The sequence below is a fragment of the Salmo trutta genome, chromosome 30 (assembly GCF_901001165.1).
Source record: "Salmo trutta chromosome 30, fSalTru1.1, whole genome shotgun sequence".
NCBI classification, from domain to species: Eukaryota; Metazoa; Chordata; class Actinopteri; order Salmoniformes; family Salmonidae; genus Salmo; species Salmo trutta.
In genome coordinates, this window is record NC_042986.1 from 5,132,286 (window position 1) to 5,420,643 (window position 288,358).

Sequence of the window (288,358 nt, forward strand, 5' to 3'; positions counted from 1 at the left end):
CATGACTTTTTTTCAGCAGGTGTTTTAAAACGCTTGACTCTGCAGATTCAATTACGTCTAGCCCCTCACCATTGTTTCTGCGAAGAACGTCTGCACTTTGTTCACCAGTTACCCACAGCCAGTGAGCCTCAACACAGCTCTTTATCCAGCTCTAAGGGGAAATCCTGAGTATTGTGGGTCTGTTTGAGTAGGCTATTTTTATTATTATTTTGTATTTTTTTATTTCACTTTTATTTAACCAGGTAAGCTAGTTGAGAACAAGTTCTCATTAACAACTGCGACCTGGCCAAGATAAAGCAAAGCAGTTCGACACATACAACAACACAGAGTTACACATAAACAAACGTACAGTCAATAATACAATAGAAAAAAAGAAAGTCTATATACAGTGTGTGCAAATGGTGTGAGGAGGTAGGCAATAAATAGGCCATAGTAGCGAAGTAATTACAATTTAGCAATTAAACATTGGAGTGATAGATGAGCAGATGATGATGAGCAGATGATGGTGTGTAAGTAGTGATACTGGTGTGCAAAAGAGCAGAAAAGTAAATAAAAACAATATGGGGATGAGGTAGGTAGATTGGGTGGGCTATTTACAGATGGACTATGTACAGCTGCGTAGGCTACATCGAAGCATCTTTATATCATCTTTATAGATACAGGCCTACCCAAACTGACTAAATGAAAGTTCATGACAATTCTTCTATGACCTTCCAAAACCACTGCCTGGTCCACAATTAATCCTAAACCTCCATATTGAATTTATGCGTATGCAGAATAGGCCTACGCCTATGTGGATTCCCAACCGTTTAAGATAACATGGGGCCTCTGATACAGAGAGAACTGAGAGCCTGCATGTAAATAATTAGTAGCAGAAAAGTGCTGTGCTGTTCAAAAATAACCTCATTTGCGAGCCACTGTTTCGGTAGTTACGTGTAAAACTGGACAAGAATGTGATGAATGGGCGTCATGGCATGAGCCCAAGACAACCCCCCTGACTGTTGGTTCCTCACTGGTTATGTCTTAACATTGTTAACCTCTTAAGCAGCCGTTGTCTTGCAGGTAGCTGGCTTCATTAGGGGTATAAAGTAAATAACACCAATGCCAAGGACATCTCATTTCAGAGAGCTCTGTAAGTTGTTTCACATAAAGGGCATAAAAAACCTAAAAGCAGCTTTACCCAACTCTGTGGAGACCGAAGGGGCCTCCAGTGCTATCCAACGGCATCTCAATCACACCGCAACGCGTACAGGAGGTGGAACGGGAAGCTGTGCCACACAGGTGCTTGCCTCCATTCTTCATTCCTCTTTACATGGGAATAGCCTACAGGTTTAGAGAGTATACTTTACGACACCTCACCATCCTATTTGTTTTAGTGAGAAATCTGCCTTGTCAATAAGGCCAGTCCAGGGGATTAGGTTACTTCACTACTGCTTCTTTGAATAGCTCTATGGACATTCCTCCATACTCTTTTCTTTGTTCTTCTTTATTTTGACTGCAGGTAGGTAGAGGTGGCTGTTGGCTGTTATTGAAACGATGGGCATCAAGTAAGCTTGGCATTTGGTTCCCTGTGTGTGCACCATGTGACACTTGTTCACAGTGATCGATCCATGCATCAAAGCTCCCTATAGCTTATGATCAGTTCCTTCCTACATTAAAGCTGGACATGGTGAGGTAGGCCTAAGCCTATAAGGCAATAGATTATATCTCAACTACTATGACAAACCGAACTGTTCCTATTTCATTTTATTCTGAATTATAGAAGTTGGTTAATGAATCATTACATTGATAAAGATCATTTCACTTTCTCCAGCTTGTGTCCCCACATCACAAGTATTTGTGTGTGAATATCCCTTCCATTCCCTCTCCCAGCCCGCTAATGCCTAATCAAATGAGGAGAGGATTCTTCAGTTCGTTCATATAGTATTTATAAAATACAAATCTACACTGTGGAAATACTACACCACAAAGCATTTAATAGTTCATTAAAAGAGCCTATAAAAAATGAGGGACATTTGGCACCATACGTAAATACCATGCATATTGATCATTTCACTTGACAGTAGACCAACAAAATTGTTGTAGAAGCATAACTAATAGTGGTATGCCAGCCTACCATAAACCAGGTTAAAAATGAGATAACAAATAGTGAATCCCTCTGGATCTTCTGAAGATTTATCAGATGTTTTAGTTGGTTCCAAGATGTCTGCTTTCTCCAGCTTGCGTTTTTGAATCTGAATATAAGCTTAATTGAGCCACTATCATGTCAATTGGACTAATAGATTCATAGCTTAACTTACTTACTAATAGCATAACTTACATTGTTTTGTGTAATAATTCTCCAGCATGTCCAAGCATTTATTTATGTATGCTCCTCTTTACTTCTCCATCAATGGTTTGGATACCTGACAAAAAAAAGAGAAAAAGCATCAACAAACAATCCATTTGTCATTTAAAAAATCTTTGTTGTTGACATTCATTTGTTTGCAAGTTATTACTTGCCAATTATTATGCATGCACGTAAGTAACAGGCTACACACCGTTTTACCATTTATGAATGTGGTCTGTGGTCTTGACTACGCAATCGACTGCCGACACCATTCTGTAGGTAGTTCTGGTCTGTTTACAGATGTTGTTGCCTGAACACTCCCTGGCGCACGAGTGAAGGCATTCTGCTTCACTAGCCAATTAATAGCGTCCCCACGTAACATGTTAATGCAACAAGTGCCCTGTGTTTCGTGCACCTCAATGCGACAAGAGCCCTGTGGATCGCGCATGCCAAGATGAACAGCGCTGCTTTGACAGCCCCCAACAACCAATCAGCTAAGAGCTCTCATCGAATAATCTAATGAACACTCATCATCTCCAAAAGTGGCATATCTTGGACCTATATCCCCAAATATTGCTGTCTGAAGCTTAAGATATTATTATAAGGTTAGGCTATTTATGGAAAGAAACACAGGCATTGCAAAAAGTACATGAATGTCTCCAAAAAACAACTACTATCCTATAGGCTTTAACGATATCAACAAATAAAGCTATATTATAGCCTTCCATATCTGGAAATTGGATGACAGATTTTTTCAAAACATGCATAGGCCTATTACATTTTTGGGAAAGTAGGCTAATAACCCACTCAATACAGCCTTACCATATTAGCCTTCAATTGGTGCGTGGTGAGCTCAAGTCAATGTTCTGTCAATTAAATAATTGAAAATGACTACGTTTTCATTCAATTTTGATTACATTTCCATAGACTAAATGTCAATCTATACCTATACGCCTATAGACATATCATTAGGCATCAATATTAGAGGAAACATACAATGTGTGAGATTTTACAGAAAAGAAAATCCCAGCATAATGTGTTGATGTTAATAGGTTTTTGCTCGGTTTGGGCACTTATTTTATATCGGAGTTTCACAACAACGAGGTCGAAGGCAACGTGGAAATTCTTTCCATGTCTCCACAACATTTCGATTTTCTGGTGATACAAGAATCCGAGAAACCTGTTGCAAAAGCCTGTCCACACACCCAATCGTCCTGCAACCATAAAGCATATTTAAAATTGTACCTTTATTTAACTAGGCAAGTCAGCTAAGAACAAATTCTTATTTACAATGACGGCCTACCCCAGCCAAACCCGGACGACGCTGGGCCAATTATGCGCCGCCCTATGGGTCTCCCAATCACGGGCGGATGTGATACAGCCTGGATTCGAACAAGGGACTGTAGTGACGCCTCTTGCACTGAGATGGAGTGCCTTAGACCGGGAGCCCATATATCGAGACCTATCTCAAAGACATCTACCATCACGTGTTCCCAATGTTTTTGTTTTCTTCAGAAACATTTGTTTTCACAGGCAGCGAGGAGAATCAGTTGGCCACGCCCTGTCTTGAGGCCCTTGCCTCCTGATTCTCCACACTGTACCCTCAAAAGGCACAACCTTTGGGAAAGTCATGGCTGCTGAACCGCCTGAACTAGCCCAACTGCCCTACTTTGTGCATAACAGACATTGACATATAGGGAGACCTTCTGGAGAATCAGAGACTTTTCCTTGAAGTATAGCCAACTCTTAAGAAATATATAGGCTATAGCCACAACATTTCAATCTTTAGCTTTTTTTCTTCTAAAAATCAAAAGGTTTTTACTTCTAGTGATCTAAACAGAGTGGCAGTGGCATTATTGCAGGAGTAGGCTGTATATCCTGTAGCCTATAAATGGTGGTGTAATTTCTTGATAAGAGCAAAAGTGAAAAAGGTCAAGTGAAACGGACACGCAACAGGCTGAATGGAGATTCTAGACAACTTTCAAAGTTGCTCAAGTCCTATAAAGTTTGATTCCAGACACAATGGAGGTGTTCAGCTGACAATTGAGCACGCGGGAACAAATGGAGGGGAAAGGGAGAGGGTTTGTGCATTAACATCTCACTGTATCCAGTTCAGGTGCAAGGCGCCCCTCAAAAGAACCGAGTATATACTGGGGTGCCATTGATCTTTTCTTCTGTCTGTTTTGTGTCCACAAAAAGTGGGCCCTATCAAAGATGTCCCTCACTTTTAAACACTAAACCACATTTGTATTTGTGTTTATTATGTATCCACATCAGCTGTGGTAGCAGCTACTCTTCCTGGGTCCAGCAAAATGAAGGAAGATATACACATTTAAAAACAATACATTTCATTTTACAACACATTAAGTGTGTGCCCTCAGGCCACTACTCTACAACTGCATACTGTATCTACAACACAACATCCATGTGTACGTGTTTGTATAGTGCATATGTTATCATGTGTATGCATGTGTCTGTGCCTGTGTGTTTGTGTGGCTCGACAGTGCCCGCTGTTCCATAAGGTGTATTTTTACCTGCTTTTTAAATCTGATTCTACTGCTGCATCAGTTACCTGATGTGGAATAGAGTTCCATGTAGTCATGGCTCTATTTAGTACTGTGAGCCTCCCATAGTCTGTTCTGGACTTGGGGACTGTGAAGAGACCTCTGGTGGCATGTCTTGTGGGGTATGTATGGGTGTCTGAGCTGTGTGCTAGTAGTTGAAACAGACAGCTCGGTGCATTCAACACGTCAATACTTCTCACAAATACACGTAGTGATGAAGTCAATCTCTCCTCTACTTTGAGCCAGGAGAGATTGACATGCATATTATTAACGTTAGCCGTGCTGCCATGTTCTGGGCCAATTGCAATTTTGCTAAGTCCCTGTTTGTGGCACGACCACACGACTGGACAGTAGTCTTGTGGATAGTGTTGTTAAGAAGTTTTATTATGGACAGACCCCACATGTTTTTTCAGCAGCAGATTATGATCAATAATGTCAAAAGCAGCACTGAAGTCTAACAAAACAGCTCCCACAATCATTTTTTTATCAATTTCTCTGAGCTAATCATCAGTAATTTGTGTACAGTACAAGAAGTACATGTTGAATGCCCTTCCCTATAAGCATGCTAAAAATGTGTTGTTAATTTGTTTAATTTGAAATAGCATTGTATCTGGTCAAACACAATTTTTCCCCAAAAGTTTACTAAGGGTTGGTAACAGTTTGATTGGTAGGCTGTTTGAGCCAGCAAAGGGTGCTTTGCTATTCTTGTGTAGTGGAATTACGTTTGCTTCCCTCCAGGCCTGAGGGCACACACTTTCCTGTTGGCTTAGATTGAAGAGATGGCCAATAGGAATGGCAATATCGTATTTCTGGTATCATCCCATGTCTGGAAGGTGGCCCATACATCCCCCTTCAAAAGGTGGTGACCCGTGTGACCTAAATAATTATCGCCCCATTTCTCTTGCCTAGCAGAAATGACAGAATCCTTGGTAAATACTCAACTTAGATCCTTTTAACCAACAACATATATTCTAAATGTACACCAGTCAGGTTCCAGACCAGGTCATAGCACCATCTCTGATACTTCTTTGGTTTTAAGGATGTTCTTAAATTGTTTGGATAAGAAGAAACACTGTGCAGACCTTTTTAATTGACTGTCTAAAGCCTTTGACACTGTTCCTTTCACTATTTCCATAAAACATACTGGTTTATCTGTAAGGAAATACTTTCACCATTCAACATTTATTCTGGTTATTGACTATGGCGATAGCGTCTATATGAATGCAGCTCCCACTGTACTGAAGCCATTGGACGCAGTTTACCATAGCGCATTGTGATTTGTCATGGGTTCAGTACGCATTTTTGCAATTTGTATCAGAAAGTAGGCTGGTAGATTGATGCATTGCGCTCTTTTTGTCTCTAAAGCCCTCTTGCATAAACTTCCGCCATACTTTACCTCATTGTTAACCTTCAGACGTATAAGTTGTGTATATATACAGTGCCTTGCAAAAGTATTCATCCCCCTTGGCGGTTTTTTCATATTTTGTTGCATTACAACCTGTAATTTAAATTGATTTTTATTTGGATTTCATGTAATGGACATACACAAAATAGTCCAAATTGGTGAGGTGAAACGAAAAAAATGACTTAAAATAAATTAAAAAATTAACGGAAAAGTGGTGTCTGCAAATGTATTCACCCCCTTTACAATAAAGCCCCTAAACAAGATCTGGTGCAACCAATTACCTTCAGAAGTCACATAATTTGTTACATAAAGTCCACCTGTGTGCAATCTAAGTGTCATGTGATCTGTCACATGATCTCAGTATACAGTTGAAGTCGGAAGTTTACATAAACTAAGTTGAATGTGCCTTTAAACAGCTTGGAAAATTCCAGAAAATTATGTCATGGCTTTAGAAGCTTCTGATAGGCTAATTGACATCATTTGAGTCAATTGGAGGTGTACCTGTGGATGTACTTCAAGGCCTACCTTCAAACTCACTGCCTCTTCGCTTGACATCATGGGAAAATCAAAAGAAATCAGCCAAGACCTCAGAACAAAATGGTAGACCTCCACAAGTCTGGTTCATCCTTGGGAGCAATTTCCGAACACCTGAAGGTACCACGTTCATCTGTACAAACAATAGTACGCAAGTATAAACACCATGGGACCACGCAGCCGTCATACCGTTCAGGAAGGAGACGCGTTCTGTCTCCTAGAGATGAACGTACTTTGGCGCAAAAAGTGCAAATTCAATCCCAGAACAACAGCAAAGGATCTTGTGAAGATGCTGGAGGAAACAGGTACAAAAGTATATATATCCATATCAAAACGAGTCCTATATCGACATAACCTGAAAGGCCGCTCAGCAAGGAAGAAGCCACTGCTCCAAAACCGCCATAAAAAAGCCAGACTACGGTTTCAAATCAAATCAAAGTTTATTTGTCACGTGTGCCGAATACAACAGGTGTAGACCTTACAGTGAAATGCTTACTTACAGGCTCTAACCAATAGTGCGAAAAGAAAGGTGTGTGTGTGTGTGTGTGTGTGAGAGTGGGGGGGGGTGAAAAAATAAAACAACAGTAAAAAGACATTTGAAAATAACAGTAGCAAGGCTATCTACAGACACGGGTTAGTCAGGCTTATTGAGGTAGTGTGTACATGAAGGTATGGTTAAAGTGACTATGCATATATGATTAACAGAGAGTAGCAGTAGCGTAAAAGAGGGGTTGGTGGGTGGGACACAATGCAGATAGCCCGGTTAGCTAATGTGCGGGTGCACTGGTTGGTCGGGCCAGTTGAGGTAGTATGTACATGAATGTGTAGTTAAAGTGACTATGCATATAAGATAAACAGAGAGCAGCAGCAGCGTAAAAGAGGGGTTGGGGGGGCACACAATGCAAATAGTCTGGGTAACCATTTGGTTACCTGTTCAGGAGTCTTATGGCATGGGCCTAAAAACTGTTGAGAAGCCTTTTTGTCCTAGACTTGGCACTCCGGTACCACTTGCCATGCAGTAGTAGAGAGAACAGTCTATGGCTGGGGTCTTTGACAATTTTTAGGGCCTTCCTCTGACACCGCCTGGTGTAGAGGTCCTGGATGGCAGGCAGCTTTGCCCCAGTGATGTACTGGGCCGTACGCACTACCCTCTGAAGTGCCTCGCGGTCGGAGGCCAAGCAATTGCCGAACCAGGCAGTGATGTAACTGGTCAGGATGCTCTCGATGTTGCAGCTGTAGAACCTTTTGAGGATCTCAGGACCCATGCCAAATCATTTTAGTTTCCTGAGGGGGAATAGGCTTTGTTGTGCCCTCTTCACAACTGTCTTGGTGTGTTTGGACCATTCTAGTTTGTTGTTGATGTGGACACCAAGGAACTTGAAGCTCTCAACCTGCTCCACTATAGCCCCGTCGATGAGAATGGGGGCGTGCTCGGTCCTCCTTTTCCTGTAGTGCACAATCATCTCCTTAGTCTTGGTTACGTTGAGGGATAGGTTGTTATTCTGGCACCACCCGGCCAGGTCTCTGACCTCCTCCCTATAGGCTGTCGGTGATCAGGCCTACCACTGTTGTGTCGTCAGCAAACTTAATGATGGTGTTGGAGTCGTGCCTGGCCATGCAGTCGTGGGTGAACAGGGAGTACAGGAGGGGACTGAGCCCGCACCCCTGGGGAGCTCCAGTGTTGAGGATCAGCTTGGCAGATGTGTTGCTTCCTACCCTCACCACCTGGGGGCGGCCCGTCAGGAAGTCCAGGATCCAGTTGCAGAGGGAGGTGTTTAGTCCCAGGTTCCTTAGCTTAGTGATGAGCTTTGAGGGTACTATGGTGTTGAACACTGAGCTGTAGTCAATGAATAGCATTCTCACATAGGTGTTCCTTTTGTCCAGCTGGGAAAGGGCAGTGTGGAGTGCAATAGAGATTGCATCATCTGTGGATCTGTTTGGGCGGTATGCACATTGGAGTGGGTCTAGGGTGTCTGGGATGATGGTGTTGATGTGAGCCATTACCAGCCTTTCAAAGCACTTCATGGCTACGGACGTGAGTGCTACGGGTATGTAGCTATTTAGGCAGGTTGCCTTTGTGTTCTTGGGCACAGGGACTATGGTGGTCTGCTTGAAACATGTTGGTATTACAGACTCAATCAGGAACATGTTGAAAATGTCAGTGAAGACACCTGCCAGTTGGTCAGCACATGCCCGAGCACACGTCCTGGTAATCCATCTGTCCCCGCAGCCTTGTGTATGTTGACCTATTTAAAGGTCTTACTCACGTCGGCTACAGAAAGCGTGATCACACAGTTGTCCGGAACAGCTGATGCTCTCATGCATGCCTCAGTGTTGCTTGCCTCGAAGCGAGCATTGAAGTGATTTAGTTCGTCTGGTAGACTTGTGTCACTCGTGTCATTTAGCTCGCGGCTGTGCTTCGCTTTGTAGTCTGTAATAGTTTGCAAGCCCTGCCTCATCCGATGAGCATTGGAGCCGGTGTAGTATGATTCAATCTTAGCCCTGTATTGACGCTTTGCCTGTTTGATGGTTCGTCGCAGGGCATAGCGGAATTTCTTGTAAGCTTCCGGGTTAGAATCCCACACCTTGAAAGCGGCAGCTCTACCCTTTAGCTCAGTGCGAATGTTGCCTGTAATCCATGGCTTCTGGTTGGGGTATGTACGTACAGTCACTGTGGGGACGACATCCTTGATGCACTTATTGATAAAGCCAGTGACTGTGGTGTATTCCTCAATATCATCGGAAGAATCCCGGAACATGTTCCAGTCTGTGATAGGAAAGCAGTCCTGTAGTTTAGCATCTGCTTCATCTGACCACTTATTTATAGACCCGAGTCACTGGTGCTTCCTGCTTTAATTTTTGCTTGTAAGCAGGAATCAGGAGGATAGAGTTGTGGTCAGATTTACCAAATGGAGGGCGAGGGAGAGCTTTGTACACGTCTCTGTGTGTACAGGTGATCTAGAATTTCTTTCCCTCTGGTTGCACATTTAACATGTTGATAGAGATTTGGTAGAACTGATTTAAGTTTCCCTGCATTAAAGTCTCCGGCCACTAGGAGTGCCGCCTCTTGGTGAGTGGTTTCCATTTTGCTTATTTCCATATACAGCTGACTGAGTGCGGTCTTAGTGCCAGCATCTGTTTGTGGTGGTAAATAAACAGCCACGAAAAGTATAGCTGAGAACTCTCTAGGCAAGTAGTGTGGCATGCAATTTATCACAATATACTCAGGCGAGCAAAATCTAGAGATTTCCTTAGATTTCGTGCACCAGCTGTTGTTTACAAATTTGCACAGACCCCCCCTCATCTTACCGGAGTGTGCTGTTCTATCCTGCCGGTGCAGCGTATATCCCGCTAGCTGAATATCCATGTCGTCATTCAGCCACGATTCCATGAAACATAGGATATTACAGTTTTTGATGTCCCGTTGGTAGGATATTCGTGATCGTACCTCGTCTAATTTATTGTCCAATGATTGCACATTGGCGAGTAATATTGACGGTAACGGCAGCTTTCCTACTCGCCTTCTGCGGGTCCTGACAAGGCCTCCGGCTTTTCGTTCTCTTTACCTGCGTCTTTTCCTCTTGCTAATAACCGTGATATTGGCCCTGCCGGGTGTTTGGAGAATATCATGTGAGTCTTGCTTCTTGTTTAAAAAATCTTTGTCTAATCCGAGGTGAGTGATCGCTGTCCTGATATCCAGAAGCTCTTTTCTGCCGTAAGATACAGTTGCAGAAACATTATGTACAAAATAAGTTACAAATAACGCAAAACAAAACACATAATAGCACAATTGGTTGGACGCACGTAAAACTGCTGCCATTTCTGCCGGCGCCATTTTAAATTTGCACATGGGGACAAAGATGTACTTTTTGGAGAAATGTCCTCTGGTCTGATTAAAACAAAAATAGAACTGTTTGGCTATAAAGACCATTGTTATGTTTGGAGGAAAAGGGGGGAGACTTGCAAGCCGAAGAACACCATCCCAACCGTGAAGCACAGGGGTGGCAGCATCATGTTGTGGGGGTGCTTTGCTGCAGGAGGGACTGGTGCACTTCACAAAATAGATGGCATCATGAGGTAGGACAATTATGTGGATATATTGAAGCAACATCTCAGGACATCAGTCAGGAAGTTAAAGCTTGGTCGCAAATGGGTCTTCCAAATGGACAATGACCCCAAGCATACTTCCAAAGTTGTGGCAAAATGGCTTAAGGACAACAAAGTCAAGGTATTGGAGTGGCCATCCACAAAGCCCTGACCTCAATCCTATAGAAAATTTGTGGGCAGAACTGAAAAAGTGTGTGCGAGCAAGGAGGCCTACAAACCTGACTCAGTTACACCAGCTCTGTCAGGAGAAATGGGCCAACATTCACCCAACTTATTGTGGGAAGCTTGTGGAAGGCTGCCCAAAATGTTTGACCCAAGTTAAGCAATTTAAAGGCAATGCTACCAAATACTAATTGAGTGTATGTAAACTGTGGAATGTTGTCCCACTCCACTTCAATGGCTGTGTGATGTTGCTAGATATTGGCGGGATCTGGAGCATGCTGTCATACACAGGTCGAACCAGAGCATCCCAAACATGCTCAATTTGTGACATGTCTGGTGAGTATGCAGGCCATGGAAGAACTGGGACATTTTCAGTTTCCTGGAATAGTGTACAGATCCTTGCAACATGGGGCCGTGCATTATAATGCTGAAACATGAGATGATGGTGGCAGATGAATGGCACGACAATGGAACTCAGGAGCTCGTCACAGTATCTCTGCATTCACATTGCCATCAATAAAATGCCATTGTGTTCGTTGTCCGTAGCTGATGCCTGCTGTGGTATCCCAGGAGGTCTACCCCGGGGGATGGTAATAGAGGGGAGGTACATGAGGCGACGTTGGCTCCCTCTGCTGGGAATAAGTGAGCTGGGCACCCCGACACAGACAGCTCTAAGTGGAGGTAATTAGAGGAAAGTGCCAACCAGCCGTGGAGGCCAAATAAAAGGAACACGGTGGCACACCGCGGGAGAGAACCGCGAGAGGCCAAGCGAAAGGAGAGAAGGACCCAGCCAAACCGCAGTGATTTTCTTTGTTATGTTTATTTTCTGTCTTAGTAAAGTTGTTTTGCGGACTAAAACCTCCCTGTCTCTGTGTCAATCTCTGCACGCTCAACCCAATACCCCACGGTTTATCACACTGCCCATACCATAGCCTCACCGCCATCATGGGGCACTCTGTTAACAATGTTGGCATCAGCAAACTGCTCGCCCACACGACACCATACATGTTGTCTGCATCTGTGGATTCATCTGTGAAGAGTAAACTTCTCCAGAATGTAAGTGGCAATTGAAGGTGAGCATTTGTCCACTGAAGTCGGTTACTACGCCGATCTGCAGTCAGGTAAAGACCCTGGTGAGAACGATGAGCATGCAGATGAGCTTTCCTGAGACTGTTTCTGACAGTTTGTGCAGAAATTCTTCAGTTGTGCAAAGCCACAGCTTTATCAGCTGTCCAGGAGGCTGGTCTCAGACCATCCCGCAGGTGAAGAAACCGGATGTGGAGGTCATGGGCTGGCGTGGTTACACGATCAGTACACAGGTGCACCTTGTGCTGGGGAAAATAAAAGGCCACTAAAATATGCTCAGATGTGTCAAGTTTTGAGGGAGCATGCAATTGGTATGCTGACTGCAGGAATGTCTACCAGAGATGTTGACAGATCATTTAATGCTAATTTCTCTACCATAAGCCGCCTCCAACGTCCTTTTAGTGAATATGGCAGTACCTCCAACTGGCCTCAAAACCACAGACCACATGTAGGGCATTGTGTGAGTGAGCGGTTTGCTGACGTCAACGTTGTGAACAGAGTGCCCCATGGTGGCGGTGGGGTTATGGTATGGGGAGGAATATACTACAGACAACCAACTTAGAAATTTAGAAGGAAGGGAAGCGCTGCTAATGTACACCATAGTAGGTTTTTGTAGACAGAAGGTGCTCTTTGGTAAAAGCAGTAAGTTGGTCATCAAAAAGAAAGGAGGACCAAGGCACTCTTCATATAATGAATTAAAATGCCTTCATGACATGTTCAATGGAAACAAATTGTTAAAAACTCAAGTGTTTCGGCTGCAGAACCTTCATCAGAGAGTAGAAAGATATTGTAATAAAATGTCCTCTTCTGAACAGCATTTTCCAATCAACCCTGATTTGAAGAGGAAGTGGTTACAGAATTCATTGGACAACACCTAGTACGCCATACTATGCACATTAAAAAGTTAAATAGATATGTTATCAAAATGCAAATCAAGCCTAGAAGCATCAGACCCCCTAGAAAAGTAGTTCCAATCTTGAATATGACTGGGAAAAGTGATAAGAATAGGAGAGCCATCTAGTTTATAGTACACTAGATCACAGAAAACATGGACTACAGCGGTCTAAACATAGCTGAGGGCAATAAAGTGAGCAATATGTCCACTAGATGACAGCAAAGGGACTTTCCATTTGGTTTAGCTGTTTAAGACAGTCCACTTTTCTAACTGAGGACAACGAACACAGCTTAATTTTATCGATGGCAATTGAATGCACTGTGACGAGATCCTGAGGCACATTGTCATGCCATTCATCCGCTGCCATCACTTCATGTTTCAGCACGGCCTCATGTCGCAAGGATCTGTACACCCTAGCCACTGTTTTGCATCAAATGCCTGCACACCCACTAGCTCTACAGGAGGAGGGTTGGCCACACCAGCCCTAATACCCTAAAAAGTGATCAAAATGCCCTAATGTAAGGTATTACCGTGAGAATGAGATTCATTGTGAACAAGGGAGCAACAGTCACGTATTCCATGCTTCCAAACGGAGCGAACAGAGCTATTACTTTGGACAGATACTCGTTGATGCCCCTCGAAATTGAATAGATCAATTTCAAGATTGCCTGAAAGTAGAAGACGTCTGAGCTGTGGTTGAGTATCTCGTAACCAAGCGATACATTTGGCAGGAGGAGGCTTGAGTTATTGATCGCATGAACAGCAAACCTCATCACCTGAAACATCAGATAACTTGACAGGGTAAATGACTGTCTGTGGAAAGAGGTATACAGCAATTTAGTAGATGTTTCCTGGTGTGACTACTGGCATATGCAATTTGAAATGTTCCATCACTTAACACTGCAGTTTGTTTCAACTTATTTGTCCACTTACTTTGTTAAAGGGGAAGATCAGTATTTTGCTATGAGGTGGTTCATCACTCTGGTAGTAGTCTATGGGGCAGCCATTAAAACAGCCACTACAACTTCAGCAAACTTTAACCACTGCTAAAAATCAGTGTCAGGGATAGGGACCAAATGCAATCAACCCAAGTATTTGTTTAATGTTACTAAAGGGCTTGATTCAATCTGTAGCGCTGAAGATCCTCCGCATAGCGCAATTGAAATTTAAAGGTCCTTTCCGATTAAGCCAACATATGCAGCTTTTAACATGAATGCAGTCTCCGAGAACGCGGGAACATTGCCTTTAAATTTCAATCGTGCAATAGCGCGGATCTTCAGCGCTACGGGTTGAACTCGAGCCCTTAACCCTGTGAGAACCAATGTTGCAAAAATAAGTTTCCTAAATTGCATCCTGTACAGGTACTGAACAAAAAAAAGAGAACAGCCTATGTGAGCTTACAGAGGAGATAGTTGCTTTTCTCTGCCACAAGAAAGCCAACACATATCTAGCAAAAATGCTTGATGAGGAGTTCGTATTAGATGTTCGTTTTTTCAAATCAATTGAATGGAGATCATTTGGGACTACAGAGGAGGGATAAAGGCCAAACATAATGCTCAATTTCCTTACACTGCTCAACTACAGTGGCAAGAAAAAGTATGTGAACCCTTTGGAATTACCTGGATTTCTGCATAATTTTGACATACAATTTGATCTGATCTTCATCTAAGTCAAAACAATAGACAGTGTGCTTAAACTAATAACACACAAATAAAGATATAGATGGACTATTGTAAAGTGGTTGTTCCACTGGATATCATAAGGTGAATGCACCAATTTGTAAGTCGCTCTGGATAAGAGCGTCTGCTAAATGACGTACAGGGGCGGAAATCCCGGGGGGACGGGGGGGACACTACCCCCCCATCCTGGGAAAAATATGATTTGTCCCCCCCAATATATCACTGAAACATAACTATGTAATTTAAATAATATTAATAATACGCAATGAAAGCAATTGTGCTGATTATATAGACACTATATAGCGCATTTTTAAGTTTCAAAAGATTGCAACCCCCCAACCCTTTGCCTCACAATGGTTTGATCCACTGCCAGTTCCTTAGCTTGCTAGGTAACAGAGAGGTCGTATCTACTGTCTGAAAGGCACTCAATGCACGTAACTGACGTGAGGTTAATCCAGTCAATCGCGCACACACACTAGCTGAATATGCAGAGCTAGCGCGCAAATATTAATTATTAAGCTAGCTAGTACCTATTCCATTTATGTGGCGTGGTCAAAAATGGAATCAGCATGCAGATGATGTAAGTTAGTGCTTCAAAGTCCCTGTGATAAGGTTAGCGATAAACTGAAATCCAAACTGAACAGAACTTCTACCATTGTCTTAAATATATTTAATGGTCTCGTTGCAAAAGCTAAATTGTCGCAAGGGAACTTTTATTTATTTATTTTATTTCACCTTTATTTAACCCGGGTAGCAAAGATTAAAGCAAACACCACTGAAACTGAATTGGTGCTCGCTAGCTTTGCAAATTCAGCTATTGTTGGAAGCCAGCCAATATGAAACAAACTATTAAAATTACAAAAGGTTGCAGCATATGTTGTGTAAATGGTGAACTCGTACAGCTGTCAACTCTTGTCATTTTAATCCGTTTCACATTTGCTAGCTACCTTTTAGATCGAAGCCCAAATAGAATGATTGAAGATGATAGAAGCCCATCTCCTACTGTAAATAACCTACACACTGTGTGTGTAGCCAGCCAGCCAGGTAGAAAAATGGCAGAAAAATAAAAGACGGATATCAGAGTATTTTTCAATACACCAAAACGCATAGTAAGAACCCTAGAAGCCTAATATCTCAAAGACTAGTTGATAAAATGTTCAGAAGAAAGAAATGAAATTCTAATGGAAATGTTTCACAATGTCATTAGGCAGAGCAGGCAACAGATGGCACACAGACAGCAGAGTTGGGGACAGATATGCAGGGACAGACTGGCAGAGACAGGGAGTCTCAGGTAAGTTTGTTGAGTCTTTGTTTGGCAACATTATGAAAGCTTCTCAATTTTTTTGACTTGTAAAATAGGAACATAATTGGAAAATGCCATGGATACCCCCACTCTCAACTTAAACTGGTGACTGAACTAAGATTTGTTAAAGGCAATGGTATTGCTGTTGTGATTAGTTGTGTAGTTTTGGGTACCGGTAGTTAGGAGTACGGCAAACACCTTATTTCTTTGGTTCCTCAATATACATTTACCATATTACAATGTAGGCTATGTGTTACAGCACTACTTTTGGTGTCCCCCTCAGGAATTGCTCTTGAGAAAATTTCATGTAATTGTCCCCTCCAAAGTTTATATCAGATTTCCGCCCCTGATGACGTAAATGTAATGTAAATGTTATCTATATTGAATACATAATTTAAACATTCACAGTTTAGATTGGAAAAAGTATGTGAACTCCTAGGCTAATGACTTCTCCAAAACCTAATTGGAGTCAGGAGTCAACTAACCTGGAGTCGAATCAATGAGACGAGATTGGAGATTTTGGTTAGAGCTGCCCTGCCCCATAAAAAAACAATCACAAAATTTGAGTTTGCTATTCACAAGAAGCATTGCCTGATGTGAATCATGCCTCGAACAAAAGAGATCTCAGAAGACCTAAGATTAAGAATTGTTGCCTTGCATAAAGCTGGAAAGGGTTACAAAAGTATCTCTAAAAGTCAGTCCACGGGTAAGACAAATTGTCTATAAATGGGCATTTCAGCACTGTTGCTTCTCTCCCTAGGAGTGGCCATCCTGCAAAGATGATTGCAAAAGCATAGCGCAGAAGGCTCAATGAGGTTAAGAAGAATCCTAGAGTGTCAGCTAAAGACTTACAAAAATCTCTGGAAGATGCTAACATCTCTGTTGACGAGTCTACAATACGTAAAACACTGTCCATAAAAAACATTGCTGCACGTCTGAAGTTCGCAAAAGAGTACCTACTGGCAAAATATTCACAGCACACCAACATCAAAACTTCCTCCCAACTGTAAACTATGGTGGTTTGGGGCTGCTTTGCTGCCTCAGGGCCTGGACAGCTTGCTATCATCAACGGAAAAATGAATTTCCAAGTTTATCAAGACATTTTGTAAGGCTATCTGTCAATTGAAGATCAACAGAAGTTAGGTGATGCAACAGGACAACAACCCAAAAGATAGTAGTAAATCAACCAGAGAATGGCTTGAACAGAAGAAAATACGCCTTCTGGAGTGGCCCAGTCAGTCCTGACCTCAACCCGATTTGAGAAGCTGTGGCATGACCTCAAGAGAGCGGTTCACACCAGACATCCCAAGAATATTGTGGAATTGAAACAGTTTTGTAAAGAGGAATGGTCCAAAATTCCTCCTGACCGTTGCACAGGTCTGATCCACAACTACAGAAAACGTTTGGTTGAGGTTATTGCTGCCAAAGGAGGGTCAACCAGTTATTAAATCCAAGGGTTCACATACTTTTTCCAACCTGCACTGTGAATGTTTACACGGTGTGTTCAATAAAGACATGAAAAATTATAATTGTTGGTGTCTTATTATTTTAAGCAGACTGTGTTTGTCTATTGTTGTGACTTAGATGAAGATCAGATAAAATGTTATGACCAATTTATGCAGAAATCCAGGTAATTCTAAAGGGTTCACATACCTTTTCTTGCCACTGTATATTCAGTCATCAGCAAAGTTCACTCCCATGATGTCTGAGTTTTTAGATAAACTGAAACCTAACTTTGCAATGAGATACGCCATGCATAAAATGTTTGTTTCCTGATGTAGGTCAGCTGTGCAATACAGTGCATTTGGAAAGTATTCAGACCACTTGGCTTATTCCTCATTTTGTTATGTTACAGCCGTGCTATAAAATTGATTTTTTTTAAATCTCCCTCAATCTACACATAATATCCCATAATGACAAAGCAAATACAGGTTTTTAGAAATGTAGGCAAATTTATGAAAAATAAACTGAATTACATTTACATAAGTATTCAGACCTTTTACTCAGTACTTTGTTGAATCACCTTTGGCAGCAATTACAGCCTCGAGTCTTCTTGGGTATGACGCTACAAGCTTGGTACACCTGTATTTGGGGAGTTTCTCCCATCCCTCTCAAGCTCTGTCAGGTTGGATGGGGAGTGTCGCTGCACAGCTATTTTCAGGTGTCTCCAGAGATGTTTGATCGGCTTCAAGCCCGGGCTTTGACTGGGCCACTCAAGGACATTCAGAGACTCAAAGCCAGTCCTTAGTTTTCTTGGCTGTATGCTTAGGGTTGTTGTCCTGTTGGAAGATGAAACTTTGCCCCAGTCTGAGGTTCTGAGCGCCCTGATCCTCTTTCTCTCAATTCTGAGTAGTCTCCCAGTCCCTGCCGCTGAAAGACATCCCCACAGCATGATGCTGCCACCACCTTGCTTCACCGTAGGGATGGTGCCAGGTTTCCTCCAGACGTGCCGCTTGGCATTCAGGCCAAAGAGTTCAATCTTGTTTCTCATGGTCTGAGAGTCCTTTAGGTGCCTTTTGGAAAACTCCAAGCTGGCTGTGGAGTGGCATTTGTCTGGCCACCGTACCATAAAGGTAGTGCTGCGGTCCATCTCCACAGAAGAACTCTGGAGCTCTGTCAGAGTGACCATCGGTCACCTCCTTGACCAAGGACCTTCTCCCTCGATTGCTCTGTTTGGCCAGGCGGACAGCTCTTGGAAGAGTCTTGGTGGTTCCAAACTTCTTCATTTAAGAATGATGGAGGCCACCGACTTATTGGGGACCTTCAATGCTGCAGACACTTTTTGGTACCCTTCCCCAGATCTGTGTCTCGACACGATCCTGTGTCGGAGCTCTACGGACAATTCCTTCAACCTCATGTCTTGGTTTTTGCTCTGACATGCACTGTCAACTGTGGGACCTTATATAGACAGGTGTGTGCCTTTCCAAATCATGTCCAATCAATTGAATTTACCACAGGAGGACTCTAATCAAGTTGTAGAAACATCTCAAGGATGATCAATGGAAACAGGATGCACCTGGGCTCAATTTCGAGTCTAAAAGAGAGAGGTCTGAATACAGTTATTTATTTTATATACATTTCAAAAAACCTTTTCATTTTGTCATTATGGGGTATTGTGCGTAGATTGATGATTTTTATTTATTTAATACATTTTAGAGGCTGTAATGTAACAAAATGTGGAAAAAGGGTGTCACGGGCAGATAGAACAGTTTTAAGGGTGAGTCAAGCGCAGGAGACTGAGGTCCGTTGGAACAAACTTGATTTAATAAATCCAAAGGCAAAATCCATATACGGCTGGGAGCACAACAGTCAAAAAGACTAAAAGAAGCTCCGCTCAAAAAGGGCAGACGGGGCGCAGCCCGGCAACCCTACTGCCTAGACAATAAGTCGTAAACCAAACAATATAACACCACACGTAACAAAGAACAATCCCGCACGAATCCTAACTAAACACAGACAGACTAAATACCCCCCCACTAATGACAAACACGAAACAGGTGCAATCAAAAAACAGACATCACTAACAGACACTGAAACACAGATCGGTGGCAGCTAGTAGGCCAGCGACGACGACCGCCGAGCACCGCCCGACCGAGGAGAGGCGCCACCTTCTGTGGACGTTCTGACAAAGGGAAAGGGTCTGAATACTTTCCAAATGCACTGTACCTGGAACTTTCATTATGTACACGTCACATTCACTCCACGCCGAGTTAGCTTTTCCAAAGTGTCTAAGGGACGTCATGGTAGAAATTCGTCTTACACGTAGAAAATTTGTGAGGCAATCTCTTTGTTTGTCAGTATAGGACATTTAATGGTAGGCAGGCCACAATACAACGTCGGAGGGTTTCCTTAATGAATAACATCTTGTATATTTCCTGAAAACATTCCCTCTCTTTGTTAATTGTAACCAAAAATCTAGCAAATGATCATCCATCAAAGAGACTTGTCATAACCGTAACAAAAACGAACATGGGCAGTTTTGGCCTTTACTTCTCATCTCTTTTCAAATGTCTCCGAAAAGTGATTTGAAAGACATGCACCCACGAGATAACATCTTATACAATATCTGAAATGTTGAGAAGTGCAAAAAAGTTACAAAATACCAATTTCAATAGAAAAGGACATAATTGAATGTAAATGTAAAACAAAAGAGTGGAATATGAAGGAGATGTTAGTACGGGTGCAATAAAAACCAATGTGTCTCCCAGGAATTTAATGTAAATGTAAACAAAAGAGTGGAATATGAAGGAGATGTTAGTACGGGTGTAGTAAAAACCAATGTGTCTCCCAGGAATTGAATGTAAATGTAAACAAAAGAGTGGAATATGAAGGAGATGTTAGTACGGGTGTAGTAAAAACCAATGTGTCTCCCAGGAATTGCACAGCCTCTTTCAAAGTTGCTATGTTGTCTAGCCTACCAGGTTCTAAAGCAAAGGTAGGCAAGTCATGACGTGTACAAAGCCAATAATATCAAAGTCCTAGCTTTGGGATTATAGGGTGGTTGAATAAAAACAACAATTATTTAGGATATACCAGTATGAAATCTTTCAACCACCCCAATGCCATGGTTGTGTAGTAATAATAATTATAATAATAATAACTTTCTCCACTCCTATTTGAGTGAAATGTGAAATATCCCGAGGGCGATGCAGAAAAGCATAAGCGTCAGCATTAAAGAACATACTCAAAATACAGACAGACAGGACGAATAAATAAGAGAATTTATCTTTCGCTAGTTTTTTACCTGATTTTTGGGGGGGTCCACGGGGAAATGTGGAGTTCCCATTCAAAAAGGAGTCGCTGTAGCCCTCAAGCCCTCGAGACTTTCTTGCACTTGGAGCCTTAAAGCTATTTGTAAGTTAATATTTTTTTTTAATTAAATAATAATTCCAGTATGAAGCATTAAGTGTTATATATTTTTTTTATTCAGATCGCTTCAGACTATATCACAGAACATGTAAAAAATATATTATAGGTTTATTATTGTCACAAAACTGCACAACTCTCCTGGTTAACTTTATTTGTCTTTGTGGAAATCACGAATCTCTACTTTTGTTCAAGTTTGTCAGACATTGTTCTGAACTTGTAATAGTCTGAAGTATTGTGAATAACAGGGAACTTAACATTCAGTGGTTCATTATGGTCTAGATCGTGACGAAATTATCTCTGCAGCTGTAACGGCTGTCGTAGAGAGGGGATCAAAGCGCAGCATGTTGATTGCTCATGATGAATATTTATTTTAACTCAGAACACTAAAGAAAAAATAACAACACGACCGCGTACAGTTCTGTAAGGTACATAAACTAAACAAAGACAACTACTCACAAACACAGGTGGAAAAAAAACCCAACTTAAGTATGATCTCCAATTAGAGACAACGAGGACCAGCTGCCTCCAATTGGAGATCATCCCAAAAAACAACAACATAGAAATAGAAAACTAGAACCTAAACATAGATATACAAAACATGGAAAACACAAAACACCCCCTGTCACGCCCTGACCTACTCTACCATAGAAAATAACATCTTGGTCAGGACGTGACAGCAGCAAGATGGCAAAAATTCCCTAATGCTGAACAGTGCATTTGAAAATAATCACAGACTGAAAATCATGACTGTGGGCCTTTCTCAATTAGAAAAACATAAAACAACTGCTTCCAAATTCAGAGACCCTGTCTAGAAAGTGCTATTAATAATTTAAGCACTGGGGCTTATCGTGAGAACCATAACACAACAAATCAAAAGAGTGTTTTTGAGTAATCATTTGACATGATGTATAACTTGTCAAGCAGATTCAGGATCAAAACAAGAATTTGAATTAGACTCAATTGGAGATCAGTGTAAAATGCTGATCTTGAGGCAAATATTGGCTGGTTGGATGGAGGCTATTTGCGCAGGCAGCGTAGCATGCAAATCAGTAGCTTGAGAAACAAGAAACGAGCCTTATTCTGTACATAAAACTGTATTGTGATATACAAGGCAAGCCCTCTAGAAAAATGTGCATGTTTGTAGCATTGAAGATTTTTCTGTTACTTATTATTATTCTGATATCATAGCAATACAGAATATTTCACTTCAATATAGATTTGTTTTCTGGTCCATGTTAACCGAATCCACCATTAGCAATCTATAGGGGCTATTACGTTTATCATGTGACCTAACTTTAAAGTTCATCAGTTAAAATGTATCCTTTGGATCACTCAGACATTTGGTTAGTCAAAAGTACATCATTTGCATAATTTGAGGGAATAGTGTGAAAGGGATTGGTTGTGGTGTCACTGCTTATTGTCACTACGTACGCCTACTGCCTATATGGACAGGAACCGTTTTGTGCATTTATAAAAGACTATACATCATTTGTTTCCACTCATACACGGACATTGGGCCGAATCCTAACTTGAGATAGTTGTTCGTTGAGGAGCTTGTATTTCTGCGTAAATCATGCCTTGATGTCTGTCTAAATTTACAAGAAAGATGCATACCAGCATCTCAAAGGATTGGAAATATGACCATCGTGCTGAAATGGCTCTAGGTGTATTCCTCCAGCATCGGTTTGGTTGTAATCTTCATAAATCCTCTCTCCTTATCTCTGCGTCTTGTGCCAGCGTGTTCTAGACCAGGGAAGACTTCACAGTTTGAATGCTTTCAAGTGAAACAAAGTCAAATGCTGAGGGGAAAGTATGTGCTTTTCCAGCAATATCTCCCAATGTTTATGCCATTGCAACAGGAGTATGCCATTGCAAATGGTGTATCTAACTGTGACGACCCTCCCACTCTGCCGAATTCTCTCTCTTTGCTCTTGTTTTCCTTAATAGGATGTCGGTGGGCGGAGCCGGGAGGGCAGGCAGCAAAATGGTACACACCTGGGTTTCGGTGTGTCCCGGGGATAAATACACCTTTCCCCCATTAATTGAGGAGAGTCTCTCCACGCAGACACTTATTTTTTTGTTTTTTTATGTTTTGGCACCTCAAAAACACCCCTCATTATCACCATCTATGCACCCCACTCACTTACACTACTGATTCCTGACTACACACACACCATTGTTAATTGTAGATAGTTTACTTTAGTTAATAAATATATTTTTGTTATTCCTTATCTCCACGTTGTCTCCCTATTTGTTACGGGCTATGAGCCGGTTCGTGACATAACATGCTGGTAAGTTTTCTTGACTTGGACATTTTTGCCAACCTTTGTTTAACCAGCTAAACAGCTGCAGCTTAGTGAAAATGTGTTTGGAGCTAATAGGCTATGTTAGAGCTTATACTTCCTCTTCCAAGGTCAAAATAATAAAAACTATATCAAATCTATTCATTTAAAAATGTTGATTACTTCTCCTTGCCATTAACGTTCACCTGATAAGACAAGACCTGTGTAAGCACATTATTTTGCTAACGTATGATGGGGGTCCCTGGGTCGCCTGGGAGGGGTCCCTGGGTCGCCGGTTTGCCTGGGAGGGGTCCCTGTGTCGCCGGTTTGCCTGGGAGGTGGTCCCTGGGTCCCCGGTTTGCCTGGGAGGGGGTCCCTGGGTCGCCGGTTTGCCTGGGAGGGGGTCCCTGGGTCGCCGGTTTGCCTGGGAGGGGGTCCCTGGCTTGCCTGTTTGCCTGGGAGGGGGTCCCTGGCTTGCCTGTTTGCCTGGGAGGGGGTCCCTGGCCTGCCTGTTTGCCTGGGAGGGGGTCCCTGGGCAAGAAAAAGTTCAAACCTGTTACGGCTGGGGGTTCCGCTAGCGGAACGTTTCCACAACATCCGTCGAAATGGCAGAGCGCGAAATTCCCCCAAAAATATTAGAAATACTTAACCTTCATACATTCACAAGTGCAGTACACTTGTGCTTAACTTCTTGTTAATATAGCCACCGTGTCAGATTTCAAATAGGCTTTACGGCAAAAGCAAACCACGCGATTATCTGAGGACAGCACCCCATCAAACAAACACATGACAATCATATTTCAACCCGCCAGGCACGACACAAAACTCAGGAATAACAATATAATTCATACCTTACCTTTGAAGAGCTTCTTCTGTTGGCACTCCAATATGTCCCATAAACATCACAAATGGTTCTTTTGTTCAATTAATTCCGTCGTTATATCTCCAAAATGTCCATTTATTTGGCGCGTTAGATTCAGAAAAACACCTGTTCCAACATGACTACAAAATATCTAATAAGTTACCTGTAAACTTTGTCCAAACATTTCAAACAACTTTCCTAATCCAACTTCAGATATTTTAAAATGTAAATAATCAATAACATTTAAGAGGGGAAATACTGTGCTCAATACCGGACGAAAACAAAGTGAAGCACGTTCCAGGTCGCGCACATCAAAACATTAGAGTGCACCTGGAGTGACACATGAAAATACCAGAGCTACTTCTTAATTTCTCAAAGGAAAAACATCAACCAATTTCTAAAGACTGTTGACATTTAGTGGAAGCCATATGAACTGCAACCAGATGCCTCAGAAATCTAGATTCACATAGAAATCCAATTGAAAACACAGTCACCTCAACAACAAAACAAAAAAATCCTGGATGGTTTGTCCTCTGGGTTTCGCCTGCCAGATAAGTTCTGTTATACTCAGACATAATTTTAAGTTTTAGAAACTTTAGAGTATTTTCTATCCAAATCTACCAATTATATGCATATCCTAGCTTCTGGGCCTGAGTAGCAGGCAGTTTAATTTGGGCATGCTTTTCATCCGGACGTGAAAATACCACCCCCTAGCCCGAAGACGTTTTAAGAGGTACCAGCAGGTGTCTGGATAATAGCCTTATGAGCTGTCCTTACCAGTTAAATAGTCGTCGTCCCCACCTCAATCTACACACAATACCCCATGATACCCCATATATATGTGTATGTATATATATGTGTGTGTGTGTGTGTGTGTGTGTATATATATATATATATACATATACATATATATATATACATATACATATATATATACATTTATATACATATATATACATATATATACATATATATACATATATACATATATTATATACATACATATATCCATTGATTATTTTTGTGTGATTTTGTTGTCAGCACATTCAACTATGTAAAGAAAAAAGTATTTAATAAGATTATTTCTTTCATTCAGATCTAGGATGTGTTGTTTAAGTGTTCCCTTTATTTTTTTTAGCAGTATATATATATATATGTGTGTATATATATATTTATATATATATGTATATACATATATATACATATATATATATGTATATATATATACATATATGTATGTATGTATGTATGTATGTATGTGTATATATATATATGTAGATATATATATATATGTATGTAGATATATATATATATATGTATGTAGATATATATATATATATATATATGTAGATATATATATGTATATATATCTATATATGTATGTATGTCTGTATGTATGTATGTATATATATATGTATGTAGATATATATATATATGTAGATATATATATGTATATATATCTACATATATATATACATATATATACATATAGATATACATATATATACACTACACTATATATATGTAGATATACATATATATACACTGCTCAAAAAAATAAAGGGAACAGTTAAACAACACAATGTAACTCCAAGTCAATCACACTTCTGTGAAATCAAACTGTCCACTTAGGAAGCAACACTGATTGACAATAAATTTCACATGCTGTTGTGCAAATGGAATAGACAACATGTGGAAATTATAGGCAATTAGCAAGACACCCCAAATAAAGGAGTGGTTCTGCAGGTGGGGACCACAGACCACTTCTCAGTTCCTATGCTTCCTGGCTGATGTTTTGGTCACTTTTGAATGCTGGCGGTGCTTTCACTCTAGTGGTAGCATGAGACGGAGTCTACAACCCACACAAGTGGCTCAGGTAGTGCAGCTCATCCAGGATGGCACATCAATGCGAGCTGTGGCAAGAAGGTTTGCTGTGTCTGTCAGCGTAGTGTCCAGAGCATGGAGGCGCTACCAGGAGACAGGCCAGTACATCAGGAGACGTGGAGGAGGCCGTAGGAGGGCAACAACCCAGCAGCAGGACTGCTACCTCCGCCTTTGTGCAAGGAGGAGCAGGAGAAGCACTGCCAGAGCCCTGCAAAATGACCTCCAGCAGGCCACAAATGTGCATGTGTCTGCTCAAACGGTCAGAAACAGACTCCATGAGGGTGGTATGAGGGCCCGACGTCCACAGGTGGGGGCTGTGCTTACAGCCCAACACCGTGCAGGACGTTTGGCATTTGCCAGAGAACACCAAGATTGGCAAATTCGCCACTGGCGCCCTGTGCTCTTCACAGATGAAAGCAGGTTCACACTGAGCACGTGACAGACGTGACAGAGTCTGGAGACGCCGTGGAGAACGTTCTGCTGCCTGCAACATCCTCCAGCATGACCGGTTTGGCGGTGGGTCAGTCATGGTGTGGGGTGGCATTTCTTTGGGGGGCCGCACAGCCCTCCATGTGCTCGCCAGAGGTAGCCTGACTGCCATTAGGTACCGAGATGAGATCCTCAGACCCCTTGTGAGACCATATGCTGGTGCGGTTGGCCCTGGGTTCCTCCTAATGGAAGACAATGCTAGACCTCATGTGGCTGGAGTGTGTCAGCAGTTCCTGCAAGAGGAAGGCATTGATGCTATGGACTGGCCCACCCGTTCCCCAGACCTGAATCCAATTGAGCACATCTGGGACATCATGTCTCGCTCCATCCACCAACGCCACGTTGCACCACAGATTGTCCAGGAGTTGGCGGATGCTTTAGTCCAGGTCTGGGAGGAGATCCCTCAGGAGACCATCCGCCACCTCATCAGGAGCATGCCCAGGCGTTGTAGGGAGGTCATACAGGCACGTGGAGGCCACACACACTACTGAGCCTCATTTTGACTTGTTTTAAGGACATTACATCAAAGTTGGATCAGCCTGTAGTGTGGTTTTCCACTTTAATTTTGAGTGTGACTCCAAATCCAGACCTCCATGGATTGATAAATTGGATTTCCATTGATTATTTTTGTGTTTTTGTTGTCAGCACATTCAACTATGTAAAGAAAAAAGTATTTAATAAGATTATTTCTTTCATTCAGATCTAGGATGTGTTGTTTAAGTGTTCCCTTTATTTATATACATATATATATATATATATACGTGTATATATATATACACACATATATATATGTATGTGTGTGTATATTTGCTAATTTATTAAAAATGAAATATCACATTTACATAAGTATTCAGACCCTTTACTCAGCACTATGTTGAAGTACCTTTTGGCAGAGATTACAGCCTCGGGTCTTCTTGGGTATGACGCTACAAACTTGGCACAGCTGTATTTGGGGAGTTTCTCCCATTCTTCCCTGCAGATCCTCTCAAGCTCTGTCAGGTTGGATAGGGAGCATTGCTGCACAGCTATTTTCAGGTCTCTCTAGAGATGTTAGATCAGGTTCAAGTCCGCGCTCTGGCTGGGCCACACAAGGACATTCAGAGACTTGTCCCAAAGCCACTCCTGCCTTGTCTTGGCTGTGTGCTTAGGGTCATTGTCCTGTTGCCCAGTCTGAGGTCCTGAGCGCTCTGAATCAGGTATTCATCAAGGATCTTTCTGTACTTTGCTCCGTTGATCTTTGCCTCGATCCTGACTAGTCTCCCAGTCCCTGCCACTGAAAAACATCCTCACAGCTTGATGATGCTGCCACCACCACCATGCATCACAGTAGGGGTGGTGCAAGGTTTCCTCCAGACGTGGCATTTGGCATTCAGGCCAGAGAGTTCAATCTTGGTTTCATCAGACCACAGAATCTTGTTTCTCGTGGTCTGAGAGTTTTTAGGTGCCTTTTGGGAAACTCCAAGCCAGCTTTCATGTGCCTTTTACTGAGGAGTGGCTTCCGTCTGGCCACTCTACCATAAAGGCCTGATTGGTGGAATGCTGCAGAGATGGTTGTCCTTCTGGAAGGTTCTCCCATCTCCACAGTGGAACTCTAGAACTCTGTCAGAGTGACCACCGGGTTCTTGCTCACCTCCCTGACCAAGGCCCTTCTCCCAAGACTGCTCAGTATGGCTGGGCGGCCAGCTCTAGGAAGAGTCTTGGTGGTTCCAAACTTCTTCCATTTAAGAATGATGGAGGCCAATGTGTTTTTGGGGACCTTCAATGCTGCAGAAATGTTTTGCTACCCTTCCCCAGATCTGTGCCTCGACACAATCCTGTTTTGGCGCTCTACGGACAATTCCTTCAACCTCATGGCTTGGTTTTTGCTGTGACATGCACTGTCAACTGTGGGACCTTATATAGACAGGTGTGTACCTTTCCAAATCATGTCCAATCAATTTAATTTACCACAGGTGGCCTCCAATCAAGTTAAAGGAACATCTTTACATATACAGTGCTTCTACAAAGTATGGAAACAGGATGCACCTGAGCTCAATTTCGAGTCTCATAGCAATGGGTCTGAATACTTATGTAAATGTTTTTTTGTTTTTAATACATTTGCAAAGAATTCTAAAAACCTGTTTTTGTTTCATCGTTATGGGGTATTGTGTGTAGATTGATGTGGAAATTATTTTATTTAATCCGTTTTAGAATAAGGCTGAAACTTAACAAAAACGTGGAAAAAGCCAAGGGGTCTAAAAACTTTCCGAAGGCACTGTATATGTAAAGGTATAAATGTAGATTGGCTGGTACCGTATTGTGTTCCCTAAAAATAACGCTTAGTATTTATTAAAGGATAGTAGCATTCTTCCTTTTCTGCACAATTCTTCTGGTAACTTCCTTTTCAGAAATGGCTAAAGTTAGGCACTCCATTCAAACCTCAATATGCATGCTGGTGTTCCTATATAGCATTCATTTATGTAATGTATTATTTTTGATGAAAAAAACATTCTGAGAGTTGTGTTAAACATGCCTGGTCAGTTCAAAAGTTCAAAAGAAATGTCAGTCCAACAGTTGTAGACTCAAATGACTTGGGAGTATATTCATACTATTTCCCTACAATCATTTCAATAAATGTTATTTTGTTTGACTAAATGGTAGGGACAGGTCTCCAGAATGTTTGTAGAAATGTGTTGATGTGAATTGTGCTTATTCAATTGATCTAGAATCAGAAAGATATAAAAACAAATACATTAATTTTGCTAAAATGCCTTGTTTTTTTCTGAAATTGCGCAACTCTACCACTAGATGGCATGGTGTCATCATTACCTCATTAATGCATGTATAAAAACATGGGTGATATCCCACATTTTACAAGACATTTAACAAAACATTTCCAAGTGCTCTGGAGTAAGAGTCTGCTTCTCTCTTATCACACTGTCTTTTCGGTCAGAGGTATGTGCAGCGATTTTAATTTTAAGACCAACTTTAAAATCCCCATATCACTGGTTTTGCTTATTAACGTTCATCTGTCATTACATAAAGAACATAAAACAAGCATTATTTGGACGGTCCTTCCTCTTCCAGTCTGTTACCACTGATAGGTGGTTAGAGAGGTAAGGTAACCTCACTATAACACACACACACACACACACACACACACACACACACACACAGGGAAATGTATTGCCAGACACAGAGCATGATGGTGAACAGTGCAATAATAAAGTGTGTGTGTGTGTGTGTGTGTGTGTGTGTGTGTGTGTGTGTGTGTGTGTGTGTGTGTGTGTGTGTGTGTGTGTGTGTGTGTGTGTGTGTGTGTGTGTGTGATAATACTTCTATGAAAATCTATTTAACAGCTGAAGGCCCATTTGGAAGGACCTGATGTCAACCTTAAAGACCAAGCTGCAACAGTTGAATTGTTTATTTTTGTAAGTTATCAATCTTTATTAACAAATCACTGTCGGTATTAGAGCTTCTATTTTTATTTATGTGTAAGGTGGTTGTTCGTATTGTACATTTGCCTGACCTATGTATTGGGCATCATTTAAAAAAAAGTAGCAATAAAAAAACATTGTGCGGGGACGGCGTTCGTCAGACTGCTTATCCAGACGCAAAGTACACAGGTTTATCCACACGCAAATGATAGCTCAAATGATAGCTTCGATGATCACCCCTCATAGCTCGCAATGGATTTTGTCGCCTGCACAACACCTGTCAGTCCAAGCGCCTATCAAAATGACACTGTGCTTGTTGTGTGAAGGACTTCAGGCTGTTTGCTAAGCGAGTACCACTTCCTCCCTGTTCTTCATACTATTCGGCCAATACCTGGCGCGAACCTGTGCCTCGCTCGCACACGGTGACCACTCTCCTGAAGCGTCTTACCAGTCGGCGCCTTGCGAAAAGCGAGCTATCCGCTGGGGACACTTCAGGCAGAGGTGTAAGTTTCACAGCTCCCCATGTGCTACACTGGCTCAACTGCCAAACTGGTTTCTATTTGACTAAAACTTTGTTCCTTAAAATGGCATGTTTAAACGTTTGGGTAACAGTTGGTGGGTGCGTCTTAATTACACGCACTTCTGTGCGTAATGATACGTTTTCTTACTAACTAAAATGAAATAGTATTTTGTCTCAGTCTAGACCTACGTTATGGCTAAATATATCCTAGTCATAGCAACAAAGACAACTAAGGAAATTTGAAATGAAGAGGAATATACAACGGTATCGTGGTTTTTATTCAAGTTAAATACATGTACAATACGTAATGGTAATACATATACAAATACATCCCTAAAAGAGACATTTTACGTTTTTAAGTAACATAACACTACGTGTTTACATATCGTTTATCTGCACAGACCCAGGATACTGAAGTCTAAAGTGCAAATTACACATATAATAACCCTTTGGGTTTACAGAGGCGTTTTCTGTGGCCCTTTTATCATTTAACCCCCAAAGAGGACTAAATATAGCTAAATAAAATCCATGCAGATCTTAAATAATGAGAATTTCTTCAAACTTGTCCATTTACAGGACAGAAGACGTGTGTAATTACTTCAGTATATAATACTTAACTAACTATGATTTAACGATGAAGTGTAGCTTTTCATCAAGAGAATATGACAATGCATGCATCTCTATAGCCTAGTATTGATAAATACATATGTACAAGAGACTTTTCCCCGACATGTACATATCATACAATTTACATTGGCGTTATGGCTTCTTGAATCTACCAGGGTCTCCACATGTTCGCATTGACAGCGTTTATATAGATATATATCACAAAACAATGCTCGCTAAGGGAGCGTCTGTCTAATCTACCAGGGTCTCCACATGTTCGCATTGACAGCTTGTGGCACTGGCTGGGGCCGGTTGGGAAGCGAGTTCGAGTGGTTCTCGATTCTGGAGCCAACGTTGGCTTTGAGGCTCAGGAGTCTCTGCTGAATCTGGGGGAAAGCCCTGGAGCTCTGGGCGCAACAGTTCTGACAGGCTGGGGCGACGGAAGCAGACATGGACTGTTGGATGAAGTCGTTCACCCGCTGGCACGAGTCTTTGTCCAAGTTTATTTTGGGGATCAGCGCGGTGACGCGCTGCAGGCAGGCTTTGTACCCTTCTTTGAAGCTGTCTGGTGTACTTTTTTTCTGAGCAGCAGGAATATCACTGAGGAATCTTACGGTCATCTCAAGGATGTCAGCTTTCTCAAGCTTCGAGTACCGAGAATTCTGCACAAAAAGAGAACAGAGCGATGGTTAGACCACTATCTATCTATACGCATAACTTCGATGATTAAATGTTTACAGCTGTGTATTCTAGACACGTATAAAGCATAGCCTATTTGCTGGTTATTTGGAACTTACATCTTTTCCTGTGAGTGGAAGGATCAGAGTCTTCAGATGGTTGATGCTGTCATTGATACGAGCGCGCCTTCTTTTTTCCAACAAAGGTTTCATTGTCTGAAAAAGGGTAACACACAATTTAGAATCCATTGCAAAACCATTTATCACGAGAATTTAGAAACAGTATTTTCTATTCTATTGTATCGATTTAGACCCTTACCTTTCTCGATTCAAGCGCCTCTTTTCTCCTGGCCACAGTTAGCCTTGGAGCAAAGGATTGGATAGATTCTGAGGTCATATTTGGAATCATTTTCATTCTCGTATGTGGAAGAGCACTATTTTCAAGTAGAAATCTTTGAGATTGGAGAGGATATGTTTCCAACGACCTCGGGCCGAAGTTTATATGGAGGTCCCGAGCGTCGGTTCTGTGCGTCACGGGTACGCCCCCAAGCTACCGTCAAATAATTTTGACTGAGGACCTTTGCATTTGAAACAACACGAGCACCAAATGTGCAATAATAACCATCTGTCTCCCCATTTAATCCAAGCATAACAACTATGGTTTGTGCAAGCTAAATTTGATGATACAAAGCTTGCAAAACGTCTGCGTAAATAAGCGTTGTTTTTTGGTCAAAGTGATTTGAACATCAAATGCTATTGTATACAAGCAGTCTTTAACTTCAAAGATTTCTCATTATTCTCTGATTATTCTGAATTGCATTGTTTTTTTATGTACAGCTTATTATTTACGTTCTTAAATAAGTTCAATGATTCGATACCCATGCGTAATTACGCATAACCAATGTTCCATGGAAAGCATATTGCATTGTAAGACCTTTCATGGTTAGTGATTTAGAAACATATCAACCACACATTAGGTCTACATGTTATTTGAATAAATATTAAACGTGTATGCAATTTCACGTTCAATTCGATAAGTAGATGCAGGTTATAGTAGATGGATATGGTTCAATTCAATACACGTTTTTCAAATATACCGTTCAGCCTCTCACGTTTTGTAGATAGCATTAAACATATTTTGCACAGATGTTGTTTGATGTCCATTCTGTATCGTAGTCTAACATTGGTGGAGGGGCTATGGATAGATGGACGATGGAGGGGGCACTGGGCTTTATGCATTATTTACATTAATACCGACAGATACCCAAGCCAAGCTAACTTCAAATAACATCTGCTTGTAAATTGTGATCAACAATTTTCTTAGTGTGTGATGTCTAGGCCTCTTACATTTCTGATGGGAGCTGTCTTTACCTGTAGCCTACTTGTGTTGCCTGGGGAGGGGCGTGACTTCGGGGGGTTGCACGACAGATGATGGGTATGAACTGAAATTCGTTTAAGTTCCTACATGAACAAAGCAAATGTAGAAATGTTTAGCATTCGGCCTATATCCTGAGACACATTTAGTAGACAAACTATTGTTGATTCGAGTCATGATGTATACATTCCATGTGGCATAGCCTACAAACCATTTACCGTTTATTCTACTCAGAAATGCCTTTAGCACGTCTTCCATAGGCTACCAGTTTCTAACAACAATCACTACTCCAGTGTTAACGACCTATCAAACTCGACGGTTCTCATGGGAATCACGCGTGCAGCACGCGCCATGGAGACCAGATGGGCGTATGTTACCGACCCCTACCCCAACCCACCTCTCCCATGTCCCCCTCCCCCCCACTACCATCCCCCTACCACCAGCCCGTGTCACCCTACCATAAGGGAAGAAGCCCCTACCCTACTTGTTCTAAACTATTTCTGCATTAAGTTTGTCTACGAAGCATGTTTTGCTAACAATTTTGGCGTCGGTAGCCTACAAAATCTGCATGCGATTGGGTTATGGTCTCCATGGTATCCATGATTAAAAACTAGGATGCCAAAATAGATTTCCCCCACACCCCCCTTTCTATAGATGCTCTCTCCATATTGCAATAGTCCGGTTGGCTTGACTTTTACGTACTTTATAGCGTCCAAGCTATATTTTCGCAAGTGTGTTTTTCAATGTTTGTGCGTAAAAGCCTGTTTGAGTGTAACGAATTGATGATGGCCAATGCCCTAGTTCAGAGACGGGCTGCATCGATGTAGAATCAAACAAATCACATAGCCTTTCATTATAAGCCTTGTATATTTTCAAGTAACTTACAGATTTTTCGAAACAGGATATTTGCTATCACAAATCATTTTTAATTACCATGTGTACTTGACCTGTGAGGTCTGCATGTTTCAAAACATTTTCAATAAGATAAATAATCGAAATACTTCCAAGATAACCATCGTTCTAATTCTGTGGGGACAGGACCTTCTAACGATGCAGTTGAGCGGACGCTTGGCTTGGAACAAAACTAAGCCCTGAAATTGATACGCGCATTTGCTGCATGCGCCCCTATCACCCCCGCGGGGCCTCCAATTAACATTTCGGCTGTATGAATCCAGAACTTTTCCATCTAGAGCTTACGGTTAGGGTCCCCTTTGTCTTCCCAGCAAATTCGGCGTGGGTAACCCATCTGTGCAAGCTGAATGGACAGTGACCTATTGTCTAAGAATGTTCTGATACGTGAGAATGAAAAATTCAGCTTTTGGGATGGGGGAGGATGTCAGCCGCACCACGATTGCCCATGACGAGGAGCTGCGTAGCTTGAGTTGGGCTCTACACTTCTTTTGTTATGGCATGACCAGCGTCTCTTTAGCCAGACAAATGGGAATGAAAAAAAAAACTCTCAGGTCATGTCTGGTTTACTTGTGTGAGATCCAATGTAGCATATACCCAATAGTAGATCTATTGTATCTAAACCAAACCAATTAGATGGTAAAGTAGTATTGTCATTTGGTTGAGTACAATAGTGTGTGTGTGTGTGTGTGTGTGTGTGTGTGTGTGTGTGTGTGTGTGTGTGTGTGTGTGTGTGTGTGTGTGTGTGTGTGTGTGTGTGTGTGTGTGTGTGTGTGTGTGTGTGTGTGTGTGTGTGTGTGTGTGTGTGTGTGTGTATAACTCACATAATGGTTATTGTACATCAACTGAGTTTGGAAGCTCCTTTGTACAATGTGCACCTTATAACATTTGTTGGGATCCATCCAAAACATGTCATGTCAGATATTTTGTGATTAAGTGTATGTGAAAACAGATTCATATTCTACATTTGTTTTGATGGGTTTATTTATCTAGGGGTTACCAGGTGGACTTCGCACCTAATGCGAACATTTAAGAAATCCCAGTACTTTTATGGAAGTGGAAGAGGTTTCAATTGTAATTCAAGATGGAAGAAAAGTTGAAGCAGTTAAAATAAGTGAGTGGTTGAGGGATGGATGGGGAATATAAAAAAAGTACATTTCTTGAAGAAAATGTGGCGTGTTTGCTAGCTTGTTTTAAAGTATTTATGGTTGTGAAATAAGTTATAATAGTAGTAGTAGTAGTAGTAGTAATGACTGCAGTAGTAATGGTGTGACTGGTTATAGTTGAAAAATTAGGTAGATGGAAAGATATTGATTTGATAGGATAGGATGGAATTGCCTAAATATGTGAAAGTTGGTTTGGTGTCTCTAGCATAAACAGTTCAAGAGTTACTGTTGGTGGGTTATTTTAAGCAAAAATAGTCATGGTTGATAAAGATTTTTTATGAATTTAAAGTTAGGATAGCCTGAACATGTGAAAGTTGTTTTCGTGTCTTTAGCTTAAACAGTTCAATAGTTACTGTTGGTGAGTTATTTTATGCAAATGTGTGCACATTTATATAACTTTAGTTCATAAAGGTTTTAAATAATTTTAAGTTAGGATACCCTATATGGTTTTTTATAGCTTAATTGGCAAAGGAGCAGGACCATTTTGAATAGCTACCTCTATTCCCATGGTTCTCATTCAAACCCATGTTAATGTATGCACATTTTTAAATGGTTATAGTTGAAAAAGTATAAATAGTATAAAAAATTGGAAGCAATCTAATTCAGGTCAGTCTGAACATCTCAAAGTTGCTTTTGTATTGATAGCTTAAACGGTGTAAGAGCAGTGGCACATCCAAATACTTCCTGTTCAATTCTATGGAGCGTTTATGAACGTTTAACATGGTTATAGACTGTAGTTCAAAAAGTGTAAATTATATAACAATTCTGAAAGCAATGAATGTAAGTTGGGTCAGTCTGAATATTTCAACGTTGGTTTGGTGTTGAGAAGTAAAATGGTGTAAGAGGAGGTGCATGCCAATATTTTCACCATGTAAGTCTATGGCCCTTTTATTGCCATAGACATGCATTGGGAGCTCATTTAAATCAGTGGTGTAAAGTACTGCGTACGTTTTTTTGGGAATCTGTACTTTACTATTTCTATTTTTGACAACTTTACTTCACTACATTCCTAAAGAAAATGATGTACTTTTTACTCCGTACATTTTCACTGACACCCAAAGGTACTGGTTACATTTTGAATGCTTAGCAGGACAGAAATGGTCCAATTCGCACACTTATCACACTGGTCATCCCTACTGCCTCTGATCAGGCGGACTCACTAAGCACAAATGCTTTGTTTGTAAATGCTGTCAACAGCAAAGGTCCTTGTGAAGATGCTGGAGGAAACGTGTACAAAAGAACGTGTCTCTTCCTGAGCGGAATGACGGCTGCGTGGCCCCTTGGTGTTTATACATGCGTACTATTGTTTATACAGATGAACGTGGTACCTTCAATTCGCTCACTTATCAAGAGAACATGCCTGGTCATCCCTACTGCCTCTGATCAGGCGGACTCACTAAACACAAATGCTTTGTTTGGAAATTATGTCTGAGTGTTGGAGTGTTACCCTGGCTATCCGTAAATTAAAAAACAAGAATATTGTGCCGTCTGGTATGCTTAATATAAGGAATTTTTAATTATTCATACTTTTACTTTTGATACTTAACTTCTATGGGCTAGGTGACACAGCCAGCGACACAGCCAGTGAAATATCAGGGCGAAAAATTCAAAAACAACATTGTCATAATTCAACTTTCTCAAACATAGACTATTTTACACCATTTTAAAGATACACTTCTCGTTAATCTAACCACATTGTCCGATTTCAAAAAGGCTTTACAGCGAAAGCAAAACATTAGATTATGTTAGGAGAGTACATAGACAAAATTAATCACACAGCCATTTTCCAAGCAAGGACATGTGTCAATAAAACCCAAAACACAGCTAAATGAAGCACTAACCTTTGACGATCTTCATCAGATGACACTCCTAGGACATTATGTTACACAATACATGTATGTTTTGTTCGATAAAGTTCATATTTATATCCAAAAACAGCATTTTACTTTGGCGCGTGATGTTCAGAAAATGTATTCCCATCAAAACGTCCGGTGAATGTGCACATCAATTTACAAAAATACTCATCATAAACGTTGACAAAATACATAACAATAATTTTAAGAATTATAGATAGACTACTCCTTTATGCAACCGCTGTGTCAGATTTTAAAATAGCTTTACGGAGAAAGCACATTTTTCAATATTCTGAGTACATAGCTCAGCCATCACGGCGAGCTATTCAGACACCCGCCAAATTCGGGGCAACCTAAACTCAGAATTAGTATTAGAAATATTGTATTACATTCGCTGATCTTCGTCAGAATGCACTCCCAGGACTGCTACTTCCACAAGAATTGTTGTTTTTGTTCCAAATAATCCATATTTATGTCCAAATACCTCAGTTTTGTTCGTGCGTTTAGGTCACCATCCAAAGGGTAACACGCGAGCACGGAACGAGAGACGAAAAATCAAAATGTTCCATTAACGTACTTAGAAGCATGTCAAATGCTGTTTAAAATCAATCTTTATGGTATTTTTAACCTAGAATTGCGATAACATTCTAACCGGACAATAGCATATTCATTCAAGAAGAAAAAGTAGGAGGGGCGCGCTCGCGGGACCGAGCATATCCAATCCCTTCGTTGCCAGGCAGACCACTCAGTAACTGAGCTCCTATACTCTGCCCAGTAACAGGAAAATGCTCAAACCACTTTCTGAAGGCTTTAAACAGCCAATGGAAGCCTTAGGAAGTGCAACGTCACCCCACAGACACTGGAGCTTCGATAGATAATCAAAATAACTACAATTCCCACTTTTCACTTCCTGCTTGGATTTTTCTCAGGTTTTTGCCTGCCATATGAGTTATGTTATACTCACAGGCACAATTCAAACAGTTTTAGAAACTTTAAAGTGTTTTCTATACAAATCTACTAATAATATGCATATTCTAGTTTCTGTGCCAGAGTAGCAACCTGTTTAAATTGGGGATGTTTTTCATCCGGCCGTGAAAATTCTGCCCCCTAGCCCAGACAGGTTTAAGCATATTTTAGCAACCACATTTACTTTGATACTTACAGTTGAAGTCGGAAGTTTACATACACTTAGGTTGGAGTCATTAAAACTCGTTTTTCAACCACTCCACAAATGTCTTGTTAACAAACTATAGTTTTGGCAAGTCGGTTAAGACATCTACTTTTTGCATGACATAAGTAATTTTTCCAACAATTGTTTACAGACAGATTATTTCACTTATAATTCACTGTATCACAATTCCAGTGGGTCAGATGTTTACATACACTAAGTTGACTGTGCCTTTAAACAGCTTGTAAAATTCCAGAAAATGATGTCATGGCTCTAGAAGCTTCTGATAGGCTAATTGACATCATTTGAGTAAATTGGAGGCGTACCTGTGGATGTATTTCAAGGCCTACCTTCAAACTCAGTGCCTCTTTGCTTGACATCATGGGAAAATCAAAAGAAATCAGCCAAGACCCTAGAAAAAAAATGTTTAGACCTCCAGAAGTCTGGTTCATCCTTGGGAGCAATTTCCAAACTCCTGAAGGTACCACGTTCATTTGTACAAACAATAGTATGCAAGTATAAACACCATGGGACAACGCAGCCATCATACTGCTCAGGAAGGAGATGTGTTCTATCTCCTAGAGATGAATGTACTTTGGTGCGAAAAGTGCAAATCAATCCCAGAACAAACAGCAAAGGACCTTGTGAAGATGCTGGAGGAAACAGGTACAAAAGTATCTATATCCACAGTAAAACGAGTCCTATATCGACATAACCTGAAAGGCCGCTCAGCAAGGAAGAAGCCACTGCTCCAAAACCGCCATAAAAAGTCAGACTATGGTTTGCAACTGCACATGGGGACAATGATCATACCTTTTGGAGAAATGTCCTCTGGTCTGATGAAACAAAAATAGAACTGTTTGGCCATAATGACCATCGTTATGTTTGGAGGAAAAAGGGGGAGGCTTGCAAGCCGAAGAACACCATCCCAACCGTGAAGCACAGGGTGGCAGCATCATGTTCTGGGGGTGCTTTGCTGCGACTGGTGCACTTCACAAAATAGATGGCATCATGAGGAACAAAATAATGTGGATATATTGAAGCAACATCTCAAGGCATCAGTCAGGAAGTTAACGCTTGGTCGCAAATGGGTCTTCCAAATGGACAATGACCCCAAGTTTACTTCCAAGGTTGTGGCAAAAGACTTAAGAAAAACAAAGTCAAGGAATTTGTGTGGCCATCACAAAGCCCTGACCTCCTTCCTATAGAACATTTGTGGGCAGAACTGAAAAAGCGTGTGCAAGCAAGGAGGCCTACAAACCTGACTCAGTTACACCAGCTCTGTCAGGAGGAATGGGCCAAAATTCACCCAACTTATTGTGGGAAGCTTGTGGAAGGCTACCCGAAACATTTGACCCAAGTTAAACAATTTAAAGGCAATGCTACCAAATACTAATTGAGTGTATGTAAACTTCTGACCCACTGGGAATGTGATGAAAGAATAAAAGCTGAAATAAACCATTCTCTCTACTATTATTCTGACATTTCACATTCTAAAAATAAAGTGGTGATCCTAACTGACCTAAGACAGGGAATTTTTACTAGGATTAAATGTCAGGAATTGTGAAAAACTGAGTTTAAATGTATTTCGTTAAGGTGTATGTAAACTTCTGACTTCAACTGTAGATAATGTGGTCTACGGCTTATCATTAGATACTCTACCTCAGGTGAGCAAAACTATGAGACATCCTTAGATATCGTGCACCAGCTATTGTTTAGAAATATGCAAATGCCCCCACCCCGTGTCTTACCAGAGGCTGCTGTTCTATCCTGCCGATAGCGTGTATAACCCGCCAGCTGTATGTTCTTAATGTCGTCGTTCAGATTAATAAAACAAACTCTGCAGGGATTTTTCTGCTGACCTCCTATTGAGAAATGTATGAACTGAGTCAGAAGAATAAGGACCTTTGTTAGCTATCAGTAAATTAATTTTGACTTCTGATATTAGATATTACAGTTTAAAATGTCCCGTTGGTAGGATATATGTGCTTTCAGTTCGTCCCATTTATTTTCCAGCGATTGAACGTTAGCTAGCAGAACGGAAGGCACGGGTAAATTAGCCACTCGCGCCTCATCCTCACAAGGCATCCTGATCACCTTCCGCGAAACCTACGTTTACTTTTCCAGCGAATCACGGGGATCTGGGCCTGGTCGGGTTTCCGTAGTACATCCCTCGAGTCCGACTCATTGAAGAAGAACTCCTCATCCATTTTGAGGTGAGTAATCCCAGTTCTGATGTCCAGAAGCTCTTTTCAGTCATAAGAGACAGTAGCAGCAACATTATGTACAAAACAAGTTACGAACAACGCGAAAAAACAAACAAAATAGCATGGTTGGTTAAATATTTCACATTTCAGATTCTCCATCCCTTTACCAAAAGGAATATGTTGTCTACTTCCCCAGAGTCAGATGAACCGTGGATACCATTGTTATGTCTCTGCGTGCAGTTTGAAGGAAGTTGCTAACAAGCGTTAGCGTAATGGCTGGAAGTCTATGGTATCTGCTACCTCTAACTCCCTACTGGACACGAATAAAAATGGTATCTGCAAGTTCATCTGACTCTGGGGAAGTAGATAAAGGGCCTCATTGCCAAAATCCCCAAGTATCCCTTTAAGGCCATCTGCCACGTAGGGAAGAGAGCTTTATGGCATCACAGGATGTAGGCTACATATTTTGGCGCAATGGGGTCTCATGTACTTAGTATGAAACTGACACAATGCATGAAAATGTCAAGGAAATATGTTCACAGTGAGTTTGCTCAGTGAAGAGTTAATTCCAAGCCACGGGATGTATTAGGGGTGCTATCTGTTGTGAAGCCAATATGTTTTGTTGTCATTTTACTCAAATCATATTTTATTTGTCACATACACGTGTTTAGCAGATGTTATTGCGGGTGTAGCAAAATGCTTGTATTCCTAACTCTAACAGTGCAGTAATATCTAACAGTAATATCTAACAATTTCACAACAATACACCCAAATCTAAAGTAAATGAATGGAATTAAGAATATATTAATATTTGGGCAAGCAATGTCAGAGCGGCATAGACTAAGATATAGTAGAATATGATAGAATACAGTATATACATATGAGGTGAGTAATGCAAAATATGTAAACATTATTAAAGTGACTAGTTTTCTATTATTAAAGTGGCCAGTGGTTCCAAGTCTATGTTTATAGGGCAGCAGACTCTTAAGTGCTAAGCAGCAGCCTCTAATGTGCTATATATAATGTGCCATTTGTTTGTTTAGAACTATTATCTAGATCTCACAGACTGTCCCTCCTTGCAACTATTGCTCCTTGACTGAATTTGGTTACATTTGGTTACATTTCTCTAGCCCCATCCCTCAGCTTAGGATAGGCAACTGGCAGGCTCAGGCTGATGTGCCTTTTAACTTGAATAACAAATACAGATTTTGTTAATACAATTTTTTGGAATCTATACTGACCCCTAAAGAGACATTGAAATACAGGACAGTAAGAGCAATCTCGTCTCATAAACAGATTTGTCCAAAGACAGAACAACCCATTCATTGGCCTCACATCAACCAGAAGGCAAAAGCATCTCCTAAATGTAGCATGTCTTTATCCATAAACATTTTCTGGAAAATGTCATGTTGATGGTGCATGTAAATATTGGTCATTTAGATTACAATCCATTATGATGCTATTATGGGACTCATACTGGTGAATTTTGAAGCACTTTATCTTAGCATTACACTACTTCATATAGGCTCACCAAAATGTTTTCTTGAATTCGTTTTGTTTGAAATGCCTCTATGGCCTCTACCCCCATAGACTTTACCCCCAAACCAAACAAGCAAATGGCCTCCCGAGAAAATTCCCGATCAGAAGTTATGAGCAGCGCACCACCCCACAATGGGGCGAATGGGCCTTCATGGGGATCAACTGCTGTGCAAACAACCAAATAGTTATAGTATAATTCCTATAGCGCCATTTCAGTAAATAAAGAGATTCATATCATTTTAAAATAAACACATGTTCAATCCAATGTTTCATGTTGTTGGAGTAATGTTACCAATACTGAGAAAATACAACAAAACAGTTTCTTTTTTTTTATAATGAGCTTTTATTGAAAGTGTATGATCAATGACAAAATCGTTTAAGTGTCATAGGATACATAAAGTAAATAGTGTTTTCATCAAATAAATAATACATTACTATAACACACAGTGTTTACAGTCTACTCCTTTGCACAGACCAAAAATACTTAAGTCAATAGCGCAAACCTCAAACCAAATAACCCTTGGGGTTTTACAATTGTGTTGTCTACAACCCAAATCTTGGAAACCCCAAAGAGGATTGCATTTAGCCTAACAAAGATCATAGAATTTGTCTGCTCATAAAATCAGTGCTCATCTGATTTTTCTGTGAATAAATAAATACATTACTAGTCAAACGTGTAATAACTCCCTCGTCTCTTCCAGTTAATATCTACATTGATAGCGTTTATATAGATATATATCACAAAACAATGCTCGCTAAGGGAGCGTCTGTCTAATCTACCAGGGTCTCCACATGTTCGCATTGACAGCTTGTGGCACTGGCTGGGGCCGGTTGGGAAGCGAGTTCGAGTGGTTCTCGATTCTGGAGCCAACGTTGGCTTTGAGGCTCAGGAGTCTCTGCTGAATCTGGGGGAAAGCCCTGGAGCTCTGGGCGCAACAGTTCTGACAGGCTGGGGCGACGGAAGCAGACATGGACTGTTGGATGAAGTCGTTCACCCGCTGGCACGACTCTTTGTCCAGGTTCGTTTTGGGGATCAGAGCGGTGACGCGCTGCAGGCAGGCTTTGTACCCTTCTTTGAAGCTGTCTGATGAACCTGGAAAAGAAATAGGCGAAAGTTTAGTTTAATGACCCAATGACAAATGTACAACTTATACATACAATACAGTACACATATACAACATGACATAATAAGCTTTCTGAAACAATACTCACTTTTGACTGGAGACGAAGGGAGATCTCGGAGGAATCGGACGGTCATCTCCAGAATATTGGCTTTCTCAAGCTTCGAGTATGGAGCGTTGTCTTTGCCGACCAGAGGGAGGATGAGAGTCTTCAAGTGACCGAGGCTGTCGTTGATGCGTGCGCGCCTTTTCTTTTCCAACAAAGGCTTTAGAGTCTGGAAGAAGCGATAAAAAGCCATTAGTAACTCCAAAAGGATATAGCATTGAACGAAAGCTCCAGTATAGCGAGTTGATGATAAACACATATTACTGTTTGTTTCTCTTACCTTTCTAAGTTCGTTCGCTTCTTTCCTCTGGGCCACCGTGGACCTTGAAGGGGAAAGCTGGGTAGTCTCAGGAGTGATTCTTGGAGTCATGTCTTTAGCTAGAAGTTGTGCTTTTAGGAGAGAGGCGATGTGCTCTTTGCGAGGCGGTGAGCTGCTGTGTGCTGAGCAGAGGGAGAGCGCTCTATTTATGCGAGTCTCGCGCGTCGGGGGGAGACCTCCATCCATTGTCTTGGAGTCTTGACGCAGGGACTATGCCTTTGGGACAGCAACACATGCACTCGACTTGACCATCTGGCCTGTGGGGATATAGGGTTGAAATTTGGCTTCCACAACTGGCATGTCTCACTGGTGGTATTGCATTTTGTGGTAGCTATAAAGATATTTAAAGTTTCATTCATTCATGTGCACCATCTCAATCCTTGCGTATAACCTAAATGCTTATATAACACGTGGGATCCTAAACTATTCTGAAATCCAATTTTAAAAGTAAAACTCTAAAGTATGATAACATCATGTTTAATAAACAGAATTAAAGGTTTATTCGGTTGCATTTTTTAGATAGCCTACAACTTGCTTATTGACACATTGTAAATTGCTTTATTTACACAGTGGGCTACTGGAACGTAATGAACTTGGGGGGAAGGAAGTCTTACAACCAAACAAGTTGTATTAATAGTTCTTATAATCATGCTTCTATTCAAATGTAGATGATGGGTCTAGGTTTGTTTTCTTCAGTCTTGTTTCAGAGTTAGGACTCAGGCAAATGTAGCCAGACAAACGTTCTAAAATAGTAAGCTATTCCAAAACGTTGGAAAAACAGATCCCCAAGCCACGCTATGTATGGATTAACATTTGCTTGTTCTAATCAACATGTTTTCAATGCAGTCTATCTGAACAAGGACATTCACCTGTGGCCAAGACCCTTTTTAAATGGGGGGACAATGCAGTGGAACCATAGATGTTTATAAAATAATGAAATGTAGATTGTAGGCTATTTGACATAAATAATTCAAACTTTCTGTTGATATTTCAATGCATGACAGGAGATTTATTTCCAAATAAACACCGTTGTGTTCGCCTGCTCAGATGGACTTTTCATGTATCACTATATGAACCAAAATGCAGAAGTTTTATTTATACATTTTGTATTTTATGAAAGTCTTTGTCAATAGAGTGCTCTCATTTGCTCTGTGCAGCTATGAGTTGCTGTTAAACTCACGCGCTCGGCACGCGCCATGGATGCGCAACAGATGGGCGTCTGTTGCACGCCCATCCCCCACGTCTCTGCCATTGCGCTGCACTTGTACCGTGTCCCATTGCCTAACCATGTTCTTGATTTGTACTCCCGTCACCTATCTGCGTGTTTTTTTCAAACATATTTGGCGTCAGTAGCCTATATTCCATCTGCATGATGGTGAGTGGGGGTAGGGACAGTGGTTTACAATACCATCTGTAACAGTTTTGCACCAGACTTAGAAGTTCAAACGTCAAATTTCAAGTGTTTAAGGTTAAGTTTAGGCATTAACTCCCAATTTTTAAGGTTAGGGTTAAGTGCAGGCATTCATTCTACGTTCTTAAGGTTAGGCATTAACTCTGACAGTCAATATGTGACACAATACACCTGGTTTTGGATTGTTAAATGCTGGTGACACTGTATTGGCTTGTCAAATCTTCTGAACAGGCTTGTGAAGGCTTCTTAACAGTCAATTGCAGCCTGTATGCTACAATGTACTGTGCCAAAGTATAGAAAAGTACATGTCCTATACTTTGTCCATTACGTCTAGATTAAATAAAGCTACACAATTTATTAGGCTAAATGAAAATACAAAGTCTCTCCAAACAATTTAGGCATTGGTTATTCAATATTGCTTATGGAAGTGACCTTGCACCATCCATGTGCTTTGTAAATATATTTTGCATCCTTAGCTACATTTATAGTGTAAGGGAGATGGAAGTTATCAGATAGGCTTACGCTGTTGCAAGCTGCCCTTGCTTGTAGTCTCTTTGTGAGACAGCTAGGGCACTAGACGGTACACTGTATGGCCAGATGGAACACTGTCCTTCTCTCAGCAGACATCAAAGCTGCAGGCTAAAGTTAAATCTAGACTTGGTATCCTCTGTCGTATTCGCTCCTCTTTCACCCCAGCTGCCAAATTAACCCTGATTCAGATGACCATCCTACCCATGCTAGATTACGGAGACATAATTTATAGATCGGCAGGTAAGGGTTCTCTCGAGCGGCTAGATGTTCTTAGCATTCAGCCATTAGATTTGCCACCAATGCTCCTTATAGGACACATCACTGCACTCTATACTCCTCTGTAAACTGGTCATCTCTGTATACCCGTCTCTTACTGACTGTTGTGGCAGCTTCGCGTGATGCACTGTTGTCTCTTCCTTCTTGTCTTTGTGCTGGTTGTCCGTACCCAATAATATTTGTACCATGCTTTGTGCTTCTACCATGTTGTGTTGCTAATATGTTGTTGTCATGTTGTATTGCTACCATGCTGTGTTGTCATGTGTTGCTGCCTTGCTATGTTGTTGTCTTAGGTCTCTCCTTATGTAGTGTTGTGCTGTCTCTCTTGCTGAAATTTGTGTTTTGTCCTATATTTATTTATATATATATATATATATATATATATATATATATACACTGCTCAAAAAAATAAAGGGAACACTTAAACAACACATCCTAGATCTGAATGAAAGAAATAATCTTATTAAATACTTTTTTCTTTACACAGTTGAATGTGCTGACAACAAAATCACACAAAAATAATCAATGGAAATCCAATTTATCAACCCATGGAGGTCTGGATTTGGAGTCACACTCAAAATTAAAGTGGAAAACTACACTACAGGCTGATCCAACTTTGATGTAATGTCCTTAAAACAAGTCAAAATGAGGCTCAGTAGTGTGTGTGGCCTCCACGTGCCTGTATGACCTCCCTACAATGCCTGGGCATGCTCCTGATGAGGTGGCGGATGGTCTCCTGAGGGATCTCCTCCCAGACCTGGACTAAAGCATCCGCCAACTCCTGGACAGTCTGTGGTGCAACGTGGCGTTGGGGGATGGAGCGAGACATGATGTCCCAGATGTGCTCAATTGGATTCAGGTCTGGGGAACGGGCGGGCCAGTCCATAGCATCAATGCCTTCCTCTTGCAGGAACTGCTGACACACTCCAGCCACATGAGGTCTAGCATTGTCTTGCATTAGGAGGAACCCAGGGTCAACCGCACCAGCATATGATCTCACAAGGGGTCTGAGGATCTCATCTCGGTACCTAATGGCAGTCAGGCTACCTCTGGCGAGCATATGGAGGGCTGTGTGCGGCCCATCAAAGAAATGCCACCCCACACCATGACTGACCCACCGCCAAACCGGTCATGCTGGAGGATGTTGCAGGGAGCAGAACGTTCTCCACGGCGTCTCCAGACTCTGTCACGTCTGTCACATGCTCAGTGGGAACCTGCTTTCATCTGTGAAGAGCACAGGGGGCCAGTGGCGAATTTGCCAATCTTGGTGGCAAATGCCAAACGTCCTGCACAGTGTTGGGCTGTAAGCACAACCCCCACCTGTGGACGTTGGGCCCTCATACCACCCTCATGGAGTCTGTTTCTGACCGTTTGAGCAGACACATGCACATTTGTGGCCTGCTGGAGGTCATTTTGCAGGGCTCTGGCAGTGCTCACCCTGCTCCTCCTTGTACAAAGGAGGAGGTAGTAGTCCTGCTGCTGGGTTGTTGCCCTCCTACGGCCTCCTCCACGTCTCCTGATGTACTGGCCTGTCTCCTAGTAGCGCCTCCATGCTCTGGACACTACACTGACAGACACAGCAAACCTTCTTGTCACAGCTCGCATTGATGTGCCATCCTGGATGAGCTGCACTAACTGAGCCACTTGTGTGGGTTGTAGACTCCGTCTCATGCTACCACTAGAGTGAAAGCACCGCCAGCATTCAAAAGTGACCAAAACATCAGCCAGGAAGCATAGGAACTGAGAAGTGGTCTGTGGTCACCACCTGCTGAACCACTCCTTTATTGGGGGTGTCTTGCTTATTGCCTATAATTTCCACCTGTTGTCTATTCCATTTGCACAACAGCATGTGAAATTTATTGTCAATCAGTGTTGCTTCCTAAGTGGACAGTTTGATTTCACAGAAGTGTGATTGACTTGGAGTTACATTGTGTTGTTTAAGTGTTCCCTTTATTTTTTGAGCAATGTGTATATATATACACACACACACACACACACACACACACACACACACACACACACACACACACACACACACACACACACACACACACACACACTACCGGTCAAAAGTTTTAGAACACCTACTCATTCAAGGGTTTTTCTTTACTTTTACGATTTTCTACATTGTAGAATAATAGTGAGTACATCAACACTATGAAATAACACATGGAATCATGTAGTAACCAAAAAAGTGTTAAACAAATCAAAATATATTTTATATTTGAGATTCTCAAATAGCCACCCTTTGCCTTGATGACAGCTCTGCACACTCTTGGCATTCTCTCAACCAGCTTCACCTGGAATGCTTTTCCAACAGTCTTGAAGGAGTTCCCACATATGCTGAGCACTTGTTAGCTGCTTTTCCTTCACTCTACGGTCCAACTCATCCCAAACCATCTCAATTTGGTTGAGGTCGGGGGATTCTGGAGGTATGTCATCTGATGCAGCACTCCATCACTCTCCTTCTTGGTAAAATAGCCCTTACACAGCCTGGAGGTGTGTTGGGTCATTGTCCTTTTGAAAAACAATTGATAGTCCTATTAAGCCCAAACCAGATGGGATGGCGTATCCCTGCAGAATGCTGTGGTAGCCATACTGGTTAAATGTGCCTTGATTTCAAAATAAATCACAGAAAGTGTCACCAGGAAAGCACCCCCACACCATAACACCTCCTCTATGCTTTATGGTGGGAAATACACATGCAGAGATCATTCGTTCACCAACACCGCGTCTCACAAAGACATGGCGGTTGGAACCAAAAATCTCCAATTTGGACTCCATACCAAAGGACAAATGTCCACCAGGTCTAATGTCCTTTGCTCGTGTTTCTTGGCCCAAGCAAGTCTCTTCTTCCTATTGGTGTCCTTTAAGTAGTGTTTTTTTCTTCAGCTATTTGACCATGACGGCCTGATTCCCACAGTCTCCTCTGTACAGTTGATGTTGATGTGTCTGTTACTTGAACTCTGTGAAGCATTTATTTGGACTGAAGTTTCTGAGGCTAGTAACTCTATTGAACTGATCCTGTGCAGCAGAGGAAACTCTGGGTCTTCCATTCCTATAGCGGTCCTCATGAGAGTATTGACAGACCTTGATGTCTTAAAGTAATGATGAACTGTCATTTCTCTTTGCTTGTTTGAGCTGTTCTTGACATAATATGGACTTGGTATCTTCTGTATACCCCCCATACCTTGTCACAACACAACTGACTGGCTCAAATACATTAAGAAGGAAAGAAATTCCACAAATTAACTTTTAACAAGGCACACCTGTTAATTGAAATGCATTCCAAGTGACTACCTCATGAAGCTGGTTGAGAGAATGCCAAGAGTGTGCAAAGCTGTCAAAGGTAAAGGGTGGCTATTTGAAGATTCTCAAATATAAAATATATTTTGATTTGTTTACCACTTTTTTGTTACTACATGATTCCATATGTGTTATTTCATAGTTCTGATGTCTTCACTATTATTCTACAATGTAGAAAATCGTAAAAATAAAGAAAAGCCTTGAATGAGTAGGTGTTCTAAAACTTTTGACCAGTAGTGTATATATATTTATATTTTAATCCCAGCACCCGTAGGCCATCATGGTAAATAAGAATTTGATCTTAACTAACTTGCCTAGTTAAATAAAGGTTAAATAAAAAAAATTGCCAGAAATGGATAGGCATTTTGTTTTGCACTCGCCCTTTTACCCAAATTAACTGCCGCGAAGTCCAGTTTGGGAACAGGGCTTTCGAGATCACACACAAAATCCTGGAGGGCTTTCTGTTAGGGCCCTCTTTGTCCATAATTTGGCGTGGGTATCCCATCTGTGCAAGCTGAATGGACAGTGATCCTTTGTTGTGGAATACCTCGAAATGTGAAGGAAATTATAATGTTTTTGTTGGCCACTGTATCGGAGATGCTGTGTATCGGAGATGCTGTGCATCATGGATGCGCTGTATGAGGGGTCACACAGCAGCTATAGAACAGCTGGGATAATGTCTGTGTGCATCAGGATATAGGCTACATGAGACATCCATGTTTGTCAACGAGATGTAGGCTAGTGCATCTATTTCAGTATGGCAGTACTCCCAGTGCAATAAACCATTTCATTGCCAGATTATTTTCCAGTTAAGAGCATCCAATGACTATTTTGCACATTGAAGATCTAAACTATTTAATTTAACCATATTCAATATTTATGCAATTGGCATATTTTCATTATCTAATTCACGTCAATGTGGTACAGGATTACACTATCTTATTATTATTATTGTTCTACTGGCCTATTATGTTGTAAATAATGCATCATAAATGGTGAGAATCTGGGCCTGAACGGGTTCGCAGACTCAGTGCACCCCCTCATTGAACTCGTTATGAAAACGGCATGAGACTGACACGAGCCAACATCTCAAGACAGATGGGGGGTCAAATGAAAATTCAGTGAAGCATAAAGCTTCTATTTGGGGTAGACTTGCCTTGTTGGAACAGTTATTTGAATAATATAAGAATGCCATGGATTTGCCATCATGAAATGTAAATGTTCCAAAATTAAATGGATCCAGATGTTAAATATGTATAGGCCTACATCAAAACTGTATTTGCTAGCATAAGTTAACTATAGTGCTATGATGGATTCATTGTTGTCCATAATGGATATTGATTGCCAATCTAGTGGCATATACAGTCATAGGCTACCCTCCCTATAGATCTATAGCAGAACGATGGAGTGCTTATCTATATCCAACACCCTCGTGATGACCAGTCAATGAGTACTGTTACATGCACACAATAATGCATTACAAGCTTTACATGCTTGTAAAGCATGCTTTACAAGAATAATAAATTCCCTAATAATCCTATTTACATGGACACATCTGAAACCGGGCTACCTGATGGCACTCTGATAAGTGCAGAAAACCGCCACTCAAAATTAACCAGAACTCTGGGTCTTTTGGTTAATGTCTGTTCTCTTATGTTTAGATAAGAACTGTAAACTTGTCTTTTATACCTATATACCATTCTTGTGTATGTGTTCAATAAAAAATATTTGAAAAAAAAAAAATTAACGTTCTAATAAACATGTTACTTTTGGGAAGCATATTTGATTCTGAGCTGGGACATATAACGTTTTAATGTAAACTACTTCTAAGACACATACATTCAGTTGTTCTGAACTTACTTCACTCGCCCTAAAGAGGGAGGCTCACTTGGCTGGTGCTAGCACATGCGCAGATCAAATACGGCTGAAACGTCGATTTAAGGTGTTTACATATCCTAATAATTCTAAAGATTGCTCAGAAAACCAGATGTTTTAATCGGCATATGCTTACTCCGATTTTGACCTTACGCCGATTCAGATAAGTAGAGTAAGGTGTTAACATGACTTTTGCATAATCTGCCTACTGATACTCAATACGGGGGCCCCTCAGGGCTGCATGCTTAGTCCCCTCCTGTACTCCTTGTTCACCCACGACTGCGTAGCCAAACACCATCAATAAGTTTGCTGACGGCACAACGGTGGTAGGTCTGATCACCGACAATGATGAGACAGCATATAGGAAGGAGGTCAGAGACCTGGTCGTGTGGTGCCAGGAAAACAACCTCTCCCTCAACGCGATCAAGACTAGGGAGATTATTGTGGACTACAGGAAAAGGAGGACCGAGGGCATGACAAAACCTATTCCCCCTCAGCAGACTGAAAAGATTTGGCATGGGTCCTCAGATCCTCAAAAGGTTCTACAGCTGCACCATCGAGAGCATCCTGACTGGTTGCATCACTGCCTGGTATGGCGACAGCTCGTCCTCCGACTGCAAGGCACTACAGAGGGTAGTGCGTATGGCCCAGTACATCACTGGGGCCAAGCTTCCTGCCATCCAGGACCTCTATACCAGGCAGTGTCAGAGGAAGGCCCTAAAAATGTCTCCAGCCACCCTAGTCATAGACTGTTCTCTCTGCTACTGCACGGCAAGCAGTACCGGAGCGCCAAGTCTAGGTCCAAGAGGATTCTAAACAGCTTCTATTCCCAAGCCATAAGACTCCTGAACATCTAATTAAATGGCTACCCAAACTATCTGCATTGCCCCCCTCTTTTACGCTGCTTCTGCTCTCTGTTATTATCTATGCATAGTCACTTTAACAACTCTACCTACATGTATATATTACCTCAATTACCTCGACTAACCGGTGCCCCGGTATTTTGTCCCCTCACACCAAATGCAATCACGACATGAAGTTTAAAATATCAAAACAAACTCTGAACCAATTAGATTAATTTGGGGACAGGTCGAAAAGCATTAAACATTTATGGCAATTTAGCTAGCTAGCTTGCACTTTCTAGCTAATTTGTCCTATTTAGCTAGCTTGCTGTTGCTAGCTAATTTGTCCTGGGATATAAACATTGAGTTATTTTACCTGAAGTGCACAAGGTCCTCTACTCCGACAATTAATCCACACATAAAACTGTCAACCGAATCGTTTCTAGTCATCTCTCCTCCTTCTAGGCTTTTTCTTCTCTGGACTTTATATTGCGATTGGCAACTTTCATAAATTTGACCTAGTTCGTCTTTCAGTCACCCACGTGGATATAACCAATGAGATGGCACGTGGGTACCTGCTTCTATAAACCAATGAGGAGATGGAAGAGGCAGGACTTGCAGCGCGATCTGCGTCACAAATAGACGCAGCCCTTGGCAACGCAGACGCTCGTTGGGGCGTGCGAGCAGTGTGCGTGCAATAATTGAATAATATAGATTTCTACATTTATTTTGCAATGCTCGCGCAAGCGACGTAGTGTAGTCAGCCTGTTACCGTGGACTGATAAACATCAAGGCTTTTAGAGATACTTTTTTAACCCTTTCCAGCTTGCTATGCAAGTCAGCAATTCTTAATCTTAGGTCTTCTGAGATCTCTTTTGTTCAAGGCATGGTTCACATCAGGCAATGCTTCTTGTGAATAGCAAACTCTAATTTTGTGAGTGTTTTTTTATAGGGCAGAGCAGTTCTAACCAACATCTCCAATCTTGGCATACATGAGGCCGAACAGCATTGCAACAGCATGATACAGACATAAATAAATCAAGACTGGAGTCCTTTTAAGTGTCAATTAAATCAAGAACTGCTGGTAATATTTGAACACTGCCTATTACAATGCTATAATTAAGTGGTTCTAACCAATATTTCCATTCTATTCAGATAAACATTTGAGACTGTATTCAGCATTCATGCAAACAAAAAAAGACGTGGAGTCTTTAATCTGAATGACACAATTCTGGGAAAAAAATGTGTGCATCTAATCGCAGCTAATGAAATAAGATGGAAGACAGAGGAGATGACACAGTAATAGAATAGCTAGTGATATAATATGGTGGTGGCACGGAACCGATAAAGAAAAAGGAAGGAAGAAGGAAACACTTCAATCTATTACATACCACATATTCCTGAACAAGGTTTTTTGGGTCTTCACCCAAATATACCCTTTATGATGCACTCTTGTCCGACATCCATGTTGCTATTCTAAGAAAAGAGAAGGATTTTTTAATTTATGTCTTATTTTGAAGTCAACTTTTGGTGTAGAACCACATATGAATGTGTATTTTGAAGCATAATGAATTATTACACCAGCCATAGGTGCCATGATTGATATGAGTCTTCTGCCCAGCTGTCCTCCTCTTCTTTGGAACAACTTCAGCAGGTTATCTGAGTGTACATCAAGTTGAGAAAGACATTTGGACTGGAGTGGGGTTGTGGTGATTCTCTTAAAGTCAGCATTGACCTGAAAATAGTAGTTAAACAAATTAGATTAAAAACTGCAGAAAGGAGAATAGACTGGAGGAGATCATCCAAGCAGCAAACTAGAAGGTTCTCTATAGGGAGAGAATTAACTAGGCAGTCAGCACAAATGGTGATAACTCTGAATAAGGCTATGTGGCAAGCTGAGGGAAAATAATCTTCAACCTTCACCAACAAGTCCCAGATAACCAATAGATCGACAATAAGACAAGCATGGCTTATTTACCTCAATGACTTCAAAGAGCACAGGCCATCTTGTCATGAAGTCCTCTACCTTGGGTGTGTCACGGACAACTTCATGTCTCCTGCCAGCCTTTCTGTCAAGATGCACACAGACGCCAGCGCATGAGGTTAGGGAGACCCAATCCATTGCCAGGCTGAGAGTTGAAAGAATGATCCGTAGAGTAAAGGAGCACAAGCTGCTTGACAGTCATCCCCCTGACCATCTCAGGCAGCATCAACCAATTATTTGCAGGCCTGTTGGTCAACTATCAAAACGGACCTTTGGTCAGAGCATGGCCAAGACAGTGTAAATGTACGTGTTTATTTGCTAGCAGCAAAATAATAATTTGTTTATCTATGACATGTATCAATCATTTGTGTTGTAGTGAATATCAGTTTGTGTGGAGCTTGTATTGGCTTTAATTAGGAAAGAAATCAAGTAAACACAGAATAGCCAGAATGCAAGATTGAATACAATGTTACAGAGGTGTAATTGATTAAACAAATCTATTCTACTGTAGTTTTCTTCACAAGAACATCAATACTTATTTTTCATGAAACCACTAAACTTGGCACCCATGCAGGGGATCCATTCAGGTGCGATAGACACTGATGTAAGTTGTGGTAAAAATAAAAGTGGTCAACCTTCTCTCTTATAGTTTTTGAAACCTGTAGATCTTCATATATCCTTTCAACTAGGATGTCCTCCTGTGCACAGATGACAAAGTCACACCAGCTACAACCTGTGAGAAGGATTTGACCTTGGACCTGCCAGTAGTAAGCATGAGATCTATTCAACTTCAGCTCTCCATTCTGTATCTTCAGGTAAGGGCAGTCAACATAACTTGGTACATTTGGTACCAAGTTACCATTTGGTACCTCTAAGAGTCTAAAGTGTGGTCTCACACTGGGATCAAATATGATGCCATCTGGAGAGGATCCTAACCACGGAGCATCTGGGTGCAAGTTAACATTCTGGGGGCAAGTTAACATTCTTCAGTGTGCAGTACTCCTGTACAGCCACTGGCTCCATGGCTAGCCTCCTCTTCATCTCCACGGTCTGCATACCAGATCCCTTGAACATCCGCTCAGCTAGGTGGTCAGCTGAGGTCTCTCCCCGGACATGGCAAACCTCTCGGAAACGAGAGGATGTTATTCTCATTTTCCTGAGCTGATGCCATTCCGGGCTGCTGCTCTGCTCCCTTGTAGCAACCTCGACTTTGTGTGACATCTCGTAGGTTCTCTCTAATGCCTTGACATGGAACTGCTCCTGATGGCTAAGGACGTAAGCACACTGGGAAGACTGAAGCCTGTAGCCATCTAATGGAGGTATTGGTGGAGAAGGGGCATCGGCAATCTTAACAATTTCACGGGTCTTTGGCTGTGGAAGTTCATAGGACAGCACACTGCCAGCTTTCACTGGCCCGAAGGTGGACTCAACCAGGGGCACGTCAGCTGACATTTCCATTGGTGTCACGAGGGGCAGTAAGTGGAGTAGAGTTGGCATACGTTTCTGAGATGTGGAGAAGATCCATGTCAAACATGTATCCATTGAGTGCTTTGTAGAGAGAACTTCTGCAAAACATTTTAAAACCTTAACATCAGGTTGGAGAGATTACTATGACAAAAACTCATGTAACTTTTCCAGAAACAGCACAAGCCCGAAAGTTCAAATAAAATGGATTAAAATATCAGATTTATAGATTCTATATTTCCCCCCAGTCTTTGTCCCAAACATTTGTCATTACATCATAAAGACACCACTGTTTAGGCTTATCATCTGGATACAAAAACAATCACCAGAAAATATTTTCTAAAATGTTTCCATTCTAGGAACCTCCAACTTACCTTATTCCATCAGTACACGAGTTAGTAGGTTTACAGAACTCTATGCCATCAACCTGACCTGGTTTCACACCCTAATTAACAAGGATTTACTGTTACACAGGCTGAATACTTTTCAGGTGCATTTCTTTATGGATATTGATAGACTCACAAGTGTTCTTGGCTTGTGCCAACGCTGTTCTGTGTCTGTGCAGCTGTGAAGTGGTGGTGCAGCAGGAATGTTTAGTTGAGAGTAGTGCGCTGTCTGGTAAAGAAGGGACACCAGATGATTGCACAGAGCACTTCCTGCAACACAGGAGCAGTGGCTTTGAACCACTATCACTGGTACGGAGTGCTTTAACACCATCTGTGAAGATACGTGTGATGAAAGACTGAAGTGAGAAACAAGAATGATGCGCCCCATAAATAATAATAAACATAGTAGCGTCTAGTCTTCTTAACTAGGGGATCATTTAACTATACAGGAATAGATTGTGTCTCAGTAACACAATTACCAAACACTTCATCAACAGATCTTTACCAAATAACCTGTTAAGTGGGCAATTATAAATTGGGATTGGGACCCATCATTAAAATCTACTGATAAGATTAAATGTTGACACTGTCTCCAACACATTTTGACCATGATGACAGTGTCTCACAGGAGATGTTTAACAAGGTCCCTAGTAGCTATCTATAACCTTCCCCTACTCTCATGCTGTGCGGCTTTTCACTCTTCCTCATGGACCTGTGACAGGCAGCCCTCACGGTTATCTCCCGTCAATGTATCTTTGTTAGATACTGTGTAGACGACATGAATAACAATTATTTTTAGCTAGCAAATATAGCTAGCAAGCATAACTTAACCAAGCTAACGAAAATAGACACATTCTCAGGTAGATTCTGTCAACGTTACATTATTTTACGAAGTAACTAGCTAGCTATAGTTAAATTAGCTAGCTAATATGATTGTAGCTAGCTAACATTATATCTGTCACTGACTTGGTACTCACCTTCATAGTTGTCTATGTAGCTTCCTATATACATCTTGAACCCCTTTTCATTCTTGCTAGCTGGAGGTTGATTTAACAATTCGATGTACATCATTAATATTAATTTGAGGCAAGTCTAAACTTCTGGCTGAAATTATACAAAAGCTCTGGAGCATCACTTTAAATTAGATCTTTAGAAAGAGGAGAGGCGTTGTGATACAAGAAAATGTTTTATCTGTTTTTTAAAGCTTAACTTGCTTTTGCCTGAGTAACCTCTGGTGGCAGCGCATTCCATGATGACATAGATACATACATAACTGAGCGACGCACTAAATCCGTTTTTGGTTTGGGTACCGTGTTGAGGGGTATGCAAATACATTTACAAGTGGTTAGGAATTTTCAAAACGCTAATGTTTTCATAACACTAGAAAATAAGTAGTCAATATCTCCTCAACCCTCAACCAGGAAAGACTATCATGCATGTTGTTAGTTCTGTGTTGAGCCAGTTGCAGCTTTGCTAGGTCTTTCTTTGCTAAACCTAACTATATCCCTAGGCAGTAATCAAGATGGGAAAAGACCAAAGCCTGAACAACTAGTACAGTTGAGATTGAGTCAAAAACATATTTTTAAAACAGACATACCTCTCCCCATCCTCACAACAACTTTGTCAATTGTATCTGACCATGAGAACTGACCATCCAATGTTCCTACTAGGAGTTCAGCTTCTTCAACTTGTTCAATGGTCACTCCCTTTATGGACAACTCCAGTTTAGGTTTGGTCTTAGAGAATGTTTTGTCACCAGGTCCCAGGAAGGTTACGCATCACACAAGGATGTACATAGTAGTAGTGGGGAGGTGGAATATTTTCTTAAATCTAAAAACATGTAACACGCTGCAACAAGAGAAATATGGTGCTATGTTAACTAAACCAAGGTGCCACGAAGCCTAATGATCTGTGCCCACCCTCTTGGCAAAAACTGGTTGAATCGACGTTGTTTCCACGTCATTTCGACAAAATAATTCAGTGTGATGACATTTAACTGCCTCGCCTGGTTCACCAACTACTTCTCAGACAGAGTTCAGTGTGTCAAATCGGAGGGCCTGTTGTCCGGACCTCTGGCAGTCTCTATGGGGGTGCAACAGGGTTCAATTCTCAGGTCGACCCTTTTCTCTGTATACATACCCTCGTAAAACTGACTATCCTGCCAATCCTTGACTTCGGCGAGGTCATTTACAAAATAGCCTCCAACACTCTACTCAGCAAATTGGATGCAGTCTATCACAGTGCCATCCATTTTGTCACCAAAGCCCCATATACTACCCACCACTGCGACCTGTATGCTCTCGTTGGCTGGCCCTCACTTCATATTCGTCGCCAAACCCACTGGCTCCAGGTCATCTATAAGTCTTTGCTAGGTAAAGCCCCACCTTATCTCTCTCTGTTCACTGGTCACCATAGCAGCACCCACCCGTAGTACACGCTCCAGCAGATATATTTCACTGGTCACCCTCAAAGCCAATTCCTACTTTGGCCGCCTTTCCTTCCAGTTCTCTGCTGCCAATGACTGGAACGAATTGCAAAAATCTCTGAAGCTGGAGACCCATATCTCCCTCACTAACTTTAAGCACCAGCTGTCAGAGCAGCTCACAGATCACTGCACCTGTACATAGCCCATCTGTAAATAGCCCATCCATCTACCTCATCCCCATACTGTTATTTATTAGTTTTTGCTCCTTTGCACCCCAGTATCTCTACTTGCACATTCATATTTTGCACATCTATCACTCCAGTGTTTAATTGCTAAAGTCTAATTATTTCGCCACTATGGCCTGTTTATTGCCTACCTCCCTTATCTTACCTCATATATATATATATATACTTTTTTTCTTTTGTGTTATTGACTATATGTTTGTTTATTCCATGTGTAACTCTGTGTTGTTGCTTGTGTCGCACTGCTTTGCTTTATCTTGGCCAGGTCGCAGTTGTAAATGAGAACTTGTTCTCAACTAGCCTACCTGGTTAAATAAAGGTGAAATAAATGAATTCATTAATTAACATGGAAAGCTGTTTGGATTTCCAGAAAGTCATCAACCTAAGGGGATTTCATCTTTTTACCTAAATCCAATGTCATGGTGAAATGTTTTGTTGATTTTATATTGAATTCATGTTAGCTGACAATTCAACCACATGTGAATCAAAACTAGATGTTGAAATGACTTCTGTGCCCAGTGGGACACATTTTTTTCTTTTAAAAGTATTTCTTAATGAGACATATGCATTTTGATTTAGTAAATGTTCCATATCATCTTACAGTGGTTTAAAAAAGTACAACTCCTATAGGTCCAGGTGCAGAAGAAATGAAGTACCAAACTTCATTACTGTTAAATGTTTTAGTGGTGAAGCATTGAGAGAAGTCTCCCCTATCATACTAGGCATCATAACTTCATTACTGTTAAATGTTTTAGTGGTGAAGCATTGAGAGAAGTCTCCCCTATCATACTAGGCATCATAACTTCATTACTGTTAAATGTTTTAGTGGTGAAGCATTGAGAGAAGTCTCCCCTATCATACTAGGCATCATAACTTCATTACTGTTAAATGTTTTAGTGGTGAAGCATTGAGAGAAGTCTCCCCTATCATACTAGGCATCATAACTTCATTACTGTTAAATGTTTTAGTGGTGAAGCATTGAGAGAAGCCTCCCCTATCATACAAGGCATCATAATGGTTCAAATGTATTTCAGGCCAACTTGAATGGTCACTGTCAAGAAATTGTCAACACATGGCACTGCAAACCAAAGAGTATATGTGTTATTCTGTGTAGCCTCTCTAGGAAAGGCAATGGTCAAAAAACTAAGTTCAAATGGACTGAGACATGGGATATTTTTCTCTTTATAGGGAAAAATTGAATAGTTTTATTATAAATGATCAGTATTGCGGAATCCTTTAAACCCAAACATAACCATAGAAAGTCATTTATCCTCTGTAAATCTGGATACTTTACAATATAACTGCATTGCTTTGATCGAAATGTATAGTTCTCTGGATCTGTACAAACTAGTTCCTCTTTAAACATAATTATCATCAGTGTTTCATTAGATTGTAGAAATGACAATAATGTAGTTTATAGTGAAATGCTTGATAAATGATGATAAATCTCAATCAGGTACATTTTATATAGCATTTAAGTAAATGACACCCTAAACAAGCAAGATCTGGTGTGTACAATGTTACACTGTTCTTTGTGGTGCATCATATATTTACCATCTGTTTTTGGTGAGTGACATGTCAATCAGAATATGCCTCTGGAGGTGTTTGAGCTTGAAACAAGAAACTGGTATAAGAATTTATAAAACAGCTTGCCAAGCATAAACCAACGTCATTTTCATGAAGCATCTGCCACTTAGAAGCGTAAACATATAGTAACATTTTTACACTGTAGCGAAGGACTCGAGTCAATACGACTAGGTGACGCGTCTCCTGGCCACAAAGCTTCCGCATAATTTCGAGTCAACAGGGGAACAACAAAGCGACACGTGATTAACGTATTACTGTATAGACATGTTTATTTAATAACAAAATAAAACATATATTTTATCAACTGCAATGCTGAATAAAATATGATACGAGAGAGGGTGACTATGTAATATCTAATTTGTGCTATATAGACTGTGATCAAATCATAATTTGTCTAAATATTTTTTGGGGGTTGTGCCATGAAAAAACAATAAACGAATTCGAGTGACATCCTGAAACAACGATTCCGAATTGAACTGACAGTAGTCTAACTGAACGGAGGTTCTTCAGAAATCTATGGTCAGTGTAGGTGAGGACCATTTTAAAACTCCAATTTAACTCGTTCGTATCTATTCTACAGTTGTCCATAGACTATATTTCTCTAGATTGAATGATTGAGCACCAAATGAAGGGTCGTATTGTCTGCGTAATTGATGTCACGAGAACTGCACGAGCCGGGTAACTCGGGCACCAGTTGGTTGCACAAGTGTGGTTTTGACTCACACAATAACCTACAAGATGAATGTAACAAACCCAAAAGACTGTCTCAGTATTTTTTTACATTTAGCCTTTTTTATAACAAGTTTATATTCTTTGTAGTTTGTAGGCCACCGAACTACCTGAAAACATAGCATTCATTCTAACGAGACGTAGAAAAACAAGTCAAAAGATTGTATTGTGGATTCATGCATAATATGTTTGGCTTACATGTCACCATCAAATCAAGTCAAACAACGTTCACTTCTAAATCATTTAATAGTATAGGCTAAGGCACCCCTAGTCCCCAAGCGTGGACAGATTGTAAGCGCATACGAACTTCATCAATGACATGAAATGTAAATACCCAAGCCAAAATCCAAGCTAAAAAGGTACACATGTGGTGCCTCAAATTTAGTTTTCCCTTAAACCATGTCAAATGGCTCTATGGCGTCACATTAGAGACTCAAAATATATTCCTAATTTCCTCCAACAGCAGTCGCCCTGACGCGTCCGCCTGTATCAGACACGAGATCACGGTAGTCTGCATTATTCTAGGTAGTAATAACTACAATTTTACTCGTATGGCCTTTTTATAGCCTATGCTTCTATAACTGAAATTAAAGAGATCGTGCGGTATTTCGTATTTCAATCCTATGTATTGGACACTGTCTTTTCGGTATACAGAATTACAAGTGGGCTAAGCTGCAATCAAACGTAGTCGAGGTTATTGGACAGACGGCTCGATGGCGCGTTTTTTGAATGCACGATTTCATATGGGCTTTGAGGGGTCTTCATTGTGCGGCCCCTGTAGATATGGGGGGCACGAGAACGACACGAGCCTGAGGAACAAAAGGACAGGTGGCCCTCCGGTCCATCTAATGAATAATGGAGAATTTGAAGGAAATTGGACCATCAAATATTTCATGAAGGGTGAGGTATCTTTCTATTTGATAATGTTGCATTATATTATTGTTATATTAGGCCTATAGGCTTCTGAAACTAAATACAATGCTCAATGCTATGGGCATCTAACGATATGATCATAGTAATGGTAGCCATCACATCTTTAAAACAAGGTCTACCTTATTTTACTGAAAATAGTGTGAGAAGGAAAGATAATTGGATTAATAAACTATATTGAGCTCATTTTGTAAAATAATCAATACACATGTATGTTTAACATTAACGTTATAGATGTTTAACATTAAACAAATCTCGTAAACAACAACCAAAGCCAAACATGTTTTATGTTTTGATATCATAATATGCATACGGTTAGGCTATATTCCAGATATTAAGGTTTGATGCTGATGCTGAGGGTTTAGTCAAGCCCTTAGAAGGCGTGGACCAATCGCCTCCGCCCACAAAGAGCACGCCAGCCACAGTGTAACTTGTTCACCAGCCTAGTGCGCTAAAAGGGCGCTCAATGCAATTCACTGTTCCAGCCATCCACGCGCAACGCCACGCTCCTGCTCCATCAAATCAAGGAGGCCGATTTCTGGTATGTAATCATCAATAATATCATATATAGTATTATCATAACATGCTGTCTGTCTGTTTTGGGAAAGACTAACACGCTTTCTTTGAACGAATGTGTGAACTGTTTCTATTATTTGGAGCACTCTCGAATTGGCAGAGCAAGTCCATTATGTTGTACCATATAAACATTAATGTCATTAGCATTTATCAGTACATTTGTAAATGCATTAAAGTAGCATCATAATCATATTGGTATGAAAGTATATTGTATCGATACAATTGTAATCTTGTGCTTGTGCATGATTAAGTAACATGCACATCGAGAGCGTTTATTGTTACTCTATTATATGTAGAAGGTCTGTTCCATAATATCTGTTGTTATTAGTCATATTTCTATTATTCACTCATGTCAAAATGCTCAATTATGTCAAGTTAGTGTTCATTCAATCATGGATAAAGTGCTGTTGTTAAAGAGATTCATGAATTGTAAACTGAGGACAAGCGTGTGAGAAAGTTCGACCATGTAAATTCTCACCAGCAACTCACGGATGACTGCATTGCTGTGTCGTGGCAGAGGAATGGTAAGTCGGTGGTCATTAAGAAAGAATGTGTTGTCTCAAGGTTATATGGATGTTGGAATTGCTTGTGTCTGCAGTAAATAGGCTACATCTGTCTGCTAATGTAACATGAAACCTAATTGTAGTTCAATCCATCCAGTGTCGATAAGTGCATTTTGAATTACATAGTTAGCCTTAAGCTACTGACCATACTATAAAGTGTTTAAGTCAAACAGTGGTTTTGTCTTTAACACACGTGGCAAATACTTAAAATCAATGTGGTATCTCCATAAACAGCTCAGATAGTTTTGCTTTATGAAATGTTAATATGTCAAAGACATGGATTATTAGTACAAAAAAATGAGGAAATAAGAGTTAGATCTACAAGGAGTTATTTGGAAGTGATTTCAAAGGTCGTTCACTTACATTAGTATTTCAATTTGAAAGAGATTATTAACACTATATTTCTCAGCATGTTAGATATCAGAAATAATACGCATACTCTTAGACGTAAATCCTATGACGTTTGTCAGGACATTTCCATCAGTACTTATTATGGAAATGGGTTTTATGTTTTTATCCCTACATGTTTTTGTTTACATTGCATTAAGATGCGGAATCTGTATATTCCCATATTTATAAATGCATACTGATTGAAAATGAAAACTACCTCATCTATATGAGTAAATCCTGACATGTCATTTATTTTAAGTTTTGTATATGCATATAATACAGCGGTCATACCACAAGGTCAAGAAAACTGAAGATACCTTTAATAAATAAAAAAGATATATTTATAATTGATCATCTGTAAAAAAAAATATATGCATGAATCATTTACTCACTCATTGTTTTTAAATAATTGGAAAACTGTCAGAATCTCAGTCATTTATAAACCCCATAGTTATTTGGAAAAGTGGTTAATCAAATGTTTCATTAAAGCGGCAATCATATAGTTTTAACCATGTTTTTAGGCTATATGGTGTTTGTTTAAATGTACTTTGTTTACAAACATTGGAGTAAAACAACCGTGTATTTTGGGTTCTGATGATGGAACTAAGCTCATGAGGCATTTATAAGTAATATTTTTCAAAAATCAATAGGTAGACATACATATCATTAATTCACAAGTCCACAAATGGATGTAGCAACAGCAGATTGCCCCTTCATGGATCTTCAAGTGAATTGACTAGTCTTTATGAATATATATATATATGCATGCCATTTAGCAAACGATTTTATTCAAAGCGGCATAGCACCAACCCAAACCAACTGAGCTACGGAGGACCACATGAATGTAGATTGCAGTGTTACCGTGTCATTTTAAACCCCATATAGAGAACAAAAACCCATTGTTTCTGGTTGACTAATTCCGCTGGGCACACACTAGTTGAATCAACGTTGTTTACGGGTCATTTCAATGAAATTACGTTGAACCAACGTGGAATAGACGTTGAATTGACGTCTGTGCCCAGTATACCTGTTAGATATACACAGTTAGGTATTGCTTCACAACGTGTGTGTGTACGCGTCTGTATGTCAAGAGAGAATTCACCATTAAAGTCTTCAGGAGGATCAAACTGGACGACCAAATAAAGTGATCTCTTGCCGTTTGTGTCTTATTTAATTGTGACAATTTCACACGATGTAGCTTTTCCTCTAAACTGATACACACATACATGCTGAAATATTAAAGTTTTTGTTGTGGTCTGGTTATTTATGTATAGTAGGCTATGGGTTGGGGTAATAAATGCGGCATTTATTGATTACAGAAAAGTATGGTGTTGGGATGCATATAAATCCTATTTGTCAATTTTATAAGGAAATTCAGTTATGATTTCCGTGAGAACATATTTACATGAGATCATTTTATATGTGAAAATTCCGATTGGTCAACATATCGGTTTTTGTGAGAATAAATCCCTCAGAGACTAGATGATGTAAAACGGTAGGCGTCTTGGAGGTGGGATAATAATGAGCTTCACAAACGTTTAAAAAGAAAAGTGTTGAAAATGGAACCAGAAAAAAAGCGACATTTAAACACCCAATTTAACTCTGAATAAAAAATAAATAAGAACGTGTGGTGGCCGTTTTATTTGTAATTTGATTTCAAAATCGAATTTAAGGTGCTATATGAGAGGCTCTTGATTTAAGAAGCGGATCAATGAATAGGCCTCCAACTGCACGCGTGCTGCTTGCTCAAGCGAGGTTAATTCATGGCACGCGCCACCCCGCTGAGCATTTGGACAGATGGGCCAACCTCTCTCTGCGGAGGCTGTGTGGAGGCACTGCCATTAGTAAAGGAATTTGGTAACTGCAGTAGACCTACATTGGAAAATGTATTTAATAACATGTTTATATTTAGCCATAAAATGTAAATACGTGTTTTCATTTTAATGTAAAACACAAACATACAGTATAGGCCTAGGCCTAATTGCAGGGTGTAATATGCAGTGATTTGTTGCTCATGTTATTGTTGTCGTTATTTTTAATTCGAGTCAATTTTGTTATCTTTTTTATTTTGTTTAATTTGATCTGTCTTATAGATTTAGCTATTTCCACCCATCATTTTGGTTTAACTTGCCATTCAAATCTATTTGTAATATCCTACATTGTTAATTTTCACAATTTGCAATAGGTTACTAAAATGTTGAAAACAAATTGGTAGGCCTATATTGGAAACCAAAACGTCACTGAAGTTCCCCGGGGAGAAGCAGCCTGTTGCCGCGCAGGCAAGCAGCAGATGGCCATAACAACAGGCCTTCAGTTATTAACCCAAACTGTCACACGTCAGACGCGTGCACGGAATACAACCCAAACTGTCACACGTCAGACGCGTGCACGGAATATCCCGCGTTCCCAGACTTCCGCTTCAACGTTCAAATTGAACAAGAAAAAACCGTTAGAAAGCCTGTTCCAATTCAATCGGGATTTACACATATTTGGGATAATAGGGGCGTTTAAAATGACAATGGAAAAAATACCCAGCTCCATAGTGCTTCATTTCTCTAGATGGTCCTATATAGCCTTATAACCCGAAATGTTTGTGCTATAAATGGTAGATTATATACAGCAGCTGTTCTCTACAACAATAAAATAAAGCATAGGTCTTTTTTTGATAGCCGATGTGTTCTAGGCATTTTAGCCTAATAATCACGATTGCGCAAAACATATTCATTTATTTCTAGCAATAAAACTATTGTTCCTTACTTGTGCCGTCAATTAATTGTCAGTCCCTCGTGTGGTTTTAAAGGTCCAATGCAGCTGTTTTTATCTCAATATCAAATAATTTCTGGGTAACAAGAGGCTACCTTGCCGAGTTTGTTTTCAATTAAAAATATTTTAAAAAATGAACACATAGCTACTTAACAAAGAGCAATTTCTCAAGCAATAATTTTGCTAGGACTGTCTGGGATTGGTCTGAGTGGGGAAGGGAAAACTGAAAAGTAGCTGTTATTAGCAGAAAGGTTTCTAACTCTTTCTTATTGGTCTATTAACTAATTTCCAAAAACTCCAGGCAGTATTTTCAAACAGCTCTTACACTAAAAGCGCATTATCATAATTTTCACAATCTCACAGTATTATTCCAAACTCATAGTGTGGAAATATATATAAAACACGGGAAAATCACGTTTTTGACTGCACTGGGCATTTAATAAGCACCTCCTCTTAGCAAGCAAGGTGTCTATAACAATTGGGCTTATGGCAACAGATTGTCCCATGAGGTACGAGTTAAGCACGGGGCTCAACCCATAGAGACCCAACCAACAGAGTGTGCTTGAGCAGAAAGTGATAAACCAGATAACATGAGAAGTAAAATAGACATATATGCGTGCTTATGATGCAGCAACAACGCTGATATTTCTGTGCTTAAAACCGTTTGTTAAATAATCTTAAACGCTGGAATTCTATTAAAGGCCATTACATGATTCTTGCAAGTCTAACTAAGCAAAACGAATATAATGGGATTGAAGTCTCTGAAAGAATATCATATATAACCTACAAATATTATATTAGGCTATAAAAATGTTGGGAACTGTAAGACCTCAATCATGCTTTTGAGGTAAAGATCAGCCTAACATGCAAGTCTCGCTTAAAGGCCCAATGCAGAGGTTTTTATATTAATATCAAATCATTTCTGGGTAACAGTTAAGTACTTTACTGTAATAGATTTCCATTAAAATCGTAAAAATTTGCTTTTTAGCAAGAAAAGATCTCTCAAGCAAGAATTTTGCTAGGGCTAAGACTGAGTGGGGAGGGGAACACGGAAAACTAACTCTTATTGGCAGAGAGGTTTGGAACTCTTTGTTATTGGTCTATTAGCCAATTTACCCCATGGTGATGTCACCATGGAAACACGAAACTCATGCAAGCCTGCTGATTATAAGGTCCTGTGTTAATTGGGGCAGTTACTAGTCCAACGCTCTAGTTAGTGGTTAGAGCATTGGACTAGTAACCGAAAGGTTGCAAGATCGAATCCCCGAGCTGACAAGGTAAAAATCTGTTGTTCTGCCTCTGAACAAGGCAGTTAACCCACTGTTCCTAGGCCGTCATTGAAAATAAGAATCTGTTCTTAACTGACTTGCCTAGTTAAATAAAGGTAAAATAAAATTGTATTTTCAACCAGCAACTATCAGGAAATAACACTGATCACATTTTTTCTCCCTTTTACACTTCTAACACTGAAACTAACAGTGTTAGTTTCATCAGCTGTTGTAGAATATGATATAAAACACAGGAACATCATTTTGACTGCATTGGGGCTTTAAGGCTATATCTTAATCACAGATTGTTGATGTTTTATCCAATATTGATGCATACCCAGCTAGCTTGCTTGTGAGAGCTGTGGTCCAACATATGATGATTTCCTGTCACCCTTTGGTGATGAAGCATATTGCAATTTATCCCAATCAACCATGGAGAGGCATATGCACAGGTATACATGCTATGGAGAATCAAATATATATATATATTTGTCAGATGCGCTGAATACAACAGGTGTAAACTTTGCCGTGAAATGCTTACTTACAAGCGTTTTCCTAACAAAGCAGAGTTAAAAAGTAATAAAACCCCCCACACAAAGTTTCAGAATTGGTCGGGAGCCCGTAAAACAGCCGCTATCCACTGCAGCACCATCTCCTTATATTGAAAAGGCCTACAAATGCATGAGAAAACGGCTACTTCCAATAAATATTATTGCAGGGTCCCTTTACATGATGCAAGCCATACATTTTGTTTCTGGACTACATCAACAATAAGATATGGTTTTTGATATGAGCAAAAATGATTTAAAACGTCTTCTGATTTAGCATGGGCTACCTGGCCTACTGGCTATTGTGTGTCCCCTGATGCAAACCACTAATTAATTATATTGGGTAATGCAAAGTCTATCTCGAGTATGTAAAAGGATTTCGGAATTAAAATATACATAGGACTAACTACTTTAAAAGACATTACAACCCCTTATAAGCAGTGGTGTGTAATGATGGATGTCAAGGGAAGCCAGGCGTCGTACCCCCCAAAAAACAGAAAATGATCAAATTTTCGTGTCTCTGTTTCATAATTTTCCTTCAATTAAATTTGGCTGAATGTACACTACAATGCCAAACGTATGTGGACACCCCTTCAAATTAGTGGATTTGGCTATTTCAGCCACACCCATTGCTGACAGGTGTATAAATTCAAACACACCGCCATGCAATCTCCATAGACAAAAATTGGAGCTCAGTGACTTTCAACGTGGCACCGTCATAGGATGTCACCTTTCCAACAAGTCTGTTTGTAAAATTTATTTTGCCTGCTAGATCTGCTCCAGTCAACTGTAAGTTCTGTTATTGTGAAGTGGAAACGTCTTGGAGCAACAACGGCTCAGCCGCAAAGTGGTAGGCTACATGTAACAGTGCAGCTTCCGTCCCTCTCCTTGCCCCTACCTGGGCTCGAACCAGGGACCCTCTGCACACATCAACAACTGACACCCACTAAGAATCGTTACCCATCGCTCCACAAAAGCTGCGGCCCTTGCCCTTGCAGAGGTCTACTGCAGTTACCAAATTCCTTTACTAATGGCAGTGCCTCCACACATCCTCCGCACACAAGCCTAAGATCACCATGCGCAATGCCAAGCATCGGCTGGAGTGCTGTAAAGCTTGCCGCCATTGGACTCTGGAGCAGTGGAAATGCATTCTCTGGAGTGATGAATCACGCTTCACCATCTGCCAGTCCAACGGACAATACTTTTTGCCCGAATGCAAAAATCAAATCAAATTTTATTGGTCACATACACTTGGTTAGCATATGTTATTGCGAGTGTAACGAAATACTTGTAATATAGTGGCAACTGTAAAGTTGGTGGAGGAGGAATGGTCTGGGGCTGTTTTTCAAGGTTCAGGCTAAGCCCCTTAGTTCCAGTGAAGGGAAATCTTAACGCTACAGCATACAATGACATTCTATACGATTCTGTGCTTCAAACTTTGTGACAACAGTTTGGGGAAGGCCCTTTCCTGTTTCAGCATGAAAATGCACCGTGCATTAAGTGAGGTCCATACAGAAATGGTTTGTCAGATCGGTGTAGAATAACTTGACTGCACAGAGCCCTGACATCAACCCCATCGAACACATTTGCGATGAACTGTAACGCCGACTGCGAGCCAGGCCTAATGGCCCAACATCAATGCCACACCTCACTAATGTTTTTGTGGTTGAATGGAAGAATGTCCCAGCAGTAATGTCCCAACATCTAGTGGAAGCCTTCCCAGAAGAGTGGATGGAGGCTGTTATAGCAGCAAAGGGGGACCAACTCCATATTAATCCCCATGATTTTGGAATGACATGTTCGAAGAGCAGGTGTCCACATACTTTTGGCAATGTATATCACTGGAGAAAGCATCCGAGTGAGCAAAACAGCGCCCCTCTGTCTCTGTATGTGTATCCCATCTAGGCCTACATGATGCTGTCTGATCAAAAATATTATTACATTTTTGCCACCCGTAGTATTGAATGCAAGGGAAGCTAATAATAGCCAATCAGCGTTGAGCTAAACTGAATGAGCTCAACTGTGAATGGTCCTGACGCACCCAAAAAAAGTGTCAAGGAAAGGCCGTTTGGATTTGGCTTCACACCAATCACATCAGGAGCAAAACATCAATTGACAGAAAAAAATGTGACTGTTGCATCTCATTGTGTTGTTGTCCTCCGGTGGCTAGCTAGCTAGCTAAAAGTGTCCCTTTCCTAAATTAGCCATGGATGGATGTAGGGATTTGGACTTGTGGGTTTTACTTAATTATTTTTACTGGCCAATGATTATAATGGCGATTCTGATCGAACCATAAATTCCTACTTTGTGCCCCTGGCCTAAGGGGATGGAAGATCAATATGTAGCTAAATGTAGTAGGCTAATGTAAACTAGCTGGGTCCGCGTAGCCCATGAAAGGAAGTTAGGCTATCGAGCAAGCATTTTAGCCAGGTAGCCTATGACAACAAAAACTAAAAGCTTACTGTATGATGGAGTCATAGATCATTTTCTCAACATGAAAGAAAGGATGGCATTACACAAACGCAAGCACAAACAGAAATCACAACCATGGATAGCCAAATCATATTTAGGTTACTTTGATTGGACTAAACTGTTTTGGTATCTTTTAGTTGTCACTGTATTAGACTAAACATATGTGATTTGATGACGTTGAAATGGTGCTGGAATAGTGGAGGCAGCTCCTGTTTTCTTTGTGACTTGTGATTTGGCATGGGTCCTCAGATCCTCAAAAGGTTTTACAGCGGCACCATCGAGAGCATCCTAACGGGTTGCATCACTGCCTGGTATGGCAACTGCTCGGCCTCCGACTGCAAAGCACTACAGAGGGTAGTGCGTACGGCCCAGTACACCACCAGGGCCAAGCCTCCTGCCATCCCGGACCTCTATACCAGGCGGTGTCAGATGAAGGCCCTAAAAATTGTCAAAGACTCCAGCTACCCTAGTCATAGACTGTTCTCTCTGCTACCACACGGCAAGAGGTACTGGAGTACCAAGTCTAGGTCCAGGAGGCTCCTAAATAGCCATAAGACTCCTGAACAGCTAATCAAATGGCTACCCAGACTATTTCTATTTCTATTTTTTGGGGGGCTTGGCTTCTCCAGTGATTTTACCGAAGCACTGCTACTGCTTATAAGGGTGGATAGATTTTGCTACAATGTTATTTATCGACCACTGAAATAGCACAATCACAAACTAAAAGGCAGTCAACTCTCCTCCTCCAGAGCAGATGGGGTCCGGAGGTTTTGGTACCAACCCTTTCTGTAACACACCTGATTCTGCTAATCAAGGTGCTGATTAATATTTGATTAGCGGTGTCGGTGTATAAGGCGGTAGCTAGGTTGGTGCAAAAAGCTTGCGAAACAAGTATCTCTCCGTGAGGACTGGCCACCCCCTGACATAGGCTACTGTCACTTTAACTACTGATCCGATTTCTAGAGACCAACATACCACTGCAGGAGTGATCTTCCCCTTGATGGATTATTTAACAAGTGCTGAGTCCCAAGTTGCAATCTGCGGACACAGACACATGAGCCAAGATAGCCGCGCGCAATATTCTTCGTAGCTAATTGAATGGGCTACAACTTCGATAACGTTCTCGAAACTGAGTAATATCTAAGAAAGAAGGCGATATTAAGACCAAGGAATATCCCTGCTGCAGGTGTTTGAGCTATGGTGTTGAGGCAGCGGAGAACAAGGTAGTCGTGCGCAATTACAAATCACCAGTACGCAATAATGATGTTTAACTTCATTCGCTCAATTATACGAACGCGACTGGTAATTGGTCAAGTCTGTGGATATAAAGTAAAATAATGTGTTTTTTAAGTAGTAAAATGACCAAATACATGCGCATTGAAAGACATGTCCAAAGAAATAGGCTTTTTCTCGTTCTCAAAAAGTAGGCTTACTTAGAGATGCATTTAGATATGTCAATTCAGCAGGATAGGCTTCTAAAGACTGGACATGCATTTCTGTTCCTGTAATGAACACATGACTGAAATGACTTATCTGCGAAGAAAATAGTTCTAGAGTTAAATAGAGATTAACCTCATTTAGATGGTGCGTTTATAAATACGGAGGATTTGTCGAGCCGTAGTTATGGTGGTGGAAAGGACACTGATTGCCGCCAGGCAGGGGGATGTACAAACTCTGAAAGTGCAATTAGCGGAGAAAGTACTGAACAGCGACGTAAAGGACCTTTTGGGAGCATCGCCTGTCCACCATGCCGCCCGTGCTGGAAAACTGACTTGCCTACGTTTCCTCGTGGAAGAAGTGGGTTTACCAGGCAACTGTTTGGCGAATAATGGCGCCAGCCCCGCACACGACGCGGCTGCCACTGGCAACCTATCCTGCTTACAGTGGCTATTAACTCAAGGGGGATGTCATGCCGCGGTGAGTGACGCTATTGTCTTGCCTACAGTACAGTAGCTTTTTAAATGGTCTGATTAGTTCCCTAAAGTCATCACGTAATTCATCACAGGCCTATTTTTCGCCTTTCAAACAAGAGTTTCAGACCTTCTGATCTCTATATGATAACGTCTAGAGCAGCCAGGTCAAGGCCTACAGTGTTTGGGATTTCTGATCCAATAGTCCTGCAGCCTAGACCTGAAAACATGTATTGTGTCACCCAAGAGTAGTCATCTTGGATAGTCCCTAACCATCTGTCAGGTCATTATTAGCTTGTCTGTAAAATTGAGCATATTGCCACATTTCCGGCCTGAAAATTCCATTCAACACTTTTTCACACTACTTCAACATACTAACACAATTAGTCACTCAGACAGTTCTTTGGCATTTGTGATAGGCCTAAAGGGATTACCTTTGTCTATACTACACCACTATGTTTGTCCAGGCTTTTGTCTCAATGAACAACACATGGGTGCATTGTAATAACTGTATCATGGCTAAAGGCACACCTGTTGCAATTGAGAACACCTGAGATTGTTATTAGTGATTACACTGTAATTATCATCAAGCCCCATTCAAAGGGAAGTGTATCATTACTCACCACAGCAGGCACTCCAGTGTACTAAGTTCCATACTTATAGTGCGTAACAATGTCACATATCTGCTGGACTAATCGTATATGAGCTTTACAACAGCTTGAGAAAAATAGTTATTTGTCTGACCCCTTTCTCTGAGTTTGAAGTGTTACGGCCCCAGACCCCAGGTACCTATGAGAGAGAGAATTAAGTAGACGGTATGTGTCAAAAAGTGATTGACTGAGCTATTCCTGTGTTCTTCCTTTTTAAGGGGTGTGCTTATGTAACATGATAGTGCAGCTGTTTCGTGGAAGTAAAGCAAATGTTTGCAATAAAAAGTAATGGCCTGATTGATGTGTAGTGACCTTGTTGAGCTGAAATAAAATGTGAAACAGTTGGGAATTTATGTAGTGAATGGGGAAGGCCTGAGTTTGAAAAATGTGAAACAGTTGGACATTTTTGTAGTGAACTTATGGAGCTGCTGGGTAGGGAGCTTGCGACCCCTTGTATAATGAATAAGTCATTTCCGGGGTTGGTCTGCAGGGTATAAGCAAGTGTTAGACTTGTCCTGTGAACACTACGAGTGACAAGAAACCTCCAAGAGAGACAAACCACAGAAAACTCGAAAGAAAAAATTAAGAAAAGAAATCCATGTTAAGTACTAGTGACCTTAACATTGGAAGTAGGACCCTGGCTAAAACAGAGAAATCTATCTAAATCACACTTTCTTTAAATGTTTTATTTTTTTGCTTTACCAACCATAGCTAGCTAATGTAGGACAACATGGAGTAGGTTAAGTGGGACAGTCTTATAAGCTTTTCCAATTTAGGAAAGAGATCCAGTTTACATTAGGGACCCCCTGTACTTAGGTTAGGCAGGGCTCTGGTTCTTGTAGTATCCTGAAGTGAGACACTTTGGTCGAAACCGTTTATAGAAGAATAAAAGACAATCAGCCTGTTACCAACCCAATATTGTGTTTGACCAGATACAATGCTATTTCACAGTAAACAAACTGACAACAGACTTTCAGCATGCTTATAGGGGGATGGGCACTCAACATGTACAGCACTTACACAATTGACTGACTGGCTGAAATTGATAAGATTATGGGAGCTTTGTTTCAGATTTAAGTGTATTTCTTTACATTGATAATAATCTGCTGCTGTATTATGGCTTTACATCTCCTGCTATATCATGGATCGCGATTTAACTGTCTAGCAGGTCGATAGAAATTTGAGTAATCAAGGTGACCGACATTGACGCATTCAATGCCACCTTGTACACTCCTTGCCTGCATCTAGCTGATCTAGGGTGTAATCATTAGTGCAAAAGTTTGCAAATGAGTTTCTTCTATTGGACAAATTTTGGCATGTTCTTCCCTGTTTCGTTCTGTTGGCTTTCGTTTAAGTGAAGTTAACAGGATCAGTGGAATGAATACACTTCTGACTACACGCAAACACAGTCCACTTTCATAGCAGCCACATACATACAGCATGATCCCTTTGATCGTTGTATAATTTCTTCTTACATCTACGTGCTCTCCTGACCTTTTTCCCTTCGCTTGTGGACTTCAGTGCACAACACGTCAGCTGTCTGTGACCAGGAGGAAAAATATTTCCAAGCCAAACCTTCATATCATCTTAACAGCTACACACAGCCAACATCGTTGTCACCATTTTATAACGTCTACATAGCTACTGGAACTAACACTTTAGTAAACAATCATGCAGGACAGTCAGCAAGGAGTTTAGCAGTTACACTGGCGGGTCCCGGTGGAAATAAAATAATAAAAACAAAAGCTTACCTTGACTCGGAAGACTTCCAGTGTTGGATAGCCAGCTAGCTAACATGGCACCCCTCTCTGTTAGAGGCGGGTGTTTTGAGTAGGATAAACTAGCTAGCTCCATTTGCATTCGTTCCAATGACTGGAACGAATTACAAAAATCTCTGAAGCTGGAGTCTTATATCTCCCTCTCTAACTTAAAGCATCAGCTGTCAGAGCAGCTTACCGATGGCTGTGTACAGTGAATCTGTAAATAGCACACCCGACAACCTCATCCCCATATTATTACTTACCCTCTTGCTCTTTTGCACCCCAGTATCTCTACTTGCACCTCATCATCTGCACATATATCACTCCAGTATGCTAAATTGTACTTATTTTTGCCTCTATGGCCTATTTATTGCCTACCTCCCTACTCTTTTACATTTGCACACACTGTACATAGATTTTTCAATTTCTTTTAAAAATGTTGTGTTATTGACTGTACGTTTGTTTATGTGTAACTCTTGTTTTTGTCGCACTGCTTTGCTTTATCTTGGCCAGGTCGCAGTTGTAAATGAGAACTTGTTCTCAACTGGCCTACCTGGTTAAATAAAGGTGAAATGAAATAAAATAAATACATTTGCATGCTAAGTGAAAGTGAAAAAAAATGAGAGAGCTAGTGCTCTCTCTCTCTGACTTCTCCATTATTGAAGAAATGAATTTGTTCAAAACTTTTCAACTATTGTCTTTCTCGCTCTGAGTCAACTACTCACTACAATTTATGCAGTGCTAGCTAGCTGTAGCTTATGCTTTCAGTACGGATTCATTCTCTGATCCTTTGATTGGGTGGACAACATGTCAGTTCACGCTGCAAGAGCTCTGATAGGTTGAAGGACATCCTCCGGAAGTTGTCTTAATTACTGTATAAATCTATGGAGGGGAGAACTATGCGCCACCCAGATTTTGTATTGAAGTCCCAGAGGAGGATGGAAGCTAGCTGTCCTCTGGCTACACCATGGTTCTACCCTACAGAGTGCTGTTGAGGCTACTGTAGACCTTCATTGCAAAACAGTGTGTTAATCAATTATTTGGTGACGTGAATATATTTAGTATAGTTTTATCTAAAAAGGATACCTTAATGTTTCACTATTTACATTTTTCTGAAATTCACAGAGGATGGTCCTTCCCTTCCTCCACTGATGGCAAGCTAACATCAATGACATGAATGTCAATCTCTCCTGGCTCAAAGTAAAAGAGATTGACTGCATCACTACTTGTCTTTGTGGTATTGACATGTTGAAAACACACAGCTCAGACACCCATGCATACCCCACAAGTAATGCCACCAGAGGTCTCTTCACAGTCCCCAAGTCCAGAACAGACTATGAGAAATGCACAGTACCATGACTACATGGAACTCTATTCCACATCAAGTAACTCATGAAACAGCGTGGACTGTGGGGAGACGCGCACACTCACACGTATATTACTGTATTATGGATTTTGTATTGTAGGTAGGTTGTGTGATATTTTTATTTTGTATGTAATTGCCTTAATCTTGTTTGGATTTCAGAAATGTATCATGTGTTGGGCTAATATGTTGGATAGACGTCCAAAGAGGTTTACAGGAGACGGAAATGGAAAAAGTGTCACATCTTCTGAATTCACCCTACATTCTTATGTGTTAGAAAAGTAACCACTGATATATGCCTTGAGTAGCCTTGTTAGACTGCTTCATGTTGGTACTTGAACAGGAAACCCTACATATGTAGCACATTCAAACAAACACACAGTTGGGACTAGCGCTGCGGCGGTCATTACATTTTGTCAGCCGGTGATTGTCATGCTGGTTTCTGGTTTCTGTTTGTTAATTAAACACATTTAGCTTCCACGCATAGACTACAAGTCACTGATGCAGACCTTTGGAACATCTACATTTTTAAAAAGTTTAATAAATCAATTTAATATAGCCTACACCATCATAATAAATCAATTTATTTTAGACGGGTATAACGAAAGTTGATATGAATAAAATGTTGTTTATTTCTGAACAGAATAGCATACTCTGCGTTGTCCTGATCTGGCTATGCCATATGGCTGTGGGCTACACTAGTTCATTTAGCAGGCAAGATTTGCGTAGAATTCTGTGGCATTATTTCATAGTATGAAGAATACAGAAATGCCAACGGGGGCGGTGTTGCGGTCTATATTCAGAACCACATTCCAGTAAAGCTTAGAGAAGAGCTCATGTTAAATACTGTTGAAGTAATATGGCTACAGGTTCATCTGCCTCACCTAAAGCCCATTCTGGTGGGAAGCCGCTATAGACCACCAAGTGCTAACAGTCAGTATCTGGATAATATGTCTGCAATGCTTTCTAATGTATGTGATATCAACAGAGAAGTATATTTTCTGGGTGATTTTAAATTTTGACTGGCTTTCATCAAGCTGCCCACTCAAGAAAAAGCTTCAATCTCTAACCTGTGCCTGCTACCTGGTTCTGGTTATCAGTTAACCAGGGTAGTTACAAGCAAGAATGAAGTAATCAAATATGTATTGATCACATCTTTACTAATGCTGCAGAAATTTGCTTCAAAGCTGTATCCAAATCCGTAGGATGTAGTGATCACAATATAGTAGTCATATTTAGCAAAACCCAAGTTCCAAAGGCTGGTCCTAATATAGTGTACAAAAGGTAATACAATAAGTTTTGTAGTGATTCTTATGTTGATGTAAAGAATATCTAGGAAAACCAAAGTTCCAAATTCTGGACCTAATATTGTGTATAAGAGGTCCTACAATTAGGTTTTGTTGTGATTCCTAAGTTGATGATGTAAAGAATATTTGCTGGTCTGTGGTGTGTAATGAGGAGCAACCAGATGCTGCACTTGACACATGTTATGAAATTGCTTATTACAGTTACTAATAAGCACGCACCCATTAAGAAAGTGACTGTAAAAACTGTTACATCCCCTTGGATTGATTTGGAACTGGAAAATTGTATGGTTGAGAGGGATGAGGCAAAAGGTATGGCAAATAAGTCTGGAAGCACAACCGATTGGCAAACACACTGCAAATTGAGAAATCATGTGACTAAATAAAATAACAAACTATACTATGAAACAAAAATTATTTATATAAAGAATGATAGCAATAAGCTTTGGAGCACTTTAAATGACATTTTGGGCAAAAAGGCAAACTCGGCTCCATCATTCATTGAATCAGATGCTCATTATTCACAAAACCCACTGATATTGCCAACTACTTTAATGATTTTTTTCCATTGGCAAGATTAGCAAACTCAGACATGACATGCCAGCAACACACGCTGACGCTACACATCCAAGTATATCTGAGCAACCTATGAAAGACAAGCGTTGTCATTTTGAATTCCGTAAAGTGAGTGTGGAAGAGGTGAAAAAATGGTTGTCTATCAACAATGACAAGCCACCTGGGTCTGACAACTTGGATGGAAAATTACTGAGGATAATAGCGGATGATATTGCCCCTCCTATTTGCCATATCTTCAATTTAAGTTTACTAGAAAGTGTGTGCCCTCAGGCCTGGAGGGAAGCAAAGGTAATTTGGCTACCCAAGAATAGTAAAGCCCCCTTTACTCGTTCAAATAGCTGACCAATCAGCCTGTTACTAACCCTTAACCTTGTTACCAACTTCTGGAAAAAGTTGTGTTTGACCAGACACAATGCTATTGTACAGTAAACAAATTGACAACAGACTTTCAGCATGCTTACATGGAAGGACATTCAACAAGCAAAGCACTTACACAAATTACTGATTGGCTGAGAGAAATTGATAAAAAATCTTGTGGGGGCTGTTTTGTTAGACTTCAGTGCAGCTTTTGACATTGATGATAGTCGGCTGTTTGAAAAACATACACTACCGTTCAAAAGTTTGGGTCACTTAGAAATGTCCATGTTTTTTGTAAGAAAAGCAAAAAAAAATGTTTAAAATAACATCAAATTGATCAGAAATACAGTGTAGACATTAATGCTGTAAATGACTATTGTAGCTGGAAACGGCTGTTTTTTTTATGGAATATCTACATAGGCGTACAGAGGCCCATTATCAGCAACCATCACTCCTGTGTTCCAATGGCACGTTGTGTTAGCTAATCCAAGTTTATAATTTTAAAAAGCCAGTTGATCATTAGAAAACCCTTGTAAAATTATGTTAGCACAGCTGAAAACTGTTGTTCAGATTAAAGACGCAATACAACTGGCCTTTAGACTAGTTGAGTACCTGGAGCATCAGCATTTGTGGGTTTGATTACAGGCTCAAAATGGCCAGAAACAAAGAACTTTCTTCTGAAACTCGTCAGTCTATTTTTGTTCTGAGAAATGAAGGCTATTCCATGTGAGAAATTGCCAAGAAACTGAAGATCTCGTACAACGCTGTGTACAACTCCATTCACAGAACAGCGCAAACTGGCTCTAACCAGAATAGAAAGAGTGGGAGGCCCCGGTGCACAACTGAGCAAGAGGACAAGTACATAAGTGTCTAGTTTGAGAAACAGATGCCTCACAAATCCTCAGCTGGCAGCTTCATTAAATAGTTCCCGCAAAACACCAGTCTCAACGTCAACAGTGAAGAGGCGACTCCGGAATGCTGGCCTTCTAGGCAGAGTTCCTCTGTCCAATGTCTGTGTTCTTTTGCCCATCTTAATCTTTTCTTTTTATTGGCCAGTCTGAGATATGGCTTTTTCTTTGCCACTCTGCCTAGAAGGCCAGTATCCCAGAGTCGCCTCTTCACTGTTGGCGCCTCTTCCATAATCAACATCCATGTCTTCAGCACCCGGGGAACAGTGTGTTAACTGGCTTGATTAGGGGCAGAATGACACATTGTCAGCTCAGGATTTGATCCAGCAACCTTTCGGTTACTGGCCCAACACTCTAACCACTAGGCCACCTGCCACGGAAGGGTACCAAAACATTTCTGCAGCATTGAAGGTCCCCAAGTACACAGTGGCCTCCATCATTCTTAAATTGAATAAGTTTGGAACCACCAAGACTCTACCTAGAGCTAGCCACCTGGCCAAACTGAGCAATTGTGGGAGAAGGGCCTTGGTCAGGGAGGTGACCGATGGTCAAACCTGGCACCATCCATATGGTGAAGCATGGTGACGGTGGCAGCATCATGCTGAGGGGATGTTTTTCACCGGCAAGGACTGGGAGAGTAGTCAGAATCGAGGGAAAGATGAACGGAGCAAAGTACAGAGAGATCCTTGATGAAAACCTGCTCCAGAGCACTTAGGACCTCAGACTGGGGCAAAGCTTCACCTTCCAACAGGAACCCTAGGCACACAGCCAAGACAATGCAGAAGTGGCTTTGGGACAAGTCTCTGAATGTCCTTGAGTGTCCCAGCCAGAGCACGGACTTGAACACGATCAAACATCTCTGTGGAGACCTGTAAATAGCTGTGCAGCGACACTCCCCATCCATCTGACAGATCTTGAGAGGATCTGCAGAGAAGAATGGGAGAATCTCCCCAAATATACATGTGTGCCAAGATTGTAGCGTCATACCCAAGAAGACTTTGAGGCTGTAATCACTGCCAATGGTGCGTCTACAAGTACTGAGTAAAGGGTCTGAATTCTGATGTAAATGTCATCTCTCCTTTCTAATTCAAGACACTTTCTAAAATGTCTAAAAACCTGTTTTTGCTTGGTCATTATGGGGTATTGTGATGTCATTATGGGGTATTGTGATGTCATTATGGGGTATTGTGTGTAGATTTGATGAGGTGAAAACAAACTATTTAATCAATTTTAGAATAAGGCAGTAACATAACAAAATGTGGATAAAGTCAAGGGGTATGAATACTTTCTGAAGGCACTGTATTGAAAAAACTGTCCACATTTACTTTTCATCAGCCAACAAGATAGGCTAGTGCTTTTGCCTACTCATGTCAATCTACTATCCCCCATAGTACAAAAGGTGACCTATTCTGTGCGAGAAATAAATATTCCAATCATAGTCTGGGACAGTTGTGGGATGTGATGGATCCCAAATTAATACAACCACTAGCATAAAGTGTTTTAAGCAACGAGCCTGACTCAACAGATGAGAATGTTTTACTTAAAAGGTTGAGAAACTGAGGCTATTTCTTCACATTATAAGCGCAGCAATGCTATAAGCGCAAATGTTCCATTAGTAGGAAAACACCATTCTCAAAAGTGACCACAAATGCGATTGATGCATGTATTTCTTTTATAATAAAGGGTAATTTCTATGGTGACAATTATCTTCCCCAAACTTCAAACTCACGTGCTGCGTGTGTATGTCAGATAGGCTCCTAACCCGTTGTAAAGCGGATTAATGTGCTTCATTTTAAGTTATTTGGCCACTTTAGTTGTGATACAAACCTTATCAAAACATATAGGCCTAAGGGCTTGGCTACATGAAGTGTGCGACTATGATTTGAAAAATTTGTTCTGAGACAGTTGTAATTTTCCTAAGTCCCTCTTTGTGGCACCTGACCACACGACTGAACAGTAGTCCAGGTACGACCAAACTAGAGCCTGTAGGACCTGCCTTGTTGATAGTGTTGTTAAGAAGGCAGAGCAGCGTTTTATTATGGACAGACTTCTCCCCATCTTAGCTACTGTTGTATCAATATGTTTTGACCATGACAGTTTACAATCCAGGGTTACTCCAAGCAGTTTAGTCACCTCAACTTGCGTTCATGAAGAACTCTAATTCACACTGGTTTGTTCACTGACCAATGCAGCAAAAAAACTAGGGATCATTTTTCTCATTGATAAATAGGTCTCAGGGAGTTGGCTACTTATGATGGAATTGAGGAGGCGGCGACTAGTGCCAGTGTGTGCATTGAGCTTACCTCTACTAGCCTTTCAGTGTTTAATGCAGCCCCCAGTCCCACATGTCTGAGCTTGTCTATACATGATACAAAGGGTTGACAACAAAATAAACAGGGAGGAGGTCCAAAGAATGCCTTGTCGCCATTTTGAAGAACCACAAATGATTATTTAAGGTGTACACCCATGCTCCTTTATTTGAATGGCGGGATTGACGCTAGTACTGAATTTGCATAAATGTCTCAAAAGGTCTGAAAATGGAGCCTCTCTCTCCTCTGGCTCTTCTCCCATGCGTGTCTCAGGCTTTAGAGAGGGTACATGGAAAGGAGGGATGAGTGACTTCTTGTATGCCATCATTCTCACTAATACTATGCATCATCAAGCAACCTTTTAATAAACGCAGCTAAATTCTCATGATGGTCCGTCCACCAACATATTAGGGGGGGTTAAATAAGTGGTTACTCTCCCCAAATCAATGGCCTGACTACCAGTAGCGGTGCATGGGTAAAATCACTGGAGAAGCCAAACACCCCCCCCCCCCCCCCCTAAAAAAAAAAAGCCATATTACAACCTGTGATAATTGCATTGTTTGTTCTATTACCCATTAATTCATATGCCTTGCGACCGTGATGTTGGCTGAGACAGTAAGAAAACAGTGGCAGAAGAAATTCAACCATAACTTTTTTTTGTTTTATCACAACTGGATAGCAACCTCTGTCCAGTGAAGTTCACAAAGCATATTGCATGTAACAGACAGTTGGTTACATGACCGCCAGCATGGTCAAGCAAGTTAATGTTTCCCACATTTTCGGACTACTAAACAACTATCGATTTAGAACCACAGAGTTATTGCAAAGCGCAAAGAAAACAGGAGCTGCCTCCACTTTTCCAGCAACATTTCAACATCATCAAATCATCTCTGCTTAGTCTAATACAGTGACAACAAAATGTACCAAAAACAATTTAGTCCAATCAACGTAAGCTCAAAATGATGTGGCTGTCCATGCTTCTGATTTGTGTGTGTGTGCAAGTAGAAAAACATGTTGCAATGCCATCCTCTCTCATGTTGACAACAGTCTATCACTCTGTCATACAGTACACTCTTATTTATTTGTCCTAGACTACCTGCCTAAAATGCCTGCTCGCTAGCCTAACTTCCATTCATGGGAAACGTTAGCTAGTTAACATTAGCCTTCGACATCTAGGTACATATTGAACTAACATCCTCTCAGGCCAGGGGCACAACAATGTCTGAATTAATGGTTGGATCAGAATCACCGTCATAATTATTGGCCAGTATGGAGAATTAAGTAAAACCACAAGTCCAAATCCCTGTCTGCATACATGGCTAATTTAGGAAAGGGCCAATTTTAGCTAGCTAGCCACCAGAGGGCAACACAACGAGATGCAACAATTGTAGTTTTTCTGTCAATGACGTATGCTCTCAATGGGATTTGATAGGCGTGATGCGAAATCCAAGCTGGCTTCCTTTTGACATTTAGTTTTTTGGTGCGCCAGGACCATCCCCAGTTTAGCTCAACGCTGATTTGGCTATTTAAAAAAAATAAAAAATGTTGTCAAGGGAGGCCAGATGCTCGGTGCCTTCTCTTCCCTTCAATGCTACGGGCCACAACAATGTCATAGTCGTTTGGACCAGACAGCATCAGATAAATGGCCTACACGTAGAGAGACAAAAGGGCGCTGTTTCACTCGCTTGGATACTTTCTCCTGCAAGATACATTCATCCTCTTGCGATTTCAAAGAAAAATGATGAGACAGAGACATTGCTTCCCTTTGCGTCCATGAATACACACTGCTGACGACTACTACTACTACAATTATTTTTTTCTGCTCAATAAACTAGTGCTAGTAACGGGAGCAGCTTGATAAGAGATCCCTTCGTGACCGCTACATGTTCACCATTCAGTGCCAGGCTGAAGTGGTTCACAGGCTATACAGACACCACAAAGTGATAGGCAAATTGGCAAACATTCGTATATGGCCTCTCTTACCATTAGTAATGTAGTCTAGATGAAGTTTGACACAGTGGGTGGTCCTTGTTCGTTTCCACTCTATATGTCAGCGTGTCATTGACACCTTGTTTTGTGAGTGGTTTCAGGCACGGTGTTACCCAATTCAGATAATATATGAACGTCTTTCAAATTATTTCAGGTTCACCCCATCTCTTTTTAATAATGGTTTCATATCTGTTTTTAAATGACTTGAATCTGTTTCAGGCAGACTTGAATGATGTCATATTTTTTAATGCTGTATGGAGCTATTTTGTTGTTTACAAAAAGTACTCTCTTGTTCCTGACATAAAGACCAAGTGAGTCCAGTGAATTGATTGGCCGATACAAGGCATACATTAGCACAAACCAGACATTGAATAGTCCTGTGTACGTACGTGATGTAACACGTGTCCTTGATCTAGGCTACTACTAGGATGTAACTGAACTAACCCGACACATAAGCCCTGACCCCTATTTCTGATATTTTCCACGTTTCTCGTCTTTTTCAGGACCGGGATAGTTCCGGAGCCACCGTTCTCCACCTCGCCTCCCGGTTCAGCCATCACGAGATCACTGATTGGTTGCTGAAGAGCGGGGAGGCTGATGCCGGGGTGTCCACAGAGACTGGGGCCCTACCTGTCCACTATGCTGCTGCCAAGGGAGACCTGCCCTCCCTCCGACTCCTGTTGAGACACATCCCAAAGTAAGAGTGCCAATGCTAATACTAAGCTAACCCACTTACCTAGCCATTATCCACAAACAGTGCTAATGTGGCTAACCCTGACACGATTTTGGGATGTTGAAATTTTTTTTCAAATAATTTCTGGGTAACCTTATCATAATATATTTCCTTTAAAATGCACAAATAGCTTTTTAGCAAAAAACTATTTCTCAAATAAGAATTTTGCTAGGACTGTCTTGGAGTGGTCTGAGTGGGAAGCAGATAACATGGATGTTATTGGCAGAGGTTTTTAACTCTGTCAATTAACACATTTTACCGCATGGTGATATCACCATGGAAAGCCGAAACTCCCACCCATGCAAACCTACTGATTAGAAGGTCCCGTGTGGATTGTATTTTCAACCAGCAACTATCAGGAAATAAGACTTTAAAAATGGCATACTTGTACAGTGTTAGTTTTATCAGCTGTTGTACAATATGATATAAAACATAGGAAAACTGAATTTTGACTGCACTGGGCCTTCAACCATTGTGCCGAGCTTTACTTCACAACCCAATACTCGTCCTTATCCTATCCCCTTGAACTTTGTTTGTTATCCTATTGTTTACAATTGACCTACTCCTAACTCAAGCCTCTACTTTTCCATAAGGCTCTACTTAACCTAACACCTAAGACTACCTAGACCTAAAGTGCACACTAAGACATGGCAGCCATATTTTTCATTTTCTTGGTAGCCTATAAGTCACCACCCACAGGGCACAGACGTCAGTTAAAAGTCCAGTTTTGATTTACATTTGGTTGTCGTCAACTAATGTGAATTCAACATGAAATCAACAAAAGTCACAATGTCATTGGATTTAGTTTGCAATTTGGGTGGAAAGAAAATACAAAATTCTCTTACATTGACTTTTTTCAAATCCAATCAGTTTTCTTCATTGGTGCAATGTCATCACATTTAAAAAAAAAAAGTGTTAACCATTTTCAGCGATGATTGATTTCAACCAGTTTTTGCCCAGTGTGCAGGCCTGCCACAGAATACTTTGTCAGATACCTTACTATTTTGGGGGGTATTACATGCAGAAAATCATCTGCCTTGACTCAGTTTTCTGTAATTAAACAAAAACACATACTTATACGTACAGTAGTAGTTTTAGATTCTACTTTGAAGAATATCAAATATATTTTGATTTAACACTTTTTTTGGTTACCACATGATTCCATATGTGTTATTTCATAGTTTTGATGTCTTCACAATTATTATACAATGTAGAAAATTGTAAAAATAAATAAAAACCCTGGAATAACTAGGTGTGTCCAAACTTTTCACTGGTACTGTATATACATCCTATCAGTGGCGGTCAGTGCCGTTTTAAGATGAGAGAAGACGAGCATGGCCTTATTTCTATTACAGCATATTGGACGATTGTCGTTCATATTCCATTCCCCCAGTTCAATGTAACAGTGATAGGAAGACCTGGTTAAGTCTGCTTTCCACCAGTCACTGGGAGGTGAATTCACCTTTCAGCAGGACAATAACCTGAAACACAAGGCCAAATCTACACTGGAGTTGGTTACCAAGAAGACAGTGAATGTGGCTGAGTTTTTTGACTCAAATCTACTTGAAAATTCTATGGCAAGATCTAAAAATGGTTGTCTAGCAATGACCAACAGCCAATTTGACAGAACTTGAAGAATTTTGAAAAGAATAATGGACAAATGTTGCACAATCCAGGTGTGGAAAGCTCTTAGAGACTTGCAGAGAAAGACTCCCAGCTGTAATCGCTGCCAAAGATGCTTCTAGAAAGTATTGACTCATGGGTGTGAATACTTATGATGTAAATTAGATATTTCTGTAATTCATTTTCAATACATTTGCTAAAAAAAAGAAACGTTTTCACTTTGTCTTTATGGGGTATTGTGTGTAGATGGGTGAGAAATCAAATAAATGTAATCCATTTTGAATTCAGGCTGTAACACAACACAATGTGGAATAAGTTGAGGGCTATAAATACTTTGAAGGCACTGTAGGTTCCCAATCTCCCAAACCTCATAACTTGCTACCAAAACATTTCAGGCTATCAGTCAGTAGTAGCTTGCCTGCTGTCATGGTTGCTATAATTTAGAGAAGCAAGCAATTACTAAATGTACTGAATAAGACTCACATTTCCTTACTTAGTTTAAATGTATTTGGGCACTTTATGATAAGATATTTGTATTAATTTTGATTCCGTGATATGTGCCTGTATTGATGTGTTTTATGATCCATGTACTGTGTTGTCTAGGATATTACATTAAAATGACATGTTAGTGCAGCATATTGAGATGTGTGATTTACAACAGTAAGAATGACACCCTCATTAAAATGTAAAGAAGTATGCTTAGATAACCTATGCAGAAAATAATACGTGTTTTACATAGGCATAATGATTGCAGTAAAAAAGCTATTTCTGGTGTTTTGAAAAATTCTAAGATCTCCAACCACCCCTCCATCACATACTTTGTGCGCCTTCTAAAATAATGGGTGCATGAAGCCCCTGAATGGGATCTACAGTGTGAAAACACCTCCTGGGAATCGTAAAGGAATAAAAGATGATAGGGAACAGACAGCCCCGCTGCCACTTTAGGCCTCATCAAGGCTGTCCAATGGGACTGTTCTGTGCACTTCAACCTACTGTACAGATCACTCATCTCCGCCATAAACCTTTAGAGATAAGCAGATTTTCTTTATGCATTTATGGCCCCAATCTCTAAATGGCAGTAAGAGTGACAATAATAACCCCTAAATGGTTAAAGAGGTGAAGTTGGAGGAGTATAGGCTAGCTGGCCTGGGTGTTGGGTTTTGGGCCTACCTATCAGGAACTCCAGTGTTGTCTAGGTACAACCGACAGGTGCTTTGCTCCTGAATCTTTAATTGGCCCCAGAGACGTGGCTGTGCTTGATGGCATTGCTCACTCCTCCCCCTCCCCACCCGTCTTGCTGATTACCGCTGCAGTCATGATGACACATACACTGCCTTCAGAAAGTATTCATACCCCATTACTTATTCCCCCCAAAACTCTATTACAGCCTGAATTCAAAATGGATTAAATATATTTTCACTTCTCACCCATCTACACACAATACCCAATAATGACAAAGTGAAAACATGTTTTAAGAAACGTTTGCAAATCTGAAATACAGAAATCTAAAAATATTCACACCCCTGAGTCAATACATGTTAGAAACACCTTTGGCAGTGACTACAGCTGTGAGTCTTTCTGGGTAAGTCTCACCTGGATTGTACAATATTTGCAGATACAACTTTTAAAAAATTCTTTAAGTTTTGTCAAGTTGGTCGTTGATCATTGCTAAACAGCTATTTTCAAGCAGATTTAAGTCAACTGTAACTAGGCCACTCTGGAACATTCAATGTCGTCTTGGTAAGCAACTCCAGTGTATTTGGCCTTGTGTTTTAGGTTACCGTAAAACTTGAATTCAACGGCGAGTCTCAAATTGTCCCTTTTTAATAGCCGGGCAACGGCACACATTTCAGCAAATAAATGCCAGGTCTAAATTAATTGCTTACGAGATTACCATGAATGTTTACGATGTTTAATGTTTGATTACATTAAGTAATTCAGTAATGGCTTGAAAAATGATGGCAATCATCCGTTTTTATCGGCAGTAAGAAACTGCTAGACATTGGCTGTTAACAGATGAGAAATGCTAGCTAACTAGCAAGCACAAAAAGAGTCAACTTCGGGAGTACAGACCTCCATAAATCACCCTCTAGTGGTGAAAGTAAGAACTGCTGAAAATGTAGTTGGAGAATAATTATTCTGTCAAGGAAAAGTTTTTCTAATTATTTCACTAAGACAAACATGACACATTGTGTGAATGATAACACATTAGTGCAGAAAATGAAGAAATTGATAAATGCTGGAAGTGAATGCTGGAATTAAACAAATGAGCAAAAGCTGTGTGCATTAAAGAAATAGACGCCTGGCTCAAATAGAAGCCTGTCTCTAAGCACCTGTTTTGTTTAATTTTTTAAGTTAATAAATGCCGGGGCTATTAATTTAAGTTTTAGGTTATTGTCCTGCTGAAAGTAAAATTTCTGTCTCCCAGTGTCTGTTGGAAATCAGACTGAACCAGGTTTTCCTCTAGGATTTTGCCTGTGCTTAGCTCCAGGGTTGGAAATTAGCACCAGCCACCTGCCAAATGCGGGTAGATTTAGTCATTGACAGGTAAGAATGTCTATTTCACTAGCCACATTCGTGGCTGGTCACACAGAGCATTTGGGAAGTTTTTCTGTTTTTTTAATCTGAAGTCCACATGGAGAAGTTGGTCGAATTGACAAGAAAGGCTACTAAAGTGTGACTTTGTCCTCGTGTTTCTTGGCCAGTTATATCATTTTGTTCACACGTTAGGTTGACTGTTTTATGTGTGGATTTTATGTGTGGATTAATTGTCGGAGTAGAGGACCTTGTGCATTTCAGGTGAAATAACAACTCAATGTTTATATCCCAGGACAAATTAGTTAGCAACAGCAAGCTAGCTAAATAGGACAAATTAGCTAGCAAGTGCAAGCTAGCTAGCTAAATTACCATAAATGTTTAATGCTTTTTGACCTGTCCCCAAATTAATGTCATTGGTTCAGAGTTTGTTTTGATATTTTAACCTGCATGTTGTGATCGCGTTTAGTGTGGGGGGACAAAATACATTTATGCACGATGGCGCACGCATGCAGCCAGTTTGGGTTCCGTGTTATGGAATCATTCTTGCCCTTAGAGACAGGCCCACTTTTGTACTTTCCCTCTGCCCAAATACAATGCACATAGACCATTCCATCTAACACAACACAATAATTACCACTTTTAGACTAATTATACAAATATATTGAAACAGGCTCAAGTCTGTATTCAAGGATACAAAAAGTAGCTTATGCTGGGCCGTTCTGGTAGTCAGACTCCCAGCCAGCAGAACTATATGAAATGCAGTGACGTGTATGAAAATTGTCCCCAGTGATAAAACACAGTGCTGAATGACAGACTGAATCTAAAGGTTTTAAAACAGAGGCTTTTGCATGTAGATTATATCCCCATAATCAAGTACTGGGAGAAGAGTTCTTATTTGTTGACTTTTCTAGGAGGTGGATCAGCTTGAATATTGTAGCTTCCATCAATGTAATTGTCTGCATCATTTTCAATCCCCCATATATCTTTTGGTGTGTGTGTGTGTGTACGGACACAATAATTTTTACAATAGTTATATTTTGTTTGTTTTTAGTCCTGGCCTTCCTCTATTTCTAATGTCCATCCAGTTTGATTTATATTTGCCATATTTTGTAACTGTGCTATTTCACAAACGATCTGAACCTATATACATTTTACAGACCCAATACAGTCGTGGCCAAAAGTTCTGAGAATGGCACAAATATTAATTTTCACAAAGTCTGCTGCCTCAGTTTGTATGATGGCAATTTGCATATACTCAAGAATGTTATGAAGAGTGATCAGATCAATTGCAATTAATTGCAAAGTCCCTCTTTGCCATGCAAATGAACTGAATACCCCAAAAACATTTCCACTGCATTTCAGCCCTGCCACAAAAGGACCAGCTGACATGTCAGTGATTCTCTCGTTAACACAGGTGTGAGTGTTGACGAGGACAAGGCTGGAGATCACTCTGTCATGCTGATTGAGTTCGAATAACAGACTGGAAGCTTCAAAAGGAGGGTGGTGCTTGGAATCATTGTTCTTCCTCTGTCAACCATGGTTACCTGCAAGGAAACGCGTGCCGTCATCATTGCTTTGCACAAAAAGGGCTTCACAGGCAAGGATATTGCTGCCAGTAAGATTGCACCTAAATCAACCATTTATCGGATCATCAAGAACTTCAAGGAGAGCGGTTCAATTGTTGTGAAGAAGGCTTCAGGGCGCCCAAGAAAGTCCAGCAAGCGCCAGGACTGTCTCCTAAAGTTGATTCAGCTGCGAGATCGGGGCACCACCAGTACAGAGCTTGCACAGGAATGGAAGCAGGCAGGTGTGAGTGCATCTGCACGCACAGTGAGGCAAAGACTTTTGGAGGATGGCCTGGTGTCAAGAAGGGCAGCAAAGAAGCCACTTCTCTCCAGGAAAAACATCAAGGACCGACTGATATTCTGCAAAAGGTACAGGGATTGGACTGCTGAGGACTGGGGTAAAGTCATTTTCTCTGATGAATCCTCTTTCTGATTGTTTGGGGCATCCAGAAAAAAGTTTGTCCGGAGAAGACAAGGTGAGCGCTACCATCAGTCCTGTGTCATGCCAACGGTAAAGCATCCTGAGACCATTCATGTGTGGGGTTGTTTCTCAGCCAAGGGAGTGGGCTCACTCACAATTTTGCCCAAGAACACAGCCATGAATAAAGAATGGTACCAACACATCCTCCGAGAGCAACTTCTCCCAACCATCCAGGAACAGTATGGTGACGAACAGTGCCTTTTCCAGCATGATGGAGCACCTTGCCATAAGGCAAAAGTGATAACTAAGTGGCTTGGGGAACAAAACATCGATATTTTGGGTCCATGGCCAGGAAACTCCCCAGACCTTAATCCCATTGAGAACTTGTGGTCAACCCTCAAGAGGTGGGTGGACAAACTCCAAGCATTGATTATGCAAGAATGGGCTGCCATCAGTCAGGATGTGGCACAGAAGTTAATTAACAGCATGCCAGGGCAGATTGCAGAGGTCTTGAAAAAGAAGGGTCAACACTGTGAATATTGACTCTTTGCATCAACTTCATGTAATTGTCAATAAAAGCCTTTGACACTTATGAAATACTTGTAATCAAACTTCAGTATTCCATAGTAACATCTGCCAAAAATATCTAAAGACCCTGAAGCAGCAGACTTTGTGGAAATGAATGTGTCATTCTCAAAACCTTTGGCCACGAATGTATGTTTTACATTTGATATCATGTTGTTATTAGTCCCACCCTTCAGCTTCATTCAACCCCTCCCTTCTATCTCTTAACACCATCCATATTGGATTTATATTCGCCATATTTTTCAACTGTGCTGTGATGCTTCACAAAAGTTCTGAACCTTTATATTCTCATAGTTTCTACAGATTGTAAATTAAATAATTTTTTTGGCAAAAATAATTATTATATTATTGATCGATTGACTAACTTTTCAAATCACCCAGTATTGCTATCTGCAGCGTTAGCTCCAGGTGAATGTTGCAATTCTTCAGCCATTCCTGGACCTGTGACCAAAAAGGTCACATGTACATGCAGATTGTACCAAAATAAATGATCTAATGACTCTGCCTCCTCGCAGCAAAATCTGCAGAGCTGGGAAGGTTGCATAGCCTATAGAATGATATATATATATATATCAGTTGCTAGAATTTTGTATAATAATTTAAATAGAAAAATTCTATGTTTTGAATCCGGTGTTGTTTTGCGTGTCAATTCATAAACCATGTGCCATGGAATCGCTACATCGAAAATCTCTTCCCAACTATTTTGCAATCTATGTGGCACAGCTGTCAAAATTTTTTTGGTCCTTAAATGAAACTGGTATATATTTTTATCACAATTTTCTTTAACCAATTTTGGTCTTTAAAGTTCCTTACTTTTTCCCCCTTCCACTTGCCTCTTCCATTTTTTGCGGTAATGCTGCAATTAGTTGGATGTAATTTTGGGTAGGGCAGACATTTCCATATATTTGTGTTAGCTGCATGTGTGACAACTCCACCAGTCCTATTTATGATATAATTTACAAAGATGTATTATTTGTTCTGTCTTTTCTGGTGGATTAAACTGAAAATGCAACCAACTTTCTAAGGCTTGTTTAAAAAAATGACACTATTTTGGAGATTTCGTTTTCAAATAACCGAAAGTGAGCAGTTGTAATCTGAATGAAGGGAAAACGGCCATTCTTGAAAATGGGGTGAGACATTCTTACTAATTTTCTAGGGAACCAGTTTGAATTTAAGTATAACTTTTGTATGACTGATGCCTTTAGTGAGAGGTCTAATGCTTTAATATTGAATCATTTCTGCCCTCCAAATTCATATTAATTATATAAATAGGCCCATTTAATATTGTCTGGCTTGCCATTCCAAATCAAATGTAATATATTTTCTTCATATAATTTAAAAAACAAGTCGGTAGGTGTAGGCAAGACCATAAGCAAATAGGTAAACTGTGATATGACTAAAGAGTTAATCAGGGTGATTTTTCCACAAATCGATAGGTATTTTCCTTCCTTTCCTTTTTAATTCTATGTGCTAAGCATTTAGCTAGAATTTTTGCATCACAACACTGAAGTGTTGAAGGATCCACTTGGATCCTGTTTTAGTAATAATGAAATCAGACCCTCTTGAGGTTCTGATAATCTACCGTTCATATAGGAGTGGTGCTAATAACGGTCCTCTGAGTATATCAAAGCAAGTTTGGTATACAGTGCCTTGCAAAAGTATTCATCCCCCTTGGCATTTTTCCGCGTTACAACCTGTCATTTTAAATAGATTTTTATTTGGATGTAATGGGCAAACACAATTGTCCAAATTGGTGAAGTGAAATAAAAAAAGTTACTCGTTTCAAAAAAATACAAAACGGAGAAATGGTGCGTGCATATGTATTCACCCCCTTTGCTATGAAGCCCCTAAATAAGATCTGGTGCATCCACTTACCTTCAGAAGTCACATAATTATGGAGATCAGAGTCAATTTATTTCTATATAAGAAATCTTAATTCTCAACTTATTTTTCAGTGTCTGTTTTTTAAAAGCGAGCTTATCGTCTGTCCAAATACCCAAGTTCTTCTAATGGGGAACTTGATACATTTGGGCTCCCTTCAATGTGCAAATATGCAGGTCCTCAGGGTAAATATTACGAGACCAAGAGAACAACAAACTTGCTTTTTTTGGCATTAACACTAGTTTAAGATAAGTAACCGGTTTTTGAATTGAGTCAAAACCATGCTGAAGGTTATGAATGGCCTGCTACACTGAGCACAGGGGTAAGTAACTATCATTCGCGTAGACATGAATGTTACAGGTTTTAACAGACCATTGAACAAGTATTGTAAAGCGTATCAAATGCCTTTGACAGCTCAATAAATAAGGCAGCACAAAGATTTTTATGGCTGAACAAAATGGCACATCATCTAAGACAAGTGTATCTGCTGAAACAGTGCAATATCTTGGTCTAATACCGGATTAACCTCTCTGGGCCAGTGGGACGTTAGCGTCCCACTCTATTCAACAGCCAGTGGAATCAGGTGGCGCGAAATACAAATACCTCAAAAATGCTATAACCTCAATTTCTCAAATATATGACTATTTTACACCATTTGAAAGATAAGACTCTCGTTAATCCAACCACGTTGTCCGATTTCAAAAAGGCTTTACAGCGAGAGCAAAACATTAGATTATGTCAGGAGGGTACCCTGCCAAAAATAATCACACAGCCATTTTCAAAGCAAGCATATATGTCACAAAAACCAAAACCACAGCTAAATGCAGCACTAACCTTTTGATCTTCATCAGATGACACTCCTAGGACATTGTTATACAATACATGCATGTTTTGTTCAATCAAGTTAATATTTATATCAAAAACCAGCTTTTTACATTAGCATGTGATGTTCAGAACTAGCATACCCACCGAAAACTTCCGGTGAGTTTACTAAATTACTCATGATAAACGTTGACAAAATACATAACAATTATTTTAAGAATTATAGATGCAGAACTCCTTTATGCAAACGCTATGTCAGATTTTAAAATAGCTTTTCGGCGAAAGCACATTTTGCAATATTCTGAGTACATAGCTCGGCCATCACAGGCTAGCTAATTTGACACCCACCAAGTTTGGGGCAACCTAAACTCAGAATTACTATTAGAAAAATTGGATTACCTTTGCTGTTCTTCGTCAGAATGTACTCCCAGGCCTTCTACTTCAACAACAAATGTTGTTTTGGTTCCAAATAATCCATAGTTATATCCAAATACCTCAGTTTTGTTCGTGCGTTCAGGTCACTATCCGAAGGGTAACGCGCGAGCGCATTTCGTGACAAAAAAATTCAAAATATTCCATTACCGTACTTAGAAGCATGTCAAACGCTGTTTAAAATCAATTGTTATGCTATTTTTCTCGTAAAATAGCGATAATATTCCAACCGGACAACGTTGTATTCATTCAAAGACTGAAAGAAAAAAATGGAGAAGTCTCGTGAACGCGCATCTCAGTCTCACTGTCCCCAGGCAGGCCACTTACAAACTCTGCTGCTGTACTTTGCCCAGAGACAGGAGACACGTCATTCCGCTTTCTGAACGCTTTAGAGAGCCAATGGAAGCCTTAGAAAGTGTCAGTTAACAGCACAGATGCTGTAATTTCGATAGAGATGCAACAGAAGGACTACAAATTGTCAGACAGGCCACTTCCTGCATGGAATCTTCTCAGGTTTCTGCCTGCCATATGAGTTCTGTTATACTCACAGACACCATTCAAACAGTTTTAGAAACTTTAGTGTTTTCTATCCAAATCTACTAATTATATGCATATTCTCGTTTCTGGGCAAGAGTAGTAACCAGTTTAAATCGGGTACGTTTTTTTTATCCGGCCGTGAAAATACTGCCCCCTAGCCCAACAGGTTTTAAGAATAGAATGAGAAGTTAAAGTTCTAAACTGAGAGTTGGAGAAGGGACTCTAAAACTTTGGCAAGGCAAGATAGCTTGAAAATTGGATGGTAGTTATCCAAGTCAGAAGGATGTCCACCTTTGTGTAGGGGGATCTCAAGTATAACCCCAGAAACAATAGTCAAGTAAAAAATATAGGTTCATAATTTTCCAATTTCTCTTTGTAGTAATGCGAGGGTGAGATTTAGGTAGCTTTGCATCTCTTATGCAGGCAATGGGACAATTGTCAATGAACTCATTAGCAAAAATTCCATTGGATGTATACTTAAGAGGGGCATTTGTCCAAAAAATGAATCTAAGAGTAGATTTTTCAGTGTATTTAAAGTTGGGGCGGGTTGGTTCAGTCATCAACCGAGTTAGATATCTGCATCAAGGTAAATATTTCAGCCTATCAGAAGCTGGCGTCAACCAATCCAGATTTAAGATCACTGTGACGACCCTCCCACTCTGTCTGCCGTATTCTCTCTTTGTTCTTGTTTCCTTATTAGGATGCCGGTGGGCGGAGTTGGGAGGGTCGTCAGCTACATGGGAAACACCTGGGCTTGGGTGTGTCCCATGATAAATGGACCTATTCCACATTGATTGGGGAGACTCTCTCCATGCAGACACCTTTATTGATTTTTGTTGTGGTCTTTTGGTTGTTTGCTTTGGCACCTTTCAACACCCTGCATTATTACATTCATGCATGCAAAACCCTCACTTACACTACTGATTACACACACAATTGTTAATTGTAATTAGTTTACTTGGTTAATAAATAAATATTTTGGTATTGTCTCCACGTTGTCTCCCTTTTGTTGCGAACTCTGAGCCGGTTTGTAACAATCACCCGCAATTAATAATCCAGATTTAGCATAGTTGGATAGCAAGTCAGACAATTGGCTAAGAGCATATGTTGAGGCAGATGGAGGGTGATAAATTCCCACTAGCGTAAAATTGGCATTATTACCAAGGACCACATTTAGGACTAGACATTGAAATTGCTTAGGGCAAAATGTGGTTGTGCATCAGAAGTTGTTCTCTTGTTATGTAAGTCAATTAGCCCATGTCAGCCAAAATGTTTTAGATTAGTATGTTAGTCTAGCAGCCAGCTATCTAAACTGACTGGGCTAGGGCCAGCTCTGACTGTGGGTGTGCAGACCTGCGAGCCACTGCGGCCCATCATGATGAGTTCAGATATATTGTGGCCCCCACCCCCATCAGTTACCTATCCCTGGTGTAGACTAACTATTTTAGTGTTTGCATAAGAAGGATTACTGTAGTTCTAAAACTGTGTTGTTAAATGCTTAACCATTTAATTGCGGTAACTACATTTGCTGTAAACTATTTGTCTGGATAATATGTCTGGTCAGTTCAGTCAGGGTTCCGGCTGCATCATCACCTAATGAAGTGAAGCCAGTAATGCCGAGAATTGATCTAGTCAACATTGCTAAGTGTTCTGCTGTCAGCAATTAGGGCTGGGAATTGCCAGCCCCATAATACAATATCATTACGATACTTGCATGATAACCAAACCGGCTCCGCATGTGCGTCCGCCATTGTGCGCATGCTGATTTTGTCTATCCCCACCAGACGCGTTCATGACACGCAGGTTAAGATACCAAAACCAATTGTGAACCAACTATATTAATTTGGGGACAGGTCGAAACCCATTTGAAACATTCATGTACATTTAGCTAGCATGCTGTTGCAAGCTAATTTGTCCTGGGAGATAAACATGGGTTGTTATTTTATCTGAAATGCATATGGTCCTTTTTTTTGTAGAACTTTACCATTTTTGCACACACAATCGTGTGTTCTCTACTCTGACAATTAATCTACAGACGAAAGGGGAAACAGTTCGTTTTCTTTGATTTAATCTCTCCTCGTTCATTCTTCTGTGGATATTATATATGGTGGTTGGCAACCAACTTCAAGGTGCACTCATCTTTCAGTCACCCACATGGTTATATGCTCGTATAAACCAATGCGTTGATGGGAGCACGTCAAGCTTCTTAAATGGAACCACATTCTATTTTAGTGCTTGGCTACACAATGTCGATTGACGCGCACAAGCAGTTTGGATGAAATGGTTGAATAACGTGTACATTTATTTTGCAATGCTCTTACATGCAACGCGGGCAGGCTGGTCAGCATGTTAGATGCTGATACGATATGTATTGCGATTTGATGTTCCAAACATTTCTCACTATTCAGTATGTCTGCTGCAGAGAGAGTGAGCTTGAGAAAATGTTATTTTTGTATTATCTTTTTAAAATGTTTATTTATTTTTAATGGGCCTGGGCTCATAGGGCTGAATTGGTGAATTTGTCCTCTACTGTCATCCTGTCTCTCCACAGAGCTAACTGGATAAGTCTCTGCTGATAGTGCTACTGGAACATAAAAGACGGGGAAAACTGGCAATAAACCTCTGCGAGACGGTCACACACAGAGTGAACATGTTTCACAATCAATTAGAGCAGATTAAGAGCTTTGCCAGAGCTTAATTGCAGAATGTGGTCAAGGGAGGCACAGCGACAGGGCCATAAAATAAACCTTTTAGACTTTCTAAAAGCCTAAGCGACAGTGGGTGAACTTTCATCAGTCTCTGGGTCTAAAGTGTAGGATTTGGATTAGCCTAATGCACTCCCACTTTTCTGTATTGCCACTCTTTTTGTTAGAACTTCAACTTTCTAAGATGTATTGTTGTCTGGGTTTATGCAAGTCTGTAAACCACTATTGATGTTTATTTATTTACCTTTCAATTGCTCTGGATAAGATTGTCTGCTAAATGAGTGAAATGTAATATACAGTTTCTGACAAATATATTGGCACCCTTGCAGTATTCTTAAATAATTCCCTATTTCTTCTAAAATCTTTTGAAATTGAAAACTTTTGGTCACCACACCTTATTGGATTTTCTACATTGCAGAACAGATTTTATTTTGTAAATATAAGTTTACAATTTTAATGAAAAAATTAAGACAAAGTTATTGGCATTCTGGAGCTAGTACCTGGTTACACAGCCTTAGGCCAAGATAACTACAGACAAAATGCATCTTGTAGCCATCAATGAGCTTGCTGCACCTTTCTACTGAGAATTTGTCCCACTTTTCAGCAGCAAACTGCTCTAATTCTTCAACATTTGAGGGGTGCCCTCCACCAACTGCTGTTTTCAGATCTCGACAGGTTTTGGATGTGATTCAGATCTCAACTCTTTGCTGGCCACTCCAGAACAGTCCAGCATCTTTTTTTAACCCTTCCTGGGTGATTTTTGATGTGTGTTTGGGGTCGTTGTCCTGCTGGAAGACCCACAACCTTCAATGGAGCCCCATTTTTAGACACTGGGTTGAACATTGAACTACAAAACAACTGATAATGTGCTGATTTCATGCCCTGCACATGTTCAAGGCCCCCAGTACCAGAGGCAGCAAACCAACACCACAACTTTATCAAACCTCCCCCATCTTTGATTGTAGGGTCTTCTTTTTATGGAATGCTTAATTTGGTTGTCAGTAAACATACCGCTGATCTGTATTGCCAAAGAGCTCAAATTTTTTTCAATGGTCCACCGAACGTTTCCCCCCAAAATGTAGGCTTGTTTACTGTAGGGGAAATTGAGTGTCTCCTTCAGCAGTGGGATCTTCCAATGTTTACCAATGCCCAAATGAAGTGTTCAAAGAAAAGAACACCCTCCCTACAATCAAATATGGGGGAGGTTTGATAATGCTGTGGGGTTGCTCTGCTGTCTCTGTTACTGGGGGCCTTGAATGTGTGCAAGACATAATGAAATCAGAATATTATTAAGGTGTTTTGTAGTGCAATTTTCAACCCAGTGTCCAAAAACTCTCTGTTGAAGGTTGTGGATCTTCCAATAGGACAACAACCCCAAACACACACAAAAAGCACCCTGGAATGGTTCAAGTAAAAATGCTGGATTGAACAGTGAAGTGTCCAGAATTGAGCCACATCCATAACCTATGGAGCGAGCTGAAAACAGCAGTTTGTGGAGGGCACCCCTCGACTGTCACGTCCTGACCAGTGAAAAGAGTCATTTGCCATTGTAGTATGGTCAGGGTGTGGCAGGGGGGTTGTTTTGTGTGTTTTGGGGTTTTTGGTTCTAGGGGAATTTGTTCAAGTTTTCTATTTCTATGTTTCGTTTTCCAAGTTTGGCCGAGTATGGTTTCCAATCAGAGGCAGGTGTCTTTCGTTGTCTCTGATTGGAAGCCATACTTAGGCAGCCTGTTTTCCTTTGGGTTTTGTGGGTGGTTGCTTTCTGTTTAGTTTGTTAGTGTACCTGACAGAACTGTTTGGCTGTCGTTTGTTTTTTCTTGTGAAGTGTTTTCATTAAAAGTAAAAGATGAGCACTCAACACGCTGCGCCTTGGTCTCTTCACTACGACGCCTGTGACATCGACATCGAATTAGAGCAGTTTTCTGCTAACGAGTGGTTCAAATTTCAAGTAGAACATTGCAGCAAGCTCATTGATCGCTACAAGAAGAATTTGTTGGCAGGTACAGTTGAAGTCAGATGTTTACATACACATAGGTTAGTCATTAACTCGTTTTTCAACCACTCCACAAATTTCTTGTTAACTTCTATGGGCTACATGGGACATCAAATTCAAAAGAACAAAATGTCATAATTCAACTTTCTCAAACATATATACAACTATTTTACACCATTTTAAAGATACACTTCTCCTTGATGTAACCACAGACTGATTTCAAAAAGGCTTTACAGCGAAAACAAAACATTAGATTATGTTAGGAGAGTACATAGACAAAAATAATCACACAGCCATTTTCCAAGCAAGGACATGTGTCAATAAAACCCAAAACACAGCTAAATGAAGCACTAACCTTTGACGATCTTCATCAGATGACACTCCTAGGACATTATGTTACAAAATACATGTATGTTTTGTTCGATAAAGTTCATATTTATATCCAAAAACAGCATTTTACATTGGCGCGTGATGTTCAGAAAATGTATTCCCACCAAAACTTCCGGTCAATGTGCACATCAATTTACAAAAATACTCATAAACGTTGACAAAATATATAACAATTATTTAAAGAATTATAGATAGACTACTACTGGATGCAACTGCTGTGTCAGATTTTAAAATAGCTTTACGGAGATAGAATATTGAAAAATGTGCTGAGTACATAGCTCAGCCATCACGGCGAACTATACATACACCCGCCAAGTTAGGGGCAACCTAAACTCAGAATTAGTATTAGAAATATTGTCTTACCTTTGCTGATCTTCGTCAGAATGCACTCCCAGGACTGCTACTTCCACAAGAAATGTTGTTTTTGTTCGAAATAATCCATATTTATGTCCAAATACCTCAGTTTTGTTTGTGCGTTCAGGTCACTATCCAAAGGCATACCGTGCGAGCGCGGTACCAGAGACGAAAAGTCAAAATGTTCCATTACCGTACTTAGAAGCATGTCAAACGCTGTTTCAAATCAATCTTTATAGTATTTCTTACGTAAAATTGCGCTAATATTCCAACCGGACAATAGCATATTCATTCAAGAAGAAAAAGAAGGAACGGCACGCTCGCGGGACCGAGCATATCCAATCCCTTTGTCTCCAGGCAGTCCACTCAGTGACTGAGCTCCTATTATCTGCCCAGTGACAGGAGAATGCTCAAACCGCTTTCTGAAGGCTGTTGACAGCCAATGGAAGCCTTAGGAAGTGCAACATCACCCCACAGACACTGTAGTTTCGATAGAGAATCAAAAGAACTACAATTCTCAGACTTTCCACTTCCTGCTTGGATTTTTGGGTTCTGTTATACTCACAGACACCATTCAAACAGTTTTAGAAACTTCAGAGTGTTTTCTATCCAAATCTACTAATAATATGCATATTCTAGGTTCTGGGCCAGAGTAGTAACCTGTTTAAATTGGGTACGTTTTTCATCCGGCCGTGAAAATACTGCCCCCTACACCCCAACAGGTTAACAAACTATAGTTTTGGCAAGTTGGTTAGGACATCTACTTTGTGCGTGACACAAGTAATTTTTCCAACTGTTGTTTACAGACAGATTATTTCACTTATAATTCCCTGTATCACAATTCCAGTGGGTCAGAAGTTTACATACACTAAGTTGACTGTGCCTTTAAACAGCTTGGAAAATTCCATAAAATGTCATCATGGCTTTAGAAGCTTCTGATAGGCTAATTAACATCATTTGAGTCAATTGGAGGTGTACCTTTGAATGTATTTCAAGACCCACCTTCAAACTCAGTGTCAATTTGCTTGACATCATGGGAAAATCAAAAGAAATCAGCCAAGACCTCAGAAAAAAAATTGTAGACCTCCGCAAGTCTGGTTCATCCTTGGGAGCAATTTCCAAACGCTTGAAGGTACCATGTTCACCTGTACAAACAATAGTACGCAAGTATAAACGCCATGGGACCACGCAGCCGTCATACCGCTCAGGAAGGAGACGCGTTCTGTCTCCAAGAGATGAAGTACTTTGGTGCGAAAAGTGCAAATCAATCCTAGAACAACAGCAAAGGACCTTGTGAAGATGCTGGAGGAAATGGGTACAAAAGTACCTATATCCACAGTAAAACGAGTCCTATATCGACTTAACCTGAAAGGCCGCTCAGCAAGGAAGAAGCCACTGCTCCGTTATGTTTGGAGGAAAAAGGGGGAGGCTTGCGAGCCGAAGAACACCATTGCAACCGTGTAGCACAGGGTGGCAGCATCATGTTGTGGGGGTGCTTTGCTGCAGGAGGGACTGGTGCACTTCACAAAATAGATGGCATCATGAGGTAGGAAAATTATGTGAATATATTGAAGCAACATCTCAAGACATCAGCCAGGAAGTTAAAGCTTGGTCGCAAATTGATCTTCCAAATGGACAATGACCCCAAGCATACTATCAAAGTTGTGGCAAAATGGCTTAAGGACAACAAAGTCAAGGTATTGGAGTGGCCATCACAAAGCCCTGACCTCAATCCCATAGAAGATTTGTGGGCAGAACTGAAAAAGCGTGTGGGAGCAAGGAGGCCTACAAACCTGACTCAGTTACACCAGGTCTGTCAGGAGGAATGGGCCAAAATTTACCCAACTTACTGTGGGAAGCTTGTGGAAGGCTACCCAAAACGTTTGACCCAAGTTAAACAATTTAAAGGCAATGCTACCAAATACTATTTGAGTGTATGTAAACTTCTGACCCACTGGGAATGTTATGAAAGAAATAAAATCTGAAATCCTAACTGACCAAAGACAGGAATTTTTACTAGAATTAAATGTAAGGAATTGTGAAAGACTGAGTTTAAATGTATTTGGCTAAGGTGTATGTAAAGTTCCGACTTCAACTGTATCTTGGCAAAAGGCTATGCAACCAAATACTGGGAGGATGGGATCCAGCCAAATATTTAGGGTTTCTGGATCCTTTCACAGCATTATATGGCCGCGTTGAGACACTGACTTTTCAAAGCCCAGCTCAGTTAATCCCTACCATTGTGTCGCTGAATTGTCATAATGCTTCAGCAAATGTACATTATGCCAGAGGTGTTGGTTGACACAATGTAACCTAATTTTATGTCCCTCTAACTTCCCTGAATGCCTCTGCTGATCCTTCAGCTATTGTATGCAGTTATCATGTGCCTATGAACTAGCATTATACTGTTAGCACTGAGGCGGTGTGCCCTAGTAGGAAGACCACTGTGTGCAGCTCACCCTGCACTAACATAAATAACATGAGCATGTCTATTTCTGCTAAGCTTCCCAGTAAAGCAATGAAAACAATCAAGCATCTCAGAAAAGTACTAAAAATAGCCCACGTTAACATATGTAGCATAAGAAACAAGGTCCATGAAATCACTAACTTGCTAGTAAAAGATGCAGAAGTAGACATGCTCATGTTATTTATGATAGTGCGGGGTGAGCTGCACACAGTGGTCTTCCTACTAGGGCACACCGGCAGGTAGCCTAGTGCATTTGGACTAGTAACCGAGGGGTTGCAAGATTGAATCCCTGAGCCGACCAGGTAAAAATCGGTTATTCTGCCCCTGAACAAGGCAGTTAGCCTAGGAACAGTAGGTTGTCATTGAAAATAAGATTTTGTTCTTAACTGACTTGCCTGGTTAAATAAAGGTGTTAAAAAATATTTGTGGTTCCTTCTTTAAAAGTTGCGAGCTTCATTGCTCCAGACCACCGGGGGGGGGGGGTTAGAGCACTCCTTATGCATTTGGGTCCCACGGTTTTTATATGACCAATCATATCAAGTGGTTCCAATGACGAATTTGACTAATTTGACGCGAGCCACACGTCCCTGGTGACGTTCTTCAGCAAAGATGGTTGACAAAACATTATGGTGGAAGCTAATTTAAGTAATTAGCATTTACAATTGAGGAATATGTTAGTTAATGTAGAGACAAACGATTGTGCATATTCTTTTGTCATAAAGTTAATTTACAAAAACGCTATTTCATATCCAATACCAGGTGTATCAAACTCCATTATTTGAATGATGCTGTGTCTGCATGTATGTATTACAATTATACACTTCAACAGTGTTTACCGCTCCTGGGACATCAATGATTACACATTGTAACTATGCAATAGACTAGAAACATGATTTAAGTAAAGGCTGATTTTGTAATTCATATATACAGAAAAAAACAGTACATCCTGCCAGCATGCCCACAAGCGTGCTGAATGACGCGTGGAAGAGAGCACTCAATGTATTAATTGCGGCTGGGGCCAATTATGGGAGTGCTATAGGGTTGGGACCGTGATTGGGAGTGCCATAGGGGAGCGCACAATTGGCCCAGTGTCATCTGGGTTTGGCCGGTTTAGTCCTTCATTGTAAATAAGAATTTGTTTTTACAGGTGTTCCTCCTTTAAAAGTTGTGAGCTTAAAACCACGGGACTTAGAGGTACCCAGTGTCACAGCTTCATTGCTCCAGACCACAGCAAGGGGGAGTTAGAGCACGCATTATGCATTTGGTGTCAGTTCTCCCTAGGAGAGGTGGGGGGGTGAAGTCAGGCGCAGGAGACCAAATATGCAAGAGAAGAGCGTTTATTCCTGAGTCCAAACAACATGAACGGGCACAGGACCAGAATAAGTAGTCCACCAAAAAGGTCCGGAACGCAGTCCAGCAAGTACGCCTGTCCACTAAAGACAAAGAAAATACAACGCAACCCAAACCCACGACAGGTAAAACAAAACAATCCCGCACAAACCCAAACTGGTAGGGCGAGAATAAATAACCCACTAATGAACCTAAACTCAAAACGGGTGAAACACAAGACAGACAAAATCAAACGAAAAGGAAAAGGGATCGGTGGCAGCTAGTAGACCGGCGACGACGACCGCCCGAACAGGGAGAGGAGCCACCTTCGGTAGAAGTTGTGACATTTGGGTCCCAAGGTTTTTATATGACCAATCATATCGAGTGGTTCCAATGACGAATTTGACGCAAGCCACACGTCCCTGGGTGAAGATGGCTGACAAAACATTACGATGGAACCAAATGTAAGTAGTTATAACGTCATAAAGAGTCAAGCAAAAAATGTACAATTGATAGGAATATGTTAGTTAATGTAGAGACAAAGGTTTGTGCATATTTTTTTGTCATAAAGTTCATTTACGAAAATCACGATTTAGCAAGTTCTGACTGACATGAGAATGAATTTGTAATTCGTGTTGTTTAATGTTTCAGGAACTCCTGAGAACCAGCAAACCAGGCTGTCGTCTTGGGAAACAGTGGATGTAAAGAATCTACCTAGCTAAAGCATTTACTGCAAATTGAATGTACAATTGTGTAAGCTTGCCTTGCAGTGCAGCTGAAGTAAGATAGCTAGCTAACTATTTACTTGCTTATTGTGTAGTGGAGGATAGAAAATAACTGTATGCCTATGGATGTGTAGCTAGCTACAGTATGTAGCCGATCTGTGTATGGACCCTAAAATGTTAGGTTCTGAACTAATATTCATACCAATCTATGAACCTCAGCTATCATAGTTGTTGTATCAACTTAAAGTCTGAATGGTATAAATGAAGCCTATGGATTGAGTAGAATATAATAACTTTATTGTGCCAAGGATGCAAGTCCTATATACATGTACTGTATTTATTACCACACAAGCAGCCTGTACATTGAATATATTCACTGATCATGTACGCTTCCTTGGTAAATAAAGGTGCGGTTCAGGTATGAATCTCTGAGACATTCTTTTTCAGTCATATCAAACTCCATTCTTTGAATGATGCGGTGTCTGCATTACAATTATTTACGTCAAAAGTGTTTACCACTCCTGCTCATGGGACATAAGTGATTACACATTGTAACTATGCAATAGACTAGAAATATGATTTAAGTAAAGGCTGATTTTGTAATTCATATATACAGAATAAAAAACCTATGCATATCTAACTCCTTTCATCTGCATTATTCTGAGGACACAGGATAGTATTTCAATGAGATACTTCATTTCAACCAGTGGAGAATGTGAAACGCTTTATTGAAAGAAGTTCATTATCCAGGTGTTATAAATACATAATACATGGAGTATAAATATGATAATTGTAATATTATATTATAGATACAAGTTCAATCTGTACTTCAATGCACATATGGTGTGCATTATAAAACGAAGGAAGAAAGACGAGGTGGGGAGAGGTATAGAAGACAAAGGGAGAGAGGTAAGAACAGAGGCAGACAGCATATGATTAATGAATTACAGTGCTTCCCTAATATTCTTTCAGTTCATCACAATTAGTGTCTCTTAACCAGTTCATCACAATTAGTGTCTCCTAACCAGCCTTGGGCCCCCAGTTGGCCCGAAGTTTATCTTAAGAGCGGGTGAGGTGGCGATGACAGGACTGGCTTCCTCTCACATCAAAACATACTGGCAGACGAGAGACGGATGGATAGAGAGAGAGCATGATTAAACCTTGTTTCTTTTATTCTAACATGGTCAGTCATCATAATCATCAGGAGGTGAAATACAAAACTGACCTTGGATCATTAACTCTGGGACTACTACATCTCTATCTGTATTTCAATGTCTCTTTAATAATACTTCCTGTTGACCCGACCAAGTGACCTCTCACCTATGATTATGCTGTGCCCTCTGTGTCAGCCAGTTCAGAGGCGGGAGGGGTTCACCAACACAGCTCATATACCCTAGAGGATTTAGGGAGAAGGGGGAGAGGGATGAAGTGAAGAAGAGAGACTGTTATTGTGTGTGTGTGTGGTCTCCGCACTAAGTGGCTACGCGGTACTTTATGCTGAAAAACAGAGATTTTTTTACATTTACATTTTAGTCATTTAGCAGCAAAAAAGTTGCTTTCAGAACAATTATTTTGGATTGGAACTAAAAAGTTTTGCTCTCGACAAAAAGACAAATGTACCTCCATAGCATATAACAATTTGCCTGTGAATAACCACACCTTCATGCAAACATTCATACAAATGTATGGAGAATTCTTGACGCATAACCGAAGATGCTGCCATATCCTGCCAGCACGCCCACAAGCGAGCCACTCAGGTGCAGAATGATGACACGTGGAAGAGGGAAAGGAACCAGATGGGAACAACAAGAATTTGTTGCAAGTTGGGGAGGGGGGCTAATAGCTGAACAATAGACTATTCAACCTTTACTAAAGAATAGTCTAATAACCGAGCTAGGTGTGAAAACTCCCCCTCCTATCACAGACCAGATTTGCCCTAACAACCAAGGGGTAGCTTACTACTCAATGTAATAAACTAATGACTTTTCAAATAAGTTACCTTACACGTTATGGTGGCTGACAATTTGTTAGCTACGCTGTCCTTACGAACCACATAGCATATCATTACAGGAGTATGTACCGATATGTTAGCTAACTACCTAACGTTAGTAGTTATACATCAAACTTGCCAGTATATTAACTATAGGCTATCTAACTACCCAACGTTTAATGACTTGATTATTCCCATCATTCTTAGCTTAGCTAAATGGTATAGTCGTTGTGCATTCTCAATGGACATTCGGGTGCTTTCAGAAATTTGCTCTGGCTATCTACACCGATTTCAGAACACTCTCGTCTGAGTGTACCAGAGCTCAGAATAATTCATTTACGAGCGCTCAACACCCATTGATTATGGCAGGTGTCAGTAAACGTCGGCATAAAAGCATAATTCAATTGTTTCCAGCAGCACAGTTAGTCACCAACTTTCTGGTTAACATGAAAGCTGCCTTACCAGCTCTGCTAGGGCGACTAAAATGGTCAGAGTAGTCTCATTTGTGTCTGGAAGTAGCTTGCCAGCTAGCCAACGTTAGCTTGGGTGCTTGACTGCCGTTGTAAGGCCAGAATGCTCAAATCAACCCTACTCCTTGGCCCAAATGTCCAGTGTGAGCTCCAAGAGCGAAACGGTCAGAATTTACAAACTGACAACGTTCTGAATATATGAGCGTCACGTTGTACAGCGCCATATTTTCTTTTCCATCCTAACGGAAACCCAGAGGGTTTTTCATTTTTCATGGAATTGAAACACCATAATATTAATCAAATTAATTAAGAAAGTACCTGTCAAAAGTTTGGACACACCTACTCATTCCAGGATTTTTCTTTATTTTTACTATTTTCTACATTGTACAATAATAGTGAAGACATCACAACTATGAAATAACACCGGTATCCCGCGTGCCCTGCATGCTGTTGTACAGACATGGCCTGCTCTCCCTTATGTAAGTATTTAGGCACTTTCCCATGTTTCCTGCAGTATGTATTGTAGATTGCACAGTAGCCTAATAAACAAAAACACATTTCATTAATAAAATAATTATAAAAAATACTCTTTCAAAATGCAGATGTTGATTTAGTTATGGATCCATAACGAATTACTATGGGAATAAATATCACTAATTTCCATAAATATTGGAACAAAGTTGTCTAATGAAGGCAACTAATTTAGAATCCTCCAATCCTGTAGACTGCTCCCGACTGTCTCGTTGTACAGCGCCATTTTTTCCATTCCATCCTAACGGAAACTGAGGGTTTCGTTTTTCTCTGAATAGAAACACCATAATATTAATCAAATTAATTAAGCCAAATTTCTTAAAATCAATCCCATATGCTATGTTATTAGAAAAAAGGTTTTAAATTATCTGGTAATGCCAATACAGAATAGTATCAAATGCTTCTCAACAATGCCCTCTGATGGTCAAACTAGCTCTAACTCGCATTAGCATAAATGGCTGACTTTGGCAGCAGCTAATGGGGATCCATAATAAATACAAATAGGCAAGACTAGCAACCTTAGGCATGACATGCCAACAACAAATGCTGACACTACACATCCAAGTATAACTAATCAAACTATGAAAGACAGGCAATGTAATTTTGAACTTTGTAATTGTGAGTGTGAAAGAGGTGAGAATTATTGTTGTTTATCAACAATGACAAGCCACCGGGATCTGACAACTGCGAATAATAGCGGATGATATTGCCTCTCCTATTTGCCATATCTTCAATATAAACCTACTAGAAAGTGTGTGCCCTTAGGACTGGAGGGAAGCAAAAGTAATTCCGCTACCCAAAAACAGTAAAGCCCTCTTTACTGACTCAAATAGTCGACCAATCAGCCTGTTACCAACCCTTAGTAAACTTTTAGAAAAAATTGTGTTTGACCGGATACAGTGCTATACAACAGACTTTCAACACACTTATAGGGAAGGACATTCAACAAGGATGGCACTTACACAAATTACTGATTGGCTGAGAGAAATTGTGGGAGCTGTTTTGTTAATCTTCAGTGCGGCTTTCGACATTATCGATCATAGTCTGTTGCTAGAAAAACGTATGTGTTATGGCTTTACATCCCATGTATATTGGAGGTAAAGAGTTACCTGTCTAACAGAACACAGAGGGTGTTCTTTAATGGAAACCTCTCCAACATAATCCAGGTAGAATCAGGAATTCCCCAGGGCAGTTATCTATGCCTTTTATTTTTCTCAGTCATTACTAATTTTACCAATTACTTTACAATTTTTTTCCCACAATCTTGTTCTCCAGAGTGCCGCAGCGGTCTAAGAAACTGCATCTCAGTGTTAGAGGCGTCACTGCAGACCCTGGTTTGATTCCAGGCTGTATCACAACTGGCCGTGATTGGGAGTCCCATAGAGCGGCGCACAATTGGCCTAGCGTCATCCGGGTTAGGGTTTGGCCTGGGTAGGCCATCATTGTAAATAAGGATTTGTTCTTCACTGACTTGCCTAGTTAAATAAAGGTTAAATAAAATAAATCATGTGTAAGCGTGTATCTGTGCGTCTCTTCACAGCCCCCTCTGTTCCATAGTGTATTTTTATCTGCTTTTTAAATCTGATTCTTGCTTGATGTGGAATAGAGTTCCATGTAGTTTTATAAAATGTAATGTAATATCATGTAATATTTTAAATTGTATATATCTGCCTTAATGTTGCTGGACCCCAGGAAGAAATACAAATACTATCTCTGGTGTGCCAATAATTTTGTAAATTCCATTTGTCTTTCATTTCTAAAAATGTTTTTGGAAACTAAAGTTTACAAAAATAAAATTGGTTCTGATATGTCGAAAATCAAATTTGGTGTGGAGACCGTTTTTTTTTTAAATGACTACTTATTTGAGAAGAAATAGGGAATTATTTACGAAAAGTACACAGGTGTCAATATATTTGGCCGCAACTTTACCTGTTGAGACTGTCTAAGGGTGCAGGCCACAGCAAGCGAGAACTGAAATAGTAGCGCCTAAATAATTGTTGAGCATGTCAAAATTGTAAGTGATTTTTTTCATTAGCATGACCATGGAAAGCGATCTTACTCACACACAGATCAACCTGTGTGTGAGAAGTAATGATGATAAGATTGGCCTTACATGGGGTAGGGGAGAAGGGTGTGTATTGTACACTGTACATACATCAAGTAATAGTGGAGGCAATTTTAAGTTGACTAATTGTAGACAAACCTTATTGCTTGAAAAAAAAAATATTGGGTGTGTGCGTTTTTTGGGACGGTGTCATCTATTGTTGCACTTTGTATTGCTACCCTCTCACAAGGACAAGCCCTTTGAAATCTACACCTGTACTCCAAAAACGCTTCCTTTATAGGAGTGCCTGAATCTGTATAGGCTAGAACTCAGTAGTCCCCTTGTCATGAGGCATCTCATAAGAGCACATAGACATCTTGGTGTATTGTCTCTCCAGTAGTATTTGAGGGGGGTTGTGTGTTGTGTGAATGTTAGTATATAAGCATCAGCCCTTTTCCATAAACCTATGTTGTTCTCCCTCTCCAGACCCCGGGATGCAGGAGAGCTCCGTCCCACTTTAGTTACACTCCTGAATAATGCAGTTGTCTGCCCACTTCCTGTTGACAGAACTGCAGATAAGGTCCCTTTCCTGTGGTGAAATATTTAAGGGGTGCTTGATTTGACCTGGAGCATCACCCCAAATGCACTCCCAAGGATGCCCTGTCAGTCACACCTACTGTTTGGAGTTTTGTCATGTTTTTGAGACACAAAACAAAGGGGGAGGCTTACTTGGTCGAGTAAGTTGTTGGCTTGGGTTTTAACTATGTTGTCTCTGTCCGGTGAGGTGAAACGGGGTAGAGTTGTTTGGTTTGAGGGGAGAAACTCCTCCTTTTACCCCTCCCCCTCTTACCCGCTCCACCTGTCACCACACTGCCGCCTGGTTAACCCTGGAGTAGTGAGGAGCAGAACCAGCGGGGCAGTAAGCCTCTTAAGGGGCTCATTGCCTGCTTGTTAGTCAGTGTCCAAATAAAGAAAGGCTTTATGGGATTTAGAGGGGAAGCACTTGTTCACTCCTTGACCTCCCGCTGTGACTAGGAGATCTGTGGCAAGTGTGGGAATTGTCATTTTATGGTCTACCCTGTTGGCCTTTGGGGAACAGGGAGAACATTGAGGGTGGAGTTTGGCTCCAAGGGGTGGAGTTGGCTCGATGTGCTAATCAGAATACCTCCCCCAGTCATGGTGACTTGGACTGGAGCCTCATGGAAAGGATACTTAGGGTTCCAACTTTGACCAAGCTCAATTTGAGGGTGTTATGGAGTTATTGTTGACCTTTCAGTGATTAAATTAGTTTGGGTATTCAGAACCCCTTCCCCCCCCCACAAATAGCATTAATGCCCAAGTGTTGGCAACCAGATACATGTTTATACAGTTCTTGTCTTACCCAAAATAGTTGTGTTGTCCAAGAATCACAATGTAATTTTACATGGTAATTCATTCAATAAAGTTGAATACAGGTCTGTTAATCCTCTTTTAGCGTTGTCGATTCCCAAACAAAGAATGGTGCCACACCCCTCTACCTGGCCTGCCAGGAGGGTCACCTGGAGGTCGTCCAATACCTGGTGAAGGACTGCGGGGCGGAGCCGAGCATCAGAGCCAATGACGGGATGACACCTCTGCATGCTGCCGCCCAAATGGGCCATAACACTGTCATTGTCTGGCTGGTAGGTCATTGTCCTGATTCATACTGTCTGCTTTTGTCATTTCTTCTACTGTATTTGTTGTACTATTGTATTGTGTATTTGGGTCCTAGACAAGCACTAAATAAATCCACTGTGGGTGTACATAGGGCTGCTGCGGTGACCGTATTACCGCCACAACGGCAGTCATGAGATCCTATAGATAGTCCTATACTGGATGGACTGGTTACATTATGCTCTGCTCCAAACTTTCTATTCATGAGTCTGGGAGAGATCCTATAGGCCTAGGCAATGCTGTTGGTTCATTGATTGTGCAGGGTGGCTTACAGAGTTAGCCTACCATTATAGTGAATGTGATTTTAAAAAACCTAGTAAAAGGGATTTTTTTATATTTTCATTATTTATAGGCCGACACATTTACCTTTTAGCGACATCATATCTCACGACCATGAGTTTGGGAGGAATATCACCTGTCACGTCGGCAGAGGCTGCATGCTCCTCAAACAGTGCTTGATGCATGGAGTGAAACAACCGAAGTAGACTATCCAACATGATTGAAAAATGAATTGGTAGGAAAGCGGCCTCCATTCGCTATTGACTGCATACAGATGACGTCTTTTTGCCCCTGACCCTTTGATAAATGGGCCATTCTAAATCGCAACTCATTTTATATATTAGTAAAGACAACATTTAAATTGAGAATAGTCTGATGGGTGAAGGTATGATCACTTGATGAAAGAGCATGTGGCAGCCTGAGGAAAGCTTTTTCTGCAACTTTCTCAAATCATCAATAGCTTATATTTGCATCATGCAGCCCATAAGTCTTTTGATTTCTAAGGCATCTTAAGGTTTGTATCATTCACAACTAAAGTTGCCAAATAGGATCTATATGTTAGATTTAAAGTTGTTTTAAATGATGACTTTTACGCTCAACATAGCCACTTCATATGCGCACTGACTCCAGAACGGGAAAAAATGTCCTTTTCTATGTTATTCAGTTCAATTATATTATTTTTACTATAAAATAATGGCACACGACTGGTTGCATATCTTGTCTGCTAATTGAACAAGCCTACAGCCTATGGCCCCTCACCAGATAACATACAGTTGGCCTGCTCATATTCTGTTCTTCTGAAATACATTTATGTCATGTTTCTTTAGACCTGCCTAAAATAATGGGTTTATTATAATGGTGTATGAAATAGATTTTTTTAATGTAGATGTTACAAAGGCACATCAGCGGCTTGTATGAGTGGAGGCTTGGAGATGCTAAACATGTTTATGTTAATTAAGTGTCAATTACCGTGAGATTAGCAGTTTTTTGCATGCCAATAACCAGCTGACAAATTGTCATGACGCCACAGACCTACATGTACTTTAGTATCCTTTTAACCATAAAGGGCATACAGTACCTTCAGAAAGTATTCAGACCCCTTGACTTTTTACACATTTTGTTACGTTACAGCCTTATTCTAAAATGGATTAAATTGTTTTTTCCCCCTCAGCAACCTACACACAATACCCCATAATGACATCACAATATCCCATAATGACAAAGCAAAAACACTTTTTTAGAAATCGTTTCTAATTAAAAAATAAATAACATAAAAACTGATCACATTTACATAAGTATTCAGACCCTTTACTTTGTTGAAGCACATTTGGCAGCAATTACAGCCTCGAGTCTTCTTGGGTAGGATGCTACAAGCTTGGCATACCTGTATTTGGTGAGTTCCTTAACCTCTCTGGGGTAGGGGACAGTATTTTCAATTCCGGATGATAAGCGTGCCCAAAGTAAACTGCCTGCTACTCAGGCCCAGAAGCTAGGGTATGCATATAATTGGTAGTATTGGATAGAAAACACTTTAAAATAATATCTGTGAGTATAACAGAACTGATATGGCAGGCGAAAACCTGAGAAAAATCCATCCAGAAAGTGGAATTATTTTCATCTGGCTGTACTTCAAAATCAATGCCTATAGAGATTCCAATGGGTTAGGAATCAGATTGTAGTACCTATGGCTTCCACTAGATGTCAACAGTCTTTAGACATGATTTCAGGCTTTTATCTTGAAAAACGACGATTTAAAAGCCATTTTAGTCAGAGGACCACGGAAGTATACAGTGCTGGTTTCGCCCGATCTCACGAGCGCGCCGCTCGTTGTTTTTCCTTTCTATTGAAGACGCTTTTGTCCGGTTGAAATATTATGGATTATTTAGAGAAAAGACATACTGAGGATTGATTATAAACATCGTTTGACATGTTTTGACGAACTCTACCTGTACTTTTCGGATTTTTCGTCTGCCTATTGTGACTGCCTCTGAGCCTGTGGATTACTGAACAAAACGCGCCAACAAAACGGAGGTTTTTGGATATAAAGAGGGACTTTATCGAACAAAACAAACATTTATTGAGTAAATGGGAGTCTCCTGAGTGCAACCATATGAAGATCATCAAAGGTAAGTGATTCATTTTATCGCTATTGGCTGGTAACTGTTTGTAATGATTTGTCTGCTGGGCGCTGTTCTCAGATAATCGCATGGTATGCTAGTAGAAAGAGGAGGAAGGGAAGCGCTACTAAGGTACACAATAGTAAATGTTGGTAGACAGAAGGTGCCAAAGGATTATTACCACTACCTCATTGCTAGATGAGATGACAGCCACAGAGAATACTGGAATGGACTTAAACAAGGCTTACAGAGACTTGCAACACCTTATGGAGAAAGAAACAAAACTTGACCTCAATTCTATTACCTTGTCTGACTATTGGAGGAAAGGCCTAATCCCCAGAGGACTCCGTATTATGAAGTTTCCAGCTACTGGAGTACAAGGTAAAATTGAATTTAGAGATAAATGGGAGGCTATTCTCAACAAGTGTTCTTTTGACCTAATGCTACTTCTAATAGAAGAATCTAAAAAGGACAGACAAGTAGTCCAAACAGAAATTGAAGAAGTTAAAAAATCACAGAACACAGTGACAATTCCAACAAAGCACAATGTGATGAGATCTTGAAAGAGAAAGTAGACACATTTACTCTGACATTGAAGCAAGATAAGTTAAGAAAATTTAGAAGAGATGAAGTAGACTATAGAGATGGCAAGGTCTTTGCCTGGAGAAAACCAACGCGCAAGAATTCAGAATTACATCTGCAGAGGAGGAAGCCTAGATCTGTCTCTTTCAACCTTACAAGCAGTGATGAGGATGATCACCCCAGACATTCAGAGGCCAGCTCCTCCCAAGATTTTTTAGATCAGGAAGAGGAGTCACGCAGGTACCTCAACAAGAGAGGGAGAGGACGCGGAAGAGGCCAACACGGAGGGGGAGGAAGAAATCAAGACTACCCAACCACACGGAGCAGGACCAGAACAAGGCTGTGATCAACATTTCTGGAGAACCCCTTTCTGATGATTGCCTAAGGGTATTGTCTAAAGGACTGTCCTTTGCCCCCACATACTCAACTAATGAATTTAATACAAAGATTGACCTATTTCGTTTCTACAGGAATCTAAATCTGAAGGCCTGGTATAAGTAAAACATCTCTCCAACTACAGACGCCAGTGTCTCAGGTCAGGCAGTTTCTGTTCCCTCAAAAACACCTTTTAAGCCCAAGTCCACCTTTTGTCCCATTGTCCAGAATGCCACACTAAATACATTTGCCAAGAAGGTGAATTTTGATGTGGAAAATCTGTTTAAGGGTAAAATTGACTCCAACCAATCACGACGTAACCTTTCTAAGATAGAGAGGGATGCAGTTGAATCATTGTCCAAAAATGAACGGGTTGTGGTTAAAAAAGCAGACAAAGGTGGCGCTACAGTAGTGTGGAGTAAAGACAAATATGTGACAGAAGCCTACCGTCAATTAGACAATGATGAATTCTACCAATCTCTTAGCTTCAACCCTACAGAGAACCTAAAAATTGAGTTGAAAGGGATCCTCACAGAAGCTAAGGAGAATGGCTACATTTCAGACAATGAGTTCAAATTTCTTTTCATGGCAGTCCACGTATGGCTTCTTTTTACCTTCTTCCAAAAGTCCACAAAAATCTTGAAAATCCCCCAGGCAGGCCAGTCATTAGTGGTAATGAAAGTCTGACAGAACCCATCTCTAAGTACATTGATTACTTTATTAAGCCTTTTCTGACGTCACTCCCAGCCTATCTTCAAGATACCACAGATGTCTTGAACAAAATTAAGGAATTGAATAATATAGGTACAGCTTCCTTTTTAGTCACCATGGATGTGGAGTCTCTTTACACCACCATTGAACATGAACAAGGTTTGGCAGCTATGCACCATTTCTTGAGTACCCGACCTGAAACTGAGATGCCTCCTACAGAATTCATTGTCTCACTGACTGAATGGACTCTTAATCATAACATCTTTATCTTTCAGGACCGTATTTTTAAACAGGTCAAAGGATGTGCCATGGGAGCTTGCTATAGCCCTTCCTATGCTGGTTTGTACTTAGGTAAATGGGAAAATGACTTCCTTTTGGATCCTTCTAATAACCATTTCTTTGACCGGATTATATGGTGGGGACGCTATATTGATGATGTTTGCCTGTTTTGGTCCGGCTCAGAAGATGAACTTATTTCCTTCCACCAATACCTCAACAGCATTAACCCTAACATCAAACTAACTATGGAGTATAGCAAGGATAACATTCATTTTTTGGACCTCGACATCAGTAAAAATGACAAAGGTTGTTTGCACACATCAATCTTTAGGAAGCCTACAGATGGGAATACCATTCTGAGAGCAGACAGCTTTCACCCCAAAAGGCTAAAAGAGAATATTCCATATGGCCAATTCCAAAGAGTCCGCAGAATTTGCGATCAGGAAACAGACTATGTTGTCAAATCTGCTGAATTGGAGAATCGTTTCTTGAATCGGGGCTACAGCGTCCAGGTCCTGAAAGATGCAGGTATAAGGGCTGGATTACTTGACAGAGAGAACTTGTTGCGAAGGGGAGTGCCTCGTGATGCATCAGAGAGAGTGTATTTTGTTACAAAATACAGCACTGAAGCAGAGAACATTAAAAGAATCATTAAAAATAATTGGGGAATCATCCAAAGTGATACGCTACTACGCCAAGTCTTTCCTGAGCCACCAGTCATAAGCTTTAAGAGTTGTCCTACCCTAAAGGACAAATTAGTCCACAGTTATCTTCCGGGTGACTCTCAAAAAACTTGGCTTGGCCACAAACCCAAGGGCTCTTTTAAATGTAACCAGTGCAACCATTGCAGAAATATTGCACAGAAAAAGTATTTCGTTGATACAGCTTCCAAAATGGAGTATTACGTCAAGCATTTCATTAACTGCAAAACCACTCATGTCATCTATAGATTGGAATGTCCACAGTGCAAGGTGTTCTATATTGGACGGACAAAGAGACGCCTTCAAGATCGCCTAGCGGAACACAAGTACGCCATACGGGTAGGCAATGAAGACTACCCCATGGCAAGGCACTACAAGTCCTTACACCATGGCAACCCTGCCTCCCTACAAGCTATGGGTATTGATCATATCCCAGCCTCTATTAGAAAAGGGGACCGCCTTAAACAGTTAAACCAAATGGAAAGTTTTTGGATTTACAAACTACAGGCCACTAAATACCCGGGTTTAAATGAAGATATGGATTTCTCACCCTTCCTGTAGGGTTGTGATGGGTACATTTGCTGTCATCTAGTGGATATCTTTGCTCAATTGCCCTCAGCTATGTTTAGACTTTTGTTGTTCATGTTTTGCTGTGTTCTAGTGTACTATGGAATGTATTGCTTTCTTATTCTTGACATATTTAAGGTTAGAACTACCTTTCTAAGTGTTCTGATACTTCTAGTTTGGAGTTACATTTTTATGATAACATAGCTACAGCATTTCACTTTAAAGTGTGTATACTATTGCTTACTAGGTGTGTCCAATCAATTTTAACCACTCCCCCTTCTAATTAGGGTTAATTGGAAAAGCTGTTAAACAGAGAACATTGTATTATTTCTTTGTACACCCTGATGAAGGCCATGCAGCCGAAACGCGTTGGTTTTTTAAAAACATTGTTTCTATTGAACATGCCATACTAATAAAGGCCTTTTAATCAATTATATGAAGAGTGCCTTGGTCCTCCTTTCTTTTTGAATCGCATGGTATGCTTTCGCCGTAAAGCCTTTTTGAAATCTGACACAGCGGCTGGATTAACAAGAAGTTCATCTTTAAGCCGATGTAAACACTTGTACACTGCGTGGACAATTATTAGGCAAGTGAGTATTCTGATCTTATCATTGTTTCTATTCACATTTTCAAACTCCAAACCATATAAACTTGAATGCTTATTGGATTTAATCATTTTCAGGTGATATGTATTTGTGTAATGAGGGAGGGTGTGGCAAAAGTGAATAACACCTTATATCAAGGTGTGCATAATTATTAGGCAGCCTCATTACCTCAGGTAAAATGGGCCAAAAAAGAAATTTAACTGACACTGAAAAACCAAAAATGTAAAATGCCTTTCAGACGGATGCAACACTCTTTAAATAGCTAAACTATTGAGGTGTGCCCACCGGACATTCAAACGTTTTGTTGCGAATAGCCAACTGGGGTGCAAAAAACGCATGGGGAAGAAAAGGCGCAAATTAACTGCAAAAGACTTGAGAAGAATTAAACGTCAAACTACCAGGAACCCATTATCCTCCAGTGCCACCGTATTCCAGAACTGCAACCTACCTGGAGTATTCAGAAAGTACAAGGTGTCAAGTGCTCAGAGACATGGCCAAGGTCAAGAAGACTGAAACAAGACCACCACTGAATAAGATTCACAAGTTGAAGCGTCAAGATTGGGCGAAGAAATACCTGAAGACAGATTTTGATACCTGAAGACAGAAAGTGACTCTTGATGGACCAAATGGATGGGCCCGTGGCTGGATCAGTAATGGACACAGGGCACCACTTTGAGTCAGGTGCCAGCAAGGTGAAGGAGGGGTACTGGTATGGGCTGCTATTATTGAGGATGAGGTAGTTGGACCTTTTCGGGTTGAAGATGGACTGAAACTCAACTCCCAAACCTACTGCCAGTTTCTGGAAGATTCTTTCGTCAAACAGTGGTACAGGAAGAAGTCCTCAGCATTCTAGAAGGCCATGATCTTTATGCAGGACAATGCTCCATCACATGCATCCAAGTACTCCACTGCTTGGCTAGCCAGCAAGGGCCTCAAAGATGCCTGAATAATGACCTGGCCCCCTTCCTAACCTGACTTAATAACCTCTTGAGGACCCCTTCGAGATAAAATCCCGTTAACGGGATTGGTTGGACAACAACCAGTGAGATAGCACGGCGCGAAATAAAATAAAAAAATCTAAAAATTAAAATTCAAGTATTATACGGCATTTTAACCTGTTATGGATAGGGGGCAGTATTTTCACGGCCGGATAAAACACGTACCCGATTTAATCTGATTATTACTCCTGCCCAGAAACTAGAATATGCATATAATTATTAGCTTTGGATAGAAAACACTCCAAAGTTTCTAAAACTGTTTGAATGGTGTCTGTGAGTATAACAGAACTCATTTGGCAGGCCAAAACCTGAGAAGATTCCAAACAGGAAGCGCCCTCTCTCACCATTTCTTGGCCTTCTTGATCATCTCTATCCAAAACAGGGGATCTCTGCTGTAACGTGACATTTTCTAATGCTCCCATAGGCTCTCAGAAGGCGGCAAAAAGCTGAATGATGTCTTTGCAGGCCCTGGCTGAAAAACACTAGCGCATTTGGATGGTGGTCGATCAGAGAAGAGAGACTGGAGGCGCGTGCACGAGGCGACACCATGTTTTTATTCTTTCGTCTTTGAAGGAAAACAACGACTCCCGGTCGGAATATTATCGTTTTTTTACGAGAAAAATAGCATAAAAATAGATTTTAAACAGCGGTTGACATGCTTCGAAGTACGGTAATGGAATGTTTAGAATTTTTTTGTCACGAAACGCGTCGGGCGCGTAACCCTTCGTCACCCTTCGGATAGTGTCTTGATTTCACGAACAAAACGCCGCTATTTGGATATAACTATGGATTATTTGGAACCAAACCAACATTTGTTATTGAAGTAGAAGTCCCGGGAGTGCATTCTGACAAAGAACAGCAAAGGTAATCCAATTTTTCTTATAGTAAATCTGAGTTTGGTGAGGGTCAAACTTGGTGGGTGTCAAAATAGCTAGCCTGTGATGGCGAGCTATCTACTCAGAATATTGCAAAATGTGCTTTCACCGAAAAGCTATTTTAACATCAGACACCTCGATTGCATAAAGGAGTTCTGTATCTATAATTCTTAAAATAATTGTTATGTCTTTTGTGAACGTTTATCGTGAGTAATTTAGTAAATTCACCGGAAGTGTTCGGTGGGAATGCTAGTTCTGAACGTCACATGCTAATGTAAAAAGCTGGTTTTTGATATAAATATGAACTTGATTGAGCAAAACATGCATGTATTGTATAACATAATGTCCTAGGCGTGTCATCTGATGAAGATCATCAAAGGTTAGTGCTGCATTTAGCTGTGGTTTTGTTTTTTGTGACATTATATGCTAGCTTGAAAAATGGGTGTCTGATTATTTCTGGCTGGGTACTCTGCTGACATAATCTAATGTTTTGCTTTCGCTGTAAAGCCTTTTTGAAATCGGACAGTGGGGTTAGATAAAGGAGAATCGTGTCTTTAAAATGGTGTAAAATAGTCATATGTTTGAAAAATTGAAGTTTTTGGATTTTTGAGGAATTTGTAATTCGCGCCACGCCTATCATTGGATATTGGAGCAGGTGTTCCACTAGCGGAACGTCTAGATGTAAGATACTCTACTCGTTAATCCAATCACATTGTCCGATTTCAAAAAGGCTTTACGGTGAAAGCAAAACATTAGATTATTTTAGGACAGCACCTTAGCAAAAAAAAAGGCATTTTCCAAGCACGGATAGCCGTCACAAAACCAGATATACAGCTAAAATTAAGCACTAACCTTTGACAATCTTCATCAGATGACACTCCTAGGACATCATGTTAGACAATACATGCATTTTCTGTTCGATCAAGTTCATATTTCTATCGAAAAACCCAATTTTTACATTGGCGTGTGACGTTCAGAAAATGTTTTCTCCCCTTAACTCCGGTGAATAGGCACATTCATTTACAGAAGAACTCATAAACATTGACAAAATGTATAACAATTATTTAAAGAATTAGAGATAATCTACTCCTTTATGCAACCACTTTGTCAGATTTCAAAATAACTTTACGGAAAAAGCACATTGTTCAATATTCTGAGTACAGAACTTAGCTATACAGTTAGCCTACAACCACGGCGTTGACAAATCTCTAAAAATATGTTCGAAATATTTTCTTACCTTTGCTGATCTTCGGCGGAATGCACTCGGAAGGGCACCCACTTCCACAAGAAATGTTCATTTGTTCTGCAAAGTCCATCATTTATGTCCAAATACGTCTGTTTTGTTGACCCATCCAGAACACTTTACAATGCCATGTGGCGTGGACGCAAATCCATAGACGAAATGTTCAAAAGTTCCATTACCGTTTGTAGAAACATGTCAAACGATGTTTACAATCAATCCTTTGGGGTATTTTTTAACTTTAAATTGCGATAATTTTACAACCGGGCAATAGGTATTCATCCCAGAAGAAAAATAACAAACAACGAAGTCACGTGCATGCGCGTCACGAGACACCTGTCCTCAGACTGGCCAGTGATTGACTGAGATATAATGTTCTGCCCGGTAACAAGTGACGGATGAAACCAGTTCCTAAAGATTGTTGACAGCCAATGGAAGAGTTAGGAGGTGCAGCGTAAATCCTATGTCACTGTAGTTTTTCAAGGGATTCAAAAGAAAAACTACATTTCTAATTTCTCCCACTTCCTGATTCAATTTTTCTCAGGTTTTTGCCTGCCATATGAGTTCTGTTATACTCACAGACACCATTCAAACAGTTTTAGAAACTTAAGAGTGTTTTCTATCCAAATCTACTAATAATATGCATATTCTATTTTCTGGGCCAGAGTAGTAACCTGTTTAATAAATTGGGTACGTTTTTCATCCGGCCGTGAAAATACTGCCCCCTAGCCCCAAGAGGTTCAATAACTGCCATGAGTCTTCCATCCATGGAGTCTGTCAGTTTCTTGATCTGTTCACGATCAATTTTCACTGAAGCAGCAACCACAGCCTCCCAAATGCTGTCCAAAAAAGTGTATTGTCTTCCATCACTGTAAATCTCACGTTTGAGAAGGGCCCACAAGTTCTCAATAGGATTTAATGAAAATAAGGGTGGCTATATTGGTCACTGAATATTTTTGAAAGGCCAAAAATGTTATATTATTGTCATTTTGTGTTACTTATCTGTTACACTTATTCTAAAAATTGAGAATTAACAAGTGAGTTGAGAAATTATTTTTGTAATTTAGTTGCCTAATAATTCTGCACAGTAATAGTTGCCTAATAATTGTGCACACTTATATATTTCCCTGAGAAAGACAAAACTCACTTTTCCTTTGTTAAACATTCAGGTTTGAGGTTCAATAACATTTTGGATTGACTGAGAGCATTGTGTTTGTTCAACAATAAAATTAATCCCGAGGAATACAATTTGCCTAATAATTGTGCACGCAGTGTATATTTTATGAATGTTTATTATGAGTATTTCTGTTTTTGAATTTGGCGCTCTGCAATTTCACTGGATGTTGGCCAGGTGGGACGCTAGCCTAGAGAGGTTAAATTCTTCTCTGCAAATCCTCTCAAGCTCTGTCAGGTTGGATGGGGAGCGTTGCTGCACAGCTATTTTCAGGTCTCTCCAGAGATGTTCGATCGGGTTCAAGTCTGGGCTCTGGCTGGGCTACTCAAGGACATTCAGAGACTTGTCCCAAAGCCACTCCTGTGTTGTCTTGGCTGTGTGCTTAGGGTCATTGGAAGGTGAACCTTCACCCCAGTTTGAGGTCCTGAGCGCTCTGGAGCAGGTTTTCATCAGGGAACTCTGTACTTTGCTCCATTGATCTTTGCCTCGATCTTGACTAGTCTCCCAGTCCTTGCTGCTGAAAAACATCCCAACAGCATGATCTTGGTTTCGTCAAACCAGAGAGTCTTGTTTCTCATGGTCAAACTCCAAGCGGGCTGTCATGTGCTTTTTTACTGAGGAGTGCCTTTCGTCTGGCCACACTACCATAAAGGCCTGATTGGTGGAGTGCTGCAGAGATCTTTGTCCTTCAGGATGTACAGGTGCAGTGATCTGTGAGCTGCTCTGACAGCTGGTGCTTAAAGTTAGTGAGGGAGATATGAGTCTCCAGCTTCAGTGATTTTTGCAATTCGTTCCAGTCATTGGCAGCAGAGAACTGGAAGGAAAGGCAGCCAAAGGAGGAATTGGCTTTGGGGGTGACCTGTGAAATATACCTGCTGGAGCACGTGCTACGGGTGAGTGCTGCTATGGTGACCAGTGAGCTGAGATAAGGCGGGGCTTTACCTAGCAAAGACTTATAGATGACCTGCAGCCAGTGGATTTGGCAACGAATTTGAAGCGAGGGCCAGCCAACAAGAGCATATAGGATGCAGTGGTGGGTAGTATATGGGGCTTTGGTGACAAAACGGATGGCACTGTGATAGACTGCATCCAATTTGCTGAATAGAGTGTTGGAGGCTATTTTGTAAATGACATCGCCGAAGTCGAGGATCGGCAGGACAGTCAGTTTTACAAGGGTATGTTTGGCAGCATGAGTGAAGGATGCTTTGTTGCGAAATAGGAAACCGATTCTAGGCTTAGTTTTGGATTGGAGATGCTTAATGTGAGTCTGGAAGGAGAGTTTACAGTCTACCCAGACACCTAGGTATTTGTAGTTGTCCACATATTCTAAGTCATAACCGTCCAGAGTAGTGATGCTGGACGGGCGGGCAGGTTCGGGCAGTGATCATTTGAAGAGCAGACATTTAGTTTTACTTGCATTTAAGAGCAGTTGGAGGCCACGGAAGGAGAGTTGTATGGCATTGAAGCTTGTCTGGAGGTTAGTTAACACAGTGTCCAAAGAAGTGCCAGAAGTATACAGAATGGTGTCGTCTGTGTAGAGGTGGATCAGAGAATCACACTGAAATCTGACTGAGAAGCAGTTGGTGAACCAGGCGAGGCAGTCATTTGAGAAACCAAGGCTGTTAAGTCTGCCGATAAGAATGTGGTGATTGACAGAGTCAAAAGCCTCGGCCAGGTCGATGAATACAGCTGCACAGTATTGTCTCTTATCGATGGCGGTTATGATATCGTTTAGGACTTTGAGCGTGGCTGAGGTGCACCCATGACCAGCTCGGAAACCAGATTGCATAGTGGAGAAGGTACGGTTGGATTCGAAATGGTCCGCGATCTGTTTGTTAACTTGGCTTTTGAAGACCTTAGAAAGGCAAGGTAGGATAGATATCGGTCTGTAGCAGTTTGGGTCTAGAGTGTGTCTACCCCTTTGAAGAGTGGGATGTCCGCGGCAGCTTTCCAAACTTTGGGGATCTCAGACGATACGAAAGATTGGTTGAACAGGCTAGTAATAGGGGTTGCAACAATTTCAGCTGATAATTTTAGAAGGAGAGGCTCCAGATTGTCTGGGAGGCTTGGGTAAGTTGCTGTGGGGTGTGCAGGGCTGTTGACCAGGGTAGGGGTGGCCATTTGGAAAGCATGGCCAGCTGTAGAAAAATGCTTATTGAAGTTATCAATTATTGTGGATTTATCGGTGGTGACAGTGTTTCCTAGCCTCAGTGCAGTGGGCAGCTGGGAGGAGGTGCTCTTAATCTCCATGGACTTTAGTGTCCCAGAACTTTTTGGAGTTTGTGCTGCAGGATGCAAAAATCTGTTTGAAAAAGCTAGCCTTTGCTTTCCTAACTGCCTGTGTATATTGGTTCCTAACTTCCCTGAAAAGTTGCATATTGCAGGGGCTAGTCGATGCTAACTTTAATCTCTAGGAGACAGAACGCATCTCCATCCTGAGCGGTATGACTGCTGCGTTGTCCAATAGTGTTTATACTTGCGTACTATTGTTTGTACAGATGAACGTGGTACCTTCAGGCGTTTGGAAATTGCTCCCAAGGATGAACCAGACTTGTGGAGGTCTACAATTTCTTTTCGGAGGTCTTGGCTGATTTCTTTTGATTTTCCCATGATGTCAAGCAAAGAGGCACTGAGTTTGAAGGTAGGCCTTGAAATACATCCACAGGTACACCTCCAGTTGACTCAAATGATGTCAATTAGCCTATCAGAAGCTTCTAAAGCTGTGGATGTTCTGGAATTTTCTTTAATGTTCCAAGCTGTTTAAAAGCACAGTCAACTTAGTGTATGTAAACTTGTGACCCACTGGAATTGTGATACAGTGAATTATAAGTGAAATAATCTGTAAACAATTGTTGGAAAATTTACTTGTGTCATGCACAAAGTAGATGTCCTAACCGACTTGCCAAAACTATAGTTTGTTAACAAGAAACCTGTGGAGTGGTTGATAAACGAGTTTTAATGACTCCAACCTAAGTGCATGCAAACTTCCGACTTCAACTGTATATACAGGTGTGTGCCTTTCCAAATCATGTCCAATCAATTGAATCTACCACAGGTGGACTGTAATCAAGTTGTAGAAACATCTCAAGGATTATCAATGGAAACAGGATGCACCTGAGCTCAATTTCGAGTCTCATAGCAAATGGTCTGCATACTTATGTAAATAAGGTATTTCTGTTTCTTTATATACATTTGCAAAAATGTATACAAACCTGTTTTTGCTTTGTCATTATGGGGTGTTGTGTGTAGATTGATGAGAAATATTGAATCATTTTTAGAATAAGGCTGTAATGTAACAAAATGTGGAAAAAGTTGAGGGGTCTGAATACTTTCTGAATGGTCACCAACCTTTTGTTAGTCGAGATCACTTTGAGTCAAAATGAAAGCCGAGTGCAATTCTTTCCTGGGCACGGGAAATCAAGTTCCCCTACAATGTATTGTGTTATCAAGTTTCATTTAAGACCCAGATGCAGACAGTGTTGAAGAAACAAAAGTTTATTACTAATACAGCACAGGGCAAATGTATATTTCCAATGAAGTTAACTTCCTAAATTGATAGGCTATTGACTGGAAATAAAAAAAATCATGCATTTGCCTATTTTCATATAACAAGTGGTCAGGTTTGATCCATGTAGGCCAACCCCTTTATTATAAATAAAGTAGAGTCCCTTATATTTGAAAACTCAAGTCTCAAGCCAGGCTATATGATAACACTGGTAGTAGGGCAAGCCTATTACTTGCGAGGCACATCAGAGCATAAATTGAAATAATTTTTGATTTGATTTCACTGGACTGATGGTCAGTCTCAGCAGAGGGGGGGAAAGCGTGCGAGTCGAAGTGGGGAATGGGGTTTCATGAGTCCCAAAAGGATTGAATAAAAACAGCATTGTAGTGCTGATAAATATTTTTTTTAACTCATAAAAACAGCACCCCTTTGCTGTATTCTTTGACAGTCTCTCTCTTGGCTTGGTTTTGAAATCTTAAAGTAGCCTGCTCTACAGTCAGTATCAACTTTTATGTGGGCTTGTGGAAGCTGCTGTAGACAAGGCGATCTAAGCTATCCGATTGGCCAGTGTTATGCCTACAGGTGCGCCCGATTTAGCTCTCTGGGCCCGCCGGGTAGGTGGGCCCAAATAAAACGGTTGAAAATGGGAACACTTTGCTACTTGGCATGCAGGGCAGCTGAATCAAGTGCACCTATCACTTTATTTGCGAATAATCTACTAAAAATAGATATACTAGCCAGCCTGATTGGCTGGGCCGCAGACCCTCTTGTACATTTCATTTTAAGCTGTTGCACAAAAACAGTTACTTCTGTGTCATTCACAGAAATGCCATAATGGGTGGCTGTATCGCTATCATTTAACCAAATGATTCCGATTGGAGCAGGGAGGCAGCTGCTGCCTTCTTCATTATCCTGTATGAATCGTTCTGAAAACGACTGAGTTCCATAAGTTGTCTGTCCAATATCTCGTTCCATAATGCCTGTAAATCTGAGTTGCTCCTAACAGGCTGCTTTCCCCACTGTAGATGTAACATGCGTGTCCCTAAACCTTGCTGTCAATTTTCTGTTTTGGGAACAGGTAGCTAACATCCCAGTTGTGGATTTCAGTTTTTACCATCAAATCATCTGTAAGCTTAATGATTTTATCAAAATCACCATTAGAATTGTCTCTGAATGTACTCAAACTGTGTTTTTAAAGCCCTAGGTTAGATAGATTCAATCCGTTTGATATAGAGGAGGACTGGAAGTCCTTCGTAGTGAAATCACTGATTTCAAATAACTACCAAATGCTCCAACATCCTACTTTTTTTAGCACATTTTCTTTTTTTATGTTTTAATTGGGGATGGGGGGGTTACCGGTACAATATTTTCAGTTCATTATTTCACACATTGTACCTATGGGCTGCAACTCCAAATTATATATATTTTTTACATTACAGAAGCTACAAATTATGTATCAGATTTTACATACAGGAAAAGAAAAAACAAAAAAGAAGTGGGCCTCCATCCTACCATCCAATTCCTCCAGCCCCATCCCCAATGTTTTCCACTCCTCCCCCCACCCCCTTAGCAATTAGAGTTGCTTGTCAGTCACTCCCCCCTCCTCCCCCAGAAGACCAAATGAAACCCTCCCCATACCTTTATTTAACTAGGCAAGTCACCCCTTCCCGGTGGGTCTGAAATCAAATAGTGAAAAATACAAATGGGTATTTACAGGTGTCCTTTCTAAGTCAGTTGCCGAAGAGGAAGGAAATTGCTCGGGGATGTCACCCTGAGGCCAATGATGACCAAAACTGTTATAGTTTAATGAATGTGGAGAAAACTGAGGATTGATTGTAGTTACTCCACAATGCTAACCTAATTACATTTACATTTAAGTCATTTAGCAGACGCTCTTATCCAGAGCGTGAAAAGGAAGCCTGTATAGAATACACATTTTCCAAAACATGCATCCTGTTTATATCAAGGCACAAAAGTAAAACTGCCAAAAATGTGGCAAAGCAATTAACTTTTTGTCTTGAATACAAAGCGTTGGGTTTGGGGCAAATCCAACAACACTGAGTTGAGTCTCACTCTTCATATTTCAAGCATAGGCATGGCTGCATCATGTTATGGGTATGCTTGTAATCGTTAAGGACTGGGTGGTTTTTCAGGATAAAAAATAAACTGAATGGAGCTAAGCACAGGCAAACCCTATAGGAAAACCTAGTTCAGTCTGCTATCCACCAGACACTGGGAGTTGAATTCTCCTTTCAGCAGGACAATAACTTAAAACATAAGGCAGAATCTACACTAGCGCTTCTCACCAGGAAGACCGTGAATGTTCCTGATTGGCTGAGTTAGTTTTGACTTAAATCTGCTTGAAAATCGATAGTAAAACTTGAAAATAGTTGTCTATCAATGACCAACAACCAATTTGACAGCACTTCAATAATTTTGAAAAGAATAATGGGAAAATGTTGCACAATCCACATGTGGAAAGCTCTAAAACTTACCCAGAAAGACTCACAGCTGTAAGAGCTACCAAAGTCGCTTCTACAAAGTATTGACTCAGGGGTGTGAATATATTTCTGTATTTCATTTTCAATATATTTGCTAACATTTCTAAACATGTTTTCACTTTGTCATTATGGAGTATTGTGCCATTTTCAATTCAGGCTGTAACACAATATAATGTGGAATAAGTCAAGGAGCATGAATAATTTCTGAAGGCACTGTATGTACAGTATATATTTTGTTTGTGTTGGGCGTTATAGTTTGTTTAGTTGTATGTGTTGGGCTTTAGCTGAGATTTATTCTTTACAGAGTTAAGTATATTTGTCCAAGCTTCAATTGTTCCTTGATTAGCGCCATTCATTCTAGCCATCAATAATTCTAATTCTAACATCAAATATGAACTGTATCCACTGATGAATTGAGAGAGAGTGAGGTGATTGCCATCTAAGAGTCAAAAGTCTCTGATTGATTGAGAGATTCAAGGAGCTATCATCGTTAAGTAACATAGTAGATGCAAAGCATTGAATAATGCATTTTGTAACTTGCCCCAGAAGCATGTAACTACAGCGCACTCTCACGTCATATGAAGAAATGTGCATATCTGATTTAGGGGACACAGTCAACAGTTGGGAGTTGTAGCCAATTTCATAGTAAGAAGTTTCCTTGGTGTTAAATATAGTCTGCAAACAAACTTAAAATGTATAAATTGATGGTTTGGATTACGGAATGCCAAGGTCATATTTTTCCATTTTCTGTCCCAGTTAAAGAGTTGTTCAGATTCACTTAGATCTGTAGACCATATTTTTTAATGGGCTTTCTCTGAATATGAGCTTCCCAAAAGTTGTTTATATATTATAGAGGGAACTCCTTTCAGGAGCCCAGATAATTTATTTATAATTCCCTTCATTGGATGGTTCGGTAGTTGGATTTCCAACATCCTCTTCTTAAAGTGGTCTCTTTAAAAAAATGTACAGTGAGCTTTCTTTGGCCATTTTGCTTGTTTTTACTAGCCAACATAGCTAGTGAGATTCACAATTGTTTATACATTTACAATACTTTTTTTTGGGGGGGGGGGGGGGGGGGTCAAAGATTATCAAGCATATTTCGATTTCATTACATAGGCCCACTATATTATGTGGGTATATTGAAGCAACATCTCAAGACATCAGTCAGGAAGTTAAAGCTTGGTCGCAAATGGGTCTTCCAAATGGACAATGACCCCAAGCATACTTCCAAAGTTGTGGCAAAATGGCGTAAGGACAACAAAGTCAAGGTATTAGAGTGGCCATCACAAAGCCCTGACCTCAAACCTATAGAACATTTGTGGGCAAAACTGAAAAAGTGTGTGTGTGCAAGGAGGCCTACAAACCTGACTCAGTTACACCAGCTCTGTCAGGAGGAATGGGCCAAAATTCACCCAACTTATTGTGGGAAGTTTGTGGAAGGCTACCCGAAATATTTGACCCAAGGTAAACAATTTAAAGGCAATGCTACCAAATACTAATTGAGTGTATGTAAACTTCTGGGAATGTGATGAAAGAAATAAAAGCTGAAATAAATCATTCTTTCTGCTATTATTCTGACATTTCACATTCTTAAAATAAAGTGGTGATCCTAACTGACCTAAGACAGGGAATTTTTACTCGGATTAAATGTCAAGAATTGTGAAAAACTGAGTTTAAATGTATTTGGCTAAGGTGTATGTAAACTTCTGACCTCAACTGTGTGTGTGTGTGTGTGTGTGTGTGTGTGTGTGTGTGTATGTGTGTGTGTATGTGTATACATATATATATACATTATTTATATATATATATATTTATGTGTGTGTGTGTGTACAAGACATTTGACCAGCAAACCAGGAATGGTTGTTCCTGTGGTAGAAATGGCATATTATGCCTTGCATTTTAGTTATTGATTAGCAGCTCACCACCAGTTACATACATACATACACAACAATAACACATTTGATTTACATAATCCTCTTCCATCTAAGTGCTTAAAGAGCTTTAGTCTACAGAGCAACACCCATCCACTACCAATGGTTGATAGAGAATGCTTAATGTTAGGGTTAATGGATACCAACTAGCAAAGTGTCACCGAACCAAATGGCAGCTGGCGCTACATACTGTTCAACCTCTACTATTGTCCGTTGCAGATGAGCTTCACAGAGATCAGCCTGTCAGACCGGGACGGTGACGGTGCCACGGCCATGCACTTCGCCGCCAGCCGTGGCCATGCCAAGGTGCTCAGCTGGTTGCTACTGCACGGTGGCGAGATCATCACTGATAGCTGGGGCGGAACGCCGCTACACGATGCCGCCGAGAACGGGGAGCTGGAGGTGTGTTTGTGGGGGGGGTTGCCAGTTTATAACCGTACATAGGGAGGGATCTGTAGGAGAACACATGACAATGGTTCAATGGGTTTAGACACTGTATAGGGCTGTGTGTGAGGCTAGTCAAGACAGCTGGGAATTACGAACAGGTAACTTCATACAAATCCAGAAATAGCCAAGGGGGCCCATTACACCATGCATTTGAGGGAGAGCGGAAAGTTGATATTGTCTCCCTAAGGTTAGACGCGCAGTTATTTTTTTTTATGAGCTGACATTCGTCTGTTGCTGTCTTTGTCACTGTCTCTCTCTTCCGCTATCTGTCTCTTGCAGTTGTTTCTGACTCTCTCCATCTCGTTGACGATGTTAGTATGCTCGCCTACTGTTTTTATGTTGTCTGTATGTTTGCTATGAGTATGAGCCGCATGCCTGTATTTGTATTCTATTTCTATTCATTAAGGATCCCCATTAGCTGCTGCCAAGGCAGCAGTTACTCTTCATGGGGTCCAGCAACATTAAGGCAGTTCTATACAATTTAAAATATTACATTACATTTCAAAACACTTTTTACAACACATTATGTGTGTGCCCTCAGGCCACTACTCTACTACCACATATCTACAATACAAAATCCATGTGTACGTGTGTGTAGATTGCGTGTCTTATCATGTGTATGTGAAGCGTGTGTCTCTTCACAGTCCCTGCTGTTCTATAAGATGTATTTTTATACTGCTGTTACCTGATATGGAATAGAGTTCCATGTAGACATGGCTCTACGTAATACTGTGCGCCTGTCAATACTTTTCTGCTTGATAACCAGCGCACTTCTGTATGTTGTAAAAGCGTTACATCATCGCTGTCCATATCATTGCATAATGCAGAAAATACACGAGAGTTCAGGGGCCTTGCTTTCACAAAGTTAACCATTTTCACTGTAGTGTCCAAAACATCTTTCAAGCTGTCAGGCATTCCCTTGGCAGCAAGAGCCTCTCGGTGGATGCTGCAGTGTACCCAAGTGGCGTCAGGAGCAACTGCTTGGATGCGCGTTACCACTCCACTCTGTCTCCCTGTCATGGCTTTTGTGCAATTAGTACAGATACCAACACATCTTGACCACCAAAGTCCATATGATGTCACAAAGCTGTCCAGTACTTTACAAATATCCTCTCCTGGTTTCCAGAAGAGGATGTCTTCCTTTATTGACCCCCCCATAACCATAATGGACATATACCAGGAGCTGTGCCAGGCTAGCCACGTCTGTTCACTCATCCAGCTGGCTTGTATGCAAAGCAGTAATTGTTTCAAAACATCTGCCATGTCACTAATTCCTTGTGAACAGTGTTGTTTGATGAAGATATTGTCTGTATAGTTTTTTTTGCCTTTTCCCCCAGTGTTGTCCCAGCCATATCTGCGGCAGCAGGAAGAATTAAGTCCTCCACAATAGAATGGGGCTTGCCTGTCCTAGCCACTCAGTAGCTCACCATATAAGACGCTTCTAGCCCCTTCTTATTAATGGTATCTGTTGCTTTTATACATGTCTTACTACTCGAAAGTCATCTTAATTATCTCTCAAAAAACTCCCGTGGCTTATTTTTCAAATTGGCATGTTTTGTTTCTAAGTATCTGTGCAAGAGTTTCATCAAGTTGTGAGATAGTACTTTTGCACATATAACACACCGTGGCTGAGGAAAGGCACTACTCCCAATATAACTAAACCCCTAATCAATGTAGTTATCATATGTGTGCCTCTTCTATGGTCCAACATCCCTGTCTGTTGTTCAGTGCTTTCCTGGGTAAGGGGGCAGTAGCTCTTCGGCTGCATCAGATTCACAACTGTAAGTGTCCATGCTAGCTGGGCTAACAACAAATGTAGAATTACTGATGCTAGCATTGGATGCGCTTGTGGAAGCAACTTATGTCGTTGACAGGTGCAGGTGTAGTACTGCTGGTAGTAACAGTACTACCAGTAGAGCTGCTATGTGTCTCTATGCTTTACTTTGTTTAACCATTAATTAATTTTCGAGCAAACGGAATGAGCAGCAGCTACATTTGGCTTCATACGGACCATTAGTAGAATTCCCACGAGACAGTAACGGTTAATGTGATTGGATGTTAATTATTTGACTAGGCTATCAGTATTTGACATTGTTGTTATTTCGCTGAACACTAGATGGTTTAATTTTATTTTTGGCAGTGAAATGAGGCTACTCAGGTGAGAAAAAAACCTCACCCAAATGTATAGCCACGTTGGAAAATATAAATGGACTGTTTGAAAATGTGAAAAAAAACTACAAATCTAATTTTTATTTGGAGTACCCCCAACGGCATTGCGCGTATCCCAGTTTGGGAACACCTGCGTTAGGAGATAAAGCAGATTCTTCATTTCACCTGTCACAAACCGGATCCTTATCAGTCGCTCACTGTTGCAGCACTCCAGGAGATCTAGTTACAGTATGGAATTCACAACTAAAGGTTTGCCAGCCAGATATCTTATGACTATTAAGTTAACGGTCTAAAATGTGCTAAATGCTCTGCAGTTGTGCATTTGGTTTGCAAATGTAGTAGCTAATTATCTAGCTAAGTGGTTAGCTTCTTGCAAAATCAAGCTTCTCTAGGTGACAGCAGAGAATCCCCTCCTGGATCAAGAACCTTGCTGTCAAACATTTATTTTGTGTGAGTAGCATTTGTTTTAGTTACTTGTATAACTTTGAGCTGGGATGTCTGTCCTGCAAGTAGTTTGTCAGAGACTGTATAAAATGTTTGCAATGTGCTTGTCAGCATTTAGCTAGCATTCACTGTGGGATTTTACATGTACTTGTTAGCATTGCTAACCTTCGGATTCAGTGCCGGTATTACCGAATATCCTTGGTTAGCAAAATGTCGGAATGAAGGTTTGACAATCTGGATAACGGCCAAACCTACCGATGACATTGTCCGTTCTTTTTAGGAGGAAGCCAAAAGTTTTTAGTTTTTTCGCTCTCTCTCCCTCCCCTCTCTTTCTCTCTCCCAGTGCTGTCAGATCCTGGTGGTGAATGGGGTGGACCTGGGCATACGGGACCAGGACGGCTTCTCGTCGGCCGACCTGGCAGAGTACAACGGGCACGTCCAGTGTGCCAAGTACCTGTGCACTGTTGAGAACATGGTGAGACACAGGATGCATTCAACAGGACACACTGTAGTGAAATTGTTTCAACGGAAAATTAAATGTAGTCCGTTTTCTTCCACTGGTACATAATGAATACAACCCAGGTGAAATTTGTAGATAGACATCATTCAGGGGGACATCTAGATGAGAGGAAGATTAAGTCTATTCCAGCCAGGGCACTAAAGTCACTTTTTTCATTGGTAGCACTGTTGCCCTGAACTTCAAAAAGTAAGGAGCACCAGTCAAAATTGAGAATATTTTTTTTTACTGCAAATGACTGTCCTATCATTCTTAATTATCATCAGCGGTTACCTTGATGTAGAACTCACTAGTGTGCAAGACATTAGAATAAAAACAACTTTTTAATCATTGTATTCAAAAGTGCAACATCAAACAATTTTATATAGGTGAATGAAATAACCTTTTGTATTTAAAAGTACAACTGCAAACTGTTTGCGCAGGATACCTAATTTCCATATGTTGGGTTGATTTGTAATCCATAATTCTTCTGCATGAGTAACATGGGTCTGAATTTGGTAAAAGCCATCTCTTCTTTGGCAATGCAGTAAGCGGTGTTCAATTTAATCTGTAGCTGAGTTAGCTGCCTGTTGACCGGCTTGTTCCCTGTCAAATACGGCTGCCAGGTAGTAGACGTAGTGATGTTGTTCCTGCCCCCTTCCCCCAATGCACTTGTCCCGGAAATTGATGTGCTTTTGGCTTAAGTTATGTTTTAGCTGCTGCTTTTACGCCACACTTACGACAGAACTTTGTGTTCTTAGTTTTATCCCTCCTTAGCCACTTGAATTCGCGAAGTCACCCCTCTCGAAACATGTAGATCTTTGAATCTTTCTGAGGTGGATCGGTAGCAGCATATCCGACATTGTCCATCTTCTGGTTGTGGTTGATCATTTCATCATTTGTTTTTTGTTAAGGAAAGCTTCAAATCTGCCGCATTTCGTTGTTTCTTTTGCTAGCTAGCTTGCTAGCAAATGCCATTACTTAGCTGACAGAAAGGGGTGGCACAATTCTGAGGGAAAGTTTGCGCGAAAAGGGATTGGTTGTGTGCCTGGAATGTGATTTGATTTGATTAGCTACATTGAAACATTTGTAGCATTATGATTGGTTATGATTTGTACACAATGTATCAGCCTGTCTTGTTTAAGCAGTGAAGAGAAGAGTGTTGCGGTGTAATATTGTTATGCAATGACAAAAATAAATTATTGGATAATGTTTTCCTCGCACAGTGCTCCCAAAATAAAAGATATTGGTCGCACAGCAACATTTTTAGTCACACTGGGGGAGCCCTGATTCCAGCTTGAATGTAAAGATAATATGTGGTCTGTGTCAGTCTTCCACTTTTATATTTGTTTTTTTTTCACAGAAGTTCCCCTTTAATTGCTTAACTCAACGCTTGATCAACAGCCTCCTCTTCCAGCCAGCAGTGAATGTATTTTCCTAGGAGTGAGAGACCCTTAAATGGTGAGAGACCCCTTAACCCTTAAATGGTTAAGGGGCGGGACATGTTTCCCACATACTTTAGGGAGTCCCGGTGGAAGTGTTGTTATTTCTCATGCCACCCCGTGGGGTTTTGCCCAGGAGGGCCAGGCAGAGGAGAGGGTAAATGGCAGTAATTGTCATTAGTGGAGCGACAGGTGTCAGTTGGGACACATACTGGCTCCCGTGGCTACATTCTAAGTTGTGTGGCTCGTGCCAGCTGGGAGTAGGCACGCATATAACGTCTGTAATTTGTTGTTGTGGTGTTTTGACTACTGACATGGGACCTGTTCAGGAGGGTGCAATGTTACAAGATGTTAGACCCCATACAGACACAGGTTGTACAACGCATTTGACACAATGGTTGTGATACATCTGATACTGATATTGAAGAGTGTTTGTCTGCACAAAAATGTTTACACAACCATCATGCGGTGTCTCCATAGGGTTGTGTAATTACTTTTGTGAAGACAAACTCTCTGTTGCATAACAACCTTTGTGCATTGTAGATACAGTGGTTCCTCCTTTAAAAGTTGCGAGCTTACACCTTTGAGGTACCCAGCGTCATGGCTTAATTGCTCCAGACAACCACAAGGGGGAGTTAGAGCACTCATGATGCATTTGGGTCCCAAGGTTTTTATATGACCAATCATATTGAGTGGTTCCAATGACGAATTTGACGAGCGCCACCCGTCCCTGGGTGAAGATGGCTGACAAAACATTACAGTGGAACCTAATGTAAGTAGTTATAATGTCATAACGAGAATAATGACGCGTGGACGAGGGAAAAGAACGAGATTGGAACAACAAGAATTTGTTGCAAGTTGGGGAGGGGGGCTAATAGCTGAACAATATACTATTCAACCTTTACTAAAGAATTGTCTAATAGCCGAGCTAGGTGTGAAAAAAAAACCTCCTATCACAGACCAGATTTGTCCTAACGACCAAGGGGTAGCTTGCTACTCAATGTAATAAAGTAATGACTTTTCAAATAAGTTACCTTACACGTTATGTTGGCTGACAATTTGTTAGCTACGCTGTCCTTATGAACCACATAGCATATCATTATAGCAGTATGTACCGGTATGTTAGCTAGCTACCTAACGTTAGTAGTTATACATCAAACTTGCCATTAACTATAGGCTATCTAACTACCCAACTTTTATTGACTTGATTATTCCCGTCATTCTTAGCTTAGCTAAATGGTGTAGTCGTGTGCTTTCCCAATGGACATTCTGGTGCTTTCGTAAATTCGCTCTCTAGCTATCTACACCGATTTCAGAGCGCACTCGTCTGAGTGTACCAGAGCGCAGAATAATTCATTTACAAGCGCTCAACACAGGTTGAATATGGCCGGGGTCAGTAAACGTCGGCAAAAAGCGTAATTAAATTGTTTCCAGCAGCACAGTCACCAACGGTTAACAGGAAAACTGCCTTACCAGCTCTGCTAGGGCGAGAAAAATGGTCAGAGTGGTCTCTTTTGTGTCTGGAAGTAGCTAGCCAACGTTAGCTTGGGTGCTTGACTGCCGTTGTAAGGCCAGAAAGCTCAAGTCAACTCTACTCCTCGGCCCGAACGTCCAGTGTGCGCTCTGAGAGCAAAACTGTCTGAATTTACAAACTGACAATCTGATAATGCTCGGAATTTATGAGCGTCACGTTGTGCAGCGCCATATTTTCTGTTCCATCCTAACAGAAACCCAGAGGGTTTTTCAATTATCATGGAATTGAAACACCATAATATTAATCAAATTAATTAAGTAAGTACCAGTTAAAAGTTTGGACACACCTACTAATTTCAGGATCACAACTATGAAATAACACCGGTCTCCCATGTGCCCTGCATTCTGTAGTACAGACATGGCCTGCTCTCCCTTATTTAAGGAATTAGGCACTTTCCCATGTTTACTACAGTATGAATTGTAGACTGAACAGTAGCCTAATAAACAAATAAACCCTGAGGGTTTTGTTTTCGTTTTTCTCTGAATAGAAACACCATAATAGCAATCAAATTAATTAAGCCAAATTTCTTAAAATCAATTATCAGTTTTTACAAAAAAGGTTTTAAATGCTCTGGTAATGCCAATATGGAATACTATCAAATGCTTCTCAAAGATGCTCTCTAGTGGTCAAACTAGCAATAACTTGCAGTAACAGAAAAAATGGCTGAGAATTAAATGACGTGCCACAGAATGCCGCAGTATGACACAAGGTGTGCTGCAGTATGACACAACTTTTAAAGGAGGAACTACTGTACAGTAAGTTGTACAACTTGAATATGTAGAGCAAGATAGAAATGTTTCATGTGTAAGAGAGATATGATTGTCCGTTGTGTAGAATAGGAAGTCGTGTCAACTCTATTTGTTACATTTCGATATATAACATTCGAAATGTTTGACGTCACTGAACACACCCCAAGACAAGCAAGCACACTCATTTTCTTCAGGAAATGTACATTTTCAGTCCCACTCCCAGGCTAAGCTAGGTTGCTCTCCCCCAGGTTCCTGGTTGACCTTGTTTTGTTAACCCCTCGTTGTGGTTGTCTTATCCAGAGTGTGGCGCACCGCGTGCTTTCCAGGGACCCATCGGCCGACCTGGAGTACAACAAGCAGCCCGACTTGGGCCTGTCGTCCCCCAACAACACGATGCCCCCGGCGGGGTCGTGGCAGGCCCAGCAACCGGCCCACTTCGACATGGGCTCGCCCTCCAGCACCCTGTCCAACTATGGCTCAGCCAGCTCCAGCCAGTGTAGCACGGGAGAAAAGCGGAGCGGCTCACCCCCTTCATCACGAGCCCCCGCCGGTCAGTCACACACAAGCTTTCACACACACACACGCACCCCACCCCACACCCCAGCTTTCACACACATGCACCCCACACTTGTGCACACACACAAGCTCCCTCACACACACTATTTTAATTAACTTCCTGAACTGGCTGGATTGAACTATAGGACAATTGAACTAAGGACAATAGTTAAGATTACACAGGGGAAAAAATAGTCATGTTCATGCTATGGTGAGGCAATCGGTGCCAGGATCAATGAATACACTATTTGTATGATTTTCCTAGCCTGGTATGAAAAACAGTTTGCGCTTTAGCCAATTTTAGAGTGTGTGTGTGACCCCAAACATGACATGACATCTTTGATTTGGTAATGTTGTACACTATTATCATAACAATTGTGGGAACTACCACCACTCATCTGACTGGAACAAATTCCATGCAACAATTTGCATTCCTTTGTATGATGCCACAGCAGCGCTCCATACTAGTGCTTCCCTCTAGTGGCAGGTAGGATAAATAATCTGTCTGTGAATCAACCACTGCATGCTCTCCAAACCAAGTGTCTCCAAATGCAATCCTGGAGAGCTACTGGGTGTGCAGGCTTTTGTTCCACACCTGCACTATTATTTGAAAAAGGTAATGGATTTTATAGTGCTTTTCCAGGTACGCAATTGCACTTTACATAATTATGTGGATGAAACAAAATCATCCAACAGCTATAATGTGCAATACCCAACCTGGGTGTTTCTATGTCCTAAGAAATAGAATTCCTAGAACAGCCGTTAGTCCACCCATCACCCACCCATTGACTTGAATGTTGATGTCTGTTCAAGGAATTCAAGCTATTTCTATAGCCACCTCATCCATCTCACCCCTGACCCATTGTGTCCTTGTCGCAGGCGGAGACCCAGCGGAGTCAGCCATAAATGACATGCAGACTTACACGGACATGCTCAACCCTGATGTGGAGGCCGGAGCTCCCAAGAGCAAGGAGCTCGCCGCCACCTCTCAGCCACCTACCCCACCCCTGCTGGCCTTGCCAACGCCCCCTCCCCCTGACTCCCCCTCCCAACCACTCCTGCCTCCCGCCGGATACCCTCTGCCACAGCCCCCCGCGGACTCAGCCGATATCTATCTGAAGGCGAAGAGCAACCTGAGGCACGTGGAGGAGGTGAGCTTTCGCTCTTCCTTTACTGGTGAAAAGCAGAAGGGCACAACTCAGGTTCCTCAAGGGACACAGTCCTGTTGTTTTTGTTAACCAATCGCTGGTGTAGAGATTAAAACACACACACTGTCAAGCTCTCTCTCTCACACACACACACACACACACACACTATTAAGCCACTTGTACATGCAGTCCTATTAATTAAGAAGCCTTTTTGAAGACTTCTGTGTCCATTGAGAGAACATGCCGTAACCAGGAATTAAGGAGATCAATTTCCTCTCAACCTAACCATTCGATGCCATTGAGCCCCCAGTCTAAGAATGGATGTCCAGCCGGCTGCGACCGGGAGACCCATGGGGCGGCGCACAATTGGCCCAGCGTCGTCGGGGTTAGGGGAGGGTTTGGCCGGCAGGGATGTCCTTGTCCCATTGCGCACTAGCGACTCCTGTGGCCGGCCCAGGTGCAGTGCACGCTGACACGGTTGCCAGGTGTACGGTGTTTTCTCCGACACATTGGTGCGACTGGCTTCCGGGTTAAGTGGGCATTGTGTCAAGAAGCAGTGTGGCTTGGTTGGGTTGTGTTTCGGAGGACACACGGCTCTCGATCTTCGCCTTTCCCGAGTCCGTACGGGAGTTGCAGCGATGAGACAAGACTGTAACTACCAATTGGAAACCACGAAAAAGGGGTAAAAATATAAATAAATAATTATTTTTAAAAATTCTCTGGGTGCTGGTGACAAATGGCCAAGTCCTCACAGAGGGTTGCCTTTCGATGCCACGCTAAGATAATATCCTAGCACAGTGCAGTAAGCTGATCATCAGACCCCACCATTAGCCCGCCATAAGAACAAAAAGCTCAAACAGCTGAAGATCAGATACAATTCAGCTACAATTCAGATACAGATCTAAGACCAGCTTACCCCACTCCGTATTAGGAGATGGAACACTCAGAGCCTTCAGTTGACAAAGGCAATTGTGAATGCAGGTTTTCATGGCTGTACAAAGGAAATTGTGTATACATGGCTGTACAAAATCAGTTCATCTCTTGTATCTGCTTGATCACAGGTCTTAACAAATCACATAAGTTATTGGTTAACTGGACTTTTTACATGACTACCCCATCTCTGTACCCCACACATACAATTATCTATAAGGTCCCTCAATCGAGTAGTGAAATTCAAGCACAGATTCAACCGCAAAGAAAAGGGAGGTTTTTTGCCTCGCAAAGTAGGGCACCGATTGATAGAAGTGTAAACATTTTAAAAGAAGACACTGAAGATCCCTTTGAGCATGGTGAAGTTATTAATTCGGCTTTGGATAGTTTATCAATACACCGTCACTACAAAGATACAGGCGTCCTTCCTAAGTCAGTTGCCGGAGAGAAAGGAAACTGCTCAGGGATTTCACCATGACGCCAATGGTGATTTTAAAGAGTTTAATGGTTGTAATATGAGAACTGAAGATGGGTCAACAACATTGTAGTTACTCCACAATACTAACCTAAATGACAGTGAAAAGAAGGAAGACTGTACAGAATAAAAATATTCTAAAACATGCATCCTGTTTGCAACAAGCCACTAAAGTAATACTGCAAAAAATGTGGCAAAGAAATTAACTTTTTGTCCTGAATACAAAGCATTAGCTTTGGGGCAAATCTAACACTAAATATCACTGAGTACCACTCTTCAAATTTTAAACCATGGTGGTGGCTGCATCATGTTATGGGTATGCTTGTCTTCAGCAAGGACTAGGGAGTTTTTTGGGATAAAATAAACAGAATATGGCTGAATAATATAAGCACAGGCAAAATCCTAGAGGAACCCTTGGTTCAGTCTGCTTTCCAACAGACACTGGGAGACGAATTCACCTTTCAGCAGTACAATAACCTAAAACACAAGGCCAAATCTACGATGGAGTTGCTTACCAAGACAACATGTAATGTTCCTGAGTGGCCTAGTTAAAGTTGACTTAAATCGTCTTGAAAATCTATGGCAAGACTTGGAAATGGCTGTCTCGTGATAGGTTTGGATGTGTGTGAAGCACACACTTCTCCAGCATGACAGTGGCCATTGAAGGTGAGCATTTTCCCACTGAAGTTGGTTATGACACCGAACTTCAGTCGGGTCAAGACCCTGGTGAGGACAATGAGCACGCAGATGAGTTTCCCTGAGACTGTTTCTGACAGATTGTTCAGAAATTCGTTGGTTGTGCAAACCCACAGTTTAATCAGCTGTCCGAGTGGCAGGTCTCAGATGATCCCGCAGGTGAAGAAGCTGGATGTGGAGGTCCTGGGCTGGCGTGGTTGCACGTGGTCTGCTGTGGTGAGGCCAGTTGGACATACTGCCAAATTCTCTATAATGACGTTAGAGGCGTTTTATGGTAGAGAAATTAACAAAATTATCTGGCAACAGCTTTGGTGGACATTCCTGCAGACAGCATGCCAATTGCACACTCCCTCAACTTGAGACATCTGTGGCATTGTGTTGTGTGACAACTGCACATTTTAGTGGCCTTTTATTGTCCCCAGCACAAGGTGCACCTGTGTAATGATCATGCTGTTTAATCCACTTCTTGATATGCCACACCTGTCAGATGGATGTATTATCTTAACAAAGGAGAAATGCTCACTAACAGGGAAGTAAACAAATTTGTGGCCAAAGTTTGAGAAAATAAGCTTTTTGTGAGTATGGAACATTTCTTGGAACCTTTTATTTTAGCTCATGAAACATGGGACCAACACTTTACATGTTGCATTTATATTTTTGTTCAGTATAAAAAATATACTTGCTCACACCTTTAATATTACAATGTATGATGGGACACTTAAACGCTCATTGCTTCTGCAACCATGAGAAGCCAACCGTAGATCTAATCTAGTAGTTGCCCATGCAAACTGGATGTATGCCACAGCATGACCACGCTGACCACAGTAAAGTAAAAACAAAAGACTGAAACAGCTAAATGAACACAGATAACTGTGTCTGTCCGTGTGGTGGGAGGGGTTGGGGTTGAGGGTGGTTATGGTCTTGTCCTGGAGGCAGAACTGAGCAATTTCCCCTTTAGATAGCCAATTTGGACTTTGCAGCTGGTCTATGTTGTAAAAATGTCTAAACAAAAATGAGCTTTTTGGTCTTAGGCTTTGTTGGGGTTAGGCATTAGAGTTTGCAGTGTGGTTAGGGTTATGTTTAAAATCAGGTTTTATGACTTTGTGGCTGTGCCAGCTAGTGACCACTCTGCTGAGCTGCCTCCAGAACAAGATTCATGACCAAAAATGCATTACCCACTGTGTGTATGCACGGGCACACACACACACTTCACAAAGTGCTGCTTGGGGACCTCGTCTTTGACAGCAGACGTGAGCCAACAATACAAATACACCCATGAAGCCACAAAGGACAAGAGAAAAGAAGAAACAGGACAATACAAAGGGGAAGAGAGAGGTCACTGACGTTGGGGATATCGGTCAATTATTTCTGCCGGTCTTAGATTTGACAATTTATTGATCTGTTGAATGTCTCTCTAGCTTTTGCCACGGTTCCTTTTGAAAATTAAATGAATGCAATGAAAATTTAAATGGCGACGGCATTTGTGATGCTCTTGTTTTGGTGAGTTTTGACAGGAAAAGTGGGTGTCTGAATTTGAGGAAGTTGACCCCATGGCTTCTACAGTGATATACTCAACAGCCATTTTTTTTATATGTATTTATTTCACCTTTATTTAACCAGGTAGGCCAGTTGAGAACAAGTTCTCATTTGCAACTGCGACCTGGCCAAGATAAAGCAAAGCAGTTCGACACATACAACAACACAGAGTTACACATAAACAAACGTACAGTCAATAACACAATAGAAAAATCTATGTACACTGTGTGCAAATGTAGAAGAGTAGGGAGGTAAGGCAGTAAATAGGCCATAGAGGTGAAATAATGACAATTTAGCATTAACATTGAAGTGATAGATGTGCAGATGATGTGCATATCACTTAGTAATATAGCATAATCCTGTATCTGGTTGGTTATACTCTGTACACTTGTAAAAAACGATATAATTGTCTATAGTGATAAGTACAGAGCCCATAAGAAGAAATAGTTTTTACCTCAAACTTCTGCTTGGGTGCCGTGTGTTGTTTTGTACAGTGCAACATTTTTTTTTCATGTTTTTGTGAGCATAACTTCAGCAATCACCCTGTTCACTGTTGTTCACCCACACTGAGTAAGCCTGGACAAAAGTGGCAATACTTAACTGAGTTGAGGAGATGGAAAGAAAAGTCAGACGCATCCAAGCTTTTGCTAGAGTCAAACTTGCAATGTGTATAGTGTTAATGCAATACTTTGCATTAGGTAAATACTCTACCTTTCAAAAAGACATAGGTGGAAAAGCACTACATTTTTACTTCCCGAACTGATTGAATGGAAAGTAATTGTCCCCAACCCTGGACTACCATAATATCATGAAAAGGCCTAGCTATCTTTGAAACATGGGTCCTTTCAGATAAACTGTTGTCAGGTGTCTGAGCTTTCTTCTCAACAGGTGGCGTAGAGAGCTAGGAATGGGGAAGTGAGCAGCCCGGAGATGCAGTAGAGGGCCATGTTACTGATCTCTGACCCCTCCTGTGAGGTCACGAGGGAGGGGGGGGGCTCTCTTACTTCGAACAGGAACTGTGTAAATGTGAATTCTTATTTTCTTTGATCCTAAAGGCTTTTGTGCAATTTTAATGGTGATGCTTTAACCCAGAGGCAAAGAAGAAAATACTTTTTGTTCCTGGTGCTGTTAAAGCTGCTTCTGCTCTAAATCCTCCAGAGGTGACAAAATATCTTACATTTTTTACCCTCAAATGTCGACAAAACACAAATGTCCTTTTTGTGTAGATAGGTTTCATGTTAGGCGATGAAGACTTATTTTTATTTTGTGAATGTTCTGTGGGCTACGCTTTGCAACTGTTTGCCTAAACATATATCATATAGAACAAAAGACGATCTGATCACTTAAAAAATCTTACTCCTACTTTTGAACTACTGTAGCTTTTATAGCTCAGTCTTCCTTCCACACAGCTACTAAACCCCACATTTGGCCACACTGTCGGTATTTCAAAAGACCCAAATGGCAAGCCAAAAAAACAACACGCAAACCCTAACATATTTATTTACTCACTGCTCATTGGCCCCTCCCTTGTTTCTACCCAGCAACTGACTCCAGAAGAGAACCACGATAGGCTGCACCGGGTGGACTCCAACAGAAAGTCTCGAAACTTCAACAAGCAGCACAGCATGGGGGACTACTACAAAGCCCTGGGTAGCGACACGGTCGACGACCGTGGGATCCAAACCATGGTGCCTAACAAGGAGGTAAACAGGACCAGACAACCAGGCTTCTCCAACTTCAGTCCTGCAGAGGAAACTGGATGTGCAGGCTTTTGTTCCAGGCCAGCACTATAGACCTGATTCAACTAATCGTTGTCCATACCTAAGACCGTGATTAGTTGATCAACAGGTGTGATAGTACTGGGCTGGAACACAAGCCTCTCCAGGACCGTAGTGTTTTCACTGTAGAAGAGGGAGACATTTGTTTTGGGGGGGGGTTCATGGGCTATTCCTCTCAACTTTTTAAATATATTGTCTGGATGTTCTGTGACATACACAAGACCAGTTCTGTAATAGTCAAGTCAGTGGCACAGCATCATGATGGCTACCGTACCGTGCCCCCCTACAGTCAACTGGCTGGCACCAACAGGACTGGCTCCCCAGTGACTGGCCTCTAGTCTAGCAGAAATCTGTCCCTCCCAGGCCTTAATCATCACCTCAACCCAGGGCTTGCTGGCCCACCTCTCTGTGGCGAGGCAGGGTCTCCCTTGTAGAAAACGTTAAGATCACATCTCTGTTGTATAAAGATTAACACAAAGAGAAAATAGACTACTGTCCTTAAGGGTTACAGTATTGCTATGCTTTGAATTAGGTATGCACCGATATGACTTTTTTGCTCGATACCAATTTCCAATATTTTCCTTGCCAAAAAAAACCCGATACCGATATTTAACATTTTTGCGGCCTTTTTAGTATTCTTGTACAGTTCTTAAAAAAAAAAAAATGTTTTACCCCTTTTTTGCCCCAATTTCGTGGTATCCAAATTGGTAGTTACAGTCTTGTCTCATCGCTGACAACTCCTGTACAGACTCAGGAGTGGCGAAGGTCGAGAGCCGTGCATCCTCCGAAACACAACCCAACCAAGCCGCACTGCCTCTTGACACAGTGCCCACTTAACCCGGAAGCCAGCCGCACCAATGTGTCGGAGGAAACACCATACACCTGGCAACGGTGTCAGCGTGCACTGCGCCCGCCCACCACAGGAGTCGCTAGTGCGCAATGGGACAAGGACAACCCTGCCGGCCAAACCCTCCCTAACCCGGATGACGCTGGGCCAATTGTGCGCCGCCCCATGGGTCTCCCGGTCCCAGCCGGCTGCGACAGAGCCTGGACTCGAACCCAGAATCTCTAGTGGCACAGCTAGCACTGCACCACTCAGGAGGCCACAGTTAAATAGTTAACACACACACACACGGACACAGCGGTCTAAAGCACTGCCTCTCAGTGCAAGAGGCATCACTACAGTCCCTGGTTCGAATCCAGGCTGTATCACATCCGGCCGTGATTGGGAGTCCCATAGGGTGGCGCACAATTGGCCCAGCGTCGTAGGGGTTTGGCCGGGGTAGGCCGTCATTGTAAATAAGAATTTGTTCATAACTGACTTGCCTAGTTAAATAAAGGTTACACACACCACTCTGACCAAAAAGTTATTTTGTTGGCATTTACGTATGTCCCCATTACCAGTAAATCATAATCAAAACCTATTTCTTTCACTTACTTGCTGTGCTGTTTCATTAATTTGTTCAGTCATTTCATTCTCAACCAGGATTTCATCATACATGTCAAGTAGTCAAGTTTCAGCTCTGTCTGTCCGTGGCCTCTCTTCCTCGGTGCGCACTGTCACCGTGTCCGTTTCCAGCTTGTCCTGCTGTCTATGTAACACTTCACGTAAACCCTGTTTCTTGTCTGCATCGAATTAGCGGTCTTTGTACATAGCATCGAGCATGGTGGCGACAGTAAAGAGGCTCAGAGAGAATACCACCGAATCGCATGTTCACATCCTCGGGTACTTTTGTAGGTTTTACCCCCACGGCCTGTTGGCAGTTTTGTTGAGCAGGCGTTTCAATGCCATGACAGAGGGTACCACGTCTGCTGTAGATGCAGTTGATTAGCTTATTTCTCGAGTCAGTTGTTCGAAAGGAGCTAGCTAGTGTGTTCATGTTTCAAACATGTTCTCAAATGTCATTGAAATGGCAGCAGCGGTATGAGAACCAGCACATTCTTGAGCATGCAATACGATCTTCCTCAGTAGGAAATCCTTGTCGACCCACTGTGCTGTCAGACTCAGCATGCTGATGGGGCTAATATCGCTGGTCCAAATGTCATCGTGACGCCCATAGCAAGTAGCATAATGAATTCCATTATCGTGGAGTTAATGGATTTCGCCTTTGACTTTTCTCGCTGAAATTGTCTTTATTTTATTACGATATGCTCACCGATATATCGTGCATCCCTAGTTTGAATTGTTCCCTGGCATTTAATGGATGCCTTCATGTCATTGATAGGCCAGGGGTATAATTTAGTCTCCGATTTGAAAAGGCAAGGAGGAAAAGCACTGTACGCTTTGGCCATCAAGGACTGGAGTTGTGCACCTGGGGCTATGTGTGACTATGTAGGGCGAGACAGAGTTAGGTGTATTTTGTCTGTGACCAACGTGTTGCGTTAGCCTTGGGTCACCACCATAGAAATATAATTGTTATAGAAAGTAATGTTATTTCTATGGTCACCACAGACAGCAGTGTTTGCCTGTGTCTCACTCTGTGTACCCATGTTTGCCATCCGTTGCCAACTTACTAACTGCTGCACTCTCATTTCCATCACCGCCCGAGTCTACGTCCTGTTGTGCAAAGTCACCTGCAGAACACAGACCCCAAAAACTGAGTAGAATTCCATATCTTACAAAGTGAAGCTAACCTGGACTGACTGCGCTGACTGCACTACCAGGGAAATTAAATGCTTTAAATGCAGACTTGAATTTGTATAAACCAGTGCTTTATCTTTTTAAAGGTAATGTCTTGTTTCAGGTCTAATCTATGTTGGCTTTATGGTTTTGTTGTACTCACTAAAGCAAAAGAATATTGTCTCAAATAAAATAAAATAAGCTAAATGTCAATTTTTGGGGTCAACACAGAAGAAACAATTGAGCGGACAAATATTTCCACAGACACGGATCAATCAGGTCTCGCACGCACAGTCAACAGGCCCCCCAGGGAGCGGCCCAAAATCTCCTGGGTATCAGTTTGGTGTTTCTACACTGAGCCAATTAGGACCTCCGTGGGGCGTCCCCGAGGACCGGACAGATGGCGCCCCACATCGCCCCCGGCTAATCATTATCGCCAGCTGGGGCCCGGCACGTGCTGGAGAGGGACCCCCTTGAGACCCCCCCTCTGGACGACCTCATCCCCTCATTATAGGGGAAGAGGGGCATAATGACAGGCACGCGTGTAAAAAGAGGAGGAGGAAGGGGGTTAAATGTCATGGTCCATTAACTCTGTAACAGCTGTGTTAGTGTCACTGTCAGCCTGTAGTGGGGGGTGGTGCGCAGGGGTGGGGGGGCTGTTACTCTATTACTCACAGCAACAGATGCCCCCCACGCCCCAGAAGGACACTAGATTAACTCCATTATTATTCCCACTGGGTGTAATGTCTTTATGTGTAGATTTAAGACCGCAAATGTTTAATTGAGCCGTCATTTCAGAGTCAACTACAGTACCATACATCTGTCACAGTATTACTCCCCCTCTCTCCTCCCACTACAACAATGTTATTGGCCCAGCACAGCACAGCTACTGTAGACTGTCTTGGCAGGTATTTTTGCGAAGACAGGAGTAATATGGTTCATTGGCTCCTACCATTATTACAACTTCCTCTCAGCTGTGAAGGAATGAGATCACAGTAAGATCCGGATGGGTGATGTTTTGGCTGTGTCAAAATGGGGAGATGCTACCACACAATTTGATCTGCATTTCTTCTTTTCACAATGTCCATGGCAAGGGATTGATTTGGGTTTAAAGGTAACTGTACCGTGTATGCAATTCAATGAAAAATGTGCTTTCGATCAAGTGCTGTACATAGTATTTGAAATCTCTGCATTTTAGCTCTGTCAAAATGGGGCCCTTTATATTTAAGATGGACAGGCAACCCTTATCATTTTCCTCATGTTATATGTTTTGGCTGGTGGGATATGAACTAACCATTTTCTATTCTTTATTATCCAATCAGGGTTCTCTGTTATTGGAGGAGTCAGCCGACAGCCCCGCCCCCAGCCCACAGAACGGCACCACCAAAGAGTTGCCCCTCCCTCCTCCCCTGCCCCCCCTCCCCATCAGCAATCCCACCCCGGCACCCCCTCCTCCCCCGCCATTGCCCTCAGAAATGCCCACCTGCCAGTACAGCCCTTCCTCAAGCACCAACCAGCGACGCCCCTCTTCAGGAAGTTAGTCATCACTCCTGCTATCTTTCGCTTTCTCTTTTTCTTAATTTTTCTTTCCTCGCTTTCACTTTCTCTCTATTTTCACTACCACTTCCTTTCTTTCTGGCATTGTGCTTCTCTCTTCTTGTAACTGAAGTCCATTCTGAATATGTTTTTTTTTCTTGTTACATTTGCTAGTTTCACAGCAAAACCAGTGTGAAGTATCAATAGACTCCTTCTCCACTCCCCCTGATAGTGCAATAATTCCTGGAAAGCTGAGTTGCGGCTTTCCAGGAATTATTCATCAATTACTCATCTCATTCTGTAGCCCGAGAGATGAGTCTGGATTTTCCGTCACAGATAACTGATTACAAATGTATGCCTTCGCTCAGGGCTATCGTTACCTTGAGAACCGGTTTAGTGTAGAGCAATTTCCTTAACCCCCCCCTTGACTGACTGGCACTACCTGACATGGTTGCTCTTTGCCCTGTCTACTCCTGTTTTCTAGTTACACAAATCGTGGTTGTTTTCCATGGTTGGGGGAATTGTGTTGAATTGTTCCATTCCAGAGCATTGGGGCGCTGCGTCAGCACCATGTCAGCCTCTCTATAGTCGAAACCATAGAGAGAGAACTTTCTCATATTTGATTTGTCCTGTTGAATTTGGCACTCATCTGTCTCCTATTAAGGTCTTCTACTAACAAGCTCTCTTCTTCCTCCTTCAATTGTGTCAATGGTCCTATCCCTCTCTCCGGAACACATGCTGTCTGTCTGCATGTGTCTACCCCTTCTCGCTCTTCTCCTCTTCTCTCTCTCCACTGCTGCCTATCTAAAGGTGCGGAGTTTCTGTCCCCCTCTCCTCAGCCTGAAGGCGGCCCACTTAGGGTGATAAAGAGTAAGTACTAGTAACTTCAATTGAACTTTATTTATCCCCTCATGGGCAATTAAGGTGCGTCTCAAATCAACATCCTTGTCCTCCCTCTGGGCAGAAGACCTCTCTTTTAACCCATACAAACCATTTCCTTTATTTTCTTCCTCCTTTCTTTCACATCCACCTGCCATGGTGCTTGTCTCACCGGTCTGCCTGCTGGAGACTGGTTGTCATTGGCGACACAGTCGATTAGAAAGAAAACTACAAAACAAATAAGTGGTCAGAGGCTGTATCCTGGTTGGTTGATGCATGTAATAAATGGGCAATACATGGGTTATAAAGAGGTAATAAGAGTGAATTAAAGCTGTAATTATAGATGGGTGTGGAACAAAGAGACTAGAGAGCTTATTCAAATTAGGTGTGTGCAAAGTTTAGAGCGTCACAGAAAGACATACAATATAGAGCAGACATGATTCTGGTCAATAACATGGCAGAGAAGCATTGAACATACCCTTTCTGCACAACACATTTCTATCTGAATCTTCCGAAATAAGTAGGCCCAATAAGACCAGCAAGACACGTTTCCTCCTGACAAGAGGGAGTTGAAGGGGAATTTCACCCTGGGGAAATCTGGACTTGTTTTCATAATGTCTGAGGCATTTCTAGGACCGTGAGATGTTTCACACATAATTGCCCAGGAGAAAGGCAGGTCAGGGCTTCCCCCGCAGAATGATGCACCCTTTGACGGCTTGCGGTGTATTGATGTAGTCCAGCTCTGTGGCATTTGGCGAAGGCTGTTATACTGTTTGCGGGTTCAGATATAGTTGTTCTTGTTCGATAGAGACATTGAATGTCTTTCAGCGATGTTCCTGTCAGCAGATTCATTGTTAAATATACGAGCAGACATTTATTTTTTTCAGTCTCTGAAAGACTACAACTTGTGTTGGGTGGTGCTTCATGCTCTGGCCACTGTCCCTCTCCCAAGATGGGCTTTTTCGAAGAAGAGGCGGACACTTAACAACAATCCTTTGGGCAAAACTGAAAGAACTGACCTGAAGCAATGGCTTCAAGTGATTCCTCTCATCAACACGAATTTGACGATGGAGCCTCAGTTAGCTCCATGGTGACATTCAACCATACATGTTTCAACCAGAATATAGCAAAGATGATTTGAAACAAAGGGTTGGATTTAGCAAACTTTAGAAGCTCAACTATGGCCGATGCCAGCACCATGAGGGCAGATGACAAAATACGATTTCTAGCTAAGAAAAATATTTTTCCTGCAAGCCACCTGCAAGCTATCTAGCTAACTTTAGTTTATTTACTGAAGCCCATATTGTGTATTGCTGGCTAACTTACTACTGTGTTATTGTGGGAGGGAAATCAAATTATTTTTCTGTTTGCTAACTTCGCTAGCTAGGTAGCTAGCTAACTAAGTTAGCTAAACAACTACCGGTAGCCATAGGTATGACCAAAAATAATGTTTTACAACCTGCAATTTTTTTGGTCTCTATTGTTTACCCTATTCTCATTTTAGTCATAAATATGGCTAGCTACTAAATAGCAAACTACAACGTTACAACCAGCCATCTAAAGCTTGGTTTCCTAGCAAACATTAGCACAGTATATATTTTTTTAAGTGTTATTTATTACATTGTTTAGGTAATCAGGTAATCTTAGGTTTTATTACATACAGTCGGGAGGAACTATTGGATATAAGAGCAACGTCAACTCACCAACATTACGACCAGGAATACGACTTTCCCGAAGCGGATCCTCTGTTTTGCCCACCACCCAGGACAATGGATCGGATCCCAGCCGGCGAGCCAAAACAACGGCGCCGCAGAAGAAGGGGCAGACGGAGCGGTCTTCTGTTCAGGCTCCGGAGACGGGCACATCGCGCACCCCTCCCGAGCATACTGCTCACCAATGTCCAGTCTCTTGACAACAAGGTAGATGAAATCTGAGCAAGGGTAGCATTCCAGAGAGACATAAGAGACTGTAACGTTCTTTGCTTCACGGTAACATGGCTCACTCGAGACACGCTATCGGAGTCGGTACAGCCACCTGGTTTCTTCACGCATCGCACCGACAGAAACAAGCATCTCTCTGGTAAGAAGGGCGGGGGTGTATGCCTTATGATTAACGAGACGTGGTGTGATCATAACAACATACAGGAACTCAAGTCCATCTGTTCACCTGACTTAGAATTCCTCATAATCAAATGTCAACCGCATTATCTACCAAGAGAATTCTCTTTAATTATAATCACAGCCGCATATATTCCCCCCCCCCAAGCAGACACATCGATGGCCCTGAACGAACTTCATTTGACTCTATGTAAAATGGAAACCACATATCCCGAGGCTGCATTCATTGTAGCTGGGGATTTTAACAAGGCTAATATGAAAACAAGACTCCCTAAATTCTATCAGCATATCGATTGCGCTACCAGGGATGGTAAAACCCTAGATCATTGTTATTCTAACTTCCGCAACGCATATAAGGCCCTCCCCCACCCACCTTTCGGAAAAGCTGACCACTATTCCATTTTGTTGCTTCCAGCCTATAGACAGAAACTAAAACAGGAAGCTCCCGCGCTCAGGTCTGTTCAACACTGGTCCGACCAATCTGATTCCACGCTTCAAGATTGCTTCGATCACGTGGACTGGGATATGTTCCGCATTGCGTCAAACAACATTGACGGATACGCTGATTCGGTGAGCGAGTTTATTAGCAAGTGCATCGGCGATGTCGTACCCACAGCAACTATTAAAACATTCCCAAACCAGAAACCGTGGATTGATGGCAGCATTCGCGCGAAACTGAAAGCGCGAACCGCTGCTTTTAATCAGGGCAAGGTGACCGGAAACATGACCGAATACAAACACTGTAGCTATTCCCTCCGCAAGGCAATCAAACAAGCTAAGCATCAGTATAGTAGTAGACAAAGTAGAGTCGCAATTCAACGGCTCAGACACGAGAGGTATGTGGCAGGGTCTACAGTCAATCACGGATTACAAAAAGGAAACCAGCCCCGTCGTGGACCAGGATGTCTTGCTCCTAGACAGACTAAACAACTTCTTTGCTCACTTTGGGGACAATACAGTGCCACTGACACGGCCCGCTACCAAAACCTGCGGACTCTCCTTCACTGCAGCCGACGTGAGTAAAACATTTAAACGTGTTAACCCTCGCGTTAACCCTCGCAAGGCTGCAGGCCCAGACGCTTTGAGAGACAAGTCGAGGACCATATCACCTCCACCCCACCTGACACCCTAGACCCACTCCAATTTGCTTACCGCCCCGATAGGTCCACAGACGACGCAATCGCAACCACACTGCACACTGCCCTAACCCATCTGTACAAGAGAAATACCTATGTGAGAATGCTGTTCATCGACTACAGCTCAGCATTTAACACCATAGTACCCTCCAAACTCGTCATCAAGCTCGAGACCCTGGGTCTCAACCCCGCCCTGTGCAACTGGGTACTGGACTTCCTGACGGGCCGCCCCCAGGTGGTGAGGGTAGGTAACATCTCCACCCCGCCGATCCTCAACACTGGGGCCCCACAAGGGTGCGTTCTCAGCCCTCTCCTGTATTCCCTGTTCACCCATGACTGCGTGGCCATGCACGCCTCCAACTCAATCATCAAGTTTGCAGACGACACTACAGTGGTAGGCTTGATTACCAACAACGATGAGACGGCCTACAGGGAGGAGGTGAGGGCCCTCGGAGTGTGGTGTCAGGAAAATTAGCAGAGTGCTCCTAATCTCAGCTTGTTACTGTATAAAAGACACCTGTCCACAGAGGCAATCAATCAATCAGATTCCAAACTCTCCACCATGGCCAAGACCAAAGAGCTCTCCAAGGATGTCAGGGACAAGATTGTAGACCTACACAATGCTGGAATGGGCTACAAGACCATCGCCAAGCAGCTTGGTGAGAAGGTCAAAAGACCAATTAGTGAAAAAAAATATCAGAATTGGGCTGCCTATGTAAATGCAACCATAGTCCTTTATCCGGCTTCGGTACATTGGCAATTGTGTTTGGCATGGTGGGCTGAGGAAGCGGAGACTCTTTGTTCTTATGGCAATGGGCTTGTCCTGTCTGTGGTGAACGGCTAACTGGATAAGACTCTGTCGAAAGTGGTTTAGGGCTTCTTAACCACCAACAGTTTGGTCCTCTTGTAGAACATTTGCTGGTACTGGTTGTGGTGGTTTTAGCATTTTACACTTTTTTTGTGGAAGGGCAGCACGCCTTTGTTGGTAAATATCAATCAAATGGGACTGGCTAGCGTATTGTTAAGGGACAATGAGAGGACAGTGGGAGCTGCTTTTCAGAGGAAAGATCAGTCAACAAAGTGAATGGGCTAAAGAAGGTGTGAAAAGTCTAAGAAAGTCTGTTCTTAAACAGTATGAATTGTTGTGTAAAAAAACACCAATCTCAACGTCAACAGTGAAGAGGCGACTCCGGGATGCTGGCCTTCTAGATAGAGTTGCAAAGAAGAAGCCATATAACAGACACTGGACAGAAGAACTGCCTAGAAGGCCAGCATTCCGAAGTCGCCTCTTCACTGTTGACGTTGAGACTGGTGTTTTGCGGGTACTATTTAATGAAGCTGCCAGCTGAGGATTTGTGAGGCGTCTGTTTCTCAAACTAGACACTTATGTACTTGTCCTCTTGCTCAGTTGTGCACCGGGGCCTCCCACTCCTCTTTCTATTCTGGTTAGAGTCTGTTTGCGCTATTCTGTGAATGGAGTAGTACACAGCGTTGTACGAGATCTTCAGTTTCTTAGCAATTTCTCACATGGAATAACCTTAATTTCTCAGAACAAGAATGGATTGATGCGTTTCAGAAGAAAGTTCTTTGTTTCTGGCCATTTTGAGCCTGTAATCGAACCCACAAATGCTGGTGCTCCAGATACTCAACTAGTCTCAAGAAGACCAGTTTTATTGCTTCTTTAATCAGGACAGCAGTTTTGAGCAGTGCTAACATAATTGCAAAAGGGTTTTCCAATTATCAATTAGCCTTTTAAAATGATAAACTTGGATTAGCTAACACAACGTGCCATTGGAACACAGGAGTGATGGTTGCTGATAATGAGCCTCTGGACGCCTATGTAGATATTCCATAAAAAATCTGCCATTTCCAACTACAATAGTCATTTACAACATTAACAATGTCTACACTGTATTTCTGATCAATTTGGTGTTATTTTAATGGACAAAAAACGTGTTTTTCTTTCAACATCAAGGACAGTTCAAACTTTTGAACGGTAGTGTACATATTTTTTTTTATTTCACCTTTATTTAACCAGGTAAGCTAGTTGAGAACAAGTTCTCATTTACAACTGCGACCTGGCCAAGATAAAGCAAAGCAGTTTGACACAAACAACACAGAGTTACACATGGAATAAACAAGTGTACAGTCAATAACACAATAGAAAAAAAGAAAGTCTATATACAGTGTGCACAAATGTCGTGAGGAGGTAGGCAATAAATAGGCCATAGTAGCGAAGTAATTACAATTGATCAGATTAACACTGGAGTGATAAATGAGCAGGTGATGATGTGCAAGTAGAAATACTGGTGTGCAAGAGCAGAAAAGTAAATAAAAACAATATGGGGATGAGGTAGTTAGATTGGGTGGGCTATTTATAGATGGACTATGTACAGCTGCAGCGATCGGTTAGCTGCTCAGATAGCTTCTCAGATAGCTGATGTTTAAAGTTAGTGAGGGAAATATAAGTCTCCAGCTTCAGCGATTTTTGCAATTCGTTACAGTCACTTGCAGCAGAGAACTGTAAGGAAAGGTGGCCAAAGGAAGTGTTGGCTTAGGGTGAGATATACCTGCTGGAGCGCGTGCTACGGGTGGGTGTTGCTATCGTGACCAGTGAGCTGAGATAAGGCGGAGCTTTACCTAGCATAGACTTCTAGATGACCTGGAGCCAGTGGGTTTGGCGACGAATATGTAGCGAGGATCCAGCCGACTAGAGCATACAGGTCGCAGTGGTAGGTGGTATAAGGGGCTTTGGTAACAAAACAGATGGTACTGTGATAGACTGCATCCAGTTTGATGAGTAGAGTGTTGGAAGCTATTTTGTAGATGACATCGCCGAAGTCGAGGATCGGTAGGATAGTCAGTTTTACTAGGGTAAGTTTGGCGGCGTGAGTGAAGGAGGCTTTGTTGCAAAATAGAAAGCCGATTCTAGATTTAATTTTGTTTTGGAGATGTTTAATGAGTCTGGAAGGAGAGTTTACAGTCTAGCCAGACACCTAGGTATTTGTAGTTGTCCACATATTCTAGGTCAGAGCCGTCCAGGGTAGTGATGCTAGTTGGGCGGGTGGGTGCGGGCAGCGAACGGTTGAAAAGCATGCATTTGGTTTTACTAGCGTTTAAGAGCAGTTGGAGGCCACGGAAGGAGTGTTGTATGGCATTGAAGCTCGTTTGGAGGTTAGTTAACCGTGTCCAAAGAAGGGCCAGATGTATACAGAATGGTGTCATCTGCAATGAGGTGGATCAGGGAATCACCCGCAGCAAGAGTGACATCGTTGATATATACAGAGAAAAGAGTTGGCCCGAAAATTGAACCCTGTGGTACCCCCATAGAGACTGCCAGAGGTCCGGACAACAGGCCCTCCGATTTGACACACTGAACTCTGTCTGCGAAGTAGTTGGTGAACCAGGCGAGGCAGTCATTTGAGAAAGCAAGGCTGTTGAGTCTGCCGATAAGAATACGGTGATTGACAGAGTCGAAAGCCTTGGCCAGGTCGATGAATGAGATGAGTAATGCCAGATATGTAAACATTATTAAAGTGACTAGTGTTTCATTCCTTAAAGTGGCCAGTGATTCCTTGTCTATGCCTATAGGCAGCAGCCTCTAATGTGCTAGTGATGGCTGTTTAACAGTCTGATGGCCTTGAGATAAAAGTTGTTTTTCAGTCTCTCGGTCCCAGCTTTGATGCACCTGTACTGACCTCGCCTTCTGGATGATAGCGGGGTGAACAGGCAGTGGCTCGGGTGGTTGATGTCCATATGATCTTTTTTGCCTTTCTGTGACATCGGGTGCTGTAGGTGTCCTGGAGGGTGTGTAGTTTGTCCCCGGTAATGTATTGGGCAGACCGCATCGCCCTCTGGAGAGCCTTGCGGTTGTGGGCGGTGCAGTTGCCGTACCAGGCGGTGAAACAGCCCGACAGGATGTTTTCAATTGTGTATCTGTAAAAATGTGTGAAGGTTTTAGGTGACAAGTCAAATTTCTTTAGCCTCCAGAGGTTAAATTTGGCTCTGTTGCGCCTTCTTCACCATACTGTCTGTGTGGGTGGTCCATTTCATTTTGTCAGTGATGTGAACGCCAAGGAACTTGAAGCTTTCCACCTTCTCCACTGCGGTCCCGTCGATGTAGATAGGGTTAGTGCACCCTCTGCTGTTTCCTGAAGTCCACGATCATCTCCTTTGTTTTGTTGGCATTGAGTGAGAGGTTGTTTTCCAGGCACCACACTCCTAGAGCCCGCACCTCCTCCCTGTAGGCTGTCTCGTCATTGTTGGTATTCAAGTCTACTTCTGTTGTCGTCTGCAAACTTGATGATTGACTTGGAGGCGTGCTGGGCCACGCAGTCGTGGGTGAACAGGGAGTGTAGGAGGGGGCTGAGCACGTACCCTTGTGGAGCCCCAGTGTTGAGGATCAGCGGAGTGGAGGTGATGTTTCCTACCTTCACCACCTGAGGGCGGCCCGTCAGGAAGTAATATAGTAATGACTATATGCTGTGGCAGAGCCAGGGTGAAATTCCCCTTTAATGTGCGGGGGGGGGGGGGGGGTGTCAAAGGGACTAAAGACTGTTAAATCATCACCCCCAAATGAAATCTGCAGCAATAACCATTAGAAATGAACCCTAAACCTGGTGCCATTGGTCCCCATTGCCGTCCCATTGTGGTGCCCATTGCCGTCCCATTCTGATCCTATTGCTGTTACATTGTGGTCCCATTAGCGTTCCATTGTGGACGGCTATTTACTGAGTAGTGCACCTGTCAGTAGCTTTCACCTACTTATTGCCTTTCTGGCAAACGTCCTATGTCCACACCCTCATCCTAAACACAACCATGCACACATAGTGTTCGCACACACACACCAATCCACACCCGTCGTCTTTGCCTCTAGAGAAAATACCACACCACGTAAACCTAAGCCTGTCTGCATTTGTGGACTCTGAACTGCTAAAGTTTAGCTTGTGCTCCTCAATGAAGATTTACTAGGACCAATCAGACGAAAGTAGGCCCACTGGAGAGTAATACCATCAGTTGTCAGGGGTTTCTATTTTATGGATATTTTGTGTATGGTCTTTGTGAGGATTTATATCTAAATATATGTATGAAACATAGTTAATCAGTCCAATTTAAAGGAATTCGGTGAATGTGACGTGTACCTTTTAGTTTTTGAATGGACGATGGTCCGGGATGGTGTCTAAGAGCTGAAAGGTGCCTGCTTCTTGATCTCGCCTTATATCAATGGTCAGGCTGGCTCTGTGCGCGTGTGCCGGGGTGGGCGGTTGGTCAGGTTGCTCATTAGCTTGACTGACTGAGATCGCTCTCTCCCACCCACTAATCCACCCTCAGAGCCTCTGTGAGCATAGGGTGGTGCTGGACGAGGCAGGGTAAGGCAAACGGGAGAAGGGGAAGGGGGGGGTTAGGCTGGATCTTAAATCCAGGCCCAGTTTGGCAAGCCGCTCGCTGTCAGCGCCAATTACCGCTGATTCCTTTATATTTCTTCCCAACTCTGATGGGTCCTTTATAGATGGCTGCTCTCTTTTCTCTGAGGATAGAGATGGAGAGAGTGCAGGAGGGAGAGAGAGCGAGGGGGAGGAGAGGGAGTAAGAAGGGGTGGGTGATTGCTCAGTCAGCCTGTTGCCGTTTCCTCCTGTTTCTGTTGCTTCGCAGCAAGTCGGGTTTTTGCCTCAGTCGGGCAGGAACGAATGAATGATCTAAAGTGAACTGGGTCGTCAAATTCAAAGGAGTTCCATACATGAATTCAGGTATCTATCCTACTCTTTTATTTATTTGTGTCAAGACTTATGCTTTGTCTGTCATTGGGATGTTAAAGATTTTACCTTTTGGTATGATGTGTCTGTAGTTATTTGCTAGTGTTAATTTTATCATATAGTTAAGTGTTTTACCTGCTGATTGAGCTGTCAGTCTGAGGCATTTAGCAGGTGATTTTGTTGTGAGGGTTCAGGCAGCCCTGTTGAATGTACCTTTTAATTGTTAATGTTATTTGAATACGTTTGTGGTATCTGATCAAATTTAGTTGTTTGCGCTTCATTTCTTTACATTGACTTTACGAAGTGTATTTTCCATTTTTGATAAATCACTTTAGCTGTTCAATATGGCAGGCATTGCATAAGTATGTTTCTCAGGTAACATAACAATTGTTTAATAACTGTTATTGCGGTAATAGTCACCATTGTCACTTGATGCATTATGACAGTTCAGACAAATCACCTGTTGGCATCGCAGGTTGTGTAGCCTATTCATTACTTTACCAGATGGAAACCTCCTATTGTTTCTCTACTGTCCTTTACACCGTTACAATTTCTGAACAAAGTGCTTTTGTTCCCCGGATTTAACAATAAAGACCGCAATTAATAGCAGACCCTATTTTAGGGCACTATTCTGTTGTAAAGGGATTAGGGCTCGTGGCAGCCTTTTGTTTTAACTAAGATTCTAGTTTTAAGTCTGAAACTTAGTTTTACACAATGAGCTGTTATGGACATTGTGTTTCGAATCGGTCATGTGAAATAATTTGTTGCCCCTTTCTCTCAATAGCAGCAAATTGTCAGTGTGTCAATCTATCGCTCCATTGGTTCTAGAGTGGTGCAAAGTCCTGTTTTTTCCCTTGATGCTGCACTCACAGATTATTTGCAGATTTGCTGAAAATGACCATATGATGAATGGTGATTAGTTAAATGGAAAGTGGAGACCCCATTATAGTCCTTTCACGAGAGTGTCATTTTTCTACAAGTGCAGCCAGGCAGGTACTCTAAAAAGAAGACAATAAAAACAGCATCAAAAGACTCCTCTCTGCACTCGTCTCCCCTTTTGCGTTTCACACATGCCTTAGGTCAGTATTGTCTGCCACCGACTGACAAAGAGAGAAAATATTCAACAGCCAGGTGTCTACCGGTGCCCAGTGTCCCTCGCCACCCAGGCTCTCTTGCTCAGCTCAATTATACTGTAGTTTAAAAAGTATATTAAGTAGGAAAAGGCTTTCCTCAGGGTCCTTAACTGAGAGTATTCTGAACATTAGACCTATCAGGAAGTTGGTGTTCCTATCTGTACCAGTGTAAGAGCAGTGGGGTTCTAAGAATTGCAAAGAGCCTGTGGTATTAGTGGAATGAGAGTAGTCTTCAATCTACTATATGTAAATAAACCTTAACCCAACAGTAATTGTAATTGATATACTTAAAAAGGTATGATCATTATTTTGCCACAGGCAAGATTGAAACCCTGGTATATAGGAGTGGAAGCCATTGTCGTTACCATTAAGCCACAGAGACTTGAATGTTGGCAGTCTAAAATGGTGGATTTAGAGAGCAACAGGCGAAATGGTGTGTTTTTACGTTGTCCCACAGTGAAAACGTAGTTGATTATTCCTGGCTTGCTAGTTACCTTGCTAGCTACATTTCCAGATTAGATTGAAGGATGGCATGCTAGCAAGTTAGTCTATATTTGTTAATAAGACAGTGCTAGCTAGCTAGAGAAATAAGAAAGTCATTGTGTGGTCAGTAGCCTAGTTAGGGTCAGTAGTTGTGTGGTTGTGGTCAGTAGTTGTGTGGTTGTGGTTAGTACTTGTGTGGTTGTGTTGCAGGTTCTTTGGGCCCTATAGTATGGACTTGTTCAGTAGTTGTGAACCTGCAACACAACCACACAACTACTGAACAAGTCCATACTATAGGGCCCAAAGAAACCTGCAACACAACCACACAACTACTGAACAAGTCCATACTATAGGGCCCAAAGAATCTGCAACACAACTACTGACCAGTAGTTGTGTTGCAGATTCTTTGGGCCCTATAGTATGGACTTGTTCAGTAGTTGTGTGGTTGTGTTGCAGGTTCTTTGGGCCCTATAGTATGGACTTGTTCAGTGGTTGTGGTCAGTAGTTGTGTGGTTGTGTTGCAGGTTCTTTGGGCCCTATAGTATGGACTTGTTCAGTAGTTGTGTTCAGTAGATGTGGAAGTCATTAACATTAAGTCATGGAGATTTGAATGTTGGCAGTGTAAAATGGCAGATTTAGACAGCACCAAGCGAAATGGTGTTTTTTTACTTTGTCCCACAGTTAAAATGTAGTTGGTGTATTCCTGTCAGTAATAACAATAATTATATTGATAACTAGAAAAGGAAGTCTCAGCTGCCTGAAAGTATTATTATTAATGTTAGTGGAAGAAGTTTACAGGTGAAAAGTATGTGTGCCCTTGAGCAAGGGACTTAATCATCATCAATTGCTTTTCTAAGTCACTCTGGTTGAAACACCATGTTAACTAATGGGAGTTATTGGAGTTAAAAAGTTGGAGTGTTTAATTTAAAGTTGGTTTGGAGTGTGTATCTTAGGTGTACAGCAGTGTTCCAAAATTAGCAGATTTTGTTCACAATAGACCTCCATGTTAAAATTTGCTAAACATTTTTTGGTGTGCTTTTTACCCCTTTTTTCTCCACAATTTCTTGATATCCAATTGGTAGTTAGTCTTGCCCCATCGCTGCAACTCCCGTACGGACTCAGGAAAGGCAAAGGTCGAGAGCCATGCATCTTTCAAAACACGACCCTGCCAAGCCGCACAGCTTTTTGACATACTGCTCACCACCCGGAAGCCAGCCACACCAATGTGTCAGAGGAAACAACTGGCGACACGAGTCGACGTGTATGCGCCCAGCCCGCCACAATAAGTCGCTAGAGCGCATTGGGACAGTCATTTTTGTAATTTCTTAGAAGAATTACTCTTGCTGAATAATATTTTTTGCAATGGATTAGGAAGTGCACTATTTTTTGTCTACCTTTTCTATAGCCAATTGGTGGTGACTGAGCCTGTATTTGGTCAGGATCTGTCTCTGTTTTGTATCTCTGACAGAGTAGAGAGATTCTGCCAATTTGTATGATCTTTTTAGAGCCAAATAGCACATTTTGTGTTTTTGTTTCATTTTCCCAATTTGTCAAATAGGAGGTTTTAATTTCTGTAACAATCTAATTAGATGTTCCTGTGTGTTTGATTGTTTAGTGTTTTTAACAACTGACATAGGGGACTCTTTTCAAGGTTCAGCTCTTGGCTTTCCAGTGCTTTGAATTGAAGGTATGTTTTGGGGCTTCATTTTAAATAGTGCCAAAATGTTAGTGTCCTTTTCTTTATATTATCAATTAGAGCAAATATTCCGTGTTCCGCTCTGCACGCATTATTTGGTACTTTCTTTCTCTATTGTTTTCTTTCCCTCCCAATGCTTATAATCATAATTGCAGGTTGGACCCTAAACCTCACTTCAATATAGTGAAATTGGTAAAATTACACAATTGAGTACTTTGCACCAGATTTAGATTGAATATTTATTTTGGAGAATTGTATTTTTATGGAGTAAAATGTTTTGACAGACCAAAGCCACCACAGGCACAGATCTTTAGTCCCCGGTAGTTGTACCATTGGGCATGTTCAATTATGTTTTTTCCTATGAAGGAGTGTCTGGTTGCTGGCCTAGTGGTCCTCTGTAGCTCAGGTGGTAGAGCATGGCGCTTGCTACGCCAGCATAGTGGATTCGATTCCTGGGACCACCCTTACATAAAATGTATGCACGCATGACTAAGTCGCTTTGGCTAAAAGCGTCTGTTAAATGGCATATATTGCTGTTTATTGCCCAGTTGATGCAGTATTCCCATAGAATGTCTAGTTGCTCCTGTAGACCTTGCTCTGTTGGTGACAGCAGGACAACGTCATCAGCGTAGAGCAAGTACAGTGGGGGAAAAAATATTTAGTCAGCCACCAATTGTGTAAGTTCTCCTACTTAAAAAGATGAGAGAGGCCGGTAATTTTCATCATAGGTACACGCCAACTATGACAGACAAAATGAGGGAAAAAAATCCAGAAAATCACATTGTAGGATTTTTAATGAATTTATTTGCAAATTATGGTGATTTGTCACCTTTTTTGTATATTGGGGTTATGAGTGCCTGGTTCCAAGTATTAGGGAAGCATCCACTTAATAAGAGGGTCTTCACACTTCACAGAAATACCCTCTGCTACACATATACTGCAATGTAAACTTGTCACATCTCGACCACTACCTCCGACACTCGCCCAACAGACAGTTGCCCGCCTCTAATCTGGGCAGTGTAAACAGAATTATTAATTCAGTCGCAATTTGCTTTTACCTCATATGACTTCCATGATATTGATAAAAGGAAGCCTGGTTTGTTCTAAGGTAACTTTAATACGGTAGCTAGTGTAAGCCTAAGAGCGCCTTTCAGCTAAACCAGGGTTCTCCAACCCTGTTCATGGAGAGCTACCCTCCTGTAGTTTTTCACTCCAACTCCAGTTGTAACTAACCTATTTCAGTTTATCAGCTAGCTAATTATTACAATCAGGTGCGCTAGATTAGGGTTGGAGCAAAAGCCTACAGGACGGTAGCTCTTCAGGAACAGGGTTGGAGAGCCCTGAGCTAAACGTCTATGTGACTACAGTCAGCACATTTATGTGAGGGTGCAGAAATTATTTTGTTTACCTAGTTGTGTAGCCTAATTTATACAGTAATATGAATGACACTATGATAACTTACTGAACATTTATATTTGTATGGGGGGGTAAACTTCAATTATCGATTTGCTAACGTTACTTGATCATGAAGCATGTTTGTTAGTTTGCTTTCTTAGTTAGCTAGCTGTGGATTATCAGCTAATTTAATGTGTATGGACCGGAAAATAAACCCTTTGTCTGCACATGCTTGTGGATTGTTGCATTATTCAAGAGTGCAATATGGTTTGGTTGCATTATTGCATTTTGTAATATGTTTTAGAATAAAAGTTGCTTGGGTTGTTAAATAGTTTGTACTTACTGGCTTGTGGCTACTGTGATATTTACGGTCAACTTGAGCTGCGGACCAAGAATGTTGCATTGCCACGAAAGGTAAGGAGAGGATGTCATATGAATTGAAATCTGTTTAGTCACTCCGCTCCTCAGAATCTCCTTCATCTCTCGTAGTGGGAATAGGGCCTAAGGCATCCTGCAGCTCAGGAGTACTGTGTTTAAGCATTTCATTCCTGATGCTATCAGGGCCACATGCCTTTCCAGCTTCAAGGGCCTTTTCACACTAACCTACTTTGGCGACACAAACTAAGTCCAGGAGAGATACTTATGTAGTGTAAAGAGATGCTTCGAAAACAACAGGTGTAGACTAACAGTGAAATGCTGACTTACGGGCCCTTCCCAACAATGCAGACAGAAAGAAAAGAAAATAATAGATAACACAAGGAATAAATACACAATGATAATGTGGCTATATACACCGGGGAACCAGTACCGAGTCCATGTGCAGGGGTATGAGGTAATTGAGAAAGATATGTACAGATAGGTAGGGGTAAGGTGATGATAATGAGAAAAAGCAGCGGCATATGTGACGAGTCAGAAGGGTTAGTGCAGATAGTCCAGGTAGCTATTTGGTTAACTATTTAGCAGTCTTGTGGCTTGGTGGTAGATGCTGTTCAGCGTCCTGTTGGTACCAGACTTGGTGCATCGGTACCGCTTGCCGTGCGGTAGCAGAGAGAACAGTTTATGAATTGGGTGGCTGGAGCCTTTGACAATTTTTAGGGCCTTCTTCTGACACCGCCTGGTATAAAGGTCCTGGATAGCAGGGAGGTTGGCCCCAGTGATGTACTGGGCCATACGCAGTACCCTCTGTAGCACCTTGCGATTGGATGCCAAGCAGTTGCCATACCAAGCGGTGACGCAGCCTGCTACCAATGGTGCAGCTGTAGACAATTTTTAGGATCTGAGGGCCCATACTAAATCTTTTCAGCCTCCTGAGGGGGAAGAGGCATTGTCTTGCCTTCTTCACGAGTGTGTTGGTCTGTGTGGACCATGTTAATTCCTTAGTGATGTGGACACAGAGAAACTTGATGCTCTCGACCCGTTCCACTACAGCCCTGTCGATGTGGATGGGGGTGTACTCAGCCTTCCATATCCTGCAGTCCATGATCAGCTCCTTTGTCTTGCTGACATTGAGGGAACAATTGCTGTCCTGGCATCACACTGCCAGGTCACTGACCTCTCTATAGGCTGTCTCATCAGTGATCAGGCCTTCCACCATCGTGACATCAGCAAACTTAATGATGATGTTGGAGTCGTGCGAGGCCACGCAGTCATGGGTGAACAGGGAGTACAGGTGGGGACTAAGCCCACACCCCTGAGGGTCTCCCATGTTGAGGATCAGTGTGGCCACCTGGGGGAGGCCGTCAGAAAGTCCAGGATCCAGTTACAGAGGCATGTGTTCAGTCCCAGGGTCCTGAGCTTAGTGATGAGCTTGGAGGGCACTATGGTGTTGAGTACTGAGCTGTAGTGAATGAACAACATTCTCACATACAGAAAGTATTCACACCCCTTGACTTTTTCACATTTTGTTGTTACAGCCTGAATTGGGGCGGCAGGTAGTCTAGTGGTTAGACCGTTGGGCCAGTAACCGAAAGGTTGCTAGATCGAATCCCCGAGCTGACAAGATAAAAATCTGCCCCTGAACAAGGAGGTTAGGCCGTCATTGTAAATAACAATTTGTTCTTAACTGACTTGCCTAGTAAAATAAAGTTTAAATAAAAAATAAAATGTATTAAATTGCGATTTAAAAAAAATGTTGTCACTGGTCTACACACAATACGACAATGTCAGTGTAATTTTTACAAATTAATATAAAACAATAGGCTAGCTAACATTAGGCTCTAACTAGAAAAGCAAACGGCTCTGGGAAACCTATAATAACATCAGCTAGGGAGCCAGCCAGCTAATGTTAGCTAACAGTACACTAGCTTGAAATGAAACCACTTTTTTTGTCAAATTTAGAAATGTGTAATATCTGAAAATATAGCTAGACTATCTTACCTGTTTACAACAACATGCATCATGGACGCGTCGCCCTGTCAGGAATCCCATTCCACAGTTGTCCTTCATTTTTAAAGATGTAATCCAGAGACAGGTGTTTTCTCCATCTCTTTAGCTATCATACTCTAATTCCACTGATTTCAAAAAACACGATCCTCCAGAAAGTGGAGAGCAACACTTATGCAGCTCCACTACACAATACATTTTTTTATAAAGCCACGTTTAACAGGATTACCAACAGACCGACGAGCTCAAATAGACAGACGCCTTCAATATGGCAGACCAATCCGAACTTCTCTCTTGGTATGTCCAGCCCACTCATTATCTCAGCCAATCATGGCTAGTGGGAAGATTCGCCCCTTTTTCTGTGGCTTAACCAACAAGGCTCGTAACGTAACAATTGTATTCGTATTTACAGATGGCATACAAGTTTGTTATTAAGGCACATGAAAGTTCACATGTTCGAGAAGGTATTTCTGCCAAAAAAACGCATTTTGCAACAATACATTTTTTACGTTCAAACGTCTCTTTTGTGAAGTCGTGACTTGTGACATATGCCTAGTTTCCTGAATCGGGTCACAAATGTGGAAAAAGTCAAGGGGTGTGAATACTTTCTGAAGGCACTGTTGGTGTTCCAGGGTGTCTGGGATGATGGTGTTGTGATCCATGTAATCCATCTGGCCCCGCCTTGTGAATGTTAACCTGTTTAAAGGTTTTACTCAAATCGGCCATTTAAGAGCGAGATTACAGATGTCCAGAACAGCTGGTGCTCTCATGCATGGTTCAGTGTTGCTTGTCTTGAAGCAAGCATAGAAGGCATGAAGGCTTTGGGGTTTCCCTTTGTAACCTGTGATAGTTTGCAAGCCCTGCCACATCCGACTAGCGTCAGAGCTTGCGTAATAGGAGTCAATCTTAGATGTTTGATGACTTGACGTAGGTTGTTTCCTTATAAGAGTCCCAATTGGTGTCCCGCTCCTTGAAAGATGCTGCCTTAGCCTTTAGATCAGTGCGGATGCTGCCTGTAATCCACAGCTTCTGGTTGGGATATGTACGTACTATCACTGTGGGGATGACTTTGTTGATGCTCTTATTAATGAAGCCAGTGCTCAAACCGAGGTTAGTGATTGCTGTTCTGATTTCGAGAAGCTGTTTTCCGTCATAGGAAATGATGCCAGAGACATTATGTACAAAAATATACTGCTCAAAAAAATAAAGGGAACACTTAAACAACACATCCTAGATCTGAATGAAATAAATAATCTTATTAAATACTTTTTTCTTTACATAGTTGAATGTGCTGACAACAAAATCACACAAGAATAATCAATGGAAAACCAATTTATCAACCCATGGAGGTCTGGATTTGGAGTCACACTCAAAATTAAAGTGGAAAACCACACTACAGGCTGATCCAACTTTGATGTAATGTCCTTAAAACAAGTCAAAATGAGGCTCAGTAGTGTGTGTGGCCTCCACGTGCCTGTATGACCTCCCTACAACGCCTGGGCGTGCTCCTGATGAGGTGGCGGATGGTCTCCTGAGGGATCTCCTCCCAGACCTGGACTAAAGCATCCGCCAACTCCTGGACAGTCTGTGGTGCAACGTGGCGTTGGTGGATGGAGCGAGACATGATGTCCTAGATGTGCTCAATTGGATTCAGGTCTGGGGAACGGGCGGGCCAGTCCATAGCATCAATGCCTTCCTCTTGCAGGAACTGCTGACACACTCCAGCCACATGAGGTCTAGCATTGTCTTGCATTAGGAGGAACCCAGGGCCAACCGCACCAGCATATGGTCTCACAAGGGGTCTGAGGATCTCATCTCGGTACCTAATGGCAGTCAGGCTACCTCTGGCGAGCACATGGAGGGCTGTGCGGCCCCCCAAAGAAATGCCACCCCACACCATGACTGACCCACCGCCAAACCGGTCATGCTGGAGGATGTTGCAGGCAGCAGAACGTTCTCCACGGCGTCTCCAGACTCTGTCACGTCTGTCACATGTGCTCAGTGTGAACCTGCTTTCACCTGTGAAGAGCACAGGGCGCCAGTGGCGAATTTGCCAATCTTGGTGTTCTCTGGCAAATGCCAAACGTCCTGCACGGTGTTGGGCTGTAAGCACAACCCCCACCTGTGGACGTCGGGCCCTCATACCACCCTCATGGAGTCTGTTTCTGACTGTTTGAGCAGACACATGCACATTTGTGGCCTGCTGGAGGTCATTTTGCAGGGCTCTGGCAGTGCTCCTCCTGCTCCTCCTTGCACAAAGGCGGAGGTAGCGGTCCTGCTGCTGGGTTGTTGCCCTCCTACGGCCTCCTCCACGTCTCCTGATGTACTGGCCTGTCTCCTGGTAGCGCCTCCATGCTCTGGACACTTCGCTGACAGACACAGCAAACCTTTCCACAGCTCGCATTGATGTGCCATCCTGGATGAGCTGCACTAACTGAGCCACTTGTGTGGGTTGTAGACTCCGTCTCATGCTACCACTAGAGTGAAAGCACCGCCAGCATTCAAAAGTGACCAAAACATCAGCCAGGAAGCATTGGAACTGAGAAGTGGTCTGTGGTCCCCACCTGCAGAACCACTCCTTTATTGGGGGTGTCTTGCTAATTGCCTATAATTTCCACCTGCTGTCTATTCCATTTGCACAACAGCATGTGAAATGTATTGTCAATCAGTGTTGCTTCCTAAGTGGACAGTTTGATTTCACAGAAGTGTGATTGATTTGGAGTTACATTGTGTTGTTTAAGTGTTCCCTTTATTTTTTTGAGCAGTGTAGTTAAGATCAAGAGAAAAACAAATCACACAAGATAGCAGAATTTGTCAGAAGCCCATAAAACTACCGCTATCCACTGCAGCACCAACCTTAAAAACTCTCTGAGACGTCTCCCACACTACCCCCTCTGAGTGTTAGTGTAAAGGAAAAGGCTCTCCCACACCACATGTCCCTGCAAGAACAACCTTAATTACCTTAATACCAGTAGACAGCATTTTTGCTCTGTTAGCCAAAATGAAAGGCTTTTAAAATATCCACACATTTGTGAATCATTACATTAATCAAGTGTGTAACGATATGTACAATATGGTTTCAATGAGAAGCTCCTGTATAGTTTGAATTGCTATCCTTATTTTGTTTGTCTATGTTATTTACGGTATGCTATTAGCTGCACTCACATGAGGCAAGGATGTGGCTTTGGCCACACCACTTCCAAGGCTAGTGTAAACAGAAAAGTAGAACATTTGATGTTGGAGAGAATTAGAGCTCACTAGACATATTTTACTCATGTAAATCCACCCTAAGGCTTTGTAATTTATTTGAAAATTCTTGTTTTATTTATTTTATTTCACCTTTATTTAACCAGGTAGGTAAGTTGAGAACAAGTTCTCATTTACAACTGCGACCTGGCCAAGATAAAGCAAAGCAGTTCAACACATAACAACACAGTTACACATAGAGTAAAACAAACATACAGTCAATAATACAGTAGAAAAATAAGTCTATATACACAATGTGAGCAAATGAGGTGTGAGATAAGGGAGGTAAAGGCAATAAATAGGCCATGGTGGCGAAGTAAGTACAATATAGCAATTAAAACATTGGAATGGTAGATTTGACAGTAGATGAGTGTGCAAAGTAGAAATACTGGGGTGCAAAGGAGCTAAATAAATAAATACAGCAGGGGAAGACGTAGTTGTTTGGGCTATTTATAGATGGGCTATGTACAGGTACAGTGATCTGTGAGCTACTCTGACAGCTGGTGAGGGAGATAAGTGTTTCCAGTTTCAGAGATTTTTGTAGTTCGTTCCAGTCATTGGCAGCAGAGAACTGGAAGGAGAGGCAGCCAAAGGAGGAATTGGCTTTTGGGGTGACAAGTGAGATATACCTGCTGGAACGCGTGCTACGGGTGGGTGCAGCTATGGTGACCAGCGAGCAGAGATAAGGCGGGACTTTACCTAGCAGGGTCTTGTAGATGACCTGGAGCCAGTGGGTTTGGCGACGAGTATGAAGCGAGGGCCAGCCAACGAGAGCGTACAGGTCGCAGTGGTGGGTAGTATATGGGGCTTTGGTGACAAAATGGATGGCACTGTGATAGACTGCATCCAATTTGTTGAGTTGGGTGTTGGCGGCTATTTTGTAAATGACATCGCCAATGTCGAGGATCGGTAAGATGGTCAGTTTTACGAGGGTATGTTTGGCAGCATGAGTGAAGGATGCTTTGTTGCGAAATAGGAAGCCAATTCTAGATTTAACTTTGGATTGGAGATGTTTTATGTGAGTCTGGAAGGAGAGTTTACAGTCTAGCCAGACACCTAGGTATTTGTAGTTGTCCACATATTCTAAGTCAGAACCGTCCAGAGTAGTGATGCTGGACGGACGGGCGGGCAGGTGCAGGCAGCGATCGGTTGAAGAGCATGCATTTAGTTTGACTTGTTTTTTAAGAGCAGTTGTAGGCCACGGAAGGAGAGTTGTATGGCATTGAAGCTGGTCTGGAGGGTTGTTAATAACACAGTTATCCAAAGATGGGCCAGAAGTATACAGAATGGTGTCGTCTGCGTAGAGGTGGATCAGAGACTCAACAGCAGCAAGAGCGACATCATTGATATATACAGAGAAGAGAGTCGGTAATAATGTGTAATTTGATAGTCAATTGGATGTTTTTAATTGTGTGTTCTAGGGAGTTGAGTTTTACTTGGATATTTCTTTGGTTTAAATAAGGTCTTCAGATGGTATTATTCCATAGAGACTTGATCTTTCCAAATGTTGCCATTTTGAATGGCTAGATCATTCTTCTGTTCTCCATTCAGACCATTCCATTTCTCCCAGAACTGGTTTCCATCAGAGTTTCAGCGTTTTCAAAATGTTTCCATTTCTTCCATCTTAGGTTATGTTTGTATTCTTTCAATGTGTCTCACAATTATTCTTGCCGAACGTCTGTATCTTGTGGTTGGTAATGTTTTGTCTTGGATAATTATCTAACATTTTTTCTTTGAGCTTACAATTACCATCCAACCAATTCTCTTTTTGAGGTTTCCAATTAGAATTGTTTCTTTTTTTGTCTATTGCATAAATGTGCTTTTGTGGCTGCTTTATGATAAATCTAATGAATGTATTTCTCGCTCGCTCTCTCTCTCTCTCACTTTTCCCTCCGTTCTTTTGTCCTCCCCAGGCAACAAATCCTTCAACATGATGTCCCCCACCGGAGACAACACGGAGCTGCTGGCTGAAATAAAAGCGGGGAAGAACCTGAAGCCCACCCTACACAGTAAAGGCTACACAACAGTCTTCTCCAACAGCGGCCTGCCGGGCAATAATGTATGTGGCTTCTACACTGTCATAACGTGACTATTATTAAATGTGAAGACTGTTATATTATCAATTCTCTGTGTAATTATTCCGTGATTTGTTTAATCATGGAATAGTTATTAACTAGGAAGTCGGGGCACCACGGGAAAATGTTTAAAGATTTTCATATCTATCGATTAGTCACTTATTAATGTATTATTACCTCAGTCATATTCTGAATGTCGCAAACCCTTGGGTGTCTGCACGAACCCTAGCATAAATCATGAATCAGCGATATACAAATTGGCTTAATTATTTATTTACTAACTAAATAAACACACACACAATAGGTCACACGTTGTTTACTAACATGATACAAAGAAAAGTCCCTAGTAGACGAAACTGATATGACAGCTTGGTAGACAAAGGAAAGGGGTGGGGACAGCTCAAGATCGGGAAAACTCAGTGGACCCCCGTACATACAGTTGATAACTACACTCGCTAATACTTTGAACATGCACAGCCACTCATTCGAAAAGAAATGGCAATTTACATATTTACGAGTGTATGCCTTTGTTGTCCCTCTCTTTAATCGCCGGTCCATCTGCTGGATAGTCAGTAGATAGAAAGTCTCTGGTTTGTCCATCAGAGATCAGTCTTTCGTAGTTGTAGCTTGTTATAATGGATACGTCAGGCGTACCATTCGGTCGTTCGGTTGCGTTTACCTGACTAAAGTACTTAAACAGCTGCAGACTGAATAATTGGTCTTTAGTTTGTAGATTTCAGCATGGGGATGATCCCCTTGTTCTCTGGTCTTGTCCTTAGGTAGAGTTGTAGTTTAAACCATTCTGCAACATCCGGCTCATGCCTTAGTCTGCTTGGTCAATAGAGTGGTAGCCATTTCAACGCGGGGACCCCATCCCTGCGTTCTCTTGACTAAAATGTACATTTTTGTCACAAGTAATTTTATTAACTCTGTGGAAAGGGGCGTTCCATGACGTTTGGGTATAATGTCTGTGCTCACAGGGGCGTGTCCACTGACTGATCATATGTTACTATGAAAAACAATTTTCATTTAGAAGACTAAGATCACATTGTTATCTTTCCAGAAGTATTCTTATGCTTAATAATTTATTTTATACAACATTCAGATGCAAACCCCATAATTGACAAGTGTATAAAAGACAGGAGTCTCCTGTCTTTTATAAGGTCACCAAATGAAACAAATTCGACATGGTCATTCCTTGCTTCCCCACCGAACGGTTCCACATTCTCAAAAATAGAAGTTTTGATGGGAACAGCTTCTCTGTTCCACTGTGAAATCCTCTCTCCCCATACTGCATATCCAAAGGGGGAGAGGGTCTCTTCAAGGAATTTACGACCTGTCGTTAAGTCATAAAACTGTGGAGAGGGAGGGGGGCACCTATGATCCTCCCCCAAGGGCAGTCATGACATCACCAACATTGGATAGATAAATAGATATGGTAATTGTAGCAGACACTTTTATCCACACACCACAGCGACTTAAAGAATATGCTAATCATATTGTATGGGTCAAATCCTAACTCCAATTTAAGTCAAATTTTCACTTAGTCATGCTTTGGTGTCAATAGGAGACAAAGTGAAAATTTGACTTAGAGGCGAATCATAACTTCCACTGGAGTACATATTCAAGGAAAACTGGTCCTGTTATAAGCTCCAGCAGGCTCCAACCAACAGCTCCAGCCATCAGAGCCATACACACTTTGAAAAAAAGAGTTCTTCTGCTATCACCATAGTAGAACCATTTTTGGTTCCAGGTAGGACCCTGGTTCAATGTAAAAAGGATTCTACCTGGAACCAAAAAGGGTCCTTCAAAGGGTTCTTCAAAGAGTTTGCCTATGGGGACATCTGAAGAACCCTTTTAGGTTGTAGATGGTACCCTGTTTTTTTATATATATATTGCTGAGGATACTGTAGTATTAGTAAAGCAGTTTGACTCATTCAGTAATATGTGTTGGAGGTAATATGGGATCACTGGTCCTTCTTAAAGAGACATTACAACAACATTCTATCATTTGGTCTGTTGACCATAAGACATTTTCAAACAAACTGTGACATCCTACTGTATCTACTTGCCAAAGCAGGAGTTAGCAGATGTAGAACAGTGGTACACACCCCCTTTGACGTTGCCCAATAGTTCTCCTCTTACTACTGACTGTGGGAATCCATGGCAGAGGACAAGAGCCAAACCACAGAAATATTCATATCAGCGACATTTCACCTCCTAGACAGTACCAGAAATAGTCAGACCTGAGTATGAGGAGAGACTAACTTTTTGTATACATTTGTAGACTACCAACAAATAGTAATTGTTTGCAGGTAGCTGAGGGAAAGGGTTGTCATTATAACCAGGATGTACAGTGCCATGCAAAAGTATTCATCCCCCTTGGCGTTTTTCCAATTTTGTTGCATTACAACCTGTAATTTGAATGGATTTTTATCTGGATTTCATGTAATGGACATACACAAAATAGTCCAAATATGTGAAGTGAAATGAAAAAAATAACTTATTTCAATAAATTCAAAAAAATATATAACGGAAAAGTGGTGCGTGCATATGTATTCACCCCCTTTGCTATGAAGCCCCTAAATAAGATCTGGTGGAACCAATTACCTTCAGAAGTCACATAATTAGTTAGATTGCACACAGGTGGACTTTATTTAAGTGTCACATGATCTCAGTATATATACACCTGTTCTGAAAGGTCCCAGAGTCTGCAACACCATTAAGCAAGGGGCACCACCAAGCAAGTGGCACCATGAAGACCAAGGAGCTCTCCAGACAGGTCAGGGACAAAGTTGTGGAGAAGTACAGATCAGGGTTGGGTTATAAAAAAAGATCCAAAACTTTGAACATCCCACTGAGCACCATTAAATCCATTATTAAAAAATGGAAAGAATATGGCACCACAACAAAACTGCCAACTGAGGGCCACCCACCAAAACTCACATACCTGGCAAGGAGGGCATTAATAGCCGGCAGGGTAGCCTAGTGGTTAGAGCGTTGGACTAGCAATCGAAAGTTGAATTGCAAGTTCAAATCACAGAGCTGACAAGGTATAAATCTGTGGTTCTGCCCCTGAACAAGGCAGTTAACCCACTGTCATTGAAAATAAGAATTTGTTCTTAACTGACCTGCCTAGTTAAATAAAGGTTAAATAAAAATAATCAGAGGGGCAGCAAAGATGACGCTGAAGGAGCTGCAAAGCTCCACAGTGGAGATTGGAGTATATGTACATAGGACCACTTTAAGCCATACACTCCACAGAGCTGGGCTTTATGGAAGAGTGGTCAGAAAAAAGCCATTGCTTAAAGAAAAAAAATAAGCAAACATGTTTGGTGTTTGCCAAAAGTCATGGGGGAGACTCCCCAAACATATGGAAGAAGGTACTCTGGTCAGATGAAACTAAAATTGAGCTTTTTGGCCATCAAGGAAAACGCTATATGTGGCACAAACCTAACCCCCCTCATCACCCCGAGAACATCGTCCCCATGTGATCCCCACATGGTGGTGGCAGCATCATGCTGTGGAGATGTTTTTCATCGGCAGGGAATGGGAAACTGGTCAGAATTGAAGGAATGATGGATGGCGCAAAATACAGGGACGTTTTTGAGGGAAATCTGTTTGTCTTCCAGAGATTTGAGACTGGGACGGAGGTTCACCTTCCAGCAGGACAATGACCCTAAGCATACTGCTAAAGCAACACTCAAGTGGTTTAAGGGGAAACATTTAAATGTCTTGGAATGGCCTAGTGAAAGCTCAGACCTCAATCCAATTGAGAATCTGTGGTATGACTTAAAGATTGCTGTACACCAGCAGAACCCATCCAACTTGAAAGAGCTGGAGCAGTTTTGCCTTGGAGAATGGGCAAAAATCCCAGTGGCTAGATGTGCCAAGCTTATAGAGACAGATCCCAAGAGACTTGCAGCTGTAATTGCTGCAAAAGGTGGCTCTACAAAGTATTGACTTTAGTCGGGGGGGATTTTGGTCTTATTTCTTGCTTGTTTCACAATAAAACATATTTTGCATCTTCAAAGTGGTAGGCATGTTGTGTAAATAAAATGATACAACCCCCCAAAAAAATATTTTAATTCCAGGTTGTAAGGCAACAAAATAGGAAAAATGCCAAGGTGGTGAATACTTTTGCAAGCCACTGTACAACTAAGACTAGAGGTTAGTGGTAGTCAATGACCACAACGGTGCCTCATCTGAAACTGTGTCCAATTGTAAAGGCTGCTGTGTTGGCAAATATTTGTATCCCCTTCTGGGTTTCAATGAGAAACAATACCCCTATGATATCGTTCATTGCTTCTGTGGTGATGAGTTTTATATTGCCATTACGTTATGTCAGTCAGTGGCCTTTGATAACCAGATCATATTCTGGATCAAAGGGTTTTTCAGGCATCAGAAGTATCCCAGATTGAGTGCTAACAGTGAACTTACCCGTGAAACCTCATTGAAGTGACTAGACACACTCTGCAACATGAGACCAGCTTTCATCCCACATGATCAACATACAATGTATGTCAGGGATCATCAACTAGATTCAGCCCCGGGCTGATTTTTCTTCTTGAGCAGATAATTATGTAATTATGTTCTCAATCTGGGAACACAATTACAAATAATTTGTAGACTGTAAATTCACCACAAGAAACCCAAACAGATATAATGTTGGAATATATATATTTTTTAAATAAAACCAAGCTTACATTTTGTATATGATCACGTGTCTATTATGTGGAAGAATACTCCGGAACAGATTTTCTTAAATTAAAATCACTTGGAGCTGATTTCCTGGTGTTTTTACAGTATTTTATGCCCAACAAAGAAAAACATTTAAAAGTACAAAAGTTTTGCCCAGCCATTTGTACTTATCACAATATGACCATTTAACAGTTGGTCAAATGGTGACTCACTGATGGCTGAACAAACATGTCACTCCATGGTGGTTTTTAATGCTTTTGACTGTTCACTCTGTCACCGTGGAGAACAAGTGAGGAGTGCTAACTTGGTGACTCAACCTATTGTTCTCCCCCTAGTATCAGAGCTGGCATGGCCTTCATCGCCACGCTTGGTTGCATTACACTGAATTAGCCCAAAGCGTCCACTCAGTGAACGCAATGAGTAAGCAATTCAATATGAGTGGTGCTTTGTGTGGGTGTTATTTGCTGTGTGACACACCGAAGCAACTCGGTAGGTTCTCCTTTTATTCTGTTGGCAGTCAGTCTTGTTTCAAACACATACGTACATAACCAAAAGTATATGGACACCTTCTCGTAAAACATCTCATTTGAAAATCATGGGCATTAATAAGGAGTTGGTCCATCCTTTGCTGCTATAACAGCCTCCACTCTGGGAAGGCTTTCAACTGGTGGAAAATTGCTGCAGAGACTTGCTTCCATTCAGCCACAAACATTAGTGAGGTCAGGCACTGATGTTGGACAATTAGACCTGGCTCGCACTCGAACCATGAAAAACAGCCCCAGATCATTATTCCTCCTCCACCAAACTTTACAGTTGACACTATACATTTGGGACAGGTAGCGTTCTCCTGGCAGCCAGATAGTGAAGCATGATTCAGGCGTTTCCAGAGTCCAATGGCGGCGAGCTTTACACCACTCCAGCCGACACTTGGCATTGCGCATGGTGATCTTAGGTTTGTGTGCGGCTGCTCGGCCATGGACACCCATTTCATAAAGCTTGCGACGAACAGTTATTGTGCTGAAGTTGCTTCCACAGGCAGTTTGGAACTCGGTAGTGAGTGTTGCAACCGAGGAAAGGCGAGTTTTACGCGCTACGTGCTTCAGCACTCGGCGGTCCCGTTCTGTGAGATTGTGTGGCCTACCACTTCACAGCTGAGCCGTTGTTGCGCCTAGAGGTTTCCACTTCATAATTACAGCACTTACCGTTGATTTGACAAACTGACTTGTTGGATGGCCTCCTATGACAGTGCCATGTTGAAAGCCACTGAGCTCTTCAGTAAGGCCATTCTACTGCCAATGTTTGTCTGTGGAGATTGTATGGCTGTGTCCTCGATTTTATACATCTGTCCGCAACAGGTGTGGCTGAAATAGCTGAATCCACATACTTTTGTGTATATATAGTGTGTCTTGGTTTCTGTCATTCCTCAATGTTGCACATCCTATGTAGTTCATGTATATCGCAACTGAGCCTATTTAGTTAACTTCTTTGGGCTATGTGGGACGTTAGCGTGCCACCCGTGGCGCACCCTATCAACAGCAGGTGCATTTCAAGAGCGGCAAATTTGAAACCAAATAAATGTCAAAATTCAAGTTTTTCAAACATACAACTATCTGACACCCTTTGAAAGATAAACATCTCCTTAATCTAACCACGTTTTCCGATTTCAAAAAGGTTTTACGGCGAAAGCATAAAGTTAGGTTATGTTAGGAGAGTACATTGACAATAGCTGTGTGTATTGTATTGTCAATTCAAAGACAGGCATCACCAAAACCATAAAATCAGCTAAAATTATGCACTAACCTTTTACAATCTCCATCAGATGACACTCCTAGGACATTATGTTAGACAATGCATGAATTTTTAGTTCTATCAAGTTCATATTTATATCTAAAAACAGCGTTTTACTATGGCGTTGATGTTCAGGAAATCGTTTCCCTCCAATACCGGCAGTCAAGTCATCACAACAAAATAATTAATTAATATTAAAAAACATTGGTAAAATATTATATTGTCATTCAAAGAATTATAGATTTACATCTCTTGAACGCAATCGACTTGCCAGATTTAAAAATAACCTTACTGGGAAATCAAACTTTGCAATAATCTGAGCACTGCGCCCAGAAAAATACGCATTGCGATACAGACTAACCGCCATGTTGGAGAGATCTAAAATCAAAAATACTATGTAAATAATCCATTACCTTTGATTCTCTTCATCAGATGTCACTTCCAGGGATCCCAGGTCCATAACGAATGTAGTTTTGTTCAAAAAAGCTCATCATTTATGTCCAAAAAGCTCCGTGTTGTTAGCACATGATCTAAGCCAGCCGGACTTCACTTCACGAACGGAAAAAATATATTTACGTTCGTTCAAACATGTCAAACATTGTATCGCATAAATCATTAGGGCCTTTTTTAACCAGAACATGAATAAAATTCAAGGCGGACGATTGGGTTCTCTTTTAAAACGTTTCGGAATGAGAGTACCCAACATGAACTCGCACGCCAGGTGTCTAATGGGCCATCACCGTTCCATGGCTCTTATTCGGTCAGATCTCACTGTAGAAGACTCAAAACACTTTGTAAAGGCTGGTGACATCTTGTGGAAGCAATAGGAAGTGCCAAAATATTCCTCAGCCCCTTTGTTTTTCAATGGCATAGGCTTAAAGTCAATTCAACACATCAGGTATCCACTTCCTGTCAGAATCTGTCTCAGGGTTTTGCCTGCCAAATGAGTTCTGTTATACTCACAGACACCATTCATACAGTTTTAGAAACTTTAGGGTGTTTTCTATCCAAACCTGAACAATAATATGCATATTCTAGCTTCTGAGTTGGTGTAGGAGGCAGTTAAAAATGGGCACATATTTTATCCAAAATTCTCAATGCTGCCCCCTAGCCCGTAGAGGTTAAAGCCAAAGACATTCCTGTTTGACCTTAATGAACAATGAAGCTATTGAACTTTATTCCCCTCTTTCTGCCACCCCCAGGGAGAAAGCCCCATGTCACCGCCCCAGACCCACACGGTCAGCCCGTCCTCAGCCAAGCCCACGTCTCCGCCCTCCGCCGCCAGCGCCACCTCCCCACCCACCGCCCCCAGCCCTGTGGGCACCAGCACGCCCCGGACCCTCTCCACCTCCAAGAGCAGCGAGCAGCACCTCAATGGGAATGGCAGCGGGGCAGCAAGCCTGATGGGACAGACCCGGAAGGGTAGCCTGGTGGACGTGGAGGCCCTAGTGCCCACACACGACGAGCAGGGCCGAGCCATCCCTGAATGGAAAAGGCAGGTGATGGTGCGCAAACTCCAGGTGAAGATGCAGGAGGAGGATGAACACAAGCGCAAGGTAGGCGTGAACGGAGAAGGTGTGAGAGAAAGGAGTGTGAGTATGATGATAAACATTTACAATTTCAGCTCTTTTTTTGTGCTGCTGTCACAGAACAGGCACTGAGGGGAAAACAAGGGCGAAATGGTTAAAAGGGTTGGGCTGAAATGTGGGTTGGTGGGTTTGTTTTGTGTTTAAACGGGTTTACTAAGCTAACATATGGAATTGTTTTAAGATGGTCATACCTTTTTTCATTTAGCTATTTGATTTTGAATTTAAGTACCCTAAAAGGGATCCCCCCCCAAAATATTGAAATATTATTTGATAAAAATGGAGTAACACATTCAAAATTGACATTCAAAGACAGTAAAAAAAATGTATCATAAGGAATAAGGTTTCGAAGTTTCTGTCCTATATCTAGGAGAAATAAGAAAGCTCAGGGAATATTTTAGTTTTTTGGGACACATATTTAGCCTCTTATTTTTGTAGTTTGTAAACTATTCGGAAGTTAATGTTTTCTGTGAGAGGACCGAATTTTGGGATGTCTCATGGTCTGGCAAACACCGCTGTAGCTTGGCCACCTTCCACCGCAGATGAAAGGCCAACATAGGCAGATGCAGTGGACTGAAACGCAACCTGATACCTGATGGATTTTTTTATTATGTTACTTAGATTGACTCTTAAGGATTGTAAATGCCTGGGTTTGGTTTGAGTAAGAACATTGTAGTTGTAGTGCTTTTCATGTTTTATTGGTGTTGCAATATCTGATTGTTGATTTTATCCGTTTCTGGCTCTCATAAGAAGTCAGCCTACAGGTTGTAGTCAGATGATTGATTTGTTGGTTTTGAGGACTTTTACGCGAGCAGTCTAATTTCATTTCACTTTTAAGCTTTTATATCCATGTTTTGTGATTAGAATTAATAATGTATTTTTTTAATGATCATTAGGTTGGTATGTAAAGTTGAACTCTGATCTGCCTGGCTGCTAGCTACTAGTATCTGTGCCCGTATTATCTGATACTGTTACCTGTAGGAGCTTGAACATAAAGGATTCTTTACATTGGCAGCAGTTCTATCATAATGCAAGTAACACACTTGCGTCTTGAACAATAAACATGATTGACAGATTAGAACCCTGTAGCCTATGTATTCCCCAGGGAGAATGCCCCTTAAGCAGTTTGAGAGCTTCTTTGCTATTGCCCTTCTTTAAGTGCTATTATTAAGGTAGTCCTATCAGAAATGTGCAATATGTTTGTTTATTTATATAATCTATATTTTATGTAAACGTATCAGTGTCAGATTGCTTTGTTTTTACTGGAATGTTAAATAGGATTTCAGAGACTTAACAGTCAGTACTTGTTCCATCCAAGATGGTAGACATTGGCTACTGTACTAATATAGTGACAGATGCCATAATTGCTTTTCAAGTCCATGAAGGACCCATACATGTTATGTTGATGAAACAATTTCCTAATTTATCAATGAGTACATTCTAAAAGTGATTCCCAACTCAAGTCCTCAATTATCCCCAACAGCACATATGTTTGTTATAGCCCCAGACAGTCAGATTCTGCATAATTTAGAACAATGTTTCCCAACTCAAGTCCTCGATTATCCCCAACAGCACACATTTGTTGTAGTCCCAGCCAATCAGATTTGCTTGTCCATGCTTGTCCCGGGCTACAGCAAAAATGTGTGCTGTTAGGGATAATCGAGGACTTGAGTTGGGAAACACTGTTCTAAATGATGCAGAATCTGATTGTAGCCCTTCCATCAGGCCATACAGATATTTCCTGTTTTGATATATTGAGTTCATGAGTCACAACCAGGGGTTGGAACCAAATGATTTTCCAATCGTTTAGTTCTATAACTGAACCATTATTTACTTTTTATTCCGACCAGCAAAATAAAGTCCTGAACCGGTTCCAACCCCAAAGTTACAATTCATATCGTTCCATTCTGGTTTTCTATTTTTTTCTTTAGCTCAACATTAAATTACTTCACCAATCAGTACGTATAGAGCAGCTTGCTATGGAGGGGGCAAGCTATAGTTGTTTACATGCATTGACAAAAGTGTAGGACGTGAGATGTGACTGAAATTTTGTGCGTGGGGAGAGAGCGAGAAAGGGTGAAGTGCTGGGCATCTTGTTATGACAATATCTGAATTAGGCCCACAGAATTATACATTCGGAGGAGCGGCTTCTATGAAGGAACTTTGAATGTCTTTTAACTTCATAGAGTTGGCTTGACGTTGGACCAGAGCTAGCTAAAATGCATCTCCCTAATTTATGAATCACGCTTGTAACGTCAGTCGGCTACAGTAGCCTGTGCTTCAAAGGGGGAGGGGCAGGTAGCCTACACACACACAGGCAAAGATTTTCAGCTGGCAGGCAGACACTGGAATACGTTTCTGAGTGCCATAGTGAGGGCTTTGCATAGGTGCTTTGTTGCGTTTTTTTGTTAGATTGGGAAAAAAATGCCAGAAACATAAAATGTTATTAATCGGTTCCCAAGCTTTTAAAAAAACGGTTCTATTCCGGAGGAATATAGATCACTTCCCGATTCTGTTCCTAGAAAATGTTTTGTTCTTTTCCGGGTTTTGGTTCTGTTCCCTGAAACAATTCCAACCCCTTGGCGATGGAGTGGTGCAGCTCTACGTCATTACATTCTAATTCATAGGTGTGACGCAAGGCCTATTCACACTACAGCTCAATGTCCATCCATACACTCTATTTTATCTACTTCATTGAAGATGCTTCTGTGGTTTTCCTTATATGCTCTGACTAACCTGTTAACCTTTCCTACAGAAACCCAATAGGGATTTATAAAACATTATTCACACACAATTATAATAAGAACTTAAGTAGGAATAGCAGAGTAGATTTAATTTGCTTCAAAAATCAAAAGAGAATAAACTTTTTTATCATGACATAAACATTCTATTTTGTAGGTCTGATTTGTAAACTGTTTATAACCATTAATTAGATGGTTTGTTAACCTTTTAAATTAAGTAGATACATGTATAAGCCTGATGTTCTTGCCATAATTGATTTATACATACACATGTATTTACTAATATTGATAAATAATTTATTAGCAGTTTATAAGCAGACCTCAAAAAAAGTGTATCCCATAAACCCATATACTCAACCACAGTTGTGTGCTGGTGATTTTGCCACCCTACTTTCATAAAGGAGAAGGCTGTGCCCTGAATCTCAGCTAATCTAGGAGTTATGAAGCTTGTACTGAGGCAGTGCCATTGCACCACTAAATCCATGTAAATCATGTGTGATGAAGTTTGACCATGGTCTGTGTGTGTACAGTACACCAGGAAGTGCAATCTGAAGGAACCTCCCCCTTCCCTCCTCTTTTATGTTATTCTTTGCTGTCCCTTGACCTCTGTTCTAGTTTGCGGCCAGTGTACATTGCCAGCCTCAGGAGTGGCACTACTCTCACGTCCACAATGCCATCCTGGACCTGTTGGAGAGCTGATGATGGAGGACGACCTCATCCGCATTGAGAAGCAAATTGAGAACCTGCAGGTCATGCACAAGATGACCGAGGGGGAGGAGGAGCTGGAAGAGCTGGAGCGAGAGCTTCAACACTCCTTCCCGTGTCTGCCTCCCTCAACCAGGAGCACTTCTCCGTCAACCCCAAAGTCCACAAGCAGGTGGAAGATCTACCAGCCTGGTGCAGCAAAATCTCAACGCTGCTCAAGAGCATGGCTATCCGCCTATCCACTCTCGGAGAAAAGACAATAGACCTCTTGGATTTTATATCTCCCAGATAAGCTCAGGAGGAAGTGAGCAATAATAGGATGTGCCAGAGGGTCCATTGCCGCTGGGGTCATTGGTCGATCCCAGTCGTTCTCCACCAGGGAGGAGGTGGAGAAGGAGATCAAGCAGTGTGATGTCTCTGTGAAAGAAATGAAGGCCAACTATGAGATTCAGAAACTGTCCTAGTTTGCCTACGACAAAACAAACCGGGTATACATGTGCAAGAGGTCCCTCCCGGTGGTGAGCAAGTCCAGTTATCACCCCGAGCCTATTCAGAAGGACTGGATCCTGTGCTCCCACGACGAAGCCGTCCAGTCTCCTTCCTCCAGTTCAGGAATCTCTACCTCTAGTGGAGGAACCTGTAATCACACCATCTCATGCTCCTCTTACATACCAGTCTTACAAAGTGATCCCTCAGTCGGATCAGTTCAACCAGGTTCTGTCTACAGACCTTATACTGACCAACGAGCAGCTGATCCGGAGCCTGGAGGTGCAGACGGACATGAGCTACGTCCAGGAGTGCATAGAGATGAAGAATGAGCTTATCGTCTTCCTGTTGCTGGAACACTGGAGAAAGTACACCCTCCTAGTCCTACAGGCCAAAGTACACAGATGGGGAAGTCTAGGGGTGGGTCTGGATGACGATAACCGGTTTACCGCTGAGATGGACGGAGACATGCAGAGAGAGGATGACAAAACACTCCTCTTCATGAAGTCCAGATTGGCCACTGGAGGACAATCATGAGCCAGGTGCCCACACACTAGATCCGCCAGCTCAGCCAGTCCCAGATGATCTACTGGTCAGAGCACTTCCTTCCACACATGAAAAGAGCATCGGTCAGTTACGAAACCCTGACCCTAGACCTCTTTATGCTGGTTTACTTCCAGCTCCTAGAGATGACCATGTCACGCAGCGAGTGCAAGTTCCGACACCTGCTGTGCTACAAGATGTTCGACCACCTCGGACAGCTACAGCTGGGAGCTGAAATGCCAGTTCCACCGTGAGGTCCTGGAGATTGAGTGAGGGAAGCGGGACTGGGTGGACAGCTTCGAAGACATTAAGCAAAATACTGTTCATAAAGCTGTGCAAGACTCGGTAGTCCAGGTTGTGACAGTAGAGACAACAATACAGAGTGTAGGGCAGGGTGTGACGCATGACATTGCACCTGCTCCAGTTCAAGTCACCATAGTCACATTAATGTCTACCCAGAGAAGAGCCCAATGAGGACTCAAGTCAAACTGATCTATGAACTGAGAGTCACTTCCTGCTGAACGCGACACGAGGGAGAGCTCGGTTTGTTGTTTAGAAAGTGTATTGGAAAGTTGCTTAGTAGCTAGCTAACTTTTTAGTTTGGATCCCACGTTGCAGTTGGCATCAGTTGCTGTGACTGCTAGTCTCTGTCCAGTGGTCCCCCTCCTTTCTCCAGACAATCTCTGGTGATATGGAGAGGATCTATGTCTGCAGCACGTATCTTACGAATCGTGTCCCCCAGTGCTCGGTTCTAGGCCCTCTCCTCTTGTCTCTATACACCAAGTCACTCGACGCTGCCATATCCTCACACGGTCTCTCCTACCATTGCTATGCTGATGACACTCAACTACTAGCTCTTCCTCCAGGGTAAGGCCTGCCCGCTCAAAGACCTCTCCATCATGGTTGGCAACACCACGGTGTCCAAAGAACCTTGGCGTGACCCTGGACAACACCCTGTTCTCTGCAAACATCAAAGCAGTGAGTCGCTCCTGCATGTTCATGTTCTACAACATCTGTAGAGTACAACCCTACCTCGCACAGGAAGCGACGCAGGTCCTAATCCAGGCATTTGTCATCTCTACTGCAACACTGTTGGCTGGGCTCCCCACTTGTGCCATCAAAACCCTGCAACTTATCCAGAACGCTGCAGGACGCCTGGTGTTCAACCTAGCCACTTCCTCCCATGTCACCCCGCTCCTCCGCACACTCCATTGGTTTCCAGTCAAAGCTCTTCTCTGTCCTGGCACACCAATGGTGGAACCAGCTTCCCCCTGAAGCTAGGAGAGCAGAGTCCCTGCTGCCCATCTTCCAAAAACATCTGAAACCCTACCTCTTCAAAGAGTATCTTAAATAATCACACAGCACCCCCCTCACACCCCCTTCTCACCCCGGCCGGGCACAGGCTTATTCGAGTCCAACAAATGGGCCTGTGCAGGATCCTGTGAAAGCTGAAAGTGTAGCACAGGAGAGTGTTCCCAAAGACACAGTTCAGACTTCTGTGCAGGATTCGGCGCAGATCATTGGGCAGGATACTGTTCATGAAGCTGTGAAAGACATAGTAGTCCAGGCTGTGAAAGCGGAGATCACAGTACAGAGTGTAGGGAAGGGTGTGATGCAGGACATTGCTCCAGTTCAATTCACCATAGTCACACCAGTACATGAATTTCCACCCAGAGAAGAGCCCAATGAATACTCAATCAAACTGATCTATGAATTGAAAAAGTTCAGCAATGAGGAGATCAATAGATACATTAAGCGCATCCTTGCCTTCTGGAAGGAAAAGGCTGAACTGTTTGATATCTGACCATCAGAGTTGGATAAGCAAAAGATATGTGGAATACTCTTTACACAAAAGTATTAGGCTAAAAGCAGGCAGCAATGCCACGAAGGACGAGGTCAAGGAAACTAACTTCAGTGGCGTATGCTAGGGAGAGAAAGCTAATCTGGGTTGTAGCTTTGAGGCCTCAGGTAACATGTGGTTTTAGTATGGAAAGGAGCATCCAGCGTGTGATTGGATGTGCGGCTGTCAATGCACTTTATTATTTGCATATCAGTGGTCGACAAGACAATCTGATGTAATGATAGAAGAGGGAATGCTCTAAAATGTGCTGCCAGCAATGATTCCCTGAATTCTGAAAAAATATATATATTCCTGCAGTTGCTACATCAATTGTTGGGCTGTTAAATAAATGTTATTGCAGTTGATTCTTGAAGAATATAGCTTATAAATATTAAATATCAGAACCCAAAATTTCAGCTTGTTTTACTCCAATGTTTGTAAACAAAGTAAATTCAAACAAACACTATACTGTGGCTTCAAAACATGATGGTCAGTCCTTGCACCCATAGCTTTGTCTATGAATTTGAGTGGTTATATTTCTCAAGCCCCATCCCTCAGCTGTTTACCAAAGCAAGTGGCCGGTTGACCGCTTTGTTTAACCTCTCTCGGGGAGGTGGGACGCTAGTGTCCCACCCACGGTTCACACTATTCAACAGCCAGTGAAAAATCAGAGCGCCAAATTCAAAACCACAAAATGTCATAATTCAAAGTTCTCAAACATAGGACAATTTTACACCATTTTATAGATACACTTCTCCTGAATCGAACCACGTTGTCCGATTTCAAAAAGGCTTTACAGCGAAAGCAAAACATTAGATTATGTTAGGAGAGTACATAGACACAAATAACCACACAGCCATTTTCCAAGCAACTAGATGCATCACAAATACCCAAAACACAGCTAAATGAAGCACTAACCTTTGACGATCTTCATCAGATGACACTCCTAGGACATCATGTTACACAATACATGCATTTTTTGTTCGATCAAGTTCATATTTATATCCATAAACCCCATTTTACATTGGTGCGTGACGTTCAGAAAATATTTTGCCTCCAATACTGCCGGTGAATCAGCACAACAATTTACAAAAATACTCGTCATAAACATTGATAAAATATTAAACTGTCATTCAAAGAATTATAGAAGAATATCTCCTTTATGCTAACGCTGTGACAGATTTCAAAAAAGCTTCAAGAGGAAAGCACACTTTGCAATAATCTGAGTACTGCGCTCAGAAAAATACACTAGGCAATACAGATACCTGCCATTTTGGAGTCATCTAAAATCATAAATAGCATCAGAAGGCACTTCCAGTAATCCCAGGTCTACAATAAATGTTGCTTTGTTCGATAAAGTCCATAATTTATGTCCAAATAGCTCCTTGTTGTTAGCGCGTTCAGTTAGCTACTCCAAGTGTAGGAAGCGCGCGGAAAATGTCACGACAAAAAGTAAAAAAAGTTATATTTACGTTCGTTCAAACATGTCAAACATTGTAAAGCATCAATTGTTAGGGCCTTTATCACTTAGAACTGCAATACAATTCCAACCGGACGATTCCATTGTCTTGAAAAACATTTTGGAACACAGCTACCTCTCACGTGAATGCGCGCGAATGAACTGATGTCCTTCCCTGGGTCACCAACTTCCCCACCTTCTTGTTCGCTCTCTGTTCATCATAGACGCCTCAAACAACTTACATCTAGTGGACGCCTTAGGAAGTGCAAAATGAACCCTAAGTCACTGTGTGTTAGATTGGCAATGACTTGAAAGGACTACAAGCACTAGAATTCTCACTTCCTGGTTAGATTTCTCTCTGGTTTTTGCCTGCCATATGAGTTCTGTTATACTCACAGACATCATTCAAACAGTTTTAGAAACTTCAGAGTGTTTCCTATCCAGATCTACTAATAATATGCATATTCTAGTTCCTGGGCCCGAGTAGTAGGCTGTTTAATTTGGATATGTTTTTCATCCGGCCGTGAAAATACTGCCCCCTACCCTAGAGAGGTTAGGTTTCTTATGTTTTATTGGTTTGATAAAGTAGTTATTTGAAATCCAAAGACCGACCCTAATGTTGGAGAATGTAGTGTAAGAGGTGGTTTGTCATAAAAAAATTATATAACATATTGTACTTAGGCAATGCAAGCTATGTAACATAATTTGATCAAACCGGAGTATTGCTGAAAATGTTTAAACTTTGAAAATGTCAAATACTGTAGAGAACAGTTGGGCGCTGACTAGGGCCGGGAACATACCAGTATCGCAATATTTTTTCCATGGCAAAAATGAAAACGTTAAGCAGACCAAAAGTCTTGGGTCCTTTAGAAACCTGCTCTATATTGTGTGCTATAACTTGGAAAATAAATAAATGTGACTCTGGATGACAACAAAATGTTTGTTTCCAACATTAGGGCTGTTTTCCTGAAGTTAAAATCTGCTTTGTGTTTTGTTTCCTTGATACGATACTAACAAGTATCGCAATACTGATATCATCCTGGCACTACGCCTGACCCCCCAAGAAACTGCACCCTTACAATGTTACTCCAGCATGCCAATGACATTTATACTAGTGTATTTTTAGGCTGTTTCACCTTCGTATGAGTTAAACTTCTACATGAGATACACTGTGCTGTCATTAGTCAGAGATGCATACAGTACTTGACGTCATCATATAGGTTTGACAAATATTCCCCTGACACTCACAATGGACTATCAAACCAATTACTCCTTACATATACAATTCTTGACTATGAAGACGGCTTTATTATCAAGAATGATGGTCACTTTGGCGTCTACAAGTTGATAGCCAGATCAGAGCCATATATTCCTCGTCCTCAGTCTCACATGGTGCTGGCTGTTGCATGAGCTCTAAGATGAGGAAAGTAGGTCTCCAGTGTTAGTTTCAAGTGTTTAGGGTTACGCAATGGCTTACATGCTATCATTTTTACCCGGTCTGTGACCTTATCAGGATGTAAACAATGCGCACCTTTCAGAATAGATTAGGAGCTTGTCGAATAATGATAGCGGGGTTTGTATTCAATGGAAATGAATTATGATTTTGTTACTTCCATTCAGCCACAAGAGCATTAGTGAGGTCAGGCACTGATGTTGGGCGATTAGGCCTGGCTCGCAGTTGGCGTTCCATTTCATCCCAAAGGTGTTCGATGGGGTTGAGGTCAGGGCTCTGTGCAGGCCAGTCAAGTTCTTCTACACCGATCTCAACAAACCATTTCTGTATGGACCTCGCTTTGTGCACGGGGGCATTGTCATGCTGAAACAGGAAAGGGCCTTTCCCAAACTGTTGTCACAAAGTTGGAAGCACAGAATCATTCAGAATGTCATTGTATGCTGTAGCGTTGACATTTCCCTTCACTGGAACGAAGGGGCTTAGCCCGAATCAGGAAAAATTGCCCCTAGACATTTCTACTTCACAATAACAGCACTTATAGTTGACCGGGGCAGCTCTAGCAGTGCCGAAATTTGACAAACTGACTTGTTGGAAAGATGGCATCCTATAACAGCGCCACGTTGAAAGTCACTGAGCTCTTCAGTAAGGCCATTCTACTACCCAATGTTTTTCTATGGAGATTGCATTGTTTGAACAATGTGTAAACATGTGGCACCCTAATGGAATTACCCCCAGATGTTGCCAATCTTGACATTGGATTGCTTTTGTCATTAGAGATCAACAGTGTTAACTTTTTGCCTGTAGCATAAAACTTGCTTTTCAAGAATCTCCTTTAGAGCCTGCCGTGAGTTCAAGGGTTATTTTTCTTTTTAAATGGATGTTTTGATCATACATTTTTATAAAAGTGAAGCCGCTCCGAATACCCCAACCAAAAAACAACAACCCTCTGTTCTCTTCACCGTCCCCAAACCTCCAACATACCCACCCACTTGCCAACACATCTACAGACCTGCCTACCCACCACACTTGCTTAACCTATTCACCTGATGTGAGTCCAAAACAACAATAACAAGCAAACGTGACACACAAGACCAACATTCAACAGGTACTGGTAGGGACAAGCGGACAGGACATTTGTCTTTGGGGGAAGTAACCACATTGTAGGAAAAGGTTGTTGTATGGGGTGAATCTTAATTGGCTATGTCAACCTGATTAGACACAGATACCATTGTTTTATAATAATTATAATAATAGCAAGTTGGGCGTTAGAGGAAACACTAAAGGTGGGGATCAGCTCATCGGGAGTTGAGTACTGGGGTGCAGTTTACGTTGAATGATTTTAATGTTGTCTTTGGTGGATGCTGTAATTTTTCCCTTTATGACGTGGCCATTGAAAAACAGAAAATTGGTTTCTGTTTTTCCAGTTGAGTAATAGTGTGTGTAGTGAGTGTGATAGTGAGTGTTTTTTTGCTGATTGTTAAGGCGATTAAAATGGACTGATGATGTTTGGGAGGTAGGTCAGATGATGAGACATCTCCAAGAAGGCAGAGGGATGAGGTGAGGGGAATGCTGTGACCCGAAAGGGTGTTATTTCTTTCCAGAACTGAAGGGTGGTTGGACAGAGCCAGGAAAGTAGTTCTCTGGAGTGTTGTGACTAGTGTGAACAGATGTCTGTGTCAATGCATCCAATTGTGTACATTTTGTGTTGAGGGTTATGTGCTCTGTGAATTTTGTGTTGAGGGTTATGTGCTCTGTGATTTTGGGGTGGGGGTTATGTGCTCTGCGCATTTTGTGTTGGGGTTATGTGCTCTGCAAATTTTGTGTTGAGGGTTATGTGCTCTGTGATTTTGTGTTGGGGTTATGTGCTCTGTGATTTTGTGTTGGGGTTATGTGCTCTGTGAATTTTGTGTTGGGGATTATGTGCTCTGTGCATGATCTTGTACTCTATAAGTTGTGTTTTAGGGTTGTTAGTCATAACTGAAGATGTTATTGCAGATTGGTTTCCAGAAATTGATATCGGTAGTGATTGCATTCTGTGACCGGTAGAGAGAGATTGGTATCTGGTGGCAGGTAGCCTAGCAGTTAAGAGCATTGGGCCAGGAACCGAAGAGTTGCTGGTTTAAATCTGAGTCGACTAGGTGTAAAATCTGTGATATGCCCTTGAGCAAGGCACTTGACACTAATTGCTGCTGTAAGTCGCTCTGGATAAGAGCATCTACTAAATCAGGGGTGTCAAACGTCCGGCCCGCGGGCCGGATCAGGCCCGCAAAGGGGTTTAATCCGGCCCGCGAGATGATTTTGTAAAGTATAAAAATGAGCTGCAATTTTTCAATAAAAGAAACTGCTGTTCCAATTGCGTCCACTGGATGGCGCAATAGCAATTGTGTTAAGCAAGCAAACCGTTCATAACGGAGCAGAGCAAGTAGGTCAAGCAAGTGCAGCCAGTCCAGATGAGCTACTTTGTTTTGCCCGCGATATTTATTACGGCTTCTACTTTTAACATTTTGTGCTTTGGCACCATCATTGCCCCAATAATGTCTCTGTCAAAAAAGAGAAAAGTGGACGCAGAGTGCAGAGTGTTCCAAGAAAAATGGTCATCCTCCTATTTATTCACGGAATTGAATGGGAAAGCTGTATGTTTGGTGTGTTCACAGCATGTTGCAGTGCTGAAAGAGTATAACCTTCGTCGCCACTATGTGAGTCTTCATGCCGACAAATATGACAACTTTCAAGGACAGCAGAGAAGAGAGAAGGTGAATGAACTGTTGGCGGGTCTGAAGAAACAGCAGTCTGTGTTTACTCACAGCCGAGACATCAGTGACGCTGCAGTGAAAGCTAGCTACCTCATTGCTAATGAAATCGCAGTGGCTTCAAAACCATTTAGTGAGGGTGAATTTGTAAAAACATGCATGATGAAGGCAGCGGAGATTGTGTGCCCTGAAAAGCGCCAGGCTTTTGCAAATATCAGCCTGACAAGAAACACAGTTGCAGACAGGATTTCCGATCTTTCAGTGGATTTGGACAGCCAGTTGAAGCAAAAAGTAAAGTCATTTATTGGGTTTTCAGTTGCAATTGATGAAAGCACGGACATTACAGATGTTGCACAACTGGCCATTTTCATCCGCGGAGTTGATGACACATTGACCGTCACCGAGGAGTTCGTGGAGTTGGTGCCGATGACAGATACAACGACAGCAGCTGATATTTTCACCGCACTCGTCGGCGCGCTGGACAGGGTCGGAGTGGACTGGTCCCGCGCTGTCAGCCTGGCTACAGATGGTGCGCCCTCAATGATCGGGGAAAAAGCAGGCGTTGTGACAAAGTTCAGAGAGAAAGTGCAATCTGCAAATGGAGGACGTGATTTTTGGACTTTTCACTGTATTTTGCACCAGGAGGCTTTGTGTTGCAAGTCATTAAAGATGGATAACGTCATGAAGGTGGTCATCCAAACTGTTATTTTCATCCGATCCAGAAGCCTGAATCACCGTCAGTTTGACAGCCTTCTCAGAGAGAAAGACCACATCTATGGCCTGCCATACCACACTGAGGTAAGATGGTTAAGCCAAGGTGCTGTGCTTAGGCGTTTCTTTGATTTACGAGAAGAAATTGAACAGTTCATGGAAGAAAAGGGCGAACCAGTGTTAGAATTTCATTCCGCAGAATGGATGCAGGACCTTGCATTTATGGTGGATGTTACAGAGCACCTGAATAACTTGAACAAACAGCTGCAAGGGCGCAACAAAGTCGTCACGCAGTATTATGACAGCATACGTTCTTTCAAGTTGAAGCTGTCATTGTGGGAGACGCAACTCGCCGGTGGTGATGCAGCTCACTTCCCCTGTCTGAAAAATGTGTGCGCGACCCAACATGTGGCAGACATGAAGCGGTTCAAAGATAAAATAACGGCACTGTTACGGGAGTTTGAGCAACGCTTTCAGATTTTTGGTGAACTGGAGAAGGACTTCAACGTTTTTTGCTCGCCATTCACCGTGAATCCCTCTGATCTGCCCGTCAGCATCCAACTTGAAATAATAGACTTGCAGTGTGACTCGGATATGAAGGGCAAATTTGCCGCAGCTGGCTTGGACACATTTTATCAGAATATCTTGCCAGGTTACCCCAACTTGACAGCCCTCGCTGCAAAACTGTTGTGCATGTTTGGAACCACATATCTTTGTGAGCAAGTTTTCTCTGTAATGAGCATAAATAAAACAAAGCTGCGCTCAAGGCTCACGCACAAGCACTTGAATCACATCCTGAAGTTGGCTGCCACTCAGGATGTGACGCCTGATATTGATGCGCTGGTGAAAGCTAAAAGATGCCAGGTATCAGGAGTCAAATAAACTATGCAACCCCACTTAAAGTGCTGCATGAGACACCCTGATATAGTTCTGTGATCTGTGATATACTTCTGTGAATCACTGAGGCATTGTGTGTTTGTGTGTTCTTTTTCTTTAGAATTTTCAAATAAACTTGAGGTGTTTTATGATTAATAGTGATGTTGTGCTTGTACTATTGTGGACACACTGTCCTCAGGCTCCAGCTTTATGTTTTATGTTGATCGTATTAAAACAAAGAAAACAATCTGAAGTTGTTGTTTTTAAGTTATATAAAAATATATATATACACCATGATTTTACCGGTCCGGCCCACTTGGGAATAGATTTTCCTCCATGTGGCCCCTGAGCTAAAATGAGTTTGACACCCCTGTACTAAATGATTAAAATGCCAAATGTTTTTTATAGTAGTCTGTATAATATGGAGAATTGTTTATTTTGAATTGGCTATGCCTGCCAGCTGTTCTAGTAGTCGTGGTGGTGTTTGAAGGAAAGTGTTTAATAGATAGATTTTTTTAAATTGGAGATCTTGTAGGAAGCTTTCACTAGCGGTTTTCATATTTCTGGATTAGTTCGGGGAGTGGTATTAGTGAGCCAGTTGCAAATATGTGTTGTAGATGGGTGATTTCTCAGTTTCCATGAGTTGAACATAAGCGGTTTCTTGTTGATTCGAAACCCTGGGTTGTTCCAGATTGGGGTGAATTAATTTAGTGCTGGGGTGTCATTTGTGATCTTATTGATTTTCCACCAAGCTGTCAGAGTTGTCGAGATGATAACCTGGTTTTTGAAGCAGTTTGGGTTCTTTATAGTCTGGTTGAGGAATGGTAGGGCACTTATTGAGTGATTTGCATTCTTTGTTCTATTTCTAGCCAGCGGTTTGTTGTTGATTGGGATACATTTATTTTACTATGTAGTGGAATTGGTTTGCCAGATGGTAAAGTTGAAAATTTGGTGCAGCTAGACCCCAAGATCTTTAGGTTTTTGTAATGTGGACAATTTGAGGCTTGTTTTTGTTTCTTTTTACATTAGAATGTATTAATCTTAGCCTAGTGTGTTGAACCAGTTAACTGTAGAAACGTAGGATGTCAGTCTTGCCGCTACAATGGGTCTACCTGGAGGAGGAGACACTTGTTTGTGTAATTTAGCGACTGTATAGAAAATTGTTATCTTAAGAAATGTCACATTCTTTTTTGGGTGATTTGTCCTGATTCCAAAACAGCTTTCCACTGTGGATGAGATATTATGCTGGAATTCTAGGGTAGAAGTCACCTTTAGGTAGTTGCCGGCAATATTCATTCACATAGTCACATTTTGTTTTGTATACAAATTCCTCCTTTGTCACATTTTCTTGTAATGATAATCGAAGGATCTGACTGTAAGTCCTTAAAAGCCATTCTCTCGTCTCTACTCGGGTTTCATAGGGTCTGTGTTTATGTCTTTCAGTTGGTCACCTACATCATTTTCAACAATCCTTCAGAAGGTTTCTATGGATGCATTGCATTTGGGGGGAGGTAGGAATGAACTTCTTGCTCTAAATGTAGTTCTCTCAGAGTTCTCAGGTCCCTCAGCTGGGTTAAGGGCTCCATCTCCTCCTTGACTCACGGTAGGAAAGGTGTATATATATATATATATATGTGTGTGTGTGTGTGTGTGTGTGTGTGTGTGTGTGTGTGTGTGTGTGTGTGTGTGTTGAAGTGTCAGTGTAGTATGTGTAAGTGTGTGGTTAGAGTCCAGTGAGTGTAGATCGAACCTATGAAAGAGAGTCAGTGCAAAAAAATAAACTAAGGGGTCAATCCAAATAGTCTGTGTAGCCATTTGATTAACAGCAGTCTTATGGTTTGGGGGTATACACTTTTTGGATTACCCCAGAGAACAATGCTACTCCAGCTGCTCTATCATCATCTGACTATGTTTTCTCTCATAGACCGAGAGTATCTGGACGTTGTGGTGGTGGCACAGGGCTACTCATTTATATTTTCCCCCTCTCTCACCTCTCACCTCATTTGAATACCATGCAGTCACTGTCCCTTGTCCACTCAAGCTTAACATTGTTGTCATCTATCACCCACCAGGTGCCCTTGGAGAGTTCCTCAATGAGCTTGACACCTTGATGAGCTCATTTGCTCACCACTCATCGTACTGGGAGACTTTAACCTCCTGACGCCTGACTTCAATTAATTTCTTTCCACCTCTTTCTTTCCAGACTTTTCCTCTTTTGACCTCACCCTTTCCCAGTCACCTTCCACTAGGGCTGTCCCTGACAAGAACAAAAAATCTTGGTCGACCGAAAGTCGTATGTTCTTTCGACCAATCGATTGCTAGACATTTTTAAACGTGTATTTTTCCATATATAGACAACACCATATGTGTTTTAATGAAGTCAACTATATGCACTGAGCTTGTCTGATGCTATAAAATTACGGTTTGATGCCTCAAGAGGGCACCAGATCTAGATAACCAAAATATGAAAATAAATTACCTGACACAACTATTGTCCTCACTCCTGCTGGCTTTCACAGATTTTGCAATTACTCTCCTGAAGTTGCCGGTAATAGGCTATACGAGGAGTGGGCAACCTGACTCATGTGGAATGCCAATTTATCTTACCATTTCTACTGATCTCCGTGCCAGTTATGGTTTTCATATGCACATTTTCATGAAAATGTAATTTATAATAACGTCTTGATGTCTCAATTCTATCCAAATCTGAATGAAAATTAAACAAACCTAAAAATGTAACTTCTATTGCCAACTAAACTCAGCAAAAAAAGAAACGTCCTCTCACTGTCAACTGCGTTTATTTTCAGTAAATTTAACATGTGTAAATATTTGTATGATCATAAGATTCAACAACTGAGACAAACTAAACAAGGTCCACAGACATGTGACTAACAGAAATGGAATAATGTGTCCCTAAACAAAGGGGGGGTCAAAATCAAAAGTAACAGTCAGTATCTGGTGTGACCACCAGCTGCATTAAGTACTGCAGTGCATCTCCTCCTCATGGACTGCACCAGATTTGTCAGTTCTTGCTGTGAGATGTTACCCCACTCTTCCACCAAAGCACCTGCAAGTTCCCGGACATTTCTGGGGGGAATGGCCCTAGCCCTCACCCTCCAATCCAACAGGTCCCAGACGAGCTCAATGGGATTGAGATCCGGGCTCTTCGCTGGCCATGGCAGAACACTGACATTCCTGTCTTGCAGGAAATCACGCACAGAACGAGCAGTATGGCTGGTGGCATTGTCATGCTGGAGGGTCATGTCAGGATGAGCCGTAGGAAGGGTGCCACATGAGGGAGGAGGATGTCTTCCCTGTAACGCACAGCGTTGAGATTTCCTGCAATGACAACAAGCTCAGTCCGATGATGCTGTGACACACCACCCCAGACCATGACGGACCCTCCACCTCCAAATCGATCCCGCTCCAGAGTACAGGCTTCAGTGTAACGCTCATTCCTTCGATGATAAACGCGAATCCGACCATCACCCCTGGTGAGACAAAACTGTGACTCGTAAGTGAAGAGCACTTTTTGCCAGTCCTGTCTGGTCCAGCGACAGTGGGTTTGTGCCCATAGGCGACGTTGTTGCCGGTGATGTCTGGTGAGGACCTGCCTTACAACAGGCCTACAAGCCCTCAGTCCAGCCTCTCTCAGCCTATTGTGGACAGTCTGAGCACTGATGGAGGGATTGTGCGTTCCTGGTGTAACTCAGGCAGTTGTTGTTGCCATCCTGTACCTGTCCCGCAGGTGTGATGTTCAGATGTACTGATCCTGTGCAGGTGTTACACGTGGTCTGCCACTGCGAGGACGATCAGCTGTCCATCCTGTCTGCCTGTAGCGCTGTTTTAGGCGTCTCACAGTACGGACATTGTCATTTATTTCCCTGGCCACATCTGCAGTCCTCATGCCTCCTTGCAGCATGCCTAAGGCATGTTCACGCAGATGAGCATGGACCCTGGGCATCTTTCTTTTGGTGTTTTTCAGAGTCAGCAGAAAGGCCTCTTTAGTGTCCTGAGTTTTCATAACTGTGACCTTAATTGCCTACCATCTGTAATCTGTTAGTGTCTTAACGACCGTTCCACAGGTGCATGTTCATTAATTGTTTATGGTTCATTGAACAAGCATGGGAAACCGTGTTTAAACCCTTTACAATGAAGATCTGTGAAGTTATTTGGATTTTTACGAATTCTTTGAAAGACAGGGTCCTGAAAAAGGGATGTCTTTTTTTTGTTGAGTTTATGTAAAAATAGCCTACATAAAGCCAAAAAAAAAACATTGCAGCCTGCAATATCTAGATAAAAATAAATATCCTATAAATCATATTGGCTACACATGGCCTGTCTGCAACGAACTTGAAATATTATAATCAACTATTAACCTGACTCCGGCCTGAAGCTTGCGCTAGCAAACTTGCAACATTGTATAAAATATTCTGCTCCAGTGAGCTCGGGACAGACACAGCTGGAGGCTATTTACATAAGGGATGAGAAGCAGTGGTTGACTTGGGTAGGAGCTCACCGGAGCAGAGTACCGGTACCTCAAATGTTCTACTGCTTCAGCTCCTGTTCCTCTTATAGAATACTATCTCAAAAGTATTGTGGAGGTCCTGCACCTAAATATAAACAGTACCAGCACCCAAAATGAGTACCGGAACCTATTTCAGTCCAAGTCAAGCCCTATTTTATGACGTATCCACTGTATTGGAGCATGACATTTTTGGTGGTAATTGAAAGTTTTTTTTAAATACATTGAAGAATTATTATCATTCTCAATGGATGTAAAAACAGACCTTGTTTGCTTGCTGTTTGAGGTGGATAAAACATTTTGAGAAGCTCCACAGGGCATTAGTGGTGATGAGTTAAACCGATCAGAAATACTATCATGCCTACATTTGCGCACAGGCCAGGTAGCCTATAGGCCTACTTCTATGCGTGCGTGTTAACGGTGTTATAAAATGGGTATTATGCCACCTGCTGGTGGATTAGTGTGTTTACATAGTTTTATCACTGAGTGTATTAGACAATGGGATTCTGGGTAATGCACTGCAGATTTATTGTGGGTGAGTTGAACATTGAATGGTCCCTGGATAGAAATGTATAAAGTTGACATTACATCATAAAATCCACATTTTACATCGTAAATTAGTAATTTATGTTATTAGTAACTAATGTTGTTGGTTTGGCGCCAAATAAGCCACTCTTTATATGTTATTTGCCATGTGGGTTTTATGCTAGCTAAAGTTCCCTCTTAAGTTGGTAGCTAACTGGAGAATGCATCTTTAGGGGTGCTGTTTATTTCCCGTCTACTACTCACCACTCATCCATACTGTGTGTGGGCCATGATTTCAGGTATTTTTACATGTATAAATTTATGAGCACCAGCTAGCCTGGTTTTGTTAGCTTAGGAAAATGTGGTACTTTATAGGTGTCTTATATTTCTTTGCCACAAGAGTGTGACATTGAGTCATTTCAGTTAAATTTGATATCTTTTGAATACTAAAATGGATGATAGTTTATTCTGTTGTGAATGAGATTACATGGAAACAATATATTTATTATAGTAAATTAGGAATTATTAAATCCACTATACGATCACAATGACTATGAAAGACATTTAAATTGTTCTTTTGTCAGTATATTATACAGCAGATTTATGGAGAAATGCTGTGGGAGTGCTGTTATATCCCGTCTACTACTAATCATGCATCCATACTGTGTGTCCCATGATTGCAGCTTTAAAAATAAAATAACTATCCATCCATTACTCCTTCCTGTGTTGACTCACGGACTTGAGGGACGGGACCAAGAAGGTCACATGCGTCCTTACTCAACATTGACAGGGAGCGCTCCAAACAAAAGACAATGACTAAATTGACAGAACTCGCAAATGGAATTAAATCAACCAAGTGTACAAGTGTAACAGGTTGTGCACTCTGCACACAATGACAAAAGACTGGAATAATAATAATGCATTAAAATAAATGACTGTAACCAAAGTAACAAACATTGTAGATTAGGAATTAACAGTACATGAATTACTGGTGATATGTAATGGTGAATTTATATATACTAAACAATCAAACGCAAATCATTCGCACAATGAAATTATGAAACGATGAATGTGCACAAATTGTCAGGAGAGAGCAGTGCATCTGGGTGAATGGTCAATCCGACGTCTGCGTTGTCCATGCAACATTTACGGTGATATGGCCTCAGCAGAAGTCAGGGCATTCATACTTCTTGCGCTTCGCGGAGCTGTTACCAAGGAAATAAGTTTGTGTTTATACAGGATGTACCGCCCCCACCTACCGCCAACCAGTCATGTCAAGCTATACAAACCCTTGGGAGGAAGCATGGCGATGCGGTACAGTTGTGTCCACACCCTCCATATGGAGCCTCCGACCACATTTTGGATTCAAGCATAAATTTACTTTTAGTCTAGGCCTCCACAATGGATTAGTTCACTGAGATGCGCGCATATATATATACACACACACACACACACACAGTACTTTGGACACACCTACTCATTCCAGGGTTTTTCTTTATTTCTACATTGTAGAATAATATTTAAGACATATGGAAATATATTTTAGATCCTTCAAAGTAGCCACCCTTTGCCTTGATGACAGCTTTGCACACTCTTGGCATTCTCTCAACCAGCTTCATGAGGAATGCTTTTCCAACAGTCTTGAAGGAGTTCCCAGAAATGCTGAGCACTTGTCTGCTTTTCCTTCACTCTGCGGTCCAACTCATCCCAAACCATCTCAATTGGGTTGATGTTGGTGTGATTGTGGAGGCCAGGTCACCTGATGCAGCCCTCTCACTCTTGGTCAAATAGACTTTACACAGCCTGGATGTGTGTTGGGTCATTGTCCTGTTGAAAAACAAATGATAGTCCTAAGCGCAAACCAGATGGGATGACGTATCGCTGTAGAATGCTAAGTGTTCCTTGAATTCTAAATAAATCACTGACTGTGTCACCAGCAAAGCACCATCACACCACCTCCTCCATGCTTCACGGTGGGTACCACACATGCAGAGATTATCCATTCACCTACTCTGCGTCTCAAAGACACAGCAGTTGGAACCAAAAATCTCACATTTGGATTCATCTGACAAAAGGACAGATTTCCACCTGTCTAATGTCCATTGCTCGTGTTTCTTGGTCCAAGCAAGTCCCTTATTGGTGTCCTTTAGTAGTGTTTTTTATTTATTTTATCAATTCAACCATGAAGGCCTGATTGACGCAGTCTCCTCTGAACAGTTGATGTTGAGATGTGTGTTACTTGAACTCTGAAGCATTTATCTGGGCTGCAATTTCTGAGGCTGGTAACTCTAATGAACCTATCCTCTGCAGCAGAGGTAACTCTGGGTCTTCCTTTCCTGTGGCGGTCCTCATGAGAGCCAGTTTCATCATAGCGCTGGATGTTTTTTGCGGCTGCACTTGAAGAAACTTTCAAAGCTCTTGGAATGTTCTGGATTGACTGATCGTCTTAAAGTAATGATGGACTCGTTTCTCTTTACTTATTTGAGCTGTTCTTGCCATCTGGATCTGGTCTTATGTAGCAACATTTGAAATTGTGTTTTTACGTTAGATAAAAGTAGAGACCCAGAGCTACGAAATGCACTGCATTTTTGAGAAACAATGGGAAAGTAATTTTGCTTTGAAAGTTGACAAACATTTAAACTCACTTTTGAGAAAATGGCCTTTAGTGAGAGCTATTTTTTGACTTCACCCATTCAAAATCGTTCACACCCTCTTAAGCTTTACCCCCACCCATCTCGTTTTGCTCTTGGAGTTTAGAGCGCACGCTTAACGCTCTGGCCGATGATTTGTTTACCTCTGGATAACATGAAAACAGCCTAACCTGCTCTGCTGGCAACAATTTCAGTACGCTTTTTTGCCGACATTTACTGACACCGGCCATATTCAACAGGTGTTCTATACCATAGCTTAACACATGTAGCTAGCTAAGTAAACAACATGTAAGAGTTGGTGTTATACACATCATGGGAAGTTAGCTAGCAAGCCAGCTAGCTAACAACAATGAATATAGTGCCAAATCATGTCGTTACTACCCTGCATGAATCTGCTACTAGGAGCTAACCAACCAGGTTCAATGTTAGCTAGCTAACATTAGGCTCTAACTAGCAAAGCAAACAGCTCTAGGATACGAATAATAACGTCTTACACGTAACGTTAGCTAACGAGCCAGCCAGCTAACATTAGCTAGCTAAACAACAATGAACATAATGCCAAATCATGTTCTTACTACCCTGCGTGAATCTGCTGGGAGCTAACCAACCAGGTTCAACGTTAACTGGCTAACAATTAAGATCTAACTAGCGAAGCAAGCAGTTCTGGGATACGAATAATACATGTAACGTTGGCTAAGGAGGCAGCCAGTAACGTTAGCTAGCTAGCTAACCATACACTTTAGCTTGAAATGAAACCCCTTTGTCAAAATGAGAAACGTGTAATATCTATCTTACCCATATACATCATGCATGATGGACACGTCTCCCTGTCACAGATACCATGCCACGGTTGCCCTTAGTTTGAAGATGTAATCTGGAGACAGGTGTTTTCTCCATCTCTTTAGCTATCATACTCTAATTCCACTGATTTCAAAACTTGATCCTCCAGAAAGTGGAGAGCAACACTTATGCAGCTCCACTACACAATATTTTTTTTTTTTAAAAGCCGCGTTCGACAGGATTACAAACAGACTGACGAGCTCAAATAGCCAGAAGCCTTCTATATGGCAGACCAATCTGAACTCTCTCGGCATGTCCAGCCCACTCATTATCTCAGCCAATCATGGCTAGTGGGAAGGTTGCTCCTTTCTCTGTGGCTAAACCAACTAGGCTTGTAATTTAACAATTGTATTTGTATTTACAGATGGCGTACATGTTTGTTATTATGAAAGTTCACATGTTCCAGAAGGAATTTCTTCCAAAAAATGCATTTTGATAAAATAAAAAAAATGGTAACGTTAAAATGGCTCTCCTGTGAAGTCGTGACTTGCGACATACACCTAGTTTCCTGAAACGGGTCACATAGGGACTTGGTCTTTCAAATAGGGCCATCTTCTGTATACCACCCCTACGTTGTCACAACAAAACTGATTGGCTCAAACTCATTAAGAAGGAAAGAAATTCCACAAATTAACTTAACAAGGCACACCTGTTAATTGAAATGCATTCCAGGTGACTTCCTCATGAAGCTGGTTGAGAGAATGCCAAAAGTGTGCAAAGCTGTCATCAAGACAAAGGGTTGCTCAAATATAAAATATATTTTGATTTGTTTAACACTTGTGGTTACTACATGATTCCATATGTGTTATTTCATAGTTTGTCTTCACTATTATTATACAATGTAGAAAATAGTAAAAATAAAGAAAAACCCTGGAATGAGTAGGTGTGTCCAAACTTTTGATTGGTACTGTATATATTTTTGTTACTGCTCGACTAAAACAATGTCGGTTGACTAACGACCAACCAGTCGACTAATTGGGGTCAGCCCTACCTCCCACTCACAAGGCAGGCAGTACGCTTGATATAGTCTTTACTAGAGGCTGTTCCTCTACTAATCTCACTGTAACCCCCCTCCAGGTCTCTGATCACTACTTTGCTTCCTTTTGTCTCCCTTTCCTCCAACCCTACCCACTCAGCCCCTACCCAGATGGTCATGCGCCGTCACAATCTTTGCTTTCTCTCATCCAGTACTCTATCCTATCCTCTCTCCCGTCTGCTAAATCCTTCTGTCTCCTGACTCCGGCTCTTCAACCGTACTCTCTTCACTTTCCGCATCCTTTGATTCTCACGGTCCGCTTTCATCCGCGACCTTCCCCTCCCACTCCGTGGCTGATCGACTGCGTGCTAACAGTAGGGCTGCGGGCAGCTGAGGCGAAATAGAGGAAAACTTAACTTCTGGAGGGCCTATTATCCTTCCACTCCCTCTCCACCTTCTCTTCATCTGTATCTGCTGCTAAAGGCGCTTTCTATCACTCTAACCTCCATCCCTGGGAAACCATTCTCCACTTTCCCATACCTCATTAACCATCCACCACCTCCCTCTCGGTTGACGACTTTGTTAACCACTTTGGAAAAAAGGTTGACGACCTCATTCACTCTGCCTGCTGAGCCCACTGATCCAACTCAAACAGAACTACCCTACACCTCTTTCTCCCCCCTCTCTCCAGATGAAATCCTGTGACTAGGGATGTTCGGCCGCCCAACAACCTGCCAACTTGACCCCATCCCCTCCTCCCTTCGCCAGACCATCTCTGGAGACCTCACTTCCCTCATCAACTGATCACTGACCAGTGGCTGCGTCCCCTCTGACTTCAAGATGGCCAGTCGCTCCCCTCCTTAAGGAACCAATACTCGACTCCTCTGACGTTAAACTACAGACCCGTGTCCCTTTCTTTTGTTTCCAAAACACTTTAGCGTGTTGTCTCTGACCAACTCTCATTATCTCTCTAATAATGATATTCTTGACCCTAACCAGTCAGGCTTCAGGGCGGATCACTCAACTGAGACCGCTCTCCTCTGTGTCACAGATGCTCTGCCAAAGCTGACTCTCCTATGTTCTCATCCTCCGACATCTTTCCGCTGCCTTCGACACTGTGAACAATTAGATCCTACTCTCCACCCTCTCAGGGTTGGGAGTCTCACGCTCTGCAAACTCCAGGATTGCACACTGCCTGGCAGGTTGCTCCTAACAGGTGGTGTGGAGAAGATCTGTGTCTTCATCATGTGCTCTCACTACTGGTGTCCACCAGGGCTTGGTTCTAGGCCCTTTTCTCTTCACACCAAGTCACTCTCCTCTGTCATATCCTCACATGGTCACTCGTATCATTACTATTTGGATGGATGACACTCAACTATTCTTCTCCTCCCCCCCCCCTTCTGACACACAAGGTGGTAACATGCAACTCTGCGTGCCTGGCAGACATCTCGGCTTGGATATCGGCGCGCAACCTCGGCCAAACAGCTGCTCTGCCTCCCGTGGAAGGCATGTCTGCTCCAAGACCTCTTCATCACGGTTGACAACTCCACGGTGGTCCCCTCCCAGATTGCAAAGAATCTTGTCGTGACCCTGGACAATACTTTGTTGTTCTCTGCAAACATCAAAGCAGGGACTCGCTCCTGCAGGTTCATGCACTACGACATCCGTAGAGTACGACTTTTCAATGCTAGCATGACTAGGTTTTCTCAATTTAACTCACCCAGTGCATCGTTTGGCCATGGTTTTCACTTTTGGGACCGTTCCATCAGTCCTAATGTACCAACCCGTATGGTAAAGAATTATGAAAATCTGATAAGAATCTTGTATGGCAGAAGATTATTTGTACAAAAATCGATTAAGTAATCTAAGTATCTGGTAAGTTTTTCCTTATGTCAGTGGCATATGTGTTAACTTATTTGCCATATATGACATACATGATTGAATTTCCTACATAGATATGGTATGACATATATTTTGTCTCATATGTCTGTTAAATTGTCTGTCTTAAATGGTGTGCCCCATGGCTCTGTACTTGGTCCTCTCTTATTCACTATTTATATAAATAATTTAGACAAAAATGTCCAAAATGCACAACTTCATTTTTATGCTGATGATACTGTTATTTACTGTTGTGCTTCATCTCTTACAAAAGCTTTCCAGAACTTGCAAACTGCTTTTAATACTGTTCAACATACCTTGTCTCAATTGAAGCTTATCCTCAATACTGACAAAACTAAACTACTGGTGTTTTCTAAAGCAAGAAATAGACCTCTGAACCTTTCACCTATTACTACTTGTCAGGGCAAGGAGATTGAGGTTGTAACCTCATATAAATATCTTGGAATTTTGATTGATGATGGCCTCTCTTTTAAAATGCATATTCAACAACTTACAAAAAAATTGAAGCTGAAATTAGGATTTTATTTTAGGAATAAGGTTTGTTTTTCTTTTGAAGCCAGAAGGAGGCTAGTATCAGCTACATTTATGCCTTTACTAGACTATGGGGATATTTTATATATGAATGCTTCCGCTCAGTGTTTGAGATCAATTGACACCCTTTACCATGGCACTTTGAGATTTATTTTAAATTGCAAAACCCTTACGCACCACTGCACTTTGTATACCAAGGTTGGCTGGCCTTCTCTAGTCACTCGTAGGCTCAGTCACTGGTATACTTTTATTTACAAAGCCATTTTGGGTTTACTACCTTTTTATTTGGCCATTTTTATTGTTCAGAAATGTGGTGGGTACTCTCTTCGTTCGCAGGCCTTTATCCTGCTAACTGTTCCAAATGTCCGAACTGAATTTGGTAAAAGGGCTTTTATGTACTCTGCGCCATCGTCTTGGAATGCCTTACAAAATACTTTTAAACTGGAAGAACTTGTCCCGATTGGTATTTTTAAATCACTGATGAATGATCTTGAGACTGATTCCCTGACATGTCAATGTTTTTAATTTGCTGTTTTTGATTTTGTTATATTCTTTGTTAATTCTATGGTTTTTACTAGATTAATTGTAGTTTTTCATGTTGTTTGTCTGTAATTTTTGTAATGACTTGGCGCTGCCTATCTTGGCCAGGACGCTCTTGAAAAAGAGATTTTAAATCTCAATGAGCCCTTCCTGGTTAAATAAAGGTTAAATAAAAAAATTATAAAAATATCTATAAATATTACAGAAAAAGTATATGTTCTGACAATATAACCTATACAAAATAAATGCTTTCCTTTATAAGTTTCACATTCAATATATAGGGCCTCCCAAATGCAGCTGTGGTCTAAGGCACTGCATCGCAGTGCTACATGTGCCACTAGAGATCCTGGTTCCAGGCTCTGCCGCAGCCGGCCGCGACCAGGAGACCCATGGGGTGGCGCACAATTGGCCCAGCGTCTTCCGGTTTAGGGGAGGGTTTGGCTGGCAGGGATGTTCTTGTCCCATTGCGCACTAGCGACTCCTGTGGCGGGCTGGGCGCAATGCATGTCGACACTATCGCCAGGTGTACGTTGTTTCCTCCAACACATTGGTGCGGCTGGATTCCGGGTTAAGTGGGCATTGTGTCAGGAAGCAGTGCAGCTTGTCTGGGTTGTGTTTCAGGTGCCGCACGGCTCTCAACCTTTGCCTCTCCCGAGTCCGTACAGGAGTTGCAGCGATGGGACAAGACTGCTTTCCTTCCCTCTTCTTCACCTCCTGCTTTCCCCCTTCCTCTTGCTTCTCCTCCTCCTCGCCTTCCCTCCTGCTTTCCTCTTCATCCCCCTGACCCTCCCCTCCTGCTTTTCCCCTTCCTGCTCCTTCTGCTTTTCCCCTTCCTTCACCTGCTCTTCCCTCTCCCTCCTTTTCCCCTTCCTCCTCCTGCTGCTCCACACTCTCCCCTGTTCTCCCTCCTTTTCCCCTTCCTCCTGCTGCTCCGCCCTCTCCCCTGTTCTCCATCCTTTTCCCCTTCCTCCTCCTGCTGCTCCGCCCTCTCCCCTGTTCTCCCTCCTTTTCCCCTTCCTCCTCCTGCTGCTCCGCCCTCTCCCCTGTTCTCCCTCCTTTTCCCATTCCTCCTCCTGCTGCTCCGCCCTCTCCCCTGTTCTCCCTCCTTTTCCCCTTCCTCCTCCTGCTGCTCCGCCCTCTCCCCTGTTCTCCCTCCTTTTCCCATTCCTCCTCCTGCTGCTCCGCCCTCTCCCCTGTTCTCCCCTTCCTCCTCATGCTGCTCCGCCCTCTCCCCTGTTCTCCCCTTCCTCCTCCTGCTGCTCCGCCCTCTCCCCTGTTCTCCCCTTCCTCCTCCTGCTGCTCTGCCCTCTCCCCTGTTCTCCCTCCTTTTCCCCTTCCTCCTCCTGCTGCTCCGCCCTCTCCCCTGTTCTCCCTCCTTTTCCCCTTCCTCCTCCTGCTGCTCCGCCCTCTCCCCTGTTCTCCCTCCTTTTCCCCTTCCTCCTCCTGCTGCTCCGCCCTCTCCCCTGTTCTCCCTCCTTTTCCCCTTCCTCCTCCTGCTGCTCTGCCCTCTCCCCTGTTCTCCCTCCTTTTCCCCTTCCTCCTCCTGCTGCTCCGCCCTCTCCCCTGTTCTCCCTCCTTTCCCCCTTCCTCCTGCTGCTCCGCCCTCCCCTGTTCTCCCTCCTTTCCCCCTTCCTCCTACTGCTGCTCCGCCTGCTGCTCCGCCCTCTCCCCTGTTCTCCCTCCTTTCCCCCTTCCTCCTCCTGCTGCTCCGCCCTCTCCCCTGTTCAACCTCCTTCGGCATTCCTCACGGCGGACTTTGCTTCTTTTTTCAATAAGTGTGATGTTTTGTGTGTCAATGTCAGACAGTGTATGTCCCATGTATATGAGACCTTAGAAGGCTTAGCTTACATGTTTCATATGTTTTTTTATACTAAATGTTACCCACCCATACAAGTCAGATATTACAAGAATATTTTATGAGTTGCTGCTGCCATATGTATTAATTACAAGTTCCAGGTAGAACATATAAGAATTCTGTTAAATTATTCTCTCTTTTCCATATGGGAATCCCGCCCACCTGGTGTGCTGGGTGAGCTAAATCGAGTCCACCTGCTATATATCTTTACCAACCCAGAGATTCAAGGGGAGGAAAATTATATGTAGTGAATAGACTCAGCCAAATCATGGGGAAACAAAAATATAATTACTTGACCCCCTGGAAAGAATTAACAAAAAAAATGAGCAAACTAAAATGCTATTTGGCCCTCAACAGAGAATACACATTGGCAGAACCACTGTGACTGACCCAAAATTAAAGAAAGCTTTGACTATGCATAGCCTTGCTATTCAGAAAGTTCGCCGTTGGCAGACCTGGCTCTCGAGCGGACAGGCTATGTGCACACTGCCCACAAAATGAGGTGGAAACTGGGCTGCACTTCCTAACCTCCTGCCAGATGTTTGACCATATTGGAGACACATATTTCCCTCAGTCTACCCAGATCCACAAAGAATTCGAAAACAAATCCAATTTTGATAAACTCCCATATCTAATGGGTGAAATACCACAGTGTGCCAACACAGCAGCAATATTTTTGACCTGTTGCCACAAGAAAAAGTAAACCAGTGAAGAACAAACACCATTGTAAATACAACCCATATTTACTTTTTTCCTTTAACTATTTGCACAACGTTAATACACTGTATATATACACATGACATTTGAAATGTCTTTATTCTTTTGGAACTGTGTGTAATATTTACTGTTCATTTCACTGGTTTTGGCAATGTAAACATGTTTTCCATGCCAATAAAGCCCCTTGAATGAATGGAATGAGTTGGTATGAGGCTCTAGGAGAATCTTAATTGAATACTCCTCACGTCCTCTCTCATCGCCTCCTTCTCAAACCCATTGGAGGTGAAGGTCACAGGGGCGGGACCTCTGGCTTTCTCATCCAATGGGTTTGAGAAGGAGTCTTAAGAGAGCTGACACGAGAGATTCTCCCTCTGAGTGGATTTGATCAATTGGGTTTTTGTGTCACCTCTAATATAAATGTCCATATTTTATCACGACAAGAAAGAACACCATGTTCAAAGGACCATTTAACAATCCATATTTCAATTTCTTACCAAGTTCAGCTCACATGTGTATACAATAAGACACAGTATTGGTCTTTGCCTTTCAGTTCATAGTATTAGCTCAAGAGAACTGCCTAGCAACATGAAGACTTCAAGGAATTTCCATGCATTCCCTAAACAGCAACCGTTCTTATTACTCATCCAGGTATGTATGGATTCCTTCCGACTGCGGCCGCCACGCCTTTTATATGATGCAATTAGCATACAACCATGTAAATCTAGAATGGATGCTCTGCTGTTGTATAGGTAGCATTAAACTGGCTTTGTCTCACTTTCCTTGCATGTCTATCAAATTACATCACATATTTTTACTCCCATTCTAGAGTTCCCAGGGGAACCATAAAAAATGATATGTGTAGAGAGCTAAGCTTACACGGATACTGTTGGCTAGGGCCAGTGAAACGCTGTGGGGTGAGGGATGCGAGGGGGATAATGGATCTGTAGCCAGGTGAAGATGAGAAATCCAAAATGGCTCCCATCCTCTAATTAGGACCTGAAAGAGACGGGTTTCAGGCAGTGTGTGTGCACTGTCCACAATCCGTCTGCAATGAGCTGGGTTTCAGTCACTTAAAAATGGCTCTCCAAATCTCATTTTATTTGTCACATGCGCCGAATACAACAATAGACCTTACTGTGTAATGCTTACTTACGATATCTTAACCAACAATGCAGTTCAAGAAATGGAGTTAAAATATTTACTGAATAAACTGAAGTCAAAAATAAAAAGTAACACAATAAAATGACAATAACGAGGCTATATACAGGGGGTTCAGGTTAGTTGAGGTAAGGGTAAAGTGACTGCATAGATCATAAACAGCAAGTAGCAGCAGTGTAAAAACAAAGGGGGGGGGGGGGGTCAATGTAAATAGTCTGGATAGCCATCTGTTTAATTGTTCAGCAGTCTTATGGCTTGGGGATAGAATCTGTTAAGGAGTATTTTGGACCTAGACTTGGCGCTCCGGTATCGCTTGCCGTGCGGTAGCAGAGAGAACAGTCTATGACTTGGGTGACTGGACTCTGACCCCGCCTGGTATATAGGTCCTGGATGGCAGGAAGCTTGGCCCCAGTGATGTACTGGGCCGTACGCACTACCCTCTGTAGCGCCTTACAGTCAGATGCCGAGTAGTTGCCATACCAGGCGGTGATGCAACCGGTCAGGATGCTCTCAATGGTGCAGCTGTAGAACTTTGAGGATCTGGGGACCCATGCCAAATCTTTTCAATCTCCCGATGGGGAAAAGTCGTGCCCTCTTCACTACTGTCTTGGTGTGTTTGAACCATGATAGTTAGTTGGTGATGTGGACGCCAAAGATCTTGAAACTCTCAACCCTCTCCACTACAGGCCCGCCTTTTCCTTTAGTCCACGATCAGCTCTTTTGTCTTGTTTACATTGAGGGAGAGGTTGTTGTCCTGGCACCACACGGTCAGGTCTCTGACCTCTCCCCTATAGGCTGTCTCATCGTCATCAGCAAACTTAATGATGGTGTTGGCGTAAACAGGGAGTACAGGAGGAGACGCACCCCTGAAGGGTCCCCGTGTTGAGGATCAGCGTGGAAGATATGTTGTTGCCTACACTTACCACCTGCGAGCTTCCCTTCAGGAAGTCTAGGATCCAGTCGCAGAGGGAGGTGTTTAGTCCCAGGATCCTTAGCTTAGTGATGAACTTTGTGGGCACTATGGTGTTGAATGCTGAGCTGTAGTTAATGAACAGCATTCTCACATAGGTGTTCCTTTTGTCCAGGTGTGAAAGGGCTGTGTGGAGTGCGATTGAGATTGCATCATCTGTGGATCTGTTGGGGTGGTATGCAAATTGGAGTGGGTCTGGTGTTGATGTGACCCATGACCAGCCTTTCAAAGCACTTCATGGCTACCGAGGGTGGTAGTCATTTAGGCAGGTTACCTTCACTTTCTTGGGCCCAGAGTCAGCTGATAAGGTCTAGACCTGGGTTCAAATGTTATTAGAAATTGCTTTAGCTGGGCTGGAATGCCAGATGGGTGAGGTTTGCAGTTTTGTGACTACTCTATTTGATACCTTGCGCCAGGCAAGCTCAACAAAGCAACAGATAATGTATTTGAAATGTTTTTAAATGGTATTCGATGCCAGGACAGCTCTTTACAGTGTATGTTTCAGCCATAATATGTAAGCATTATAAAGGGTCCAAAATCAGGTGCTTCACCTTTGAGCAACATCATTGGAGAAACAAAAGGATGGGAAAAGTCTCAGTTCCTTGGAGGCTAATGGGATGACTGTATTAGTGGAGTTGGGCAGGGACAGTGTTAAATGTGGGCCCCATTGTGACGGTGTTGGCTCTTGTGTGTTTGGTCCTCTGCAGGTGGATGAGGAGGTGGCGCGCCTGGCGTCCATGCCAGGATGGCGGAGGGACATCATCAAGAAAAAGCTTGATGAAGAGAAGTGAGTGAGATGCGGTGCTACCCATCCCATTCCTCCAATCAGGAGCCTCCACTGTTACTCCATTATCTCTTCAATGGTCTCTGATTTGTCCTCCCTTCTGTCAATTTCTCCGGTTGTTTGTCTGTTTGCCTTGGTTAATGTTTTTTCTTTTTTTCTGTCTTTTCCCTCAAGTTGTGTTGGGTGGGTTGATAAAAAAAATTGCAAGTCATGTAGATCCTGAAATATTTAGAGCATATACCTATAACCACAATACACATTTCCTGTAGTCGTTATGTGATGTAACATTTTGAATGCCATGCATTAATACTGTATTTCCTTAAATTCCCTTTTGTGCCTAACTTCTCCGGGTCGGGCAGGGAGCAAAAAAGGTAAGAAAACATTCTATAAAATGTTCATTTATAATATGCCACAAACTATTATCATGATCTTGGTTTCCATCCAATTTGCAACAGATTTTAAATGCAAATATTATAAAATCCACATAAAAACAATGTGCATTTCCCCACCAAAGGGGTTTCCATCAAACTGAATTGTTGCGTACAAAATGTTGTGTATTGGAGGAAAAAACTAAAACTTTTGCAGTTAAATTCCAACGTACCGAATAACAATGTTGTGTTATATAGAGAATGTGCCATCATGCACCGTGTTGTTGGATCACAATACATTTCATCTGGATGTTCTGATGCCGTTTGGGCAATTTATAGTATTGCTTTTTTTGTGGAGTAATGCAACTGTTTTTCTGTGTGATTTTTATGGTTTATTTGTGCTTCCCAGACGGTGTTTCAAATAAACCTACCATTAAAATTATAGACTGATCATTTCTTTGTCAGTGGGCAAACGTGCAAAATCAGCAGGGGATCAAATACTTTTTTCCCCCTCACTGTATATGTATGTATGCATGCATGCATGTATATATACACATACATACATATACAGTGAGGGAAAAAAGTATTTGATCCCCTGCTGATTTTGTACGTTTGCCCACTGACAAAGAAATGATCAGTCTATAATTTTAATGGTCGGTTTATTTGAACAGTGAGAGCCAGATTAACAACAAAAAAATCCAGAAAAACGCATGTCAAAAATGTTATAAATTGATTTGTATTTTTATGAGGGAAATAAGTATTTGACCCCTCTGCAAAACATGACCTAGTACTTGGTGGCAAAACCCTTGTTGGCAGTCAGAGGTCAGACGTTTCTTGTAGTTGGCCACCAGGATCGCACACATCTCAGGAGGGATTTTGTCCCACTCCTCTTTGCAGATCTTCTCCAAGTCATTAAGGTTTTGAGGCTGACGTTTGGCAACTCGAACCTTCAGCTCCCGCCACAGATTTTCTATGGGATTAAGGTCTGGAGACTGGCTAGGCCACTCCAGGACCTTACCGTGTTTCTTCTTGAGCCACTCCTTTGTTGCCTTGGCCGTGTGTTTTGGGTCATTGTCATGCTGGAATACCCATCCACGACCCATTTAATGCCCTGGCTGAGGGAAGGAGGTTCTCACCCAAGATTTGACGGTACATGGCCCCGTCCCTTTGATGCTGTGAAGTTGTCCTGTCCCCTTAGCAGGAAAACACCCCCAAAGCATAATGTTTCCACCTCCATGTTTGACGGTGGGGATGGTGTTCTTGGGGTGATAGGCAGCATTCCTCCTCCTCCAAACACGGCGAGTTGAGTTGATGCCAAAGAGCTCCATTTTGGTCTCATCTGACCACAACACTTTCACCCAGTTGTCCTCTGAATCATTCAGATGTTCATTAGCAAACTTCAGATGGGCATGTATATATGTGCTTTCTTGAGCAGGGGGACCTTGCGGGCGCTGCAGGATTTCAGTCCTTCACGGCGTAGTGTGTTACCAATTGTTTTCTTGGTGACTATGGTCCCAGCTGCCTTGAGATCATTGACAAGATCCTCCCGTGTAGTTCTGGGCTGATTCCTCACCGTTCTCATGATCATTGCAACTCCATGAGGTGAGATCTTGCATGGAGCCCCAGGCCGAAGGAGATTGACAGTTCTTTTGTGTTTCTTCCATTTGCGAATAATCGCAACTGTTGTCACCTTCTCACCAAGCTGCTTGGCGATGGTCTTGTAGCCCATTCCAGCCTTGTGTAGGTCTACAATCTTGTCTCTGACATCCTTGGAGAGCTCTTTGGTCTTGGCCATGGTGGAGAGTTTGGAATCTGATTGATTGATTGCTTCTGTGGACAGGTGTCTTTTATACAGGTAACAAACTGAGATTAGGAGCACTCCCTTTAAGAGTGTGCTCCTAATCTCAACTCGTTACCTGTATAAAAGACACCTGGGAGCCAGAAATCTTTCTGATTGAGGGGGTCAAATACCTATTTCCCTCGTTAAAATGCAAATCAATTTATAAAATTTTTGACATGCGTTTTTCTGGATTTTTTTGCTGTTATTGTGTCTCACTGTTCAAATAAACCTACCATTAAAATTATAGACTGATCATTTCTTTGTCGGTGGGCAAACGTACAAAATCAGCAGGGGATCAAATACTTTTTTACCTCACTGTATACACATACATACGAGTCAAAAGTTTGGACACACAAACTCATTCAAGGGTTTGTCTTTATTTGTACTATTTTCTACATCTAAACTATGAAATAACAAATATGGAATCATGAAGTAACCAAATAAGTGTTAAACAAATCAAAATATATTTTAGATTCTTTACAGTAGCAACCCTTTGCCTTGATAACAGCTTTGCTCATGCTTGGTATTCTCTCAACAAGCTTCATGAGGTAATCACCTGGAATGCATTTCAATTAACAGGTGTGCCTTGTTAAAGTTAATTTGTGGAATTTATTTCCTTCTTAATGCGTTTGAGCCCATCAGTTGTGTTGTGACAAGGTTAGGGGTGGCATACAGAAGATGGCCCTATTTGGTAAAAGACCAAGTCCATATTATGGTAAGAACAGGTCAAATAAGCAAAGAAAATGACAGTCCTTCACTACTTGAAGACATGACAGTCAGTGAATATGGAACATTTCAAGAACTTCGAAAGTTTCTTCAATTGCAGTCACTTAGTACGTAATGGTTTATGATGAACCTGGCTTTCATGAGGACTGCCACAGGAAAGGAAGACCCAGAATTACCTCTGCTGCAGAGGATAAAGTCACAGAGTTAAAGCAACAGACACATCTCAACTGTTAAGAGGAGACTGCATTAAATCAGGCCTTCATGGTCGAATTGCTGTAAAGAAACCACTTCTAAAGGACACCAATAAGAAGAAGAGACTAGCTTGGGCCAAGAAACACGAGCAATGGACATTAGACTGTTGGAAATCTGTCCTTTGGTCTGATGACTCCAAATTTGAGATTTTTGGTTCCAACCGCTGTGTCTTCGTGAGAAGCAGAGTAAGTGAACGAATGATCTCAGCATGTGTGGTTCCCACCGTGAAGCATGGAGGAGGTTGTGTGTCGGTGTGGTGATGCTTTGCTGGTGACACAGTCAGTGATTTATTTCAAATTCAAGGTACACTTAACCAGCATGGCTACCACAGCTTTCTACAAAGATACGCCATCGCATCTGGTTTGGGGTTAGTGGGACTATCATTTGTTTTTCAACAGGACAATGACCCAACACACCTCCAGGCTGTGTAAGGGCTATTTTACCAAGAAGGAGAGTGATGGAGTGCTGCATCAGATGACCTGGCCTCCACAATCACCCAACCTCAACCCAACTGAGATGGTTTGGGATGAGTTGGACCACAGCGTGAAGGAAAAGCAGCCAACAGGTGCTCAGCATATGTGGGAACACCTTCAAGACTGTTGGAAAAGCATTCCAGCTGAAGCTGGTTGAGAGAATGCCAAGAATGTGCAAAGCTGTCATAAATATAACACTTTTTGGGTTACTACATGATTCCATGTGTTATTTCATAGTTTTGACATCTTCACTGTTATTCTACAATGTAAAAAATTGTAAAAATAACATCCCTGGAATGAGTAGGTGTCCAAAGTTTTGACTGGTACTGTATGTGTGTGAGAACAGTGCATTCAGAAAATATTCAGACCCCTTGACTTTTTTTTTTTTACATTACAGCCTTATTCTAAAATTGATTCAATTGTTTAATTCTCTCATCAATATCTGCATAATACCACGAGACATTTTTTGAAATTTCAGATTTTAAAAATGTTCACTGAAATATCACATTTAGTATTCAGACCCTTTACTCAGTACTTTGTTGAAGCACCTTTGGCAGTGATTACAGCCTCGAATCTGCTTGGCTGTGACGCTACAAGCTTGGCACACCTGTATTTGGGGAATTTCTCTCATTCTTGTCTGCAGATCCTCTGAAACTCTGTCAGGTTGGATGGGGAGTGTCGCTGCACAGCTATTTCCAGGTCTCTCTAGAGATGTTAGATCGGGTTCAAGTCCGGGCTCCGGCTGGTCCACTCAAGCACATTGAGACTTGTCCCAAAGACACTCCTGCGTTGTCTTGACTATGTGCTTAGGGTCATTGTCCTGTTGGAAGATCAATCTTCACACCAGTCTGAGGTCCCGAGTGGTTTGGAGCAGGTTTTCATCAAGGATCTCTCTGTACTTTGCTCCGTTCATATTTCCCCTCGATCCTGACTAGTCTCCCAGTCCCTGCTGCTGAAAAACACCTCACAGCATGATGCTGCCACCACCATACTTCACCGTAGGGATGGTGCCAGGTTTCCTCCAGATGTGACACATTGCATTCAGGCCAAAGAGTTCAATCTTGGTTTCATCAGACCAAAGAATCTTGTTTCTCATGGTCTGAGAGTCTTTAGGTGCCTTTTGGCAAACTTAAAGCGGGCTGTCGTGCCTTTTACTGAGTGGCTTCCGTCTGTCCACTCTACTATAAAAGCCTGATTTGGTGGATTGCTGCAGAGATGGTGGTCCTTCTGGAAGGTTCCCTCATCTCCACAGAGGAGCTCTGTCAGAGTGACCATCGGGTTCTTGGTCACCTCCCTGACCAAGGCCCTTCTTCCCCGTTTGCTCAGTTTGGCCAGGCGGCCAACTCTAGGAAGAGTCTTGGTGGTTCCAAACTTCTTCCATTTAAGAATGATGGAGGCAACTGTGTTTTTGGGGACCTTCAATGCTGCAGAAATGTTTTGGTACCCTTCCACAGATCTGTGACTCGACACAATCCTGTTTCGGAGCTCTACAGACAATTCCTTCAACCTCGTGGCTTGGTTTTTGCTCTGACATGCTCTGTCAACTGTGGAACCTTATATAGACAGGTGTGTGCCTTTCCAAATCATGTACAATCAATTGAATTTACCACAGGTGAATGCCAATCAAGTTGTAGAAACATCTCAAGGATGATCAATGGAAACAGGATGCACCTGAAATAAATTTCAAGTCTCAGAGCAAAGGGTCTGAATACTTAAGTGTTTTTTTTATATACATTTGCAAAAATGTCTAAACCTGTTTTCGCTTTGTCATTATGCGGTATTGTGTGTAGATTGCTGAATTTTAATTTAATCAATTTTAGAAATACGGCTGTAACGAAAAAAAGTGGGAAAAGTGAAGGGGTCTGAATACTTTCCAAAGGCACTGTGTATGTGTATATATAATGTTTATTTATGTTGTATTATACAGAGCGCATTTGGAAAGGAGACCTAGGTTTCAATATGTCTTCCCTGGCAAAATAAAGGTTAAATAATAAAATACAAATGATTTCATCCGTAGCCCAATAAACTGCATGCTTTCCCAAGTCGTAGTGGGAGGACCACACAACATATCATTGCGTGACTCCATGTTTACTTCTATATGATTGTTATTATATCAATATTTGCGCATTTACACCACCATTTCTCACAATACATTTTACCGATACAAAAAGATCCCACATTGTCTAGCATGTTTTCCATTATCCCTGTTGTGACATTCTTTATCCGACATGTACTTTACTCGCATAAAAAGGTTGCATGGAAACCTGGTTAGTAGTGATGCCATATAGCGTTTTGATTTTTGGTTTCACATGGACTGAATGAAGCAGTCAAACTCTCATATAATAAATATTCTTAAGACATCATATAAAATGGATCAACTAGAGGCAAGCATGGCATTATATTGACTTATCAGCCCTGAAATGTTGCTGCCTTTTTGATACAATAGGACTCAGTCATTAACAATCAGCGTTAGGTGACTAACTCATTGATCCTGCTCATTGTAACACGACATGTTTAAAACTGAGTTACATCTTCCATAAGGCAGAAGAAATTACACTGTAATGTATGTTTACCAGGTAGTAACCAGTTATAGGAGGTACCAAAAGTATTCATTGTTACCTGACCAGGATCAAATACTTGAGCTTTGCTTTGCCTGGTACAATGGAACCAATAGATTAGTCCCAAAAGTTTCAACTCCCAGCTAATTCAAGCACATCTTATTTACATTTGATGTGGTGACCTAGCCTAAAATCCAGAATCTGTTTTGTGCTTACATTCCACTCCTTGTACTCCGTGTCATACCAGACAAGACAAGGAGAGGTGAGATAAACAGAGTGGTGCCCAGGGTAATTGTGACCTTTTTATTTACACAACAGGGCCAAACCGAGCGAGCTGTACTGGGCTATTCTGGTAACGCATGCACCATAGGCTGAAAATTACCATGTAAAAATAACATCAGAGACAGCACAGTAGAGTTCGGGTTGGCCCAGAATCAGGCAATTGTTTCTTAATACCAGCTGAAACAGTCACACATTGAATCACACTGACACCGTGTATTCACCTTCCCTCTTATTGGTGCACTCAGAAAAGAGGAGCAGCTTGCAAACAAGGCAAAGGAGAGTGAGGAGAAGAACGAGCAGGAGCGACTACGGACCATGGGTTACAACGAGAACAAGTTGGCGCCATGGCAACGGCAGATCATCCTGAAGAAAGGAGACAAAGCGAAACAGTAGATAGCACCTCCCCGTCCAACCCTCTTCCCCTTTAATGTCAACCAACAACCCTCAACCCAACTACTACCAAAATCCCCTCCCATACCCAACCCTCATCGCACCCCACCCCACCCCAACCAGGTTTCCACTAGATAACACAGCCACAAAGTCAGATTCCAGAGCCACAAAGGCAAAATTAGCTACAAAAATGTGCGTTTTGGCCTTATTTTAAACCTAACCCTAATAACCTTAAATTAACACTTTGTGGCAGTGTTAACTAGTGACGACCCACCAAACAGGACCATGCCACCTCCCAACATGCTTTGCAGCTCTGCCATCCTGAAATGGTGTGGCCGCACCAAGGTCCCGTGGACAAAAACTGTACGTATCGCAACGTTAGCGGTGTCTGATTCAAAGGACTACATGACCACATTGAATAGATGCTCCTACCCCTTTTTGTCCTGTCAAAACATTTGGCTAAAAACTACATATCCCAACTGTATGAAGAACCTTAGTCTTGAATCATATACACTAGCTTTACTTCACATTATTTAACATGACTCTGTAGGAATTTCCCACAATTCCATACACTCGAACAACCTTTCTCAGTGTTGATCTGTTGGTCTGTCTTGTTGGGCATTGTGGGAAAAGTGGTCATTGCTATAGGTTCAGCAGTTTTTCATAAATACAAAAAAAAACTGTCCACGATCTGTTTTCTCTGCATTTGATTCACCCACACTTACATTGATAATTGAGCGCTAAAACTAGACTGTTGTATTCTACTGTAGATTTGCTTTTAGGATGGAAAATGTCATGGTTAACATAATAAGCAATGGCATTTTGATACTGTATAGATCATCTCCATGTATTGCACGAAGACCTATATAGAATCAGACCATTCTACTATGCTATTTTTCATTGAGCCCATCTGAACTTCGAGATATTATTGAACCAAATGGGAAATTGATAAAGTCCCTCCTGTACCTGTTATTTTTTCAGTGTACATTAATATCATATGGCTAACTGCAAACATAACAGTAATTTAAAATGGGTTTATTAATATTGTTAGTTGTGGATAACGTAATTAAAGTAAAAAAAATAACACTGGACAAAAATATAAAAGCAACATGTAACAATTTCAATGATTTTACAGAGTTACAGTTCATTTAAGGAAATCAGTCAATTGAAATGAATTCATTAGGCCCTAATCTAAGGATTTCACATGACTGGAAATAGAGATATGCTTCTGTTGGTCACAGATACCTTTTTTTTAAAAAGTTTTTTTACAACGTTGACATCAGCAAAACATTCACCCACACGACACCATATACACTGTCTGACGTCTTCCCGGTACAGTTGAAACCAGGATTAATCTGTGAAGAGCACACTTCTCCAGCGTGCCAGTGAAGGTGAGCATTTGCCCTCTGAAGTCGGTTTACAACGTCGAACTGCAGTCAGGTCAAGACGACGAGCACGCAGATGAGTTTCCCCAAAACGGTTTCTGACAGTTTGTAGAAATTCTTTGATCTTGCAGGTAAAGAAGCCAGATGTGCAGGTCCTGGGCTGGCATGGTTACACGTGGTCTGTGGTTGTGAGGTCGGTTGGATGTACTGCCAAATTCTCTAAAACGACGTTGGAGGAGGCTTATGGTAGATCATTTAATGTATCTGGCTACAGCTATGGACATTCCTGCAGTCAGCATGCCAATTGCACACTCTGTGGTGTTGTGTGACAAAACAGCACATTTTAGAATGGCCTTTTCCCCAGCACAAGGTGCACCTGTCTAATGATCATGCTGTTTAATCAGCTTCTTGATATGCCACACCTGCCAGGTGGATGGATTGTCTTGGCAACGGAAAAATGCTCACTAACAGAGATGTAAATTGGTTAAATAAAAAAAAAAATGTAAAAACTTTATTTAACTAGGAAAACGAGTTTACAAAGTTAACGTGTGCACAACATTTAAGAGAAACAAGCTTTTTGTGCGTATGGAAAATGTCTGGGATCTTTTATTTCAGCTCATGAAACATGGGACTAACACTACATGTTGCTTTTATATTTCTGTTCAGCTTGAGCATATAACCCTTTACTTTTCAATGAATGTCCTTATTGTGATCATGGTGAATTGTTTGTCTTGCATATTGTGTCTTATGGATGTCATAATTGACTGTGTTGTCCAACCAAAAGCACATCTCTTGTTATCCAAGAGGATTGAACACTCCACAACCATGCTAATTAGAAAACAATATTTAGCAAATCGCTATGAGTTTAACAAGCAAACATGTTTTCTTTTATCGATGTATAAAATATTAGGAGCACAATCGTAACAGAAGTCTCATCAGCACACTGAATATTGCAAAAGTCCCACAAATACATCAGTGACTCCTGTGTCCTTTATCTGGCTTTCACTAGTAAACTTCAGAATGTAATATTTTATGAGCAGATCCTTTTACTAGAGGAGAGTTCTATTTTTCGCTCTCTCTCTCAATTACTATATTTTCCTTCCACCTACTGGTTTTTATCTAGGTAAATGTGTTTTTGTCAGGGGACCAAACTATAGGTAACTCGGGCATGATCTTTTTTAGAAATGACCATTGACACATTGTTGGTTTCATAGGATGATGTGCACTAATGCTGTGTCTGGAGTTGTTGGACCTCAAATGTGCCAGACGTGTCTTTCTGAATGTGTATATAAAACATACAGTATATGGGCATCCCCCAATGTCAGAAAATGTGCTACAGGTTCACTTCATATGTATTGGGTGTACATTTTTGCAAGTGTATCAAACATGTGTTACATACATAATATATTATGAAATGCATGGTCATTGTTGAGAAACTATTTGGAAATTTTCAATTAATTGGATGGCATATTGATGTGAAAATGTAAAACTATTAGAAGATTTTCTATACATGTAATACTGTATATAGTAACCCTCAATACCTTGTTTCATTGTTCCCATATTCCAGTTCTCAGCCTTGCTTACATAGATTGTTGGTTCATGAATTTAAAACTATATTTTCAGATTGTCAAATGGAATCTTTGACCTTTGTAAATTGATTTATCTACTACTGCCTTTGTATTTATTATGTATCCCCGGCAACAGCTACTTATCGGGTCTTTACAATGTAATGTGTTAAACAAATCAAAATATTTTATATTTCAGCTTCAAATAGCCACCCTTTGCCTTTATGACAGCTTTGCACACTTGGCATTCTCTCAACCAGCTTCATGGAGGTAGTCACCTGGAATGCATTTAAATTAACAGGTGTGCCTTCTTAAAAGTTAATTTGTGGAATTTATTTCCTTCTAAATGCGTTGGAGCTAGCAACAGCTAGTTCCGTGTTATGGAACCTAAACCGTCTGCGTGTGTGCGCCATCATGCAAAAATTAATTTTGTCCCCCCACACCAAACGTGATCATGACACGCAGGTTAAAATATCAAAACAAACTTTGGGGACAGGATCGAAAAGCATTAAACATTTATGGCAATTTAGCTAGTTAACTTGCACTTGCTAGCTAATTCGCCCTATTTAGCTAGCTTGCTGTTGCTAGCTAATTTGTCCTGGGATATAAACATTGAGTTATTTTACCTGAAATGCACAAGGTCCTTTACTCCGCCAATTAATCCATACATAAAACGGTCAACCGAATTTCTAGTCATCTCTCTTCCTTCCAGGCTTTTTCCTCTCTTGACTTTATATTGCGATGGGCAACTTTCATAAATTAGGTGCATTACCGCCACTGACCTCGTTCATCTTTCAGTCACCTACGTGGGTATAACCAATGAGAAGATGGCACGTGGGTGCCTGCTTCTATAAACCAATGAGGAGATGGGAGAGGCAGGACTTGCAGAGCGATCTGTGTCAGAAATAGAACTGATTTCTATTTTAGCCCTTGGCAGCGCAGACGCTTGTGAGCAGTGTGGGTGCAATAATTGAATAACAGATTTCTAAATTTATTTTGCAACGCACGCGAATGGTGTAGTGTGGGTGCAATATTTGAATAACAGATTTCTAAATTTATTTTGCTCGCGAGCGGTGTGGTCAGCCTGTGAGCCTAAAATTTCTCTGAAATTCTGCTGGACAATTGCCGAACAACTGGACGTTATGTCACACTAAGTTGTTTGCAAGAGGATCTCTTCGAGTTGGACAGGTACAGTAGTTTTATGAATAGTTTTTAATTACGTTTTGTTAAGAGGGAATAACACAGCAGTCGTCAACCGTGGGGCGCTACACTCACGTCCCTTTCTAATCGATTTAATGGTTTGAGTTTTCAGCATGGGTATACGCAATTGTTTTGTTTAGAGGCGGCACCACTGGTTCAAAAGTGGTGTTGCAAAATTCATACATGTATTTCCTGGGGCCTCATTTATAAACCTTGAATACATTTCGCCATTTCTGAAAGTCTGCCCATGCCATACAAGCGCACGTTTCCTGTTATAAAAATCAGACCTTGTCATGAAACTGCCTGAAGGAGCTTTAGAACTCTGCCTGAAAAACGTCTTCCATTCACTTTTCATGGTGACAATAACGCCCTTATTTGCTATCTAATGTGGAACTATTGGCATTAGGCCAAGGCATGCAGAAGACCAATTGTTGTTTAGTATTTAGTTTATCAATAGATTATTGGGTTTCTATACCCTGGTTTGGTATAGGCTCAGATTAAATATGCAATTATATCTCACACCAATACTGTCAAACATTTCACATAAACTACCGGCCTATTTTGTTGGCAGGATGTTTAAATCTTTAGCAGTAATTTATGTTGTATCTGGAAAAGGACAATAGCTGCAGAAAGTACGGGGTGCTGCAGCAGCCTCTGATAAATCAGAATAAGCTTTTTTTAAGGTTGTTCATCCATATATTTATTTACAAGCTAGGAGACTGAATTTCAATATCCACCCTCCAGGAAGACAATCTGTTCCTGTATTCATTGAGTATTTGTGTCGCCATAGAAACGGCCACTCAACACATATTGATCTCCAATATAGGCAATGAAAGGCAAGGATCTGGTATCATGTACCACCTCACGAAGCCAAATATGGAAGATATACAACCAAGAGCAGCACAGTCTAAACTAGCAACGATCACAGCAATTTAACATTCTTATTTCATCAAGTACAAGTATATTGTGGAGAACAATCTAATGAATAATTATATCAGTGGAGGCTCTTCAGAGGAGGACCATCCTCAGTGAATTTCAGAAAAAAATCTAAATAGTGAAACATTAAAGGTATCCTTTTTAGATAAAACTATGTTAAGTATATTCACGTCACCAATTAATGTATTAAAATACACAGTTTTGAAGTGAAGGTCTACAGTAACCTCAACAGCACTCGATAAGGTAGCACATCATGGTGTAGCCTCCGTCCTCCTCTGGGTACATTGACTTCAATACAAAACCTAGGAGGCTCATGGTTCTCACCCCCTTCCATAGACATACACAGTAACTATGACAACTTACGGAGGACATCCTCCAACCGATCAGAACTCTTGCAGCATGAACTGACATGCTCATAAAAAAAATGTATCATCCTCCCTCATCTTAAACGGCACCAACTGCCACTGAATTCGATGTAATTTATGACATAGGGCAAAGAAAAGTTGACAAATTTGACCCTCTTGAATTGTTCCGTTTTCACTACATTGTACTGCAAAATCTCACAAAATTAGTGCACTGGGCCTTTAAAAAAAGGACTGTCAGTTATTGTATGGCTCCTTCGGGAATATGAACTAGAGGTCGACCGATTAATTAGGGCCGATTTCAGGTTTTCATAACAATCAGTAATTGGCATTTTTGGACACCGATTATGGCCGATTACATTGCACTCCATGAGGAGACTGCGTAGCAGGCTGACTACCTGTTATGCAAGTGCAGCAAGGAGCCACGGTAAGGTGCTAGCTAGCATTAAACTTATAAAAAACAATCTTAACATAATCACTAGTTAACTACACATGGTTGATGATATTACTAGTTTATCCCGCGTTGCATATAATCGATGCAGTGCCTGTTAATTTATCAGTGAAATCACAGCCTACTTCGCCAAACGGGTGATTTAACAAGCGCATTCGCGAAAAAAGCACTGTCGTTGCACCAATGTGTACCTAACCATAAACAACAATGCCTTTCTTAAAATCAATACACAAGTATATATTTTTAAACCTGCATATTTAGTTAATATTGCCTGCTGAATTTCTTTTAACTAGGGAAATTGTGTCACTTCTCTTGCGTTCAGTGTAAGCAGAGTCGGGGTATATGCAGCAGTCTGGGTCGCCTGGCTCGTTGCGAACTGTGTGAAGACCATTTCTTCCAAACAAAGACCGTAATTAATTTGCCAGAATTGTACATAAATATGACATAACATTGAAGGTTGTGCAATGTAACAGCAATATTTAGACTTAGGGATGCGACCCGTTAGATAAAATACGGAACGGTTCCGTATTTCACTGAAAGAATAAACGTTTTGTTTTCCAAATGATAGTTTCCGGATTTGGCCATATTAATGACCTAAGGCTCGTATTTCTGTGTGTTATTATATTATAATTAAGTCTATGATTTGATAGAGCAGTCTGACTGAGCGATGGTAGGCAGCAGCAGGCTCGTAAGTGTAACAGTGTAGGTTCCGTCCCTCTCTTCGCCCCAACCTGGGCTCGAACCAGGGACCCTTGCACACATCAACAACTGACACCCCAAGAAGCATCGTTACCCATCGCGCCACAAAAGCCGCGGCCCTTGCAACGCAAGGGGAAACCCTACTTCAAGTCTCAGAGCGAGTGACGTCACTGATTTAAATGCTATTAGCGCGCACCACCACTAACTAACTAGCCATTTCACATCGGTTACATAAGCATTCATTCAAGCAGCACTTTCGTGCATTTGCCAGCAGCTCTTCGCTGTGCTTCAAGCATTGTGCTGTTTATGACTTCAAGCCTATCAACTCCCGAGATTAGGCTGGCAATACTAAAGTACCTATTAGAATACATCCAATAGTCAAAGGTATATCAAATACAAATAGTCCTATAATAACTACAACCTAAAACTTCTTACCTGGGAATATCGAAGACTCAGGAACCACCAGATTTCATACGTTCTGAGCAAGGAACTGAAATATTAGCTTTTTTACATTGCACATACTGCACTTTTACTTTCTTCTCCAACACTTTGTTTTTGCATTATTTAAACTAAATTGAACATGTTTCATTATTTATTTAAGACTAAATTGATTTTATTGATGCATTATATTAAGTTAAAATAAGTATTCATTCAGTATTGTTGTAATTGTCATTATTACAAATATATATATATAAAATCGTCCCATTAATCAGTATCGGCTTTTTTTGGTCCTCCAATAATCGGTATTGGCGTTGAAAAATCATGTTCGGTCGACCTCTAATATGAACCCTTCACGGCCAGAAAAGGTGAGGAATTTGTTATGCAAAATAGGTAAGATTCCTATGTGTAATTATTTTAGATTCAAAAAATAAAACAGATTTTCTCTGTTCTCGCTAACAGCGAATGGGTGCATTCTTGTTCATATGTTTCCAGTTTTTTTAATGTTCCACGGTAACATGTATTTACATAACTTGATGAAACGTTGAAACTAAGTTGCAATATGTTGTAGATATTAGCAAAGTTTTACTAGGTTGTCCGAGGTCAAATGAGCTTTGTAAATGTTTTCATGCTAATCGCGAGCTAGTGCGGCTAAGGCTAGGTAGCATTGAAATTATAGCTAGCCAGCCAGCCAGCCTGACTGAAGTTTTAAACCTTCAGTTGTTGTTTTGCCTAAAAATACAAAAACATGTTTGACATCAGTACTCCTCGATAATAAGTCACCTTTATGTAACTAGCAGGCCTGTAAAAATATTACAAGACGGTGCCGTTCACTGTGGCTATGGCCGGGGTGGGCGGCTAAGGAGCCTCCAACATAGCTGCATAGCCAAACACAGATCCGTCCTCTGTGTTAGCTAGCAGATCAACTTCATGATTAAGTAATAATAGTATTTAAAAAGAGTCAACCTTGTTAACGTGGACCGAAGGGCATCAAGTCCAGGATTATCGGCGAGCAGAAGCCGAGTGCAGCCATTTAGGGTCTGTTTGCAGCGGATATATACACCGATTTAATGAAAGGAGGAGCTAGGGAAATTGCTGGTAAAATTAGCATATTAAGGAACCGCTGTGGGCGTTAATTGATGTGTGCAGGACCGCTTACAGCCGTTAATTTAGCACATGTTGAACACGCTTATTTGACGCGTGTAGGCGTTGATTTAGCGCATGAAGATGTTAATTTAACGCCTGCACCTGTTTACTTTACACACGTAGCATTAAAAAGATAGCGTTTTGACCACGTGCTTTAAGACCCAAACGACGTTCCATAGGGCAGACACCAGGTAGCTACGTCAAATAACGATGTATTAATCTCACTGTCTGTTGACACAAATTCCGTACATGTCTGTGTGTTGCAGCTCGAGAATCGGGATGTTAGATTTACTCAGTGGATTTATTTGTATTAAAATGTAAAAATAAAAATGAATCAGGCCCTATTCATTGCTGCGCATTTTTAACTCGGATCTCGTATCTGCGTACATGGACAGAGAATTTCGTAGTTGGTATGCAAAATGCGTGCATGTTGGAAGGTCTGGGATTATTAGACGCAATCTACCTTGAATGCAGTGAAGCATGATATTGTCCATCTTTTGGCTATTAAGATAACATAAGCAGTATATCTCAGTTTCCAAGCTTTTCTGAACTGCAGCACACCTGGATCTGATAAGCATTTTATTTCATGGTAAAATATTTCAGACAGCATGTGAACAAAATGAATGTATAAATGGATGGTTCTGATTACAGGACGCCAAGGTTATATTTTTCCATATTCTGTTGGTTAGTTGTTCAGATTCTCTTAGATAGCCATTACTAGCTCAGAATGAGCATTCCAAAAGTTGTGTATATATAGTTGAGATAAGTTCTTTCTGGAACCCAGATCATTTATTTATAAATCCCATCATTGGATGTTTAAACATTTGACACACCTATATTACATTTGTCATTTAGCAGATGCTCTTATCCAGAGTGACAGTGCATTCATATTAAATTAGCAAGGTGAGACAACCACATCAGTTGTAGTAAGTCCATTTTTTCTTCAATAAAATAGTCAAGTGTTAGTAGGAAAAGACAAGTGCAAGCTTTTGTTTTCTTGCACATTGTGTTCCTCAAATTGAAACACAGGGCATACATGCATCTGCTATTCGGCTCACTTACACTTCTCTATTCCATTTTAATGATATGGTAATAACGTATTAATAAGCGGGCCTTTCAGGCCTGCCGCAGTATGAGGCCGCCAAAGCCTACATGTCCAAGGAGCCAGACGAGCTAGGCCTGCAGCAAGCAGAGGTAGTCATCCTCTTGCAGATAGATGGTAAGTCTGGACAGTCTAAATAGAAACAAGCAGACCTGGTCAAAACATTACCTCAAAGGAAAACAGGTATAATGAATCAAGACTTGTTCATAAGTATCAACTGCATATGCTAGGATCATCACATTAAGCCATCAAAGGCACTATAAAGTGTTAACATATCCTGTGGTAGACTGATGCCATGGAGAGAGGATGAGGGACGGAGAAAGAGGCTGCCACCCGCGCCCCCATGGAGAGAGGATGAGGGACGGAGAAAGAGGCTGCCACCCGCGCCCCCATGGAGAGAGGATGAGGGACGGAGAAAGAGGCTGCCACCCGCGCCCCCATGGAGAGAGGATGAGGGACGGAGAAAGAGGCTGGTTCCCTGCCAACCGCTCCGCCATGGAGAGAGGATGAGGGACGGAGAAAGAGGCTGGTTCCCTGCCAACCGCGCCCCCATGGAGAGAGGATGAGAGACGGAGAAAGAGGCTGCCACCCGCGTCCCCATGGAGAGAGGATGAGGGACGGAGAAAGAGGCTGCCACCCGCGTCCCCATGGAGAGAGGATGAGAGACGGAGAAAGAGGCTGCCACCCGCGCCCCCATGGAGAGAGGATGAGGGACGGAGAAAGAGGCTGGTTCCCTGCCAACCGCGCCGCCATGGAGAACAATGAAGCGTCTACGCAAGGAGACCAATGTTTAAACAACTTTCTGCCAGCCAACCATGATAACCTGCCGCCATATCAGTCACAGATGACTTGCTTTGGGGTCAGAGGAAGTTACTGGTTTGTTGCCCTGTACATTTGAAATAAGCAACATTGATCTACTTGTGATTAGTGGAAAATAGTGTTGTATGAATTTAATTGTACAGCTATGTACTTGTCATAGCTAGTTATTCTTTTCTTTTTATTAACTAGGCAAGTCAGTTAAGTCCTGGCCCGGGTATCCTGAAAGGATACTGACCTCAGTCCGTCAGTAGAGGAAGCCTGGTTGCTCTTTAAAAGTGCTTTCCTCACCATCTTAAACAAGCATGCAGATATAGCCCTTGGTTCACCCCAGACTTGACTGCCCTTGACCAGCACAAAAACATCCTGTGGCGTTCTGCACTAGCATCGAATAGCCCCCGCGATATGCAACTTTTCAGGGAAGTCAGGAACCAGTATAGTCAGTTAGGAATGCTAAGGCTATCTTTTTCAAACAGAAATTTGCATCCTGTCGCACTAATTCCAAAACGTTCTGGGACACTGTAAAGTCCATGAAGAATAAGAAAACCTCCTCCCAGCTGCCCACTGCACTGAGGCTCGGAAACACTGTCACCAACGATAAATCTACGATAATCGATTATTTCAATAAGCATCTCTCTACGGCTGGCCATGCTTTCCACCTGGCTACCCCTACCCCGGCCAACAGTTCTGCACCCCCTGCAGCAACTTGCCCAAGCCCCCCCCTTTCTCCTTCACCAAAATCCAGACAGCTGATGTTCTGAAAGAGCTGCAAAATTTGTATCTGGACATGGGTGCATCTCAGCCACGCTCAAGGTCCTAAACGATATTATAACCGCCATCGATAAAAGACAGTACTGTGCAGCCGTCTTCATCGACCTGGCCAAGGCTTTCGGCTCTGTCAATCACCGCATTCTTATCTGCAGACTCAATAGCCAAGGCTTCTCAAATGACTGCCTCGCCTGGTTCACCAACTACTTCTCAGACAGAGTTCTGTGTGTCAAATCGGAGGGCCTATTGTCCGGACCTCTGGAAGTCTCTCTGGGGGTGCCACAGGGTTCAATTCTCGGGCCGACTCTTTTCTCTGTATACATCAATGATGTCGCTCTTGCTGCTGGTGAGTCTCTGATCCACCTCTACGCAGACACCATTCTGTATACATCTGGCCCTTCTTTGGACACTATGTTAACAAACCTCCAGACGAGTTTCAATGCCATACAACACTCCTTCCATGGCCTCAAACTGCTTTTAAATGCTAGTAAAACTAAATGCATGCTCTTCAACCGATCGCTGCCTGCACCTGCCCGCCCGACCAGCATCACTACTCTGGACGGTTCTGACTTAGAACGTGTGGACAACTACAAATACCTAGGTGTCTGGTTAGACTGTAAACTCTCCTTCCAGACTCACATTAAGCATCTCCAATCCAAAATTAAATCTAGAATCGGCTTCCTATTTCGCAACAAAGCATCCTTCACTCATGCTGCCAAACATACCCTCGTTAAACTGACTATGCTCCTGATCCTTGACGATGTAATTTACAAAATAGCCTCTAACGCGCTGCTCAGCAAATTGGATGCAGTCTATCACAGTGCCATCCGTTGTCACCAAAGCCCCATATACTACCCACCACTGCGACCTGTATGCTCTCGTTGGCTGGCCCTCACTACACATCCATCGCCAAACCCACTGGCTCCAGGTCATCTATAAGTCTTCGCTAGGTAAAGCCCCGCCTTATCTCAGCTCACTGGTCCCCGTAGCACACGCTCCAGCAGGTATATTTCACTGGTCATCCCCAAAGCCAACACGTCCTTTGGCCACCTTTCCTTCTAGTTCTCTGCTGCCAATGACTGGAACAAATTGCAAAAATCCCTGAAGCTAGTCTTATCTCCCTCACTAACTTTAAACATCAGCTGTCAGAGCAGTTTACAGATCACTGTACCTGTACACAGCCAATCTGTAAATAGCACACCCAACTACCTCATCCCCATATGATCTTTTCTCTTTTTCACCCCAGTATCTCTACATCTCATCACTCCAGTATTAATGCTAAATTGTAATTATTTCACCTTTATGGCGTATTTATTGCCTTACCTCCCTAATGTTCTACATTTGCACACACTGTACATAGATTTCTCTATTCTATACGTTTGTTTGTGTAACTGTTGTTTTTGTCACCTTTTCTTTTTCTTGGCCAGGTCACAGTTGTTGATAAGAACTTGTTCTCAACTGGCCTACCTGGTTAAATAAAAGGTGAAATAAAAAAAGAAATTACATTCTTACTTATAATGACAGCCTATCGGGGAACAGTGGGTTAACTGCCTTGTTCAGGGGCAGAACGACAGATTTTTTTACCTTGTCAGCTCGGGATATGATCCAGCAACCTTTCGGTTACTGGCCCAGCGCTGTAACCACTAGGCTACCTGCCGCCCTAATGTTGATATTATTAGAATTTCTATAGCACATTTTGATGTCAGTTATGCCTTCCCCATCAACACTTATGTTATGGGCCAATTTAATCATTAGAGTAACAAATTAGAGGGCGACCGATTATGATTTCTCAACGCCGATACCGATTATTGGAGGACCAAAAAAAGCCGATACCAATTAAATCAGACTTTTTTAAATATTTTTTATTTGTAATAATGACAATTACAACAATACTGAATGAACGCTTATTTTAAAACCTCTTACATCTAGGCGTTCCGCCAGCGGAACCCCTAGCCAACAGCCAATGGGATCACATGGCGCGAAATACAAAAACCTCAAATCCAATAATTTCAATTTTTCAAACATACACCATTTGAAAGATAACCCTCTCCTGAATCCAACCACGTTGTCCGATTTCAAAAAGGCTTTACAGCAAAAGCAAAATATTAGATTATGTTAGGAGAGTACATAGACAAAAATAATCACAGACATTTTCCAAGCAAGCATGTGTCAATAAAACCCAAAACACAGCTAAATGAAGCACTAACCTTTGATGATCTTCATCAGATGACACTCCTAGGACATTATGTTATACAATACATGTATGTTTTGTTCAATCAAGTTCATATTTATATCCAAAAACAGCTTTTTACATTGGCGCGATGTTCAGAAAATGTATTCCCACCAAAAACTTTAGGTGAATTTACAAAAATACTCTTCATAAATGTTGACAAAATACATAAATTATTTTAAGAATTATAGATACAGTACTCCTTTATGCAACTACTGTGTCAGATTTTAAAATAGCTTTACGGAGAAAGCACATTTTTCAATATTCTGAGTACATAGCTCGCCATCACGGCATCACTCCCAGGACTGCTACTTCCACAAGAAATATTGTTTTTGTTCGAAATAATCCATAGTTATGTCCAAATGCCTCCGTTTTGTTCGTGCGTTCAGGTCACTATCCAAAGGCTAACGCGCGAGCGCATTTCGAGACACAAAAAGTCAAAACGTTCCATTACCGTACTTAGAAGCATGTCAAACGCTGTTTAAAATCAATTATGATATTTTTTACGTAAAATAGCGCTAATATTCCAACCGGACAATAGTGTATTCATTCAAGGAGTAAAAGAAAAACAGCGTGCTCGCGGGAACGCGCATATCCAATCCCTTTGTCCACAGGCAGTCCACTCAGAAACTGAGCTACTATACTCTGCCCAGCGACATGGGAATGCTCATAACACTTTCTGAAGGCTTTTGACAGCCAATGGAAGCCTTAGAAAGTGCAACGTGACAGCACAGATACTGTAGTTTCAAAAGGGACTAGAAAGAACTACATTTCTCAGATCCTACACTTCCTGGTTGAATTTTTCTCAGGTTTTTGCCTGCCATATGAGTTCTGTTATACTCACAGACACCATTCAAACAGTTTTAGAAACTTGAGTGTTTTCTATCCAAATCTACTAATAATATGCATATTCTCTGGGCAAGAGTAGTAACCAGTTTAATTTGGGTACGTTTTTCATCCGGCTGTGAAAATACTGCCCCCTATCCATATCAGGTTTTAACTTAATATAATACATCAATAAAATCAATTTAGCCTCAAATAAATTAAACGTTCAATTTGGGTTAAATACTGCATAAACAAAGTGTTGGAGAAGAAAGTAAAAGTGCAATATGTGCCATGTAAGAAAGCTAACGTTTAAGTGCCTTGCTCAGAACATGAGAACATATGAAAGCTGGTGGTTCCTTTTAACATGAGTCTTCAATATTCCCAGGTAAGAAGTTTTAGGTTGTAGTTATTATAGGACTCTCTCTCTATACGATTTGTATTTCATATACCTTTGACTATTGGATGTTCTTATAGGCACTTTAGTATTGCCAGTGTAACAGTATAGCTTCCGTCCCTCTCCTCGCTCCTACCTGGGCTCAAACCAGGAACACATCGACAACAGCCACCCTCGAAGCAGCGTTACCCATGCAGAGCAAGGGGAACAACTACTCCAAGTCTCAGAGCGAGTGACGTTTGAAACGCTATTAGCGCGTACCCGCTAACTAGCTAGCCATTTCACATCGGTTACACCAGCCTAATCTTGGGCGTTGATAGGCTTGAAGTCATAAACAGCGCAATGCTTGAAGCATTGCGAAGAGCTGCTGGCAAAACGCACGAAAGTGCTGTTTGAATGAATGCTTACGAGCCTGCTGGTGCCTACCGTCGCTTAGTCAGACTGCTCTATCAAATCATAGACTTTATTATAATAAACACACAGAAATACGAGCCTTAGGTCATTAATATGGTCAAATCCGGAATCTATCATCTCGAAAACAAAACATTTTTTTTCAGTGAAATATAGAACCGTTCCGTATTTTATCTAACAGGTGGCATCCCTAAGTCTAAATATTCCTGTTACATTGCACAACCTTCAATGTTATGTCATAATTACATAAAATTCTGGAAAATTAGTTCGCAACGAGCCAGGTGGCCAAAACTGTTGCATATACCCTGACTCTGCGTGCAATGAATGCAAGAGAAGTGACAATTTCACCTGATTAATATTGCCTGCTAACCTGGATTTCTTTTAGCTAAATATGCAGGTTTAAAAATATATACGTGTGTATTGATTTTAAGAAAGACATTGATGTTTATGGTTTGGTACACGTTGGAGCAATGACAGTCCTTTTTCGCAAATGCGCACCGCATCAATTATATGCAACACAGGACAGGCTAGATAAACTAGTAATATCAACCATGTGTAGTTAACTAGTGATTATGATTGATTTTATAAATTAAGTTTAATGCTAGCTAGCAACTTACCTTGGCTTCTTACTGCATTCGTGTAACAAGCAGGCTCCTCGTGGAGTGCAATGTAAAGCAGGTGGTTAGAGCGTAGGACTAGTTAACCGTAAGGTTGCAAGATTGAATCCCCGAGTTGACAAGGTAAAAATCTGTCGTTCTGCCCCTGAACAAGGCAGTTAACCCACCGTTTCTAGGCCGTCATTGAAAATAAGAATGTGTTCTTAACTGACTTGCCTAGTTAAAAAGGGATATAGATATATATACACATTATAAAAATAAATCGGCGTCCAAAAATACCAATTACCGATTGTTATGAAAACTTGAAATAGGCCAAAATCGGCCATTCCAATTAATCGTGCGACCTCTATGACAATTAAATGAATATTCAAACGTAAACATTTTCTTAACTACAATTTTATACCCAACCGATAAGTCCCTCTGTCAATCAGTGAAGGAATGGTATTTCTGTAGTTATTTGAACAGTTTATTGCCATGTAACTGGAAAGACGTGGTGTCTTGGGGTAAATAATACATCAGCCAATTTATGTCAGTATCATGGTGATTGCATTTAGTCAGGCAAAACAAAAAACTGTTGAGTCGCCAGTTCTTCTTTGACTTTTATTTGAGCTTGCATTTTGTTAAAATTCATGTTTGAATACATAAAAAGTTTTTAAAAATGTCAAACTGACCAGATATCAAATTACTTTTCTTTTAAAAACCATTGTGTAAAAACTTAGGACCGATTTAGAAAAAAAACGTCTTCCGTTTCCCCAAAACTTTTTTTTTTTATAGCTGTCACGTAAAAATAATGGAACAAAACAGGTCTGCATAGATTCTGCAGGCAAATCGGTGGTAATCTGGTCAAATGCATGGTACAAGCTTAAGACGATCGTCAAGTCAAATCTGTTTCTTATTGCTCAGATCTTTGATGTTTCTTCTTGATGACATTACTGTAGAGAGGAAAAGAGAGATTGTTAGAGAAGATACATTGACTGGTCAAATCCCGTTACTGTATCAGTCAACTCAGACTGTGCAGCAGCATCAAGACAGACAGGAGGACCAACAGACATCGCACAGACAATGGCAGGAGGCCTGCAGTCAGTCAGGCAGCCAGTTTGCTTGATCAAATTCATGGCATCACCATGGCCCCTGCCTTGGGTGATGAGCGCAGCATCAATGGAAAGTGCAGACTGATGCTGGCTTTAGAACTCAAGAGTGAACTGCCCGAGACACTACACCAAGGCCTACTGCCAACTGATAGACTTTTCCCACTGATATGTTGTAAATTGGGGGTCTCAAACTGGGGGCATGCGGGCCAGATGCATCCTGCAAGCAGATTTAATGCGGCCCGTGGTCGAAGATGTAGATTGTATGTTGAGAAGTGCTGTGAATGACTACAGCTAATCAACTGATCATACAATGCATACTGAGGACTCAACCAAACCCTATTTAACCAGGTTTCTGGGATAAGTTATCATTTGGCCAAATTCCAAGTTGTATTTGAGAATAATATTTTTACATTAACCATGAATAAGCCAGCACAGTCCACTATGAACAAAAACTAAGCTTGACTCTATGGAAATTCAATCCAGCATGTTTTCTAACAAGGAAACAAATAATTGTTTACCCATATCCCAGAAATCAGGTATGCAGATTTGATTAGAGCACCAAGTAGCAATATTTGTGTGTGTGTTGGGGACTCACCCGGACGATGGTAGAGATGGTATGCCGGTAGTTTCTACTCAGCCCCGCCCTGCTCGGCTGCGGGAGCGGATGTTTTCTCAAGGGATGGTTCGCCATCGGCCTTGGCCTCCTTGCCATCCTGGGGCTTGCCACCGGTCTGTGGGCGTCTGCGGCGGTAGTTGAAGTTTCGGCGGTAGCGGCGCTGGCGGGGCTCCTGGTTCTCGCCGTCACCACCCTGGTTCTCCTTGTTTTCCCCCTCGCCGTCCCGTACCGGTCTGGGACGGGGTGGACCACCACCTCTGCTGTAGGATGGGACACACTTTAACACCTGACTAATCTTAAAACAGCCCCTAGCACCCATACAACTTCAAATTATGATTGTGAATTCCACTTAAAAAAATCTTACTGAAATCCCAACTCAGAAACATTGAGTCAAATTTCAGATGATTACCTAAATTGAAATGGAATTGACCCAAACCCTGGGGCTTGCAGATTTGATGGCATTGGAGGTGTCCAAAAGCAATTATGGGGATTTGATCCACCCAGCCTTCTAATGGGCTTAGGGGTGGTTGTGCATTACATGGCCCAAGCATCTTTTGCACCATGTGCGTGTAATATGAGCCATGTACAGTACACAATGTGCTGCCTTGTCCTTATATTTCATGAATGGGCTTCTGTCAATTCTGCCATATACTCAAACAAGCTAAGAATTGACCATGGCCTAACAGTGCCACCACGTGTTTGAGCTTATAAAACAAGTGGTGGAGCTCACTCCTGTCATGTGTATGAACCCGTGTCTGTGCCCTCAACTACTTCTGATCAAGTACCAATTTAAATACCACGCCCCCATACAAGCTCATTGGTGCATACCGGAAGAGAGTAAAAGCAGTGCCATAACAACGACCGACAGGTTTGACGGGCCATAACACAGCCAAAATGGGAACAGGAATAACCTGAGAAAGTAATGGGCCATATACAGGGTGGTTGAGGGGGAATGAGAGTAGACGTTAACTATGTATAAGCTGAGATCAGAAGTATTTATGCTCTCTCCATTATTATTGTCAGAGAAGAGACATTAGAAACGCATCACTTCAACAGCATTGATAGTCATATAGATTGTTTAGTTCAGGAATTATTCAAGATAATAGTCCATAGATAGTTTGGCCAAATCACCATGTTCATACATTTCATAATACTTCTACTAATAAAAACAATCAGGACTAAAGAGACATGAAGCCGTTGTCATTGCTGAAGGAGTACCCACAGAGTACATTTAAATGCAAAGTCAAATAAACTTTCGGAAGCAGTTGCCATTCAATGTTAGGCTGCAATAAGGGGAACATGCAGTCAGTAAACTGCCCAATGGTAATGTCGCAGATAAATAGATTCCGAATCACGTACCTTTGTGACAAATTCACCTAACCTTTAGTTGACAGACAAATTAGATATGGCTTTCTGCTGCTATATAACCCCTTTTTGCAGCCTTGTGCCAATGAACTCAACACGCAAACCTTGGTCTGAACCTTGGTCGGAAGCCTCTGTAGTAGTTCTGCCTCATTGGTTTGTTGCCCTGGTCCGGACCTCCCTGGTTCTCGTCACCTTCGCCACCCTAAAAACAAACAAGAGTTAGTCACACCCATACAATCACTGACTCAATACCCTAGATCCAGGTCTGAAACGCACCTTTTGGATAGAACGAGTCTTGAAAAACAGGAAAAGATACTCTGATGAAGGTCAACTGACCGAAAGTTTAGTTCCTATAAAAAAAATAATAATAACTTAAATGCGCAGCTGTGCAGATACTTTTTTAAAGATGGCCCGCTGGACCAGGAAGAGTAAACACATGTGCCGGCCCAGTGGATCTTGTCGGTAAATTTTCAGCGCGTTTTTGCATTCCAGTTCAACATTTACTTGCAAAAATGGCTTAACCCTGGGGGACAAGCCACTCCGGACCCCAGACCAGGAGAGCCTAGCTGGCTTCTTTTTCAATTTGGCTGCCTACTCCATGTGATTGTGGAAAACATTGCTATATATAGATTGGAGCACTGCGCGTGTGGCGATCAGCAGTAGGTGTAACATCTTGGGTCTGTGTGAAATTTTGATTGATAGACCTATTTTGGTCAACCCGAGGTTTAATTTTGGTCTGTTGACCAGTGGTTTGGAGCCAAGTTTAAGTACTGTCAATATTTAGACCTCTATGTAGACCTATTTTGGTCAACCTGTATTGGTCTGTTGACCAATACACGTGAGGTTTTGATTTGTCCGGCCATAACCAATTGTGGCACGCATGTTTGACGAGAGTGTGTATGACATCACTGGAACGGGGCCGGACTGCTTCAGGAGTGCCTGTGACAGCGTACCTCAGTCATCTCTCCGCGAGGTGCGTTGGTGTACGGGGGCCGACGGCCGTAGCGTCTACGTACAAAGTATGGGGGGTAGCGCCGTCTCCCAGGGAAGGAGGGCCTGCGCTGCTGGGTCTGCATCTCTCCCTCTGGGGCGCTCTCGGCGCCCTCACGGCTCTTGCGGGGGGGCCGCTCTCCTTCGCCCTCACCGTCGCTCTGGTAGTTGTCTGGGTATTCACCGTCCCGGGCTGGGCCCCTCCTGCGGGGGTACCGCCTATAGCGGTTCCGGTCAGCGGCATACTTGCTCCCCTGGACTGGGACACCCGCTGGGCCGGTGACATTGGCTGCCTCTGCTCCCTGGGAAGAGATACATACATACATACTTACATAACACTGCTCGGACCACAGGGGTGTACACTACCCTTCTGGAGTATGAAGTTGTTTTAGCTGTGCATCATTGCATGATATTGTGTTGACTGGTCAAATCCAAAATTTGGGCACATTAGAGTCACCGATAATCATAACTTTGAGGTACGCGAAGTTAAAGTCTAGATGTGATTGCCTTAAATGTTCCTAATCATATTAAACAAGTCATATGAAATAATTTGTGAGCCTGCAAGAGTGGTACCAATTGATATGACAGCTAATAACAAAGCTCTCGTGTAAATAAAAGTTGTAACTACCTTCTCCCCTTCAACCACATCAAACTCCACAATTTCTCCATCTCCAACACTGCGAAGGTATTTCCTTGGGTTGTTTTTCTTTATGGCCGTCTAAAAAAATATATATTGTTTTAGTGTATAAAACATTTCATTACAAACTTGTCTTTGTGGTGCCAACTACAATCCAATTCTGATAACTGGAAAAGGTTCCATGTTGGGCAATAAATTACTCGACCATTGGAGAATTTGGGAAGTTTTTTTACCTGGTGGACAAAGACGTCTTCTTTCGTGTCATTCCTTGTGGGTGAAGGGAGAGAAAAGTGTAGTTAAATATAGTACAATAAAACCCATTGGATTGAAAATGGCTATTGTAACATTGAGGCTAACAGATTAACAGAACTGGCTTATTTATGCTTTCATTGAGTCTTTACACAACAAGAGCATGCCGTGGACAGCCAAATACACTTCTCAGCTTTGTAAGCAAATCCAAGCCGTATTAGGATTCGGCATGTTCCCGCACAAACACCCTCATCATATTAGTGTCTTTAGGAGACGCCCGGGAGAGTGGGGCAACTTGCCTGTTGATGAAACCGTAGCCATTTCTGACGTTGAACCACTTGACTGTACCCAAGACCTTAGTTGCTGAAAAGAAAAAATATGTACACACAATTTAGGTGCGATTCCCTTGTTTTTATCCCTATATTTCTTGGCATTCAAATTAATAAGTTGGCACCCAAAAATAATTTACACATTTGCAGTTTCTCCTCATTTAAATATTGCGCATCAAAGGGGGGAAATTGTGAGGCGCACTTCAAGTTGGCACTCTAATGGCAAGACTGATAAAGACTACAGACAAGGACCAGAGAAGATACTAGGGAAGCAAGCTATAATTAACCCCCAACTGTTGGGCTTTTTATAGCTTCTGATGCTAAACCCTTGGTGTTCGCTTCCACCTGCCACGGCATGGTCCAATGCATATCACCATTAGTGGCGCAACTTTCACCGGGGACAGGGTGGTCATGACCCCCATTCTGAAATTACATTTTGTCCCTCCCAGTTTTATCATTGCACTGTGATACAAAAAACGACAGGAGTGTGCTTTAGGACCATGTGGACACCTCAGAGCGATCGAGTAGGCTGTTGGGAGGTTAGCCGGCTTGATTTAGGACCTGTCCGAGCGGGCTAAGAGGCTGTTTGAAGGCAAAGCTTCAGAAAAGAATGTTCAAGTCTTTGGTGCAGGCCAGCCAGAGGCAGTCAATGTATGTGTTGCACTCTTTCGCCAAATTGTAAAAGCAGAGCAGAAACTGGCTACTCTTTAGTTGACGGATGTAGCTGGCAAGGTAACTGCTGTTTAACTAAACAGGGGGGGGGTTATTCCCAGGGCTGAGCTGGTAGTGTAACAGATGTAACAGTGAATGTTTCATCTCAACTGAGGTTAATGAATTAGCTAGCTAGTAGCAACCACAACCAGCTCTAGCTAATTGCCAATGCATATCGATATCCAACAGGTTTTTGTATGAAAATGTTTTGTAGCCTTTGTTTTGTCCGGTTTCAACAGAACTAAATGAACTTGGCTAGCTTTTGCCTGTTGATGTACCATTCCAGTTGGCTAGCGTTAGCTATTTGTTTTGCTTCAATCACACCAGACCTGAATCAAACAATGAAATCAGCGGCCAAACGATTGAAGGTCGATGGTCGGACGTTTTCAGTGCAATGTGAATTATAATTAGAGTTGGTATAGCATTGTAACGTGAAACATCGGTCAGTTTCCCTAACTAATTCCCTACTTTTCACACTGACAGTAATAAACAGCTCTACAGGCTTTACTGTCATCATACAGTCAGTACACAACATTATGCTCATCAAGTCTTAACAGGATCAGATGGTGACAGGTGTCCCAGCAGGGTCAGACAGCCAGGGAAGACCAGTCTACGGAGCTCAGGTGAATCTTGCAGTATATTCATATCGGTGAATGATACAAAGTTCTATCTTGAGTTGATGGGTAGACCTACGGTAGCTACAGGACAGCAGTTTAAAGAAACAGTCTGGGATCTGGGAATAACGGTCATTTCAATTATTGAACCATTGATTCTATTCTTGGTTAATATAATGTATAAATGGACACCAAGGTAATTCTTTGTCATCCCTCATCTTAGGAGAATCAGATGGTGACGGTTTCAGCAGGGTCAAGCATCCAGGAAAGACCAGTCTGACAGAGCGGAGGTAAGTTTTTGCAGATAAAACACTATTCTCTCTGTGCAGTAAGCACTGGACAAGCCAGATGCTTCAAAGATTGAGACTATTTTAAGGCAGTCTGACAAACCTCACGTTGATTTAGGCTCTTCCTGATGCCATAAAACATGCAAAACAAAATGTGAGGAAAACCTGGTAGACGCTGATGATGAATGGATACAAATGTTTGAATGCCAAGTCAAGCTCATATAATCTCAGACAAATTGCTGCCGTGTAAAACCACCCATAGAAAGTAATATATGCCAGCAAAACAATAACATGGAAGCAAAAGTAATTCCTCTGCTGGAGGTAAATTAACAAAAAGGGGACATTTGCATATGTTATGGTCTTGTGAAGGCTGGCTGAATTATGGCAAAGATTATGTTCTTTTATCTCAGCATGGCTACAGATTCTCCCTGTTTTGGTTTGCTTGGAAATGTTGACACTGGAGACTTATCACATGAAACTATAACCATTAATTGGAAGGTTGGTTATCCTTCCACAATGTCAAAGGATGGACGAAATGTCAATTTAGGTATCACTATATTTGATTACAAGATTAAGGATATATTGGGCAACTTTCATAAAGTCTGGATGCCTTACATGGAATACAGTACAACAAAAGTAGTATATTGAAAACATGCCCACATCAGGGGAGATATCTATTTAAGCAATCTCTAGCTGCTGGGCTGCTCAGTCCTGGCTCTGGGGGGCTGCTGTCCTGTGGGTTGTCACTCTGGCCTTGGCCTAACAAACCTGAAATCAATAATAAAATGTTTCACTAAGATCCTAAAGCAAAGTGGGGGGAGCTGCAGGGTGGTTGACCCCTAGGGACAGGACGACCCAGCTCTACAGTGTGCAAGTAAAAATGCCTCTACAGTGCACTATTAGAGAATAATTATATGGAGGATGTGCTGTTTGTGTAAATGTGTTCTTTTTAGTTTTTATTACTTGTTTCCAAACATTACTCTTAGGAATACATTTGTATTTTTTATTTTAAATATGGGAAGGAAATTGATAGAGGAGAGTTGAGTTATTGACTAGACTGGTGGGGGTCAGGCGTGCAGGTGGCTGGCTAAAACCAAAGTTGCACCCCTGCATCATTAGCTCCAAAAACGCCCATGCTACGTGTTAGCTGGACTGCTAATTATTTTCCGCGCATCATTAATGAATACTAGGTAACTAGCTAGACAACCATTTACCCAGTTCAACAGAGCAAGGCTTGAATCTTCGCACGTGGCGTCGCGCCCCATGATGATGGCTTGCTATTTTGCTAGCTAACGTTAGCATATTATAATTTGGTCTCAACCATGTGGTTGGACATAAGCCAGGATGTCGTTCATAACGTCAAATTAATACTCATGTGCACCGAGTTAGAAATATAGTGTTGGGTACGGTTTCATGCTTAATAAAAGTACAATTGTCAGCCAAAGCGGGACAAAAGAAATTCGTAGAATCCGAATATCAAGGCGGACATTTTGGGGGCCCCTATAGCTATCAACTCGCCCGAACGGAAAGCTAGCTAGCTGACTAGCTTGGCCATCTGTAATTTTACACGAAATAATCATTTGGGGGCTATGCTTTTTCATCGTACACTTGGTTATATAGTTATCTAACGTTAGCAATGTATTAGCGAGTTTGTTAGCATGATCGCTAGCAAGCAAGTTAATTAGTATGTGCATAGCTGCGAACAAAGGGATACGAATGCAATCGAGCCTCTGCAGTGCAGTCAATCATGGGCCTCAATGAATTGTTTGTTACAAGTCCCCATTATAACTTTAGAAAATAAAATGCGAGCAAAACTGTCATATACACTACCAATGTATTGGAAACAGTGTTCTTTATGGTCAATCTAACTAACGTTGGTTACAGTTACAACATGTGCCAAACCAGAGGCCAAACCTCATGCATTACAGTATTAGCTCGCCAACGTTACCTGTAAACTTGTCTCACAGGTCAGGTGTGTGGTCAGACGGATTGACGTGTTACCCGTTAGGCTAGGTAGAAAACAGTTGTAGACCAACTGACATTTTGAATTGGCACATTGGCCAATGTACCGTTACAGTTGAGACTAACTATCAACGATATAACGTTAAACGATTTCAAACTAGCAAACTAAATAAAGAAACGGAACACTACTTAGCGGTTGCTATCTAACTAGTTAGCCAATAACAATATCTAGATTTAGACAGCTAGTTAGGTAACTTACGTTAACTGTTTTAATAATCAGCTGACGTTGTGAACTAACGTCAGTTAGCCAACGGACATAGTTTATAGCTAAGCGAATTGTAGGTAAGTTAGTAAGCTTTTTGGGAGTAACGTTACCGTGCCAATAAACCCACATTTGCATTTAATGGTTCACCTGGCCAGCTTGCTTACCGATGACCTTCTTATCCCCCGCGGAAACGGCGGCTTCCGCCGGGCTGGATGGGCTCTCCGCGTCGACGACAGCAGGCTCCGGCGGTTGTGTCTCGGCCTCGCTGCTCATGTTTTCTGGTTGGTTATGGCTTTTGCCGGCGGTGGCTCTCTAGTGTGTTTCCCGGTTCTAGATGGTAACCTGGGCCGGCGGTGGTGGGGGCTGCTGCCTTCGGGCTCTCAACTTTCCTCTCTCCGCTCCCGTTGCCGATCGAACTGGGAGGAATGAGAAAAGACGCGAAGGACTATCCCTAGCCATAGTCCCTCCCACGCTGTAATATAATTGGTCAATTCTTTCTTCTCCATAAACGTAACGAATCATTTTCGTTACTATTGGTTATATTGGTTGCCAGTTATTCAACAAAAATATATTCCGTGAATATTGGTAGAAGAGAAATATCGAAAACCAACACCGGCTACACGATCACGACACATTGTAGCTAGCTAACCCATTTTGTTACATTGTACAGTACGCCTAGATTATGGAGGAACAAAACTGCCGTAATTAGAATTAAATGAATAAATACATTCATACAAATAGATACATACATTAATACATCCATATAAATGTATACATAAATAGATAAACGGATGAATGATTGCATACAAATATATCAATATTTAAATAATTAATCCCACTTATTTTATTAATTTATATAATTTCTCTATTTCTGTATTTCTTCCTCCAATATGATAATGAGGGGGTGTCAAGCAAAGGTATGTGGGTGGTGTCTAACACCATTGGTTGATCAATGCCACAGCGCGATGATCGATTGCATTTGCCTGGGCTGCGTTCTGTATTTATGTATTTTATTTCACCTTTATTTAACCAGGTAGGCAAGTTGAGAACAAGTTCTCATTTACAACTGCAACCCGGCCAAGATAAAGCAAAGCAGTTCGACACATACAACAACACAGAGTTACACATTGTCACGTCCTGACCAGTATAGAGGATATTTTGTTATTGTAGTTTGGTCAGGACGTGGCAGAGGGTAGTTTATTTATGTATTACGTTTTTTTTTGGTCACTGGTCTATGTTTGTATTTCTATGTGTATGTTCTAGGGTGGTTTTTCTATGTGTAGGTTGGGTGCTGGACTCTCAATTGGAGGCAGGTGTTTCTAGTTGCCTCTGATTGGGAGTCCTATCAATAAGTGTGTTTTGTTTGTCACTTGTGGGTAGTTGTTTGTGAGCACTGCTTTTGTTGAGCCTGCGTCTCGGTTCCTGTCGTTAGTTTGTTTATTGTTTTTCCCTGGTATTCTCATTATTATAAATAAATATGTTGAGCACGCAACCCGCTGCGCCTTGGTCCCATTCTCTCTTCCACGACAGCTGTGACACACATGGAGTAAAACAAACATACAGTCAATAATACAGTAGAAAAATAAGTCTATATACAATGTGAGCAAATGAGGTGAGATGAGGGAGGTAAAGGCAAAAAAGGCCATGGTGGCAAAGTAAATACAATATAGCAAGTAAAACACTGGAATGGTAGATTTGCAGTGGAAGAAAGTGCAAAGTAGAAATAGAAATAATGGGGTGCAAAGGAGCAAAATAAATAAATACAGCAGGGGAAGAGGTAGTTGTATGGGCTAAATTATAGATGGGCTATGTACAGGTGCAGTGATCTGTGAGCTGCTCTGACAGCTGGTGTTTAAAGCTAGTGAGGGAGATAAGTGTTTCCAGTTTCAGAGATTTTTGTAGTTCGTTCCAGTCATTGACAGCAGAGAACTGGAAGGAGAGACGGCCAAAGGAGGAATTGGCTTTGGGGGTGACCAGAGAGATATACCTGCTGGAGCATGTGCTACAGGTGGGTGCTGCTATGGTGACCAGTGAGCGGAGATAAGGGGGGACTTTATCTAGCAGGGTCTTGTAGATGACCTGGAGCCAGTGGGTTTGGCGACGAGTATGAAGCGAGGGCCAGCCAACGAGAGCGTACAAGTCGCAGTGGTGGGTAGTATATGGGGCTTTGGTGACAAAACGGATGGCACTGTGATAGACTGCATCCAGTTTATTGAGTAGGGTATTGGAGGCTATTTTGTAAATGACATCGCCGAAGTCGAGGATCAGTTGTATGGTCCGTTTTACGAGGGTATGTTTGGAGGTTAGTTAACACAGTGTCCAAATGAGGGACAGAAGTATACAGAATGGTGTTGTCTGCGTAGAGGTGGATCAGAGAATCACCAGCAGCAAGAGCGACATCATTGATGTATACAGAGAAAAGAGTCGGCCCGAGGATTGAACCCTGTGGCACCCCCATAGAGACTGCCAGAGGTCCGGACAACAGGCCCTCCAGTTTGACACACTGAAATCTGTCTGAGAAGTAGTTGGTGAACCAGGCGAGGCAGTCATTTGAGAAACCAAGGCTGTTGAATCTGCCGATAAGAATGTGGTGATTGACAGATTTGAAAGCCTTGGCAAGGTCGATGAATACAGCTGCACAGTATTGTCTCTTATCGATGGCGGTTATGATATCGTTTAGGACCATGAGCGTGGCTGAGGTGCACCCATGACCAGCTTGGAAAGGTACGGTGGGATTCGACATGGTCGGTAATATGTTTGTTAACTTGGCTTTTGAAGACCATAGAAAGGCAGGGTAGGATAGATATAGGTGTGTAGCAGTTTAGGTCTAGAGTGTCTCCCAATTTGAAGAGGGGGATGACTGCGGCAGGAGTGACCAGGAGTGGTTTACCAGGCGCAAAGCCTCCCAAGTGTCCCAAGTAGCTGACACCATGATACTGAATAGATGGGAGACCATCAAAAAATCCCTGCTCTTCAGTAACAATGAAGAGAGACAGGAGGAAAATGAGGATCCACTCTACAAGATCCGACCACTGGTCACTCATCTAACCTCAAAACTGACGTCAATCCCAATGGGTGAGAAGCTGGCTGTTGAAGAGCGGATGGCCGCATTCAATAGAAGAAATAGCAATACCTGCCATCAAAACCAAGATACTTGTCTTGGCAGGCTCTGATGGTGTCCCGCACAACTTAGAAATCTGCACAGGGAGATTTTTACAACCCCCTGAGCTAGCAGATGTGGGAGCAAGTGGCAATGTTGTCCTCCGCCTGGCCCAACCTATGCCAAAGTGGAAAGAGTCTGGAGCCCAAGAAAGGTGGTCCCAGTTCCACAATTGCTGAGTATGAGGAGAAGAGGAGAAAAGGACCCGCTGCTCCAATTCCAGTCCCTGATGTGTGCCTGGTGCCACTGCCCACTGAATGATTATGGCTACAACAAAGAGGAGTTGCAAGGTACCAGGGTGCACAGGTACACCAAAAGCCAAGTGCTGGAAATGTGATGTCCACCTCTGTTTCACATCCACCAGCAACTGCTTCCTGAGGTTCCACACAGAATAGGAAATCACAGTGTGCTTTGTCAAAAAGAGAAACACTGATTCAAACAATAACCCACACAAACACACATTGAGACACACTGAAATACACACTCGCACATATAAACACACAGGCTAACCCCTCCACACACACACAGTCATTTGGATGTTGGTTTATACAGTGGGGGGAAAAAAGTATTTGATCCCCTGCTGATTTTGTACATTTGCCCACTTACAAAGAAATGATCAGTCTATAGTTTTAATAGTAGGTTTATTTCAACAGTGAGAGACAGAATAACAACAAAAATATCCAGAAAAACGCATGTCAAAAATGTTATAAAATGATTTGCATTTTAATGAGGGAAATAAGTATTTGACCCCTCCGCGAAACATGACTTAGTACTTGGTGGCAAAACCCTTGCTGGCAATCACAGAGGTCAGACGTTTCTTGTAGTTGGCCACCTGGTTTGCACACATCTCAGGAGGGATTTTGTCCCACTCCTCTTTGCAGATCTTCTCCAAGCCATTAAGGTTTTGAGGCTGACGTTTGGCAACTCGAACCTTCAGCTCCCTCCACAGATTTTCTATGGGATTAAGGTCTGGAGACTGGCTAGGCCACTCCAGGACCTTAATGTGCTTCTTCTTGAGCCACTCCTCTGTTGCCTTGGCCGTGTGTTTTGGGTCATTGTCATGCTGGAATACCCATCCACGACCCATTTTCAATGCCCTGGCTGAGGGAAGAAGGTTTTCACCCAAGATTTGACGGTACATGGCCCCGTCCATCGTCCCTTTGATGCGGTGAAGTTGTTCTGTCCCCTTAGCAGAAAAACACCACCAAAGCATAATGTTTCCACCTCCATGTTTGACGGTGGAGATGGTGTCATAGGCAGCATTCCTCCTCCTCCAAACACGGCGAGTTGAGTTGATGTCAAAGAGCTCCATTTTGGTCTCATCTGACCACAACACTTTCACCAGTTGTCCTCTGAGTCATTCAGATGTTCATTGGCAGACTTCAGACGGGCCTGTATATGTGCTTTCTTGAGCAGGGGGACCTTGCGGGCGCTGCAGGATTTCAGTCCTTCACGGCGTAGTGTGTTACCAATTGTTTTCTTGGTGACTATGGTCCCAGCTGCCTTGAGATCATTGACAAGATCCTCCTGTGTAGTTCTGGGCTGATTCCTCACCGTTCTCATGATCATTGCAACTCCACGAGGTGAGATCTTGCATGAAGCCCCAGGCCGAGGGAGATTGACAGTTCTTTTTTGTTTCTTCCATTTGTGAATAATCGCAACAACTGTTGTCACCTTCTCACCAAGCTGCTTGGCGATGGTCTTGTAGCCCATTCCAGCCTTGTGTAGGTCTACAATCTTGTCCCTCACATCCTTGGAGAGTTCTTTGGTCTTGGCCATGGTGGAGAGTTTGGAATCTGATTGATTGATTGCTTCTGTGGACAGGTGTCTTTTTTACAGGTAACAAGCTGCGGTTAGGAGCACTCCCTTTAAGAGTGTGCTCCTAATCTCAGCTCGTTACCTGTATAAAAGACACCTGGGAGCCAGAAATCTTTCTGATTGAGAGGGGGTCAAATACTTATTTCCCTCATTAAAATGCAAATCAATTTATAACATTTTTGACATGCTTTTTTCTGGATATTTTTGTTGTTATTCTGTCTCTCACTGTTCAAATAAACCTACCATTAAAATATAGACTGATCATTTCTTTGTCAGTGGGCAAACGTACAAAATCAGCAGGGGATCAAATACTTTTTCCCCCCACTGTATGTTGATATGAAATGTGAGAAACATTTATACATCAGGTGTTAGTTGTAATTAGTAGTAGTTTGTTTATTTGATTGTTTGCTGTTTTGACTAAAGCTTCTAATTGTGATTGTTTGGAACTATTTGTGGTTGATGTTTTGTCAAAATAAAACTTTTTCTAATGCATTTATTGCTTGTTTTTCTTATTCCACTTATCATATGTACTGTAGAAAACCTTGTTGTTTCAGTATCCTCGTAGCACATTGTTGCCCTGAGGCAACAAACCAATATCTGGTTGGGGGGGGCGACAAATTTTATGAGGGATGTATTAACAAAGAAATTGGGTGAAATATATTTTTCTCCCCCAAAAATAAAAATTCATGCCATAGAGGGTTAAGTTCTGCAATAAGAGCTATGACACTAATATTTGTGTAAACTCTTCACAGTTATGAACATTTAATTGACCCAAGATCCATAGGCAAGGCTGTACAGTATGCCCCCAATGCAATTCTGAAGTCTAACACATCCACAGTGATTAAAACTGATAAAACATTTTGTTGGTCAAATTAACAAATTGTCTTTTGTTGAATTTATATAACAACAATCCAAACTTGTTAGGCATTATCCAGTTGAAATATGTAAAGATTCCACTATTTGTAACTGTCTATGACAGTTTCAATGCAGGACTATTATTTAAAAGGCGAACCACAAATTCTACTATTGTGGCTAATCGCTATTGTGGCTATTTTCACATAGGTGGTGCAAAAGCAGTCGAGCAACATGCTGTGATATTGATCAACCAATGTGTTAGATACCACCCACAGGCTTTTGATTGACACCCCCTCATCATATTGGAGGAAAAAAACACAGAAAAAAAATTATGAGTATATAAATTAAGAAAATTAACTCAAGTTTGAATAATTACATAATGCATAGATACTTAATTAAATACATACAGATATGTAGAGGATTTATTCATTGTAGTCAGTATTTTTTTATTTCCTTGCTCATCTATTTAATTATGTGGGGAAACATTTAATCTATTTATATGTGCATTTATTAATTAAATTGTAATTACGGTAGGTTTGGTCAATTAGGTAAAAGTTACTTAAAACACATGCTGAGTAATTATCATTCTGGTCCAGACACGATTGATTTTTGTTTAAATTGTTTCTTTGGACATACCTTATTTGTAGTATCAAATGTAGGGCCTCCTGCCATTTTAAACAAACAACGATTTATAAAGGGTTTATAGAGCATTCTTCATAAGCACTACGTCTTTCACAAATAATGTATAAGGCCTAAGCAAAGTCATATGAATTATATAAAATGTCCTTCTGGTGATTTGCCAAATATGACAGTGGCACATGCCTTTTTGTGACCCTTTTATACCATAAACAATTGCCTATGAATGATTTCTGAAGCCTCTATATAGGCCTAATTTTAAATAGTTTCATTTTTATTCTTTGTAAATTACTTCGTCACAGCGAGCAGGGACAACTAACACCATCGATCATAGTTAACGAGTTTTAATGTTATTCCGCCTTTGCCACACATATACCACAGGTGTCATAAAAGAGTGTCGTAAACCATCACTCAGAACCCCGTCAATACATCTTCCTTTTTTTTCTTTATATATTATTATTTTCTATACAAATGTACACATTTCATCAACAAGCAATGTCAATTCACAAATATCAATTAATCTCTGTTTTCAAATAGTCAATCATGAACATATCAAAACAACCACCAACAACTCAATGAGTCAGTCTTTGGTCCATTAAACATCACCACTGAATATTCAATCTTTCTGGAGGCCTGCTGGCCCTCTCAGACCTGCGCAGGGTCTGAGGCACTGTGTCCGAACCTTCTGTCCCATACCTTCTGTCACATCCCCACTTGTTCTCCTTTCTTTTTCCTGTGTGTCCAGTGGCAGTATGCTGGTGTCCTCAAACGTCTCCTGTGTTCTCAAAAGGTTTTGTCTACTGCACCGATACTCAACCCCATTTTCTGTCCTGATTGTATATGACCAAGGCGCAACCTCCAATACCGTAGCCTTTCTATCCCATGAATCCGGACCCCGAATTCGAACCACATCCTGAGCTGCCAACAGTAACAACACTCTACCAGTTTTGTCATAGTAACATTTTTGTCTTGCCTTCAGCTGTATAATTTTTGTCTTGCCTTCACAGCATAAAGGGCAGTCATTCAGGTAGAAACTAGGCAACCTGGAACGCAACTTGCGTCCCATTTTTAAGATTTCTGCAGGTGACCAGCCAGATTCCAAGGGCGCTGCTCTTTAAGACAATAAAGCCAAGTATGGATCAGTCCCACTGTGTGCTGCCTTTTTTAACAGTCTTCACGATTTGCACACCTTTTTCTGCCTTTCCATTACTTTTAGGATATAGCAGACTAGAGGTTAAATGTCTGAAATCATAATGCTCTGCAAACATCTTAAACATTGGTGCAATATCAGGTGCATTACCAGAAATCCCATGCCTAGCAAAAAGTGCAATGACTGTCTTTGCTGTTGTGCTGGACAAGAGTGGAATTTCAGGGTAATTTGACAAGTAGTCGATAGTCAACAAATAGTCCTTACCATTGCAGTGAAACAAGTTGACTCCAACCTTCTCCCAAGCTGTGGTGGGTACCTCTCCCATAACCATGGGCTCCTTGGGCTGTCTATAATGAAATTTGAGAGGTGTCAGAATTTATATTTGGCCAATAAAGCGACTCTCTGGCCCTTCTCTTACATTTCTCAGCTCCCAGATGTCCTTCATGTACTCTCTTTAGCATCTCCCTACACATTGAAGTAGGTATCACCATTCTGTTATTCTTCAACAGCACACCATTGACCCCTGACAGCTCTGCGCATAGTGGGAAGTATTGCTTTCAAGAGCCTTTTTGCCAGCCATTTTCCAGATTATGGATTACCTTGCAAAGAATGGGATCTGTTGTGATCTCTCAGCTATTCTCCGTAGTTGCTGCTCACAAACAGGAAGTGACTCCATGACCATATCCACATGCAAGGCAACCTCCTCCTCCAGAGACTCCTGACTGAGGCTGATTTGGGCCACCACTGGTGGAGTCCTTGAGAGGGCATCTGCTTCGCAGCATCAGTCAAAGAACGGGCCGCATAAGCCACAGGCTTCCACACACCTTGATGCTCCTGAAGCAGCACTGCTCCAATGCCATCTTTGGAGGCGTCTGTGGACACCTTAGGTCTGTCAGGTTAAAAAAAAGTTAGCACTGGTTCTTCAGACAAAATGTTCTTTACACTGTTCCACTCTCTTTCATGTTCTCTGTTCCACGAGAACTCTGTCTTGTCCTGAAGGAGTGTCCTTAAATTCACCGTTTTAGCTGACAGATTTGGTAAAAACTTCCCCAAATAATTGACTATGCCCAAAACACGCTGAATGCCTTTCCTATGTGTGGGATTAGCCATCTCCTTCACCGCTTTGACCTTGGAATGATCAGGCTGCACACCCTATGTGATTTCCTTCCACAGAACTGACATTTAGCCCCGATTTAGCTTCAAACCATGCTTCTGAACCCTCTGCAGTCTTTTCCAACTGTTCATTGTGTTCCTGAATAGTGGACCCCCAGACCACAAAATCATCCACATGCACTCAAACTCCCTCTAACCCCTCAATGACACTTTCCATGGCCTTGTGAGTTCAGGGGCAGAACTTATTCCAAAAGGTAACCTCTTAAAGGAATATCTTCCAAAGGGGTTATTGACTGTACAAAGCTTGGTGCTCGCTGCTTCCAACCTCATCTGCCAGAATCCATTTGAAGCATCCAACTTGGAGAAATAGTGTGCGCCAGCCATTTCACACAATATCTCCTCCCTCTTAGGAATCTGACAATGCTCCCTTTTGATACATTTATTAAGGTCCTTGGGGTCCATACAGACTCTCAAATCTCAATTTCTTTTCCAAACACACACCATGGAATTGACCCAGTCTGTTGGCTCCTCTGTTTTCACGAGCACATCGAGTTTCCCCGTTCTTCCCAACTCCTTCTTTAGATCCTTCCGTAGTGGCACCGGAACTCTGCGTGGTGCATAAATCACTGGCTTGGCTATTCTCTGTGAGGGTAATGGAGTGAATGAGAGGCAATGCTCCAAATCCTGTGAACACATCAGAATTTCTTTGAGCAATCTCCTCACCATTTTGATTACTTGACTGTGCAGCCAGTCAAAGTCATTAATGATGTACACTCGCTTAACCAGTCCCAACAACTCACATGCTGTATCCCCCAAAAGAGAATCATGCCCCTCTGGTACAATCACAAACATAAGTGTGTGGCTTCTTGTTTTCCCTCTTTACAGTTAGCCGACACAAACCTTTAGTCTCAATTGCTTGGCCATTGAACGCTTTGAGAGCCACAGCCTTTTGCATGATGACTGGTTTGTGCTTTAACTCATGAAAAACCCTCAGATTCATTAGACATTTACATTTTAGTCATTTAGCAGACGCTCTTATCCAGAGCGACTTACAGTAGTGAATGCATACATTTCATACATTTATTATTATTATTTTTTTGTACTGGCCCACTGTGGGAATCAAACCCACAACCCTGGCGTTGTACACACCATGCTGGCATTGCAAACACCATGCTCTACCACTGAGCCACAGGGAAGACCTAGATCTGCACTTCATATCTACTAGATATAGTAACATATATCTACACTTCATATCTAATAGTACAGTAACATAGATCTGCACTTCATATCTAATAGATATAGTAACATAGATCTGCACTTCATATTAACATGGTGAAGTTTATTAGGCCTACTGTGCAACTGTGTCATTTTGATATAGACAATTAGAAAAGTCAAATTACAAATTATATGTTGTGCATTTCCATATGCCGTCATTAATATAAGCAATTAGACAACTAAGTGAGAAGCCTACAAAATAGCAATATATTGCGGGATGTTGATGTCTGTATAGCCTAGGTTACTATATGATATAAACAAACACACAAAGGACGCATAACAGAGGATGAACCGTAGCTACTAGTCCCAAATACGGAATTATAGCTGCCTTTTCACAACATAAAATAAGATAATTTTGCTAATGACAATTTCATGAACCAGGAATCAAAGTGTCAATTGAAAATATTTTCCACCCGTTACAAAAAAACAACAGAGTCATAACAACAAGGTAATTAGTACGTCTGCCCCATGACATCTCTAGATGGGATTAGTGATGGGTTCGTGGAGGCTGGCTGCTCTGGGTGAATGTTGTCTCTCTATTCAGTTTATAAAAAGAGAGGGAGTGAGAGACAGACAGAGAGAGAGAGAGAGACAGAGAGACAGAGAGAGAGAGACAGAGAGACAGAGAGAGAGACAGCGAGAGAGACAGACAGAGAGAGACAGAGAGACAGACAGAGAGAGACAGAGAGACAGACAGAGAGAGAGACAGAGAGAGAGACAGAGAGAGAGACAGAGACAGAGACAGAGACAGAGACAGAGACAGAGAGAGAGAGAGAGAGAGAGAGAGAGAGAGAGACCCATTGTTTGACACGCGTCGAGGCGAGCCTGGCTTTGGCGCAACAGACAGAGAGACCTGGCTCCAACCAGCGGCTGGAATCCAATGATTCACCTGGCAACCCTTTCTGATGCAGCTGCACATGGCACCTAGACCTGTATGGCATCAATACCTTTTCAACCTCTCTTAGAAATGTACCGATAACCAAACATTAATTTAGGAACAATAAAGCGTTATTTTTTGGTGGGGGTAAATTGTATTCTCCTTTCGTTCCTTTTAGTTGGTCGACACGCAGCAACAGAGGTCTGTGCACTAGAGATGTTGACGCCATATTACTATTTCAGATATTTGATCAACTAAATTAAAGCACTTTTCGAAATATAAACCGAATATCTAAATAAAACGTATATTATTCTTTATAGTTTCCCCATAAGAACACACAGTGAATGAGACAGCTAGATGTTTTCCGTTTTCTCCATATTTTTTTTTTTATGTAACCATCAGCCAGTTGGAAAGCAGCAGTAGCGCTGTTCATGATATGGATTTAACTCTGCTGCTCCCGTGTTATCCCTGTTGGGGATGTGAACTATTCTCCCGTGTCATCCCTGTTGGGGATGTGAACTATTCTCCCGTGTCATCCCTGTTGGGGATGTGAACTATTCTCCCGTGTCATCCCTGTTGGGGATGTGAACTATTCTCCCGTGTTATCCCTGTTGGGGATGTGAACTATTCTCCCGTGACATCCCTGTTGGGGATGTGAACTATTCTCCAGTGTCATCCCTGTTGGGGATGTGAACTATTCTCCCGTGTCATCCCTGTTGGGGATGTAAACTATTCTCCCGTGTCATCCCTGTTGGGGATGTGAACTATTCTCCCGTGTCATCCCTGTTGGGGATGTGAACTATTCTCCCGTGTTATCCCTGTTGGGGATGCGAACTATGCCTCCCGTGTCATCCCTGTTGGGGATGTGAACTATTAGGTTATTATATTATTAGGTTGGCTTTAGCTCCTGTATCCAGCTTTAAGGTCAAAATTGTACCATTGACCACTAGTGGTACAACCCAGTGGTCACTAGCTACAGAATGGACTTGTGATGGTTCTTGCCCCGTCCTCCATGCAATCCACAGTGCACACAAACAAATCACTTTGTTCATTCTCCTCAATTTCAATGATGTGAACATTTTGTCTCCAATACTTGTCCTTTGCAAAACACATTTTTCCAAAATGATTTTTCCCCTTGCACTTGTAGCAAAATTTCCCAAACCAGGACACTTCCTGGTCTGGTGCCACACCTGATACAATCAGGTTGCTTGTGAATCCTTTGATGAAAGTCATATTGCTTGTGGCTCCTTTGCTCATAGCGCCCCCTTGTGTCCTTCTCTACAAAATCCACTGCTGCTCTTTCCACCTCCATAGCAGTGCTTGCTGGTGTGGAGCTAAAGGTTTTAATATGCCATTATGCCAGCTCATTCGCCTGACATATTTTTACTGCAGTGTCCAAATTTAACTCCCTTTCCCGCAGCAATCTTTCTCTAACTCTGGAGTCATTTAACTATACCAAACACAATCTGATCTCGAAGCATAGATCATTTCAAATCAGTAAGAAAGATGTCGAACTTTTCACCTTGCTGTTGAATACGACAGCGAAACACATAACGTTCATATGTCTCGTTCTTCTTAGGTGAACAATATGCATCACACTGATACAGTACCTCCGCAAACTCATCTTTATCGTCCTCATTTGCAAACGTGAAGGTATTGAATATATCGATTGCCTGCGTTCCCGCTATAGTAAGAAAAATAGCAACTTTACGTTCATCCTTCTCCTTTGTAACTCCAATGGCAGACATATACAGCAAAAAACACTGCCGAAATGTTTTGAGTCCACATTCCCATCCAGGCTCAAAGCCTATGGTGGCTTGATTACATCCATTGCACTTCCATAAACTCCAACTTTCACAGTAAAAACACGATTTCCACTCCTGGTACCATGTATTACTTTGTTAGTTACAGCGAGCAAGGACAACCACCCCAAAAACACCATCGATCATAGTTAACAAATGTCAATGTAATTCTGCCATTGCCACACATATATCACAGGTGTCGTAAACCATCACTCAGAACCCCATCAATACATTATGAATGATATAAAATGTCCTGGTGATTTGCCAAATATGACAGTGGTACATGCCTTTTTGTGACCCTTTTATACCATAAACAATTGCCTATGAATGATTTCTGAAGCATCTATATAGGCCTAATTTTAAATAGTTAAATTCTTATTCTTTGTAAATGGCTTACATTAGCTTGTTAGCTCCCTCCATAATTGCCTGATAATTGCCTAATCAGGAAGAGTCAGAAGAGGTGGGTTCCAGGGTGGCCTCGTGAATGTCAAGTGTTCTTCTGTTCTGTCCCAACATCATTTTAGAAAAAGAGTGCCATAGAACAATGCAGGCTATTAGTCAGTTACTGTATCCTTGTAGTAATGTCTATAGTTGCTGACATCAAATCTAAATAGCAAATTATTCTATGAGCCATTCTGAGTGGTCAAAGGCTATTTCTAAATATTTCCAGAGTTTTCTGGAATTTCTTACACAAAACTCTGGAATGCCGTACCATGCCATACCAGGGACCTTTTTACACACAAAGTGAAGATTCACCTCTTTAGTTTGGCTTGTAATTAGTCTGGCTAGCTTTTGTCTTTATTTTTAACATCTTTGTCACTCCCGTGTTTGTGCTTGACTCCACCCCTCTACAGCTGTTGCCCATCTTCCCCGTTATCCATTCTGCCTGCCTTGACCCTGAGCCTGCCTGTCGTTCTGTACCTTGTTATACCACCCTGGATTACTGACCTCAGTCTGCCCTGAGCCTGCCTGCCGTTCTGTACCTTGTTATACCACCCTGGATTACTGACCTCAGTCTGCCCTGAGCCTGCCTGCCGTTCTGTACCTTGTTATACCACCCTGAATTACTGACCTCAGTCTGCCCTGAGCCTGCCTGCCGTTCTGTACCTTGACCTGTCGTTTTGCCTACCCCCTGTTCTAGTAATATACTTTTGTGACTTCGACACTGTCTGCATGTGGGTCTTCTCCTGAGCCTCGATAATCTTATTCCTATGTGTTTGTATTCATTTTTGTCATTCTATGCTGCTTTTGTTTGACATTTCTTTGTAATTTTATATATTCTTTATTATAATTATTTATAATAATAGTTGTGGTCTGTATGACATTTTACAAATAAAGTGTATTATTCAATAGAAAATGTACGTTAAGGCCCATCTCTATCATATTCAAGCTTTCCTATATCTTTTTTGGCTGATGTGTATGTCAATTGTTTTATCTTTAGTCTGTAGCAGCACCAAGTGGCATTTCTATCCAAAAATATTTATTCTATCTTATTTTAACAAATCAAAATGAAATTGTATTTGCCACATGCTTCGTAAACAGGTGTAGACTAACAGTGAAATGCCTACTTACGGACCCTCCCCAACAATGCAGAAAGACAGAAAATAGAGAAATAATAAAGTAATAACGCATAATAACAAAAGTAATAATAAATACACAATGAGTAATGATAACTTGGCTATATACACAGTGTACCAGTACCGAGTCGATGTACAGGGGTACGAGGTAATTGAGGTAGATATGTACTTATAACTAATAATAAAGTGACTAGACAACAGGATAGATAATAAACAGTAGCAGCAGTGTGTGAGGAGTCAAAGTTAGTGCAAAAAAGGTCAAGGCAGATAGTTAAATAGTTAGCCAAATAGCTACCCGGACGAACTATTTAGAAGTCTTATGGCTTGGGGGTAGAAGCTGATCAGTCTCCTGTTGGTTCCAGACTTGGTGAATCAGTACCGCTTGCCGTGCGGTAGCAAAGAGAACAATCTATGACTTGAGTGGTCTTTGACAATGTTTAGGGCCTTCCACTGACACCACCTGGTATAGAGGTCCTGGATGGCAGGGAGTTCGGCCCCAGCGTCGTGTCGTCAGCAAACTTAACGATGGTGTTGGAGTCAAAAATGGCCACGCAGGTGTAGGGTATCATCGGATGGGGCCACAGTGTCTCCTGACCCCTCCTGTCTCAGCCTCCAGTATTTATGCTGCAGTAGTTTATGTGTCGGGGGGCTAGGGTCAGTCTGTTATATCTGGAGTATTTCTCCAGTGTCCTGTGTGAATTTAAGTATGCTCTCTCTAATTCTCTCTCTCGGGGGACCTGAGCCCTAGGACCATGTCTCAGGACTACCTGGCATGATGACTACTTGCTGTCCCCAGTCCACCTGGCCGTGCTGCTGCTCCAGTTTCAACTGTTCTGCCTGCGGCTATGGAACCCTGACCTGTTCACCGGACGTGCTACCTGTCCCAGACCTGCTGTTTTCAACTCTCTAGAGACAGCAGGAGCGGTAGAGATACTCTCAATGATCGGCTATGAAAAGCCAACTGACATTTACTCCTGAGGTGCTGACCTGTTGCACCCTCGACAACTACTGTGATTATTATTATTTGACCATGCTGGTCATTTATGAACATTTGAACATCTTGGCCATGTTCTGTTATAATCTCCACCCGGCACAGCCAGAAGAGGACTGGCCACCCCTCATAGCCTGGTTCTTCTCTAGGTTTCTTCCTAGGTTTTGGCCTTTCTAGGGAGTTTTTCCTAGCCACCGTGCTTCTACACCTGCATTGCTTGCTGTTTGGGGTTTTAGGCTGGGTTTCTGTACAGCACTTTGAGATATCAGCTGATGTAAGAAGGGCTATATAAATAAATGTGATTTGATACATTTTTAGAGACATCTAAGCTTTCAATGTGCTTTACACTCCTTTGAAAAAAACTATGTCTATTTTATTTTCTCTCTTCTTGACTGCAGGCACATCCATTGCCAACTTGCTGCCCCTATGATGAAGACTAAGACAGTGATTGTGCAAGTAATTCTGAAGCTGACAAGTATTCTTGGCGTCAAAACATTCACTATTAGTTTTTCACACAGCCAGAACTACCCAGCTTTAGCTAGTTAGATAAAAACCTGTAAAGCCAACTAGCTACTAGCCAAGAGAAAGTTTTAGTTGCTCACGTTCGTTGTAACATATCAAAGTTTATTCTCATTCATACAGGTTTTACTTGAACTTACTTTGTTATTACCAACAACAATTACTTTACCCGGTGCAGTGAGTAATGATGGTGGTGCTACACACACTGCCAGACTGCTTGTAACAACTGAGAGTGACAATGAAGCATTCAGTGGGGGCGGGGGAAGTGACACATTCCAGCAGCGGAGGCATTTTTTAAATAAAATTCCCTCAACGAATCTGGGGATTCATTTTTCGAAATAAAATTCTTGCAGATTATTATTTTTATTATTGGGGGGAACTGTTTTACCTGGTTTTAACATTTGGGGGGGGGGGCATGTCTACCCTTTCCCCCCAGCTCCTACTCCCTTGTTTCTGGTCAGACCTTGGAGTTACCACTTACCAGCTGGTAAATGGGCGTAAAACAAATGGGCCTACATTTCCCTACTTACAGGAACTTATTCACATACCATATATAGCATCTAGCCTAACCGGTATGGAGATGTGAGGAGAATCATTGTTGTACTGTAATTCATGGTAATCTATCGCATCATTTTATGAGTGTGTGTGGATTGTGCTGGGCTAGGTCTCTGTCTGCCCACACGCCTCAGAGTGTGGTGCTGGTGGATGAAACGTACACATACCGGACTGTCACTGCGCTGCGGGGGTGGATGGGGGCGGTGGAGAGGGAGCCCCTCTGAAAGAGCTGTTTGTACCCAAGGCATCCCTGGAGAAACTCCTTCACCAACCCAATAGTACTGGCCATCAGAGTCAGTCCACCCCATGTATGTCCAGAGTCTCCTGTCTGTGGGCAGTAAACACACTGCACATCTTTGAGGGGGGGGGAGAAAAGAAAGCTTGTTATGGCCACACAACCCCAGCTCATTGTGATCTGGTTGAGAGCTCCTGCTTCAATACTGAGACGCACAAGTTAAGGTCCAGAATTGTGTCCAACACACAGGTAGGATTACTGCATTAAACTTGCTTGAAAATAACATGATTAATAATGTCAATGATAAACAAAATGATGAGACATGCAGTCAGGACAGTGCTTTGAGATTGACTGTCATGTTAAAGATACAGTATGTTTCCAGTGATACGTGCAAAGGGCTTATGCTAGTACAGGGGTTCCCATTTCTTTTGGCCTGCGACCCTGTTTTGATATTTAAAAGAAATAGCCACCCCACCATGTAAAAAAAAGGGGTGTAATCAACGGCCAATGTTAACTTTTTCAATTGGGGCTATGACAGTCTATTACAAATCAGTCTGACAGTACTTCAATCTAAAGGAAGTATAGTTTGAAGTGACTGAAATTCATGTATTGGGAAGTTCACAAGGTCATAGGCAATAATTGTATATGATATTCTGTGTGTAGAAAATAACATCATTAACCAGGTTTCCATCTAACCTTTATATGTGAGTAGTCTAGTAGTCTATTAGTCTAACCCAACCTTTATATGTGAGTAGTCTATTAGTCTATTAGTCTAACCCTAACTCAACCTTTATATGTGAGTAGTCTTTTAGTCTATTAGTCTAACCCTAACTCAACCTTTATATGTGAGTAGTCTATTAGTCTATTAGTCTAACCCTAACCCAACCTTTATATGTGAGTAAAGTACATGTTGAATAAAAAAATGTCACGTCAGACTCGATGGAAACAGAACATTTATCAGTAACCTTTCCATATGTCGACAAAACAAAATACGCTAGACAAGGTGCAATGTTTTTGTGTTAGTGACACCAAGACAAGTTTGTATCAGGTTAGAAAAAACACTAGCATATAACAAGAGACTGTTCTTTAAGCAGTGAAACACTGGATAGCATGACTAATTATGTCATTTTCCAAGACAGCACCCACCTTATTAAAATAAGAGATTGCTTCTATGCAAACGAAAGATCCCCAACGATTGAACAGAGCAGTAGCTGAGTTTAAGTGCCATTCTGGGACTTTGGCTAATACAGGTTTTTTTTAAATGTTGTGGTACCGTTTTGATATCTAGTATCATGATATTAAACCTGGTATCGAAGTCAGAATTTTGGTATTGTGACTACACTACAAAGACGATCATCAACATCACCCAACAGTTATACCTACAGTTATCCTGCAGAGTAATACACAATGGACACCTCACTGATAGCTTCCCCGTAAACACAGAAGTTTGACATGGCTGCCTGTGGTTCCCCCTTCTCTTCCCAATGGCAGTCAGCTGGATAATGAAGGAAACCACCACAGGAGAAAACCTTGGACCCTCTGGTCCCAACTAGCAGACCATGACTTTGTTGACAACATAGTACACATAAAACATTTGTGGAACAAGATGTATTGGAGGAAGTGACACATTCACTTATCTGGGAAGTGTCATCAGGAAAGATGGAGGAAGTGACAAAGATCGACAAACAATAGGAAAGGCAAGAACTGCATTTCTAATGCTAAAGCGAATATGGATCTCAAAACAAATAAACACTAAACAATCTGCATCTTCAGTTCCAACGTCAAATCAGTTTTACTATATGGAAAACCACAAGTCACAAGCAACAAACTACAAACATTCATAAACAAATGCCTAAGACACATCCTGAGAATACACTGGCCATATGGAATGAAGATCTCTGGGAAATTACACAGCAAGAACAAATTGTCATAAATAAAATGCAGGAAATGGGGCTATATCGGGAACACCTTGAGGAAACCACCCAGCACCACGACCAGACAAGCTCTAACCTTGAACCCACAGGGAAAAACCTTGAACCTACAGGAACACCCAGAAACAGCTGGAGAAGGTCTGTGGAGACAGAACTTAAAGATGCAAGATTATCCTTGAAAGAAGCAGACAAAACCACCTAACACTGAGCCCACTTGTCTGACTATCATTAAATGTGACAACTGTATATTATCAAATCAATTCTGTAATTTAATTATGCGATTAAACTAATCATGTAACTTTAATTAGGAAGACGGGGCACCACAGAAAATACGTTTACAGAGTGTCAATTTCCCAAATATAACTCCTCAGATATTTTCAAAACAGTCACTTATTAATGTATTATTATTTTCAAAACAGTGCTTAATGTATTATAATTACCTCATCAGTTCTCATTACTGAATGTCGCAAACCCTTGGATATCAGCACGAACCCCAGTATAAATTAACAATCAGTGATATACAAATTGGCTTAATTATTTACTAACTAATCAAATCACAGAAACACATGAAAACACACAATTAGTTCATACATGGGGTATGACATGATACAAAGAAAAAATCCCTAGCGGACAAAACCAATATGATTGCTTGGTAGACAAAGGGGGTATGGACCGCTCAACAGCAGGAAACTCATAGCTGATAACTACTCATAGAAAATGCTAATACTTTACACTAACGACTGCTCATTCGAAAATAAATTGCAATTGACATATTTACGAGTGTATGTCTTGTTGTCTCTGTGGTTGCCGGTCCGTCTGCTGGAGAGAGTCGACAGAAAGTCTCCGGTTATAAAGGCACAGGGCGAGACCCAGATGCAGATGGTTCGAGTCTGATATTTATTATAATCCAAGGGGCAGGCAAGAGAATGGTCGTGGACAGGCAAAAGATCATAACAAGGTCATAGTCCAGAAGGTACTGAGTGGCAGGCAGGCAGTAGGGTCAGGCAGGCGGGATCAGAGTCAAGGCAGGCAGGGGTCAAAACCGGAAGGACTAGCAAAAACAGAGAAAAGCCTAATAAACTGCTTGCTTTCCTGAGTTGTAGTGGGACGATCATACAACATGTCGCATGACCAAGTTTACTTCGATATGATGGTTATTATATCAATATTTATGCATAAAAGCACTTCCGCCATTTCACGTATAATACATTTTACCGACACAAAAAGATCCCACCTTGTCTAGCATGTTTTGTTTTGTCGACATCTGGAAAGCTTACGGACAAATCAGCAGTTTCCATCAGGTGTCACGGTTGTCGAAAGGAGAAGCGGACCAAAGTGCAGCGTGTGTGTCGTTCCACATTTTATTTTCAGCGTGAAACTATTCGATACAAACAAAAATAAACTGAAAGAACAAAAACAACAAACCGTGACACAGCGGTGAAACATACACTACTCAAAAACAATCTCCCACAAACCCAGGGGGGACAAACACCAACTTAAATATGACCTCCAATTAGAGACAATGATGACCAGCTGCCTCTAATTGGAGATCATCCCAAACAAAGCCCAACATAGAAATACAAAACTAGAACAACCCAACATAGAAATACAAAACTAGAACATAACAACATAGAAAAACTAAACTACAAAAAACCCCTGTCACGCCCTGACCTACTCTACCATAGAAAATAACAACTTACTATGGCCAGGACGTGACATCAGGCCGGTCATGACATTTTTTTATCCAACGTATTTTACTCGCATAAAAAGGTTGGATGGAAACCTTGTTATTGTAAAACAACTATTCATTAAAAAAATTGAATAAGTCAAAGGCAGCCATGTCGCTTGGTTTGAAATTCAATCATGCTCAAATTCATTGATGGAGCTATGAATGCAATAACACTTGATTTTGGTGGAATCTAAACAAAGAGTGTTGAGGCATGATACTAAATTACATATTGGTTTCCTTACCCTGTAAGCAGTCCACGGACAAGATATGACAGCAATCCATGCTTTGGTTTAGTTTCCTGGCACCATTTCCAAACGTTTTAGCATTTGTGGCACAAATCCCAATCAAGTCATAGTACAATATTAGCATTCTTTACAGGGTAAGGAAGCCTGTGTCATTTTGTAATTTGGGTGAACTATCCCTTCACAGGGAGAGTTGAAGTTTCTTATTGTTGAAATCCCTAGGGTGTAGTTGTTTCTGTAAACAAGTCACAAGAGGCCAGGTAGTACTGATAACACAAGAAAAATGTTTCATTCCTTGGTAGAAGCTGTTTGTAAATTGCTGCTAACTGTTCCATATGTCACTCTCTCTTCAACAGCTTTTCCCTGAGCATGGTGACATTGGGTGGAACGTCACAGACCCAGTAGGTTACTTCTGGAGCTGGGCTCAGTCATACGGCAAAAGCTTCAACATGCTGGCCATCATTGAGTCCTGGGAAGAGGAGGGGAGCTACTACGAGGACAGCACCAGTCAGTTTCTGTTCATCTTGCTGTTAAAGGTGGGCCTGGACTGCCTGGTCCTGTCGATGTGCTTGTGCTGGCTGCACACCTCCTTCATGGGCGTCTGTGGTCTCTCCGTCTTCCTCGTTGATGTGGTGTTGGTGTGCGCTGTGGCGGCTGTGTGGTTCCTCGCACCCGCTCGTTCCCCGGTGTCCATCTGCTTCCTCTTGGCGCATGCCTCAGCCGTGTTCAACCCGCTGCCTCTGCCCATGCTGGGCCTGGGGCTGCTGGACTACGCCTCGGAGCCACGCTACACCACCTGTCACATCGCTCCCTGTAGGGACCTATGGAACTATGCCCTGACGCTGCTGGTGTGGGTGCTGGCCGGTGTGCACACCTGCTGCTCAGCCGTCACCAACCTCCTAGAGGTTGAGTACGAGGGAGGGAGGAACGCTTTAGGGTGCGCTGTGCAGGAGTCTGAGTTTGTGGTACATTTCTCAGTGGGGATCTCCGTGGCCATCTGCTGTGTAATGCTGCTCCACTACAAACAGCTGCCTTTGTGGCTGAAGGAGGCCAACAGGCTGTCAGAGCAGAGGGACAATGTTAACCCAATGCTGCAGAGCCACTTGAGATTCAGGTATGCCAAGTTACAGCAGCTAAGGGGTGACGAGGACGAGCAGAAAGCACTGGCAGTGGAGACTGAATGGCAGAGGCCCCCCCCCCTTTACCTCAGCCTGACTTTGGACTTTGGCACAACGTGGGCATCTTACCTGGTCATGTGCATCGCCTATGAGCTTTTGGGCTTTGCAGTCCCTGCCTACATCAGCATCAACCTCCTATGGTTGGAGTGCGCCAACAGCGTATTGGTGGGGCTGGTGTTCTGGCTCAAGAGCGACTGACTGGGGCCTTATACCGCCAGTGGCATGTTTGTTTACTGGCACTTAAAGTAAAGATTCACCAAAAAAAAATATTTCTTTCAAATATTTTATTTTACAATTTTCCATACAGACAAAACCAACAATAACACACAAACAATGATATGTATATATATTATTATATTGTGTTTGTGCATCTCTGAATGAAGTTTGAATGAAGTTTTATTGATTCCCTGGGTCAATTCGTGTTTTCATGTGTATCTGAGATATCTGTTCGAGCAGGCAGAAATTCTGCCTCAACACTGGAAGTTAATTTTATTTGTTTATTTATTTATTTATTTATTTATTTATTTATTTCACCTTTATTTAACCAGGTAGGCAAGTTGAGAACAAGTTCTCAATAATAGTTCATAGGAATAGGACTTTTAGATAATGAAAACGTCTATCATACATGTCAGTTTCGGGGTCTAAGGTGGGCACCTGATCGCGTTGCACTCCATTGCATTGGCTTGGCAGGTGACTCGTTTGGAGGTAAGACATGTTCAAAAATATTACTACATCCGGTTAGGTTCTAATTATCAGAGTAAGAACTCGACGGACGCTATGAAGGCTTAAACCAAGTTTATTTATCCCAGAGGGTCGAACAGCTGAACCGAACAAAATACACTTCCAATAGTGGTGGTGCATGTACCCCAATTTGGGGTGGAATCTTCTCCTTCTCTCCAAACACTAAATCTCTGTTGCTAGGCAGGAAATTAAGTGGAAATAAACTGTGCCTTCTCCCTTAACGTCACCTCAACCCCCTTCATCACTAATCCACGGCCCTCTTCCCTTATCAGTGCTGCCACATGTGATCGTTTTCCCTGCACTGAGTACATTCCAAGCTTAGTTGCATCCACCATATACCTTCCTCCTACAGATAACCATAAACTTCTGGTGTAGACCCTCTAACTATAAGCACTCAATATTTCAAAAGGATACCTGATAATTAACCCTATCCCAAGTTTAGGAGTTAGAACCCAGAATCCATCAGTCCCCCGTTTTGAACATTTAACTCCATACAGTTCAACATTACATAAACTTGGGAATTACTTATAGATGGACAAACAATAATAATAAAACACAAACAAAAAATAAACATGATTGACATTCACCATGAGGTTTACAAACTCAGAGACTTATGGCCTCTGTTCTATGATCACACCATTTCTCATAGAAACTGATAATAACATGTCCGCTGGAGTTGTCGACCCCTTCCATTTCAACTTTCTCCTTCTGGTTCCTAAGTGAGTGATAGCACAAGACTTGAAAATCAACGAGAAACACAAAACATAACAGTATTAACAATGTGGTAAGCTTTGCATAATTATATATGCAAAGAAATCCCAAAGTTTGATAACATGACAATTCCAATTCTCTCTTCGCCTGATTCTATGCCTTCAGAATTCTGGATTCTGCTGGATTCCACAAAAATGAAGGCCCTAGAAAACCTCCTCATGCTTTCATCCAGTCTTCCCCATCAGGCCACAGGTTATAAGAGGTGTTCATGTCATTTTCACTTGATAGGCACGTCACCTGATAGGCAAGTGCTGCCCTTTCCCACCTGGACAAAAGGAACACCTATGTGAGAATGCTGTTCATTGACTACAGCTCAGCGTTCAACACCACCTGGTGAGGGCGCCAGGCTGCCCTGCATTACACACTCCTGCCACCATCATTTACGCACACCTGCCTTCCCTCGTCACGCGCTTCAGTTATAATGGACTCACTCAATCACCTGTTAATTACCTCCCCTATATTTGTCAGTTCCCCAGCTCTGTCCCCCGCTGCTGCATTGTTTGTTGTTTGTCATTGTGTATCTGTGTTCTGATGCTGTTTCTGTCTTGCTCTTTGTCTGTTCATAATTAAATGTCAACTCCCCATACCTGCTTCTCATCTCCGGCATCGGTCCTTACACAATGACGAGACAGCCTATAGGGAGGAGGTCAGAGATCTGGCAAAGTGGTGCCAGGACAACAACCCCTCCCTCAATGTGAGCAAGACAAAGGAGCTGATCTTGGACTACAGGAAAAGGCGGGCCGAACAGGCCCCCATTAACATCAACGGGGCTGTAGTGGAGCAGGTCAAGAGTTTCACGTTCCTTGGTGTCCACATCACCAACAAACTATCATGGTCCAAACACACCAAGACAGTCGTGAAGAGGGCCTGACAACAACTTTTCCCCCTCAGGAGACTGAAAAGATTGGGTCCTCAGATCCTCAAAAAGATCTACAGCTGCACCATTGAGATCATCCTGACTGGTTGCATCACTGCCTGGTATGGCAACTGCACGGCATCTGTAAGGCGCTACAGAGGGTAGTGCGTACGGCCCAGTACATCACTGGGGCCAAGCTTCCAGCAATCCAGGACCTATATACTAGGCGGGGACAGAGGAAAGCCCATAAAATTGTCAGAGACTCCAGTCACCCAAGTCGTAGATTGTTTTCTATGCTACCACACGGCAAGTGGTACCGGAGCACCAAGTCTTGGACCAAAGGGCTTCTACTCTCAAGCCATAAGACAGCTGAACAATTAATCAAATAGGCACTGGACTATTACATTGACCCCCCTCCCCCATTTGCTTTGTACACTGCTGCTACTCGCTGTTTGTTATCTATGCATAGTCACTTCACCCCTACCTACAGTCGAAGTCGGAAGTTTACATACACTTAGGTTGGAGTCATTAAAACTTGTTTTTCAACCACTCCACACATTTCTTGTTAACAAAACATAGTTTTGTCAAGTTCGTTAGGACATCTACTTTGTGCATGACAAGTAATTTTTCCAAAAATTGTTTACAGACAGATTATTTCACTTATAACTCACTGTATCACAATTCCAGTAGGTCAGAAGTTTACATACACTAAGTTGACTGTGCCTTTAAACAGCTTGGAAAATTCCAGCAAATTATGTCATGGCTTTAGAAGCTTCTGATAGGCTAATTGGCATCATTTGAGTCAATTGGAGGTGTACCTGTGGATGTATTTCAAGGCCTACCTTCAAACACAGTGCCTCTTTGCTTGACATCATGGGAAAATCAAAAGAAATCATGCAAGACTTCAGAAAAAAAATTGTAGACCTCCACAAGTCTGGTTCAACCTTGGGAGCAATTTCCAAACAGTTTTGCTGCAGGAGGTACTGGTGCACTTCACAAAATAGATGGCATCATAAGGGAGGAAAATTATGTGGATATGTTGAAGCAACATCTCAAGACATCAGTCAGGAAGTTAAAGCTTGGTCGCAAATGGGTCTCCCAAATGGACAATGACCCCAAGCATTCTTCCAAATTTGTGGCAAAATGGCTTAAAGACAACAAAGTCAAGGTATTGGAGTGGCCATCACAAAGCCCTGACCTCAATCCTATCGAACATTTGTGGGCAGAACTGAAAAAGTGTGTGCGAGCAAGGAGGCCTACAAACCTGACTCAGTTATATCAGCTCTGTCATGAGGAATGGGTCAATATTCACCCAACTTATTGTGGAAAGCTTGTGGAAGGCTACCCTAAATGTTTGACAAGTTAAACAATTTAAAGGCAATACTACCAAATACTAATTGAGTGTATGTAAACTTCTGGCCCACTGGGAATGTGATGAAAGAAATAAAAACTGAAATAAATCATTCTCTCTACTATTATTCTGACATTTCACATTCTTAAAATAAAGTGGTGATCCTAACTGACCTAAGACGGGGAATTTGTACTAGGATTAAATGTCAGGAATTGTGAAAAACTGAGTTTAAATGTATTTGTATTTGTATGTAAACTTCCAACTTCAACTGTACATGTACAAATTACCTCAACTAACCTGTACCCCTGCACACTGACTCGGTACCGGTACTCTCTGTATATAGCCTCGTTATTGTTAAGTTATTGTGTTACTTTTTTATTCTTTTTTATTTTTTACTTTCGTTTATTTGGTAAATATTTTCTTTACTCAAATTGAACTGCACTGTTGGTTAAGGGCTTGTAAGTAAGCATTTCACGGTAAGGTCTATCTTTGTTGTATTCGGTGTATGTGACAAATAAAGTTTGATTTGAAGTGTGTATATCTTATCAACGCTATATCTCCTTGAGGTAACTCAGAACTGTATATGCTTTCACATCAATGCCTTCAGAATGTTGTCCAGTGTACAATTACCCCAACATCTATCCTTTCATCTGATGCATTAACCAGTAAAGCAACTAACCCAACCCAACTATGGCGGTTAATGTAGCTCCCAGACCCAACCCATCTGCATGTCTATAGTGGAATCTGGTCTTTTTCACTCTCTTTAGCTCCACTTCCTCTGTCATGGCGTCTTCAAGCTCACCCATTATGCAGCTGGATCTCACTTCACGTGAGAAGTATGAACCCACCGAGGAGAGAAATGACAATCTTTACCGACTGGAGGTGCTGCAAGGAGTACTGTGTGTGGACCAACAACCCCGCCTGCTGTATCTTGATGTAAACTCAATCTCCAGAATTCAGCCCGTGCTCTCAGTTATCTCCTGCTCCTCATGTGCCGCTTCCACCTGGGAATATGCACACTGCAGCGCATGGGTCATTTCCTGACAACATAGACTCTCCCATTATGGCCAGATCACTAGTCTGTGACATGTGAATAATAGCCCCCGGTTCTCCCATCGGTCTCCCAGTTACCAGCTACCAAGCCATTTGGCATGAATCCTCATAAAGTGATATCCCATCAATGCTACTAAAATATCATTCAGTACCCTGTACCAGTACCCTGTACCAGTACCCTGCAGCTACTGACACTGCCCATGACGCATACCTCAAACTCCCTCGCCGTAGTCATGAGCCCCACAGATCTCCATCCCACTTAACAGCCTCATGTAAACATTCTGTCTCAAACACTGACCTCATTTATATAATTATATTGGACATGTTATCCTTTATCACATGCCAGTATTTGTATCCAATGTGTTTATCTTAAATTAGGATGAAGTAGCCTAGGCCTTATCTAGTTAGATTGCATCATATCAAATCAAATCAAATCAAATCAAATGTATTTATATAGCCCTTCGTACATCAGCTGAAATCTCAAAGTGCTGTACAGAAACCCAGCCTAAAACCCCAAACAGAAAGCAATGCATGTGAAAGAAGCACGGTGGCTGGGAAAAACTCCCTAGGAAAAACTCCTGAGAAAGGCCAAAAACCTAGGAAGAAACCTAGAGAGGAACCAGGCTATGAGGGGTGGCCAGTCCTCTTCTGGCTGTGCCGGGTGGATATTATAACAGAACATAGTCAAGATGTTAAAATGTTCGTAAATGACCAGCATGGTCAAATAATAATAATCATAGTAATTGTCGAGGGTGCAACAAGCACGTCCGGTGAACAGGTCAGGGTTCCGTAGCCGCAGGCAGAACAGTTGAAACTGGAGCAGCAGCATGGCCAGGTGGACTGGGGACAGCAAGGAGTCATCATGCCAGGTAGTCCTAGGGCTCAGGTCCTCCGAGAGAAAGAAAGAAAGAAAGAAAGAAAAAAAGAGAGAATTAGAGAGAGCATATTTACATTCACACAGGACACTGGATAAGACAAGAGAATACTCCAGATGTAACAGACTGACCCTAGCCCCCCGACACATAAACTACTGCAGCATAAATACTGGAGGCTGAGACAGGAGGGATCAGAAGACACTGTGGCCCCATCCGATGATACCCCCGGACAGGGCCAAACAGGCAGGATATAACCCCACCCACTTTGCCAAAGCACAGCCCCCACACCACTAGAGGGATATCTACAACCACCAACTTACCGTCCGAAGACAAGGCCGAGTATAGCCCACAAAGATGTCCGCCACGGCACAACCCAAGGGGGGGGGCGCCAACCCAGACAGGAAGACCACGTCAGTGGCTCAACCTACTCAAGTGACGCACCCCTCCCATGGACGGCATGGAAGAACACCAGTAAGTCAGTGACTCAGCCCCTGTAAAAGGGTTAGAGGCAGAGAATCCCAGTGGGAAGAGGGGAACCGACAAGGCAGAGACAGCAAGGGCGGTTCGTTGCTCCAGCCTTTCCGTTCACCTTCACACTCCTGGGCCAGACTATACTTAATCATAGGACCTACTGAAGAGATAAGTCTTCAGTAAAGACTTAAAGGTTGAGACTGAGTCTGCGTCTCTCACATGGGTAGGCAGACCATTCCATAAAAATGGAGCTCTATAGGAGAAAGCCCTACCTCCAGCCGTTTGCTTAGAAATTCTAGGGACAATTAGGAGGCCTGCGTCTTGTGACCGTAGCGTACGTGTAGGTATGTACGGCAGGACCAAATCGGAAAGATAGGTAGGAGCAAGCCCATGTAATGCTTTGTAGGTTAGCAGTAAAACCTTGAAATCAGCCCTTGCCTTAACAGGAAGCCAGTGTAGGGAAGCTAGCACTGGAGTAATATGATCAAATTTTTGGGTTCTAGTCAGGATTCTAGCAGCCGTATTTAGCACTAACTGAAGTTTGTTTAGTGCTTTATCCGGGTAGCCGGAAAGTAGAGCATTGCAGTAGTCGAGCCTAGAAGTAACAAAAGCATGGATAAATTTTTCTGCGTCATTTTTGGACAGAAAGTTTCTGATTTTTGCAATGTTACGTAGATGGAAAAAAGCTGTCCTTGAAGCAGTCTTGATATGTTCTTCAAAAGAGAGATCAGGGTCCAGAGTAACGCCGAGGTCCTTCACAGTTTTATTTGAGACGACTGTACAACCATCCAGATTAATTGTCAGATTCAACAGAAGATCTCTTTGTTTCTTGGGACCTAGGACAAGCATCTCTGTTTTGTCCGAGTTTAAAAGTAGAAAATTTGCAGCCATCCACTTCCTTATGTCTGAAACACAGGCTTCTAGCGAGGGCAATTTTGGGGCTTCACCATGTTTCATTGAAATGTACAGCTGTGTGTCGTCCGCATAGCAGTGAAATTTAACATTATGTTTTCGAATGACATCCCCAAGAGGTAAAATATATAGTGAAAACAATAGTGGTCCTAGAACGGAACCTTGAGGAACACCGAAATTTACAATTGATTTGTCAGAGGACGAACCATTCACAGAGACAAACTGATATCTTTCCGACAGATAAGATCTAAACCAGGCCAGAACTTGTCCATGTAGACCAATTTGGGTTTCCAATCTCTCCAAAAGAATGTGGTGATCGATGGTATCAAAAGCGGCACTAAGATCTAGGAGCACGAGGACAGATGCAGAGCCTCGGTCTGACGTCATTAAAAGGTCATTTACCACCTTCACAAGTGCAGTCTCAGTGCTATGATGGGGTCTAAAACCAGACTGAAGCGTTTCGTATACATTGTTTGTCTTCAGGAAGGCAGTGAGTTGCTGCGCAACAACTTTTTCTAAAATTTTTGAGAGGAATGGAAGATTCGATATAGGCCGATAGTTTTTTATAATTTCTGGGTCAAGATTCGGCTTTTTCAAGAGAGGCTTTATTACTGCCACTTTTAGTGAGCTTGGTACACATCCGGTGGATAGAGAGCCGTTTATTATGTTCAACATAGGAGGGCCAAGCACAGGAAGCAGCTCTTTCAGTAGTTTAGTTGGAATAGGGTCCAGTATGCAGCTTGAGGGTTTGGAGGCCATGATTATTTTCATCATTGTGTCAAGAGATATAGTACTAAAACACTTTAGTATCTCCCTTGAGCCAAGGTCCTGGCAGAGTTGTGCAGACTGTTATAAATATAGTTCATAAACTGGTCTATTGCGCAACACTTATCTGCTGATACAAAAGACACATTCTGTGTTGTACTGATACTAGCTATACACGCACACCTAGAAACAGATTGGCCGAATTAGACCTTACACAGCACTGATAAAATAGGAAATGACCTGATCACAGGGGTCAACGTCCAGTCTCGCAATAATATCTTGTGACTACAGAGATACACAGACAAGGACTCAGCACAAAGTACACACACACACACAAACCCATCCCAGAGGGCTGGGTCAGCGGAACAAAGAACACACTCATGGACCAATGGGGAGGCTATCCCGACCCGAGACCAGATCGTCACTCCACTCATCGACCAGTCAGGAGGACGAATCTACAAGACTCAACATACGTCATTACATTACAATCATGTTGTATAAAACAGATGCACAATATGTTTACGGGGCTTGCTTCCGCTAGTTCCCTAAGAACTGAAAGAACGAGCCCGTGCACGTTTTGCCAAATATCTTTGTCTCTTAATAAAGCTGCCTTACGATAATTGAATCCACCCGGTCCAGCGTCTTGACTTGGTCTCCTTCTCAAGTAACTGTTCATCAACAAAACTTGGTAGCAGAGGATAGTTTCATACTTCTGAATTCGGTCCATAGATGGTTGATGTGAGAGGGGACAAGTCCAGGACAATCTCGTGAGGACGGGTGACCTGTCCGCAGGAGCCATCGGTGATTCTACTTGCCCCGGGAAACTGATCAATGAGCTCGACTAATAAAAGGTAAGCAGAGCCTGTTAAAACAAAAATCTGCATATTGTATTATAGTCATATCCAAATTTTGATCAGAAGTACCGGGCGTGAGTATGAATTACTGTTAATATTGTATAGGATTGTAATAACGAAATGTAAGGGCTGAGTACAAGGATATTTGTGGTAATAGGCTTGATACCAAGTAGCATCAGTAGAAACTGGGATTGGTACAAATGTATACCGTGAGATTATGACCATTCACCGTGGCGTGTGGATAAGGGACATCAATAGAAAGTCGGATACATAAAAATGGAATAGAGAGATCGTGAATAGAGTGAACAGAGAGATTGTGTGTCGGTCGCCCATGCTAAATTAAAAGCATGTGTGGCGAAATATTGATAGTATACATCTGCTAACTAGAGAAGGCCTACTGGAATAGCTGACCAGAAGGGAACACTCAGAACAAGCGGATGCAGTAAAGTAAATATAACTAAAACATATTAATCCTGTTAAAAATTATTTAGTTTCGTCCCGGAGATCTGGAATTTATTCTGGTTCCGGTTTTGACTTTGCTTAGGGAATAATGAAATAGCAAGTAGATAGATAAACCGATTTTGGTCGGAAGCCCCGTACATTGTAAAATTATTTAGTTTCGTCCCGGAGATCTGGAATTTATTCTGGTTCCGGTTTTGACTTTGCTTAGGGAATAATGAAATAGCAAGTAGATAGATAAACCGATTTTGGTCGGAAGCCCCGTACATTGTAAAATTATTTAGTTTCGTCCCGGAGATCTGGAATTTATTCTGGTTCCGGTTTTGACTTTGCTTAGGGAATAATTGAAATAACAAGTAGATAGATAAACCGATTTTGGTCGGAAGCCCCGTACATTGTAAAATTATTTAGTTTCGTCCCGGAGATCTGGAATTTATTCTGGTTCCGGTTTTGACTTTGCTTAGGGAATAATTGAAGTAGCAAGTAGGTAGATAAACCGATTTTGGTCGGAAGTCCCGTACATTGTAATAACGTGTTTAGTTTCGTCCCGGAGATCTAGAAATAGTTCCGGTTTTGACTTTGTTTAGGGAGGGATTTGTGCGCCTCCAGTGCGTCTGGAATTTGTTTCCAGCCCTGTTTGAGTGTGCTTGTTTGTACGTACCCCGAAGGTCCGAAACTGTACCAATAGTTTGGGTTTCAGCCCGGGTGTGCGATCTGTCTGTCTATAAAACTGAGTGAGGATTTGATTTGCAAGTACTGCGGGGGACCTAAATAACATTGAACACCAAATTGGGGTAATCACCGGGGAGTTGGTATTGACCGGGTTAATGTATTAGCATATTCAAAATATTAGTCCTAATATTTCAAAAAAACTTTGTTTACGAGGGTGGGGCACCAGAGATAAGTCTGAGCCAGCACCGTGAATACATCGCTGGTCTTGACCAACGACGAGCTAAGTATACAAAGATAGAGGGACATTTATACAAATAATAGCATGGCAGCTATTCCGCCCACCAAACTTAAATTCAGTGAATATTTGGAACAAAAAATACAGGATAGAGCTGGAGGAGAGGAACAATATAAAGTAATAAGAAAAGTGTGGGAGGAAGTGAAGTTGAGATGGACACAGGCGGGCTATTTTAGCGGGGGAGCTCCCACTAAAGGCCAGCTGATGGTGATGGAGGAAGGTTTGAAGGAGGCAGTTCAGAAAGGAATAGAAGGTGAGATAGAAGGTAACAGAAAGCATATGTTTAAGAAAAAAGGGACCTAGGCAGAGAAAAGGCAGAAGCAGAATTGAGAATAGGAGTTTGGGCTATAGAGGAGACTAGAAGGGCGCTTCTATATAAAAAACCAGATATGCTTACCCAGTACCCAATGCCTGTTTCCAAGACATTAGTATAGATTACACAGACATGGGAGCAGATAACGTGGGGGGAGGAAAAAGGTACCTGTTAGTAATGGTAGACAGGTTCTCTAGGTGGGTAGAGGCAATACCAACGGCACGGGAAGATGCCAAATCAGTCATCAAATGGCTGCAAAGAGACCTCATACCTAGGTATGGGGTTCCGAGACAAATCCGTTGCGATAACGGATCCCATTTCAGCAATAAACACCTGAGACAGGTGGAGGAAAGGTTTGGAATTGTGCACAAATTCGGGTCAGTGTACAGGCCACAATCTCAGGGCCTAGCGGAACATGCAAATCAAACTCTTAAGGCTAAGATTGCTAAGGTATGTGCAGGTTCGAAGCTAACCTGGGTGGAAGCCCTACCACTGGCACTGATGGCCATGAGGGCCTCGCCAGGGGCGGGGACCCATCTCTCTCCCCATGAGATAATGACGGGGAGAGTCATGCCTGGCCCACCAAGGGAGGGAGGTCATATGCCCCCTCTTGATGTGCTGAGGATTGGAATGTCTGACTATGTGAGAAAACTGACGGAACTGTCTGCAGCTCTCTCCACACAGATCCGCAAGGTCCAAGAGGGGGAGCTGTCGGGAGACTCGCCACCACTGAAGGTAAAAGTTGGGGACTGGGTGAGGGTCAAAGTCCACAAGAGAAAGTGGCTAGAACCCAGGTGGACTGGACCGTACGAAGTGAAGGAAGTTACTTCACACTCTGTCCAGGTCAAAGGCAAATCAGGCGCGCCTTGGCACCACCTTACACACTGCACTCCGGCCCCAACCCCTTCCAGAACTTTGACTGAAACCAGGGCCGATTTGCGCGCCCTAAAATTCGATTCCAACCACTGAAACCTTAGTTGGGGAAAATGGGACCACAGCTCCCGTTTCCACGACCTAAGGCGCCACGCCCAGGGTCGGGTTATCTCCCTCCCTGGGAGAGGCTGGGGATATCAGCTCCCCTGTTTGTTATTTTCATAATCATTGCCGGAGTATCCTTAGGAACTCTCACTGGTGGGGATTTGAACATTGCATGGAAAAATATTAAGTTAGTAAAGTGAATTGCAGGTGGAGTTAATTTTATTTTTACAGGGACGGTGCACATTAAACACAGTTGTGTATAATGGCAAGGTATTCTTAGCAAACAGAATGGGCCGGTTTGCAGACAAACTGAAGGGGTTTAAGGTTTTAAGCAATCTTGGGTTAAATTAGTTAAGTAGTATGTTAAAGTAGGGGAGTTTAATAGGTTTGAAGTACAGTATTGTATCCAAGGGTAGCGCATGTTCAAGTAAGTTTAAAACTAATGACCGGGGGGAGTATAATGGAATTATAAAGTATTTTTAGGTTTGGTTTGTAGTTAACGTTTGGATTTTTGAATAGGTGTAGTATGAGGAAATGCTGACAAAGTGGTTATTTTATGGAAAAAGGAGCGCTTAACTGTCTTTGGAAAAAATCCTAGGGACAGGATATCTTAAAGGGGTATACACACATGGCATTTTGGAAGTTTTGTTTTCTGAGTTTTAATAAACACACGAAATTCTTTTGATAAGGGATGTTCTGGGAACCTGGGATACAAATGTAGATAAAGTTCTTAGCTTTAATTTGTTTAATGTAGTAAGAAACACGGTTCTGAAAGGGTGGTATGACTTTTTAACCCCTCTGGTGACTTTTCCTGTGTGGTCTGATCAGCCACATTGAAAAGCCATTTGGATGGTGAATTTAAGGGCATTGGTGATATTGATTTTAAGGGAATTTGTAGAACTGATAATAATGATGGAGTTAAAGCTCTTAGACACAATTGATAATTTGAACCAATGATAGGACTAAAAGGGTAAAGCCTTTGACTAAGGGTAGGCTTCCTTAAGTCTATTTTCCTAGAACAATAAGGGTAAAATATTTTTTCTGGGTGGAGTAAATCAGATGAGTCATTTTGATCGGATTATGTGATTTGAAAATATTTTGACCAGTAGCAGGGGTATTTTTTACATGATCTAGATACGTTTATTTTCCCTTAGGAAGTCAGCTGTTGTTGAATTCAGTGTAAGAGATTTAACACAACAAGGCTGTGAAATTGATATACTAGTATTACTATATTTTGTTGTGAATAAGTTTAATAATGGTAGACTTATGTCAACAGGACAGGGATACATGACATCTTTAGGTGATCCAGGATTATTGAGGGTATCGAGATAAATTTAAGTAGATATGCAATATCTAGACGGGTTGATTTTTCTAAAGTTCAGGAGTGCAACCAAGGAGACAATGAGACATCTAGTCAATATTTGGAAACAACCCAGATTTGATACTTTCTGTTATGAGAAAAAGCTGGAGACAGATAGAAGGGCAGACAGAGAGATCCTCCCCTGCACTGCTGTAACCTTGAGGGTTGGGGAGTAAGTAGCAGGAAGAAAGAAAGGGGGCCAGCAGGAGTAGATAGGAAGAGAATTTGGTTCACTTAGCTTTAGGATATTAATTCATGGAGAGACTATCGGCTCCATTGGCAGGCATGTATTTTAGTTTTGATTTGAAGTTTATGTTTGGTAAAATTCGCTAGGAAAATATATGATAATTCAATGGAAAGTAGTTAAATCTTAAAGAAGATAAGACACTTGATAGAGAATTGTTACAGGGTAGCTAAGGAGGAATGCCCCAGGGAGAATTGGACATGTGTAAAATGAAAGGGGGCAATCCTACAAGAGAAGGGCTGACATAAGGATAATTTACTAACCTTACAAAAGACATTGTTAAGAAATGCAGCAAAATTGATACAGGGCTTGAGCCATGTATAAAAAGGGGGAGTATAGTAGAGCAGGCGATAGAACAGGATAGGATGCTACTAGAAAAAAAAAAAAAAAAAAACATTTTTGTAAAATTTCCATTCCAACATTTGGAAATGGACTTATTGAACTATTCCAAATTGAGATATTATCCCTAGAGTTGGTTTACTGGGATCTATCTCTTTAAAGAATGAATGACAGATTAGCTAATCAGGTAGAGCCTATAGAATGCCAGAGTTAGAGATACCAGAACAGGTAGACATAGAAATTAAAGATATACTGGCAGAGCACATGAGAAGACTGTTTGTTAACCAAACCCGTATGTCCAAGAATTTGTGTCCAACAGGTGAATTACAGGAGAAGGTGATTCACTCAATCCAACTAGGAGACTGGGTGTGGATCCAGTCCCTGAGGAGAAAAGACGGGAAGCAGTCCCGTTGGGAAGGCCCATACCAGGTGCTGTTAAACCACTGCCTTTGCCAATAGAAAAGCTGAGAGAGTCACTTGGGTCCACGTTACCCACTGCAAGAAGGTATGTACACATATGAACACTGTTGATCACACACAGAGTTAGGAGAAGAACCGATACCAATAGGGTCCGGGGGTTACCTCCTTAACGAAGATTTCCTATCCCGACCGTTCATCACTGTGTGTGCTCCTAGAGGTGTGAGTATGGGGTGGTACCTAGCAGAGAGACTAAGGGCAGGAGAGGGTTGGCGGTTTTTGGAAAGAGTTTAGACTCTGAGCTGCATCATAGTCTAATCTGACTGATACATTCAGATCCACCACCTTCTGGTACTAATCATACGATAACGTTGTCATTGAGAAAAAGTAGAGGATAAACTATATAATACACTGATGAGTGACTTACAGAATAAGGAGTCAAAGAAGATCAAGATGTAGGATTTAAGGTAAACATTAAACAATTTCCTGGGAAAGAAGACAACTGTATAGGAATGGGGGTTGGCCAGATTGAAGTGCTCAGCCAACACACCTCGGTTCACCTGGATTCCTGATGAGCACCAGTGTAATAGATACAAGAATGGCACCGAGAATTAAGATGATTTTAATGGCTGGAAAGGTAATCGTTAATGTGACTGACTTAGGTTTGAAAGCACAGGAGAAAATGTGTAACCTCATAGCACCTATAACTGATGAAGGGTGGGCTAGTACCAGCGAAGGACGCATACGACAGGAATTACCACAAAGGGTGGTTAGGAACTTGCGCCCTGGGGTTATTGGTCCAACCAGTTTGAATTAGTGATAAGAGACCAGTTATAGGAGGCTAAAGTAGCTACAGGAGGAGTTTTGACCAGGATGGGAGTAGCTTTGTCTAGATGGATGCTATTGGCATCCTCAGGGAAGTTCCAGATGAATACAAAGCTATGAATCAAATATATTCATGAATGAAACCGGGGATGCAGTAAAGAGGTTCTCTGACCAATTATCCGCCACCCCCCTCATGACCTGGTAAAATAGACTGACTCTCGATATGTTATTGGCAAAGGAGGATGGTGTAGGTAGAATGATTAGGTTCATTGCTGTACGTACATTCCTGATAACACAGCCCATGTTTGGGAAATGGAAAAGTGTTGTAGGTACTGTATTATGGCCTGCCTTCACCGGTATGAGTGTGTTTGTGTTGTGTGGTTGTTGTTTGGTCCCGTGTGCGAGAGGTCTTATTTCCAGGATTCTGGAGAGATTGATAACGGAGCAGATGGGCAACTGGAATGATGCCTTTGATGGAAGTGACCCCGGAGGACACTGAATCCAGCTATGGGCAATGATCCTTGGTTTACTGTTGAGGAAGCAGAACCTACTTACATATTCTTATGAGACGTGAAGAGGGGGACTCACAAAATTTGCCTCTTGCAAATTTTGACCTTGTTTTCCTATTCATATATATAATTGTCACATCTCTTAGGAGACGTGAAGAGGGGGATTTGTTATAAATATAGTTCATAAACTGGTCTATTGCGCAACACTTATCTGCTGATACAAAAGACACATTCTGTGTTGTACTGATACTAGCTATACACGCACACCTAGAAACAGATTGGCCGAATTAGACCTTACACAGCACTGATAAAATAGGAAATGACCTGATCACAGGGGTCAACGTCCAGTCTCGCAATAATATCTTGTGACTACAGAGATACACAGACAAGGACTCAGCACAAAGTACACACACACACACAAACCCATCCCAGAGGGCTGGGTCAGCGGAACAAAGAACACACTCATGGACCAATGGGGAGGCTATCCCGACCCGAGACCAGATCGTCACTCCACTCATCGACCAGTCAGGAGGACGAATCTACAAGACTCAACATACGTCATTACATTACAATCATGTTGTATAAAACAGATGCACAATATGTTTACGGGGCTTGCTTCCGCTAGTTCCCTAAGAACTGAAAGAACGAGCCCGTGCACGTTTTGCCAAATATCTTTGTCTCTTAATAAAGCTGCCTTACGATAATTGAATCCACCCGGTCCAGCGTCTTGACTTGGTCTCCTTCTCAAGTAACTGTTCATCAACAAGACTCTGGACAATGAAGCCCTGGAGGAATACCCAGATTTAAAGATGAGTCCGTAATTTGCTTTCTAATGATCATGATCTTTTCCTCAAAAAAGTTCATAAATTTATTACTGCTGAAGTGAAAGCCATCCTCAATTTGCGAATGCTGCTTTTTAGTTAGCTTTGCGACAGTGTCAAAAAGAAATTTCGGATTGTTCTTATTTTCCTCAATTAAGTTGGAAAAATAGGATGATCGTGCAGCAGTGAGGGCTCTTCGATACTGCACGGTACTGTCTTTCCAAGCTAGTCGGAAGACTTCCAGTTTAGTGTGGCGCCATTTCCGTTCCAATTTTCTGGAAGCTTGCTTCAGAGCTCGTGTATTTTCTGTATACCAGGGAGCTAGTTTCTTATGACAGATGTTTTTAATTTTTAGGGGTGCAACTGCATCTAGGGTATTGCGCAAGGTTGAATTGAGTTCCTCGGTTAGGTGGTTAACTGATTCTTGTCCTCTGACGTCCTTGGGTAGGCAGAGGGAGTCTGGAAGGGCATCAAGGAATCTTTGGGTTGTCTGAGAATTTATAGCACGACTTTTAATCTGCCTTGGTTGGGGTCTGAGCAGATTATTTGTTGCAATTGTAAACGCAATAAAATGGTGGTCCGATAATCCAGGATTATGAGGAAAAACATTAAGATCCACAACATTTATTCCATGGGACAAAACTAGGTCCAGAGTATGACTGTGGCAGTGAGTAGGTCCAGAGACATGTTGGACAAAACCCACTGAGTCGATGATGGCTCCGAAAGCCTTTTGGAGTGGGTCTGTGGACTTTTCCATGTGAATGTTGAAGTCACCAAAAATTAGAATATTATCTGCTATGACTACAAGATCCGATAGGAATTCAGGGAACTCAGTAAGGAACACTGCATATGGCCCAGGAGGCCTGTAAACAGTAGCTATAAAAAGTGATTGAGTAGGCTGCATAGATTTCATGACTAGAAGCTCAAAAGACGAAAACGTCATTGTTTTTTTTTTTTGTAAATTGAAATTTGCTATCGTAAATGTTAGCAACACCTCCGCCTTTGCCGGATGCACGGGGGGTTTGGTCACTAGTGTAGCCAGGGGGTGAGACCTCATTTAACACAGTAAATTCATCAGGCTTAAGCTATGTTTCAGTCAGGCCAATCACATCAAGATTATGATCGGTGATTAGTTCATTGACTATAATTGCCTTGGAAGTGAGGGATCTAACATTAAGTAACCCAATTTTGAGATGTGAAGTATCACAATCTCTTTCAATAATGGCAGGAATGGAGGAGGTCTTTATACTAGTAAGATTACTGAAGCGAACACCGCCATTTTTAATTTTGCCCAACCAAGATCGAGGCACAGACACGGTCTCAATGGGGAAAGCTGAGCTGACTACGCTAACTGTGCTAGTGGCAGACTCCACTAAGCTGGCAGGCTGGCTAACAGCCTGTTGCCTGGCCTGCACCCTATTTCATTGTGGAGCTAGAGGAGTTAGAGCCCTGTCTATGTTCGTAGATAAGATGAGAGCACCCCTCCAGCTAGGATGGAGTCCGTCACTCCTCAGCAGGCCAGGCTTGGTCCTGTTTGTGGGTGAATCCCAGAAAGAGGGCCAGTTATCTACAAATTCTATCTTTTGGGAGGGGCAGAAAACAGTTTTCATCCAGCGATTGAGTTGTGAGACTCTGCTGTAGAGCTCATCACTCCCCCTAACTGGGAGGGGGCCAGAGACAATTACTCGATGCCGACACATCTTTCTAGCTGATTTACACGCTGAAGCTATATTGCGCTTGGTGACCTCTGACTGTTTCATCCTAACATCGTTGGTGCCGACGTGGATAACAATATCTCTATACTCTCTACACTCGCCAGTCATTACCATATCACCTTTTCAATATTAGTTATCAACTAATATAAAGCCATGTTATCCTAAACATCAGTGTCATTTAATATAATATGCACAGGTGTGATAGTTGAATTAATTAATCGCAATGTAAGCCTACCACAGGAGGTTGGTGGCACCTTAATTGGGGAGAACGGGCTTGTGGTAATGACTGGAATGTGGAATTTGGAATCAGTGGAATGGTATCAAATACATCAAACACATGGTTTCCAGGTGCTCCAGTCTGGTTTCCATAGCCACAAAGTCAGATTCCACAGCCACATTCTGCCTTGTGAATGATAGCATTACTCAGTTGGTAGAGCATGGTGTTTGCAACGCCAGGGTTGTGGGTTCGATTCCCATGGGGGACCAGTATGGGAAAAAAAGTTTATGAAATGTATGCATTCACTACTTTAAGTCGCTCTGGATAAGAGCGTCTGCTAAATGACTAAAATGTAAATGTAAAATGTTAAAGGGACAGTGCACACTTTTATAAAAGAAGTGTGCTTCTTCTGTGCAAATGTTGTTGATCAGTACAATACAATATGTTCTCCTAGCAGTTGCCAATAAAATAAGTCATAAAAGGAAGGAATTGTTTGTCATCTGTAGCCCCGTGAAATCAGCTAAAACAAGCTCAATGCATACACACACTCCTATTGAATAATATGCATTCACCTGTATTGTGAATAGACCAAGGCTACATCTTGATTCACCCAGTTTATCAGTGAAGATGTACCATTCAAATAAATGATTACTATTGTTGTTTTGTAGTTCAAATTGATTGTATAATTGATTCATTAACGCATACATGGCTGTCTCAAATTTTTTACATTAAAATGTTCAAATGTAATGATATTGAACTCAAAAGATGCCCAACGATTAAACAGAGCAGTAGCTGAGTTTATCTGTCTGGATCAAGTGTCATTCTATGACTTTGGCTAATATGCCACATTTTTTTTGCAGTGGTATCATTTTGGTATCGAGTATTGTCATACTAAATCTTGTATCGAAGCAAAATTCTGGTATCATGACAACACTATCTCCATCTGTTACCGTTTTTTCATAAAACAGCATTTCCCCTTAACCCTCTCCCCAAGCTTCTTTGGACTTTGCAGTTTCCTACATTTCCAACAAAGTTTCTCACCATTCCACTCTATGAGCCACTGGGCAGCACCATGCAATGCACCCTGGACTGAAGAGGCAGAAAAATAGGAGAATTGTGGTGGACCCTCTGTTAAATTACACATTTCTCAAGGTAGGAATATTGCAAAAATATTATCAATGGGTCATGCGAGAGAAGACAACTTCCTGCGTTATGACATCGTCCAAAATTGAAATCTGACATGTATGATAGACGTTTTAGCAATCTAAAAATCATCTTCCAATTAACTTCCTGTTTAGTGAGAGCGGCTTTATCCAAATGCTACATCATACTGACTGTATTTCTGCCTGTGTGAACGGCAAGTCCTCAGATACACATGAAATGACCCCAGGAATCAATAGAACATTGCTAAGAGATGCCCTAAAACATTAAAAATGGCTCAATCTTTCCTTTAAGAACACTGATGACAACAGTTATGCTGTTACAGGCTTCTACAAAGAACCAAGTTAGTAGGCCTTGCCTATGTAATTACAATAATTATTGACCTTAGTTTAAGCTACAACATTGTCCCCACACACACACTGACACTTTCACTCTCTCACACATATGCAAGGACATGGACATAAAAAGGACCTGCAACAGTTTATGTAGCATACTTTGTATGCTTCTTCAATGTTTGATCAATAAACTCTGTACATACTCTCACTCCTCGAGTTTCATGTTTCTCTGTAACAGTAGGTAGATACACCAATGAGGGGACACTACTCGACACTGACAGGTTATTCTGGTATGTAAAATCATTGTGGTTATAACTGACCATGAGAATAGACAGCTACTGTACCAAAATGATTGAATTGAGCCCCTAGTGTTGGCATACAGATACACTACCCTACACAAAATAAAAAAATCTACTTTGTCATCAAATGTGATGACAGAGTCCAGCCCTTTTGCTGCCAAGTACGCTGCCTGTGTGTGTGTGTGTGTGTGTGTCCCTGCAGCAATGTTCCAACATCTAGTGGAAAGCCTTCCCAGAAGGGTGGAGGCTGTTAAAGCAGCAAAGGGGGTCCAACTCCATATTAATGCCCATGATTTTGGAATGAGATGTTCGACGAGCAGGTGTCCATGTACTTTTGGTCATGTAGTGTATCCCCTTACCTTGTCCTTGTCTGTTGGCTTTTCTGCATATAAAGAAATTAAATACAGATCCTATTTCGACACACAAAACCATTCAAATGAAGTCTGATGGGTTTTCTTCCACTTTTCTGGAAACATTTGGATAACATCACAAACCCTGCTGCTGATGGAAGTGGCATATGTTATTGAAATAGATAAATAATGTAGCCTAAGCTACATAAAATAGGCCTTTTACAACATTAAAACATGACAGGAGCGTTTGATTCTTATTAAAGAGATGGAGGCCAGGCAGGATACTTTAGGAATCGTTCTGAAGGGACATATAGGCCTATAGAGAGAATCAGCAAACACACGCACCCGTCAATCAAAGCCACCAGCATATTTCAGTCACAAGCAAATATTTCTCCTTTCCTTAAAATGTATTAAAAAACCTAGGCCTACCGAAAGTATGATATAAGATAATGAACTGACAAGGAAAGTATGAAGGGGACAGCTATGCAATAGTATGAAGATGAAATGAACAATCATTAAAATAGAAACAAATACACGCAACATGTCCATAACCTTTTTATTAGCAACGCTGATTATCGTAGGGGAGTGTGTTGGAAAGATTTTTCAAATATTGTGAGGAACTGTTATTATTTGGATGGATGAAAAAAAAATAATAATAATAATTTGTTGACTTACTGTGTGAGGTGAAGAAAAAAATGACAGAAGCCCAGCTGGGCTCTTTCCTACATTTGACATTAAGTGAAAGGAGGTGTAACCGATGTGAAATGGCTAGCTAGTTAGCGGTGGTGTGCGCTAATAGCGTTTCAATCGGTGACGTCACTCGCTCTGAGACCTTAAGTAGTTGTTCCCCTTGCTCTGCAAGGGCCACGGCTTTTGTGGCGCGATGGGTAACGATGCTTCGGTGGGTGTCAGTTGTTGATGTGTGCAGAGGGTCCCTGGTTCGAGCCCAGGTTGGGGCGAGGAGAGGGACGGAAGCTATACTGTTACACAGGCCAGGTACTTACTTCTGTGAGTGCTCAGATTGCTCACATGGAGCATGTAAATGATGGTATGAAATAAATCAAAACTTGTTTCTCAGAAGTGTAGCAGGTTGTGAAATCTGCAAACTACGTTTCCACTCTGAGAATGAAAACAGTAAATTACTGTACTTAATACATGCATTAACAGAAATTAATATAACCAAATGAGAGGGATTAATGGTAAATTGCCTGTTTTACAAACGGTAGGCTACCACATGGGCATTCATAAAAATGCATTGCGGGCAAAAACTATAGCCTAAGCTACTATTCTACTTCGAGGGGATAGGAGTGCTGTAATTTTGGGGGGTCTTGTCTACGATGGCATATCGGCCAGGACCTGATCAGCGATGATTATTCTATAAATTAAGAAAAGACTCCTTATACCATGCCAGGTTGGAAAGGATTGGTGCATTGTCCATTTGACACAACATTAGCGCATTATTGGCCTCAGAGCCAAAACAAACTTATCCACTGCTGTTGAATAATTATTGAATAGTCCGATAAATCAAAACTTTTTTTTTTAATTAGACCAATTTATTTATTTATTAGCAAGCAATGAAAATTTACATTGTATAAAAAAGTCCACACAAATTATTGATTTTACTTTAGTGCCAAAAGAAACATCCTCTCACTGTCAATTGCGTTTATTTTCAGCAAACTTAACATGTGTAAATATTTGTATGAACATAACAAGATTCAACAACTGAGACATAAACTGAACAAGTTCCACAGACATGTGACTAACAGAAATTGAATAATGTGTCCCTGAACAAAGGGGTGGTCAAAATCAAAAGTAGCAGTCAGTATCTGGTGTGGCCACCAGCTGCATTAAGTACTGCAAAGACTGCACCAGATTTGTCAGTTCTTGCTGTGAGATCTTACCTCACTCTTCCACCAAGGCACCTGCAACTTCCCGGACATTTCTGGGGGGAATGGTCCTAGCCCTCACCCTCCGATCCAACAGGTCCCAGACATGCTCAATGGGATTGAGATCCGGGCTCTTTGCTGGCCATGGCAGAACACTGACATTCCTGTCTTGCAGGAAATCACGCACAGAACGATCAGTATGGCTGGTGGCATTGTCATGATGGAGGGTCATGTCAGGATGAGCCTGCAGGAAGGGTACCACATGAGGGAGGAGGATGTCTTCCCTGTAACGCACATCGTTGAGATTTCCTGCAATGACAACAAGCTCAGTCCGATGATGTTGTGACACACCGCCCCAGACCATGACAGACCCTCCAACTCCAAATCGATCACGCTCCAGAGTACAGGCCTCGGTATAACGCTCATTCCTTCGACGATAAACGCGAATCCGACCATCACCCCTGGTGAGACAAAACTGTGACTCGTCAGTGAAGAGCACTTTTGCCAGTCCTGTCTGGTCCAGCGACGGTGGGTTTGTGCCCGTAAGCGATGCTGTTGCCGGTGATGTCTGGTGTGGACCTGCCTTACAACAGGCCTACAAGCCCTCAGTCCAGCCTCTCTCAGCCTATTGCGGACAGTCTGAGCACGATGGAGGGACAGTCTGAGCACTGATGTGCGTTCCTGGTGTAACTCGGGCAGTTGTTGTTGCCATCCTGTACCTGTCCCGCAGGTGTGATGTTCGTATGTACAGATCCTGTGCAGGTGTTGTTACACGTAGTCTGCCACTTCGAGGATGATCAGCTGCCTGTCCTGTCTCCCTGTAGCGCTGTCTTAGACGTCTCACAGTACGGTCATTGCAATTTATTGCCCTGGCCACATCTGCAGTCCTCATGCCTCCTTGCAGCATGCCTAAGACACGTTCACACAGATGAGTAGAGACCCTGGGCATCTTTCTTTTGCTGTTTTTCAGAGTCAGTAGAGTGGCCTCTTTAGTGTCCTAAGTTTTCATAACTGTGACCTTAATTGCCTACCGTCTGTAAGCTGTTAGTGTCTTAACGACCGTTCCACAGGTACATGTTCATTAATTGTTTATGGTTCATTGAACAAGCATGGGAAACAGTGTTCAAACCCTTTACAATGAAGATCTGTGAAGTTATTTGGATTTTTACGAATTATCTTTGAAAGACATGGTCCTGAGAAAGGTACGTTTCTTTTTTTGCTGAGGTTAGCTTATAGTGCTCTACACCCCTGCGCATCTAGCAGATTAGCTACTTGAGCAAAGGACAGTTGGAAAGAAGAGGAGATTTGTAGACAGTCTAAGAAGTTTAATAGACAGCCTAAGATAGCAAAACAATTGCTTATAATAATTTATAAACACTCCTGCTTTAAGGTAAAGTTTATATACATGAAAAGAAAGTTAATAAATCCTAAAATGAATGTAGGCCTATGTAAACGGTTTAACGGTTATTTTATTTTCATCCATATTATTTTCATCCATAACCATCAGTTACACTGTTATACAATTACCGTCACAGCCCTAATGCTGACTAGGCTAGGAGAACCTTAGTTTGTGCATTTGTTTCAAGCCATTACTAAACACCAGTGGAAGCTCCTCAGAGGAGGAAGGGGAGGACCATCCTCCTCAGTGAATTTCATAAAAATAAAGAAACAATGTTTTCATTTTTAGATAAAACTATACTAAATACACAGTTGAAGTTGGAAGTTTACATACACCTTAGCCAAATACATTTAAACTCAGTTTTTCACAATTCCTGACATTTAATCCTAGTAAAAATTCCCTGTCTTAGGTCAGTTAGGATCACCACTTTATTTTAAGAATGTGAAATGTCAGAATAATAGTAGAGGGAATGATTTATTTCAGCTTTTATTTATTTCATCACATTCCCAGTGGGTCAGAAGTTTACATACACTCAATTAGTATTTGGTAGTATTGCCTTTAAATTGTTTAACTTGGGTCAAATGTTTCGGGGTAGCCTTCCACAAGCTTCCCACAATAAGTTGGTTGAATATTGGCCCATTCCTCCTGACAGAGCTGGTGTAACTGAGTCAGGTTTGAAGACCTCCTTGCTCGCTCACACTTTTTCAGTTCTGCCCACACATTTTCTATAGGTTTGAGGTCAGGGATTTGTGATGGCCACTCCAATACCTTGACTATATTGTCCTTAAGCCATTTTGCCACAACTTTGGAAGTATGCTTGGGGTCATTGTCCATTTGGGAGACCCATTTGCGACCAAGCTTTAACTTCCTGACTGATGTCTTGAGATGTTGCTTCAATATATCCACATAATCTCCCACCTCATGATGCCATCTATTTTGTGAAGTGCACCAGTCCCTCCTGCAGCAAAGCTCCCCCACAACATGATGCTGCCACCCCCGTGCTTCACGGTTGGGATGGTGTTCTTCGGCTTGCAAGCCTCCCCATTTTTCCACCAGACATAATGATAGTCATTATGGCCAAACAGTTCTATTTTTGTTTCATCAGACCAGAGGACATTTCTCCAAAAAGTGCGATCTTTGGCCCTATGTGCAGTTGCAAACCGTAGTCTGGCTTTTTTATGGTGGTTTTGGAGCAGTGGCTTCTTCCTTCCTGAGCAGCCTTTCAGGTTATGCCGATATAGGACTCGTTTTACTGTGGATATAGATATTTTTGTACCTGTTTCCTCCAGCATCTTCACAAGGTCCTTTGCTGTTGTTCTGGGATTGATTTGCACTTTTCGCACCAAAGTACGTTCATCTCTAGGAGACAGAACGCGTCTTCTACCTGAGCGGTATGATGGCTGTGTGGTCCCATGGTGTTTATATTTGGGTACTATTGTTTGTACAGATGAACGTGGTACCATCAGGCATTTGGAAATTGCTCCCAAGGATGAACCAGACTACAAGGTCTACAATTTTTTTTCTGAGGTCTTGGCTGATTTCTTTTGATTTTCCCATGATGTCAAGCAAAGAGGCACTGAGTTGGAAGGTAGGCCTTGAAATACATCCACAGGTACACCTCCAATTGACTCAAATGATCTCAATTTGCCTATCAGAAGCTTCTAAAGCCATGACATAATTTTCTGGAATTTTCCAAGCTGTTTAAAGGCACAGTCAACTTAGTGTATGTAAACTTCAGACCCACTGGAATTGTGATACAGTGAATTATAAGTGAAATAATCTGTCTGTAAACAATTGTTGGATAAATGACTTGTGTCATGCACGAAGTAGATGTCCTAACCGACTTGCCAAAACTATAGTTTGTTAACAAGACATTTGTGGAGTGGTTGAAAAACAAGTTTTAATGACTCCAACATAAGTGTATGTAAACTTCCGACTTCAACTGCATATTTACGTCACCAAATAATTGTTTAAAACACAGTTTTGCAATGAAGGTCTACAGTAGCCTCAACAGCACTCTCTGGGGTAGCACCATGGTGTTGCATGAACTTGCAGCATGAACTGACATGTTGTCCTCCCAATCAAAGGATCAGAGAATGAATCTAGTACTGAAAGCATAAGCTACATTGCGGTGCTTAAAATGTGGTGGGCAGTTGACTCAAAGTTGACTCACTTTCACTTAGCAAATGTAGCTATCTAGTTACAGAGAGCGATGCTATGTTAGCTAGCTGGCTATGACTATCCAACACTGGAATTCTTCCAAGTCAAG

The 288,358-nt window shown here is 41.8% G+C and overlaps 5 protein-coding genes and 1 long non-coding RNA gene across 13 annotated transcripts; 2 read left to right on the top strand and 4 right to left on the bottom strand.

Moving 5' to 3' along the window:
• Positions 1-1,490: 1,490 nt before the first annotated feature.
• Positions 1,491-2,698, bottom strand: LOC115168804 (uncharacterized). Its single transcript, XR_003870751.1, has 2 exons — positions 2,549-2,698; positions 1,491-2,405 (listed from the first exon to the last, which is right to left on the bottom strand). It is a non-coding gene; the product is annotated as an uncharacterized LOC115168804 (long non-coding RNA).
• Positions 2,699-30,667: 27,969 nt separating this feature from the next.
• Positions 30,668-31,897, bottom strand: LOC115168805 (transcription factor HES-2-like). The gene has a single exon (XM_029724355.1). The coding sequence runs from the start codon at positions 31,610-31,612 to the stop codon at positions 31,250-31,252; it is 363 nt and encodes a 120-aa protein (XP_029580215.1). The 5' UTR covers positions 31,613-31,897; the 3' UTR covers positions 30,668-31,249.
• A 10,267-nt stretch (positions 31,898-42,164) lies between these two features.
• Positions 42,165-43,748, bottom strand: hes2.1 (hes family bHLH transcription factor 2, tandem duplicate 1). The gene is made up of 3 exons (XM_029724356.1): positions 43,394-43,748; positions 43,099-43,282; positions 42,165-42,979 (listed from the first exon to the last, which is right to left on the bottom strand). Exons 1-3 carry the CDS (start codon positions 43,616-43,618, stop codon positions 42,663-42,665), a joined length of 726 nt encoding a protein of 241 aa, XP_029580216.1. The 5' UTR covers positions 43,619-43,748; the 3' UTR covers positions 42,165-42,662.
• A 27,141-nt stretch (positions 43,749-70,889) lies between these two features.
• LOC115168847 (espin-like) lies at positions 70,890-217,432 on the top strand. Its single transcript, XM_029724384.1, has 15 exons — positions 70,890-71,917; positions 83,630-83,823; positions 110,736-110,922; positions 129,613-129,795; positions 132,797-132,928; positions 136,975-137,224; positions 138,109-138,380; positions 143,556-143,717; positions 147,735-147,948; positions 148,759-148,818; positions 170,082-170,227; positions 177,935-178,288; positions 209,777-209,856; positions 210,213-210,224; positions 216,598-217,432. The coding sequence occupies exons 1-15, from the start codon at positions 71,624-71,626 to the stop codon at positions 216,743-216,745; spliced, it is 2,688 nt and encodes an 895-aa protein (XP_029580244.1). The 5' UTR covers positions 70,890-71,623; the 3' UTR covers positions 216,746-217,432.
• A 15,241-nt stretch (positions 217,433-232,673) lies between these two features.
• Positions 232,674-241,635, bottom strand: LOC115168978 (nuclease-sensitive element-binding protein 1). Of its 8 annotated transcripts, none has more exons than XM_029724571.1 (8): positions 241,368-241,635; positions 237,335-237,398; positions 237,020-237,053; positions 236,778-236,867; positions 236,176-236,451; positions 235,276-235,361; positions 233,774-234,051; positions 232,674-233,019 (listed from the first exon to the last, which is right to left on the bottom strand). In XM_029724571.1, exons 1-7 carry the CDS (start codon positions 241,474-241,476, stop codon positions 233,808-233,810), a joined length of 903 nt encoding a protein of 300 aa, XP_029580431.1. In that variant the 5' UTR covers positions 241,477-241,635; the 3' UTR covers positions 232,674-233,019; positions 233,774-233,807. The 8 variants fall into 8 exon arrangements, with proteins under 8 accessions (XP_029580431.1, XP_029580429.1, XP_029580427.1 ...); XM_029724569.1 differs by having other exon boundaries at positions 235,264-235,361; XM_029724567.1 differs by having other exon boundaries at positions 233,774-234,054; positions 235,264-235,361.
• Positions 241,636-257,866: 16,231 nt separating this feature from the next.
• On the top strand, positions 257,867-263,113 carry LOC115168807 (uncharacterized). The gene is made up of 2 exons (XM_029724357.1): positions 257,867-258,015; positions 262,025-263,113. The coding sequence occupies exon 2, from the start codon at positions 262,118-262,120 to the stop codon at positions 263,042-263,044; it is 927 nt and encodes a 308-aa protein (XP_029580217.1). The 5' UTR covers positions 257,867-258,015; positions 262,025-262,117; the 3' UTR covers positions 263,045-263,113.
• The last annotated feature ends 25,245 nt before the right edge of the window (positions 263,114-288,358 follow it).

Excerpts from the sequence above, each read along its gene's own strand:
- LOC115168847 (XM_029724384.1), top strand. The coding sequence starts at position 71,624 with ATGGTGGTGGAAAGGACACTGATTGCCGCCAGGCAGGGGGATGTACAA. Across the intron at positions 110,923-129,612 it reads ACACTGTCATTGTCTGGCTG|ATGAGCTTCACAGAGATCAG; the intron begins GTAGGTCATTGT and ends TGTCCGTTGCAG. Across the intron at positions 137,225-138,108 it reads TTCATCACGAGCCCCCGCCG|GCGGAGACCCAGCGGAGTCA; the intron begins GTCAGTCACACA and ends TCCTTGTCGCAG.
- LOC115168805 (XM_029724355.1), bottom strand. The coding sequence starts at position 31,612 with ATGACCGTAAGATTCCTCAGTGATATTCCTGCTGCTCAGAAAAAAAGT.
- hes2.1 (XM_029724356.1), bottom strand. The coding sequence starts at position 43,618 with ATGGATGGAGGTCTCCCCCCGACGCGCGAGACTCGCATAAATAGAGCG. Across the intron at positions 43,283-43,393 it reads AAGCGAACGAACTTAGAAAG|ACTCTAAAGCCTTTGTTGGA; the intron begins GTAAGAGAAACA and ends CGCTTCTTCCAG. Across the intron at positions 42,980-43,098 it reads CCCTTCGTCTCCAGTCAAAA|GTTCATCAGACAGCTTCAAA; the intron begins GTGAGTATTGTT and ends TTTCTTTTCCAG.
- LOC115168807 (XM_029724357.1), top strand. The coding sequence starts at position 262,118 with ATGCTGGCCATCATTGAGTCCTGGGAAGAGGAGGGGAGCTACTACGAG.
- LOC115168978 (XM_029724563.1), bottom strand. The coding sequence starts at position 241,476 with ATGAGCAGCGAGGCCGAGACACAACCGCCGGAGCCTGCTGTCGTCGAC. Across the intron at positions 235,362-236,112 it reads CTCGCGGAGAGATGACTGAG|GGTGGCGAAGGTGACGAGAA; the intron begins GTACGCTGTCAC and ends GTTTGTTTTTAG. Across the intron at positions 234,055-235,263 it reads CGACCAAGGTTCAGACCAAG|CAGAGGTGGTGGTCCACCCC; the intron begins GTTTGCGTGTTG and ends CCCATCCTACAG.